At 42.0% G+C, this 223,685-nt stretch overlaps 1 protein-coding gene across 1 annotated transcript; it reads left to right on the top strand.

Moving 5' to 3' along the window:
* The first annotated feature begins 41,854 nt into the window (after nt 1-41,854).
* CFAP92 (cilia and flagella associated protein 92 (putative)) lies at nt 41,855-223,274 on the top strand. The gene is made up of 18 exons (XM_075833826.1): nt 41,855-41,928; nt 47,765-48,208; nt 49,290-49,483; nt 68,071-68,284; nt 87,197-87,310; nt 139,938-140,028; nt 150,940-151,118; nt 153,966-154,076; nt 161,124-161,308; nt 179,949-180,832; nt 181,706-181,897; nt 194,682-194,967; nt 196,936-197,100; nt 198,938-199,150; nt 202,532-202,685; nt 203,397-203,596; nt 211,826-212,007; nt 221,578-223,274. The coding sequence occupies exons 2-18, from the start codon at nt 47,809-47,811 to the stop codon at nt 221,768-221,770; spliced, it is 3,957 nt and encodes a 1,318-aa protein (XP_075689941.1). The 5' UTR covers nt 41,855-41,928; nt 47,765-47,808; the 3' UTR covers nt 221,771-223,274.
* Nucleotides 223,275-223,685: the final 411 nt, after the last annotated feature.

The following is a 223,685-nucleotide window of genomic DNA, read 5'->3' as shown; positions in this document are numbered from 1 at the left end:
CCACTGAGCCTCACAATAGACTGACACTTCCTGTTCTGTAGATATCACTTCTCAGCAGTCACCAGTCACCTCATTGTTATCACAGGGCAGGATTATGTATGTTACAGTTGACACTTGATAGTAACGAGCGGGATCACGCTCGAGCGCAATCCCGCTCATTTAACTTGTTAAATGCCATGGTCAATAGCGACCGCGGCGTTCAAATCGTTAGAACAGATCATCGCACCCCCATCAATGCAATCGTGGGGTGACGATGGTTGCTATGACTGCCTGGGGGCCTAATGGGCGCCATCTTTGTGCTCCTATTAAGCGATGCCTCCGGCAGGGCTTAATAGTAGCCTGTCAGAATCACGATATACTGCAATACATTAGTATTGCAGTATATAGTGCAAGCGATCGCTGGTTGAAGTCCCCTGGGGGGACTAATAAAAAAAGTAAAAATTTGTAAAATAAAGTTTTGTTTTATGTAAAAAAAAAATGTAAAAATGAAAAGCTAAAACAAAACAACTTTTCCCCCTAGAGCATAGTAAAAAAAATAAAAAATTAACATAATTGGTATCGCCGCATCCGTAAAAGTCGGAACTATTACAATATATAATTATTTAACCCGTACGCCGTAAAAATAAAATTGTAAACGCCAGAATCGCTCTTTTTTGGTCACCTCATCTCCCACCAAAAAATGACATAAAAAGTGATCAATACGTCGCATGTACCCCAAAATGGTATCATTAAAAACTACAGCTTATCCCGCAAAAAATAAGCCCTCATACCACTTAATCGACGTAAAAATAAAAAAAAGTTATGGCTCTCAGAATTTGGCGACACAAAATAAATTTTCTTTTTTACACTTAGGTTTTTACTTGTAAAAGTAGTAAAATATAGAAAAAACTATATATATTTGGTATCGCTGTATTCGTATTGACCCACAGAATAAAGTTAACATGTTGTTTTAATTGCACAGTGAAATCCGTAAAAACGGCGTGCAAAAAACCATGGAGGAATCGCTGTTTTTTTCATTTTCTACCCCACAAATAATTTTTTTCCCATTTCCTAGTACATTATATGGCAAAATAAATGGTGCTACGAAAAACTACAACTCGTCACGCAAAAATCAAACCCTCATAGGACTATATCGATAGAAAAATAAAAAAGTTATGGCTTTAGGAAGGTGGGGAGGAAAAAATGAAAATGAAAAATGGCTGCGGCGAGAAGGGGTAAAAGATCAAATCATTGCAAGAAGACTTTCCAATATTCAGAGCGATCATTACTTCTTCACACAGTCTAATTCTACAGGGTGGGCCATTTATATGGATACACCTAAATAAAATGGGAATGGTTGGTGATATTAACTTCCTGTTTGTGGCACATTAGTATATGGGAGGGGGGAAACTTTTCAAGCTGGGTGTTGACCATTTTGAAGTCGGCCATTTTGTATCCAACTTTAGTTTTTTCAATGGGAAGAGGGTCATGTGACACATCAAACTTATCGAGAATTTCACAAGAAAAACAATGGTGTGCTTGGTTTTAACGTTACTTTATTCTTTCATGAGTTATTTACAAGTTATGGGTGACATTATGGGTGTCAGGTCCGAGCATTCCTAGATGAATAGTTTCCTGGAAAGTGGATTGGTCGTCGTGGGCCAGTTGAATGGCCCCCTAGGTCTCCCGATCTGACCCCCTTAGACTTTTATCTTTGGGGTCATCTGAAGGCAATTGTCTATGCTGTGAAGATACGAGATGTGCAGCAACTGAAACTACGGATACTGGAAGCCTGTGCTAGCATTTCTGCTGCAGTGTTGCTATCAGTGTGTGAAGAGTGGGAGAAGAGGGTTGCATTGGCAATCCAACACAATGGGCAGCACTTTGAACACATTTTATAAGTGGTCAGAAACTCAGGAGAAGAGCCGGCACCATCACCGCGGGGTGACAGCTGTATTATACAGCTGGCACCCTCCTGTAACTGCCAGGACCAGAGCTATTCTCCGATCCGGCAGATTAACCCCTCAGATGCTGCGCTCAATAGAGCGCAGCATCTGATAGGTTTTAACCCGACCGGCAACCCAGTGACGCAATCGCTGGGTTGCTGTGGCAATCGGACGCCAGAAAATGGCGTCCGAGTCTGCCTTGTACGGGAGCCGATGAGGACCCGCCTGCGGCGCGTCCTCATAGGCTTGCTGTCAGTGAATAACTGACAGCGCTAATACACTGCACTACGTATGTATGTGCAGTGTATTAGAGTAGCGATCGGGGCATCAGGCCCTCATGTCCCCTAGTGGGACAAGTCAAAAAAGTAAAAAAAAGTTAATAAAAATGTGGTAAAACAATAAAAACACACACATTTAAAATAAAAATAAAGCTAAACTGACTTTTTTCCCATAGTAAGTCTTTTATTATGGGAAAAACCGTAAAAATTAAAAAAACTATACATAATTGCCGCGTCCGTAACGACCCAAACTACAAAACTATTATGTAATTCATCCCGCATGGTGAACGCCGTAAAAAAACAAAAACATGAAAAACTGCCAGAATCTTTGTTTTTAGGTCACATCTCCTTCCAAAAAATGCTATAAAAAGTGATCAAAAAGTCACATTTACTCCAAAATAGTACTAAGAAAAAACGGCAATCCGTCCCGCAAAAAATAATCCCGACACCGCTTTGTGCACGCAAAGTTAGAAAAAAGTTATGGGTCTTAGAATATGGCGACAAATGATTTTATTGTGCAAAAGCTGCAATACATTAAAAAAAACTATATAAATTTGGTATCGCCTTAATCGTATCGACCCGCAGAATAAAGCTAACATGTAATTTAGGGCGCACTGTGGATGCCGAAAAAAACCCAATAAAAAACTATTCCAGAATTGCTTGTTTTTGGTAACTTCCTTTACCACAAAATGAAATAAAAAGTGATCAAAAAGTCGTATGTGTTCTAAGATGGTACCAATAAAATCTACAGCCCGTCTCGCAAAAAACAAGCCCGCACACCGCTAAATCAACTGAAAAACAAAAAAGTTATGGCACTAGTAATGCGGTGATGAAAAACATCTCAATGTGCAGGCCGGAGGGGAACATTCCTGCAGTTTCAGGGCCCTAGTATTTAGGAACTAGGAAAGGGAATGGACATAGCACATCCGCTGGAAGCGAGGGCGCCCGTATTATACCAGCGCAAAACTTTCCCAGCAATATTTCCCAAACTACAAAGGAGAAAAAGTCCCCAAAAGGTGCAGAGCGTTACAAAAGAGGGATAAGTAATAAAACCGTTTATCAGTGTGACACCGGCCTGCGCATAACGGATCGAGTCACATCGTAACATACATCTATGGATAATTGTATTATTTATCCCATTATTATACCCACTTATTATGCCCTGATGTTCTCCTCACAGATTACATATATCCTGACGTACTCCGCACAGATTACATATGCCCCCACATTATAAACTGAAATACCTGCAAAACCCCAAACAGAAATCCATGCTCAAAATGGCGGTCTTTCCCTTCTTAGCCCTACAGTGTGCTCAAACAGCAATTTATGGCCACAAGTAAGGCATTACCATACCCGGGAGAACCTGCTTAACAATTTATGGGGTAAGATTCTCTAGGGGCACAACATATTGTGCGGTGAATGGGCAGATCAGTGGAGAAATTGCAATTTTCACTTTGCACAATCCACTGCGTATTCATTTCTGAAAAACACCTGTGGAGTCTAAAATTCTCACTACACCCCGTGATAAATGCCTTTAGGGGTGTCGTTTCTAAAACGGGGTCACTTTTGTTTGGTACATCAGTGGTTTTGCAAATGCAACATGCAGTCCGCAAACCATTCCAGCAAAATCTACGCTCCAAAAGATAAATACCGCTCCTTTTCTTATGAATGCTCCCATGTATGTAAACAGCTGATTATAACCACATATGGGGTTTTACCGTACTCGGGAGAAATTACTTTACAAATGTTGGGGGGCTTTTTCTTCTCTATTCCTTGTAAAAATGAAAAATGTTGATCTAAAACTACATCTTGTTGGAAAAAAAAAATATTTTTCATTTCATGGCTTAATTCTAATTAATTCAGCAAAAAACCTTTGGGATCAAAATTTTCACTATACCCCTAGATGATTCCTCAGGGGGTGCAGTTTCCCAAATGGAGTCAGTTTTGGGGTGTTTCCACTGTACTAGTACTACAGGGGCTCAGCAAATGTGACATGGCGCCCAGAAACCATTCCAAAATCCAAATGGTGCTCCTTCCATTCTGAGCCATACCGTGTGTCCAAACAGATGTTTGTGACCACATGTGGGGTATTGTTTTACTCGGGAGAAGTTGCTTTATAAATCTTATGGTGCTTTTTCTCCTTCAGTCCTTGTGGAAATGAAAAAAAAATACCTAAACCTACATTTTGTTTGAAAAAATTTAGATTTTCATTTTTACGGCCTACTTCCAATAAGTTCTGTAAAACACCTGTGGGGTCAAACTGCTCACTGTACCCCTAGATAATTTCCTAATGGGGTGTAGTTTCCAAAATGGGGTCACTTGTTGGGGGTTTCCACTGTTTTGTCCCCTCAGGGGCTTTGCAAATGTGACATGGCCTCCGCAAACCATTCCTGCTAAATTTGAGTTCCAAAAGCCAAATGGCGCTCTTTCCCTTCTAAGCCCTGCTGTGTGTCCAAACAACCGTTTATTACCACATGTGGGGTATTGTTTTACTCGGGAGAAATTTCTCTACAAATGTTGTGGTTCTTTTTCTACTTTAGTTCTTTTGGAAATGAAAAAAAATTAGCTAAACCTACATTTTATTTGAAAAAATGTAGATTTTCATTTTCATGGCCTAGTTCCAAAAATTCTTGCAAAAAAACTGGCCGGTCAAAATGCTTGCTACACCCCTAAGTCAATTCCTCGAGGGGTGTAGTTTCCCAAATGGGGTCACTTGTTGGGGGTTTCCACTGTTTTAGTTCCACAAGACCTGTTCAAACCTGACATGGTGCCTAAAATATATTCTAATAAAAAGGAGGCCCAAAATCCACTAGGTGCTTCTTTGCTTCTGAGGCAGGTGCTTCAGTCCAGTAGCACACTAGAGCCACATGTGGGATATTTCCTAAAACTGCAGAACCTGGGCAATAAATATTGAGTTGCATTTCTTGGGTAAAACCTTCTGTGGTACAAAAAAAATGGATTCAAAATGAATTTCTGGAAAAAAAATAATGAACTTTGTAAATTTCACACCTACTTTGCCTTAATTCCTGCGCAATGTCTAAAGGGTTAAGAAACTTTCTAAATGCTGTTTTGAATACTTTGAGGGGTGCAGTTTTTAAAATGGGTGACTCATTGGGGGTTTCTAATATCTAAGGACCTCAAAGCCACTTCACAACTGAACTGGCCCCTGTAAAAATAGCATTTTTAAATTTTCTTGAAAATGTGAGAAATTGCTGCTAAAGTTCTAAGCCTTGTAACGTCCTAGAAAAATAAAATGACGTTCAAAAAATGATGCCAATCTTAAGTAGACATATGGGGGATGTTAGTTAGCAACATTTTTGTGTGGTATAACTGCCTGTCTTACAAGTAGATACATTTAAATTGAGAAAAATGCTAATTTTTCGCTAAACTTTGGTGTTTTTCACAATTAAATACTGAATGTATCGGGCAAATTTTGCCAGTAACATAAAGTCCAATGTGTCACGAGAAAACAATCTCAGAATCGCTTGGATAAGTAAAAGCATTCCGGAGTTATTACCACATAAAGAGAAACATGTCAGATTTGAAAAATGAGGCTCTGTCAGGAAGGTCAAAAGTGGCCAAAGATGGAAGGGGTTAATGGCCATTTTTTTCCACTGTCGTGTGAAAGTGGCCTTATCGGAAAGCCTAAATAGCTTTTTTTCCATTACCCCCTACCAAAAGAAATAATACAAATTAATCAATAAGTCCCATATGCCCCAAAATAGTACCAATAAAAACTACGTCTAGTCCTGCAAAAAACAAGCCCACATATAGCTAAATAGATAAAGTTTTCATTGTGCAAAAGCAGTAAATCATAAAAAAAACTATACATATTTTGTATCTTCTTAACAGTAACAACCCATAGTAGAAAGGTAACACCTTATTTATGTTGCATGGTAAACGGCGTACATTTGAAACGCAAATAAACAATGGTGAAATTGTGTTCTTTTTTCCCATTTCCCCTCCAGAAACAGTTAATAAAAGTTAATCAATAAGGTATATGTACGCTAAAATTGTGGCAATGAAAAATAGAACTATGGCTTTATCGACGGAAAAACAAAAAAGTTATGGCTCTCTGAATGTGGCAATGCAAAACGTAAAAAAAATTCCTGCAGGCCTTTAGGATTCAAGCAAGTCAAGGCAGATGAAAGAAAGTAAGACTTATCAAATCAGTAATAAAAACAATAGCAGTATCAAAAGTTATTGACACATAGGCAGAGAAAAGAGGGACCATCATAAGTAGAATCCACTTACCAAAGTAAAAACAAACAATATAAGACAGCATGACAAACAACCAAAGAGACATAAAGGCAGAAAACAAGATGTAATACTAGTATTAAATTAGTTTTTATTAATAATTATCTTTACTTTTTGAGATACAGCTGCTCGATATAGAGAATACAGAGTAGCTGTATCTCAAAAAGTAAAAAGACCTGAATCCGTCAGTCCCGCGGACCTGACAGGTACAAGATTTAGCACAGGATACAGCTTCTCTGTATACAGGATACAGAGCAGCTGTATCTCAAAAAGTAAAAATAGTTTTTAATAAAAACAAATCTGAGAGTTTCACCAATCACATTGACTGACATTCAAAAAAAAAAAAATCACCTATAAAGGTTTAGATAGCCTTTAAAGAGGACCTGACATGGTTTTTTGTCAAACCACATTTCTCCCCTTTTTCCCCGCCTCCTCCCGATTCTAGCGCTGTAAAAAAAAAATGATTGCCCTTTCCCTGTCTCCCGCTACGGACCCTGCTCTGTTTGGCGATTAATATGCTAATTGTAAGTAAATACACAGAGAGGATGAGACCTCAGCTCTCCTCAGTAGGAGTTACCTCGTGCATCGCTAGGACGCTATCAAATCAGAGCGGACAGCCACACAGCGATGCAGAAAACATACAGTAAATCTCACAAAATCAGCAGATCTGTGGTTGAAAAAAACCAAAACATGACAGGTCCTCTTTAAAATCAAAATAACTGAGTATGCAGATCTATCTCAGTTATTGAGGGTATAATTATAATCCACGGAGAATCCAATGAGTATCCCAAGGGGCCCATATAGCATCAAAAAGATCCACCCTATTTTAGAGGAGAGCCTATCTGCGTTAAAGGTTATCTTTTGGTAATTTTTTAAGAGGTTGTATGGTAAAAACCTGCTTCTAAACGCATTCAGGCAGTAGCAGGCGGGAGAAATCTGTTCTGGCCACCTTTAAACCAGGATGGGAATTACAGACCCAAATCATTCCCATCCGGCCCTCCATTGATATCAATGGCCACAGCCCACGCCAAACAGAGAAGCATTTTTACTGTGTGTCTATCAACAAATCATCAAGATGGACTTTGTGGATATGACACACACTGTGCTAGGGAGGATGTTACTACGTTTTGGGATAATTAAAGTATTAGTACTGTGTGACACATTACTGTAATAATCAATGTCAGCCGCTTGTCATTATTCATGTGCTCACCTCATTATGTCATTCTTATACCTAGATTTCTGGTTTACATAGACATGGTACACATGGTATTGTTGAGAACAAATGTCCCTGGTTAGGCCTTATTCACACGAACGTGTCCGTTTTGCGCGCGTAAAAAACGCTGCGTTTTTCCTGCGTTGCAGTTCCGTGTGACATCAGTGTATGGTGCGCGTCTGCGTTTTTTATGCGCATATGTCATCAGTATGTCACGCGTTTCACGTCAGCAAAATAAACTGAAGGAGGTGGTTTTCTTTTTCTCATCATTTCTTTAGCAACGGTTGCGTGAATCACGCACAGCACAGCAGATGTGCGTCCATGTGCTGTCTGTGATTTTCACGCACCCATTGACTTCACAAGCGACGCACAAGTATAGGACATGAAGTGAGTTTCACGCAGCGGACACACGCTTCGTGAAAAACACTGAATGCCCGAATGGCCCCATTGACTTGCATAGGTCCGTGTGACGTGCGTTAGGCCTAATTCACATGAGCGTATTTCATGTCCGTGTAACGCGCTTGAAAATAACGCACGTCACACGGACCTATGCAAGTCAATGGGGCCATTCAGACATTCAGTGTTTTTCACGAAGCGTGTGTCCGCTGCATGAAACTCACTTCATGTCCTATACTTGTGCGTCGCTTGTTAAGTCAATGGGTGCGTGAAAATCATGGACAGCACACGGACGCACATCTGTGTGCTGGGCGTGATTCACGCAACCGTTGCTAAAGAAATGATGAGAAAAAGAAAACCACCTCCTTCAGTTTATTTTGCTGATGAAAAAAAGTCATGACATACGGATGACATACGCGCGTAAAAAACGGAGACACGCACCGTACACGGATGTCACATGGAACTGCAACGCAGGAAAAACGCTGCGTTTTTTACTCGCGGAAAACGGACAGGTTTGTGTGAATAAGGCCTTATTTTCATGCGCGTAACACGGACGTGAAATACGCTCTTGTGAATTAGGCCTAAGTTAAAAAAAAATTGGGACCTAGGGTGGTGTATGGGGAAAGGGGGATATAAAGGGAATAACCTTGTCATGTTTGTGATCTGTTTTCTTCTTCTGTAACGTACACATCTGTGCTACAATTTCTACTATTCTGTTCCATCATATAAACAGAATAACGAAATAGCGGAAGCGCTGGATCTGTCAATTGATGGACACCAACGGCACCCGACAGAACCCATTTTCTTTAATGGGTTCTGCCGGGCATCTGTAATTTTGCCGGACAAAATAGCGCTGCATGCTACCCTATTTTGTCTGGCAAATATGACGGAATCCGCGACGGATGCCCCTAAAGATAAGTTAACATCTTATTTGTATTGTACGTCTGACGTGCACGTTTTGACATGAAAAAATTGTGTCAAAACGTGTAATACAGCGTGCACATTGATTTCTATGGTCATGACCGATGCCCTAATGGTGTCGTTTGTGAATACATTTTGTGTGCTCACGTTCTATCTTTTTTTTCCCATGTCCTGAAAAGCGTATTCTACTACGCTTTTCAGTACTTTTCCAAAACGTATACCAGAAGTTACTAGTATTAAAGTAAATGGCGACGCATGGACGATGTATGCAATCTTAAACCCTACGTTTGCATACGTAAAACGTATACGTTTTTGTCACCATATATGGGAAATCTTGACTTTACAAAGTTTGATTTAGCTCAAGAACCAAAAAATTATACGTTATTAGAAATAAGAACGGACACAAACGTATAAAAACGTATACGAAGTATACTACAAAAAAATGTAAGCGTATGTTACAAATGCATACGTTTTTGTAACTTTAAAAACGTATACGTCGTCGTATAGCACAAACGTGTGCACAAAACGAGATGTGTACTTAGCCTTAGGCCTTATTTAGACGAACCTATAATAGGTCCGTGCAACGCGCGTGATTTTCACGCGCCTCGCACGGACCTATGTTAGTCTATGGGGACATGCAGACTGTCCGTGAGTTTCACGACATGTCCTATATTTGTGCGTTGTTCGCGCATCATGCACCCATTGAAGTCAATGGGTGCGTGAAAATCACGCGCAGCACACGGAAGCACTTCCGTGTGACGCGCGTGATTCGCGCAACAGCAGTAAAAAGTATGAATGAAAACAGAAAAGCACCACGTGCTTTTCTGTTTACAAACATACAAACAGAGTGTCATAATGATGGCGGCTGCGCGAAAATCACGCAGCCACGCATAATACGCGGCTGACACACGGAGCTGTTAAGTATCTTTTGCACGCGCAAAACGCAGTGTTTTTTGCGCGCGCAAAACACACGCTCGTGTAAATCCAGCCTTAGGCTGGGTTCACACGACCTATTTTCAGGCGTAAACGAGGCGTATTATGCCTCGATTTACGCCTGAAAATACGGCTCCAATACGTCGGCAAACATCTGCCCATTCATTTGAATGGCTTTGCCGACGTACTGTAATTTACGCGTCGTCGTTTGACAGCTGTCAAAAGACGACGCGTAAAATTACAGCCTCGTCAAAAGAAGTGCAGGACACTTCTTGGGACGTTTTTGGAGCAGTTTTCTCATAGACTCTATTGAAAACAGCTCCAATAACGGCCGAAAAAACGGCGCGAAAACGGCGCGAAAAACGCAGCGAAAAACGTGAGTTGCTCAAAAAACGTCTGAAAATTAGGTGCTGTTTTCCCTTGAAAACAGCTCCGTATTTTCAGACGTTTTTGGCTCAGCGTGTGAACATACCCTTATGGAGCACCTGACGCAGATGTACAGTTCTCTGTTTTCTTCTGTTGTCAAATTTTTAAAAATACTGCGTAGATGAGCTACAGTATTTTGTTTTAGAAATGTCTGTTTTGGGGGAACCTGGGTGACAACCAAATCGATAAGGGTATGTTCACACGCACTGTTTTCAGACGTAATTCGGGCGTTTTACGCCTCGAATTACGCCTAAAAAACATCTGCCCATTGCTTTCAATGGGTTTTACGGTGTTCTGTTCCCACGAGGTGTAATTTTACACGTCGCTGTCAAAATACGGCACGCAAAAAGACGCCCGCGAAAAAGAAGTGCATGTCCCTTCTTGGGACGTTTTTGGAGGCGTTTTTCATTGACTTCATTGAAAAACAGCTTCAAAAACGTCCGTAAAATACGCCGCGAAAAAGCACTTAACAGCTCCGTGTGTCATGATCATATGATGCGCGGCTGCGTGCTTTTCGCGCAGCCGCCATCATTATGACACTCTGTTTGGATGTTTGTAAACAGAAAAGCACGTGGTGCTTTTCTGTTTTCATTCATACTTTTCACTGCTGTTGCGCGAATCACGTGCGTCCCACAGAAGTGCTTCCGTGTGCCATGCGTGGTTTTCACGCACCCATTGACTTCAATGGGTGCGTGATGCGCGAAATACGCACAAAGAACGGACATGTCGTGAGTTTTACGCAGCGGACGCTGCGTAAAAATCACGAACTGTCTGCACGGCCCCGTAGACTAATATAGGTCCGTGCGAGGCGCATGAAAATCACGTGCGTTGCACGGACGTATATCACGTTCGTCTGAATAAGCCCTTAGTCGTACAAAAGATTTTCAGGAATCTTAAACACCTAATTTTTAGGGTTGTTTTAACCCGTTAGTGACCGGCCCATAGTCTTTCTACGTCCGTCACTAACGGGCCTTATTCCGATGCCATAGACTTTTTACGTCGCGGCATCGGAATAAGTAAACAGAGCAGGGAGTGTCAGATCTCCCTGCTCTCAGCTGCCAGAGGTAGCTGAGGGCTGGGAGCGTCCCTGCACTGCCGGGTGAGATCAATATTAGTATCGATCTCACCCGTTTAACCCCTCAGATGCGGTGCTCAATAGCGAGCACCGCATCTGAGTGGTTTTGGAGAGAGGGAGGGAGCTCCCTCTCATCCCACCACTGGCGTAGCTATAGGGGTCGCAGCGGTCGCAATTGCGACCGGGCCCCGAAGCCAGGGGGGCCCACGGCCCCCCGCACCACATCAATAAAAAGTTACTATAGTAACTCGGGCCGCGGGCCCCTGTTACTATAGTAACATACTTTACTTACCTTCCTGGTTCCGGATGGCAGCAGAGGTCCTGAGGTCAGGCGCTGTGCGCAGCGGATGACGTCACAGCACTATGCGCCGCGCACAGCATCGAGACGACAGAACTCCCACCGCGGCGGAAGAGGAAGGTAAGGTTTGCCCTGACTGGCGGGGACCGACTCCCGGGACACGCCAATCAGCTGTTTTGAAGGGGCCGCAGCACTCGTACGAGAGCTGCTCCCCTTCATTCCGGTCACTTCATTCCGGTTACACTGTGAATTGGTGTCGGCGATTCACAGTGTGAGCGAGTAGTGAAATGAAGGGGAAGCAGCTCTCGTACGAGTGCTGCGGCCCCTTCAAAACAGCTGATTTGCGGGTCCCGGGCGACACATCAGCTATTGATGGCCTATCCTGTGGATAGGCCATTAATGTTTAGGGACTGCACAACGCCTAAGCCTACGATGTAGCAGGCTTAGGGGCCCCATGAGACAGGATCACAGATTGTGTGATCCTGTCTGCTGGGCCCTGTATCTAAGTCAATCACATGGTAGGCTTAGATACATGGCCCATGCGTGATCCTGTCTGCTGGGCCCTGTATCTAAGCCTACCACACTAGGTTTAGATACAGGGCCCCAGCACACAGTAATCTTATACTGTATAAGATTACTGTCTGCTGGACCCTGTATCTAAGCCTACGTTGTGGTAGGCTTAGATACAGGGTCCCACAGACAGTATCACACATGGGCCCTGTATCTAAGCCTAACACATGTTACTAATCATTTTTTGTGTGTTTTCTTACAGGTTCGGTCGTTGGACTACGGCGGATTCCAGGACTACTTCGATGACAGCTTTTTCTTTATTATCAATAAAATGGTTAATGAGGGTTGTGTGTTTTTTTTTTTATTTCAATAAAATATTTTTTCTATGTCTTTGTGTTTTTTTTTAAACTATATTATCACCGCCTTAGTAATGGCCGCCGGCTGATTGACAGCATCCATTGCTAAGGCGGGGCTTAGTGTTAGCAGGTGCAGAGGCTAACACTAACCTCCTTTATTACCCCGGTACCCACCGCCACCAGGGGTGCTGGGAAGAGCCGGGTACGATCCAGTACCTGACCATCTGTAGTGATGGTCGGCCACTGGGGTGGCCGCAGGCTGGTATTATCAGGAGGGGAAAGGCCAAAAACAGTGGCCCTTCCTACCCTGGTGATGCTAGGCTGCTGCTGCTTTATTGTATCTGGCTGGTTATGAAAAATGGGGGGACCCCACGTCATTTAAAAAAAAAAAAATAAAAAAATTGGGAAAGAACGATGTGGGGTCCCCCCCCAATTTTCATAACCAGCCAGATGCAACACAGCAGCAGCAGGCAGCATTACCAGGGTGGGAAGGGCCACGGCTTTTGGCCTTCCCCAGCCTAATATTACCAGCCTGCGGCCGCGCCGATGCCTGCCCGTCACTGCAGATGGTCGGGTACTGGTTCATACCCGGCTCTTCCCAGCACCCCTGGTGGTGGTGGGTACCGGGGTAATAATGGGGTTTAGTGTTAGCCTCTGCACCGGCTAACATTAAGCCCCGCCTTAGTAATGGAGGTTGTCAATCAGCCAGCGGCCATTACTAAGGCGGTGATAATAAAGTTTAAAAAGATACAAGCACATAGAAAAATATTTTATTGAAATAAAAAAACACAACCCTCATTAACCATTTTATTGAGAATAAAAAAAACGCCGTCATTGAAGTCCTCGTATCCGAAGTCCAACAACCGAACCTGTAAAAAAAACACAAACACCCAAAAATAATCAGTAACACATAAAGAAGCAAAATTATTATTCTTACCTATCCTGGGTCCAGCGCTGGAGCCGCAATGTCAGCGAGCTGGGCCCTGTATCTAATCCTATCATGTGTGATACTGTCTGCTGAGCTGTGTATCTAATCCAATCATGTGTGATACTGTCTGCTGAGCTGTGTATCTAATCCAATCATGTGTGATACTGTCTGCTGGGCCCTGTATCTAATCATATCTTGTGTGATACTGTCTGCTGAGCTGTGTATCTAATCCTATCATGTGTGGTACTGTCTCTGAGCCACTGTATCTAATCCTATCATGTGTGATACTGTCTGCTGAGCTGTGTATCTAATCCTATCATGTGTGATACTGTCTGCTCAACCACTGTATCTAATCCTATCATGTGTGATACAGTCTGCTGGGCCACTGTATCTAATCCTATCATGTGTGATACTGCCTTCTGAGCCACTGTATCTAATCCTATCATGTGTGATACTGTCTGCTGGGCCCTATATCTAATCCTATCATGTGTGATACTGTCTGCTGAGCCACTGTATCTAATCCTATCATGTGTGATACTGCCTTCTGAGCCACTGTATCTAATCCTATCCTGTGTGATACTGTCTGCTGAGCCACTGTATCTAATCCTATCCATAGTTTATCGGGTCGTAGTGCTATAGATATGCTATCTCATATACACACTTTTTTTTGGGCGGACACATATGTATTGGGGCTATTTCCCCTGACATTTTAAGCCCTGAGGGTATGTTCACACGGCAGCGTCTGTTCAGGAGAAAACAGCACCGTAATTTCAGCTGTAATGGCATGTGCAGGCGTCTTTCGCTGCGTCCATTACGGACGTAATTGGAGCTGTTTTTCTATGGAGTCCATGGAAAACGGCTCCATTTACGTCTGAAGAAGTGACAGGCATTTCTTTGACGCGGGCGTCTTTTTTACGCGCCGCCTTTTGACAGCGGCGCGTAAAAAAAAATGACCGTCGGCACAGAACATCGTAAGACCCATTCTAATGAATGGGCAGATGTTTGCCAACGCTTTTGAGCCGCATTTTCGGACGTAATTCAATGCTAAAACGCCCGAATTAAGTCCGTAAATAGGGTGTGTGAACCCAGCCTTAGTGACGCCCCCGGCTGCTAGTGCTGCATTGTTGGGTTACTTAGGAGACCCAGCGATGCAGCTGAAAGCTGCGGACCGTTCGCCATGAGGAGTTTGCGGGGGGGGGGGGCCCAGTAAGAATTCTTGCATCGGGGCCCATGAGCCTTTAGCTACGCCCCTGCATCCCACTGACACCCGGCGATAAGATCGCCGAGTGTCTGTGTCTCCCATGGCAGCTGGGGGCCTAATAAAGGCCCCCAGGTCTGCCTGTAATGAATGCCTGCTAGATCATGCCGCAGGCATGACCTAGCAGATGCCTGTCCGTTTTAAACGGACAGGCAGTAATACACTGCAATACAAAAGTATTGCAGTGTATTATAATAGCGATCGGAGGATCGCATAGTGATGTCCCCTAGTGGGACTAGTAAAAAAGTAAAAAAAAAAGTTTAATAAAGTTAATATAAAAAAATTTGAAAAAAAAATGATGCGGGCCCCGTAGCAGCCGCTATGGCTGCTATAGCGGTAGTTACACCACTGTGCACATATCTCTGTTTACACATGGAGATGTGCTGCTTTCAATGATAATATTTTATGCTGCATCAACGATACGATCTGCCATGAACGAGTATTTGCCCATGATCGGAAACAAGCATTCATATGAACGCTCGTTTGCCCGATCATTGGCCCGTGTAAAAGGGCATTTAGCCATAATTTACTCATTGATTTTAACATTTCTGGGGACTAGTCAGAGGCATACATTGTAAATAGACAAACCACATAGTAAAGATTAAAATGGGGCCCCTTACTGGTACTGATTAACATTACGGTGCTCCTAAAAGTAACCTGCAGCAAACCTGGTCTGGGCCTCTCCTCTTCAGCAGTTCTATAACAGCCACATGGTCTGCCTCTATGGTACGTACGCCCTTAAAGGGGTTTTCCAGTAAAAATTGATGGTCCATCCTCAGGATAGGCCATCAATAGCTGATGGGTCGGGTCTGACTTCCGGGATCCCCGCCGATCAGCTGTTTTGAAGGGGGTGCAGCACTTCAATTCACTTAAATGGGAGAATAGGCTGCAATACCTGTGAATCGCCGCGAAATGCGGGTCGAAAATTCACAGTGAGCAAGAAGAAATGAAGGGGAATTAGCGCTCGTACGAGCGCTGCACCCCCTTCAAACCAGCTGATCGACTGGGGTCCAGGGAGTTGGACCCCGCCCCATCATCAATTGATGGCCTATCCTGAGAATAGACCATCAATTTTTACTGACTGGAAAACCCCTTTAAGACTAGTTAAACACTTCATTTTCTATTTTTACCCAAAAAAGTGATATTGCATGTTTGATATTATTATCACTATACTTATACTGTAGCTATATTTTAGTCTACATAACAATCGCAACAGATTATACATTATATTAAGGGGGTCACCATTAACTTTTTGGCACAGAAAAGTCTGACAGGCCACAAAAGTCACTCATGGCTGGCGTAGATTTCACATTCTGGCACACGGACAGTCGTGGATGTGCCTAATTGATAAATTGGGCACACTTTACTCCAACATTATTTAAATTAAGACTGAAGTGAATTAACTACCCCCTCAATGTGCAAATGCTACAGAAACTACGTTCAATGGGGGAATTTATTAAGACTGGCGTTTCATACGCCAGTCTTAACATAACGAAAGTTGGTGTTGAATGCGCCTAATTTATTAAGGGGCACACGCCTGTTAATATATTAGGCGCATCTCTGGCCGTTCGTGCACCAGAAAATAGAATCAACGCCAGCCATAACCTGGCAAATATCTGCGCCATAATTTCCATCAGCCTCTGGTATAAATTATGGTAAATTTATTTCGGGCTACAGGTGGCTCTGTACCCTTCCACTAAGCTAAAGCCACTTTTCAGAAAAGTGGCGTAAGCGACAGGAACGCCACAAAAGTTGCAAACTGCAACTTTTGTGCCGTTTACGACTGTTCTACGCCAGAAAACTGGCGTAGAAATGTTGCTAAGTTCCCTTCAGTGTCTTTTTTATTTGACCAGAAATTACTCAGCTGTATATCTGTCCCAGGACAAAGTAAACTCAACATCATTGTCCCATCTGTAGAATTTTATAGCAGCACCTGCTTCTTCCACATCATTTCCTACCAATGCCTCTTCTGCTCACTGTATGACATAGACAGAACAATGGGTGGCACTGCATTCGGTCCTTTGTATAACTGTTCAATGCCCATCTGTTATTTCTGTATCAGAAAAGAACAGAGGGGAGTCAACCGTATTATAAATCATTTAACCCCCTATACTATATGTTACAGATCCTTAAAGTCAAGACAAAATGCATTTAGTATTTCTTCTCAGTCCATTAGATCAAATGCATTTCTTTTGCACAAAAATCTTTGCTTCATTAATGGGACACAGAGTGCAAGGCAGTATACTACAATATTAGTAATAGAAATAAAGGGTTAAAAATAAGGCCTCACACCATACAATTAAGGGCCTGTTTACATCAGCGTTAGCTTTCCGTTAAGGGGTTCCGTCTGAGGTTTCCGTCGTGGAACCCCTCAACGGAAAGTCAAACGGAAACCTTAGCTTCCTTTTGCATCACCATTGATATCAATGGTGACGGAAACATTGATTTTTCGACTGAATCATTGAAACATTGATTTTTCGATGGAATCAATAGCGCAGTCGACTGCGCTATTGATTCCGTTGAGAAAACGGAAACCTGCCGGAACGGTGACAAATGGAAACCATTAGCAATGTTTCTGTCACCATTGATATCAATGGTGATGCAAACGGAAGCTAAGGTTTCCGTTTGACTTTCCGTTGAGGGGTTCCACGACGGAAACCTCAGACGGAACCCCTCAACGAAAAGCCAACGCTGATGTGAACCGGCCCTAAGTGTCAGAAATGGGCTGATTCCCATAATGATAGTTATAATCATTACAATATTAATGTATTATGAGATTACTGTTTATATAATGTCCTAATAGACTGGAGGAAGAATCATTCCATATAGTAACCAATCTGGAAAAATCGGATTGCTACGGCAATTGCATTTGTTTTCATAAATGACAACTGTAAATAATATTTGTATAATCAGTTCTGACATCAGAACACTTCCATTAGACATAAGAGGCGCTAAATAAGTACCGCTCCCCTTTCCTCCAAAAGACACAATCCTGCTGAGAGTGCCTCCTCCTGCTCTGACCTCTCCTGTAACAGGTGAGGGGGAGAGAAGGACTATAAATCTAAGGGGACAACGCCGCAGTGGAAATGTAAAATTACATAACGCCCATTGAAATCAATGGGTACCCATGACACACATGGTCATTCTGAGTCTGCCAGTGTTATGTATTCTCTTTCCCATTCTCCATTCTGACTAAAAGAGTAGGGTCCCAAATAGGATATCCCCTTAGGCCTCATGCACACGACCGTTGCCGTAGATCGGGCAGCAAACTACGGATCCTAGGGTCCATATGTGGATCCATAATGGGTTGCTTCCGCAACCATTCCGTATGTCCATATATTACGGCTGTGTTGTTTCTGTGCGTCATTTGTATTTCGCAATTCGCACCCATAGGAAGATCAAATAATCAAATTTCCCATGCGTTTTATAGTAGCGTATTAACAAAATGCGGACAGCACGCGGATGGCTTCCGTGTGCTGTCCGTTATTTTTGCAGACCCATAGACTTGAATGGCGGCACGGGTCCGCAAAATGGACATGGATAGGACATGTTCTATAATTTGCGAAACAGAACAACGGATTAGTAAAAAACACTGAAGTGTGCATGGCTATATAGAAATGATAGAGTCAGTGTGCTATCCGCAAAAATGTGAATAGTACAATGAAGAAAAACACGGTCATGAGCATGAGCCCTAAAGTAAGTATTGTCATGAGGCCATAGGAATACAGCAGATTCAGGCTTTAAGGCTTGCAATTTAAGGCCATGTTCACACAGTGTAGATTTGCTACAGCCAAAACCAGAATTGGATCCAGGAGAGAAGACCTATAAGACCTTCCTTTATATATTTCTTCTATTTAGGCTCTGTTCCTGGTTTTGGCTTAACCCCTTAAGGACATGGACTAGTTGCACGTTCAGGACACAGCCCCATTTTTCAAATCTGACGTGTCACTTTATGTGGTAATAAGTTCAGAATGCTTTTACCTATCCAAGCGATTCTGAGATTGTTTTCTCGTGACACATTTACTATAAAATTTTGTCGATACAATCAGTATTTTATTGTGAAAAGAACCAATATTTAGCGAAAAACTGCAAAAATTTGCATTTTTCTATATTTAAATGTATCTGCTTGTAAGACAGATAATAATACCACATAAACTAAATGCTAATTAACATCCCCCATATGTCTACTTTAGATTGGCATCGTTTTTTGTACATCCTTTTATTTTTCTAGGACGTTACAAGGCTTAGAACTTTAGCAGAAATTTCTCCCATTTTCAAGAAAATTTCAAAAGGCTATTTTTACAGGGACAAGTTCAGTTGTGAAGTGGTTTTGAGGGGCCCATACAATGCAAACCCCCATAAATCAACCCATTTTAAAAACTGAACCCCTCAAAGTATTCAATACAGCATTTAGAAAGTTTACTAACCCTTTAGGCATTTCACAAGAATTACAGCAAAGTAGGGATGACATTTACTAATTTCATTTTTTTTGCAGAAATTCATTTTTAATGCTTTTTTTTCCTGTAACACAGAAGGTTTTAAAAGAAAAAACGCAACTCAATATTTATTGCCCGGATTCTGTCGTTTTTAGAAATATCCCACATGTGGCCCTAGTGTGCTAATTCACTGAAACACAGACCTCCGAAGCAAAGGAGCACCCAGAGGATTTTGGGGCCTCCTTTTTTTTAGAATATATTTTAGGCACCATGTCAGGTTTGAAGAGGTCTTGTGTTGCCAAAACAGTGGAAACACCCCCAAAAAGATCATTTGGCAAACTACACCCCTCAAGGAATTTATCAAGGGGTATAGTGGGAATTTTGACCCCACGTTTTTTTTTTGCTGAATTTAGTGGAATGAAGCCGTAAAAATAAAAATCTCAATATTTTCCAATAAAACAAAGAAATTTTCTATTTTTACAAGACATAAAGGAGAAAAATCACCCCAAGATTTGAAAAGCAATTTCTCCCGATTACGGCAATACCCCATATGTGGTGATAAACTGCTGTTTGGACACACGGCAGGGCTCAGAAGGGAAGGAGCACCATTTGGCTTTTTGAGCTCAAGTTTTGCGGCAATGATTTTTGGGTGCCATGTCGCATTAGCAAAGCCCCTGAGGGAGCAAATCAGTGGAAACCCCCCAAAATAGACCCCATTTGGGTAACTCCACCCCTCAAGGAATTTATTGAGGGGTATAGTGAGCATTTTGACCCCACAGTACTTTTGCTGACTTTAGTGGAATTAGGCCGTGAAAATGAAAATCTACATTTTTTCTAATAAAATGTTGATATTTTTAATTTTTACAAGGCATAAAGGAGAAAAAGCACCCCAACATTTAAAAAACAATTTCTCCCGATTACGGCAATACCCCATAAGTGGTCATAAACTGCGGCTTGGACACACGGCAGGGGTCAAAAGGGAAGGGTCACCATTTGGAGCTCAAATTTAGCTGGAATGGTTTTCGGGTGCCATGTCGCATTTGCAAAACCCTGAGGTACCAGAGTACAGTGGATGCCCCCAAGAAGTGACCCCATTTTGGAAACCACCCCTCAAGGCATTTAACATTTGCCTGGACATATGACAGAGCTCAGAAGTGAAGAGCAACATGCGCATTTGAGGTCCATTTTGGTGATTTTCACAGCATTGACTCACAATTGCAGGGCTCTGAGGTCAAATAGCAAAACAAACCCCCAAGTAGTGACCCCTATTTTGGAAACGGCACCCCTTAAGGCATTTTAAGGGGTGTAGTGAGCATTTTGCCCCCACAGGTGTTTTTCCATTAGTAATTAATGCGCAGCGGATGGTGCAAAGTGAAAATAGCAATTTTCCGCTGATATGCCATTTTACTGCGCAATATGTTGTGCCCTGTTTGTGCCACATACACATCTCGTAAACTGCTAAGCTGGTTTCCCCGGGTATGGCGATGCCATATATGTGGACGTAAACTGCTGTTTGGGCGCACTGTAGGGCTCAGAAGGGAAGGAGCACCATTTGGCTTTTGGAGCGCAGATTTTGCTTGGTAGTATTTCTGTTTGGAAGTTTTGCTGGTATTTCAGTTTGTAATGTGGGGGGCATATGTAATCTGTGCGGAGAACATCAGGGCATAATAAGAGGGTATAATAATGCGGTAAATAAATAATATTTCAGAGATATGTGGCCAGTGTCTCACTGATAAATGGTGCCCGATCTTATCCAATTTTGGATACTCTGCACATTCTGTGTCGCTATATTCTGAGAGCCAGAACTTTTTTTATTTTTCAGTCAAAAAAGCTGTGTAAGGGCTTGTTTTTTGCGGGACGGGTTGTAGTTTTTATTGGTACTATTTTGTGGTACATGGACTTTATGCTCAATTTTATTCCATGTTTTGTGAAGGGTGGTGATAAAAAAAATAGTGATTCTGGTGTTTATTTATTTTATTTTTTTGTGGTGTTCACCGTGCGGGAAAAATAATATTATAATTTTATAATTTGCGTCGTTACGGACGCGGCGATACCAAATATGTGTACTTTTTTTAACATTTAAATTTTTTTCCAATAATAAAAGTCTTATCATAGGAAAAAAGGCAGTTTGTCTTTATTGACTTGAAACGTTTATTTTGACACTTTTATTCAACTTTTTTATTAACTTTTTTTTTTGTCCAACTAGGGGACTTGAGGTCCTGCACCTCTGATCTTTACTCTAATGCACTGCACTACCCACGTAGTGCAATGCATTAGAGCTGTCAGTCATTCACTGACAGCAAGCCTATTAGGTCCTGTCTGTGGGCGGGGCCTAATAGGCTATCATATGTGGCAGACCAGGAGGCCATTATTAGGCCTCTATAACATCGTGTCGAAGCTAATCGCTACAAACCACTAAGATGCCACGATTGCGGCATCTGAGTGGTTAATGGCAGGGATCGGAGCTAGCTCCGTTCCCTGCCGTTACAGCACGGTGTCAGCTCTAACATACAGCTGACACCAACGGCTGATGTCGAAGGCTCGGCTTCTGAGCCTGCGCCATTTTGAAACTGCGGTCGGGCGCCTTTTAGGCCCCGCCTTTTGGCGGGACCTAGCAGGCTTCCGTTCTAGGCAGACAGGAGGCCATTGTTAGGCTTCCGGTCTGCCGGAGCAGTCATCGGAAACCCCGCGATTTCATTGCAGGGTTCCGATCAGCTTGTAAACAACATAGATGCAGCTCTCGGTTTTGAGGGCTGCATCTAAGGGGTTAATCGGCCGGATCGGAGGCTAGCTCCGGGCCTTGAAGCACTGCTTTAACACCGCAGCTGTTTTCTCCTGAAAACAGTCTGTCTTTTCAGACGTAAAAGACAGTTCTCGTGTGCACATACCCTAAGTGTAAATAGCTTAGTAGGAAGATGAAGGTCAAAATCAATGTAGAATTGTGGTTAGAAAGAGTTTTTTATATATATATATATATATATATATGTATATATATATATATATATATATATATATATATATATATATATATATATATATATATATATATGTCCTTATAAAGCACAATAATTTTCATCAACAATTAAAAGAATATAATGGATGATGCAATGTTTTCTCAGCAAATAGTGTACAAACACGGCCATTATATTCACATTTTTCTGCCTACAAAAAACAGTGCAGTTCAATTCAATGAACAGCTTGATGAATTTGCCTTGTGTAGTATAATGGAATGAAATGGTTATTTTTAATGAATCCAGGACTATTTACTTATCTAAGGTGCACACTTTTCTTAATTGAATTGTTTTTGAATGAAAATTCCCTTATTATAAAATAATAGGGACATTTGTTAGTGACTCTTTAGTGAAGCATTACATTCCAAGTGGAAGAACCTATTACAATGACATCATGTACCAAGTCAGATGGAAATACTGTCCAAACCTTTGTCCGTACTGAACTATTCTGGGGAAAAAAAGCACATTTATGTAATTATATATCATTATACCTAGTTTAGTGACAATATTTATGGTGACTTCACATGAACATTTAACATACTGAACATTTTGTCATCTGGTCCGAGTTTCTACTAGGAGCCAATGCAATAACCTGTGCACCTAGTACAGCGCTGCTGACATGACCTTCCTTCGGGGCATGTGACCTCTCAGGTCACGTTTGGGTTTGAGGCCATTATTTAGCTTGAAGAATATGTGATTTTAGCGGCAATGATTTGAGCAGTGTTACTTCTTATCGGCGATCATTAATATAATTACTTGCATGTGTAATCTATAGAAATGTATAGAATTAAAGCCATACGGGACTCATTCTGATGTCTGATGAAACATAATCGGGTATTTGTAGGTAATAGTAACTAAACAGTGATTAAAAACCTCCTACTTACTAAATAAAGTTCTAAACCGGTGATGGGCAACTGGCAGGAGAACCTTTGAGCAGAAGAATGGACAATCGCTTGGCTCATACTCTCAGTAGAAAGGCTTCAGAGAATATTATTCAATCCAATTATTTTTATATAGTGGAGATCAATTTTTACCACCTATCCACAGGATAGGTGAATAACATATGATCGGTGGGGGTCCCAGTAGCGACCCACAACGATCACGAGAATGGACTGCGCTTGCCGGGAGCCCTATATAAATAGAGCAGTACTACGCATGCTCGGCCACTGCTCCATTAATTTCTATGGGACTGCTGAGCACTATCTTTGGCGGCCTTATATAAATTAATAAATCTGTGGTCGAGCATGTGCACTACTGCTCCATTCCTATGGGCTCCCAGGAACGTCAAGGCAATCCCATCCTCGTGATAGATGGGGTCCCTGCGGTCAGAGCCCCACTGAAGAGATATTACCTATCCTGTGGCAAAAATAAAGATATTTGCAATTTATTTTGACACATTTTAGGCTGCGTTCACATCTGCGTCAGGGCTCTGTTTCGACAGAGCTTTCCGTCGGAACGGAGCCCTGACTGATACAAATGGAAACCATAGGTTCATCACCATTTCAATGGTGACAGATCCGGTGCAAATTGCTTGTCTCAGTTGTGCAAGGGTTCCGTCGTTTTGATACCGTAGTCGACTGATGGGCTTCATCTAAATGGGGTGGGTGCAGCTTTGCCTGGGAAAAAGAATGGTTAGACGCATTCCAGATTTACAAAGATCTCAATAGAAAATGTAAAAATGAAATCAAGTTAGCAAAGTTATCTACAGAAAAACAAATCGCTAACAACATTAAAATAAATCCCAACACTTCCGGTTCCAGCGCCTGCATGTAGAGTTGCAGGGCGGGAGAGCTCCGTCCCCACACAGGACAAACCTGCCGAAACAGCCGCTACAAACGACGCAGACCTGCAAAAGAAGCGGGGGGGGGGATACGACGGTACAAGTGGGTACTGCCTGTCAGACCAGTTGTAACGTCTATGGCTGCGGTCTGTCGTTCTAACTTACCCTTTCATGGCCACGGCCATGGACGTCCTGCTGCTGTGCTGCGTCCCCCCCTGTGAGGCGTCGGCACTCACTTCCGGGTATCGAGCCTGTCTCCCAGGAGGCACCTGAGAATCATCATCATCAACTCATGAACTCCTGGATTATAAGAGGGTCACCGCCCTTCTTATCCTCACCTGAGCATTGTTGTTGTTTCCCTTAGTCTGTCTTGCAAATGGTCTCCTAAGTGTCTTCCAGCCTCCCAGTGTTTCCCGTTCCTGTATCCTATATCCTGTTTGCCGTGCTATCTGTACCATCCTGGTCTACTGCCGTGCTAAGCTGTTGTCGTGTTGTGCTGCATCTCCATGCCTGTTCTACTACTCTACGCCTGACGTCTACCTGATGCCTGGTCCCAGCCGAGCCTGCCTTGCTACTGTCTACACTGCCTCAGGACTATAGACTCTGTACCATACCTGTTTGGCCAGCTGCCATCCTGCTACGCGGTACGGCCCAGTGGGTCCACGCCCCACCTCGTGACACCGGTAGCAGACGCCGGAGAACCGATGACCATAGCAGCGAGGCGCTGCGGGCGGTCATAGTGCAAGGAGAGGTTCCGGGGTCTTGTCTCAAGTTGCGGAGATAGACGGCTGACGGACGGAGGTAACATTTCTACTACCTGCAAGTTTGGTGGAGGGGGTACCCACGATTCCTCAGGGATACGCAGCCAAGACTGTGTGGACCGCGTGGGAGAGCTTCACTTCTGGTTGGACGCCACTACATCGGCAAACCACGAGGTCTGTGTTGTGCCTGAGAAGTTTTAACTTTTACTATACTGGGCTGATTTGCTCTCAACTGCACTATGCTCATAGACCGGTGGGACAAGGATAGGAAAGCTTTTATGGATCGGTACCTACTTCGCAGTGGGCAAAAAGTGTCTCCTATTGGCAACGAAGCTGCAATGACAGAGGAAGTACCAGCTACACCGGGACCACACATTTCTGATATCGCTTGGACGGGCACAGACATGGACATGTAGGAGAGAGGTTTGTCTCAAGAGAGACCTGCCTTGATTGATTATAAAAAACTGGCCATTGAAGTGGGTCTGCGCATATCTCCAGACATTCAAAGGACTCTGGAGACCACGATTGAGGCCTCCTTTAACAGACTTCAAAATGAAGTCGCTCAGCAAGGTATGCGATTAGGTGAATTGGAACAGAGAATCGCTTTGCTGGAAGATGAAAATACAACCATACATTCTACTCTTCGGAAATCATTAGTAGAAAATAAGCGATTGGGAGATAAGATGGAAGACCTAGAGAACAGATCCCGTCGGAACAACCTCAGAATGGTAGACTTACCTGAAAAATTTAAATCTTCTGATCTGCAAGAGATTTGTGAGAAATATCTGCCTAAGGCATTGGAACTGTATTTATTTTGCCGGGTGGAAAGGGCCCATCGTATAGGGCCAGATCCCCAGGTTAGTAGGGGTGAGGACAATGCACATAGTCAACAACGGCCCAGACAAGTCATTATGAAACTGCTGGATTTCAATGACAAGGTGTCCCTACTGCGAGCTTATAGGGGGGCAGGAAAAAAATCACATCCGTTGGAAATAAAAGGTTTTAAACTTCTCCTTTTTGAAGACTACTCAGCCGAAGTGGCGAAACAGTGGAGAGCATTTAGCAATATTTGCTAGTCATTATATCATCGACAACAGCGCTTCCAACTGCAATACCCAGCTACTTTGCGGATTTTTGCCCGGGACGGACGCTTCAAATTATTCACCTGCCCAGAGGAAGCGGAAGAGGCTCTGGCTTTACATCATGCTAGAGACGGAAATCAAACTGGATCTTCAATTACCAGACGACGAGAAGATTGCGGAGAGAAGGGTGAAGTAGGGAGTCGCAAAGAAGGATTGCTTTCGGATTTGGGACCTAGAGACCGACGATTACCGCGTCCTTCTCGGGTAGCTAAGTGCCCGGACTGACTTGGACCAGCAATATACATGATGGTCGGGTAAGAGGGTTGAACCCTCAGAGTGCTTTATGGGGACTTTCGGGATGGTAATACTATGAGGGGGAAAGATGGTTGTCGGTCATTTAATTTAATTTACTTGTATGGTTGCGCTTCAGATGTGATATTTACAGGGGGGGGGGGGGCCTTCTTTCCATGCAGGGAAAAAGTGAAGTCCAGACACTAGAGGGGGTGTATATGAATTGATCTGTTGATTACATTCCTTAATGTGTAAGCCCACACAGGGTGATGTCTTTTCAAGTTCTTTTGTTAGTTCTGGTATTATGATGTTAATGCTTTTGTATTGTCTTGCCATATGTAAGGATGTATTGGTGCTGAGGAATTGTGGTTGGGGATCTTGCAGACACGTCCATCGTTATACTACCATTCTTGCTGGCCTGTCTCGTCATTGGACTGGTTTTAATTCAGTTGGTACCTATCTTACAATTAATCCTTTATAAAAATTATTTCATGGAATGTAAAGGTACTTAAATCCCCCAATAAAAGGATTAAGATTCTGAGGCACCTGAAGCGATTAAAGCCAGATGTGGTTTTTCTTCAGGAGGCCCACTTGGCTATTACAGACTTTGACCGCATGAAAAAATTATGGGTGGGATGTGTCTGCGGATCCCCTGTGACAGATGGTAAAGCTTCTAATTTTATTCCATAGAAATTTTGCATAGACTTCTCTCCTACGAAACGGACTCAGACGGTAGGTGGATACGAGTTCAGGTTGCGGTCAGTGGGGAAATCTATAGCTTGTATAATGTTTACGGCCCCAATTGGGATAATAAGGTGTTTTATCAAAACTTAGGTCTGACACTACAGCAGGATTCCCAGCCTACCAAAATAGTGGGGGGCGATTTTAATTCTGTGTTACATGTGGAAGAGGATAGACAAAGAGCAGTAAGAGAGAGGATTTCCCAGAGAACATCTGATACGGTCCTGCCCTTATTTTTTAGAATTAGCAAATCTCAGAGATGTTTGGAGAGAAACTCATCCGAATAGTAGAGAATACACTAATTTCTCACATGTCCACCACTCCTGGTCACGCATTATTTATTTTGTACAGCCCAGATTGTGGGAAGGGTCATAGATTCGGAGATAGGAGACATACTTATTTCAGATCATGCCGCGATAGCAATCTCCATTATAGATACTCACCTGAGAAGTAGCGACTTTCTATGGAGATTTCCATCCTTCTTTCTCAAGGACAAGAACTTTGGGGAAAATATGAAGGGGTGGTGGATGGAGTTTGCTCATGACAACGAGTCACATAGGGAGACGCCGGCATTATATTGGGCCACTGCTAAAGCGGTTATGAGAGGTAGATTGATAGCCTATGTGAGCACATATAGGAAGAAGGTGATTAGACATTATGCGGAGGCTAGCGCACACCTTAGATCTACGTTCACCATCTATTTGTCCTCTCATTTAGATTCAGATAGAATGAAATGGAATGCAGCAAGGAAAACATGAATTGTGGTTGGACAGGAAGGAAAGAATACACAGAGCACATTTTGAAGCGGATTTGTTTCGCTATGGCAATAAGTTGGGGAAAGATTGGCAAAGGGGGGGTTTCCATCCTCTCAGATTTTAGCTATAAAAGATAGGGAGTGGATAATTCGAAGGGGGCCGCGAGAGATAAATTCAATTTTATGTGACTTTTACAAGGAGCTATATGGAGAGGGAGATTCAGACTCAGGGGAGGGAGTGGCTTTTCTGGATTCTATTAATCTTCCATCCATCACTCCGGATCAGATGGACTACCTCAATAGAGATATTTCACTGGAGGAAGTTAGTGGGGTTGTAAAGCATTTACAATATGGCAAGTCCCCGGGTCCGGATGGGTTCAAGGGGGATTATTACAAGGTGATGGTATAACAAATTCTACCTACATTAGTGGAATGCTACAATGGGATACAGAAATCTGGCTCAGTGCCGGCAGGGGCTAATGTGGCTTACATAAAAGTCTTGCCAAAACCGGGGAAAGATCTATTGAATCCAGGATCATATCGGCCCATATCGCTTATAGACCAAGATCTCAAAATACTAACAAAAATTATGGCAGAGAGGCTGGCGATCCTGATGCCTAATCTTATTGGGTCGCCACAGGTAGTATTTATAAAAGGGAGATCGGCAGTAGCAAACTTACGTAAGGTATTAACGGTTTTAGACCGGGTCCGCCACCGTCCTCAGTCAGGAGAGTTTCTGGCTTTACTGACGCTTGATGCAGAAAAGGCATTTGATAATGTGCTTTGGCGTTGGCTGGGGATGGACAAAATGAACATTATGGGAAACATTAGGACGCTATTACGGGGCCTTTATGACTCCCCAAAAGCTAGGATACACACTCCTGGCTTCATATCGGAAGCATTTATATTGAAAAGGGTACAAGACAGGGATGTCCATTGTCTCCCTTACTCTTTGATCTGGCCCTAGAACCACTAGCTAGATATTTGGAGGTGGGAAATGTTTTTCAGGGAATTCAAGTAGGGGGGCAGGAGATACGACTTACTTTGTTTGCGGATGATATGCTGCTTTTCATGTCAAATCCTGAAGGGCAATTAAGAGGTCTGCTGGATAGAATTAATGAGTTCGGAAAGTTTTCGGGATATAAAATAAATGTCTCAAAGAGTGAACTGTTGGAATTAGATCGTCCACATTTAAATGATTACTGGTCCAGATTAGGAGTTGCGATCCAGTCAGCTGCTCATCATATCACATACCTGGGCATTAAAATTGGGAGCACGCCGGACACCTTATATACGCTGAATTATAACCCATTAGTATCCAAGATCTCACAAGAAGTACATAAGTGGCATCACCTCCCGCTCACATTTTTGGGGAGATGTCACTTAGTGAAAATGATGAGCTTCCCGACGCTCCTTTACCCCTTACAAACTTTGCCAATCTTGCTGAAGCACGCAGATATTAAAAGATTACATACTGCTTTCTCGCGCTTTATTTGGAGTGGGAAACGCCCCAGGATTGCTCTCTGTAAACTCATGTACTGTAAGGAAGAGGGGGGGGGGATAAACTTTCCAAGTGTGAGGGGGTATAATCTAGCGTGTCTGTTTCGTCACTTGATGGATTGGATAAATAGTACTAGCCACTTCTCAAATTGGGAACAGGAACAACAATTGGTGGCACCATGGCACCCATTGACATTACTGCATACCAGATATTCCAAACTCCCGAATTATGTGAAACACTCAATTGTGCTCAGAGATACCATTGTAACATGGAAGATTTCGAGAAAATTATTTGAAGTCCCGTTTTTATTGTCAAAGAGGATGCCGCTATGGGGTCATCCAGAATTTCCTCAGGGGAAACATAATGTCCTTTTTAGGGAAAAAAATATTCTGCACTTGCTGCACAAGGAAGCTCTTACGCATATCTTTGATTCTAGGCCCTAGAACGGAAAAAGGCACGATATCATTACTGTATAACATTATTAGAGTCATTAAAGGGAACCTGTCACCAGCATTTCACCTATTGAACTTTACTTATCCCTCACTGGCCGCTGCTTTCAAAAGTTCATTGCCGTTATCCCCTCTCCTAAACTCCTCCTCCAACTGTAAATAACGGTCTGCAAACATTTTGCGCCTTTTATCATAATAATCCGGTATCCTTTTGTGCGCACTTACCAGAAAAAGATGTTAATGCACAAGCGCAGGATTTTGTGTGCTGGGGGAAGGCGAGGAGCTGTCAATCAAAAGTAAGGAGGCGGGGTTAACTCGGAAAGACTTGAGGAATGAAGTTATGACTCGTTTCAAATGAAGATTTGAATCTTTTCAAGCGAAGAGTTGACTCTCTTATGCTCATTAGCATACGATGTGGGAACACTAAAAAGCTGAATACTAAAGCTACAGAGCTGACTATGAAGACAATTATAGGTTATATAGAAATGATTTTTCACCCACTACCACCAGGTATTGCTGGTTTAATAGGGCTGGTTTAATAGGTGAAATGCTGGTGACAGGTTCCCTTTAAGCAGAATCGGATAGATTGTTATAAAAAATGGGAGAAAGTGACAGGCGATTCGGACATAGCTGAAGTTATACTAAAAGGGTGGCGGCTAATTCGTAAGGAGATCATAAATGAAAGATGGATGGAGTCATATTTTAAATTGATGCATAATGCTATTTATGGCTTCAATATCCCGGTTTCTGCCTCTAATCCCGATAGGATAACTGCATGTCCCAAATGCCAACTGTCCAAATCTGATCTGTACCATGGTATCTGGATGTGTCCGTCTACCCAAGAATTTTGGGTGGAAGTGTGTAGGTTTGCAACAACATTTTGGGCAGCGTCTTTGCCAATGTCACCACAATGATTATTATTCCACCAGGTGAGGCCACCGGAGGGGGAGGACACGGTGCATTGTGGTCGGGTGCCCTCCATTATACATATTATTCTCTTGGTAGCAAAGAGGTGCTTATTACAAAATTGGTTGAATAGGGCAGTTCCAACAATAGTGGAGGTAGTTGTACAGCTGAGAAAGCTCTTGAATATAGACCGCCTTGACACGGAAAGACAAGGAAAAAACAGCTCACTTTTTCAACAAATGGAAAAGATTTATTCTTTTTTTTTAAACTTGTTTTATTGAAAATAAACTGACAGAGTCAAATGATCATATACATCAGAATAAGAATATGCATCTAGCAGTCCATATACAATAAGAAATGATGGCAGTCAAGCATACATAGTCACACTTGGCAAGTCAGTGGTACGCAGACCACATAGCCATATGGGAAAATAAAATAAAACAAATATCATTAAATGGGCAAGCAGATAAAAGTCACAGATGAATGCATTTCAAATTGCAAGCAGATATGAACCAACCACCACCTCCAAAGGTCCAGATAGACATGACCATGTGAATGTGTGCCACCCACCAGCAACCCCTACCCACTCCCAATCCATTCATGTGTCAATGAATCGGTTAAACACTGGACCGTACAGTGAGTGAGATTCGATGAGCACCAACCACCCCATATCAGGTTAAATTTAGCCGGCCGTCCACGATGTTTATATACCACTTTTTCAAAAGAAGGATATCATTAATGAATTTACGCCATTGCGCCACCGTCCTATTCGCCATCGAACGTATAGCCACCGCCTTCCTTGCCATAAAAAGTGATTCCCTGAGAAAGATCCTCTCATGTACTGACCACTGCTCCTCTGAGAGCAATCCCAGCAAATACACCTCGGGCCTACGAGGTACCTCCCTCCTCATCAGACAGTTGTGGAATGATTTCCCGCAATCTATCTTCAATCGCTAGGGGTTCAAGTCGCAATTTAGCAGTCAATAAATATGAGTAAATCTGAGAAACAAATCCTCTCGTGGATTGGGCACCCAAAAGTGCCACCAGGTCATAACTAGAGAAAATAGTGGAGTTCGATGTAAATTGCGTCACCAAAGCATGGTGAAGTTGTATGCAGTATAAGGGTATGTTCACACACACTATTTACGGACGTAATTCGGGCGTTTTAGCCCCGAATTACGTCCGAAAATACGGCTCCAAAGCGTCGGCAACACATCTGCCCATACATTTGAATGGGTTTTACAATGTTCTGTGCCGATGGTCATTTTTTTTATGCGCCGCTGTCAAAAGACAGCGCGTAAAAAATATGCCCGCGTCAAAGAAGTGCCTGTCACTTCTTGAGACGTAATTGGAGCCGTTTTCCCTTGACTCCATAGAAAAACAGCTCCAATTACGTCCGTAATGGACGCAGCAAAAAGCACCTGCACATGCCATTACGCCTGAAATTGCGGAGCTGTTTTCTCCTGAAAACAGCTCCGTGATTTCAGCCGTTACTTACGTGTACGTGTGAACATACACTGACGCATCCCCATGAGGTATATTAAAAGCCGCTCGAAACTCACTCACCGACATGACAGACTTATCTACTGTAAGCATGTGTAACAGGGTAGTTACATCTCTAGAAATCCAATAATTCTTCCCCAATAATCCGAAAAGATGGGAAAAGCTTGGATTATCCCACAATGGAGTTTCCTCTACAACCCCCTCAATTCCCACTAGTCCTTTAGCTTGTTGCTATACACGTCTGGCTAACCTATGCAAGGGTAACAGAGAACGGTGCCTAAAGTCATGTGGCTCCAGCACCAGCCACAAGTTTTTCAATCCCAGAACACGAGCCAAATGACACTCAGCATGAGTTGTCAGGGGGGGGGGGGAAGACCCAAGATACCAAATATCGAAGCTGACCCACCACATAATACAAAAATACATCTGGTAACGCAGCTCCTGCTTCATTCTTAGGTCTCTGAAGAGTAGAAAGTTTAAGCTTAGATTCCCCCCCCCCCCATACTAACAGCGCAAACAGTGAGTTCACTATCACATACAGAAACTTAGGCAAAACAATCATCTTCAGTATGTTAATGCGGCCCGCTACCGACAGAGGCAGAATTTTCCACACTTGCAGTCTATCCCTAAAATAAGTCAACAAGGGTGCAACATTTAACTCATATGATTGAGAACTGTCCCTAGCGATAGAAATTCCCAAGTATTTGAAGTCAGGGGTTACACTTAAACCACAAAATTCAGATCCCCACCCACAATCGTCCCGTCTCAAGGGCATAAAATATGACTTTTGCCAATTAATCAATAAACCAGAATACCTGGAAAATATTTATTCTTACTCATAGCCAGGAGATAGACGAGTTGATGTCTTCGATCAGACATACAGCATGGTACGCGACAGAGCACCTTAGTGGTTCCTTGGGAGCTTTAGATATTTCAGGGGGGAATTGTTAGAAAAATGACGGGTATAACCAGGATACCTAAAAAGGGGCTTTCTGGTATGTGGGACGGCTGGGGAGCTGGTTTGAGGTGTAATCTGTTAAAGAGGCTCTGTCACCAGATTTTGCAACCCCTATCTGCTATTGCAGCAGATAGGCGCTGCAATGTAGATTACAGTAACGTTTTTATTTTTAAAAAACGAGCATTTTTGGCCAAGTTATGACCATTTTTGTAGTTATGCAAATGAGGCTTGCAAAAGTCCAAGTGGGTGTGTTTAAAAGTAAAATTCCAAGTGGGCGTGTATTATGTGCGTACATCGGGGCGTTTTTAATACTTTTACTAGCTGGGCGCTCTGATGAGAAGTATCATCCACTTCTCTTCACAACGCCCAGCTTCTGGCAGTGCAGACACAGCGTGTTCTCGAGAGATCACGCTGTGACGTCACTCACAGGTCCTGCATCGTGTCAGACGAGCGAGGACACATCGGCACCAGAGGCTACAGTTGATTCTGCAGCAGCATCAGCGTTTGCAGGTAAGTAGCTACATCGACTTACCAGCTAACGCCGATGCTGCTGCAGAATCAACTGAAGCCTCTGGTGCCGGTGTCCTCGCTCGTCTGACACGATGCAGGACCTGTGAGTGACGTCACAGCGTGATCTCTCGAGAACACGGCTGTGTCTGCACTGCCAGAAGCTGGGCGTTCTGAAGAGAAGTGGATGATACTTCTCATCAGAGCGCCCAGCTAGTAAAAGTATTAAAAACGCCCCGATGTACGCACCTAATACACGCCCACTTGGACTTTTACTTTAAACACGCCCACTTGGACTTTTGCAAGCCTCATTTGCATAACTACAAAAATGGTCATAACTTGGCCAAAAATGCTCGTTTTTTAAAAATAAAAACGTTACTGTAATCTACATTGCAGCGCCTATCTGCTGCAATAGCAGATAGGGGCTGCAAAATCTGGTGACAGAGCCTCTTTAAGTAAGGGTCATTTCCGAGTTCACAGCTTCTAAGGTCTTTTAGGTTGGTGGAAACAAGTAACCTCGGGCTGCGACCCAGGTTTGTATTGTCGGGGGTTTCAAATGTTTTGGACTAACCAAGGTGGAATGGGATTGCATGTAATGAACTGCAGCATCTGAAACGGTTTCTCTGTAATGTCATACTACCTGATATCTTATTGTAACGTCAATACATTATGGCAAATGTTTATTTTTTTTTGTGTTGTTTTGACTTGCTGTTAAAAAACAATTCTTGATAAAAGGCAAATAAAAAGGAATGTTAAAAAAAAAAAAAAAACAATCCCAAAAAGTTTTATAAATATATTAATGCCAAAAAGGACCAAGAGAGGGCTGAGGTATTAAACACATATTTTTCCTCTGTGTTCACTGATGAGCTGCCAGTACCAGATATTCAAGGGGACAGTAATAGATTCCCCTCCCAATATTATCTGCTTAACACAGGAGGAAGTACAGCCACGCCTGAGCAAATTAAATATTGATAAATCCTCTGGCCCAGACGGAATACGTCCACGAGTATTAAGGGAATTAAGCTCAGTATTGGACAGACCGTTGTATCTCATCTTCTTAGACTCTCTTGTAACATGATCAGTGCCACAGGATTGGAGGACGGCTAATGTTGTACCAATATTTAAGAAGGGTAAAAAGGTGGAACCGAGTAACTACCGTCCAGTAAGTTTGACATCTGTGGTAGGTAAAGTATTTGAGGGTATTCTAAAAGATGAACTGCAAAAGTATATAGCGGAGGAAAGTCTAATAACTGATAACCAGCATGGATTCATGAAAAACAGGTTGTGCCTAACCAACATGCTCGGTTTCTATGAGGAGGTCAGTGCAAATCTGGATGTTGGTCATGTGACTGATGTGATTTATTTGGATTTCAAAAAAGCTTTTGATACTGTTTCACATAACAGACTTGTTCTGAAGCTACAGGCGCAGGGACTGGGGGAACGTGAATGCAAGTGGGTAAAGAATTGGTTAAGGGACGGAAAACAAAGAGTCGTTATAAATGGAACTTACTCAAAATGGGCTGAAGTCAGCAGCGGGGACCACAAGGATCGGTGCTAGGCTCAATTCTTTTTAATCTCTTTATTAACAGGTTCCCGACCGCTGGCCGTATTTATACGGCCAGCGGTCAGGGTCTCTGAAGTCCGCCGTATAGACTATTTACGCGCGATCGCGTGCACACAGCTCTATGCCCTGGCTGTTGCTAACAGCCATGGGCACTGGGCAGAATGTCAGGGGTCAATTTTTTGGCCCCTGAACATGTGATCGCTGTGACAACCAATCACAGCGATCACATGCATTTGTAAGTATAAAACAGTGTGCACACGATCGCGTGCACACAGCCTTGTGCCCACGCTGTTACCAACAGCTCTGGGCACTGGGCAGAGTATCAGGGACTAATCTGATGGTCCCTGAACATGTGGTCGCTGTGAAAACCTATCACAGCGACCACATTTGTTTTATTTTGACTTTTCTGGCAGTAAATCTCCTGCCTCTTTTCTTCTCCTCAAACATTGTTTCAGTTTGAGGAGAAGAAGAGACTCGGGAGAATTGCTGCCAGAAGATTACAGTTACAGTTACACAAAAAATACAGTTACACTCTAAAACATTCTCTGTATAGATAGATTTCTATCTATCTATACAATCTATCTATCCATCTATCTTTTTTTCTATATATCTACCTTTATCTTTTATTCTATTAGAATAGGCAGGTAGGGAGTATATAATTATATATATATCCACATATATATAATATATATAGCAATAGCGGTTTATCTTTTTGTTAGCGGTAGTGTAGATATATATAGCAGTTAGTTTGTGTGTTTTATAAAAAAAAAAAATAGTTAGTGTTAGTTACGTTATGGCGAGGAAGTTGTTTAGCGCCGAGGAGGCATACGCCATGCTGTGGTCTGAGTCGGAGACCGCATCAGAGATGGCGTTCGAGATGGAACCTGTTTTAGGTAGTGACGATGACAGCGTCACTTCAGGTTCATCTTCAGGGGACGTTGTCCCTGATGCAGTTGAAACTGCAGAACATGAAAGCGCAGGGCCAAGTAGCGCTGTAGCACGGGACAGCCTGGTCCCTTCAGTCCAGGCTCTTGTATGGGCACCTGCCCCATCTTTTGGGCCTAGAATCCACGGATTTACGGCCACTCCTGGCATAACCGTGGACAATACAAATTTTGTCCAAATGGATTACTTCCATTTATTTATAACGGACGACATCCTAAATCAGATTGTCCACGAAACAAATTTATATGCCACTCAATATATAAGGCAGAAACCTTCATCCACCCATGCCAGAGATTGGACGCCCACCAATTTGCTGGAATTAAAAAAAAAATTGGGGCTCACCCTAAATATGGGTATTGTCAAAAATCCCTCCATTAGGTCTTACTGGTCAACAAGACCCGCCCAAGCCACCCCAGTATATTCTGCAGTAATGCCCAGGTCTCGTTATGAGACAATAATGAGGTTCCTCCACTTCAATGACAACGCACAGGCCCCCCCAAGTACCGATGCAAACCGGGATCGGTTGTTCAAAATAAGACCGCTAATAAATTCCCTGAATAATTTATTTCTGCAACTCTACACCCCTGAGCAGAATGTAAGTGTGGACGAATCCCTCCTCAACTTTCATGGCAGACTTAGCTTTCGCCAATATCTACCTTCTAAAAGGGCAAGATATGGCGTTAAGCTCTACAAATTGTGTGAAAGCGGGTCAGGATATACCACCGCCTTCAGGATTTATGAAGGGCGGGACCGCACAATAAATGTTCCTGGATGCCCCCCTGATCTTTCCACCAGCAGTAAGATTGTGTGGGAGATAATGCAGCCTCTGCTTCACAAGGGGTACCACCTGTACTGTGATAATTTTTATTCGAGTGTGCCCCTGTTTAGGCATTTGCATGCTGCAAGGACTGGGGCATGTGGTACCATGCGCAAAAACCGAATTGGTTTTCCACAGCAATTAGTGGGGAAGCGCATGGTAAAGGGGGACTCCTGTGCTTATGCATCTGAAGAATTGCTGGCGGTCAAGTTCAGGGATCGCAAAGATGTGTATGTGCTAAGCACGATTCATACCGCAGGAACAGTGGCAGTGAGGGAAAGAGGGGCAACATCGGACAAGCACAAACCAGTGAGCGTGTCCGAATATAACAAGTACATGGGGGGGGTGGATTTAAGCGACCAGGTTTTACAGCCCTATTTAGTAAAACGCAAAACTAAAACCTGGTACAAAAAAGTGGCCATTTATTTGTTACAGGTGGCCATCCACAACTCATTTATGCTCTACAAAAAAAACAGAGGCAGAGACACATACCTGGATTTCCAGGAAAAAATTATTGAAGGCCTCATTTTTGATGTGCAGGACACCCGAGAATGCCCCCAGTCTGAGGATGTCACGCGACTGACTGAAAGACACTTCATCAGTCGGATTCCCCCAACACCAACCAGAAGCAACCCTCAGAAAAAGTGCCGCGTCTGCAGAAAAGACGGGCACCGCAAAGATTCCCGATATTTCTGTCCCTCATGTCCCTCACAACCAGGCCTGTGCATTGAGCCATGTTTTAAAAAATACCACACTGTTCTGAATTATTAGATTTTAGTTAATTCGTTGAAAATATATTTGCCCTACATTACGTTTTTATTTTTCCCATGATTTTACTCCAAGGGTGAGGGAGGGAATGGGTGGGTGGGGGGTGGATGTCATGTTTGCATATTCTCTAAAGTTAATCTGCTGGAGAGCTCCATTTGCATAAACCTGCAATTTCTTATTTTAGAAAACCCCAAAAAATAAATTCCCATTATACCCATAGATGAATATTTTGGGATTTCTGCTTCAAGAGCAGATATTTTGGAAGTGTTATAGAAACTCTGTTGAGTTTTGTAAAACCAGCTTTGAAAAAAAGCGATTTGTGAAATAATCTTCTTCTATCGTCCGCCCTCCTACTTCTCTATGTGATAAATAAGACACACATATTTGGTATCCCCGTGCACGGGAGAAGTGGCAGAATGTGAACGGAGATTAATTTTGACCGTGGTCTATGCCGTGTGTGAAAAATGCTGGTATAAACTGACGCATTTGCTAAAAAATTGCTAATTTTATTTTGATCCATCTTATTCAAGAAACTTTCAGAAGAAAACTGGACTGTCTAAAAATATGATAAACCCCTTGAAGAAAACCTTGTGGGGTCTACTTGCGTGAATGAAGTCATTTATGGGGTGATTCTAATCTTTCAGCAGCATTACGCCCCCCAGAAAACAGTATGCGGCTATAAAGTCAAGTGCAGAATTCCTGGACCGAAAAGGCCAAAAAGCCTCCTTTTATGCCAAGCCCTGGCACATGCCCGTGAATAAAGCACACATATTTGTTATCCCCATGCACAGGAGAAGTGGAAGAATGTGAAATGCGATGAATTTTGTCCGTGGTCCATTTTGTGTGTGAAAAAGCTAGCATAAACTGACGCATTTGTTAAAAAAAAAGGTAATTTTATTTTGTTCCATCTTATTCAAGAAACTTTCAGAAGAAAACTGGACTGTCTAAAAATATGATAAACCCCTTGAAGGAAACCTTGTGGGGTCTACTTGTGTGAATGAAGTAATTTATGGGGTGATTCTAATCTTTCAGCAGCATTACGCCCCCAGAAAACAGTATGCGGCTCTAAAATCAAATGCAAAATTCCTGGACCAAAAAGCCTCCTTTTATGCCAAGCCCTGGCACATGCCCGCACAGTGAATAAGGCCCACATATTTGGTATCCCCATGCACGGGAGAAGTGGAAGAATGTGAAAGGAGATGAATTTTGTCCGTGGTCTATACCGTGTGTGAAAAATACTAGCCTAAACTGACGCATTTGCTAAAAAAGCGCTGATTTTATTTTGTTCCATCTTATTCAAGAAACTTTCAGAAGAAAACTGGACTTGCTAAAAATATGATAAACCCCTTGAAGGAAACCTTGTGGGGTCTACTTGTGTGAATGAAGTCATTTATGGGGTGATTCTAATGTTTCAGCAGCATTACGCCCCCCAGAAAACAGTATGCGGCTATAAAATCAAATGCAAAATTCCTGGACCGAAAAGCCTCCTTTTATGCCAAGCCCTGGCACATGCCCGCACAGTGAATAAGGCACACATATTTGGTATCCCCATGCACGAGAGAAGTGGAAGAATGTGAAAGGAGATTAATTTTGTCCGTGGTCCATACCGTGTGTGAAAAATGCTAGCATAAACTGGCGTAATTGCAAAATTCTTGCATTTTTTTTCAATTTTGCCCACTTTAGAGAAAAAAATAAAAATGATATATACTGACAAATGCCACTAAAACAAAGCCCTATCTGTCCTTTAAAAAGAGTGTAAAATTCAAAGATGAACTTTATTCACCTGCAGCGTTATAGTCATCTAAAGAAGCGCATAGCAAAATTGTGAAATTTGCTCTGGTCATTTAGCTGTAAAACAGCCTAGTCCTTAACCGGTTAATGACCTTGTGGATGGGATTGATCGCAACGTGTCAGTTTTTGCTGACGATACAAAACTTTGTAGGATACTTAAAACTCAGACTTTAAAATATTACAGAAAGACATAGATAAGCCGGCAGCATGGGAAAAAAGATGGCAGATGAAATTTAATGTTGATAAATGTAAAGTAATGCACTTAGGATGTAATAATAGCATTAATTCATATACATTAAATAGTATAAAACTGGGGATAACGGAACAAGAGAAGGACCTGGGTATTCTGGTAACAAATAAGCTAAGCAGCCGCACTCAATGTCAGGCAGCAGCTGCAAATAGGATTTTGGGGTGTATAAAAAAGGAGAGATAAATCCCCGGGATTCAAATGTAATAATACCACTCTATAAATCCCTTGTAAGGCCACGTCTAGAATATGGAGTTCAGTTTTGGGCTCCACATTGTAAAAAGGACATAGGAGAACTGGAGAGGGTTCAAAGGCGGGCGACTAGATTATTAAACGGGATGGGAAGTGTCACTTACGATGAAGGGTAAGAAAAATTGGGCTTGTTCAGCTTGGAAAAAAGACGTCTTAGAGGTGATCTTATTGATATATATATAAGTAAAAGTGTGGTCAATACAGAGAACTAGCACATGATCTGTTCCTTCCACCCATTGCATGCGGAAGAAAGAAGTTTCAGACATCAATATGGAAAAGGGTTCTTTACAGTTAGAGTGGTCAAGCTATGGAATGAACTTCCCCAAAAGGTAGTGATGGCAGATACTATGTCAGCATTTAAAAAAAGCTAGAGGATTATTTATTTACAAATGGCATTGAGGGTTGTAACCAATCAAGCAATGAACGACGGGGAAAGGTTGAACCTGGTGGACCTATGTCTTTTTTCAACCTATATAACTATATTCTACTTCCCAATCTTCTGCCGCTCCCCTTGTAATTCTGGCCTGGTCCCCTGCCGGTCTCTGTATCCTGGTCTCCAGTGATGAAGTGCCGTGTAGACACGTGATATATGACCACGCGCCATTGCTGGAGGCCAGAACCAGCGAGGAAGCAGGCTAGTGTTACCGTGGGGGCGGTGAAAGATTGGGAAGATGGGTGTATAGATTCTCAAGCAAATCTGCAGTATTTCTGCTGCGGATTTCCCCTGGGCTTTCTCCGGATTTGCTGTGGAAATTTTCTGAAGGAAATCCGATACGTGTGGATGTTCGATAAGGACTCAAGCACACAGGTGGCTTCCGTCTGCGGTCCGTAGTTTTAACGAACCAATGAATAGAATGGCCGAGACTGATCCGCAAAAACGGATAGGAATAGGACCTGTTCTATAATTTGCAGGAAACGGACACACGGATCCTCAAAGAAAACGGATGTGTGCATTGCCCCATAGAAATGAATGGGTCAGTGTGCTATCCGTTAAAAAAACGTGAAAAATTTCACTGAAGTGTGCATGAGCCCTAAGAGCGGTGAATCTGGGGAATAGCCGACCTCAGGAACTGGTTTTTGCAGCAACATTAGATGAATTCAAGAAAGGATTAGATCATTTCTTAGAAAAAAATAACATCAGCGCCGTTGTTAATGTATAGAATACTTGCTGAATGTTGATTCAGTGTGATCGCCACTTGTGATCGGGAGGGAAATTTTCCTTTTTAGGGCAGATTGTCTCATGCCTTATGGAGTTACTTTCGCCATCCTCTGAATTAATAGGTGGAAACAAAATGATAGACTTTTATCCACATTCTCTTCCTTCCCCTGGTTAATCTTCATTGATATGTTTTTCTGTAATTGTACTAAGAATATATTAAGACAGTGTGGTCAAATCACGATTTATTACCTAAAATCATATTAAAATGACATGATTTTCTTGCGGTTACGCAAAAACTGCTGCGTTTTCCGGTAGTCGCATTAATTAACTGCGCTGGTCAAGCTCGTATGTAGTTTTTTTCTGTGGACATTCTGATCACTATTAGGCCATGTTCAGACACACTAAAAATCTGAAATGGAGTACAGTACTATACATATTTTGGGGTCTGATCTGGGGTCACTACATTTAGAAGTCTGCCCCATGTGATAACTGTGCAACTCTGGAACTGCTGACACGGCTATGTACCGGGTAACCACATTCCCTAGCCGCAAACTAGAAACATTATATACAGATATATACTGTCTAGCCAAACTTTATCGTGTCTCCCGCTGCCTCCGCGCCTCACACACCCCTCACCGTCCGACCACCTCCCCGTGAATCCTTCCCGTAGACAAGCCGTCTCTATGGTAACTTCATTCACTGCGTATCCCTCCGCCTATTTTATCTCTAGGTTTACAAAACCTTCTCATTCCTCTCAATCCACGTAAATAAGGTAAACAATTAATCTCCTATAAAGGAGGAATAAGATTTGTGAATGCTATCTGTATGAGCAGCAAATACCACAAACGCCGCGGACTATTTCTCACCGCGGATGGACACTATGTTTTTGCGTTATCGCTAAAGTTTGTTACACAGTGAGGTTGAGAACAAGGTAAGAAGTTTGTGCGCGCTCTCATATCGGAATTTAGTCTTAGTAAATACTCTGGTTTAAAGTTAGAAAACTGTTAAGGACCTATATTTTGTCCATACATATCAAGGGGCTCTCTAGCAGCAGTGTGGTTTTCTGCTCACAATAAATTGATCTAAAAATCTATCTCATATATAATCTGGGACTACAACCCTCAGCATGCCCTGTGGCAGACACACTAGTTTTTCATCATTATAAATATCGGTGGCAGTTTATTACAAAAAATAAATCATTTTTCTCCGTAAGCTTCTCTAGAACTTCCAAAATGCACGCACAAAATAAAAAATGGCACTAAAAACGCATTTAAAAATTCCACAAAAAATGCTTGAAAATGATGTGTGAAGGAGCTAAGGAGTAGGACTTCGGGCTTGTAGATTTAGGTTTATTTCACACATGGCTGCAATGTGTGGATCCTGCGCCGTCTACTGGACAATATAAGAACGCTATTGTAATGTAATCTAGTTTTGGGGGTGTTGGGATTGATTTTGTGTGGTTCCTGGAATTTCTCTCTTAGGCTATGTTCACACTGAGTTTTTTTTGACACGGAAACCGCGCCACAAAACTCGTCAAAAACGGCCCGAAAATGCCTCCCATTGATTTCAATGTGAGGCGGAGGCGTCTTTTTCCCACGAGCGGTAAAACCGTCTCGCGGGAGAAATAAGGGACATGTCCTATCTTCGGGCGTTTACGGCTCTGACCTCCCATTGGCATCAATGGGAGGCAGAGAAAGCGTATTTCGTGGCGTTTTATGGCCGTGTGCGAAAAACGCTGCGTGCAGGGAGAGGAGAATCTGCCTCAAACTTCTAAACTGAATTTTGAGGCAAAAATTCCACCTGCAAAAAACTCTGTGTGAACATAGCTTTAGTATTTTTCTACACTGGTTATTGCGGCTGTGGAAAGAGAAAGCCAAAGAATCAAAGTTGCTATTAGCAGACATGGGCAGGACATGTTCTACTATTCTGTAAAAACTCTCATAAACTCCCAGCAAAACATGTTTTGGGTCTCCTCAAGACTCAGATATAGTGGTACCCAATGGTGGAGCTGGGACCCGTCAGCTCCCTGCTCCACCATTCACTATGTGATGCCTGCCGTTAGCGACTTGGAGTAAACCGGTGCAATGCAGTGACGTACTCGTGCCTGTCTGCGCTGAGCCACAGCACAGACTGAAGAAGACCTGCAGAGAGATCTACATTTGTCGTGGGAACGGAGCTAGGTGAGTATGTTTTTTGTTATTTTTAGAAGGCTTTATGTGGGCATTATATTGTATGGGGGGTGCATTATACTGTGTGGGGTGTACTACGTCGGCATTATACTGTGTGGGGGCACCATGCGGCATTTTATTGTATGGGGGGGCACTATGGGTGCATTATACTGTGTGGGGTGTGCAACGTCGGCATTATACTGTGTGGGGGCACTATGAGTGCATTATACTGTGTGGGAGGCACTATACTGTGTGGGAGCACCATGGGGCATTTTATTGTATGGGGGGGGGCACTATGGGTGCATTATACTGTGTGGGGTGTGCAACGTCGGCATTATACTGTGTGGGGGCACTATGGGTGCATTATACTGTGTGGGGTGTGCAACGTCGGCATTATACTGTGTGGGGGCACTATGAGTGCATTATACTGTGTGGGAGGCACTATACTGTGTGGGAGCACCATGGGGCATTTTATTGTATGGGGGGCACTATGGGTGCATTATACTGTGTGGGAGGCACTATGGGAAATTATACTGTGGGAAGGCACTGGGGCATGATACTGTGGGAAGGTTCTATAGGGGCATGACACTGTGGGAGGCACTCTGGGGGCATTATACTGTGTGGGGGGCACCATGGGCCATTTTATTGTGTGTGGGGAACACGGTGCATTATACTGTGTGGGGGGCACTATGGGTGGATTATACTGTGGGGAGGCACTGAAGGCATGATACTTTGGGAAGGTACTATAGGGGCATGATACTGTGTGGGAAGGCACTCTAGGGGCATGATATGTGGGGGGCAGATTGAATGCAGGATACTGTGTTGGGACACTATGAGGGTCTGATACTGTGTGGGGTGCACTACTGGGGCATGATACTATGTGCGGGCGCACAGAAAACTTGGTGTGTATGGACAGGGATTAGGCAGAGCTAGGGGCGTGGCTTAACATTAAAAAAAGTGCCCCGCTGCTGTATGAGTTGCCCATCTTTACAATACTTGAAAGTTGGGAGGTATGAGAGCGTGGGTTCTTGTGACGGAACGGCAGCCCGGAACAGAGCCTCAAACTACCAGATAAAGCCATGGGTGAGTTTTCTAACCACAGTATAATTTATTCCACCTCAATTATAAACAAGGGGCCCCAAAACATTTTGGCTGTGAGTGCTTCTTGAATTTGACCTATTTCTGTGACATTTTAAAGTGTCACAAGGCTCATGATGAATGTCTCATTTTCAATATTTTTTTTTTTAAATCAAAATGTCATAATTGAGACACCTTGTGGGAGATTTACAAATACTTGCCCACCATAGGAAGTATGTGCAGGTCTCTCCCTCCATGGACAGTGTGAAAGGTTTGTCGCAGATGAAAAACAATGGCAGGTTGTTCTCTGCCACTTTTCAAAACGGAAAACTAGCAGAAAAGCGTGATAAATTAGTAGCGCAGTGTGAATGAAACCCCACTGTGTTTTTGTGACACAAACAGATGTTAGAGAAAGTGGAGCATAGACTTCATAAGAAGCTAGCGTAAATACATTGCTAAATCATTTGGTTCTCACCAAGAACGTGGGCAGAATCTGTACAAAGTAAGCTCCCTTTAGCGACAGCTGCCGGACACCAGAACTTTTACATGGAATTGTGTAGCTCATGCAGGGGATTTGAAAAGTATGATGGTATGTACAGATGCGCTTTATTACCACGAAATTGCAGCAAATTAACCACGTTTTAACCGCACCTTGTGAATATACTCAAGGCCACTATTAGGCACTGTTCACACAGTTTTTTTTTTGCAGTTTTTTTGCAAATTCCAGACTGAATTTTGAGGCAGATTTTGATCTGCCTGCACGCCGTTTGCCATGGATTTCGTGGCGTTTTTCTCCTGCGTCCATTTAGTGCCGCGGGCAAAAACGCAGCAAAACACGCTTTCTCTACCTCCCATTGATTTCAATGGGTGGTCAGAGATGTAAACGCCCGAAGATAGGGCATGTCACTTTTTTTTCCCATGAGCCGGTTTTACTGCTAGTGGGGAAAAAAACGCCTACGCGGTTTCCGCGTCTAAAAACGTGTAAAAAAACCTCAGTGTGAACAGGGCTTTACATGCCAGTATTTAGATCAGTATTTTACATCCGTACTTAAAAAATAAAACTAAGGCCCCATGCACACGAACGTGCTTTTGCGGCCGCAATTCCCCCGAAAATCCACAGGAGAATTGCGGCCCCATTCATTTCTATGGGGCCATACACACGACCGTGGTTTTCATGTGCACGGCCATGTGCACAGCCCGCGATTTGCAGGCGGCTCGCGGCTGTCACTCCGTGGCTGGCCGACCCGGAAATCACGGCCGTGCACATGGCTACGGTCGTGTGCATGAGACCTTAGTCACCTCATCTATCTAAATATTAAGAAAGTATAATGGAAACACTTGCACGTCTTCTGTGTTTTGGAGCCACTCCTGGTTTTGATTTAAAAATACTGATGCAAAATACTGTGAGACTTTTTGGCTGCGCTTTAAAAAGTGAATCAAAAATCACTCCAGCGATTTCTAGCTGTGCGGTTTTTATGGGTGAAGCACATTTATTTGACATGTTTCGCCTGTAAAAACCGCACAGATTAAAAAGGCTGCAAAAAAAAATACAGGTAGTAAAACAAACTATTAGCTAAAAACGCAATAAAGAACACATTTATCATTTTACAAAAAAAACAAGGACGCATTTTTAGACGCATTTTTTTTTTGGCCAAAGAAACAACAAACGCTGCACAAAAAGAGTGTGTAAAGTAAGCCTAAGGGTATGTGCACACAAACTAATTACGTCCGTAATTGACGGACGTATTTCGGCCGCAAGTACCGGACCGAACACAGTGCAGGGAGCCGGGCTCCTAGCATCATACTTATGTACGATGCTAGGAGTCCCTGCCTCGCTGCAGGACAACTGTCCCGTACTGAAAACATGATTACAGTACGGGACAGTTGTCCTGCAGCGAGGCAGGGACTCCTAGCATCGTACATAAGTATGATGCTAGGAGCCCGGCTCCCTGCACGGTGTTCGGTCCGGTACTTGCGGCCGAAATACGTCCGTCAATTACGGACGTAATTAGTGTGTGTGCACATACCCTTACGAAGTCTCTGCAAGCTCCTATTTTACAATTTGCAAAAAATGCCTAAAAGCACGGTTGTGTGCATGAGGCCTTTCTCTAACTTTCTTTAAGCCCTTCCCTCCGCAGTCATTTTTCAGATTAAAATTTTCGCTTTTTCCTCCTGAACTTCCAAGATCCATAACTTATATTCTATTTTTGTCAATATAGCCCTATGAGGGCTTTCTTCTTGTGGGACGGGTTGTAGTTTTTTCACGGCGCCATTAATTGTACCATATAATGTACTGGGAAAAATAAAGAATTTAGTTGTGGGGTGAAATGGGAAAAAAAAACTGATTCCTACTTTTTGTTTTGGGTTATGTTTTTACGGCGTTAACTTTATTTTGTGGGTCAATACGATTTACGGCTCCTGGAATGTGGCGGTACAAAAACAAGTAATTTTTCTATAAAAGGGTTTTTATTGTGCAAACGTAGGAAAACAAATAAAACCTTTACATCTTTGGTATCCCTGTAATTGAGCCGACCCATAGAATAAAGTTAACATGTTATTTATGCTGCATAGTAAACAGCGTAAATTCATAACGTGAAAAACAATGCTGGAATAGCTGCTTATTTTAAATTCTCTCCTAAAATTAAGTTAATAAATGTTAATCAATATATTATATGCGTCCAAAAATTATGAAATTGAAAAATACAACTCGTCCCACAAAAAACAAGCCCTTATACGTCTATGTCGACGGAATAAAAAAAAAAAGTTATGACTTTTGGAATGCAAAAATAAACATTGGTCATTAACGCGCAAAAAGGCCTGGTCATTAAGGGGTTAAAAAAGTTATTAACTGAATTTAACTATATTAACTTTATTAGTCCCCTTAGGGGACTTGAATCAGCAGTATATCGTGATTTTGGCAGGCTCCTATTAAGCCCTGCCTCCAGCAGGGCTTATTAGTAGTACAAAGATGGCAGACCTGGGGCCCATCATTAGGCCCCTAGGCTGCCATGACAATAATCAGCAACTCGCGAGCTCGTTGTTGCGGGGAAGCGGCGTTGCAACGTCATAAAACGAACAAGATCCCGCTCGGTACACTGAAGTGTCGGCTGTATCATACAGTTGACATGCTGAACTTATGGAACGGACTGAGCCCGCTCTGTACCCCCCCCCCCCCCCAGACCTTTGCCATATTTATATGGCAGATGTTGGGAAGTGGTTAAATTAGCTTAACAAAACTGGTATCACTGACCTTGTACTTGCAGTAACGTATTCTCCAGGGGACATGTTTTCCTCAACCTCATTGAATGGTATTTAGTGTTAACATTTTCACAATGTGTTGATTATAAAATGTCTATTAAAGCAAAAAATGGAATTGAAGCTCAAAAGTAAATTTATTTATATCCACAATTAGTTCCCTCAAATCAGACATGGACACTACTACCTGCCCCAATCTCTAGTGACTAGGTGTACACTACTTAGGTAAAACATTTTCTCAGACATTTTTTCTCCTTTTTCTTCCAGACCTTCCATATAGTATTCCATCCCAAGATCTTCTGATATTCTCCATGCAGAGTACCTATGATGTGGGTGGCAATTGCGTTGCGTTAACACCAGAAACCATGTTTTCAGGACTTGTTTCGGGGGAAATGATAGCGGCAGCATCTGAAGACTATGACAGTGGTGTCCCTACCGACAGTGAATCTAGATCCCAGCAAAGAGTCTTTTCATCACAAAAGGAAGATTTGTCAGATTATGGAACAGACTGCTCCTCTCCAGAGATAGGTAAAGTGCGGCCTGAGAAAGATAGTCAATGTCAGGTCATGAGTCAAGTGACCACCATGGGTTTAAGAAAAGAGGCCGAAGAAGCACATGGCAAGTCAGCGAGTGAAGATATGCAAGATAAGTCTCACACAGTGACTTGCACAGTTACCATTTGTTTTGCCATTCCATCACCACCGAAAAAAGGTAATGTGTGATTGGTATTTAGCAAAGTAATATGCTTCAAATCTAGCGACCATTGGCTTGGTTAACATGTTTGTTTTCAAATCTATTGCATTTTTTTTTAAATAAAAATTATTTTTCTGAGCAGCTATGTTGATGCAGTATTCTTCCTTAGGCCTCATGCACACGACCGTATTTTTTCCCACCCGTAAATACTGGCGTAAATACGGGTCCGGTGTCACACGTATTCCACCCGTTTTGCACCAGTATTTACGAACCCGTGCCCGTAAATATGGGTCCGGTGTCACCCGTATTCCACCCGTATTTACGGGCACGTTTTTGCGGCAAAATAGCACTGCAGTAATCGGCAGCCCCTTCTCTCTATCAGTGCAGGATAGAGAGAAGGGACAGCCCTTTCTGTAATAAAAGTTAAAGAAATTCATACTTACCGGCCGTTGTCTTGGTGACGCGTCCCTCTCTTCACATCCAGCCCGACATCCCTGGATGACGCGGCAGTCCATGTGACCGCTGCAGCCTGTGATTGACCTGTGATTGGCTGCAGCGGTCATATGGCCTGAAACGTCATCCAGGACGTCGGGCCGGATGTCGAGAGGGACGCGTCACCAAGGCAACGGGCGGGAGACCGGACTGGAGGAAGCAGGAAGTTGTCGGTAAGTATGAACGTCTTTTATTTTTATTTTTTACAGGTTTATACTGATCGGTAGTCACTGTCCAGGGTGCTGAAAGAGTTACTGCCGATCAGTTAACTCTTTCAGCTCCCTGGACAGTGACTATTTACTGACGTCGCTTAGCAACGCTGCCGTAATGACGGGTGCACACATGTAGCCACCCGTCATTACGAGAGCTCCATAGACTTCTATGGACTGTCCGTGCCGTTATTACGGCCTGAAATAGGACATGTTCTATCTTTTTCAACGGCACGGGCACCTTCCCGTGAGAAAACGGGAAGGCACCCGTCGCCAATAGAAGTCTATGAGCCCGTTATTACGGGTCGTAATTACGACCCGTAATAACGGGAGTTTTTACGGTCGTGTGCATGAGGCCTTACTCTTTTTTTTATAATTTATGTTTATAATTTATGTAGAAGACTATGAAGCCAATGCTGATCATAAAGGAAAGGCCAACAGTAAGAACCATAAGAAGGTCATTGAAGCTCCAAAAGCCCAAAAATATTTCCACTTTGAATACTTTCTTCTCCCTGAAGATACAGAACCAACTAAAGTGGATATAGTAATGTTTGGGGTTGTGGCCAAGCTGTACATGGACCATGAGACGCGGGTGAGTTGAATAATACAAGATTCATGTTTTCCTTCAGATAAAAGTTGATTTGAAATGTATATATTTTCCATCGTTTAAATCACTGGTTAGAGTACACACTGAATATGAGGTACGGTTTTCAACATTTATGTTTATATAAGCCGCACCAGTGATGTCTATCCAACATCTGTAAATTGACGATGACTATTGTGCAGTTTATGCACTGTAAACATTATAGACCAGCAATAAAGCCTGTTGTGTGAAACTAGAAAAGTCTACCCCCTAATGTGCCATCACTCTGTCAGCTGTATGCCACCACTGTCCCCTGTATGCCACCACTCTGTATCCTGGATATGCCATCACAGTCTTGCCTCTATGCAAAAAATTATTGTTGGTCAGTTCTTTTAATTTTTGATGAAACATTAAAATACACAATATGGCAGCATTTGGAGGATGATAAATAACGTAACCTGCTCTACACACACGCTGGGAGAGTCCACTACTCAATATTAATAAATTTTTCTAATACAATAAGGCCCATAACCTGGCAGAGCTGCCATTTGTGCTACTATCGATACAAATGCAGGCGAACTATTGAAGTTTTTGGAATTCCCATGTTGATATTTCATAAGTTGTTCATAAATGTGCCTTAGTTTCTTCAGGCCTTTCTTGTTTTCTGTTTCTGAGTTGTCTTTGTGCCTTTTGTTTTCTGAGACATGCCGTTTTTTCATGGGTCATGTTTCGTGCTTTTGCAATATTCACATTACGCATGTGTTGAGATTCCGCTTTAATTTGTTGTGGTGTCACTTCAATATGACAATCATGTAAACGTTGAAGCTCATCATTTCTTTAACCCCTTAATGACCGGGCCATTTTGCACGTTAATGACCAAGGATTATTTTTTGTTTTTCCACGGTCGCATTCCAAGAGTCGTAACTCTTTTTTTATTCCGTCGACATAGCCGTATAAGGGCTTGTTTTTTCCGGGACGAGTTGTATTTTGTAATTGTACCATTTTTAGATGCTTATAACATATTGATTAACTTTTATTAACTTTATTTTAGGAGAGAATTGAAAATAAGCAGCTATTCCAGCATTAATTTTCACGTTATAAATTTACGCCGTTTACTATGCAGCGTAAATAACATGTTAACTTTATTCTATGGGTCGGCACGATTACAGGGATACCAAATGTGTAAAGGTTTTATATGTTTTTTCTACGTTTGCACAATAAAAACCCCTTTAGAAAAAAATTACTTGTTTTTGCATCGCCGCATTCCAAGGGCCGTCATTTTTTTATTTTTCCGTCGATGTGGCCGTACGTGGGCTTGATTTTTGCGGGACAATGTGTATTTTTCATTAGTACTATTTTGGGGTACATAGGACTTATAGATGAACTTTTATTTTATTTTTTATGGGGGGAATGGGAGAAAAGAGAGAATTTTGCCGTTGTTTTTTGCGTTTTCTTTGGACGCCGTTCATCCGGCGGTTTAATTAATGTGTTCATTTTATTGGTCAAGTTGTTACGATCGCGGGGATACCATATATGTGTATGTGTGATTTGTTTTGACCGTTTTATTAAATAAAACCACTTTTTGGGGCAAAAAAGTAGTTTTATTTGACTTTGACTGTAATTTTTTTTATTTTTTTTTTCACAAACTTTATTTAACGGTTTTACTTTTTTTTTTTTTTGTCCCACCAGGGGACTTCACTATGCGATATGCAGATCGCATATATAATGCTTTGGTATACTTCGTATACCAAAGCATTATTGCCTGTCAGTGTAAAACTGACAGGCAACCTGTTAGGTCATGCCTCTGGCATCGCCTAACAGGCAGATGCTGAAGACAGACCTGGGGGTCTTTGTTAGACCCCCGGCTGTCATGGAAACCCTACGGCGACCCGCGATTTGTTTGCGGGGGCGCCGATCGGGAGACAGAGGGAGTTCCCCCCTCTGTCAAACACATTAAATGCCGCTGTCACTGTTGACAGCGGCATTTAATGGGTTAAACTGCCGGAATCGGCGCGTGCTTCGATTCCGGCAGTTGCAGCAGGAGCCAGGCTGTGTATAACAGCCGTGCTCCTGCCGCTGATCGCGTGGGTAAACTGTCAGTACCCGCGCGATCACAGGACGGATATATCCGTCCTCCTGCGCGAACTAGCAGCTGCTGAGGACGGATATATCCGTCCTTCGGCGTTAAGGAGTTAATCTTCAGTTTGTTGTTGTTTGCCTTGTTTTGTCATAATCGGTTTATCAGCTTGTTCTTCTGCCGTTAACTGCCTTTTTGGACATGTCATTGATTATAGAAGTAAATTAATGTTGTGGTTCAGTTAACAGGGTTACATGACATCCATGGGTTAACTGAATAGGAATAACGGAGGATGTTATTATTGCAACAGCTCATTCACTGTGTGTGTACTTGTATTACATTGCTGTCTGTCTCTAGGTGAAGTTGTCACGCCCATAGCAACCAATCGAAGCTCAGTTATCCTTTAATTAAACTGCTCTGATAAAATTAAAGCTGTCCTGTGATTGGTTGTTATGGACAACAAACAGTTTTTCTTTTAGACCGTTTGGATAAATACTCATTTATTAAAGGGGTTATGTGGGGACCGAAAAGTATTAGCAATGTACTCAGTACTGCAGTATGTGAGTACACTGCTAATATACATTCCGGTTCCCCGTCGCACTGATTATGACATTTTGATAGAGTTTTACAGCGCTGGCGGGGGACCAGAAGTCTAGTTGCACAGTTTTCCTTCATGTCGACACAACACTTCGTCATGTGACCAGCCTAACTGTACTCTATGTAATCGCCGTACTACTTCTACAGCGAGTACATATAGTATAGCAGCGCCGGTCACATGACGAAGAGTCGTGTCGTCATGAAGGAAAATGTTGCATCGAGTTTTAGACCTATTTATGAAGCAAATGCACCAAAAGAACAGAATTTTGTGTCACGCCAGGCGTTTTTCAAAAGCGTCTTCAAAAGGGGGCGTATCTTTGGAATAGGGCTGGGTGATATTTGGGCAGTTTTTTTTTTTTAACCCTATGGGTGATTTTCGATTTTCTTATTACTCTTTAATTATTTTCTTTATATAAATAGCTTTTTAACATATATTGCTATAACTTCACAACTTTTAACCTCAATTAAACTACTTTATCAGAAATTCTATTGGAAAGATGTATATCTAATTGAATATAACTTCTGTGTTCCCCGGCAGGGAACAGGTTAACAGAATCTATTATGCGCTGCGTGCACGAACATCCCTCTCTGTCACCACCTCAGCAGGTCTCTGACATTGCAGGTGAGAGCAGTGTAGATTGCAGCAGGACCAGGCAGCTAGCGCCGAGCGGGCCCTTTGGGACGAGCAGTGGCGTAGCTATAGGGGTCGCAGTTGCGACTGCGCCCCTAAGCCTGGGGTCCCACGTGCCCCCGTTTCCATACCAAATGCTTGTTAAATAAATCTTTTGTGCCGTGAGGCCGGCACTTCCTGGTTATGGTCACATGGTGCACTTAGTGTACCATGTGACCGTCTTGTCACGTGACACGTCTTCCAGCCAGTGCAGTGGAAGAGCCGGTGCGGAGGACTCCAGGTGAGCTGCTGAGTCTGTGTTGTGTTGTGTTGTCATGTAATGTAATGTATTGTGTTGGCTTCTGCTGTTTGCGGTGGAGAGGGGGGGATCGTTAAATTACAGCCACCCCTCCTCTCTCCACCGCAAACTGCACAATACAATACAACGCAATACATTACACACTGTGGGTCGCGTCCCCCTGGGGATTCGTGTGAAGACCTCCGTGGGGTCGTGAGTCACTCACTGAGGTCCCGGTTCCATTCAATGCTGGAGCAAGGAGCTGACGTCTCCTTGCTCCAGTATTTACTGTGCCCTGAGCGTCTCTACGCAGGCTGGCAAGATGTAGCGACATCATCGCGCCTGTCTCCGCCAAGTCACTTATAGCACACACCGGAGGAGGTGAAGGATCCTCCACCCAGCGTGGGAACATAGGATAGGTAAGTAATTATGCTCTTTTTCTATTTTCTATTATGCACATATGGGGGCATTATACTGTATGGGGGGCTGATATTGCGGGGGGCGGAGCATTATACTTCATGGGGGCTGATATGGCATGTGGCTGATAAGATCAGTATTATAAGATCAGAATTATACTGTATGGGGGGGCTGATATGGGGGAATTTGTATAGGGGGGCTGATACGGGGGAATTATACTATATGGGGGAATTATACTGTATGGGGGGCTGATATGGGGGAATGATACTGTATGGGAGGCTGATATGGGGGGCATTATACTATATGGGGGAATTATACTGTATGGGGGGCTGATATGGGGGGAATTATACTGTATGGGGAGCTCATATGGGGGACATTTTACTGTATGGGGAGCTGATATGGGGGCATTATACTGTATGGGGGGCTGATATGGGGGAATGATACTGTATGGGGCGCTGATAGGTGGGAATGATACTGTATGGGGGGCTGATATGGGGGGGATTATACTGTATGGGGGGATTATACTGTATGGGTAGCTCATATGGGGGGCATTTTACTGTATGGGGAGCTGATATGGGGGGCATTAAACTGTATGGGGGGTTGATATGGGGGATCATACTGTATGGGTAGCTCATATGGGGGGCATTTTACTGTATGGAGAGCTGATATGGGGGGATTATACTGTATGGGGAGCTCATATGGGGGGCATTTTACTGTATGGGGGGCTGATATTGGGGGGGCATTATACTGCATGGGGCTGATATGGAGGCATTATACTGTATGGGGGGGATTATACTGTATGGGTAGCTTATATGGGGAGCATTATACTGTATGGGGAGCTCATATGGGGGGCATTTTTTTTTTTTTTAAATATCCTTTTTATTGTCAGTTTTCACATTTTCTTACATACATTTCACGTAACAGTTACATCATGAGTGCGCAGCACTCAACTGTCATGGAATTAACTTTGAATATTCAACATAACATATAAACACATAAACATAAAAACATGGCATAATTGTCAATCTTCAAATGGACCGAGAACATGACTCCCCCAACCCCGACACGACCTAGATCATCAATGAGTTTCTACTTATCCTTTCTCCCCCAGCCGGTTCAAAGTTGCAACCCCCCTAAAGTGCCTGCCAAGAGCTGTGTGCAGTACCACTTTGTGTACTGGAAAGGCCTAACAATTTCCGCTATTTCGGCTGCTGTACATTGCGATTCTATGAATGCTTGCCACTTATCAAATAGCTTCTTGGTTCCCGTTTCCTTCCGCCTTTCCACCTCCATCCTCTCAAGAACCAATAACTGTTTCAGCCGTGACACAATCAACTCTAACCCCGGCGTGTCTGCTTCCAACCATTTACTCAGGAGGCATCTCAAGGCTACCAGTAAAATCGTGTGCACCAGCACGGGAGGTGATCTTACTCCTCGAGCACCCTCTTCCTCCAGCGGCCGCGCCTGATGGAAAAGTAGCGCTTGAGGCGTCATTGGGAGATTCGTTTTCCAATGATCCTTAATATATTTCTGTACCATCCCCCAAAATCTTTTCGTATGTACACACCCCCATACTCCATGCCACAAGCTCGTCAGTGGTGTTTTGCACTTAGGACAACTTGTAATGCGGTCAGGGAAAGATTGTGAGGGCAAGATATTAAAGCCATATATAGCCGCATGCATCAACTTAAAATAGGTTTCCCTCCAGCTCTCATTTATCACACTCTTCCGTACCGTCTCCCAACCCCCCAGTATGATCTCTCCTATACCTGGATCCTGAGTCCATCGTTCCCAGCTTTTAAAATGAGTCCTTAATTGCGGACGAACAAAGCCATCTCTCAATGCTCTATACATTCCTGAAATGGTCGCCCGCCCAGTTGTTGGACCTATGACCTCATCCAGAGTGTGCGAAGTAGCTTCCTTACTCAAATCCCTGAGCCTGGAGGTACAAAATGCTCGTACCTGAAGTACTTGCAAAAAATTTACCCTACCTGCTATGGGTCTAAGTTTAGTGTTGATTTCCCCCCCAGTTAACCACCTCTTTTCCTCTGTGTGCATAAGATCCCCTGCGTTACCAATGCCTACCCTCCCCCATGAGGCAATTCCGTCCCCCTTGTCCATTCTCGGTAAAAACTCTGGATGGCCGCTCAACGGCATATATTTCGATACTAGGTAAGGTAACCCAAACTGCTTACGTACCACTTTCCAAGCTAGAACTGTATCTCTCAATACAATGGAGGTTTTGAGACGGCACGGAAGAGAAGCAATTCTACAATGTAACAAAGCTTTCAGGTTCCAGGGTGAGGCATACTCCCTTTCCAAAACCAAGTTGGAATAATTGCTCGTTTCATAAAGCCAATCTACTACATGGGGCAAAAGACAGACCACGTTATAACCCCTGACATTCGGAAAGTTCACACCCCCTTCTTGTTTACCCATCATGAACTTGGTGAGCGCTATGCGCGATCTTTTTCCTGCCCATATAAATTTAGTGAATGAAGCCGTCAGTTTCGAGACATCCACATGCTTCAGTAAGAGAGGTAGTGTTTGAAAGGGGTATAGCAATCTAGGGAAACTAACCATCTTGATCAGATGGCATCTTCCCAGGAGGGACAACGGCAATTGGCCCCATCTAGTGAGTTCCGCTTGTATTTTTTTAATTAACGGGGTATAATTTAAGCCATACAGAGTGTCTGGTACCCTCCCTATTTTGATACCCAGATAAGTAATGCAATGCTCAACCGGTGATATCCCGCAACCCAAAGATTGCCAAAAGGTCTTAGGCAATGGCTTGCCCAACTCCAGCAGTTCGCTCTTAGCTATATTGACTTTATATCCCGAGCATTGCCCAAATTCCTGCAAAATTTTTTAAAACCTTCCCTAAATGCTCCTGAGGATTTGACATAAAAAGTATGACGTCATCAGCGAACAGGGCTAATTTCACTGCACAAGACCCCACTTGAATGCCTCTGAACATATCCGATTCCTCCAGGAATCTAGCCATAGGTTCCAATGGTAGATTGAATAACAGGGGCGACAGGGGACAGCTCTGTCGTGTTCCTTTATGTAATTGGAAGGGATCTGATAGGAACCCTGAGGAGTGAACACGTGCTTGCGGGTTATTGTAGACTCCCTTCAGGAAGACCCGGAAGTCTCCCTGAATGTTCATTTTGTCTAGCACCATCCCCAGCCATTCCCATTGTATGTTATCAAAGGCTTTCTCTGCGTCTAGCGCTAAAAGTGCCGGCCTGGTACCTGGCTGGGGATCGTGCCTGACTGTTTCTAGCACCGTCAATACCTTGCGTATATTTGTCACTGCTGCCCTGCCCTTTACAAATCCTACCTGGGATTTTCCCACCAGTATGGGTAGATACATAGCCAGTCGATTGGCCAAAATTTTTGTGAGCAATTTCTGATCTTGGTCTATCAGCGAAATGGGACGGTACGACCCCGGGTCAAGAGGATTCTTCCCCTTCTTGGGTAACACCTTTATATGCGCGACCTTGGCCTCTGCTGGTAAAGCCCCCGTTCCTAGTAAAATATTATAATATGCCACCAAGGTAGGGCTGATTTCTTCTCTCAGGGATTTGAAAAACTCCCCTGTGAATCCATCCGGACCCGGAGCCTTTCCGTTAGATAAGGTCTTAATGGCGCTCCAAACTTCCTCTACTGTAATCTCTGCGCTCAAGTGACCATTCTGCTCCTGTGTGAGCCCTGGCAGCTTCACCTTCTCCAAAAATTCCCTCCCTTTTTGGAGATCTATGGGTGTTTCTGAGTAAAGGGCTTGGTAGTATTTACTTAATATGGTGTTGATTTTTTTTGGGTCTGAGGTAGGAGTTCCGTTTGATTCTTTAAGTGTTGAAATATGCGCCGGTGCATACCTCCCCTTTGCTAATCGCGCTAACAATTTGCCCGCTTTATTGCCGAAACGCATTAAATCGGCATCAAATTGGGACCGGTAAATACTCTCTCTTTTGTCTAACCATTGATCAAACTGTCGCTTGGCTTCCTTCCATTCCTCCCCCAATGACAGTGATGGAGAGTGTAGGAATTCTGTGTACGCACACCGTAATCTGTCGCTCGCTGCCTTTTATCCTTCGGTCGTCTTACGCTTAAGGTTAGACATATACTGCATGATTTTCCCTCTTATTACCGCTTTGGCTGTACGCCAGTACAATGACGGTTCCGAGCGATGCGCTACATTATCCCCATCAAATTCCATCCACCACCCCTTAAGCTTTTGTGTAAAACCCTCATCCTTTGCCAGAAAGGCGGGAAACCTCCAGATAAAATCCGTTCCTCTAGCTACTGTGTCGGCCAAGGTAATGGTAACCAGGGCATGGTCCGAAATAACTAGATCTTCAATTGCCGTAAACGCTGCGACAGTGCGTCACTAACTAACAAGTAATCAATACGCGACCATGACTGATGAACATGGGAGAAATGTGTATATTCCTGCGCATCTGGATGTAAACTCCTCCACGCATCTATTAGGGCCGTGTGTCTTAAAAAGTTGGGCAAGATCCTATCTCTGCTTCTCTGCGAACTGGTCCCTGCGCTCCTATCCTCCTTTGAAGACCTTACGGTGTTAAGGTCTCCCCCTAAAATCAAAAACCTAGTGCGATCCTGCTGTAGTTGGGTTTCCAAATGACCAAAAAAAACAGTATTAACCGTATTTGGACCATACACATTATGAATACTGATGGTTTCCCCTGCATGCTCCATCACTAGATGGATCCAACGGCCCTCGTCATCCCGCTCTTGGGACACCAGTGTAAACGCAAAGTTTTTATGTACCAGAATTATAACTCCCGCCTTTCCCTCCCTTGCCGACGAGCCAAAAACCTGACCCACCCAGAACTTTTGCAAATACTTAAACTCCGGCTCGGTAAGGTGAGTTTCCTGTAATAGGGCCACATCAGGATGCAATAGTTTCATGTGTCTTAAAAGTTTGGTCCGTTTCTGTGGGGATCTCAGCCCTTTAACGTTCCAAGAAACTATTTTCATGTTATTGGGCCGTGCTTAAGATGAGCTAAAGTGCCTAAAAGTCATGCGGAGTTCGGGGAGCCAGATCCGTCTTTTTCCAATAGCCATGTACAAACATTAACATCGTAACCAAAACCCGGCTTGTAAGCCAGAACCAACAAGGCCGACTGGCCCTTATCTAACAAAACCATAAAATCACCTGCGGCAAGGGTTAGCAATCCCTTAATACCCACTGGTGTATGTGACTTCACTTTTTTCTGTTATGCCAGAACGCGCCCCTCCCTCCCCCTCCCCCCCAGCCTGCCTATATGACTCCTTCCATGAAGAAGTAACACCTGCCCTTGCCCCCTCAGTACCTCTTTGTCGCCTGTGCACACTTTTATACATGCCCTTATCATCCCTTTGACAGCCTAGAGTCCTTTAGGATTGCATCCTCACATATCCCCATGCACCTTGCTTCGCTTCAATGTTTCCCTACCTCCTTTTCCCATATTTCCTACCACAATGTCCCCCAGTCTGCCATTGTGACCGATAACACTAATCCCTTGCGTGGGGGAGGCATTGTATCATTCCCGGTCGATCCCGCCCACAAGGAAAAAATCTCAGATCCTAATCTAGCTCCCTCACTAATCTCCTGTAGTGAAAATGCAAGGAAATATCAGAATGCATACATTTCAACCTTGATAACATTGTAACATTATAACAATAGGTCAATTGTTGACCGGTACAGAGTGCCGTATAAGACCACCGAATATCTCCCTCAATAACTTTCAAATTATCTGTAAACTTATCTGTAGCTGGTCGGAATCTGCAATTGGTCTACAGCGTCCACAAAATCATCATCACATCAGCTTAAATAAACTGCGCCAAAAAGGACTTCGTCCGTCAGTCAGGAGACGTGGATCGGGTGCGGTCCCGCGTTCGCCTCTGCGGCTTCGGAGAGTCCCCTCCATTTCCGGCTCGACCCCCCCCCCCCGGGATCTTCCAGGTGTGGGCATCAAAGCCTCTGCCCAGGTTCGCTCCATATCTAGTCGGTTCCTTTTGGCCTCTCTCGACTTGCGACTTGGACTATGTACTGGACTGTGACGCTCCTCCTGGTGCGGTCTGCGCCTACAAAGCTCCTCAAGTGCTTCCTCCGCTTCCTGTGGAGTGGTGAAAACCTTGTTCCGCCCGTTCTCTTGAAACACCCGCAAGATGGCTGGGTACTGCAGGTTAAAACGTATTTTCGCTTGGAACAGCGTGGTGCAGATCTTGCTGAAAGCCCGCCTTCGTTTTGCAACCTCCGCCGAGAAATCCTCAAAAAGAAGCACTTTCATGCCCATTATTTCCAAGGGACGCGATCTGCTGCGGAATGCTTTCATGAGTGCCACCTTGTCATTGTAATCCAGCAGCTTAAAGATTACTCGTCTGGGACGAAGCGAACTGTGGTCGTCTGTTGCTGGGAGGTTTCTGGGGTCCAGCCCCACTCTGTGCGCCCTCTCCACCCGACATGGACGGGGAAGACCTAAAGCTTCCGGCAATGTCCTCTCACACACTCGTTGCAAATCAGCAGACATCACCGCTTCTTTCAACCCCACCAGTCGCAGGTTGCTCCTCCTGGAGCGGTTCTCCAGATCCTCCACCTTGTCCCCCAACTGCGTAGTAACAGACAGCACCCCTCTAAGTTTGGATTGCAGCCGCTCATTTTCTTCCTCCAGCAGCGTCATACGCTGTTCTAACTCATCAGCTCTGATAGTGACTTGAGCCAGCTCCGCATGCACGCGGTTTAGGGAATCTTGCACCGTTTTTTCCAGCGCCTTTTGCAGTTCTGGCGCTATCTGCTTGGCTACTTCACGGGCCAGGGCTATATAATCCATGGCTGCAGGAAGAGCGGACATTACGTGCTCTGTCGGGCTTGAAAGCTGGGACTGATGGTGCTGCAGCTCATCTTCCTGTGTGTATAACAGGGTCGCAGTGGCGGGAAGCGCCGCCATCTTACCTCCCTTTACCACTGCCGCGGCTGATTCCTCCATGGCTGGCTTCTGCGTGCTTCTGAGGAGGTACCTGTCCATACAGGCACCACCGGTGATGTTTCCGTGTGCAGGGCTGGTGACTTCACCGCTGATTATCGTCGCCTTAGCGACTATTGCGAGCTAACAGGCTGGACGGGAGCGGGAGCTCAGTCACTCGCGTCCTGCATCCCCAGCGCCGGAACGTGGGGGGCATTTTACTGTATGGGGAGCTGATATGGGGGCATTATACTGTATGGGGAGCTGATATGGGGGGGATTATACTGTATGGGGAGCTGATATGGGGGGGATTATACTGTATGGGTAGCTCATATAGGGGGCATTTTACTGTATGGGGAGCTGATCTGGGGGCATTATACTGTATGGGGAGCTCATATGGAGGCATACTGTATGGGAGCTCATGGAGGCATTATACTGTATGGGAGCTGATATGGGGGGGCATTATACTGTATGGGAAGCTCATATGAGGAGCATTGTACTGTATGGGTAGCTCATATGGGGGTATTTTACTGTATTGGGAGCTGATATGGGTAGCATTTTACTGTATGGGGAGCTGATATGGGGCATTATACTGTATGGGGAGCTGATATGGGGGGCATTATACTGTATGGGGGCTGATATGGGGGACACTATAATGTTTGGGGGCAGCTATGTGGGGCATTATACTATGGGGGCTGTTATGGGGAGCATTATACGTTATGGGGCATTATACTGTGTGGGGGCAGCTATGTGAGCATTATACTGTGTGGGGGCATTATACTATGGGGGCTGTTGGGCAAGGCGTCTGGGCATAGGCGCGTGCAAGGGTATGATGATGGTGGTGTTGGGGAGGGGAAGGGAGGCCCAAGCTGAATTCTTGCACCCGGGCCCATGAGCCTTTAGCTACGCCCCTGGGGACGAGATTACATTATAGTGTCTAAGGGTATGTGCACACACACTAATTACGTCCGTAATTGACGGACGTATTTCGGCCGCAAGTAGTGGACCGAACACAGTGCAGGGAGCCGGGCTCCTAGCATCATAGTTATGTACGACGCTAGGAGTCCCTGCCTCTCCGTGGAACTACTGTCCCGTACTGAAAACATGATTACAGTACGGGACAGTTGTCCTGCAGAGAGGCAGGGACTCCTAGCATCGTACATAACTATGATGCTAGGAGCCCGGCTCCCTGCACTGTGTTCGGTCCGGTACTTGCAGCCGAAATACGTCCGTCAATTACGGACGTAATTAGTGTGTGTGCACATACCCTAAAGTCTGAGCAGGACTCTGTGCAGTACCGACCCCACTATGGGGTTTTAAATAAATGACATTAAAGAGGCTCTGTCACCACATTATAAGTGCCGTATCTCCTACATAAGGAGATCGGCGCTATAATGTAGGTGATAGCAGTGCTTTTTATTTTAAAAAACAATCTATTTTTACCACTTTATTTGCGTTTTTAGATTTATGATAATGAGTTGCTTAATGCCCAAGTGGGCGTATTTTCACTTTAGACCAAGTGGGCATTGTACAGGGGAGTGTATGATGCTGACCAATCAGCGTCATGCACTCCTCTCCATTAATTTATACAGCGCATAGGGATCCTGTTAGATCCTTATGTGCTGTCTTATACTTACACATTAACAATACTGAAGTGTTTAGACAGTGAATAGACATTCCACGGGATGTCTATTCACAATCTCTGCACTTCGTTACTGTTTCTATGGTAATTACAGCAGAGGAAGCGTGATCTCGTTGTAACCTGTCATTTACCGCGTAATCTCACGAGATTACGCCTCCTCTGCTGTAACTACCACAGAAAGAGTAACAAAGTGCAGAGATTGTGAATAGCCATCCCGTGGAATGACTATTCACTGTCTAAACACTTCAGTATTGTTAATGTGTAAGTATAAGACAGCACATAAGGATCTAGCAGGATCCCTATGTGCTGTGTAAATGAATGGAGAGGAGTGCATGATGCTGATTGGTCTGTACAACGCCCACTTGGGCATTAAGCAACTCATTAGCATAAATCTAAAAACGCTAATAAAGTGGTAAAAATAGATTGTTTTTTTTAAAAGAAAAAGCATTACTGTCACCTACATTATAGCGCCGATCTCCTTATCTGGGAGATAGGGCACTTATAATGTGGTGACAGCGCCTCTTTAAGGCAAAATTCAAATGACCGTGGTTGGACTTCGATACCGATACTTCATTTGCGATTTCGGTACCAATTCGATACTTTTGCCAACAGTAATAAAAAAAAAAAGTTCTTCCGTTTTCTGATGTGAGGCGTGAGGTGTGATGCATTTTGAATGTGCCTCACATTAATAGTAATTAACCCCATCATGTTTCTCATTCATAAAGGGTTAATGTGTACGGTACATGATGGGGTTAATCACTATTAATGTGAGGCACATGGAGGTTAAATTCATCACACCTCATGCCTCACAGTAAGTGAAAGAAAGCAGTTTTTATTTTATTTTTTTACAGCGTACAAATAAATGACGCAAAAAAATTATTGTGAAGGTTATTACGGCCGCGCCAATACTGAATATGTGTATATTTTATGTATTGAGACTTATTTTAATGTTTATTGTAAAAAAAGGTGTATGTGTATTTTTTTAATGTTTTTACTTTGTTTTTACTTTAACCCCTTAGTGACCAGCCCATTTTAGGCCCTAATGACCAAGCTATTTTATTCGTTTTTCTATAGTCGCATTCAAAGAGCTATAACTTTTTTATTTTTTCGTCTACATAGCTGTATGAGGACTTGTTTTTTGCGGGATTAGTTGTACTTTTTAATAGCACCATTTTTGGGTACATATAATTTTTATATTAACTTTTATTAACCTTTTTGGGGGGGATTATAAAAAAAAACTGAAATTCCGCCATTGTTCTATGCGTTTTTAAATTGACGCCGTTCACAGTGCGGCGTAAATAACATGTTACCTTTATTCTATGGGTCGGTACGATTACGGCGATACCACATATGTAGAGGTTTTTTTTTGCACAATATAAACACTTTTGAACTAAAATTATTTGCTTTTGCATCGTTGCTTTCCAAGAGCCGTAATTTTTTTATTTTTCTATCAATGTAGTGATTTTTTGGGCTTGTTTTCTGCGGGACGAGACGTAGTTTTGAATGGTACTGTTTTGGGGTACATGGGACTTATTGATTCATTTTTATTATGACTTTTTTGGGGGGCAATGGAAAAAAATTGCAATTTCGCCATCGTTTTTTGCGTTTTTTTTTTACGGTGTTCACATTGCGGTTTAAATGACATATTAACTTTATTAATGGAGTCATTACGGTTGCGGCGATACCACATATGTGTACTTTTTTTTTTTTTTTACACTTTTACTAAATAAAACCACTTTTTATGGGAAAAAATTGTTTTATTTATTTTTTTACTGTACTTTTTATTAATAATCTTTATTTCACTTTGATGACTTATTTTATTAGTCCCACTAGGGGACTTTACTGTGCGATCTTCCGATCGCTGCTATAATGCTTTGGTATACTTCGTATACCAGAGCATTATTGCCTGTCAGTGTAAATCTGACAGGCAATGTGTTAGGACGTGCCTCCGGCGCGTCCTAACAGGCATATGTCCAGGGCAGACCTGGGGGCTTTTATCAAGCCCCCGGCTGCCATGACAACCCATCGGAGACCCGCGATTGCATTCGCGGGCCGCCGATCTGTGACAGAGGGAGCTCTCTCCCTCTGTAAACAAAGTTAAATGCTGCGGTCGCTATTGACGGCGGCATTTAATGGGTTAAACGGCCGCGATCGAAGTTAACTTCGATCACGGCTGTTGGAGCAGGAGCTCAGCTGTCATCAGACAGCAGAGCCCCGGCTCCTGGCTGCACGGGAGACCCGTGCAGGACTTAGGCTAGGCGAGCGTAAAAAGGCGTCAGCCTAGCCTAAGGCTCCTTAGTGACCGACGTAAAAAGGCGTATTGGTGGTCACTAAGGGGTTAATGTACTGGCATATATCTATATTACAGTACATTAGCCTGTGTACGGATAGTACAAAGGTATGTCCTAACAACTGCCGAAGTATGCCCTAACAACAGGAAATATGTTATGACAGCCCTGAGGTCCTTCAATGGACCCTGGGCTGTCTGCCCATATATGGTATGTCCCTCAATTGCGTCACAGGAATTCCTGTGATGCGATCCAAGGGGCATCCCCCCTTCTCATTTTCTCCTGAATTCTGCAGTCCGCTTTGATCGCAGCATTCAGGGGAATAGCGGCGGAGATGACAGGTTTCTCTGATCTCCGCCGTTATAGAGCGGGGCTGCAGGTGTGTAATACAGTCATTGCCCTGCTCCTGACAGGAAGTGCGCGAGCGGTCAGCATGAGGAGATACGGCCAGTGCTGCACTAATGAGCGGTGGTTCAGGCACTGAAGACAACACGGGTGTGTTTTGCAGTGCGCCCGCCATGTTCTATCTTCAGTGCCGCTGCTCATTAGTGCAACGCTGGTCGCATCGCATCATCCTGACAGCGCGCACTTGTCAGGACTCAGGAGCGGGACAATGTATTACACAGCCGCAGCCCCGCTCTCATACATTCATGTGTTACTATACTTAGCTGTGCTGCTGCACAGCTAAGTATCGAAATCCATGAAATAACGGTATCGAACAGTTTAGGGATGCAGAGTATCGAAACCGTATCGAAGTTTCGATGCATCGTGCATCCTTAGGTTGGACCGTGAAAAACGGTCCGTGTGTTAGCTGGATTTTCCTGCCCAAACACGGTACATGTGAACAGGACTCCTGGCATCAGTCATTTAGGCTACAGTCACATGACCGTGAAAAAAAATGGCCATTAAAAATGATCACTTGTCAGTATCTCATGTCCATTTGCATTAGTGTCTCCAAATGGATCTTTTTTGTCAGGTTTTTTTTTGTCCCAATCCCCTGAAAACACCACGCTGCCTATGTAGATAGTGCCGCAATTTCCCTGTAGATAGTGCCGCAGTGCCCCTATATAGTAACAGTCCCATATAGTGCCACACACCCCTGCAGATCGCACCCCCACGCCCATTTTTGGAGATTGCAGCACCACCCCCTCCTTGTAGATCGCAGCACTACTTGTAGATTGCACCCCCATCCCCCTTTTATAGATCGCAACACCACCCCTCTCGCTTGTAGAGCGCACCCCCACATGTAGATAGCACTCCGATCCCCCTTGTATATCGCACCCCCACATGTAGATCGCACTCCCACCCCCCACTTCATAGATCGCAGCACCCCGCTCCATCCTGTAGCTGCCATTAGGGGCTGAATCCCAGGCCAGAGGTTGCCCACACTTTGACCAGGGATACAGCTCATAGTGGGAGCTGCAGTGGAGCGATCTACAAGAGGGGGACGCTGCGATCTACAAGGGGGGGTGGTGGTGCGATCTACAAGGGGGGGTGGTGGTGTGATCTGCAAGGGGGGTGCGATCTGCAAGGTGGGGTGGTAGTGCGATCTGCAAGGGGGTGTGGTGGCGTGATCTCCAAGGGGGGTGCTATCTACAAGGAGTGGTAGTATCTACAGGGCGGTGTGGCTATATACTAGGAGTCCCTGCTTCCCCGCGGAACTGCTGTTCCATAGTGTATCATTTTGTTCACTACAGAACAGCAGTTCCGTGGGGAAGCAGGGACAGAATGGGGCGCAGCTTGTCAGACGGGGCAAATCGGGCAGTGACGAGGTGGCGGGCCGGACCTTCCTCCTACAGCACGGCGGCACTAAAAAAATAGATTTAACGATTCTGTTAAACAGAATCATCAGAGGCCTTGAGGGCGAATAAATCAAATTAATTCGATGAATCGCACAGCCCTACTTTGGAAAATCGGTGATGTGGCTTAAATGCGCTGCTTTGATCCAAAATTTGGTGCAAAAAAAAAAACTGTTGTGAAGTAAACCATCCAGGATGTGTTATAAGGAAGAGAAAAGTGTCTAAGATTTCTAGCAAGATGCGCCAAATTTTGTAAACAGCGTGAGCCACTGTGATAGATTTGGCACATCTTCTGACTGCCTGGTCCAATTTTACACTTTCTAAATCAAATCGTGTGTATTGATATGGGTGGTGAAAAAATGTCCCAATGATAACACTGAATGGGAAGACTTGTCATGTGGGCACAAGAAAACCGCTGTGGGCATTGGCCCATTAACTTTAAACTAATAGCTAGGCAAAGAGGCCAGCTATTTAAGAGGCTCTGTCACCACATTATAAGTGGCCTATATTGTACATAATATGATCGGCGCTGTAATGTAGGTAACAGCAGTGTTTTTTATTTAGAAAAACCATAATTTTTGACGGAGTTACAACCTATTTTAGCTTTATGCTAATGACTTTCTTAATGCCCCCAACTAGGCGTGTTTTACTTTTTGACCAAGTGGGCGTTGTGGAGAGAAGTGTATGATGCTGACCAATCAGCGTCATACACTTCTCTCCATTCATTTACACAGCACATAGTAATCTTACTAGATCACTATGTGCAGCCACATAAAACACACACTAACATTGCTGAAGTGTCCTGAGAGTTAATAGACATCACTACCAACCAAGACGTGATGTCTATTTAGAATCCTGACACTTCGCGAACGTTTGTGTGTGACTTACAGCACAGCACATCAAGATCACGCTAGGCTGTCATTTACAGCGTAATCTCGCGAGATTACGCTTGAGGTGCTGTAAATCACACACAAACTTTAGAGAAGTGTCGGGATTGTGAATAGACATCACGTCCTGGTTGGTAGTGATGTCTATTTCGATAAGTACTGGATTCATTTGTATGGTTTGCAATGTGATGATACTTCTGATATACCTTGTATGGTGGCATTTGGTAACTGTATGACTTTATTATACAAAGATTTGTTTTGTAACTATGCTTTTAAGACCCTAGCAACACCGTTTCCAAAATATTATACCCTTAACGCTAACAAAATTTAAATTTAAATTCTAACCTAAAAAAAGCCCCTTTTAACTTTCTCCCACTCTAGATTTACTCATTATCCAAGATATACTACAATACACTACACTCTTTTCTCTGCCCATCACCCTCCCCTGCTCTTAATCACTACATCATACAATTATATTCAGGGGTCCTCTCGTGTCTCTCCTCTTCTTGGGAATTTCCTGCCTTTCCTAAATTTTACCCCAATGTTTTTTCCTATGTTGCCTGTCTCTGACAAGGCTAGAATTCCCTCATATGTAGCTTACCCAGTATCTACATAAATCCTATGACTATATAAATAATAATAAAAAAAGCAACAAATTACATACCAGTGATTTCGCCTGGAAAGCAGTTTGAAAGGTGTAAACTCAACTGATCAGATCACAGTTGCAGTACACCTCATGACCAACAGGTGGAGATGCAGAATCGTACATTCATTTCATAAACGTGCAACCCATGCACTTTACCACTTATAGTTTACATATTTATGTAACTGTTGGAAATATAAGGCAGATGTAGCTTTTAAACCAATGTAATAAACGTTTTTAAAAAAAAAAAAAAAGATTGTGCAGCTTTATCTACTATAGTCAAGTGTGGTCCATATCAACGCTACAAACCTGTCCAGTAATATTAGTGATACAAATGTAAATAATTATACCTTTTTATTTCCAGTTGTTAAAACCATGGCAAGAAAATGAGAAAATGTGGTTGACATGGAGTCACAGTGTTGAGATTTGTGCCACAAAAGAAGTTGTATTGAAAGCCTTACAACATCAGATACATGTGAAAATGTGGAGTACTAAAGACAAAGTGTCAGCTAAAGCCAGATTTGATCGACCAAAGGCATTTAGAGTGTCAACTGTAAAACAAGGCGAAGACCCAGAAGGTAATGCTCATATTGCTCTATTGCTTTAAAGAGGCTCTGTCACCACATTATAAGTACCCTATCTCCTACATAAGTGACAGTAGGTGACGTAGGTGACAGTAATGCTTTATATTTAAAAAAAACGATCTATTTTTACCACTTTATTAGCGATTTTAGATTTATGCTAATGAGTTGCTTAATGCCTAAGTGGGTGTATTTTTACTTTAGACCAAGTGGGCGTTGTACAGAGGAGTGTATGACAATGACCAATCAGCGTCATGCACTCATCACCATTCATTTAGGCAGCGTATAGGGATCCTTTTAGATCCTTATGTGCTGTCTTATACTAACACATTAACGATACTGAAGTGTTTAGACAGTGAATAGACATTCCACGGGATGTCTATTCACAATCTGTGCACTTCGTTACTGTTTCTGTGGTAGTTACAGCAGAGCAAAGCGTAATCACTCTGTAACCTGTCATTTACAGCGTAATCTTGCGGGATTACGCTTTGCTCTGCTGTAACTACCACAAAAACAGTAACGAAGTGCAGAGATTGTGAATAGACATCCCGTGGAATGTCTATTCACTGTCTAAACACTTCAGTATCATTAATGTGTTACTATAAGAAAGCACATAGCGATCTAAAAGGATCCCTATGCGCTGTGTAAATGAATGGAGAGGAGTGCATGACGCTGATTGGTCAGCGTCATACACTCCTCTGTACAACGCCCACTTGGTCTAAAGTAAAAATATGCCCACTTGGGCATTAAGCAACTCATTAGCATAAATCTAAAATCGCTAATAAAGTGGTGAAAACAGATCGTTTTTTTAAATAATAAGCACTGCTGTCACCTACATTATAGCGCCGATCTCCTTATGTAGGAGATACGGCACTTATAATGTGGTGACAGAGCCTCTTTAATACTTAAAGAGGACCTGTCACTAGGTCATATACGTTGAACTGGTTGTCTGCCCTGAATTTCACTGTCTCCCTTATACCAGTGCCATTGTTTTTTCCTGAACACCCCCTCCCCCCGTTCCAGAGATATGGCCTTACTGTTGTGTTGGCTCCCTATATTCTAATTTGCTGTAGTTAGCCAACGAGGTGGAGCTAGATTCCCTGCCTCTGATTCTGATCAGTCAGCACGAGGCAGCCTGAGGGTAGTCCACGCCCTATGGGCTAACTACATCAAACGAACATATAGGGAGCCAAATACAACAGTGGGCCATATCTCTCAAACGGGGGGTCTAGGAAAAAAATGGCGCTGGAATCAGGGAGACTGCGCTATACAGGTCAGGTAAACAGTTCAACCTATGTGACCTAGTGACAGGTCCTCTTTAATATACTGTACTCTTAGTATTCTTATATATATTTAAAATTAACTGTACGAGAAACAGGGAATCAGTTCAAGTAGTCACTCTTTAGGAAAATAACTAAGCAAGTGAAATCAAATAAACAAGGTATGCTTTAACCCGTTAGTGACCGCCAATACGCCTTTCCACGGAGGTCACTAACGGGCTTTATTCTGATGCATACGCCTTTTCACGGCGCTGCCTTAGAATAAAGCAGTGCCACCGAAAGGCGGGAAAGCTCCCTGCTATCAGCTGCCGGAGGTAGCTGAGGGCTTGGAGCAGATGGTCGGGGTCGAAATCGGCGCCCGTTTAACCACTCAGATGCGGCGGTCAATAGCGACCACTGCATCTGAGTGGTTTTGGAGGGAGGAGGCTCCCTCTCACCCCACCGGCACATCCGCGATGCGATTGCAGGGTGCCTATGTTTTCTATGGCAATGGGGCCTTACAAAGGCCCCCAAGTCTGCCTTAAGTGAGTGACTGTTAGGCCATGCGTAACAAAAATTTTATAAAAAGTGATCAAAAAGTCATATGTACTCCAATATGGTACCAATCATAACTACAAGTCGTCCTGCAAAAAAATAAGCCCTCATACAGCTATGTCAGCAGAAAAATAAAAAAAGTTATGGCTCTTAACCCCTTCCTGACATTTATCGTATGGATACGTCATGGAAAGCCAGTGCTTCCCACAGTTTGCCATATCCATACGACAAATGGATGACACGGTCTCAGAAGCTGAGTCTGTGCCATCATCCCCGGGTGTCAGCTATATGTTACAGCTGACACCCTGCTGTAACGGCGGGGAGCGAAATTAGCTCCGATCCCTGCCATTAAACACTTTTAATGCAGCGGTCAAAAGCGACCGCTGCGTTTAAAGTGTTTGCAGCTAATCGCCGGGTGTCGATGGCGAACGGAGGCTTAATACTGTCCTCTACCTTGTACGAAAGCCTTCTAGGCCCCATCGGCTTCGGGTTCCAACGGCAAGATGGCTCAGAAGCTGAGCCCGTGTCATCAGCGGCGGGTGTCAGCTGAATGTTACAGCTGACACCCTGCTGTAACGGCAGGGACCGGAGCTAGCTCTGATCCCTGCGATTAACCCCTTAGATGCAGCGATCACTGCATCTTAGTAGTTTGTATCAAATCAGCAGCCCTGCTGACGGCTGCTATGGCAACAGGAGGCCTAACAATGGCCTCCTGGTCTGCCATTACGGAAGCCGTTTAGGTCCCGCCCAGAGGCAAAGCCTAATTGGCTTGCTGTCAATGAACGACTGACAGTTCTAATACATTGCTCTACATAGGTAGTGCAATGTATTAGAAAATAATTCAGACAGTTGGACCTTCAAGTCCCCTAGTGGGTCTAAAATAAAGTGTAAAAAATAAAATAAACGTTTCAAGTAATAAAATAAAACACAATCACCCTTTCCCTTATCAAGTCATTTATTATTTAAAAATATAAAATACAAAATAATACATATTTGGTATCGCCGTGTCAGCCTGAACTATAAAAATATTGTTATTTATCTTGCGCGGTGAGCATCCTAAAAAAAAAAAAATCCCTAAAAAACAATCCTAGAATTCCTGTTTTTTGGCCACTTTGCCTTCCAAAAATTGGAATAAAAAGTGATCAAAAAAGTCGCATGTGTCCAAAAATGGTACATATAAAAAACTTAAAGGTAATGACTCTCAGAACATGTCGACAGAAAAAATACATTCTTTGTACAAAAGTAATTTTATTGTGCAAAAAGTTATAAAATACAAAAAAGTGCTATAAATGTGGTATCGCCGGAATCGTACTAACCCGCAGAATAAAGTTAAAGGGAACCTGTCACCAGCATTTCACCTATTAAACCAGCAATACCTGGTGGTAGTGGGTGAAAAATCATTTCTATATAACCGATAATTGTCTTCTTAGTCAGCTCTGTAGCTTTAGTATTCAGTTTTTTAGTGGTCCCACGCCGTATGCTAATGAGCAGAAAAGAGTCAAATCTTCGTTTGAAAAGAGTCATATCTTCATTCCGCAAATCTTTCCGAGTTTACCCCGCCTCCTTACTTTTGATTGACAGCTCCTCGCCTTCCCACCACACTCAAAATCCTGCGCTTGTGCATTGATGTCCTCTTCTGGGGTGTGCGCACAAAGGGACACCGGATTATTATGATAAAAAGCGCAAAATGTTTGCAGACCGTTATTTAAAGTCAGAGGAGGAGTTTAGGAGAGGGGATAACGGCAATGAACTTATGATAGCAGCGGCAAGTGAGGGATAACTAAAGTTCAAAAGGTGAAATGCTGGTGACAGGTTCCCTTTAACATGTAGTTTATAACGCATGGTGAACACTGTATAAAAAAAAGCTATGCCAGAATTGATGTTTTTTGGTCATCTTGACTCCCAAAAAATAGGATAAAAAGTGGTCAAAAAGTCGCATAGTACCAATAATAACTACAGCTCGTCCCGCAAAAAAACAGCCCTTATACCACTACGTCTATGAAAAAATAAAATTAGTTAAGGCTCCAATAAGTCAGGAAATAAAAAATATGCAGTTGTGCCGGCCCGTGGGGAACATTTCTTCTGTTTCAAGAGGCAAATTATCAAGGCCCTAAAATTGGGGAACCAGGAAGGGGAGGGCCCAAACATATCTGCTGGAAGCGAGGGTGCCCGTATTATACCAGGACAATCACTTTCCCAGCAAAATTCCCAAAACTGCAAAGGTGCGGAGTATGGACCAAAAGGGGGATAAGGAAGGACATTTATCAGTGCAACACTGGACTGTGTAGAAAGGATTGCTTCACAGCTTAACACACATATGGATTATTTTTTTATTTTTTTTTACCCCATTATTGTACCACCTGACTATGCCCCTGATGTACTTTGCCCAGCTTACATGTACCCCCACATTATAAACTCAAATACCAGTAATACACCAAACAAAATTACTACCAAGCAAAATCCACGCTCCAAAAGCAATCCTACAGCGTGCCCAAATAGCAGTTTACTTCCACATATATGGCATCACCATACCCGGGAGAACCCTTTTAACAATTTTTGGGTGTGTGTCTCCAGTGGCACAAGCTTGGCACCACATATTTGCCACTGAAATGGCATATCTAGGGAAAAATTTTCATTTTTACTTTGCACAATCTGCAGCGCAATCATGTATGAAAAATGCTCACTACACCCTTTAATAAATGCCTGAGAAGTGTAGTTTCCAAAATGGGGTCACTTCTCATGGGTTTCTTGTATTACTTCATATCAGAGCCTCTGCAATTCTGACCCAATTAGGGATGTATCAAAACTTCGATACTGTTTCGATACTGTGCATTCCCAAACGGTTCGATACCGATATTTCATGTATTTCGATGCTAAGCTGTGCGGCCGCACAGCTTAACATTGTAACACATGAATGTATGAGAGCGGGGCTGCGGCTGTGTAATACAGTCATTGCTCCGCTCCTGAGTCCTGACAAGTGCGCGCCTTCAGGATGATGCGATGCAGCCAGCGCTGCACTAATGAGCGGTGGCACTGAAGATAGAACATGGCGGGCGCACTGCAAAACACACCCATGTTCTGTCTTCAGTGCCTGAACCGTCGCTCATTAGTGCAGCGCCGGCCGCATCACCTCATGCTGACCGCGCACACTTGTTGTCAGGAGCGGGGCAATGACTGTATTACACAGCCGTAGCCCAGCTCTATAACGGCGGAGTTCAGAGAAACTTCTCATCTCCGCCGCTATTCTCCTGAATACTGCGATCAAAGCAGACCGCAGCATTCGGGGAAAATGATAAGGGGGGATGCCCTTTGGATTGCGTCACAGGAATCCCTGTGACGCGATTGAGGAACATACCATATATGGGCAGACAGCCCAGGGTCCATTGAAGGACCCCAGGGCTGTCTTACCATATTTCCTGTTGTTGGGGCATACTTAGGTATGTACTAACAAATGCCTGTGTACTATCTGTACACTGGCTAATCTTCTGTCATATAGATCTATGCCAGTACATTAAAGTTTAAAAATAAAGTAAACACATAAAAATATTAAATAAAAAAAATAAAATACACATAAACCTTTTTTACAATAAACATTAAAATAAGTCTCAATACATAAAATATACACATATTCGGTATCGGCGCGGTCGTAATAACCTTCACAACAAAAAATTTTTGACGTCATTTATGATGTTTACGCTGTTAAAATAAAAATGCCTCACAATAATAATTAACCACATCATGTACCTTACACATTAACCCATTATTACTGAGAAACATGATGTGGTTAATTACTATTAATGTGAGGCACTTGGAGGTTAAATTCATCACACCTTGCGCCCCACATCAGAAAATGGAAGAACTTTTTTTTTTATTACTGTTGGCAAAGTATCGTTTTGGTATCGAAATTGCAATACTACACAAAGTATCGGTATCGAAGTCCAAATTCTGGTATCGTGACAACCCTAGACCCAATATTTTGTAAATCGCCAAATTAGGCCTCAATTTTACATGGTACTCTTTTAGTCCCTAAGGTCTTTTTTTCTGTTCGGGGGATAGTTCCATTATCCATATGTTCCAGATCTTATAAAAAAAATCTAATACTTTGCGTCAAGCAATATGATCTTTCTAAAAGCATCACTCTATTCACCTTATGGTGCCATTCTACTTCCCTTGGGAAATCTTTTGAGATCCATTTATACATGATAACCAATCTTGCCAGAAACAAGATCTTTCTAATTAGTTTGCTGCTAATCTACTCCAGTATCCATGTAGCTTGGGACAATGCCACAACAAGTGGAGGAGATCCACTTCATGTATGCCACATTTCTGAGAATTATCTTTATTCCTTAACCCCATTACCTTTAAGAGCTTCGTTGTATAATAAAGTCTATGATTGATCATAAAACAAATAAATCGGTGGTCGTGTTTCAATGATGCTTCTCCGATATGTTTATAAACTAACCCCCAATCGATCCTAATCCCAAGATCCTTATCCCATTTTCCTTGTGATTTAATATGATTTCCTTCATCCCATAAAAGCATTTTTTTACATAGTGAGGACAAAAGTCCTTTCTTACTTTTTAAACATTCTAATGATTGAAAAGGTGTAAGAACGAACCGTGATTTATATTTAATGGCCAAAAAGGCCATCTAAACAGACCGTAATCAGGGACCTTCTACAGTTTCTGCAGTTCCGTAAAAGGTTTTTAGTTGCGCACTAATAAATAAATGTGATATCCTTGTGATGTGGTGCTTTTTCCAAAACAGAGTCCAGGAGGCCGTCAAACTCACCAATATTCCTATTGCCCCATAGGCGTGGCTAGGTTCTCCAGCACCAGTTGCAAAGATTAATATTGGCGCCCCCCCCACCCAACTTCTTTCCCGACATTTCCTTCCCCCTCGACATGTTTGCTTTCTCTACCAATCAGTGAGATGTAATTTTTTTCTGCACTTTTTTTTTATATGTAACTCGAGCATAAAACCATTTCTACATTTTACTAGTAATAGAGTTATATAAGGGAGTTACCATAACAATAAATTAAAAGAAAATATAATAAAGAGGTCACACACAGCTCCCTGTAGATAGCGCCACAGACAGCCCCCCTTGTAGATAGCGCCACAAACAGCCCCCCCTTGTAGATAGTCACACAGCCCCCCTGTAGACGGCGCCAAACAGCCCCCCTTGCAGATGGTGCCACACAGCCCCCCTTGCAGATGGTGCCACACAGCCCTCCCTTGCAGACGGTGCCACACAGCCCTCCCTTGCAGACGGTGCCACACAGCCCTCCCTTGCAGACGGTGCCACACAGCCCTCCCTTGCAGACGGTGCCACACAGCCCTCCCTTGCAGACGGTGCCACACAGCCCTCCCTTGCAGACGGTGCCACACAGCCCTCCCTTGCAGACGGTGCCACACAGCCCTCCCTTGCAGACGGTGCCACACAGCCCTCCCTTGCAGACGGTGCCACACAGCCCTCCCTTGCAGACGGTGTCACACAGCCCTCCCTTGCAGACGGTGCCACACAGCTCTCCCTTGCAGACTGTGCCACACAGCCCCCCCCTGTAGAAAGAAATTTAAAAAAATTACTTGCCTTGCCTCGTTACCTGCTCCGAGACCATTGCGTAGGCCGGCATGTTCCAGTGACGTAATCACGCCGGCGTGTGCTGGGACTCAGTCTTGGCATCTTATAGGCTGCAGGGCTAATATGCCCTGTACCCTAGTGATAACAGAGCAGGAAGCTGCTCCGCCATAGTATTCAATTGTATCTGTGTCCTGAGGACGCAGATACAATTGAATGTGGCAGTCTCTAGTACCGGTGCTCCCCCACCGGGCATGAGGGGGCCCGTGCCGCCTGGCCCTTAAATGTAAAGTTTTGGGCGACGCGGGGCCCGATGCAGCAGGGAGCCTTGAGAGGATGGGACGGCCGCAGAGCACCCGTATCAAAACAGAAAATCGCAGCACATTGGCGCCCTGGAGCTGCCCAGGATACAGGGCGTCTACCAGCAGCGATCAGCTTTTTTTTTTTTTTTGAAACATAAGATTTTTATTGAGAAAAAACAACTGGTGTACATATATTATAATTTACAAGTGTATAGCGGGACATCCCCCACTTACAATCATACATGAAGACCATACTTTATAAAAGTCAAAGATGTTCAGAGCATACAGAATTGTAAAGCTTAGGCCCATATAAAGTTGTATTATGAACAGTCAATGGGTTATAAAAGACTAAAAACATATGTACTCCCTTAGTAATATACTTGTTTTACTAAGTTTTTGATAAAAAAAATTGAGACAACATTACAAACCAAACCAAACAAAATGAAATAAAAACAGAACTAAAAACAAAACTAAACCTTACTCACAGAATCATACATTGGTAAGGAGAAATGTCTTATGTGTGGAGAGAGTCAACAAAATAGCGAGAATCGGTCCATTTATCCCAATGGAGACACTGAGTTACTAGGGTTCTCTGCTGATGGATCGTACGTTCCATGATACAATTTAGATTAACACTTTGGATCACCTCATTCAACGTAGGAGTGGAGGTCTTCTTCCAATACCTAGCAATTAGTATTCTTGCGGAGCACAACACATGGAAGATTACGGTCTTATCATGTGAATGAAAATCGCCTAATCCCACATTAAGTAAGGCCAACTCCAGGGTACATTCTAGTGGAAATTGTAGGACATTGGTTAATAATTTATCTATTTTCTTCCAAAATGTCCTAAGAGTTGAACAAAACCAAAAAATATGTTTAAGAGTACCAACTTCCTTACAGCATCTCCATCACATATTAGAGGAGTTAGGGTAGATAAGAGATAGGCGGTGAGGTGTCAAGTACCACCTGTATAGGACTTTCCTAGAGGCTTCTAAATGGTGAGTGGAGTTGGATAGCTGGGAGGCCAGGGAGAAAGTGGTTTCCCTGTCTACACTACCCTTAGGCAACGAAAGATCCGTTTCCCATTTATCAACGAATAAAAGGTTAGAGTTGTTCAACTTTTCCAAGATAGCCTGATATGCTTTGGACACCCCTTTTGCCATTTTAGCCGTCTGGTGGAAGTATATTTCGTAAGGAGATTTAGGGGGAGATGAAGTATTACTCATTCCCAACAAAAAATCACGGACTCTGACATATTTGTAAAATTCTGTAATTGGCAGATGAAACTTAGTGGATAGCTCCGCAAAGGTAAGAAGAAGACCTTCACTCCACACGTCTCCAACATTCTCAATTCCTCCCGATTCCCACATAGACAAGTTCATGTCAGGTAACAGGTATGAGAGATTCTTAATGGGTAAATCCGCTAACCTTAGTGGAAACAGACCTCGTTTAACCACCATCATTTTCCATGAAGATATAGCAGCCCTGGTGGTTAACATAGTTGGGGTGGGAATGGACTGTTTAAGTGCCATAGCCCAGAAGTATGAATCCAGGGAGTTAACATTTTCCCGTGCTCTTTCTATGAGAACCCAATGCAACGACTGTGTAGGGTGCAACCACTGTCTAACCTGATCCAAAATGCAGGCATGATAGTACGCTGCAATATGAGGGAAGCCTAGACCGCCTTGAGCAACAGGTAAATAAAGAACCTGAGCCGCGACTTTGGCCCTTTGTTTTTTCCATACATACTTCACCAGTAAATTTTGGAGTTTATGTAAATATGAGGCAGGGATCCAGATAGGCAAATTCCTAAACAGGTACAGAATTTTAGGCAAAATCAGCATTTTAAGTGCTGCAATACGCCCTACCCATGAAACCTCAAATTTAAGGTGTTCATCTAGTTCTTTGGATATCTGGCCCAGTAACGGGGGATAGTTTAAAGCATACAGCTGAGAGGCTGGGAAAGCAAGTTTAATCCCTAAATAGGTCAGCCCTCGAGTCGACCATTGAAAGGAGTACAAAGATTGCAAGTTCTGAACTACAGGATCTGATAAGCCCATTTTCATAATTTGTGACTTATTTTCATTTAGTTTGTAATAAGAAATAGCACTAAATGTGTTCAGGATAGTCAGAATGTGCGGAAGGGAGGTGCAGAGATCAGTCAGAATCATAAGAACATCATCGGCAAATAGACCTATTTTGTGTTCAGTTCGCCCAACTTTTACCCCTCTAATTTCTGTGGTTGATCTTATGACCTCCGCCAATGGCTCCATCACCAGAGTGAAAATTAATGGGGAAAGCGGACACCCCTCACGTGTGCCATTAGTGATGAGAAATGGGGAAGATTGATACCCCGAGGCCAGCACCGTAGCAGAAGGATGAGTGTATAAGGCCATAATGATTTCTCGAGCCTTCCCCACGATGCCAAATTTGGTAAGAACAGCATCCAGGTAACCCCAGTGCACCCGATCAAACGCCTTCTCCGCATCCAAAGATAGAAGCAGAGAAGGCGTCCGGCTCCTCCCTACCCAATCAATGAGGTCTATAAACCTTCTTGTCCCATCTACCGAAGATCTCTGCTTAATAAATCCAACCTGATCTTGATGTATCAATTGAGGAAGTATCAAAGCCAATCTCGTGGCTAGGATTTTGGAGTACAGTTTTAAGTCTGTATTAAGTAAGCTAATGGGTCGGAAGTTCTGCGGTCTATCAGCAGGTTTACCCGGTTTAGGTAGCGTTATAACTGTAGCTCGGAGCATTTCTGGAGGCATTTGGCCCGTTGTATGAATATGCGTGAATAAAGATAAAAGTTGGGGGCCTAGAATAGTGCGAAATTTTTTAAAATAATCATTAGTAAGCCCATCAGGACCTGGAGATTTTTGGGACTTCAGGGAACTTATAGCATCTCCAATTTCTGTCAGTTGGAAAGGCTGGGATAAGGCCTCCAACTGGGCTGGCGTGACACACGGAAGAGTGACAGAGTCCAAAAATCCTGCTATGCCCGACGGGGAAGGTTGGGGAACAGCTGGGTCTTGTTTTAAATTATAGAGAGAGGAGTAGTATTGTGCGATAGAGTTTGCAATATCCTGTGGATTAAATAAAGTTTCATTTTGCTGGTTGTAAAGGAAGGGAATTCTAGCTTTAAGGTCCTGACGTTTTAATTGTTGCGCTAAAAGAGCTCCCGCTCTATTACTATGTCTGTAATATTTGACTTTCAGTCGCCTCAAAGCTTTATCGTATTTGTATAAGTCAAGTTGGTGCAATTGTGTATGGAGATGACCAATCTCGCGGGCCCTACCTGTATCAAATGTCACTTTATTCACCTGCGTGAGTCGGATAATGTCTTCTAATAGTTGAATTCTTTTAGCTTCCCTAATCTTTTTGTCCCTAGCTGCTAAACTAAGGAAGTGACCTCTCATATAGGCCTTATGAGCACACCAAACCATTGTGGGGGGTACCTCCGGGGATACATTAAATTTAAACAACTCTTCCAAGTTGGTTACATGAGCATCTTACTTCTTACTTAACCCCTTCCCGACCCATGATGTGCCGGCACATCATGGAGCAGGGAGGGGATGAGCCCGCTCCATACACTGACAAGCTGCTCTAACGGCCAGAAACAGCGATGGCGCTGTTCCTGGCCATTTGACTAGTTAAATGCAGCGGTCAATAGCGACCGCGGCATTGATAGGGTTTTCCTATGAAGGACATTTTTGACATATCCACAGGATATGTCATAAATGTCAGATAGATGTGGGTCCCACCTCTGGGACCCGCACCTATGTCTAGAACGGGGCCCCCTAAGCCCCGTTCTATCTGACCCCGCCTCCGCTGTCTCCCGGACACTTCCTGGTTAGGTGGTCGGGAGTTACTGAAACAGGCGATTGCTCGCTGAGCTACGCTGTTTCCTGAACTCCCATAGAAGTGAATGGGAGTTACGGAAACAGCGTAGCACTGCAAGCTACGCTGTTTCCGGAACTCGGTAGCTCCGAAAACCGCGTACATGGTCGAGTTACGGAAACAGCGTAGCATGGTACGCTGCTTCTGTAACTGCCATTCACTACTATGGGAGTTACAAAAACAGTATAGCTCAGCTTGTATTGTGTATTGTACCAGCGATCTAATTATCGCTGGTTTAAGTCCCCTAATAAACTAATAAATTGTGTAAAATAAAAAATAAAAAATTAGATACATTTTCAGGATTTAAAAAAAAAATATTAAAAGTTTAAAAAAAAACAAAAAACACCTTTTCCCGCACGCACAATGTAAAAAAAAAAAAGGAAAAATAATGAAATAAAAAGTGCTAAAAAAAAATCGTATGTACCAAAAAATGGCTCTCAGTATGTGGTGAAACAGAACAAATTCTTTCTTTTAACAAATAGATTTTGCTTTGTAAAAGTAGTGTAAAAATTAATTTTTCCAATTTTTTGTTGTTTAAAACCAGGGTGCATCTTATAGTCAGGTGCCAACAATTTTCAAGGAACAAGGCAGCAAATTCAAAAGTATGAATTTTATTTACCCACAAATGCGACGTTTCACTCAAGCATGCTTGAGAAAGGTCCTGCTGGACTGAAACGTCGCATTTGTGGGTAAATACAATTCCTATTTTTGGATGTGCTGCCTTGTTCCTTGAAAATGGTTCTCAATTTGTGGAACTTTGGATCAGGTTCCTGTAAAGGCTTACACCCATTATATCACCTCAAATATTCTCTCCGGTGCTGTGATCATCTTCCTTTCTTCGTTTATAGTCAGGTGCGTCTTATAGTCCGAAAAATACGATAGATAGATATGAGATAGATGGATAGACAGCTATGAGATAGAGAGATAGACAGATAAAGAAATAAACTTATTTAAGAAAAAAAAGTGTGTGTGTGTTTTATCACTTAATGTTCTCCCTCCCTGACAGCCTGGGAGAAGTTACGGGGGGGGGGGGAAGGGGGGGGGGGGCAGCATTGTCAGTGCCTATTATATTTTATTAAATATTCTTACCGGTGCTGTGATCATCTTCCTTTCTTCATTTATAGTCAGGTGTGTCTTATAGATAGATAGATAGATAGATAGATAGATAGATAGATAGATAGATAAAGAAATATATTTATTTAAGAAAAAAAAGTGTGCGTGTTTTATCACTTAGGGCCTGTTCACATCACCGTTCATTTCCGTTCCGGGGTTCCGTCGGAGGGTTCCGTCGGGTGAACCCCGCAACGGAAAGTGAAACTGACAGCACAGCTTCCGTTTCAGTCACCATGGAATGCTGACGAACGGAAAGCATTAGCGATGTTTCCATCACCGTTGAGATCAATGGTGACTGAAACGGAAGCTGTGCTGTCAGTTTCACTTTTCGTTGCGGAGTTCACCCGACGGAACCCCGGAACGGAAATGAACGGTGATGTGAACAGGCCCTTAGTGTTCTCCCTCCCTGACTGCCTGCCAGGAATGGGAGAAGTTACGGGGGTTGGGGGCATCGTCGGTGCTGCAAATGGGGTGGGTCGGTGCCGTGAGGTGGGGCTGCGAGTAGGGAGACAGGGATGCTGCGCGGGAAGGTGGCGGGGGAGCGGTGCTACGAGAAGGGGCGCAGGGGGTGCCACAGGAATGGAAAAGTTTGAGAGGAATGGGGTGGCGCTGCAGAGCAGCCCTATCAAAACATCTGATCGCAGCTCATGGGCTCCCTGCATGCCGGGTGGCTTTAGTAGTGATCAGCTGTTTTGATAGGGCTGCTCTGCGGCGCCCCTCCATTCCCTACATCAGTTGCGCCCGGGGCACATGCCCCGACTGTCCGTCCCAGCTACGCCCCTGTCACTTCAATAAAGGTATTCATTTTTTCAATGAGTTTGACAGCATCCCAGACACGCTGCTGGTTATCATAAATAGGCCCAAGTCCCAGATCAGGGAAATTCAGAACCCTGGCTTCTAGAGTTTAAAATATATTAGACCATTTGTCCCCTAGTGTTTTCAACAAAAATCTATTAGCCCCCAGGCCCTCCCAGTCCCGTATCTGTTGGAAATGACAAGCTTAAAAGTACTTCCTCCAATCAGGAAGGGCAAAGCCCCCTTTCGTTAAGTAAGAACAGAGTATTTAATGGGATTTTTTCCCCGTTCCAAATTAGGTCATTAGAGATAGCTTTTAGAGTTTTAACATTTTACCTTGGTAACCAAATTGGACAGTTGTAGAAAAAGTTTAATATTTTAGGTAAAAAAAACAAACATTTTGATGAGCGCAATTTTTGCAGCTCTAGTCAATGGTAACTCATTCCATGCTTTAACTTTCCCTCTCAAAAATGCATTATATGGATTATATTATTATTAATATATATATATATATATATATATATATATATATATATATATATATATATATATATATATATATATATATATATATATATATATATATATATATATTATTATTATGAATTATATTTAGTGTAATGTAGTCAGCGGGGTCCCTAGAAGTTTTTACGCCTAAATATTCAAACACATCAACAGAGTTCGAGGAGGAAATCTGATTGGGGTTAACCTCAGCAGAGATACTTAACAAACTAGATTTTTGACAATTGATTTGAAGGCCAGCCCGCTCCCCAAACTCTTGGTATAATCGAATTACATGGTCGACTGAAGATACATCCCCTAAAAACAGAAGAAATTCGTCTGCGTATAAAGAGATTTTATCGACCTCATTACCCATTTAAAAAGCCACTATATTCTCAGAGGTTCTTATCGTCATTGCCAAAACCTCAATTACTACAGTAAATGAGGGGACAGAAGACAACCCTGCTGCACTCCCCTTTCTAAGTTAAAGTAAGCTGATTTCTGACCATTCATGCCTACTCTGGCCTGTGGTTGTCTATACAGTTTAATCCAATTTTTTAATTTTTCCCTGATACCAAAACAACACAAAATACTGCAGGGTTAACATGCTCACTACACCCCTAGGTGAATACCTTATGGGGTGTCGTTTCCAAATTTAGATCACTTTTGGGAGGTTTTTACTGTTTTGGTCACACAGGGGCTTTGCAAATGCGACATAGCGCCCAAAAACCAATCCAGCTAAATCTGCACTCCAAAAGCCAAATGGCGCTCCTTCCCTTCTGAGCCCTACCGTGTGTCCAAACAGCAATTTATGACCACATATGGGGTATTTCCCATACTCTGGAGAAGGTGCTTTACCAATGTCCGGGTTTTTTTTTTTTCTTTATATGTTGAGAAAATTAACAATTTTGAGCTGATGCTACGTATTATTGAAAAAAAATTTAATTTTTATTTTCACTGCCCAATTCTAATAACTATGAAACACATGTGGGGTCAAAATGCTCACTACACCCCTAGATGAATTCCTCAAGGGGTGTAGTCTCCTTCGGGGCTTTACAAATGCGACATGGTGCCAAGAAACCAATCCTGCAAAATCTGTGCTCCAAAAGCCAAATGGCGCGCCTTTTCTTCTAAGCTCTGCCATGTGCTCAAACAGCGGCTTATGACCACATATGGGGTATTTATGTACTCCGGAGTAGTTGATTTACAAATGTTGGGGGGCATTTTCTTCTTTATTCCTTGTGGAATTACTTTTAATTTTCATGTCCAAATTCTAATAAAATCTATGAAATACCTATGGGGTCAAAATGCTCACTACATCCCTAGATAAATTCCTTGTGGGGTGTAGTTTCCAAAATGGGGTCTTTTTTGGGGTGTTTCCTTTGTTTTGGCATCACAGGACCTCTTCAAACCTAACATGGTGCCTAAAATATAATCTAATAAAAAAAGGACCCCAAAATCCCCTAGGTGCTTCTTTGCTTCTCAGGCCTGTGCTTCAGTCCATTAGCACGCTATGGCCACATGTGGGATATTTCTAAACACTGCAGAATCTGGGCAATAAATATGGAGTTGCGTTTCTCTGGCAAAACCTTCTGTGTTACAGCAAAAAATGGATTACAAATTAATTTCTGCAAAGAAAATAATAATTAGTAAATTTCACCTCTACTTTGCTTTAATTCTTGTGAAACGCCTAAAGGGTTAAGAAACTTTTTAAAAGCTGTTTTGTATACTTTGAGGGTTGCCGTTTTTAAAATGGGGTGATTTATGTGGCTTTGTATTGCATGGACCTCTTAAAGCCATTTCATAACTGAACTGGCCCCTGTAAAAATAGCCTTTTGAAATTTTCTTGAAAATGTGATAAATTTATGCTAAATTTCTAAGCCTTGTAATGTCCTAGAAAAATAAAAGGATGTTAAAAAAAAATGATGCCAATGTAGTACACATATGAGAAATATTAATTAGCAACTATTTTGTGTGGTAATACTATCTGTCTTCCAAGCAGATTTAAATGTATAAAAATGCTAATTTTTTAAATTTCTCACTAAATGTTGGGGTTTTTTCACAATTAATTTATGAATGAATCGACCACATTTCGCCAGTATCATAAAGTCAAATGTGTCACTAGAAAACAGTCTCCGAATCGCTTGGATAGGTAAAAGCATTCCAAAGTTATTACCACATAAAGTGAAACATGTCAGATTTGAAAAATAAGGCTATGTTCACACGGAGTATTTTGGGGGAGGAATATCTGCCTCAAAATTCCGTTTGGAACTTTGAGGCAGATATTCCTCTCCCTGCACGCCGATTTTCGCGGCAATTATCGCGCCGTTTTTCGCCCGCGGCCATTGAGCGCCGCGGGCATAAAACAGCGAGATATACGCTTTCTCCTGCCTCCCATTGAAGTCAATGGGAGGTCGGAGGCGGAAGCGCCCGAAGATAGGGCATGTCGCTTCTTTTTCCCGCGAGGCAGTTTTACTGCTCGCGGGAAAAAGACGCCGACGCCTCCCATTGAAATCAATGGGAGGCGTTCTCGGGCCGTCACTGCCGAGTTTTGCGACGCGGTTTCCGCGTCAAAAAACTCGGCAAAATACCCCGTGTGAACATAGCCTAAGGCTCTGTCAGGAAGGACAAAAGTGGCTGCAGCGGGAATTATTTTGAAAAACAAGTGTTTTTACTGTTTAAAAGTAAAACATAAAAAAAATATATAAATTTGGTATCTTAACGACCCGCTGAATAAAGTTATTATTTATACCACAATGGTGTAAATTTAAGACGCATAGAAGAATTTTGAAATTGCTGTTTTTTTTTTCTATTTCTCGCCAAAAAAGTTACTAAAAGTTAATCAATAAATTATATGTACCCCAAAATGGTGCTATTAAAAAATACAAAACAAGTCCTTATACAGCTATGTAGATGGAAAAATAAAAAAGTTATAGCTCTTTGAATGCAACGATGGAAAAACCTAAAAAAAAAATGCTTGGTCATCAAGGCCTAAAATAGGCTGGTCACTAAGGGGTTAAGTAAAGTCTATGTGGTAAAGGATATATTAACCAGTTAGTGACCGCCAATACGCCTTTTCACGGTGCCCACTAATAGGCTTTATTCCGATACATGTGGCTTTTTACGGATCTGGATCAGAATAAATCTGAGCCGCCCGGAGCAGTTAAATCTCCCTGCTCTCAGCTACCGCAGGTAGCTGAGAGAAGGGAGCAGACCTGCTGGAGCGGGCGGCATCGATCCCGCCCGTTTAACCCCTCAGATGCAGGGGTCAATAGCGATCGCCGCATCGGAGTGGTTTTAGAGTGAGGGGGCTCCCTCTCTCACCCCATCGGCACACCTGCGATGCAATTGCAGGGTGCCTATGGTTTCTATGGCAGATGGTTTCTATGGCAGCCGGGGGCCTAACAAAGGCCCCCTGGTCTGCCTCTAGTGAATTCCTGTTGGGCCATGCAAGGGGCATGGCCTAACAGATTCCTCTCAGTTTTGCACTGACAGGCAATAATACACTGCAATACAGAAGTATTGCAGTGTATTATAAAAGCGATCAAATGATCGCATAGTAAAGTCCCCTGGTGGGACTAAAAAAAAAAGTAAAAAAGTTTAATATAAAATAAAATAAAAAAATTATACAGCGATATCGATGCAAAAATAATTTTTTTTTAGCTCTGACTGCGACGACGGAAAAACTAGCGTGTTCGTTAAGGCCTAAAATAGGCTGGTCACTAAGGGGTTAAAGGTAATATTTCACTGAGGCTAACCTCTATAAACTGGGGCATGCATTAGATTCTTTAGTTCTAAGTGTTTGTTCGCTAAGGCTATGTTCACACGGGGTATTTTGCCGAGTTTTTTGACGCGGAAACCGCGTCGCAAAACTCTGCAAAAACGGCCCGAGAACGCCTCCCATTGATTTCAATGGGAGGCGTCGGCGTCTTTTTCCCGCGAGCAGTAAAACTGCCTCGCGGAAAAAAGAAGCAACATGCCCTATCTTCGGGCGCTTCCGCCTCTGACCTCCCATTGACTTCAATGGGAGGCAGGAGAAAGGGTATTTCTCGCTGTTTTATGCCCGCGGCGCTCAATGGCCGCGGGCGAAAAACGGCGCGATAATCGCCGCGAAAATCGGCGTGCAGGGAGAGGAATATCTGCCTCAAAGTTCCAAACGGAATTTTGAGGCAGATATTCCTCCCCCAAAATACTCAGTGTGAACATAGCCTTAGTGTTGTTAATGCATCTAAGAAATTGAAGAGATTTACTTTACGTCCTGCACTAGGCTGCCATTGTTTCCTATGCTTAATACTTGATCATATACTTGGATTGCTAAATTCAAAAAGATGTAGCCTTTGACAGTCCATCCTATTACATGATACATTGCCTTGTTTTTTGCAAATTCTGTACTTTCTGCATATAGAGTGAGATAGCGACTGTTAGTTATATTTTATATTTTTGTTATATTTTAAAAAGCTATAAAATGAGATCACATTTGCTCCGCACAAGAGAATTGCCACCTAAAAATGGACATATATTTGTAAATTAGAAGTTAGAAAATAGGCAATTTCCTAATTATATTTCTTTTACTTTGGCATTTTTCTGCTTTACTGTGGCAGCCATTTTTGCAAATGTGACTTCATGTTCTAAAGTGTTCACACCCATAAAATAAGGTTCCTTACAAATGACTTATTTGGTACAACCACTGAGCTTCCAGATCTATGTCCATCTGATACTCCTATAAGCGGGGCCTGTAATGTCTGTGACAAAATCTATGCTGCATATTTGACATTATCCTTAACATTTACAAAAAGAGCATTAATGTTAGTGTCCTTACTTTTTTTTATAGGGCATATTGTCTGTATTTTGGCCTCATGTATTTTAATTTTTTTGTCATCCCGTTTTTATGTCATTGGCTGCAGTAAAGCAATTGATATTGAATCAGAGAAAACTCTTTGAAGACAGTCTTCCCCGACAAAGTTTTATTCTTGAGAAAAATGGGAGTATGGTTTATCAGGAAGGCTACAATACTCGGGGTAAGTGTACGCTTTCTGTTATATGTATCTAACTGCTTCTAACCATCTGATTGAGGTCAGATTGAGTATATTTTTTTGTTTAGTGATTTTTATTAGAATAGCCGAACTAACAAGACCCTTTTATTCTAGCCTGCTTTGTCAGCTAGGCCACCGTGTGTTCCAATTTTGAGCCATGACCAAATCAGCCTTTGACCTGTTTGACCCTCTTATGCCTGCTTTGCATAGTCTCACATCGCATGAAAATTGCCTTAGAAACAGAGACTATGGATTTGCAAATCCATTGTAAATTCCTTTGTTCAAGGTTAATGCTAATGTTTCGCAAAGTGAATCTGAAAATTTGAAGACATGGCCCCATCTTCCACCTACAAAACCAGTATCTAACTTACCTTGATCCTGCAACACCGATGTCTTGGGGTTCTTGCTACTTTATTACACTCTTCATTATTTCAATACCTATACCAAACCAGGCCAAAAGAATACATATAATGATCTGCGTATATCAAAGCATAATCATAATCTCCATAGTATATACGTAGACACTACCATATAAAGACTGAAATAACACAATAGCACACCATAGGTACCATACAACAAACTTTTATTATATTTTAATCAAGGGGTACCCCTTGAAAAAGCTGACGGCTAAACATGCGTCGGGGTTCTGTGGTGGTGGTCTGGTGTGATTTGGGACTCAGTATTCAGTACAGTGGTTGGTATTCAACCTTGGAAGGATCTATGTTTTGAATGTTTTTTTTCTTGGAGACAGCACTGATATCCAGTATTATACTGAGTGTATACTTTTTGTCTCTAGAATCTATGTTTATTTGTATAGCAAGTGACTATCTATGAGATATATTTACAACGCTAGTACTTCCTTGTTATATTATTGGTGTGATATGCTGTTCTGTGTATTGTAGTCCCTCCCACCACCACAATGTGGTTTTAAATGTGTGTGTTATTTTAGGTCTTGATGGCCATTGCTCTTAAATATCTGATTAAAATATAATAAAAGTTTGTTGTATGGTACCTATGGTGTGCTATTGTGTTATTTCAGTCTTTATATGGTAGTGTCTACGTATATACTATAGGGATTATACTCTTCATTATTTATTTACTGTTGCTGATCTAACACCAACATATTCTGCAGGGATGGCCATTACTCAGTCCTTGTCCCCAAAGGGCTCACAATCTAAATTCCCTGCCTCAGACAGAAAAACACACACACACACACACACACACACACACACACACACACACACACACACACACACGTGTCAATTTCACAGGAAGCCGATGGGAGCTATAGGAGCTGATTGTTTTTGTAACTGAGGAAAGGGGTTGTCTAGTCTAGACACCCTTATCCATAAACCCTATTGGGGCACATGATAAAATAAGAAGGAATTTCTCTGCCTGGGTCCCCCTCTATTAACCAGACCATAGAGTGTCTCTCCCTTTTAAAGACCCTATCTGTCCATTCATTAAACGGATATCAGATTTATTTCAATAGGCACAATCTAATACTTTATCTCCCCCAAGGAAATTAGGATTTTCCAGCTGCCTACCCAGGTGATAACAGCCGATTGCCTGCGATCAGTTCATTATCTGTAAACCGGTTATGTTGTTCAGGGTTTTCTAAACTGGATAACCGCTTTTTAAATAATCCAGTGGAAGTTTGGAAACTTAAAGGGGTTTTCCACCTTCTGATAACTGATGACCTATCCATCGGATAGGTCATCAGTATATGATCGGTGCGTGTCCGACACTCGCGCCCCGAGCCGATTTGCCACTCCGGCTGCCTCCGGGCATCGGACGATATCGCCGGAAGCAGATGACCCCGGTCGAAGAATAGTGGCCGAGCTGCCGTACTGCATCTCTGCTCCTATTCAAGTGAATAGGAGCTGAGCTGCAGTTCTGCCGATCGGCCGCTATGCAGTGGTTGGAGCCATGTGCTTCCGGCTCCAACTACTTCATATCGTTCAAAACATTCAGTGCCCGGAGACAGCCGGAGTGGCGGATCGATGCAGGGTCCAGGTGTCGGACACGCACTGATCATATACTGATGACCTATCTGGTGGATAGGTCATCATTTGTCAGAAAGCAGAAAGCCCATTTAAATAAAATGGAATATTCAATTAATGCATAGATTCTTCTTGCTATCCTTATTACATATATTTGTAGTGAAAGGACTAAGTGTAGTAAAATATCTAGTGTGCTAATCTGTAACATGTTCACTTATCCAGGGATGTCACGATACCGGAATTTGGACTTCGATACCGATACTTCGTTTAGTATTGCGATTTCGATACCAATTAGATACTTTGCCAAAAGTAATAAAAAAAAAAAGTTCTTCCATTTTCTGATGTGAGGCGCGTGGTGTGATGATGAATTAAACCTCCATGTGCCTCGCATTAATAGTAATTAACCCCATCATGTTTCTCAGTCATAATGGGTTAATAAGTAAGGTACATGATGGGGTTAATTACTATTAATGTGAGGCACGTGGAGGTTTAATTCATCATCACACCTCGTCCCCACAATAATTGATAGAAAGCTGTTTTTATTTTAATTTTTTTACACCGTACACATAAACGATGCAAAGAAATTGTTGTACAGGTTATTACGGCCGTGCCAATACCGAATGTGTGTGTATTTTATGTATTGAGACTTATTTTAATGTTTATTGTAAAAAAAGGTATATGTGTATTTTTTTTAAATTTAACATTACTTTTATGTTTTTACTTTATTTTTTAAACTTTAATGTACTGGCATATATCTATATTACAGTACTTTAGCCTGTGCACTGATTGTACACAGGCAGTTGTTAGGACGTACCTAAGTATGCCCTAACAGGAAATATGGTAGGACAGCCCTGGGGTCCTTCAATGGACCCTGGGCTGTCTGCCCATATATGGTATGGCCCTCAATCGCGTCACCGGAATTCCCTGTGACACGATCCAAGGGGCATCCCCCTTCTCATTTTCCCCTGAATGCTGCAGTCCGCTGTGATCGCAGCATTCACGGGAATAAGGGTGGAGATGACCGGTTTCTCTGATCTCCGCCAGCGGTGCTGAGGCTGTGTAATACAGCCATTGCCCCGCTCCTGACAGGAAGTGTATGCGCGGTCAGCATGAGGTGATGCGGCCGGTGCTGCACTAATGTGCGGCGGTTCAGGAATGGAGGACAGAACATGGGGGTGTTTTGCAGTGCGCCCGCCATGTTCTGTTTTCAGTGCCAGCGCTCATTAGTGCAGCGCTGGCCGCATCGCATCATCCTGACAGCGCGCACTTGTCAGGTCTCAGGAGCGCGGCAATGACTGCATCACACATGTATTACACAGCCGCAGCCCCGCTCTCATACATTCATGTGTTACGATACTGAGCTGTATCGAAATCCATGAAATAACGGTATCGAACCATTATCGAAGTTTCGATGCATCGTGCATCCCTACACTTATCATTTATCAACGTGTACAATTACCAATAATTTCTCAGCAATATGGAATGTGTCCAGTAAGATGTCCAGCAGGATGCATAACGTGGTATTGTGCTGTTATTAATTAATATGTAAAACTAATCCCCAAAGAAAGAAAATATCTTATTCTCTCCATAAGAAGAAGGTATCTATAGCTTTCTTATAGGAGATATATTTAAATCCGGATTATATCCCCTCCTGTTCATCCTGGTTTTATTAATCTTGGTATTATTGTCCTAACTCAATATCTAAATCTAAAGGGGTCTCTATAGCTTTTCACTGATCATTTATACCAAATGTAGTAGATTCCCTTATTGAGGATAAAAGAAGGCTTTTTTTTTCCTTCGTGTGTATTGTTTGGACCACCATTATGTACTACATATACTACATTAGAACTACAGATTTGTCCTTCCTTGACTGATCTCTAAAACAGACATATCCTGAGATGTGAAACAAAAGTAAAGTAAAACATATGCCTCCGACGGATGCCTACGTCAACATCACCACTATGAAAAATGTCGGGACAGGGCAGAGGCATTTATAATATTCAGATTCTGTATGTCTGACGAACGTTTGTGTGCAGACTTTTAAAGCACACGTCGTGCATCCCACATATTGAAGATGGCAAATATCACATTGAATTAGATACACAACATAATTTGGAATTACAATCAATGTAAGGTATCCTGTATTATCATTCATGACCTGAAAGGTTCTGGTCAATTAGGGTCTGTAAACTGTGACATTTTGCCTATGTCCATATTAATGAAAACGTTTGTGGTTCACCAACCAGCAGGGTTGTCTTTAGACTCAAAAAGACTCCAAGAGTCAATGTGACCGAAAGTGGCCAAAATTGTTTGACTTTATTTATACTCCGCACTATAAGTGGTGACGAAAACAGTATTTCGATATTCAGAATTATTGTTTCCAGTTTTTCTTTTTTTGTATTTTTTGGGCTGGTATGCAAACACAAAATAATAGTCACGTGTGTTCCCTTCCACATTATGTTTGGCTCGTTCTAAAAGCAATTGTGCATATCGTTTGGCTGACAAGTGGTCACAAATTAGAGAACTTTCATTAGACCAGGCAGTCAAATCAGGGCAATTCCGTTTTGATCTGATCTATTGACCTACAGGTATTGCTTTTTTTGTATGGAATGGATGGCATAAGTAGCAGGGAGGAATATATTGCTGGCCATCTCCTTTCGTGTGTTACAGTTTGTATGACACTTTTAAACATAAATCCAAAAAGACAACATTGTCTCTAGACTAGTTTGAGGTGAATTTTAGATTAAAGAGACTCTGTCACCACATTATAAGTGCCCTATCTCCTAAATAAGGAGATGGGTGCTATAATGTAGGTGACAGCAGTGCTTTTTATTTAGAAAAACTATCTATTTTTACCACTTTATGAGGGATTTTTCGCTTTATGCTAATTAGTTTCTTCATGCCCAACTGGGCGTGTTTTTACTTTAGACCAAGTGGGCGTTGTACAGAGAAGTGTATGATGCTGATTGGTCACTGATTGGTCAGCGTCATACACTCCTCTGTACAACGCCCACTTGGTCTAAAGTAAAAATACGCCCACTTGGGCATAAAGAATTAGCATAAAGCTAAAAATCACTCATAAAGTGGTAAAAATAGATAGCAGTGCTTTTTATTTAGAAAAACTGTCACCTACATTACAGCGCCAATCATATTATGTAGGAAATAGGGCACTTATAATGTGGTGACAGAGTCTCTTTTAAGTTCATTGTCATTATAGTAAACTACACCGTGTTCCAAAGAGTATAATGCAAATTTTATTGAACAAATCTCCTAATGATAACAGATTGAGTAAAAAACTCAAAATGCACAGTTTCAAATTATTATGCACAACAGAGATCAAAACATTTTAAAGGTTGTAAAGAGAACTAAAATGGTAATTTGTTGAATTTGCAGCATCAGGAGGTCATATTTACAGAAATCAAAAGCTCTTTCAATCAAAAAAACTTTTAACAGGCCAAGTTACATGTTCACATAGGACCCCTTCTTTGATCCTTCACAATTCTTGCATCCATTGAATTTGTGAGTATTTGGACAGTTTCTGCTTGAATATCTTTGCAGGATGTTTGAATAGCCTCCCAGAGCTTCTGTTTTGATATGAACTGCCTCCCACCCTCATAGATATTTTGCTTGAGGATGCTCCAAAGGTTCTCAATAGGGTTGAGGTCAGGGGAACATGGGGCCACACCATGAGTTTCTCTCCTTTTTATGCCCATAGCAGCCAATAACAGAGGTATTCTTTGCAGCATGAGATGGTGCATTGTCATGCATGAAGATACTTTTGCTACGGAAGGCACGGTTCTTCTTTTTGTACCACGGAAGAAAGTTGTCAGTCATAAACTCTACGTACTTTGCAGAGGTCATTTTCACACCGTCAGGGACCCTAAAGGGGCCTACCAGCTCTCTCCCCATGATTCCAGCCCAAAACATAACTCCGCCACCTCCTTGTTGACGTCGCAGCCTTGTTGGGACATGGTGGCCATTCACCAACCATCCACTACTCCATCCATCTGGACCATCCAGGGTTGCACGGCACTCATCAGTAAACAACACGGTTTGAAAATTAGTCTTCATGTATTTCTGAGCCCACTGCAGCCGTTTCTGCTTGTGAGCATTGTTTAGGGGTGGCCAAATAATCGCTTTATGCACACTTGTAAACCTCTGGAGGATCCTAGACCTTGTGGTTTGCGGGACTCCAGAGGCACCAGCAGCTTCAAATACCTGTTTGCTGCTTTGCAATGGTATTTTAGCAGCTGCTCTCCTAATCCTATTAATTTGTCTGGCAGAAACCTTCCTCATTATGCCTTTATCTGAACGAACCCGTCTGTTCTCTGAATCAGCCACAAATCTTTTCACAGTACGATGATCACACTTAAGTTTTCTTGAAATATCCAATGTTTTCATACCTTGTCCAAGGTATTGCACTATTTCACGCTTTTCGGCAGCAGAGAGATCCTTTTTCTTTCCCATATTGCTTGAAACCTGTGGCCTGCTTAATAATGTGGAACGTCCTACTTAAGTAGTTTTCCTTTGATTGGGCACACCTGGGAAACTAATTATCACAGGTGTCTGAGATTGATTACAATGATCCAAAGAGCCCTAGGACACAATACCATCCATGAGTTGAATTGAAAAACCTAAGGCTGGGTTCACACGACCTATTTTCAGACGTAAACGAGGCGTATTATGCCTCGTTTTACGTCTGAAAATAGGGCTGCAATACGTCGGCAAACATCTGCCCATTCATTTGAATGGGTTTGCCGACGTACTGTGCAGACAACCTGTAATTTACGCGTCGTCGTTTGACAGCTGTCAAACTACGACGCATAAATGGACTGCCTCGTCAAAGAAGTGCAGGGCACTTCTTTGCCACGTAATTTGAGCTGTTCTTCATTGAACTCAATGAAGCACAGCTCAAGATTTACGAGCGTCTCAGACGCCTCGTAAATTACGAGGAGGAGCATTTACGTGTGAAACGAGGCAGCTGTTAACAGTCTGTCTTTTCACACGTAAATGCCTCTCATCGTGTGAACATACCCTATTAATTAAATGTGTATGACACTTAAATCCAATGTGCATAATAATTTGGAACACGGTGTACTGTGAATAGATGATCAATGATTATTGTGAGAAAAATCCTTTAAGCTTGTAGATGATGGTATCCGTTTCAGCATATTCACAAAAAAATTAAATTTGAGGTGGTTGATTTTTCTATAACCCCTATATTTCATTCCTTGCCAAAAATCCATAAAGATACCTTCTTACATTCATTAAGGCCTATCATGGCAGGAATATTATCATTATATGAAAATTTGTACGTGTGGGTAGATAGCCTCTTACAACCACTTATTAGACAACTGCCGAGGTTCAATAAAGACATGAAACATATTAACCCCTTGGCACCACAGCCAGTTTTAGTTTCTCTATTTTCGCTTTTTTCCTCCCCACCTTCCAAAAGCTATAATTTTTTAATATTTCCGTCTACATGGCCGTATGAGGGCTTGTTTTTTTGTGAGACGAGTTGTAGTTTTTAATGTCACCATTTAAGGTACCATATAATGCTCTGGGAAAATGAAAAAATATATATTTGGTGAGTGGAAATTCACCACTTCATGAATTTTTCTGACTACAAATGTAACATTTTTCGTGTTCTTTGAGTTTGCGACCCTTAACTCCTTCAGGACTGAGCCTGTTTTGGCCTTCAGGACGAAGCCGATTTTTCAAATCTGACATGTGTCACTTTATGTGGTAATAACTCCGGAATGCTTTTATCTATCCAAGTGATTCTGAGATGGTTTTCTCGTAACATATTGTACTTTATGTTATGGAAAAAATGTTGTCGATAAATTCAATATTTATTTGTAAAAAACACCAAGATTAAGAGAAAATTAGCAAAAATTTGCATTTTTCTAAATTTAAATGTATCTACTTGTAAAACAGGTAGTAATACCACACTAAATACTTACTAGTTTATATTTCCCATATGTCTACTTTATGTTTGCATCGTTTTTTGAACATTCTTTTATTTTTCTAGGACGTTACAAGGCTTATAAGTTTAGCAGCAATTTCTGATATTTTCAAGAAAATTTAAAAAGCCTATTCTTTCAGGGACCAGTTCAGTTCTGAAGTGGCTTTGAGGGCCTTATATATTAGAAAGTCCCCATAAATCACCCCATTTTGAAAACTGCACCCCTCAAAGTATTCAAAACCGCATTCAGAAAGTATTTTAACCCTTTAGGCGTTTCACAAGAATTAAAGCAATGTAGAGGTGAAATTTATAAATTTCATTTTTTTTTCGAAAATTCATTTGTAATACATTTTTTCTGTACCACGGAAGGTTTTACCCAAGAAATGCAGCAAAATATTTTTTGCCCAGATTCTGCAGTTTTTAGAAATGTCCCACATGTGGTCCTAGTGCGGTAATGGACTGAAACACCAGCCTCAGAAGCAAAGGACACCTAGTGGATTTTGGGGCCTCCTTTTTTTAGAATATATTTTAGGCACCATGTCAGGTTTGAATAGGTCTTGTGGTACCAAAACAGTAAAGACCCCCAAAAAGTGACCCCATTTTGGAAACTATACCCCTCAAGGAATTTATCTATGGGTATAGTTAGCATTTTGAACCCACAGTTTTTTTGCTAAATTTATTTGAATTAGTATGTGAAGATGTAAATCTACTTTTTTTTGTGAAAAAACTTAGAAATTTTACATTTTTACAAGGAATAAAGTAGAAAAAACACCCCAACATATGTAAAGCAATTTCTTCCGATTATAGCAATACCCCATATGTGGTAATAAACTGCTGTTTGGACCGACAGCAAACCTCAGAAGAGAAGGAGCACCATTTGGATTTCTGATTTTGCAGGAATAGTTTTCAGTGCCATGTCACGTTTGCAATGCACTGGAGGGATGAAAACCGTGGAAACCCCCCAATAGTGACCCCATTTTGGAAACTACCCTTAGAAAAATTCCTTGAGGGGTGTAAAGTTAGCATTTTGACCCCACAGTTGTTTTGCTGAATTCATTGGAATTAGTCTGTAAAGATAAAAATCTACTTTTTTTTCTGTAAGAACTTAGACATTTTTAATTTTTCAAGGAATAAAGGAGAAAAAGCATCCCAACATTTGTAAAACAATTTCTCCTGATTACGTAAATACCCCATATGTGGTAATAAACTGCTGTTTGGCTTAGAATGGAAGGAGCGCTATTTGGCTTTTGGAGCTCAAATTTAGCTGGAATAGTTCTTGTGTGTCTTGTCAAATTTGCAAAGCCACTGAGAGACCGAAACGGTGGAAGCCCCCCAAAAGTAACCCCATTTGGGAAACTACACCACTTAAGGAATCAATCTAGGGGTATAGTGAGCATTTAGACCCCACACGTCTTTTGCAGAAGTTATTAGAATTTAGGGCGTAAAATTAATATCAACATTATTTCCACTAAAATGTTGCATTTTTTCAATTTCATAAAGGAGAAAATGCACCCCAACATTTGTAAAGCAATTTCTCCCGAGTACGGCTATACCCCACATGTGGTCATAAATGTTTTTTCATTAGAAAGTAATTAATCCTTTCCGAACTGATCCATGTTTTGCTTCTTCTTTTTCGTTTTTCCTCCCCACTTTCCGAGAGCCACAACTTTTTTATTTGTCCCCCTAGGAGACTTTAACCAGCAATCGTTAGATCACTGGTAGAATACACTGCAATACTAATGTATTGCAGTATATTGTGATTTTTACAGGCTCCTGTAACAGCGTGATCGCTGTTTCTGTCCGTTAGTCATAGTAATACACAGCTGACGCCCGCAGCGTATGGCGCGGGCTCAGTGCGTGAGACGCTCCATATATCACCCCCCACACCACAACATGCTATTAAGTCATGGTGCGCGAAGGGTTTAATGCGCAGCGGATGGTGCAAAGTGAAAATTTTAATTTTCCACTGATGTGCCATTTTAGTGCACTATATGTTGTGCCCAGTTTGTGCCACAAATACCTCATAAAATATTAACCGGGTTCTCCGGGTTTGGGCAGAAGGGAGGGAACGCCATTTGGTTTTTGGAGCGCAGATTTTGCTGGTATTTCAGTTTGTAATGTGGGGGCATATGTAGGCTGGGCAGAGTACATCAGGGGCATAATAAGAGGGTATAATAATTGGGTAAATAAATAATAATCCGCAGATATGTGGCCAGTGTCACACTTATAAATGGCGCCCGATCTTATCTGCTTTTGCAACACTGTACATTTTGCATCGCCATAATCTGGGAGCCGGAACTTTTTTTATTTTTTCACCACCGTAGCTGCGTGAGGGCTTATTTGTTGCGGGACAATCTGTAATTTTCAAAGGTACCATTTTGTGGTACATGCGATTTTGTTGATCACTTTTTAGTCCATTTTTCGGCAAGCAAGGTGACCAAAAACTATCAATTCTGACAATGATTTTTATTTATTTTTTACGGCGTTCACCCTGGGCTATAAATGACCATTGTAGCGTCCATGGCCGCGGGCCGTCGGGTTCACTCACCTCCCGACGCCCGCAGCCATGGATCTGTGAGCGCTGGTCCCCGTCTCCCTCCTAGGAGACGCCAGCGCTCACTTCCGCTCCGTTCGGCCGTGTCCCGTAGGGTGCACGCTCGCGCCCGGCCTTAAAGGGCCTGTGCGCGCAATAAGGAAATGGTTGTCGTCATCATCAACTGCCACGATTTCCTGGTCTATAAAAAGGCCCCTGGCCTTCTAATCCTTGCCTGAGCGTTGTTAGTTTTCCCAGTCTGTCTTGCAAATGGTCCCTTAGTGTTTCCCGTTCCTGTTGTTACCCGTGCCTTGTTCCCCGTTCCTGTTTCCCGTGCTTTGCCTTAGTATCAAGTCGTGCCACGTACTGTGTCATCTGCCACTTCCTGTCATCTGCCACGTCCTGTGTCATCTGCCACGTCCAGAGGAATCCGCCACGTCATGTGTCATCGTCCACATCCGGAGGAATCCGCCACGTCCTGTGTCATCTGCCACGTCCGGAGGAATCCGCCACGTCTGGCGCCATCCGCTGCACCCATCTCATCTGTGCCAGAGCTGCGGCCACCATCCGGACTATTCAGGTACCCTTGTGCGGGACATTGTATTTCTGGGGTTTCCTGTGGTTTGGCCAGCTGCCTTCCCGCTACGGCGGTACGGCCTAGTGGGTCCACTAACCCGCTTCGTGACAACCATTATATTTTATTCTGCGGGTCGGTACGATTACGGCGATACCATATGTATATACATTTTTTTATGTTTTGCAGCGTTTGCGCAATAAAATAACTTATTTAGAAAATAAATTATTTTTTGTGTCACCATATTCTGAGAGCCATAACTTTTTTATTTTTCAGTCAAAAATGCTGTGTAAGGGCTTGTTTTTTGCGGGACGGGTTGTAGTTTGTATCTGTACTATTTTGGCGTACATGCGACTTTTTGATCACTTTTGATCACTTTATTGTAGATTTTGGGAGGGGTGGTGACCAAAAAATAGTGATTCTGGCATTGTTTTTCGTGCGGGAAAAATAATATTATAGTTTTATAGTTGGGGTCGTTACGATTGCGGTGATACCAAATATGTGTACTTTTTTTTTACGTGTTCATTTTTTTCCTATAATAAAAGACTTATTATAAGAAAAAAAAGCAGTTCTTGTTTATGTCACTTAGAACTTTTATTTTTACACTTTTTTAAAAACATTTTTATTCTTTTTTTTAAACTTTTTTTAATTGTCCCACTAGGGGACACTTAGACTTGCAGCCCCGATCGCTGCTGGAATACATCACACTACACACGTAGTGTAATGCATTCCAACTGTCATTGTGACGTAACAGTCACACTGACGGGAAGCCTACGACTACCACCCTCCGGCTGGTCCTCATAGGCTTCTGTACATGGCAGCCCGGAAGCCATTATCTTGCCATGGGTACCATCGCCAGCCCCCGTGATTTCACGTGGGGGCTGCCGATCGGCGCTAAACACCTTAATTGTGGCGATCAAAATCGAACGCCGCAATTAAGGGGTTAACTGCCGAAATCAGCGGCGATGGGCCGCTGATCGGCAACGGGGAATCCAGGGCAGACACCCTGCACAGTTACCGCCGCTGCGGTGTAGCGCCGCGCGGCGGTTAACTGTAAAAAGCACAGACGTAACTGCACGTCAAGGTTCGCGAACTTACTGCACACATCGACGTGCAGTTACGTCAAGGTGCGGGAAGGGGTTAAAGGACCTCTAACTTGCAGTAGACAAACCTGGCTTTACTTGTCAGTCTTGGGAAACTGATTTATTTATGACTCCAGTTTATAGTAATTTCCTTGAATTTCAAGTTATAATCAGGTTGTATAGCAGAAGATATAGAAAATGTCATGACCAACACATGTAAGATAAGAAAATATTCAAACAACTTTTTAATACTATTTTCTTTATCTCTGCCAGGCTAGCAATTTTTTTGTAATGCATTTCATAGACCGTCAAATGCGTCAGAAGATATAAACCAACACATTTCTTTCACGATAGCTGAGAACTTGCTTTGCATATGCTGACCTTCTCAGTGTCTGCTACCCTCACTGCATGTACAGTGAAGTTTTTGTCAAAAGTATTAAAATAACAAGGATATGCAATGAGTTAGACCTGATGTAAAAATCCTATACATACCATAAGCTCTCTGATTCCTTTCTTACAGGCATAATTACTAATTCATTTTTTTTTATAGATTTACTGTAAATAACAAAAATGACATAAAATTGTCCAAAAGTTCCTAAGAAATTAAAGTGGTTGTCGAGTCCCTAAAAATGTATGGCCTATCCACAGGATAGGCCATTAATATCAAATCGGTCGGGGTCCAACTCCCGGGACCCCAACTCCCGGGACCCCTGCTGATCAGCTGCTTTGAAGGTGCCTTCTTTCCTTAGCTGCTCGTACTGTAAATCTCTGACTCGCTTGTAGCGTTGATTCACAGTACTACAGCCTTCTCCCATTGAAGTGAATGGGAGAAGGCTGTAATACTGTGAAACGCCGCTACAAGCGTGTCGGCAATTCGAAGTAAGAGTAGCTAATGAAGTTAAGGGAAGCAGTGCTTGTCCTATGAATGCTGCGGCCCCTTCAAAACAGCTTATCGGCAGGGGTCCCGGGAGTCGGACACCGACCGATCAGATATTGATGCCCTATTCTGAGGATAGGCCATCAATTTTTAGGGACTGGACAACCCCTTTAAGTACCATAGAGGCTGCTATGGAGCCCTTGGGGAGAGCGTACCCTATTCTGGTTAGTCTCACCCCCCTTGATACATGGTGGCAAAAACCTGTGTAGAACTGGAAGGGAAACAAGCATCAGGCCCTTCTGTCCATAATGGGGGCCCAATTTGACCTTTTGATATGGGGCCCCTCGTCTGTGTATGCCACTGCTACAAGTTAGTTTAAAAGATACATATTTAGGAGGCGGAGCCTAGCCACTGAAGTGAATGGCTGCTTGATCCCCGCGCTCCTTTAGAAAAGCTGCTAATAACGGAATACAGCATCGCTATCTCCTACGCAATTCGGGTAAATGAGTCAGATGAGATTGAGGTTGACACCGGCACTTGACATCAGTCGCTAGGGTGTTCTACTGCCCGCTAATCCCGACTAAATGCCTCTGGGCCTACTTCCCGCGGCCTGACTCTCCTGAGCCGCCATCGTTCTGACGCGTGCTGCACCTGGCTCACTGGGACTGCTGCTCCTCACGGTCTATATCACCGGAGATCTTCCTCTCCTGGATCATACTTCTGATCTCTAATCTGGGGATGCAATTTTCAAGGTTAGTGCTTTATAATTTTACTAAACCTCTTTCTGACAGCATAATTAAATACCGCTGGGGATTTCCTGCCCAGCTATTGCCCCAATATTACATGACGAGGGCCTGTATAATGCGTGGAGGTGTTAGCATGGTGTGGAGATAGATTTCACCTTCTTTTCAGCTCCACATAAATCGTACTCAAGAATTTATTTATTTTTGGTTTCTAATAGGACTTGACGGTATGGCAGCTGGCCAACAGGACTCAGGTCACAGTCTATAGTTCGTATTGTGTACCTGTGGCAGCTCGGACAGTAGCAAGACAGGCTCGGCTGGGACTAGGCAGCAGGTAGACGTCAGTCGTGGAGTAGCAGGACAGCACGACTACAGCTCAGCACGGCACTTGACCAGAATAGCACGGGATACAGGTACGGGAACGGGGAATACTGGGAACTGGAAAACACTAGGAGACCATTTGCAGTGACAAACTTTGGGTATGACAACAACGCTCAGGCATGGGTGGAAGGGGCACAGCCCTTCTTATAGCCCAGGGTACTCTGGGAGCAATCAGCTCAATCTCCTACCTGCGTGCGCTTTGGCTCCTTGAGTCTGGACTGAGCTCGCAAGCGCACCCTGGTGGTCACTGTGGAACAGGACGGCCGTATGTGCAGACATCACTGGAGAGAAGGGCGTCGACTGGATGGAAGAAGTTCGTGGTCAGCGACCACGGACGTTACAGGACTCTTCTTCAGACTCACTCTTCCTCCATCGGTACCATATCATGGTCTGATCATGCACCAATTTCTCTGTCGCTGAACAAAAAATTTTCTTCCCCTCCCCCATGACGATGGAGATTAAATTAGTACATCCTTCATCCTGACCACCAACAATCCTTGAAAAATGATCGATATAACTTTTTCTTAGATAATGAAGGATCGGTTCAGAATCCACATATATTATGTAACGCCCACAAGGCACATACAAGGCAGGCTCCGCTGCAAAACGGAAAAGGGAAGGAGAAATCAGAAACTTGTATACTTTGATCGCAGACATGGATGCTAAAAATAAATTGACCCCGAACCCACAACTCACCTCTGAACTTCGCAGATTATGTTTTTAATTGCAATCTTTACTGATGACTCAATACGATAGAACTATAAAAAGCTATGACTCCAGTCCTATGTACATAATAATAGAGCGGGCGCTTTACTGGCCAAAAAATTAGACATGTGACATCCAGGTCCTGTATTGCATTCTTAAGAGATTCCCAGAATAATAGGATTATCAACCCCAGGTTTATAGCGAAAACGTTTCACTCGTATTATAACTCCCTATATAATCTCCATCTCGATGAAAACACGGTACAATCGAATAATATTGATATACAGTCCTTAAATTCCATTTCTCTTCCATCGCTCTCCCCCCAGCAGTTGGAGATCTTATCCTCTCCCTTTTCTATCCATGAATTCACAAAAGACATCTCATCTCTTAAACCACATAACGCCCCGGGCCCTGATTCCAACTACTATTACAAATGCTACTCGCAAATATTGGCCCCACACCTCGTGCATGTGTTCAACAAGGCTGCTTCAGATGGCAACTTTCCGAAAGAGATGCTGTCTGCCACTATAGTTACCTTCCCGAAGCCAGGAAAAGGTCCTGTTACTCCTGCTATCTTCCGTCCCATCTCTCTTCTGAATTCAGACGTTAAAATCTATGCTAAATTGTTGGCTGTTAGGTTACTTAGCGTTATTCCAATATTGATTAACGCATATCAGGTTGGTTTCGTGTCAGGTAGATGGGCTCCCGATGGTACTCGCAGATTCTTAAAATTGATTCGGAGGGCAGAGACCTTTCGGACGACTTCTCTGCTTCACGCTTTGGACGCGGAGAAGGCGTTTGACAGGGTTAATTGCGGATATTTGTCTTTTTTATTTTGGATAAGTTTGTATTGGTGGGAGGAATTAAATCAGCCACCCTAGCCCTATACTCTAACCCTTCAGCTAAGGTTTTGTCCTCAGGCTTCCTGTCTGAATCCTTTGATATCACTAATGGGACTCGCCAGGGATGTCCCCTATCCCCTATAATTTTTGCTATGGTCATGATGCCTCTTGCCGAATGAATTTGTTCTTCAAAAGATATTCATGGCATCCAAGTGGATCAGCATACCCACAAAATAGGATTACAGTGAAGGAAATAAGTATTTGATCCCATGCTGATTTTGTAAGTTTGCCCACTGTCAAAGACATGAACAGTCTAGAATTTTTAGGCTAGGTTAATTTTACCAGTGAGAGATAGATTATATTTTAAAAAAAAACAGAAAATCACATTGTCAAAATTATATATATCTATTTGCATTGTGCACAGAGAAATAAGTATTTGATCCCTTTGGCAAACAGGACTTAATACTTGGTGGCAAAACCCTTGTTGGCAAGCACAGCAGTCAGACGTTTTTTGTAGTTGATGATGAAGTTTGCATACATGTTAGATGGAATTTTGGCCCACTCCTCTTTGCAGATCATCTGTAAATCATTAAGATTTCGAGGCTGTCGCTTGGCAACTCGGATCTTCAGTTCCCTCCATAAGTTTTCGATGGGATTAAGGTCTGGAGACTGGCTAGGCCACTCCATGACCTTAATGTGCTTCTTTTTGAGCCACTCCTTTGTTGCCTTGGCTGTATGTTTCGGGTCATTGTCGTGCTGGAAGACCCAGCCACGAGCCATTTTTAATGTCCTGGTGGAGGGAAGGAGGTTGTCACTCAGGATTTGACGGTACATGGCTCCATCCATTCTCACATTGATGCGGTGAAGTAGTCCTGTGTCCTTAGCAGAGAAACACCCCCAAAACATAATGTTTCCACCTCCATGCTTGACAGTGGGGACGGTGTTCTTTGGGTCATAGGCAGCATTTCTCTTCCTCCAAACACGGCGAGTTGAGTTAATGCCAAAGAGCTCAATTTTAGTCTCATCTGACCACAGCACCTTCTCCCAATCACTCTCAGAATCATCCAGATGTTCATTTGCAAACTTCAGACGGGCCTGTACATGTGCCTTCTTGAGCAGGGGGACCTTGCGGGCACTGCAGGATTTTAATCCATTTACGGCGTAATGTGTTACCAATGGTTTTCTTGGTGACTGTGGTCCCAGCTGCCTTGAGATCATTAACAAGTTCCCCCCGTGTAGTTTTCGGCTGAGCTCTCACCTTCCTCAGGATGAAGGATACCCCACGAGGTGAGATTTTGCATGGAGCCCCTGATCGATGTCGATTGACAGTCATTTTGTATGTCTTCCATTTTCTTACTATTGCACCAACAGTTGTCTCCTTCTCACCCAGCGTCTTACTTATGGTTTTGTAGCCCATTCCAGCCTTGTGCAGGTCTATGATCTTGTCCCTGACATCCTTAGAAAGCTCTTTGGTCTAGCCCATGTTGTAGAGGTTAGAGTCAGACTGATTAATTGAGTCTGTGGACAGGAGTCTTTTATACAGGTGACCATTTAAGACAGCTGTCTTTAATGCAGGCACCAAGTTGATTTGGAGCGTGTAACTGGTCTGGAGGAGGCTGAACTCTTAATGGTTGGTAGGGAATCAAATACTTATTTCTTTGTGCACAATGCAAATAAATATATATAATTTTGACTATGTGATTTTCTTTTTTATATATATATATATATATATATATATATATATATATATATATATATATATATATATATATATATATATATATATATATAATCTATCTCTCACTGGTAAAATTAACCTAGCCTAAAAATTCTAGACTGTTCATGACTTTGACAGTGGGCAAACTTACAAAATCAGCAAGGAATCAAATACTTATTTCCTTCACTGTATATGCGGATGACGTCGTAATATCCTGTACAAGGTCCATTATATATTTACCTGCACTTCAAGAAGTTCTATTAGAGTTTGGTAAAATATCTTACTATAAAGTTAACGCTAACAAATCTCAAATACTGAATATTGGGATAGATCAACGCACCTGTAACTTGATTGCCTCAAAATTACCTTACTCGTGGCAGGATGGCTCTTTGACTTATTTGGGCACCTACCTGACGAGTCCGAGCTCACGGTTGTTTGCTAAAAATGATCTTCCTTTAATCCCAAAGATTTCCAATTAATAGAAAAATTCTCTAAACCCATGATGTCATGGGCTGGACGCACGGCGATAGTTAAAATGATGATACTTCCATTCATTTTATATGTCTTTCGTGCTGGTGTTATCCCAGTGTCTGTCACTTTTCTGTGTAGATTAGAGTTGTTTTTTTTTAATCAAATAGTATTTATTGGTACATTTTCCAAAATATACAAACATGTAATACAAAAGACAAGAACATCCCCCCTCCCCGCCACACATCCCTCCCTATGCAAAGAGTACCATGCACCGCAAAAATCCACCCGAGAACTGCAAGTTTCCCATCCCCATTCCGATTACACATATAACCCTTTTCAAAGCTGCAACAAATAAGGAAGATGTTACATAAGACCAAGCGGCAAAGCATTCATAAGGGAGACTGACGGCAGCCCCGACGACCTTAACCAATTTGACCATTGACCCTCAAATTTTCTAGGAGCATTATGCTTGAGATATATCCCCATCTCCATCAAAATAATACTGTTCATGCGATTAATCAACTCCCTCTGTGACGGCGCAAAGGAATCTAATAAACCATTTAACTTTTATATAGAGATCTATAATAGTCACAAAATTGAGTCAGTATACCCTCCGAATCCGTGACAATAGAACCTTGCCCATTCCGAACACCTACCACGAAGTGTGCGCCCTGTTGCTCTCTAGCCACAGTAGCCAAGCGATGAACATGCGTTTATTTTCCGCTCGCTGTCTATCATGAGCTGAAAGTGCTTCCTGCGCTTCCTTCCAATGTTAAATTTTCCTGGACCTCGTGTGTACTACATACCTCCCCTCCGTGTCCTGCAGTCTAGATCGTTTCAGTTCCCCTAACTCCCTATTCTTCCGTTTAACCCTAGATATCTCTTGTATATGTATACCTCTAAGAAAGGCCTTCATAGCATCCCAAACAATGAGCAAAGAGGTGGATCCCACACTCTGTTGAAAGTGTTCCTCCAGTCTAACCAATCCCCCCCCCCCCCCCGCCCATCAACTTTAACCAAAATGGATTAAGCTTCCAGCCCGGATGTCTATTGCAAGCCACCCTCTGCAAGCCCAATGTTACCAAAACAGGAGTATGATCAGATAGAGAACAAGGTAGGTATCGTACATCTTCAATATATGAGACAAGGAATTATGAGAAGCAGAATAACATGAATAGCGCCTCACGTTTGGCTCCCGGAGCCTCCAATGGTCTTGCAGGTCCAACTCCCTCAAAAAATGACCAAATCTGGTAAGACCTGGAGAAAGAGTCATAGCAGCCACTGGAAATTTATCTAATGTTGGGTCAAGATAATTATTAAAATCACCCATTACGACAAGTGGAGCCTCCGGATCATGAACCAAAAACTCTAGAGCTAACCGAAGCACTGTACTAGAAAATGGAGGCGGAACATAAATTGCAATGACAATACATATAATACCATACAGTTTACAATATAGGCAGACATATCTTCCCTCTTTGTCGATATTCGACTTAAGACATTCAAGTGGCAAACTTCTATGAACCGGAATACTAACATCCCTAGAATAAGAGGAGAACGTGGAATGAAACGCATGTGCAATCCATGCCCGTTTAAGTAAGTGCACAGAATCAGGTAATAAATACGTTTCCTGCAAGCACCCCAGAGCAGGTAAATGATCCTGCAAGGCATTAAAGATGGCATAATGTTTGGTAGCATCATTCAAACCTCGAACATTCCACGTCAGAAGATTAACCTTCCCCGCTATAAAGACATATCAAGAATAACCAATCTAGTACCCTGTTACCACAAAATGAAACAGAGAAAAGCTCTCCTGTCTGTGCATAGTACTCTTTGACAACACTATCATCCCACCCCCACCCCATAACATACCCAACACGACACAAAAAAAACATAGAACAGCATTTTCAGCCTCCCAAATGAGAAGGCGGGGGGTATTGAAATATAGCCCCAGCCAAAAAACTGGTGGTGTAACCAATACAAATCTCCAAATGAACCAGCATCCAGAAATAGGAGACACCAAAATAGTAATAGACTACCTTGGACTGCATTGCTGTTAGTAATGACCATGTGTAACGTACAACAAGGCAGTAGTAAACAAAAAAAACATTTCTCCCACCATTTGTAGGAAAATAGCTACCAGATTCACATTTTACAAGTGCGTAATAGACAAGTAAATATGCAGATAGAGAAAGAAGAAAAAGAAAAATGTTTTGGCAGATGTAAACAATTACAAAAAATTTGTCTAGCAACCAGCACAAAATCCTGAAGTATTAGGGTGGAATCAACTGGCCGCATCTTCGAACGAAAAAGGCACAGTCCAAGGCCAAGCGGAGGCAGAAGATCTCAAGTATCACCTCTATCATCCCGTCGCAGACGCCTCTCATGACGTTCTATCCAAGACATGGCTTCCAGTGGTGTAGCAAAAAAATTTGTCTCCCTCAGTGCCACCACACGAAGCTTGGCTGGATATATCATGCCATATGCAACATTCAAATTGCGTAGTTTACGCTTAACTTCCAGAAACTTGGCTCTCTTCCTTTGCACTTCTGCAGCATAATCAGGATAGATAGACACATTTGAGCCTTGGATAGTAAGATCTCTAGCCTTACGAAGCACCATGTCTCTGTCCTTAAAATGCAGCAATTTAATCAAGATTGGACGGGACGGAGCCCCACGTGGCAAAGGCCTGGTGGGGACCCGATGAGCTCTTTCAATCGCAAATAACGGCGTCAAATTATCACAACCAATTTTCTCCCGAAGCCATTTTTAAAAAAAATCATCAGGATTAGTTCCTTCAGCTCTTTCAGGGACACCCACCAAGTAGATATTATTACGGCGTGATCTATTCTCCAAATCATCCGTTTTCGCCCTCAAAGCCGCAATCTCTTGAGCTTGCTGTCTGGCATCTCTCACCACTGGAGTCACAGTATCCTCCAGCTCTGAGACCCGACCTTCCATTGCCGTCGTGCGCTCCGTCACTCTCTGTATGTCATGCTTGCTGATAGCCAAAGATTCCATAAAGCCCCCCACTTGCATCTGAAGGGCACACAAAGCAGAGTTGCACTGAGTGACCACCATAAACACAACTTTGAGTGTAGGTTCAGGGCATCATCAGACTGGGTAGAAGACCCTGGTAAGGAAACAGCAGCCGAGGATGGCAGTACCCGTCCAGCATCAGATATATCAGGGGTAGTCCCCTCCAGCTGCACATTAACAAGTGAGGTGCCAAGTACAGGATTAATGGAAGACCAACTCTGTGAAGGCGTAGGTGAAGAATTTGCAAATTGCTCAAGGCGGGCAGCTATCTCACTCTGTGCATCAGGTCGTTTGGGCTCTCTAACCGGCACAGCCCCATCCTGAGTGCCTCTCTCCCTTGCCCTCTGGCCACCTTTACTCTTCTTGGACATACTGTCAGTTGGTAGGAAAGTCTGTATAGAGCGAAGACCACACTGAGGGCTGAATGCGGGCACAATGTAACTACGTCTTGTTCGTGGCCCCAAGGATAGTCGGGATATCATGTACTCACGATACCCGGTGATAGCAGCACCAGAAAGTCCTGCACACGACCTCCGCAAAAGCAAGCAGCGCAGCTACCACGTGGCTGCAAGATGGCGTCCGACAGCTCCACCGACCCAAGAAGACGAGGCAAACAGCACGCCAGATCGGCAAGAAATCCCTGGATCTCCACAAACCACGCTCCCAGGGGACTTCAATAGCGAAAGGACCTCGTGGAATAGTATCTGGTAGGTTTAAACAGGATGATTCAGGATGGCTGGCGGGAGCTCCTGTAACACACGTCCGGCTACATGCAAGGCTAGGCCACGCCCCCCCCGTAGATTACAGAGTTCACTTGCTAATTTCATATGGAATGGGAGAAAGCCCAGGGTGCGTGTATCAACCATGGTGCGACCATGGTCTGATGGTGGAATGAGTGTCCCAGATATTAGGAAGTATTATCTAGCCACTATAATATCCCAACTCACACATTGGTGGAACAATAACGTGGACTTGAGATGGGTTGCCACAAAGAGAGACGTTGCCGGAGTCCTCCTAATATCTTTACTTGGTGTTAAAGACCAACATTTTACTTATGCTCCGAATCGGTCATCCACAATTTCCGCATCCTTGGCGGCATGGAAATACCTGTTGTCGAATACACAAGTGGAAGAATTCAAATTGCTGAAACATTTACCACTCCACTATCTAGTGTCCATCTACCAGATGTCTTCTTTCAAAATTGGGAAGATGCGGGTATATCCCAATTGGATTTGCTCCTAGAGCATTCTACATTGCTCCCGTTCCAGCATATCATGGACACGTTCAATAACACAAATTGTGACCTTTTTCAAGTATTTCAGACTTCGACATTTGTTAGTCATGGTCTCCAGAATCCCCAGCTATCCCAAAACTGGCCTTTGAATACTTTAACAGGTCCTCTCAAAGGCCATCAAAGGGTCCAAGCAAATTCCCACAGTTCCACGCATTGGGAAATTGCTCTAAAAATTCTGATGAGATGGTATAAAACCCCTGCACAAATTTTGAGATTTAACCTATCGTCATACTCTCCTTTATATTGGCGGAACTGCAGTGAAAGAAGTGACTTTATTCATGCATGGTGGAATTGTCCAATAGTACACCTCTTTTAGAGAGCTGCTTTCAGTTTAATAGTTTCAGTTACACAATGCAATATTCTTTCCTCTCCGGCACTAGCTTTGTGCTTTGTATTGGAATTTTGGACCTTCCATGAAATCTAAGAACGGTTGCCGGACATATTTTGATGGCTGCTAGACTACTGATTGCAAGGTCATGGAAATCATCGGATCCTCCCACAGTACAAACTCTCATTAACCGGTTCGTCAGGACTGGATACTGGGGAAAACGTTGGCATCCTGTAATAATCAATACTCTGGCTGGGTCTCTCGCTGGGCTATTTGGTCAAACTTTATGGAAAAACCCACTACTTCTTATCTATAGGTCTTTGGAAAAAATCCTGTATTTGGATTTATGATCTGGGGAATTGTAATCCGATATAATGGGGAAAGACCTGTATCTATTGTTTGCATAAATTTTCTATATATTGTTGATTAGAACAACAAAATCCCTGCATTGAATGAAATAATAACTTCAATAATAACAATAAAACTTTAGAACTGATAATAATTCACACTTACCTTTTGAAAAACTCCCACAATGAACTTCGACCCTGCCTGTTTAACCCGTGTGTGAACGTATGATACGGCTATTTAAGATGATGTATATCCACGATTTATATGCCTGACGAAGACCTCCGTACGAGGTTGAAATGCGTTGCAGCAGCAATATTTATTGTTTTATATCATGTTCTCATATAAATTGTTTTAAAATTCACATGATGGGTCCCTTATAACCACTGAATCAGCTACACAAGAGCGCCCGACACGAGGAGCATTTTTTTCCAGTTTCTTGACGTCTACAAGCGCCAACGTAGGCTAAAAGGACATAATGGAGCCCTGTGAATTATCGTCTACGTTTATAGTGCACGTTAGGAGATTTCCTGACGTACACTATAAACTTAGGGCAACAACATCATGTGAAGGGGGCCTTAAGGGAGGGGGAAGTGCTTGTGAGGATGTAAGGAGCACTAATGCTCCGTTCTTACGTTGCCATTAAAGTTCAATGTGTTTTTCCAGATCAAAAACCTGATGCTTACCCTTTGATTTCTGCCGCAGATGTGCCTCAGGTGTGTAGCAGATCCGCACAAGAATAAGGCCCTGTTCACACAGAGTTTTTTGCAGCAGAAACCGCGTTGGAAACTGTGGAAAAAAAACAGCCGAAATCGCCTCCTATTGATTTCAACGGGAGGCGAAGGCATTTTTCCCCACGAGCGGAAAAATACGCTTGCGAGAAAAAGAAGCGACATGCCCTTTCTTCTGGCATTTCCGTCTCTGACTTACCATTGACATCAATGGGAGGCAGAGAAAGCCTGAAGGAATTTCAAGTCAGATTTTTCTGCCTGCAAAAAACTGTGTGAACAAGTCCCATTGTCATTCAAAGTTGCTCACCCTCGGCTTTTCCATGTAATATAAGTAGCATGCTACTTATTGCTGGACTGGATTTCTTTTCATGGTGCGGACAAAAATACACATGGAAATTTTTTTCGTAGCATGTGGACTGGATTGCGGAGACCTCACATGCATGGGATGCAGAATCATCGGCATGTCATCGGAATCCGTATTAAATCGAACATGTGCGAACGGGGCCTTAGGGTGAGTTAAAAAAACTCTATTAGGCCAAATGCACACGATACTTATTACAAGCAAATTTGTTGCGGGTATTTTCGTGCGGCAAAACAGTACCTGCAAAGTAAATGAGATTAAGAAATCTCATCTACATGTCACATTTTCTGCAAAAAAATTTACCTTTGGTGCATATTTGAAAATATGGCACGTCAATCTATCTTGCGTTTCCACTTGCGAATTGTTTGTGACTAGTTTAAAAAATATATATATAATTTGCAGCATAACACCTACACCTATTTCCGCATAAAAATGTAAAAACCGCACCTAAAAACGTATCAAAAAATGCACTATTAGGTACAGATTTTACCTGCGGTTTTGATGCGGATTTTGTGCGTTACAGAATTTGCTAGGGATTTACAGCAAATTAACCCTTTACATTGTAAAGGATGAAATACGTTACAATTCTGCAACATAATAGGCATGCAGCTGATTTAACCCATTCCCTCTTCAGCCATTTTTTTTATTTTTCCGTCTATATAGCCATATGAGGGCTTGTTTTTTTGCAGGACAAGTTGTAGTTTTTCATGGCACCATTTATTGTACCGCATAATGTACTGGGAAGCTGAAAAAAATTATGTGTGGGGTGAAATGGGCAAAAAACTGCGATTATGCCATTTTTTAGGGGTTTTGTTTTTACGGCATCCATCAGGCGGTTAAAACGACATATTCTACAGGTTGATACGATTACGGCGATACCAAATTTATGTTTTGTTTTATCTCTTTTAAAAAAATAAAATTATTTGCTAAATTAAAAAAATGTTTTGTGTCGCCATATTCTGAGAGCCATAACTTTTTAATTTTTCCATCAATTTAGCGACGTGAGGGCTTAAATTTTGCAGGGCGAGCTGTAGTTTTCACGATACCATTTTGGGGTATATATGGGACTTTTTGATCACTGTTTTGGAGTGCTAAGGTGAGCAAAAAACAGCAATTTGTGGATCCACGAGGATTGCGAGGGGGCGCGACGACAGCCCAGCGGGCCCATTTTCTTCAGCCATGTGGCCGGGCCCCTGACGGGAGTACTACTAGTACTGCCCTGATGGTGGCCATGGTTGTACAATAAATAGTTTTTTGCCCTATCCCTTGGGCTCTGCTATCGTGTGAGTATTTCGGGAAAGGCGTAGGGAGTGAGTTTTTCCTGGAGGCTCTGTGCAGTGTTTTGTTCTCTGTTTTCCTCACTGACACTGGTGTACTGGCTAATTACACTGAGAGGTCCATAGGACATGTGGTCTGAAGGCGTGTATGCAGGAAGGGAGGTGGAGAGCCTGTTTGCAGACCGCAGTGTCTAGAGAGAGATCCTAAGGAGGAGACACTAAAAGAAGCGACCAGGAGAATAAAAGTCACATTTATCAATTTTGTTTTATTTTTTTTATCTAAAGCATGGATGAGATGAAAACTTGATACAAATAGGAGCTCTAGGACAATCTTACTCTTGTCTTTTATGTGCTTTAACTGGGTTTAACATGGACACAGCAGTCCCATAGTATCTTGAAATCACTGTGCTTTGGATTTGTGTATTCTGTACATATCTAAAGTAGCCTCACTGGTCACCTGACACCTAAGCAACTTTGGTTTGACATTTGTTTGTTCCTACGAATGTTTCATTACTGTGTTCATTTCATTTGAGTATCTATTGCATTCTGTCTCGACCCTCTTCCCGGATACGTCCCTGCATAGACTCTGCTTGCCTTGACCTCGGTCAAGGCCAGTCCACTCTATTACCTGACCCTTCAGTATACTCCACCATTGTCTCCTGGTTCTTTGGGCCTGCTGCTATTCATACCGTGACCACCTCAGGAGGTAGCCACCTGGTAGTCTCCCCGCAGTAAAGTCTAGATCCCCGTACTGGGTATAAACCGTGAATACCGGGGAGGCTACTTAGACAATGCCCTTAGAGGTGGCCCAAAGTCAAACTGGTTGTATAGCACAGTGGGTTCACAACCCACTGGTTGCTACACATTTCAGGAAATTTTGAGTTAATAGAGGGGGATCCTAATATTATCAGCTTATTGTCAAGGGCCCCATCTAACAAAGTGCACAATCCCTTTAAAGGGTGCCCCCAATGATATTGCTGACAATGTCTACGCCCTTTATAGTTTTTTACTCCTTTTATTAATCCCCCCTAGGTGACTTGAACCAGCGATCATTGCTGGTACTGTACACTGCAATACTAATGTATTGCGGTATATTGTCATTTTTACAGGCTTCTGTTAAGCCCTGCCAGAAGCACGACTTAACAGGCAGAGTGAAGGCAGACCTGAGGCCTTCATTTGGCCCCCTGCACCCATGATCGAGTTGTGGGGGGAGGGGGCCGCCCCCCTCTTTCTAGCGTTTTTAGATGCTGCGGTCGCTATTGACCGCAGCATTCAAGGGGTTAAACGGCCAGGAACAGCGCGTTCACTGTTCCTTGCCGTTCGTCCTGAGTGTCAGCTGTAATATACAGCTGACACCCGCACCGTATGGAGCCGGCTCAAGCATGAGCCCACTCCATACATCACCCCCCGCACCATGACGTGCTATTACGTTGTGGTGCGCGAATGGGTTAAAGTAGCCACTGTATATGGTGTTTATTTATAGAGCACAGTCATCATGGTGGCTGTCGCTCCAGTATACTCTCCACTCCCCGGTGTCCCACACGTCTGCTGTGTCCTGGCCGACATTTCCCTGTTATCATGGGCTGCTTTGCTCGCGGCCTCCCATGCTGCCGGTGCTCTCCTCCTGGCTCTACTGTTTTCTGCTAGTTCGTGCGCTGACTCTTCCTCTCTTAAAGGGTCAGCATGTGCCAATTCACTCTGTTTTCCTGTATAAAAAAGGTACCCTCCCCCTTTGCTCAGTGCTCGAGCAATTAAGTTCAATACCCTAGTTTGCTAATTCTACTTTGCTGTTTGGATTATCTGTTGCCGACCCCGCTTGAACTTGACCTTTTCCTTTCTGCCGCCTGCCCTGACCTTTTGCCTGATTACCGAGACGACTATCTACTGCCTGCGCTGACCTCTGTCTCTGCTAACCGTCTGCCGCCTGCCCTGACCTCTGCTAGTATGAAACCTGCACCTAGTTTTCTATTATTTATACTCTGTCCACGTCAGCCGTTGCCAACTGAGACTACTCTGGGGGTAGCGACCTGGTGATTTAGTGGCTAAGTCCACATCTCCGTACAGAGGTTAAAAGGTGAAAACTTAGCAATCGTTTAGACTCCGCTCACCAGTTTAACCCACGTCAAATCTGTTGGCTTCACAGGGTCCACACCATCCTCTGTTGGTCCAGTGACAGTTACCTATGTCTACGGGCCCCCGTGACAACTATCTGTATGGTGCTATTTACTGTGGGGCACTGTCTTTTTTTTTACTGCAGTGCAGTATTTTGGGGGCACTGAGCAGCTCAGACACATTATTTTGGGCAGCAGCAGGATGGCACTATTAAAGGGGCAGCAGGATAGGGGGTTTGTGTAGAGGGTGGGGATGTGCTTGGAAAGTTTAGAGCCAAATATGTCTATGTGGTAAACTCTGCAGAGACGAGTTATTGCAGGTAAAGGTTGGTCTGGGCCAGATGGAGAAAACGGCAAACACGGAAAGGGAATGACTCAAATCAGAGAAGACGTCACCTGTGAGTTTTCTGCCTTTGACTGCATCTGATCAGTATTTTATTAGTTTGTCCAGTCTGCCGGGTGGTGATACTCTGCATATCTGTGTGGTGTTTGGCTACTGCATGATCACATTATTCACACTCTAGTATCGTGGTACTATTCACTTACAATATTGTGGTCATTTTGGAATTTGTGTTGTTTTTTTTAAATTCAACAACAGTATGGAGGAATTTTTCAGTCACCGTATCATGGTCTAATTAAGTCACAATATCGTGGTATTATTCAGTTACTGTATGGTAGTATTATTTAGTAACCGCATGGTAGTATTCATTCATTGTATGTGGTGTTATCCAATCACCGTATGATGTTATCTAGTCCACAGTATTGTGGTACTATCCAGTCACTCTGTGGCTCCCTACACATGGTACGCAAATCCTGGGGAATTTCTGTGTGGAAATTTAGCATTGTTCATACAAGATTAATTAACGTACTGCAAATTGAAAATCCACACTACAAGTCAATTTCTGTGAATGTTTTGTGCAGATTTTTTCTGCATTGTGTGGTTGAGATTTGTTCAAATCTCACCTACTTTGCTGCTATTGTAATATACTGCAGAATTTCTGCAGCATTTCGAGCCGGTGTGTATTGGGCCTATAGAGGTCTAATCCAGCAACTGTATGGTGGTATTATCCAGTTACGGTATGGGAACTCTTTGGGAACACAGTGTTCACCACTGATCTCCAGGACCTAGCTAGGCAGCAATGCCATATCAATTGGGCCACAGATAATGATTGTTTCATAATTGATGAGTAGCGATAAACAATAGTTTAATCGTTTACCTTCTCTGAACACTAACCAGTTGTCATAACAATTGCTCATACTCCCTTAAGCCGTATTCACACAAGCGTGTCTAATTTGTGTCCGCAAAACAGTGCAGTTTTTCATGTATATGACTGTCCAACTTGCGTCAGTGTGCTTTCCGTGTGTCATCCGTTTTTGTCCGTGTTTCTACTCTGCGAGCACTTTCTGGTTTTACTTCTTGCATCATGTTATTCACGCACCAATAGACTTCAATGGGCGAGTCTGATCCACAAGTACAAATCAGAATAGGATGTGCAGTGAGTTTCACACAATGGACACTCACTCCGTGAAAAAACGCAGATGTGTTAAATGCTCCATTGAATTGCATTGCTCAGTGTGCTGTCCGTTTTTTAAATGGACAGCACGCGGGGTAGCAAAATACGTTCATGTGAAAAAGGCCTTAGGCAAATAGGGAGTGTGTATTATAAATAAGAATGATATGGAAGGGGGTAACAGCTAACCAGCTGAAATTTAGGGACGAAGGTGGAGAAGGGGCACATTCTGAAATCCCTGCCTTGCACATCAAGAAAGCTTGTCCCTCTCCAGTTTATGGGTTTTTCCTCATTAGTTTCCAGTTCAATAACCGGAATGCAATTTAGTTTATACTTTTTATTTTTTTTATGGTCCTCTCAAAAAATTTTAATCTCCGTAGAGATTACCAACTTAAAAAAGTAGAAGCCGTACAATTTTGTGTTTTCCATGAAAACTCACACTTATATTTATCAAATGAGTTGCAAAATGACTAGAAAATATAGTCAAGACATTGACGGTTAGAAATAATGATATTTTTTTTAAATAATAATTTTCTCCTTCAAACTTTGCTTTCGTCAAAGAATGCTCCATTTGCAGCAATTACAGCATTGCAGACCTTTGGCATTCTAGCTGTTAATTTGCTGAGGTAATCGGGAGATATTTCACCCCATGCTTCCAGAAGGCCCTCCCACAAGTTGGATTGGCTTGATGGGCACTTCTTGCGTACCATACGGTCAAGCTGCTCCCACAACAGCTCTATGGGGTTGAGATCTGGTGACTGCGCTGGCCACTCCATTACAGGTAGAATACCAGCTGCCTGCTTCTTCCCTAAATAGTTCTTGCATAATTTGGAGGTGTGCTTTGGGTCATTGTCCTGTTGTAGGATGAAATCGGCTCCAATAAAGCGCTGTCCACAGGGTATGGCGTTGCAAAATGGAGTGATAGCCTTCCTTATTCAAAATCCCTTTTACCTTGTACAAATCTCCCACTTTACCAGCACCAAAGCAACCCCAGACCATCACATTACCTCCACCATGCTTGACAGATGGCGTCAGGCACTCTTCCAGCATCTGTTCAGTTGTTCTGCGGCTCACAAATGTTCTTCTGTGTGATCCAAACACCTCAAACTTCGATTCGTCTGTCCATAACACTTTTTTCCAATCTTCCTTTGTCCAATGTCTGTGTGCTTTTGCCCATATTAATCTTTTCCTTTTATTAGCCAGTCTCAGATATGGCTTTTTCTTTGCCACTCTGCCCTGAAGGCCAGCATACCGGAGTCGCCTCTTCACTGTAGACGTTGACACTGGCGTTTTGCGGGTACTATTTAATGAAGCTGCCAGTTGAGGACCTGTGAGGCGTCTATTTCTCAAACTAGAGACTCTAATGTACTTGTCTTGTTGCTCAGTTGTGCAGCGGGGCCTCCCACTTCTCTTTCTACTCTGGTTAGAGCCTGTGTGTGTTAGAGGCTCTGAAGGGAGTAGTACCGTTGTAGGAAATCTTCAGTTTCTTGGCAATTTCTCGCATGGAATAGCCTTCATTTCTAAGAACAAGAATAGACTGTCGAGTTTCACATGAAAGCTCTCTTTTTCTAGCCATTTTGAGAGTTTAATCGAACCCACAAATGTAATGCTCCAGATTCTCAACTAGCTCAAAGGAAGGTCAGTTTTATAGCTCCTCTAAACAGCAAAACTGTTTACAGCGGTGCTAACATAATTGCACAAGGGTTTTCAAGTGTTTTCTAATCATCCATTAGCCTTCTAACACAGTTAGCAAACACAATGTACCATTAGAACACTGGAGTGATGGTTGCTGGAAATGGGCCTCTATACACCTATGTAGATATTGCAATAAAAACCAGACGTTTGCAGCTAGAATAGTCATTTAGCACATTAACAATGTATAGAGTGTATTTCTGATTAATTTAATGTTATCTTCATTGAAAAAAAACTGTGCTTTTCTTTCAAAAATAAGGAAATTTCGAAGTGACCCTAAACGGTAGTATATATATATACATACAATCCAATAACAGTCCTTGCAGTACAATTGGCACAGATTTCTCCTAAATGTTACTTGCCTTAATGTTTTCAGATGCCTGGCAATCAATCATGTCACAGTTTCTTTACGCTCCACTGATGATATCCAGAGCCAGAGAGAAACATTTTGAGTAAACCTAGATTTTCACGCAGAACCATCAATCACTTTTTTTCAGTTAATGCAAGAAATTTTAAGCAATTCTCACATTTAATGTGTGCCGCAGAATATGGTACCTGTGTGAGGAATATACTCAGACATTTATTTTAGTACAGTTGTGCTTTCGTCACACATCATATGCTACACTGGTTGCTCACTTTTGATCTGGCCTAAGATCTGCTACTGAATATATATTCATTGCTGTTTCCTTCCTGGTGACGTATACGTGCCCCGATGGCATTGTACTTGCATGTAGCATTTACAATGTTTCTTTTGCAGATCAATGTAGAGAAAATAATATTATTTAAAATATCCATGTCATGATTAAAAATCTTTTTGAAGTTTAACTTCATTGTCTGATGAGTCTAGAATCCACCTCCTGCTCATGAGAGGCTCGGACTGCTGCACTGTTCCTCCTCCATGCGTTACACTGACGCTCTGCATGTTCAGATTGGCTGCTGTATATAAGCAAAGACTGAAAGCGTCAGTAAACTCCCGATGAGAAAGGTAATGATGATCAGAAGACAGAGATTCGCTTTACTATAGCCAGAATTATAGGCATGTCCAAAACAATGTTCTCATTGATTTAGACTTTGTGGGGTTCATAACTTTAACCACTGCCCCCGCAGCCATTTTTCGGATTCTCACTTTAGTTTTTTCCAACCTACATTCCAAAATGCATAACTTTTTTTATTTTTCCGTCAATCTAGCCGAGAGCTTGTATTTTGTGGGACGTGTTGTCGATTTTCTCGGCACAATTTATTGTACCGTATAATGTAATGGAAAACTGGAAAAAAATCTTTGTGGGATGGAATAGGAAAAAAACAGCAATTCCTTTAATCTTTTGGGGGGTTTCATTTTTACGACGTTCCCCATGCGGTAAAAACAGCATGATAAAGGCTATGTACGCCTTTTGAGGGGCATTTGTTTTTCTTCTAAACAGGTCAGTCAGTGTGTTTGGTGTAACTTTTGAATTAGTCTTTATTAAAAATTATTTTTACTTTTTGAGATACAGCTGCTGTGTATTCTCTATACAGAGCAGCTTAATCTTTCGCTATGACCTGAATCTGTTAGTCCCGCGGATCTGACGTGTTCAGTGTCAGCGGGTCCTGCGTGTCTCTGACACACAGGATTCACCGGTAATCTATCACATAGTTACATAGTATGGTTGAAAAAAGACACATGTCCATCAAGTTTAATCGAGGGATGGGAAAAAGGGAAGGGATGAAACAAAAATTCTACACATTCACATAGGAGCTGATATTTTTTCGTTTTAGGGAATTATCTAACCCTTTTTTAAAGCCATCTACTGTCCCTGCTGTGACCAGCTCCTGCGGTAGACTATTCCATAGATACACAGTTCTCACAGTAAAGAACGCTTGTCGCCTTTGTAGATTTAACCTTTTTTTCTCCAGATGGATGGAGTGCCCACTTGGTTTTTGATGGGGTTTTACATGGAAAAGGATTTCACCATATATGTTTTGCATCTGCCATTCATATATTTATAGAAGTTAATCATGTCCCCCCTTAGTCGTCTCTTTTCAAGGCTAAATAGGTTTAATTATTTTCATCTTTCCTCATAACTTAGATTCTCCTTGTCCCTTATTAGTTTAGTTACTCTTGTTTGTATTTTTTCCAACTCCAGGGCATCCTTTCTATGAACTGGAGCCCAGAACTTAACTGCATATTCTAGATGAGGCCTCACTAATGCTTTGTAAAGTGGAGTCCATGCCTCTTTTAATACACGACAGTATCTTGCTGGCCTTTTGAAGCAGCTGATTGACATTGCATGCTGTTATTTATTTTATGACCTACAAGTACACCCAGATCCTTATCACCAAGTGACTCCCCCAGTGTAGCTCCCTCTAAGACATATGATGCATTCAGATTGTTGGTACCCAGATGCATAACTTTACATTTATCTACATTAAACCTCATTTGCCAAGTGGATGCCCAAACACTTAGTGTGTCCAAATCAGCTTGCAATTTACGAACATCTTCCATAGACTGAACAATACTACATAGTTTGATGTCCTCTGCAAAAATAGAAATAGCCCTATTAATCCCATCCTCTATATCAGGGGTCGGGAACCTATGGCTCGCGAGCCAGATATGGCTCTTTTGATGGCCGTATCTGGCTCGCAGACAGGGCTCCTACCTGTCTATGGGAAGGATGCATGCACCGCGCTCCATCAGCCCGTGCACCGCGCTCCATCAGGCCGCGGTGCACGCTGATATTGGTAGTTCTTTGATGGCCTGATAAGCATTGGCGGCAGTGGTGAGCGGCAGGGAGCATGGACTACATTTCCCATAACTCCCTGCATAGCCGCGCCGTCTGCAAGCACGCACCTGCGTCCCCTAGTGAAGCGGCATCTGCCTCCTCCCTTGTGTCTCCCTTGGACGTTAACGGTAGGAAGTATTCTATTCGTCGTTGGTTAGCAACAGCATTAAAACGTTATTATGTTATAAAAAAAAGAGTTCGGAGATTTGTTGTTCTTTAAAATTAAATACAAGTCAATGTGTGCACTTTATGTACAGTGAGACTATTTAATAAAGTTCAATTATTTATTACGCTGGGTGTGCCTGCTTGTATGTACCACTTTAAGTAGTAAATGCTTTAGTTCCCTATGGGTCTGAGCCTCTCTTTTTTGTTCATTTTCTGTAAGACCAACACTTTTAAAAGGGCCACTGACAGATACAATTGCTCCAGCGGTCACTTAGTACACAAAGGAGTGTTCCTCTCTGCTGCACTAAGCCACCGCTGGACCTAAACAATAATTCGCTGTAAAATAATAAAATAGAATAGATAATTGACATAACTGACAATGCGTTGTGTGACATGTCCAACATTCCAGCTTCTTTCTTCTGCGAATGCCTCAAAGCTGGCATTCTCTCAACATCAGGTGGGAAGAATGCCAGCTTCCAGTCATGCGCAGGAAAAAGAAGAAGCCAGACTGCTGGACTGATGTCATGCATCGCAAGCTCACAATGTAAGTTATTTATTTAATTTTTTTACTGCTAATTACCATTGTTTCAGTCCAGTTGTGGCTTTATACAGCAGGGAGGAGCATTCCTTGCTGTACTAAGTGAACATTGGAGCGATTGATCTGTCAATGGCCCTTTAAACATATTGTACGGCTCTCGCGGAATTATATTTCAAAATATGTGGCGTTTACGGCTCTCTTAGCCAAAAAGGTTCCTGACCCCTGCTCTATATCATTAATAAATAAGTTGAATAATAGTGGTCCCAGCACAGAACCCTGGGGTACACCACTTATAACCGGGGACCACTCAGAGTAGGAATCATTGACCACAACTCTCTGGATACGGTCCTTGAGCCAATTCTCAATCCAATTACAAACTATACTTTCTAAACCTATAGTCCTTAATTTACCCATTAGACGTCTATGAGGGACAGTGTCAATCTCTGAATTATTATGAAGAGGGGGACAGAAATAACTGAACTCATTTCTTTAAAAACTCTAGGGTGTAACACATCTGGTCCCGGGGCCTTGTGCACATTTATTTTATTTAGCTTGCACCATATCTACATTCAGCCAATTCAATATATCAATTGATATAATATTAACAGCACTGGCACCAGCTACATCAGCTGCTCTTTCTTCTGTTGTATATACAGAGCTAAAGAACCCATTTAGTAACTCTGCCTTCTCTTGATCCCCTGTAACCAACTCCCTATTACCACTATTTAGGGGTCCTACATGTTCAGACCTTGGCTTTTTTGCATTTATATACTTGGAGAAATTGAGGGGATTTATTTTGCTATCCTTAGCTAGCTGCCTTTCATTTTGTATTTTTGCTGATTTTATTACTTTTTTGCAGATTTTATTAAGCTCTTTATAATTTACAGAGGCTACAGCTGTACCCCCAGATTTGTATTTTTCAAATGCCCTTTTTACAGAATGTGTAAGCCATGTGGGGTATAATTTTAGTCGTTTATAGTTGTTACCTATATCAATAAATTTTGCACTATAATTACCCAAAGTAGATTTTGAAATCTCCCATTTATCATTTGTACCATTATTTAACATTAGTTCATCCCAGTCTATATCCTGAATTGCAGCCCTCATCCTGGGTAGATTGGCCTTCTTAAAATTAAAGAGGCTCTGTCACCAGATTAAAAATCTCCTACATCATTTTATCGGCGCTGGAATGTAGTTAACAGCAGTGTTTTTTTATTTTGAGAAACGATCTTTTTTCAGCAAGTTATGACCTTTATTACATTTATGCAAATTAGTTTCTTAATTCCCAAGTGGGCGTTTTTTTAACTTTTAACCAAGTGGCCGTATTACAAAGAAGTGTGTGACGCTGACCAATCCGAATCATACACTTCTCTCCATTACACCGAAGCTTGTTTCACTGAACAGCGTGATCTCGTGTGACGTCACTTCCGCCCACAGGTCCTTCATCTCTAGGGAGTTCTATATGCTTACCTGCACTGTGTGATGCTGCCTCCTCCGTTGCTGCTGCAGATCCGACGACTGTAACTTCTCATACGCCTGGAGACGATCTATGTTCAGTCTTCAGACGCAGGGATGAAGGACCTGTGGGCGGAAGTGACGTCACAGCGTGGTCTCGCGAGATCACGCTGTTCAGTGAAACAAGCTTGGGTGTAATGAAGGGAAGTGTATGATGCTGATTGGTCAGCGTCATACACTTCTTTGTAATACTCCCACTTGGTTAAAAGTTAAAATACGCCCACTTGGGCTCTAAGAAACAAATTTGCATAAATGTAATAAAGGTCATAACTTGCTGAAAAAAGATTGTTTCTCAAAATAAAAAACACTGCTGTTAACTACATTCCAGCACCGATAAAATGATGTAGGAGATAGGGCATTTTTAATCTGGTGACAGAGCCTCTAAGTGTTTTTGCCCTCCCAGCCTATGTTTGTTTTTTACAGTATATGTAAAATGTAACTATATTGTGGTCACTGTCACCGAGGTTTTCACGAACATTGACATTCCCAACAAGCTCTGAATTATTAGAAATGACCAGATCCAACAGAGCTATACCACTAGTCGGGTTTTCCGCAAACTGGGCCTTAATATTTTCCTGCAACAGGTTGAGGAAATGTCTCCCCTTGGCAGTTTTAGCCGAACCATGACTCCAATTAATATCCCGGTAATTAAAATCTCCCATTATTACTACAGTACCAGCCTGTGCAGCCCGCTCCATCTGTTTAACCCCTTGACGTATTATCACGTACATGTACGTGATAAGTGTCATAGAGAAGTATGGAAGGTGCTCATGGGCTAAGCGCCCTCCATACCCTTCGGGTGTCAGTTATGTTTTACAGCTGACAGCCCAGACTAACGGCCGGGAACAACGATCACGCTGTTCTTGGCTGTTTAACCCCTCAAATGCTGCGGTCAATCGCTACCGCAGCATCTGAAGCATTGAAAAGAGGGGGGCGGCCCCCTCCAAAAGTTTATCGGCGCCCCCCACACCGCGATCGGGGGGGTGCCGGTGGTTGTCATGGCAACCCAGGGGCCTAATGATGGCCCCCAGGGCTGCCTTTTGTCTGCCTCTGTTAAGCCGTGACTTTGGCAGGTCTTAACAAAAGCCTGTAAAAATGACTACGGTATATACTGCAATACATTAGTAATAAGTAATTAGTAATAAGCCCTCACACCGCTCAATCCACAAAAAAAAATTATTGCTCTCAGAATGTGGTGAAACAAAACAATAATTTTTTTTAACAAAAAGGTTTTTTGTTTTTTTAGTGAAATAAAATATTAAAAAAACTATATAAATTTTGTATCACCGTAATCGTGTTGAGCCGCAGAATAAAGTTCAGCTGTCGTTTTTACCGCACGGTGAAAGCTGTAAAAACGAAAACCAAAAGACTATGTAGTAATCACAGTTTTTTCCAATTTCAGCCCTCAAATATTTTTTTTTCAGTTTTCCAGTACATTGTATGGTATTTTAAATGGTTCCATTAGAAACTACAACTCCTCCCGCAAACAATAAGCCCTCACACCTCTCTATTGACGGAAAAATAAAAAAAGTTATGGCTCTTGGAATGCGGGGAGTAAAAAATGAAAAATGGCTTTGTCCTTAAGGAGTTAAATAGCTGATCTTCCATCTCCTCAGTTATATTGGGGGGGTCTATAGATTACACCAAAAGTATCTTTTTCAGTGTATACCTCCATTTGTAATTCCACCCAGAAGGTTTCAACCTCCTCACAATCTTCACCCACTATGGTCTCTTTCACACTCTACACTTTCACACTTTAGCGCTACATACAGCTGATCTGTATGCAGAATACAGAGCAGCTGTATTCAAAAAATGTAAAACGAATTTTTAAATAAAGACTAATTAAAAAGTTACAATCATACTGACAGGCCTGTTTATTATAATAATAAAAAAAAGCCTATTAAAGGTTTACATAGCCTTTAATTGGTTGCCGACACAGGACGAGAATGCTCGTCCTGAGCGGCGAGTACTTGGCACATTAGGACGAGCAAGGAGAGGGGACTGCACTTTGATTGCGTCACAGAAGATAACTGTAATGGCGGGGACCGAAATTAGCGTCGATCCCGCCATTAACCCCTTCAATGCAGCGTTCAAACGTGATCGCTACGTTTAAGGTGTTTGCAGCTCATCGGAACCCCAGCAATGAAATTGCAGTGGTTCCGGTGGCTGCAATGGCAACCTAAATGGCTCTGATCCCTCCCATTAACCCCTTCGATGCAGCAATAGAAAGCGATTGCTACATCTTAGCAGATTGCCAGCCCTGACAGGCAATTAGGACTGGCGACTGCTGCTATGGCAACAGGAGACACAATGGCCTTCTGCTCTGCCATTACGGAAGCCGATTGGGTCCCGCCGGGAGGCGAAGCCTAATCTGCTTGCTGTCAGTGAATAACTGACAGATCTAATACATTGCACTACGTAGGTAGTGCAATGTATTAGAAAATAAATAAATCTGACAGTTGGACCGTCAAGTCCCCTAGTGGGACTTGAGAAAAAGTGTCAAAAAAAAGTATAAAAAAGTGAAAAAAATAAAAGTTTGAAAACAATAAAAGTTTCAAGTAATAAAATAAAACAAAACACAATCACCCTTTTTCACTTATCAAGTCCTTTATTATTGAAAAATAATAATAAACCATACGTATTTGGTATCGCCACGACTGTAACGACCTGAGGTATCAAAATATTATATTATTTATTGCCCGCGGTGAACAGCGTAAAAAAAAACTTTACCAGAGTTTCTGTTTTTTGGTCACTTTGCCCTACAAATATTGGAATAAAAAGTGATCAAAAAGTCGCACGTATCCAAAAATGGTACCAATAAAAACTAGAGCTTGTCTCGCAAAAAACAAGCCCTCATACAGCTCCGTCGACAAAAAAGTTAAAAAGTTATGATTCTCACAACTTGGCGACAGAAAAAATACATTCTTTTTACAAAAGTAATTTTATTGTGCAAAAAGTTGTAAAACATAAAAAAGTGCCATAAATTCGGTATCGCCGGAATCGTACTGACCCGCAGAATAAAGGTAACATGTAATTTACAACGCGTGGTGAACGCTGTATAAGAAAAACTAAAAAAACGATGCCAGAATTGCGTTTTTTGTCCCCTTGCCTCCCAAAAAATAGGATAAAAGGGTGATCAAAAAGTCGCATGTACCCCAAAATGGTACCAATAATAAATACAGCTCGTTCCGCAAAAAAAGCCCTCATACCACTACGTCTATGAAAAAATAAAATTAGTTAAGGCTCCAATAAGTCAGGAATTAAAAAATATGCAGTTGTGCCGGCCCGAGGAGAACATTTCTTCTGTTTCAAGAGGCGATTTATCAAGGACCTAAAATTAGGGAACCAGGAAGGGGAGGACTCAAAAATATCTGCTGGAAGCGAGCGTGCCCATATTATACCAGGACAACACTTTCTCAGCAAAATTCCCCAAACTGCAAAGGTGCTGATTGTGGACCAAAAGGGGGATAAGAAAGGACGCCATATATCAGTGCGACACCGGCCTGTGCAGAGAGGATTGCTTCACAGCGTAACACACATCTATGGATCTTATTGTTTTTTTACCCCATTATTATACCACCTGACTATGCCCCTGATGTACTCTGCCCGGCTTACAAGTACCCCCACATTATAAATGGAAACACCAGCAATACTCAAACAAATCTACTTCCAAGCAAAATCCGCTCTCCAAAAGCCAAATGGCGCTCCCTCCGCTCTGAACCCCACAATGTGCCCAAACAGCAGTTTCCTTCCACATATATGCCATAGTCATAACCGGGAGAACCCTTTTAACAATTTTTGGGTGTGTGTCTCCAGCGTCATAAGCTGGGCATGACATATTTGCCACTGAAATGGCATATCTAGGAAAAAATATACATTTTTAATTTGCACCATCCGCAGTGCAATAGTTTATGGAAAAGCCCTGTGGGGTTAAAATGCTCACTACACCCCTTAATAAATGCCTTTGAGGGGTGTAGTTTCCAAATGGGGTCACTTCTCAGAGGTTTCTTTTTATTATTTCACATCTGAGCCTCTGCAGTTGTGAACCAATACTTTGTAAATCGCCAAATTAGGCCTCAATTTTACATGGTACTCTCTCACTCCTGAGCCTGGTCGAATGTCCAGGCAAAAGATTAGTGCCCCATGTAGGGTGTTTCTAAAACCGGGAAACACTGCAGAATAATTAGAGAGCTGTCTTGTTATGGTGGCACAGGCTGGGCACCACATAAATGCATATCTATGGAAAAAATCCCATTTTCACTCTGCAACATCGAGTGCACACTGCTTACTACACCCCTAGGTAAATGCATTGAGGGGTGTAGTTTCCAAAATGGGGTCACTTCTGGGCGGTTTCCACTGTTTTGGGCCCACAGGCGCCCAGAAACCAATCCAGCAACATCTGCACTCCAAATGGCGCTCCTTCCCTTCTGAGCCCTGCCGTGTGCGAAAAAAAAAGGAGGTGAAGACCACATATGGTGGTATTGCTGTACTCGGGAGAATTTCCTTTACAAATGTTGGGTTCTTTCTTTCCTTTATTTGTTGAGAAAATGAAAAATTTTGCGCTAAAGCTACGTCTTATTGAAGAAAAAGGATTGTTTTTATTTTCACTGCCCAATTCTAATAAATTCTATGAAACATCTGTGGGGTCAAAATGTTTTTCACACCCCTAGATGAATTCCTCAAGAGGTGTAGTTTCCTAAATGGAGTCACTTTTTGGGCGTTTTCATTGTTTTGTCCCCCTCAGGGGCTTTGCAAATGCGACATGGCCTCTGCAAACCATTCCTGCTAAATGTGATCTCCAAAAGCCAAATAGCGCTCGTTCCCTTCTAAGCCCTGCCGTGTGTCCAAACAGCCGTTTATTACCACATGTGGGGTATTGTTTTACTCTGGAGAAATTGCTTTACAAGTTTTACGGTGCTTTTTCTCCTTCAGTCCTTGTGGAAATGAGAAAAAAAATTAGCTAAACCTACATTTTCTTTGAAAAAATGTAGATTGTCATTTTCAGGGCCTACTTCCAATAATTTCTGTAAAAAAACCTGTGGGGTCAAAACGCTCACTATACCCCTAGATAATTTTCTCAATGGGTTTAGTTTCCAAAATGGGGTTACTTGTGGGGTGTTTTCACTATTTTGTCCCCTCAGGGGCTTTGTAAATGTGACATGATGTCCGCGAACCATTCCTGCTAAGTTTCAGCTCCAAAAGCCAAATAGTGCTCTTTACTTCTAAGCCCTTCCGTGTTTCCAAACAACCGTTTATTACCACATGTCGGGTATTGTTTTATTCGGGAGAAATGTTTAAAAAAAATTTGCAGTGCTTTTTCTCCTTTAGTCCTTGTGGAAATGAAAAAAAATCGCTAAACCTACATTTCTTTGAAAAAATTTAGATTTTAATTTTCACGGCCTACTTCCAATAATTTCTGTAAAAAAAACCTGTGCGGTCAAAATGCTCACTATACCCCTAGATAATTTCCTTGAGGTGTGTAGTTTCCCAAATTGGGTCACTTTTGGGGGATTTTCACTGTTTTGGCCGCAAGAGCCCTTCAAACCTGACATGGTGCCTAAAATATATTGTAATAAAAATAATGCCCCAAAATCCTCTAGGTACTCCTTTGCTTCTGAGGCCGGTGCTTCATTCCAGTAGCACGCTACGGCCACATGTGTGATATTTCCTAAAACTACAGAACCTGGGCAATAAATATCAAGTTGCATTTCTCTGGTAAAACCTTCTGTGATTAAAAATTTATTTCTGCAAAAAAATATGAAATTTGTAAATTTCTCCTCTACATTGCTTTAATTCCTGTGAAATGTCTAAAGGGTTAAGACATTTTCTAAATGCTGTTTTGAATACTTTGAGGGGTGAAGTTTTTAAAATGGAGTGACTTTTTGGGGGTTTCTAATATATAAGGCCCTCAAAGCCACTTTACAACTGAACTGGTCCCTGTAAAAATATCCTTTTGAAATTTTCTTGAAAATGTGAGAAATTGCTGCTAAAGTTCAAAGCCTTGTAACGTCCTAGAAAAATAAAAGTATGTTCAAAAAATGATTCAAACATAAAGTAGACATATAGGGGATGTTAAAGAGGCTCTGTCACCAGATTTTGCAGCCCCTATCTGCTATTGCAGCAGATCGGCGCTGCAATGTAGATTACAGTAACGTTTTTATTTTTAAAAAACGAGCATTTTTGGCCAAGTTATGACCATTTTCGTATTTATGCAAATGAGGCTTGCAAAAGTACAACTGGGCGTGTTGAAAAGTAAAAGTACAACTGGGCGTGTATTATGTGCGTACATCGGGGCGTGTTTACTGCTTTTACTAGCTGGGCGTTGTGCATAGAAGTATCATCCACTTCTCTTCACAACGCCCAGCTTCTGGCAGTACAGACACAGCCGTGTTCTCCAGAGATCACGCTGTGTCGTCACTCACAGGTCCTGCATCGTGTCAGACGAGCGAGGACACATCGGCACCAGAGGCTACAGATGATTCTGCAGCAGCATCGACGTTTGCAGGTAAGTCGATGTAGCTACTTACCTGCAAATGCTGATGCTGCTGCAGAATCAACTGTAGCCTCTGGTGCCGACACGATGCAGGACCTGTGAGTGACGTCACAGATCTGCACTGCCAGAAGCTGGGCGTTCTGAAGAGAAGTGGATGATACTTCTCATCAGAAAGCCCAGCTAGTAAAAGTAGTAAACACGCCCCGATGTACGCACATAATACACGCCCAGTTGTACTTTTACTTTTCAACACGCCCAGTTGTACTTTTGCAAGCCTCATTTGCATAAATACGAAAATGGTCATAACTTGGCCAAAAATGCTCGTTTTTTAAAAATAAAAACGTTACTGTAATCTACATAGCAGCGCCTATCTGCTGCAATAGCAGATAGGGGTTGCAAAATCTGGTGACAGAGCCTCTTTAACTACCAACAATTTTGTGTGTTATAACTGCCTGTCTTATAAGCAGATACATTTAAATTGAGAAAAATGCAAATTTTTAAAACTTTTCACTAAATTTTGGTGTTTTTCACAATTAAAGAGGCTGTGTCACCAGATTCTCAAATCCCTATCTCCTATTGCATGTGATCGGCGCTGCAATGTAGAGAACAGTAACGTTTTTTTTTTTAAAACGTTCATTTTTGGCCAAGTTATGAGCTATTTTATATATATGCAAATGAGCTTTGAAATGGACAACTGGGCGTGTTTTTTTTCGTATATCCAACTGGGCGTTTATTGTGTTTTTAACTGGCCGTATTTACGTGTATGACGCTGACCAATCAGAGACCAGTCAGCGTCATACACTCCTCTCCATTCATTTACACAGCACATAGTGTTCTTACTAGAACGATGTGCAGCCACATACACAAGTGTCCTGATAATGAATACACATGACCTCCAGCCTGGACGTCATGTGTATTCAGAATCCTGACACTTCTGACTCTTTTCTGTGAGATTACAGCAAGCCACGCGTAATCTCGCGAGATTACGAGGTCAACGAGATTTCGTTTCCCTTGCTGGAAATCTCACAGAAAAGATTTAGAAGTGTCAGGATTCTGAATACACATGACGTCCAGGCTGGAGGTCATGTGTATTCATTATCAGGACACTTGTGTATGTGGCTGCACATCGTTCTAGTAAGAACACTATGTGCTGTGTAAATGAATGGAGAGGAGTGTATGACGCTGACTGGTCTCTGATTGGTCAGCGTCATACACGTAAACACGCCCAGTTAAAAACACAATACACTCCCAGTTGGACATACGAAAAAAAACACGCCCCATTTCAAAGCTCATTTGCATATATATAAAATAGCTCATAACTTGGCCAAAAATGAACGTTTTTAAAAAAACAAAAACTTTACTGTTCTCTACATTGCAGCGCCGATCACATGCAATAGGAGATAGGGATTTGAGAATCTGGTGACAGAGCCTCTTTAAATACTGAACATATCGAGCAAATTTTGCCAGTAACATAAAGTACAATGTGTCACGAGAAAACAATCTCAGAATCGCTTGGATAGGTAAAAGCATTCCGAAGTTATTACCACATAAAGTCAAACATGTCAGATTTGAAAAATGAGGCTCTGTCAGGAATGTCAAAAGTGACCAAAGAGGGAAGGGGTTAATATAATGTGAACAAAAATTTTATTTATTTGTGTTGTCACTGTATTCATACTTTTACTTCTCTATGGGGGCTGTAATTTTTTCATCTCTGTATGTGTCGATTAACGACACATACAGAGATGGAATACGGCAGCTGCAGGGCATAGGGCACAATGAACGTGAGCCGTCCATTGCCTCTGCTATCTGGCTCTGTAGTGCACAGACGCAGGTCAGAGTCACACAGCAGAGAAGCCGATTTGTAAGGAGATAACAGGTGCCATCATGAAGACCAGCTGCACTGCAGGTAAGGTGTGCGTCTCTGTCCCTTTCTCTCACAGACCCCCGCTCTCGTGACCCCCGATGGGCCCCCAAGAGTGTGTGTCTGTGTAGCAGAGCAGAGTGTGTGTGGCTGTGTAGCAGAGCAGAGTGTGTGTGGCTGTGTAGCAGAGCAGAGTGTGTGTGGCTGTGTAGCAGAGTGTGTGTGTCTGTAGCAGAGCAGAGTGTGTGTGTGTGTCTGTAGCAGAGCAGAGTGTGTCTGTGTAGCAGAGCATAGTGTGTGTCTGTGTAGCAGAGCATAGTGTGTGTCTGTGTAGCAGAGCATAGTGTGTGTCTGTAGCAGAGCATAGTGTGTGTCTGTAGCAGAGCAGAGTGTGTGTGTCTGTGTAGCAGAGCAGAGTGTGTCTGTGTAGCAGAGAAGAGTGTGTCTGTGTAGCAGAGCAGAGTGTGTGTGTGTAGCAGAGCAGAGTGTGTGTGTGTGTGTAGCAGAGCAGAGCGTGTGTGTCTGTGTAGCAGAGTGTGTGTGTCTGTAGCAGAGTGTGTGTGTGTCAGTGTAGCAGAGTGTGTGTGTTTGTGTAGCAGAGCACAGTGTGTGCCCGTGTAGCAGAGTGTGTGTGCCCGTGTAGCAGAGTGTGTGTCTGTGTAGCAGAGCAGAGTGTGTGTGTAGCAGAGCAGAGTGTGTGTCTGTGTAGCAGAGCAGAGTGTGTGTCTGTGTAGCAGAGCAGAGTGTGTGTGTCTGTGTAGCAGAGCAGAGTGTGCTTGTCTGTGTAGCAGAGTGTGTGTATGTCTGTGTAGCAGAGCAAAGTGTGTGTGTGTGTGTGTGTCTGTAGCAGAGTGTGTGTGTCTGTGTAGCAGAGTGTGTGTGTGTCTGTAGCAGAGCAGAGTGTGTCTGTAGCAGAGCAGTGTGTGTGTCTGTGTAGCAGAGCTGTTTGTGTCTGTGTAGTAGAGCTGTGTGTGTGTCTGTGTAGCAGAGCTGTGTGTGTGTCTGTGTAGCAGAGCTGTCTCTGTGTAGTAGAGCTGTGTGTGTGTAGCAGAGCGGAGTGTGTGTCTGTAGCAGAGCTGTGTGTGTGTGTCTGTGTAGCAGAGCTGTGTGTGTGTCTGTGTAGCAGAGCTGAGTGTGTGTGTGTAGCAGAGCTGAGTGTGTGTGTGTACCAGAGCTGAGTGAGTGTGTGTGTAGCAGGGCTGAGCGTGTAGTGTGCGCAGCAGAGCTGTGTCCTATATTTGTGCGTATGCATGGGCGCCGCTGATCCTTCATACACAGACACACAATTCCCCCTAAACATGCAACTACGCCACACACAACCCCACCCACTGTTCTATTTTACGCAACACGTTTTTTTTAAAACGCGTGTGTAAAAAGCACGTTGTATGTACTAGCAGTGCAGTTTACCAATTATGTAAATAAAAAGCGTAATCAAGCGTTTTTTATGTGGTTTTTGGCACGTAAAATGCGCAAAAAAATGTGTCAAATACACGCCGTGTGAACCTGTCAACTGAAAAGTCATTCACTTCACTTTCATCATTCTAAGGATATGTTCACACGCAATGTTTTCTGCCCTCTGGTTTCAATGGGAAATACAGCGTTCTGTTCTTACAGGGCGTTTTTTACGCGGCCGTTTTCCAAAAAAGGCATGTAAGAAGACGCCCTCCAAAAAGAAGTGCATATCACTTCTTGGGACGTTTTTGGAGTCATTTTTCATTGTAGAAAAACAGCTCCAAAAATGGCCGTAAAAAAACGCCGCCAAAAACGCGAGTTTAATTAAAAAATGGCTGAAAATCAGGAGCTGTTTTCCCTTTGTTTAGTAAGCGTGTGAACATACCCTTAGCCTTTTGGTGTATCCTATAGCTTCTGCATTTGTACAATCACACCCAAAATGGCAGCCGGACACTGCTTAGCAATTTGAAGACACCTTTTCCTGGCTTGTAGGAGGGGGGGGGGGGGGTGACATTCCCTCCCACATGTACGGCAGCTGTGAGTCAGGTTGCTTTTCCTTATTCACCTTGCTGTAATTCTGGGAAGTGCTCCCTCTGGTGGCCAACATAGGAAAACATGTCAAATTATTATTTCATTTTTAATACTCTCCACCATGAAAAAAAAAATACAGCAAAAAACATAAAAAAATATAATAGAAATAAGTAACTTAAAAAAAAAAGGTTTAATTCTCGACACATTCCCTTTAAAGAGTAACTAAACTTTTAAAAAACTTTTGACATGTCATAGTTTCATGTGTAATCAATATATGCACTCCCAATAGCATTAGTACTGCGGGCTAGGTACGGTTCAAAAAAATACCCCCATAGGTAATCAAATAGGCAGCTCCATAATATGTATCAAAACACAGACAAAGGAGAAGAGCTTATAGCCAGGAATATATATAAAAAGTAGAAAATATATGGACAGAAATGTCAGGGAATTCCACAGAATCCCGTAGCAGAGTCTATGCTAGCGCTCTGCACGGGACTCCGGCTCTGGGGAAGCCCGAGACATCGCTGTTCATATTTGGACAGCGATGTCAGGGAATTCCAGAGTCTCGGATCAGAGCCGATACTAGCGGCTCTGTGTCCCGCGGGCCGCAGATGACAGCCCCAGTGGCCGCGGTTCTTGAGACCTCTGCTGTAGAAGGTAGTGAAGGAAGGCACCTCGATATTTATTGGTATTTTTCTTCTGAGTTTAGAAATACCCCCAAAGTGGTCTAAATATGTTGTCTGGACACCTAGGAGTGCCTGGAAGTAAAGGAGCACCACAAGGATTTTGATGCCATATTTTTACTTGGATGAGTTTTAGCCACAAGCATAGGCCTAAAAAAATAGTGCAGATCATACACATTTGTTAGAGTATAAGGTATTCATCTAGGGGTATAATGAGGGTTTTTAATTTGTTTGTTTTTTTGTGTCCAATTTAAAAAATGGGTAAAAGACCAGAATGATAAAGGGAAGTGTGTGGGTTTTAAAAGTATACAATTTTTAATCCAGGGAGGTGTGGTAGATGCGGAAGCACTCCTTCATGCACAGTCTGGGTTTAAATGGGCAAGTGTCGCACTGATCTGTGGTATCCTTACGCATACTTTTTGTGTAGACACGGCACCTTTTTTGTGCCCTGCTTTTTTTTGCTGTGCCAGGCACTTTACTAGGAAAGTTCTGCCCAGGAACAATTCGGCAAACATTACTTTGAGCAACAGACGTTTCCCCCACCTCGTCACAAAGTAAAATAAATTTTATCATTTTCTCTTGGTACTCCAAGTATGTACCCGGATGGCCAGTTTTCCTGGAAATTAAAAAGGAGTTATATAGTGCCATCTGGACAAGGTATGCTGCCAATTTCTTGTTCCAAATTTTACTCTTTCTCATGGCACTATATGGTTTCATCACCTGACCATTCAAGTCAACCCCCCTCCCCCATGAAGCTGGCATCATGTATAGATCTCAGCATACAGACTTAAATTTTGTCTCTAAATTTCAGACACACAGGATTCCATCCTGCAACAATGCCCTGCTTTCGCCAATTGATAGGGATTGGCCGATGAGGGTCTTGGGAAGGTGACTCTGATTTTTTTGCACCGTCCCACATGCCACTGTTTTATTTTGTCTTTTAGACATTTGAACAGGGGTACACTTGTGTACCAGTTGTCCAAGTACAAGTTGTCCCCCTGATCAAGCAGTGAGTGCAGGAGGTCCCACACTATCTTCCCTGTTGTGGACAGGACGGGGGGACAATTTGGGGGCTGTATTGTCCTGTCCTTCCCCTCATAAATCCGGAAAGGGGGTGTGTATCCGGTCTCCGATTCACACAGCTTGTACATTTTTATCCCATACCTGGCGCGCTTATTTGGCAAATAGTGACGAAACTTCAGCCTGCCCTTGAAGTGCACCAGGGATTCATCTATGGATATTTATTTTTGAGGGGTGTAGACTGGTGAAAAATTTTGGAATAAAATGTTAATGAAGAGCCTAATTTTAAAAAGTCTTTTGAAATTGAGGTCCTCCTGGGGGAGGCATTGGGAATTGTCACTAAAGTGCAGAAATTTATGGCGGGCCTCAAAGCGGGGTCTGGTTATAGTATTGCGGTATAGCGGACAATGATAGAGAATGTCCGTGGACCAGTAGGAACTCACTTCGTTTTTTTTTAGTGAGACCCATGTTGAGGACTAACCTCCAATACGTGTGCATTTCTTCACAATTGGTAGGTTGCAACCCATTGGGCTGGGCATGAAAGGCGTTTGGGTGTTCCGAAATAAACTGCTGGGCGTAAATGTTGAGCTGGATAAAATTGTCCGTCAAGAATAATTTGAAAATTCCAATAATAGGCAGCCCTTCTGTCTGTACGTGAATTCCTGTCGCAGCAGTCAATTCTGGGATTTGGGGGGTGTAATTGGTTGGGGTTGACCAATCACTGCTGGCTGTACCAGGGTCAGGCAGAACCTGGGCACTAACCCTCCTGCAACTACGAGGAGGTTCCTCAGTCATTAGAGGAGGAGGAGAAAAAGAGCTGTGGTTCTTCACCGCTCGCTTTGTCCGTATCGGACGCAATCATGGCATTCGCTTCTTCAGAGGTGTAAAGTCTCGCTGCCATTTTATTTGTGTGTGTGTGTATATATATATATATATGTGTGTGTGTATGTAGTGTTTACACAAAGATTTGTTGTTTTTTTTCTTATAAAACACTAACGCTAACACTGAAACACTAAGTTTTTTGAGTTTTTTTTTTCATATTTGTCACGTAAAACATGAACATTGACAAACAATTTTTTATTTTTATAACACTTATAACTTACTACACTTACTAACTGAGGCTAACTGACTCTGACTGACAAGTGACGCGATTTACGCGGACGCTACTGATTGACGCTGACAATGGATTGACGCTGACTGAGACTGTCTGACACTTACTGACAAGTGAAGCGACTCAACGTAATGGATTGACGCTGACTGACACAGACACACTGGATTGACACTGACAACGGATTGACGCTAACTGACGCTGACTCACACTGACTAACTGACGACTGACGCGACTAATTGACGTAGGCGAGCTGGACAACTACCTAAGAACTAAATAAAATAATTTTTTTTAGTGATAAAAAATTTTAAAAAATTCCACTTATGCACTGGGAGGTGGTGGGGAACAGGGGAAGTGAAAATTATGTGTTATTCACTATTTTCACTATGACTGGGCTGACAACACGACACAAGCTCTGATCTCTCCAACTACTAAACACCAACTAAGGGCCTATGCACACGACCGTAAAAACTCCCGTAATTACGGGCCCATAGACTTCTATTGGCCACGGGTACCTCCCCGTATGCTTAAACGTGAAGGTGCCCGTGCCGTTGAAAAAGATAGAACATGTCCTATTTCAGGCCGTAATTACGGCACGGGTAGCCCATAGAAGTCTATGGGGCTCCCGTAATTACGGGAGACTACGCGTGTGCACACGTAATTACGGGAGCGTTGCTAGGCGACGTCAGTAAATAGTCACTGTCCAGGGTGCTGAAAGAGTTAAACGATCGGCAGTAGCTGTTTCAGCACCCTGAAGAGTGGGTACAGATCACAATATAGATAAAGCTGTAAAAAAAAGGACGTTCATACTTACCCAGAACTCCCTGCTTCTTCCTCCAGTCCGGCCTCCTGGGATGACGTTACAGCCCATGTGACCGCTGGAGCCAATCACTGGCTGCAGCGGTCACATGGACTGCCGCGTCATCCTGGGAGGTCGGACTGGATGTCAAGAGAGGGACGCGTCACCAAGACAACGGCCGGGTAAGTATGAATTTCTTTTACTTTTATTACGGAAAGGGCTGCCCCTTCTCTCTATCCTGCACTGATAGAGAGAAGGGCTGACGATTAGTGCAGTGCAATTTTGCAGCCCAAAACGTGCCCGTAAATACGGGTGGAATACGCCGGGCACGGGTCCGTAAATACTGGTGCAATACGGGTCGAATACGTGTGACCAAGGACCCGTATTTACGGGTGGACAAAAATACGGTCGTGTGCATGGGGCCTAAGACATCAGAGCCTGTATCCTGTATTTTTCACCCGCCCTGCAAGAAAATGCACTGTGATTGCTAGGTCTGAACAGATGACTGAGATGTGTAAGCCGTCGTGGGGGGGGGGGAGTATTTTTTATCCGCCCCCGGTTAAAAACGCACTGTGATTGGTGGGTCCAACTAATCACAGAAATCGCCGGCAATGGTCCGCCGCTATTGGTCCATTGCCAGTCACATAAGGCAAGGAGGGGGGTCCTTTGTAACCGTTTCCGGAGTCCCAAGTCCCAGGAACTGTTTTTAAAACTTTTACAGTAAAAACAATGTGATTGTTGGATCTGTACAGATCCACTGATCAAATCGATCACCGGCATCAGACCGCTAATCAGGGTCCATTGCCGGTGGCTCGGGAGTGTTAGATGTGAACACTGGGAACAACTCAGTAACCTCCCGCGATGACGTATAGTTACTGAGTTGTGCTGGTAGGGGTTAAAGGCTATGAACACCTTTTTTTAATAAACAGATTAGTCAGTGTGTTTGATGTAACTTTGTAATTGCTATTGGTTATTAAACATGTATTTGCTTTTTGTATTTAAATAAACGTCACATGGCCTAAATCTTTAGAGATAATGCCATATGTGATACTGATGAGCTTCCGTGTCTATGTAATCTCGCGAGATCACGCTGTAAATGACAGGTTACAGGGAGATTACACTTTGCTCTGCTGTAAGTACCACACAAACGTTATTGAAGTGTCGGGATTGTGAATAGACATCCCGACCAGGTTGGACGCGATGTCTATTCACCATCAAGACACTTCAGTAACGTTAATGTGTCAGTATAAGACAGCACATAGTGAACAACGCAGTGTCACTATGCGCTGAGTAAATTAATGGAGAGAAGGGTATGATGCTGATTGGTCAGCGTCATACACTCCTCTTTACAACGCCCACTTGGTCAATAGTAAAAGCATGCCCAGTTGGGCATTAAGAAAGTAATTAGCATAAAGCTAAAATCGCTAATAACGTGGTAAAAATAGATTGTTTTTCTAAATAAAAAGCACTGCTATCACGTACATTATAGCGCCCATCTCCTTATGTAGGAGATAGGGCACTTATAATGTGGTGACAGAGCCTCTTTAAAGAAAAGAAGAGAATCTCAGGAGGTTTGGACCTCACTGCTGAAATTAAAGTAAAATTTAGCATCCGCGTGCCATTGATGGATTCCACGTTGCCAAAGACTTGAACAGGCGAGACCGAGCCGCAAACACGGACAGGAATAGGACCTGATCGAAATTTTGCGATACGGTCCCACAGCCCCCACACAGTTCTGTGAAAAATGCAGTAGTGTGCATAGGGCCATAGAAATGAATGGGTCAGCGTACTATCAATTAAAAAAATGGGTAGCACACTGACAAAGACAACGGTTGTGTGCATGTAGTCTTATACTAGGGAAAAAGTCACTTCTCTCCTAATGATGTCTATAGGAATTAATTCTTATGTCATCTACTATCACTTTTTGGGTTTTTCTCAGAAATGATCGGTCCTTTTTAACCAGCACAAGACAATATTTTATTAAAGTGTAGCTAAACGTTTGACAAACTTCTGACATGCCATAGTGACATGTTAGAAGTTTGGATGGGTGGGGGTCCGAGCACTGAGACCCCCACCAATCGCTAGAACGAATCAACTGAAGCGCTTGTGTGAGCGCTCAGCCACTTCGTGTCTGTTCGGCTTTTTCCGAAAATGAATGTATCGGTGTACGGACACAATAGAAAGTCTATGAGCCCGTACTCCGATACATCGGCTTTCCGGAAAAAGCCAACCAGACATGAAGCGGCTGAGCGCTCACACGAGCACTTCAGCTGCTTCATTCTAGCGATTGCTCGGACCCTCACCAATCCAAACTTCTGACATGTCACTGACATGTCAGAAGTGTGTCAAATGTATAGTTACACTTTAAGTTGTATTTAGTAACTTTCAGAAAGGTATACTAATTTTTGCAGCATGTTTTATCATTTCATAAGAAAATCATATTTTCTTGTTTCGTTTTCTTTTTCGGTAACCGATAAGTCAGAATTTCTGCAACATTACATCAATTACGAACCCCAAATATGTCTTATTTGTAAAGAGAAATTGCTGAATTTATTAATTTTAAGGGTGTACTCATTTATGAAGTGTGCTGTGTTTGCTCTTTAAAGGAGTATTGCCAGCTCACACATATTTGGCATTTCCACAGGATATTGCATAAATGTGTCATAGGTGTGGCACACCTCTGGGACCCCCCGTTCTGCACATAGGTGCTAGTACAAGTAGCGGGACCTGCATCTATCACACATTTATGGCATATCCTGTGGATATGTCAAAGATGTGTGAGTTGGGAAAACCCCATTTAATTATCTGCTTATTAAACAACTATTGTGTTGTTAAACCAAAAAAGAATACCTATTTATTTAAAGGTCATGTGGTCAATATATATATATATATATATATATATATATATATATATATATATATATATATATATAATTACGCATATGGGAACCCATACATAGCATAAACACCAAAAAATTATCCCTAAATGCTGTAATAAGACAAAATCAATACGATTGAACTATTGTGTTGTGTAACGTTTATATGGCAATTCAATTCCATGACAAATATAAATTTATTTTCTTACAAATGTGTTTTGTTTTACCAGCACTGAAATGTGCAAAGCATGAAAAATCCCCATCTGTCATTGTACCAGAACATAGCATGTCGAGCCTGGAGCAGAACAATTCAGTGAACAGGTAACAGTTTTTACTCCAGGAGTAATTTTGGATGTACAAAATAATGTCACAATGATTGGTTTCTGATCTTGGAGTTTTTTTTGCATGTTTTCTGGAATGTTTTGTTACTTCGTTTCTGCACTCTGGTCAAATGTAAATTTAGGATTATGACAGTCCTTTGAAGGGCATATATTTAAAAATCCTACTGCAGTTGTGAAGTTTCCTAGACAATGTATAGACCCCAGATGTTAAATTTTTTAACATTTAGCAGTTCTTTAAAGTGTACCTGTAAAGATCAAAAACTTTTTTATATGTGTTCCTTTTAACATAATAAAAAACTTTTCAATATATTATATTTACCTTACTGCAAGCGTTAACCTGCTATTCTATAGTTTTCTTCCCTCGTTTGCAGCTCCTTCGTCTCTTCTACTTCGGCAGTCCCCGCTCGTTGTCCATTGGAATCCGTAGCCAGCAACATCAGATGCTAGCTATGGATTCTATGCAGAACATTGGTTGAGGGGGAGGCACCACGTTGACGTGTGCGCTCCTGAGCCTCCTCACTCAAGGCCCTATTCACAGCACTTCTTATATATGGATAGTGATGTCCGGAGCAGAGCTGAAGTCCCGGGCAGAGTGCTAGTAGCGGCTCTGCTCTGGTACACTGGCTCTTTGGAAGCCTCTTAACATCACAGTCCATATATAGACAGTGATGTCCGGAGCAGAGCTGAAGTCCCGGGCAGAGCGCTAGAAGAGGCTCTGCTCCGGTACGCTGGCTCTGTGGAAGCCCCTAAAATCACTGTCCATATAAAGACAGTTATGTCAGGGGCAACCCCAGAGCCGGAGTCCCGGGCTCTGCCTGGCAGTCCTGCTCTGCTCCTAACATCACCATCACTGTCCATATATGGATAGTGATGGCAGGGACTTCCCCATTGTCGGAGTCCCGAAACAGGACATATATGGACAGTAATGTCAGGGGCAACCCCAGAGCCCTTAGTCCCGGGTTCTGCCTGGGACTCCTGTTCTGCTTAAAACATCACTGTCCATATATGGACAGTGATGTCACGGACTTCCCCATTGTCGGAGTCCAGAAACAGAGACGCTTTAAGCGCTCCGCCTGGGACCCCTTCTCTCCTCCTGACATCACTGTCCATATATGGACAGTGATGTTAGGGGCAAGCCCAGAGCCGGAGTCCCGTGCAGTGTGCCAATTCTGAGGAAGCTCCTGACATCACTGTCCTTATATGGATTATTGTGTCGGGAGCTCCCAGACGCATACGTTTAACGTATATCTGTGACGGATGCCATACAGTGGCATCCGTCACCCATAACCTCTCATGTTAAAAAAACGTATACCGTGTGGTATATGGTTTTTTTGATGGGATCCCTCAGGGTGGATTAGTGTAGTCTACTACACTATTCCATCCAATTTTTATTACAAATTTTTTTATTTGTGTTTTTTTACAGGTTCAGTTGTTGGACTACTTCGGATTGGAGGACTCCTTCGATGACGTTTTTTTTTTTTATAAAATGTTTAACGAGGATTGAGTGGGGGTGTTTTATTTCAATAAAATATTTTTTCTGTGTCTGTTTTATTTTAACTTTATTACCACTGCCCTAGCAATGGCCACTGGCTGATTGACCGCATCCATTACAAAGGCGAGGCTTAGTGTTAGCCGGTGAAAATGCTAACACTAACCCCCCCATTATTACCCCGGTACGCGGCATCAGGCTGGTATTATTAGGCAGTGAAGGTTCAAACACCGTGGTCCTTCCCATCCTGGTAATGCTAGGCTGCTGCTATGTTGTATCTGGCTGGTTATGAAAAATGGGGACGACGACCCCACATCGGTTTTTTTTCAGTAATTTATTTATTTATTTTTAAAAACCGACTTTGGGTCTCCCCCATTTGTCATAACTAGCCAGATACAACACAGCAGCAGGCTAGCATTACCAGCGTGGGAAGGCCCACTGTTTTTGGGCTTTCCCAGCCTCATAATACCAGCCTGCTCCCTCCCCAGTGCAGTCCATCACTACAGATGGTCGGGTACTGGATCGTACCTGGCTCTACCCGGTACCCCTGGTGGTGGTGGGTACCGGGGTAATAATGAGGGGTTAGTATTAGCCTTTCCACCGGCTAACACTAATCACCCCTTAGTAATGGACACTGTCAATCACACAGCGGCCATTACTAAGGCAGTAATAATAACTTTAATTAAAAAAAACACACACAGAAAGTATATTTTATTGAAATAAACCCCCCCACACACACACACACACAACCCTCGTTAACCATTTTTTTTTTTAAACTCGTTTTATTAAAAGTAACTGTCAGAGTCAAACCATCACATACATCAGGATAACATTATACACTCAATATTACATATGTCAGAAGAATCAATACATACAGAAGGAATACTCGCAGGTAGCCATGATGTTAGACCGTGGTTCGCAGACCACATATACATAATACAGATTGATCAAATCATTCTATCAAAACTTTTAATCCTGTACATCACTATAGTATGAATATGCCCCCAGTTCGATATTCTGCACTAACGCACCCATCCTCCTTGTATGACATAAAACGAAGCACCTGGAAGTGTCCTCCTCCCGACCTCTTTACCCGCTCCCGCTCGTTAACCATTTTATTAAGAATTTTAAAAAAAAAGCTTTCATCGAAGTAGTTCTCGAATCTGAAGTAGTCCAACTTCCGAACCTGTAAAAAAAATCAAAGAAAAAAACCACCATTCTTAACACAAAAAAAAACTTTTAACACCCTAGCAATGCCCCTGTGTGTGTGTGGGGGGGGGGGGTGTGAATATATGTATATATATATATATATATATATATATATATATATATAGATGTGTGTGTGTGTATATATATACACACACATGATGCTAATATATAGCATCATGCTATATATTAGCATGATGCAGGGATCCAGTGATTACAGCACTTGTCTGTCTTTACTCTGCCTTGCAGAAGATGTCTGTATAGATACTATATGCTGAGGAGAGATTGCAGCAGGAGATTCTGTGACCTGATTGGCTGAGCTCATCTGCTCGTACACGAGTTAAAAGCAAAGGATCCCGGGATATAAGGGCACAAGCTCTGGCTTCAGTTCCCTTAGCTAATGTCACAATTAGGGATGCATGATGCATCGAAACTTTGATACTGTTTCGATACCGTGCATCCCCAAACGGTTCAATACCGTTATTTCATGTATTTCGATACTAAGCTGTGCGGCCGCAGTATAGTAATACATGAATGTATGAGAGCGGGGCTGCAGCTGTGTAATACAGCCACTGCCCGCTCCTGAGTCCTGACAAGTGGCCGCATCTCCTCATGCTGACCTCGCGCGCACTTCCTGTCAGGAGCGGGGCAATGACTGTATTACACAGCCGCAGCCCCGCTCTATAACGGCGGAGATCAGAGAAGCCTCTCATCTCCGCCGTTATTCCCCTGAATGCTGCAATCAAAGCTGACTGCAGCATTCAGGAGAAAATGAGATGGGAGATGCCCCTTGGATCGCATCCCAGGAATTCCTGTGACGCGATCAAGGACCATACCATATATAAGCAGACAGCCCAGGGTCTATTGAAGGACCCCAGGGCTGTCTTAGCATATTTCCTGTTAGGGCATACTTAGGTATGTCCAGCGGCGGATTAAGTAGACGATGGGCCCTGGGCTGTTACCCAAACTTGGGCCCCCCTTGCGCACCGCCGCCCTGCCGCGCCGTAACTATTTTTAACACTACCTTTTTGGGCAAACATTAACAAATGGGTGTTATGGATTCCCCTTGTCACAGGGCTTTGTCCCTACATACTGACAGTATCACACTGTGCAGGGACACATCCTCCTGACAAGGGGAATTGTCTATCAGTCCTGGACTGCAGAGACTTTTTGTGAAATACAAGGATTTCCTATAATAAAAATGTCAGGAGAGGTGACAGATTCTCTATAAATCTAGTGACTCACATGTGACGACGTCTCAGATTCTAGTAGTTTTTTTCCTCTTTTCTTCTCCATCCGGTCCAGAGCTCATGACGACGTCTCCCGGCCATGACTGAATTCTGCAGAATTTGCCACTCAGATGTCTTCGACTCCTCACGTTTTCAACATTTCCACACCTATAAATGAAAATAAAGTTATCATGATGCCACATAGTGTGCCCCTAAATATAATAGCACAAAAGACTGCGCGCCTGAATATAATAATACCACACACTGTAAAACACCACATACACACAGCCCCCTGTACATAGTGCCACACACAGCCCCCTGTACATAGTGCCACACACAGCCCCCTGTACATAGTGCCACACACAGCCCCCTGTACATAGTGCCACACACTGCCCCCTGTACATAGTGCCACACACAGTCCCCTGTACATAGTGCCACACACAGTCCCCTGTACATAGTGCCACACACAGTCCCCTGTACATAGTGCCACACACAGTCCCTGTACATAGTGCCACACACAGCCCCCTGTACATAGTGCCACACACAGCCCCCTGTACATAGTGCCACACACAGCCACCTGTACATAGTGCCACACACAGCCCCCTATACATAGTTCCACACACAGCCCCCTGTACATAGTGCCACACACAGCCCCCTGTACATAGTGCCACACACAGCCCCTGTGGATATTACACCCCCCCATAAATAGCGCCACACACAGCCCCCTGTAGATATCACACATCCCCCCCCCCCCCGTAGAGAGCGTTACACACAGCCCCCTATAGATACAAATTAATATCCCCCCCAAACGGAAATCTTTAGCAAAGTTTCCATCACCATTGAGATCAATGGTGATGCAAACGGTAGCTAAGGTTTCCATTTGCTATTCCGTTGAGGGGTTAACCAAATGGAAACCCTCAACGGAAGGGCGGCGGTGATGTGAACAGGGCCTTAGATACAGGGCCCATGTGCATGTTTTATACTGTTTGTTGGACCCTGTATCTAAGCCTAATGTAGGCTTAGATACAGGGTCCAGCAGACAGTATTCTTATGCAGTATAAGCTGGGCCCTGTATCTAAGCCTAACACAGTTTAGGCTTAGATACAGGCTTTAAAGGTTTAAACATTGATGGCCTACCTTCAGTATAGGCCATCAATAGCTGATGGGTTGGGGTCAGACACCCGGGACCCCCGCCAATTAGCTGTTTTGAAGGGGTTGCAGCAGCTCGTACGAGCGCTGCTTCCTCTTCATTTCCCTCACTTGCTCACACTGATCCCAACCCATCAGCAAAACAATAAAACTAAACTTACCTCCTCTTCGGCCGCAGGTCCTCACTGCATCAACTGTCGGGACGCTGTGCGCGGCGCATAGCATCGTGACGTTATGCGCTGCGCACAGCGCTGTGACGTCACAAGATCCGATGCGCTCCAGGAAGAGGGGGGATAAGTACTGTCAGTTACTATAGTAACAGGGGCCCGTATAGTTTATTACATAGGCCCCAGTTACTATAGTAACTTTTCATTGATGTGTGAATGTGGCTGCCGCTAGCACCGGGGCCCCCTCCGGTGCTAGCGACGCCACACCGGGCATGAGGGGGGCCATTCGATCATGGGTGGTTCGGACGGCCAGGAGACTTGGGCCCCGGGCGGCCGCCCGAACCGCCCTAATGATAATCCGCCACTGGGTATGTCCTAACAACTGCCTGTGTACTATACGTACACAGGCTAAAGTACTGGCATATATCTGATATATGCCAGTACATTAAATTTTAAAAATAAAGTAAAAACATAGTAATTTTAAATTTAAACAAATACACATACACCTTTTTTTACAATAAACATTAAAACAAGTCTCAATACATAAAACATAGACATATTAGGTATTGGTTCGGTTGTAATAACCTGCACAACAGTTTTTTACATCATTTATGATGTGTACGCTGTAAAGAAAATAAAATAAAAACTTGCACTTATTAATGTAAGGCACGAGGTGTGATGAATTTAACATCCATGTGCCTCCCATTCATAGTAATTAACCCCATCATGAACCTCACACATTAACCCATTATGACTGGGAAACATAATGGGGTTAATTACTATTAATGTGAGGCACGTAGAGGTTAAATTCACCATCACACCACGCGCCTCACATCAGAAAATGGAAGAACTTTTTTTTTTATTACTGTTGGCAAAGTATCGTTTTGGTATCGAAATTGCAATACTACACAAAATATTGGTATCGAAGTCCAAATTCTGGTATCGTGACATCCCTAGTCACAATCAAGAAGTGCCCACTCATTTAAAAATGCAGCAAAATAAGATTTAACTTTTAGAGTATGTTCACACGCAGAGTTTTCAGACGTAATTCGGGCGTTTTACGCCTGGAAAAACGACTCCATTACACCTCCAAACATCTGCCCATTGCTTGCAATGGGATTTACGGTGTTCTGTTCCCACGAGGCTTGATTTTCCGCGTCGCTTTCAAAATACGGCACGTAAAAAGACGCCCGCGAAAAAGAAGTGCATGTCACTTCTTAGGACGTTTTTGGAGACATTTTTCATTGACTCCATTGAAAAACGGCTCCAAAAACGGCCGTAACATACGCCGCGAAAAACGCGAGTTGCTACAAAAACGTCCGAAAATCAGGAGCTGTTTTCGCCTGAAAACAGCTCCGTATTTTCGGAAATTTTTGGTCACTGCATGTGAATATACCCTTACTGTCTGACCTGTATTATGGCGGGATCTCGGGCTAGGAAGTGGCTATCTGCATAATATAGGTATTGTTGGAATTGTAGTGAAAGGCTCTATTTAGCTGTGCAAAAAATTATTTTTAGGCAATGTCGTTGGAGGTACGCTTTAATTTACACCGCTGTTGTAGCCATCACATTTTGAAACTAAAATCATGTTTGAGAAATTCTAGCACCCTTCAGGTGCATTGTTATGCACTTCATGCCCTTAATTGCTTTCTGTGGATGGTCAGGATACAGGTAGCTCTGCCTGGACAACTTATTTAGAGGGCTATTACCGAATAAAATTGGTGGGGTCCGAGCACGGAGACCCCACCAATCGCTAAAACTAAGCAGCTGAAGCGCACGTGTGAGCGTTCAGCTGCTTCGTGTCTGTTCATCTTTTTCCGAAAATCAATGTATCGGAGGACGGACTCAATAGAAAGTCTATGAGCCCGTACTCCGCTACATCAGCTTTCTGGAAAAAGCCGGACAGAAACGAAGCAGCTGAGCACTCACACAAGCGCTTCAGCTGCTTCGTTTTAGCGATTGGTGGGGGTTTCAGTGCTCGGACCCCCACTAATCAAAACTTCTGATGTGTCACTATGACACATCAGAAGTTTGTTAATCGTTTAGCTACACTTTAAGGGTAATTATGTTAAAACCAGCAAAAAGTTTTTGCCACATGTTTTTGCGGTTTGGTAACGATGCGGGACTTCCCACTTTATTATACTTGCGTGTGAATATACGCTAAAAGCTAACTGTCATGAACAAATACACAGTAAACAGTGAGGTCCCTGTTCTTCCCAAACCTCTGTCCCTACCTACTTGTACGCACCGACCTAAACGCCGGCGCACATCCGGGCGGCGTTCCCTCTACTGGTACAAGTGCAACTGACAAACAGATAAGACCGAGACAGTACGAAAGAACAAAGGGTCACCTGGGAAGTACACAGAGGGAGAGGCAGGGCAATTGTGCCGCCGAAAAGTCCGGGCGCAAAAGGCGGAGTCAGGCAGGCAGGGTCAAACCGGGAGAATGCGGAAAAAACAAAAGACAGAAGGCAAAGAAAAGTCAAGCCGAGTTCAGGTCACAAGAAGTCAAAAAGCAAGTCGCTCAGGGGAGTCTGAAACAAGGGAAAGCACCAGGCAAGGAAACTCTAATTACAGACAAAGGCCAACTATCCCAGGCTGAACTAAATAAGGAGAGGGCGGGAGCTCAGGAACATCAGCCAGGCTTTGATTGGCCTGACGCACCTGAGCTCCTATTGGCTGCAGTCTGCCAGGCCGGGCGAAGCCCGAGCGAGTAACTCTCGATGTCCTGGAGACCGAGGGAGCCGCAGGCAGAGAGTACGTGACACTAACTCTAAGCAAAACCTGAAGATCTAATTGTGACTGCAGTTAAAGGGGTTGTCTGGAAAATTAAAAATACTGAATGTTCTCAGGGGATCAGATAAATGAACTAATTATGTAGTACACATCTGGTAAATCCGGTTCTGCCTGCCGTTCTCTGTTGCTGTCCAGCAGTGGTGAGGTTACATCTACCTGCATGTGACTGCTACAGCAAATAGCTGTTCTCAGTGGTGATTTCTAGTACGGTGGGCACGTGACCACTAAGGACAGTGATTGGCTGAAGAGGTCACATGCCGGTACTCAGAATGTTATCACTGCTGGACAGAGACACAGCGGGGAGCATTGGAGCAGCGGGGGATTTACAAGCAATATTTATTTAGCTATTTTATCACACCCTCTACTTGCAGCCAGTCTTTTAAATGTCCGGGACAACCCCTTGAACCACAGTAATGTGTGATCAAGTTATACAGTAATATAAATATGACTGGAACCAGGGCTTGCCTTAGGATAGATGGCGCCCTGTGCGAAATGATCTTTCGGCGCCACACCCCTATCATAAAAAAAATGCCCCATAAAAAAAAGTATAATGCCCCCCAAAGTATAGTGCCCTATATAGTGCCCCACACAGTATAATGCCCCTTTAGTGCCCCCCATACAGTACAATAATATTTAATAATATAATATAACCCCTTTAAGAACATAGTATTTTGTCCTCTAATCGTGCCCACACAGTATTATGCCCCCTAAGTGCCACGCACAGTTTATTGCCCCCTGTAGTACCCCTACACAGTATAATGTCCGCTTAGTGGCCCTCACACAGTATAATGCCCCCCTCCCCTGGTTACCACACACAGCCCCCCCTTGTAGATAGTGCCAATTGTAGGTTGTGCCATACATCCTCCCTGTAGACAGTGCCATACATCCCCCCCACCTCCCCCTTGTTGATCGTGTCATACAGCCCCCCACCTACCCCTACTAGACAATGCCCACCACCTCCCTCTTGTAGACAGCGCCCCCAAACAAAAAAAAATGTACTCACCTAGGCCCCGTTCCCAAAACGAACGGAGCTTTTCCATGACAGGATCCTTGCGTAGGCCGGCGTGATCCTGTAGCCTAGTACAGAGTTTCGGACTCAAGGCACCACTGGAAAAATAAAATTTCCTCAAGGCACCCCTACCAAAAATTGTTTAGAGAAAGACAGAAAACGGCTAATAACAAGCACTACACTCTTAGGGTATGTTCACACAGCGTTTTTTTTGTAAGGCAAAAAAAATATGTTTCAAAATTCCTTCAGGAATTATGAAACAGATTTTGAATTGACAGCGTTGTTTGACCTTTCTTTTTTTGCGTTTTTTTTAAGCTGTTGAGGCTAATGCAAAACATGCAGGCAAAAAACCTCCAAACGAGCGTTGCAGGTATTTTCTGCCTCTTATTAATTTTAATTGGAGCTCAGAGGTGGGAACCACTTGAAGTCTATCAGCCCCCCACTCACAGTAAAATGACCATCTACCCCCCACTCACAGTAAAATGACCATCAGCCCCCCCACTCAGTAAAATGACCATCAACCCTCCACTCACAGTAAAATGACTATCAGCCCAGCACTCACAGATTCCCCCTGTAGATAGTGACACACTGCCCCTTGTAGGTAGTGCCACAAAGCCCCTTGTAGATAGATCTACACAACCCCCTGAAGGTAGTGGCACAGCACCCTTGTAGTTAGCGCCAGAAAGCCCCCTGTAGGTAGCGCCACACAGCCCCCTGTAGGTAGCGCCACACAGCCCCCTGTAGGTAGCGCCACACAGCCCCCTTGTAGGTAGCGCCACACAGCCCCCTTGTAGGTAGCGCCACACAGCCCCCTTGTAGGTAGTGCCACAAAGCCCCCCTGTAGATAGTGCCACACAGCCCCCTTGTAGGTAGCGCCACACAGCCCCTGTAGGTAGCGCCACACAGCCCCCTGTAGGTAGCGCCACACAGCCCACTGTAGGTAGTGCCACACAGCCCCCTGTAGGTAGCGCCACACAGCCCCCTGTAGGTAGCGCCACACAGCTCCCTGTAGGTAGCACCACACAGCTCCCTATAGGTAGCGCCACACAGCCCCCTTGTAGTTAGTGCCACACATCCCCCCCCTTCCTGTAGATAGCGCCACTGTGGCTCTCTGAAGGAGCGGAATCCCCCTGTGGACGGGGATTCCGCTCCTGGAGCGCTCCGTTTGATGTCCCTGTCCATATATGGACCGTGACATATGGGGCAACTCCTGAAGTGGAATCCCCGTCCACAGCGTTGCCGACGCTGTGACCGGGGATTCCACTCCAGTAGAAGCCCCGGTCGTCTGTGTCCATTTATGGACAGTGACGTCACTGGCTTCTCCTGGAGTGGAATCCCAGTCGGCAACGCTGTGGACGGGGATTCCGCTTCAGGAGATGCCCCTGATGTCACTGTCCATATATGGACAGAGACATCAAGCGCTCCGTTCAGGAGCAGAATCCCCGTGTGGCCTCCTTGCTCTGCTATACTGGCGTCGCTACCGCTGTAGCAGCGGCTGCTAGTGACACCACTGAGTGAAGAAGCGGCCGGGTGGAAAGGCGACTGCTGAGTCGCTGGGCCTGAGCGCTTCTGAAACAAGCAGGGGAAGGGAGCCAGCACAGCACCCCCTTCCACCTGCTGGAGTGATGCGCCCTGTGCAATAGCATAGGTCACAAACCTCTAAGGCTGGCCCTGACTGGAACATAAGACTATATAAATACAGACAGCATATAAAATATTTTTGATGTGTAGGCTACTTTTCACAATATGGTTTGACAAGTTATAACTAGTTGCAGCTATAAAAGATAACATGCATTGGCTTGCTTTTCTTCCCAATTGTAATATCTCTTATTGATCTTTTTGACAGGTTAGAGATGTCTAATACCGGTTTATCCGTTTTGGCTCAGTCAGAAAAACCGCCAGCAGGAAAGCAGAAATCAGCAAGGAGCTGGACGGATATGAAAGCCAATTTACCGAAACTTCAATTGAACATACATTCTTCAAAAGATCTGAAAATAGAAGCATTATCGTCAAAGGGAGAACATGGTGCTGTGCACCGTCTTAAACACTCTGATACAGTTATCGCAGATAAAGGCACATGTATAGAAAATGCACAATAACATGTCTCTAAACCTGTATTTTTCCGAGTAGGACACATCAACATGAGTGCCCTATCTCAGTACTAAGCCAGGAATCTCCAAATAAAATCTTTATTTACACCATATCTTTATTGTATGGTTATACAGACTGTTCTGGGGTTCTTTGCAGAACTAAAAGCCACATGGGTGCTGTAATCCATAATCTATGGATATATTTTTCAGATTCTGTTATTTGTTTGCAGTTATTAGATAAGTTTTTCAAAGTTTCTGAGTTATTTGGTGTTCCGTTAGCTAATGATAAAGCAGTTTTTTCTTGTTTAGGTTTAGAATTTTTAGGAATAGTTATTGATTTGCATGAAATGCAGTTTAGATTGCCTGAGGCTAAATTAGATAAAATTAGATCTTTATTAGTGTGCATGATATCAAAAAAGAAGACTACGTTAAAAGAAATGCAGTCGTTATTAGGTCTTTTAAACTTTGCTAGTAGAGTAATTCCTATGGGTGGAGTTGAAGAGATTATATGTTTCCACCAGAGGGCTCAAATCCCCTGGTTCTCACATTAGGATTACTAAACAATTGAGAGAGGATTTAGGATTATGGTTAGAATTTATTATCAACTGTAATGGTCGTAGTTGGCAATGAGAATTTCAATATTCTGATTCTCTTTCCTTATACACTGCTGCAGCAGGTAGTATAGGCTACATAGCTTATTGGGATGTTAAGTGGTCAGTGGCCTACGTCTTGGTTAAATAATGGGATCACAAAAAATATTGTTTTGCTAGAAATGTTTCCGATTGTTGTATCAATTGTCATATGGGGATCTTATTTTCAGAATAAAAGAGTGCTTCTTTTTTTAGAAGGTTAGCAATTCTTCTGTTTTGCAATTAATACGCTTTCCTCTAAATTTGAGTTAGTATTTAAATTGTTGAGACGTTTAGTTTTATTTTTGTTTGCATTTTAATATTTGGTTGAAAGCTAGTTATATTGAGGGTAAAATTGTATATATCAATGCCAATGAAAGTAGAAATCCTTTAAAGGCTGCATACACCTATGTTAGCAATTTTTTGTATTCAATTAATGTACAGGGTGGGCCATTTATATGGATACACCTAAATAAAATGTGAATGGTTGGTGATATTAACTTCCTGTTTGTGGCACATTAGTATTTGGAAGGGGGGAAACTTTTCAAGCTGGGTGTTGATCATGGCGGCCATTTTGAAGTCGGCCATTTTGTATCCAACTTTAGTTTTTTCAATGGGAAGAGGGTCATGTAACACATCAAACTTATCGAGAATTTCACAAGAAAAACAATGGTGTGCTTGGTTTTAACGTTACTTTATTCTTTCATGAGTTATTTACAAGTTTCTGATAAAGATAGTGGGGCCATTCTTCATCAATGGAAACCTCAAGGCCACGGGATATCTGAAATTGCTACATGATGATGTGTTTCCCTCTTTATGCACTGAAGCTGGCACGTTCCCTGAGTTTTTCCAGCAAGATGGTGCACCACCACATTATGGGTGTCAGGTCCGAGCATTCCTAGATGAACAGTTTCCTGGAAAGTGGATTGGTCGTCATGGGCCAGTTGAATGGCCCCCTAGGTCTCCCGATCTGACCCCCTTAGACTTTTATCTTTGGGGTCATCTGAAGGCAATTGTCTATGCTGTGAAGATACGAGATGTGCAGCAACTGAAACTACAGATACTGGAAGCCTGTGCTAGCATTTCTTCTGCGGTGTTGCTATCAGTGTGTGAAGAGTGGGAGAAGAGGGTTGCATTGACAATCCAACACAATGGGCAGCACTTTGAACACATTTTATAAGTGGTCAGAAACTTGTAAATAACTCATGAAAGAATAAAGTAACGTTAAAACCAAGCACACCATTGTTTTTTTTGTGAAATTCTCGATCAGTTTGATGTGTCACATGACCCTCTTCCCATTCAAAAAACTAAAGTTGGATACAAAATGGCCGACTTCAAAATGGCCTCCATGGTCAACACCCAGCTTGAAAAGTTTCCCCCCTCCCATATACTAATGTGCCACAAACAGGAAGTTAATATCACCAACCATTCCCATTTTATTTAGGTGTATCCATATAAATGGCCCACCCTGTATTTAGTGTTTTAAAACAACTTTCAAAATCACTTTTATTAAAAAAATGTTTTTACTTTTTAAGATACGGATTCTATGTACCTTTTATACATAGAACCTGTATCATTCTGGCTCAGCTGAGAGCAGGTCCCGTCTGTCTTTGACATACAGGATCCAGCTACTAAAAATCACATCTAAGTTATGAGGTTGTAGTGTGAACTGACTGATTCGTCTGAGACAGAATGATACAGCTTTTCTGTATACTGGATATATAGAAGCTGTATTTTAAAAAGTAAACCCATTTTAATAAAAGTGATGTTGAAAGTTGCATAAAATCAATAAATACTTTATGTGTATGTATGTGTGTATATGTGTATACACACTTGCAAAGGTGTACATAGCCTTTAACATTTTAGGATTACCAAAGAAAGGATCATTTTAGACCTTAGAACCATATTGTTTTTATTTGGCTCATAACTCTTTTTATTTTTCAGTCTACTTAGCGGTATGATATCAAATATGTGTATATCCCTTCTTGACCTATTGCCAGACTTCAGGCGTTCACATTATGAGCGAATGGTCAATTTATTGTCTGTTCTGTGATTTGATTTCAGCAGTTGTACTCTATAATCTTTACCCAGTTTAATTTACTGGACAATGTTTTTAAGAAAGCCTTTCATTGCTTATTTATTTTTTTTCTCAGTAAGGAAAAAATCGGAAACAGAGAAGTCTGAAAAGGTCTTAAGTGTTCCATCCCTTCAAGGAGAAAGGAAGTATTTGACTTTGAGCATTAACTTTATGCCGCTCCTTGCAGGTACGTATAGATAAGGGTTGAGCTGTTGAGGGACAACAGCTCAAAACTGGCTGAATCGCACAAGTTTATACAAGCCTTTAAATGCTATTCACTTGGTAGTGCTTTATTAGCTCTGTCAAGTCGAAGCATCCTCTCTATGTGTGGGATACCTGTAGGCATTTGTATCTTTTGGCATTCTCTGCAGCCATGGCAAAATATGGGGTAAGCAATAAAGACTAAGGCCTGTTCACACGGCAGAATTTTCACACTGATTCCGACGCGTCTTCTTTGTTAACCTACGGGAATGTTATGGTATACATTTGTATACTTTTTTTTTGTATACATAAGTTGTATGGTCCAAATGTGACAAGAACAAAGTCTAAGCTGTATAACGCTAATTGTGAACCGAAAATAATCTGATTTGATGAAAAGTACAATATTAGTTTTTCTTTAATACAATTTTGACGCTAAACCGCATATATTCTCCATTCACACTATGTTGTTGGCCATATATTTAGGGTAAATGCCGGGAAAATCTTCCAATGTGTACATTAAACAGGCTGTGAAGCGTGCCTAACAGTGGCATCAGTTACCCATAGGCTATGGCATCCATTTAATTTATACGTCATGAGCTTTTTATGGCATATACATTTTACAGTTACCAATCTTTTGAACTCCGTCAGGCTAATCGAGCTTTATGAAGCCCAGGTGTACACGCTATATGTACATTACAAGTGTAAAATTGGATACTTTCCCAAAGCAAAATATATTTTTTTTTAAATGCATTCTTCCACATAGGAAATTAGCTGATTTCTTTTAAAGGCTATGTAGACATTTTGAAATATTGTTTTGTTTTTGTTTGTTTATAAAAATGTCTATCTGTGTGTTTTTTGCAACTTTCTAAATACTTTTTGTAATGGGAAGGGTTTTATATATTTATATCTATGTACATATGTGTGTGTACACTAGTCCTTCTCAATGAATTAGAATATCATCAAAAAGTTAATTTATTTCGGTAATTCAATTCAAAAAGTGAAACTCATATATAGATTCATTACACAGAGTGACCTATTTCCAGCATTTTTTTTCTTTTAATGTTGATAATTATGGGAACAGTTAATGAAAACCCAAAATTTAGTGTCTCAGAAAATGAGAATATTATATAAGCCCAATTTCAAAAATTATTTTTAATACCAAAATGTTGGCCTAGTGAAAAGTATGTACGGTATATGCACTCAATACTTGGTCGTGGCTCCTTTTGCATGAATTACTGCCTCAATGCGGCGTGGCATAATGCGGTCAGCCTGTGGCACTGCTGAGGTGTTATCAATGCGGCGTGGCATAAGGCGATCAGCCTGTGGCACTGCTGAGGTGTTATGGAAGCTCAGGTGCTTTGATAGCGGCCTTCAGCTCATCTGCATTGTTGGGTCTGGTGTCTCTCATCTTCCTGTTGACAATTCCCCATAGATTTTCTATGGGGTTTAGGTCAGGTGAGTTTGCTGGCCAATCAAGCGCAGTGATACTGGGGTTATTAAACCAGGTATTGGTACTTTTGGCAGTGTGGGGAGGTGCCAAGTCCTGCTGGAAAATGAAATCAGCATCTCCATAAAGCTGGTCAGCAGGGGGAAGCATGAAGTGCTCTAAAATTTCCTGGTAGACGGCTGCGTTGACTGATGAAAGTAAGTTTTGCATTTTAATTGGAAATCAAGGTCCCAGGGTCTGGAGGAAGAGTGGAGAGGCATCAATCCAAGTTGCTTGCGGTCCAGTGTGAAGTTTCCACAGTCAGTGATGGTTTGGGGAGCCATGTCATCTGCTGGTGTTCGTCCACTGTGTTATATCAAGTCCAGAGTAAACGCAGTGTCTACCAGGAAATTTTAGACTACCACCAACGAACGACCTTCTGCTCCCTCCGGATCATTGCTGAGTATCCCCCCCTCTCCATGAGCAGCAGCAGTAGCTGCACTTAACTTTTCCTCCCCCCTATACAACGAGCATTTCCTCAGGTCCCAATACATTTAACCGCTGGTATCATATTCACCTCCCATAGCCCTGCACATTAAACCTACACTATTTGCACATTGATTTAAGCCTTAAACCTCCCCTAGCCCTGCACATTACACACAAATACAGCCGTATCAACCCTACACTACACTACCAAAACCGCCCTACTGTAACCCTCTCACTCCCATACTGAAACTCTCTTTCCCTACTCCCCTTTTTGTGTACAAGATTAACCCCTTAGTTACAGGGACAGTTAGTCAGGTGGGTGTGACATAGAAGCAAGAAGGAGTGTACTGCATTGTATATGTTTGAGTGTTAGTATAGTATAGTATATTGTATTAGTACTGTGCCACGTGTACTATTAGTATACTTAATACATATTCAGTTATTATGTGTATTGAGGTATACTGATACTCTGATACTATACTGTGAGTATGTGTGTGTATATGTATATATATATATATATATATGTGTGTGTTCTGTGTATTTTGTGTTTAAGAACAGTGTGATTTGTGTTGGTAATAAACCTATCTTTACTATACACTTGTGTCTTGAATCACCGCGCACACACCTACTTAGTAGCAAGGCAAATAGATGAGTGTTATATAAAGAAAAGGTAGGGACATAACCCTAGTGACCCTGATAAAAGAAGGTAGTAATAGTGGGTGACACTAGCCCAGTGAACCCCACTAAATATGACCCCTTTTACACTTTTTATTAAAAATGTATTTAACTTTTTGAGATACTGCTGCTTAGCATACGTCGCACAGCAGAATAAAATTTATTTTTTACCCTGATGCAAGCCCTATGATCCACATCACTGGTATGTATATCTCCTTTACCCTATCGCTAACTAGCAGTGGCAGACAATTGTTAGCCTAAATCGTGCTGACAGACTACCTTAAGTGCAATTCCTAAGTAAAAGCTGAATTTTAGAATAATTTTACCATTGGTAATCTACAGTAATTCATGTAATGATACATACCTCGCAGGAGCTCTGCAGATCAGTCAACAGACAATGGCTGGTTTAGCTTGTTGTAGTCTGTTGACAGCTCCTAAGGGCACGGACATCGGCATAGAGCAGGGGTCTCAAACTCGGCCGGTTAAATGGGCCGCACATAGAAAGAATTTGAAGTTGACAGGCTGCATTACTTTCAAATTTGATACAATACAAAATTATTGTTAATCAATTAGTTATTTGAACTACTATTATAATATTACATTACTATAATAAAACTACATTACTATAATAATAGCGCTAGGTTTAAACTTAACGGAATTTTGCGAGTTTACTCCACGGGCTTATTTTAACAATCCAGTTTAAGTGTCGCTAAATGCTGTATGGCTGCTCAGTTGGCAGCATTTGGCAGACACAAGAATATGAAGATTTTGCAGCCCCTTTTGAGATATTGCCACAGTGCCCTCTGTAGATAATGCCACAGGGACCTCTGTAGATAATGCCACAGGGCTCTCTGTAGATAATGCCACAGGGCCCTCTGCTGGAGGAGTATAAGCTCTGCTCTGGGACTCCGGCTCTGGGGAAGCACCTGACATCACTGTCCATATAGCGCTCTGCTTGGCACTCCATCTCTTCTCCTGACATCACTTTCCATCTATGGACAGTGATGTTAGGGGCTACCCCAGCCGGAGTCGGGAGCAGAGCCACTTCTAGCGCCCTGCCTGGGACTACTGCTCTGCTACTGACATCACTGTCCATGTATCGACAGTGATGTCAGGGGCTTCCCCAGAGCTGGGGTCCCGGAGCAGAGCCGCTTCTAGCACTCTGCCTGGGAATCCTGCTTTGCTCCTGACATCACGGTCCATATATGGACCGTGATGTCAGGGGCTTCCCCAGTGCCGGAGTCCCGTGGCCAGAGCGATAATATAGGCTCCAGCGCACTCCTCCTTCCGCTTGTTCTCTCCTCTTCCGAGGGAGCTACGGTGCCTCGGGGGCCGCAGATGACAGCCTCAGGGGCCACATGAGGTCCAGGGGCCACGTGTTTGAGACACCTGGTATAGTCTGTATGCCTGTTCCCCTACATGCACTCTTTTGTAGCCAGTCTATGTGGCAACATTTTAAGAGTACATATTACCAAGTATTAGCACTTATGTGATTTCATTTTGCAAGGCTCTGTACACATTAGTGGTTTTTCCATCCTATCAGAGTTGCACTGATTTTGCCAGTAAGAATAACGTAGTCTGCAGTGCTATTCTTGCTATCGAAATAAGCGATTTTCTGGGGGACCCAATTTTAGGTTTCTCAGATCTGTTATACTGGTCATGGCTCCGATGAGAACAGAAGTCATCATGATAGTGTGAATATTAAAATGAAACCGCTTTATATATGCCAATAAAGCAGTTATGCTTTCTTTGTGTCAGAGATATGAATGTTGACCTTTGTAATGTTATACTATACAAGTGAAATAAGCAAATCATGACACTTAATCCCTCCCCCCCCCCCCCCCCCCAAAAAAAAACAACGAATTTTTGGTTTCATCCTTTTTGGCTATGCTGATGAAACAGTGTCTTCATTCTATCCTCTACCATTTTCTACTGAATTGCTGTTGCCTGAGATTTTCGACTCATTATAGGCCTGTTCCTGCTCTGGCTGTGCAGACATGGAAAGAAAGAGAATCTGACAGCAGTTTTGAGGTGGAGGGGGTGGAGCATTTTAAACATACCTTTTGTCTTGACCGAGAAAACGATGTTTATTCCCCCCTGTGCGCTGATCACGAGTGCCACTAAGGCACTTGATGTGCAAGTGCTTCTGCACTGTATGCTGTAAACCCCACCCCTCTGAGTGACAGCTCTAAAGGGAGGTCTCCTGATTGACCGCTAGAGACATCACTCAGAGCAGAGAGTGGCACTTGCGACCGCGCGGCCCGGGGGAATCAAATGTATGTTTACAATGCTCTCCCGCTCCCTTGTATCGCTCTTCAAAACTGCTGACAGATTCCCTTTAAGTGAAAAAATTAGTTATACAATGGGTTGTATCTGCCAAGTTCCTGCTTAGACAGTTTAGTAACATAAGAAGTGATACCAGCATTTAGGCTGACACCGCAATATGTCCCACATTCGTTCCAAGCTGTCATCTCTTTCTTGAAATATGTACCATTTATTGAAAATGTATTTCAATCATCTTGAAGATCAGTGGGATTTTCAGTTTCACTGAATGTTACCTCTAAAAGCTGACTAAGAAAAATGTCACAAAATGGATCATATTTGGAAAGTCTGAATAATACATAATTGCATGTTCCCAGTGCAGAACTGTAGGAGTATGACAAAATTTACTGGTTATTGTGACACTATACTGCTGAATATGTGGCTAATACTTTCATCCTCATTGTAGAAAACTCAGGTGTTCGGTAAGCACATACAGTATGTTTTCTACTATGTCAGCTTGATTGCATTGTAGTTACATGTATATTCTCAAATGGCTCCGATAAGAACAGAAGTCTTCATGATAGTGTGAATATAAAAATGTGGCCGCTTTATATATGCTAATAAAGCAGTTGTGCTTTCTTTGTAATGTTGTATTATATGAGTGAAATAAACAAATCATGACTGCTTCATCAGCATAACCAAAAAGGATGAAACCAAAAATGCAGTAGTGTCTTCATTGTATCCTTTACGATTTGCTACTGAATTGCTGTTGCCTGAGATTGTCGATCATTATAGGCCTGTTCCTGCTCCTGCTGCTCGCCCCCATACATAACCAAGCATTGCACCTTGTGAAAGGCGTAAACAAGCACCGATCAACGAGCTGCCTTGTTGATCGGCGCTCGTTTTTACGGACTATATCGGGCCGTGTAATTGAACTTTAAGTTACTGTGAGCTATAAGTGGCAAATTACAGTGGGGATTCACACCCCAAAATCGACACCCACATAAGGGTTTTTTTTAATTTCTATTGAAACACGTGTATTGATTGCTACCTGAGAATCTCGAGATTTGTGCAGTAAAGTATATGGGTTTATGGTGGAATAACAAATTAGGTGTGTGTACACTGTATACAGTGGTAAATATACTTAATATTGTAAAGGGTTAAAGGGGTTATGTGGGAACGAACAAAAAAACTGATATATTTGTAATCAGCATTACACATTGCTAATTTCACTCTGCCTACACAAAATCAAATTTTTGCATATCTCACCACACTCCGGTGTAACGGTGTTGCTGCTTTGAAACTTCTGTATTTTGGGCGGGACTTGCGGTATTCCTTCAGCTCCTGAAGGCACGCCCACATACCGCTTTCACATGTCCACTTCTACAGCTGTCCTTGTTCTCGGCACAGCGTCAACAATGCGCCTGCAGGAAAACGAGACAGCGCTGTGGTATAAGGGGGCTGGCTAACTTTCTCAACATCATCGCAGTGCCAACCCCCTTGCAGTCATGTGCTTTGATGATTCGCCGACACGGGTGGGGGTGAGAGCTTTCTCAATCACGCGTGCCTGTATCAGCGCGTCATCAAAACAGCAATAAGAACTGAACTTCCGGGACCATGTGACTATATTTTCAAACTTGAAATCGGCGCACAACAAGAACTTTCAAGTGTATTAGTAAGTCACCATATTTTAGGTTAGTTTATGATTGCAATAGCATTTTTTGGCACGGGATAACCTCTTTAATAGCAAAAATTGTGTATGTCACCTTTAGGAAAGCATTACAACTTTTGTTCTAAGGTGGGTTATGCTTAAAGAGACTCTGTCACCACATTATAAGTGTCCTATCTCCTACATAAGGAGATGGGCGCTGTAATGTAGGTGACAGTAATGCTTTTTATTTTAAAAAACGATCTATTTTCACAACGTTAGGAGCGATTTTGGTTTATGCTAATGAGTTGCTTAATGCCCAAGTGGGCGTATTTTTACTTTCGATCAAGTGGGTGTTGTACAGAGGAGTGTATGACGCTGACCAATCGCCATCATGCACTCCTCTCCATTCATTTAGACAGCAGAATCGCGTTCTTACTAGAACATGATCTGCAGCCACATACACTGGGGGTATTGTTAGCAAACTTTTTGCTTTGCTTTATCAATTATTAACATTCTATAATTATTTTTCACAGGAGATCTGTCAGTCACAAGTCGTCTTCCGATGTGCTCGCATCAAATATTAGACTGTTACGTGACTTTGGCCCTAAACGCTCCCTTGCTGTCAGATCAACAAAGACATGATCTCAATCCAATGGTTATTCGGATCCTTTCAGCTACATCTCTCCCGATATCACCAACTCCAATTTGTGTTTTACAGGTAACAAACATTATGCCAAGCTGTTCTGGTATGTTATGTACTTTTTAAGCTCTGTGTGAAACTGTTGCTTTACTTCCTGATCATGTTTTGTAGAGGTAGTTCCGGACCTAACACCGTACCAAAGCATAAAAGGAGCTGTCCGGAATGCCAATATTAAAAAGAACTATTGAATTAAACAGTATGGAAGGTGTCAGCAACCTTCGGCACTCCAGCTGTTGTGAAGCTTCAATTTCCAGCATGCCCTGACAGTCTTTGGCTGAAATAATAAAGCATTTGCATAGCATGGCATGCTGGTAGCTGTAGTTTGAAACAGCTGGTACATTGCTGACCCCTGCAGTGTGGTGATTTGAGGACATCTTTATTATATGCATCAATCCCCTCTTGTACTCTTTTGCTTGCATAGCTGAACAGCTTAAATTCAGAGTGTACATGTTGTAAGTAACATCGCTGATCTGAACTCACATGCATGTAATGATTAGAGCTCTCGCCAAGTGTTTAATGATTATTTTCTGTGCCTATGATATGTTTTGATTGTTTCGAAGCATAGTAATAAAATGAATTACCTCAGAAATTAATGGACCACCCTTTACAATGATCAAACTTTTCTAGTCCCGTCTACTGTCACAGTGCAAGTACTTGCAGTGTTATCCACATTTATTACTACACCTTGAATGCAGTCACAGATAAGAACTTATTATAGAATTTAACCCCTTCCCGACATTTGCCGTACATGTACGTCATGGAAAGTACTGACTTCCCGCATCTTGCCGTACATGTACGTCAAACGTTTGGCACCGGCTCAGAAGCTGAGCCGGTCCCATCATCACCGGATCTCAGCTGTATCTTACAGCTGACATCCGACTGTAACGGCGGGGACCGAAATTAGCTTCGATCCCCGCCATTAACCCCTTAAGTGCAGCGCTCAAACGCGATCGCTGCACTTAAGGTGTTTGCAGCTCATCGGAACCCCAGTAATGAAATTGCCGGGGTTCCGGTGGCTGCAATGGCAACCGGAGGCCTAATACTGGCCTCCCGGTCTGCCTAGCACCGAAGCCGGTCAAGATCCGCCCGGCGGCGGAGCCTGATCGGCTTCCGTAGCTGCCGGCAAGATGGCGCCGGGTCAGGAGCTGATCCGGCGTCATCAGCGGTGGAAGTCAGCTGTACTGTACAGCTGACATCCACCTGTAACGGCAGGAACCGGAGCTAGCTCCGATCCCTGCCATTAACCCCTTCGATGCAGCAATCGAAAGCGATTGCTGCATCGTAGCGGTTACAAGCAGATCGCCAGCCCTGACAGGCAATCGGGACTGGCGACTGCTGTTATGGCAACAGGAGACACAATGGTCTCCTGCTCTGCCATTACGGAAGCCGATTTAGGCCCCGCCGGGAGGCGAAGCCTAAACGGCTTGCTGTCAGTGAATGACTGACAGATCTAATACATTGCACTACATAGGTAGTGCAATGTATTAGAAAAAAAAAAATCTGACCGTTGGACCTTCAAGTCCCCTAGTGGGACTTGAGAAAAAGTGTAAAAAAAGTATAAAAAAGTGTAAAAAAAAGTGCAAAAAATAAAAGTTTGAAAACAATAAAAGTTTCAAGTAATCAAATAACACACAATCCCCCTTTTACTCTTATCAAGTCCTTTATTATTGAAAAATAATAATAAACCATATGTATTTGGTATCGCCACGACCGTAACGACCGGAGGTATCAAAATATTATATTATTTATTGCACGCGGTGAACAGCGTAAAAAAAACCCGTAAAAAACGTTACCAGAGTTTCTGTTTTTTAGTCACTTTGCCCTACAAATATTACAATAAAAAGTGATCAAAAAGTCGCACGTATCCAAAAATGGTACCTATAAAAACTATAGCTCGTCCCGCAACAAACCAGCCCTCATACCGCTACGTCTATGAAAAATAAAATTAGTTATGGCTCCAATAAGTCAGGAAATAAAAAAATATGCAGTTGTGCCCGAGGAGAACATTTCTTCTGTTTCAAGAGGCGATTTATCAAGGACCTAAAATTAGGGAACCAGGAAGGGAGGGCCCAATCATATCCGATGGAAGCGACGGTGCCCGTATTATACCAGGATAATACTTTCCCAGCAAAATTCCCCAAACTACAAAGGCGCGGAGTGTGGACCAAAAGGGGGATAAGAAATGACACCATTTATCAGTGCGACACCGGCCTGTGCAGAAAGGATTGCTTCACAGTGTAACACACATCTATGGATTATTTTTATTTTTTTATACCACCTGACTATGCCCCTTATATACTCCGCCCCGCTTACATGTACCCCCACATTATAAAACACCAGCAATACTCAAACAAATATAGTACCAAGCAAAATCCGCTCTCCAAAAGCCAAATGGTGCTGCCTCGGCCCTGAACCCTACAGCGTGCCCAAACAGCAGTTTCCTTCAACATATATGGCACCGTCATACCCGTGAGAACCCTTTTAACAATTTTTGTGGTGTGTGTCTCCAGCGTCATAAGCTGGGCATGACATATTTGCCACTGAATGGCATATCTAGGGAAAAATATAAATTTTTAATTTGCACCATCCGCAGCGCATTCATTTATGGAAAAGACCTGTGGGGTGAAAATGCTCACTACACCCCTTAATAAATGCCTTGAGGGGTGCAGTTCCATAATGGGGTCACTTATCAGGGGTTTCTTTTTATTATTTCACATCTGAGCCTCTGCAGTTGTGAACCAATACTTTGTAAATCGCCAAATTAGGCCTCCACTCCGCATGGTACTCTTCACTTCTGAGCCCTGTCATATGTCCAGACAAAAGATTAGGGCCACATGTAGGGTGTTTCTAAAACCGGGAAACACCGCATAATAATTAGAGAGCTGTCTTGTTATGGTGGCACAAGCCGGGCACCACATATTGGCATATCTATGGAAAAAAATCCCATTTTCACTCTGCAACATTGAGCGCACACTAATTTCTACAAAACACCTGCAGGGTTAAAATGCTTACTACACCCCTTGGTAAATGCATTGAGGGGTGTAGTTTACAAAATGGGGTCACTTCTGGGGGGTTTCCACTGTTTTGGGCCCACAGGTGCCCAGAAACCAATCCAGCAACATCTGCACTCCAAATGGCGGTCCTTCCCTTCTGAGCCCTGCCGTTTGCCCAAACAGCAGTTTATGACCACATATGGGGTATTGCCGTACTCGGGAGAAATAGCTTTACAAATGTTGGGTTCTTTTTTTCCTTTATTTGTTGAGAAAATGAAAAAATTTGCGCTAAAGCTACGTCTTATTGAAGAAAAAGGACTGTTTTTATTTTCACTGCCTAATTCTAATAAATTCTATGAAACATCTGTGGGGTCAAAATGCTCACTACACCCCTAGATGCATTCTTCAAGAGGTGTAGTTTCCTAAATGGAGTCCCTTTTTGGGCGTTTTCATTGTTTTGTCCCCTCAGGGGCTTTGCAAATGTGACCTGGCCTCCGCAAATCATTCCTGCTAAATGTGATCTCAAAAAGTCAAATAGTGCTCTTTCCCTTCTAAGCCCTGCCGTGTGTCCAAACAGCCGTTTATTACCACATGTGGGGTATTGTTTTACTCGGGAGAAATTGCTTTACAAATTTTGTGGTGCTTTTTCTCCTTTAGTCCTTCTGGAAATGAGAAAAAATTAGCTAAACCTACATTTTCTTTGAAAAAATGTAGATTATTATTTTCAGGGCCTACTTCCAATAATTTCTGCAAAAAAACTGTGGTGTCAAATCGCTCACTATACCCCTAGATAATTTCCTCAATGGGTGTTGTTTCCAAAATGGGGTCACTTGTGGGGGGTTTCCACTGTTTTGTCCCCTCAGGGGCTTTGTAAATGTAACATGGCCTCCGCAAACCATTCCTGCTAAATTTGAGTTCCAAAAGCCAAATGGCGCTCTTTCCCTTCTCAGCCTCGCCGTGTGTCCAAACAGCCGTTTATTACCACATGTGGGGTACTGTTTTACTCGGGAGAAATTTCTTTACAAATTTTATGGTGATTTTTCTCCTTTAGTCCTTGTGGAAATGAAAAAAATTTAGCTAAACCTACATTTTATTTGAAAAAATGTAGATTTTCATTTTCACAGCCTACTTGCAAAAATTTCTGCAAAAAACCTGTGGGGTCAAAATGCTCACTATACCCCTAGATAATTTCCTCAAGGGGTATAGTTTCCAAAATGGGGTCACTTGTTTGGGGTTTTCACTGTTTTGTCCCCTCAGGGGCTTTGTAAATGTGACATGGCCTCCGCAAACCATTCCTGCTAAATGTGAACTCCAAAAGCCAAATGGCGCTCTTTCCCTTCTCAGCCACGCCGTGTCTCCAAACAACCGTTTATTACCACATGTGAGGTATTGTTTTACTCGGGAGAAATTGCTTTACAAATTTTGCGGTGCTTTTTCTCCTTTAGTCCTTGTGGAAATGAGAAAAAAAATCGCTAAACCTACATTTTCTTTGAAGAAATGTTGATTTTAATTTTCACGGCCTACTTCCAATAATTTCTGTAAAAAACCTGTGCGGTGAAAATGCTCACTACACCCCTAGATAATTTCCTTGAGGTGTCTAGTTTCCCAGATGGGGTCACTTTTGGGGGATTTTGACTGTTTTGGCACCGCAAGAGCCCTTCAAACCTGACATGGTGCCTAAAATATATTCTAACAAAAATAAGGCCCCAAAATCCACTAGGTGCTCCTTTGCTTCTGAGGCCGGTGTTTCAGTCCAGTAGCACGCTACGGCCACATGTGGGATATTTCCTAAAACTGCAAAAACTGGGCAACAAATATTGAGTTGCATTTCTCTGGTAAAACCTTCTGTGTTATAAAAAAAATTGTATTAAAAATGTATTTCTGCAGAAAAATATGAAATTTGTAAATTTCACCTCTACTTTGCTTTAATTCCTGTGAAATGTTTAAAGGGTTAAGACATTTTCTAAATGCTGTTTTGAATACTTTGAGGGGTGAAGTTTTTAAAATGGGGTGACTTTTTTGGGGTTTCTAATATATAAGGCCCTCAAAACCACTTCACAACTGAACTGGCCCCTGTAAAAATAGCCTTTTGAAATTTTCTTGAAAATGTGAGAAATTGCTGCTAATGTTCTAAGCCTTGTGAGGTCATAGAAAAATAAAAGGATGTTCAAAAAACGATGCCAATCTAAAGTAGACATATGGGGGATGTTAATTAGCAACAATTTTGTGTATTATAACTGCCTGTCTTACAAGCAGATACATTTAAATTGAGAAAAATGCTAATTTTTGCAATTTTTCGCTAAATTTTGGTGTTTTTCACAATTAAATACTGAACATATCGAGCAAATTTTGCCAGTAACATAAAGTCCAATGTGTCACGAGAAAACAATCTCAGAATCGCTTGGATAGGTGAAAGCATTCCGGAGTTATTACCACATAAAGTGACACATGTCAGATTTGAAAAATGAGGCTCTGTCAGGAAGGTCAAAAGTGGCTAAAGAGGGAAGGGGTTAAGGGATCTCTATGTTTAGATTATAGGGCTCCAAAGGCTTAAAATGTAAAAATAATAAAGTTTACAATATTACCAATTTTGCTCCGTACCCGTGCCGCTGCTTCCCATCGTTGTTCAGTCTTCGTTACGTTACATATGACCACAGCCAGCCACGTTATATCTCATAAACGTCACATCATGGCAGGACAAGAACTGATGGAAACAGCGTAAAATTGGCAAAAGGTAAGTATATTACGAACGTTATACTTTTAACATTATATGCTTGTGGAGCCCTAATATCTAGCCTCTGTAAAAGATGTTAAGCACAGATCCATGGACATGATTAGGACTAGGAAACTGGAGCAGATTCGGCAATCTACAGTATGCATATTCTGCCCTTTTAGAGATGTTTACTGTTATTTAACTAAAAACTGAAACCGAGCCATGCTGGACAACTCATAAGGGCACATAAGTCTGAGTAATAGATGTCTTAATAATAAGACTAGGTCTCCACCCAACATTTGGACACTCATGCGTCTCAGTAAATTACACCATTATCGTGACTCAACCTTAATGTTGTTCCACTTTTTCCCTCCTTGTGCAGCATTTTGTGCCGTGGAGCCCTAGCCTAAATCTAGAAAGTATATTATCACCACCATGATTTTTTTTTTCCTAGAGACAGGTTAACGTTTAGCTCTTTTGTGTATAAATTATTATCAAACCCTATTATCCTAAATGATAAAATTGCATATTTAATCATACATATAATTGACCTGTTTGTTCCTAACATTTGTGTGTATGTTCTATACATATTATATGTTCTTTGTCAGCTCTAATTCACTTTAGTTAAATGTTTCCATACACAATGATTTACAATTATCTACTTGTTATTGAGTCAGGTATTTCCTGCTCATTATTTATGCCACTTGTGCCAAAGCTAATTGCATCAGTTATTACAAAGTGTACGAACACAGGTATAATTAAGAACCCGAGTTCCTTCCAGCTTTTTCCTTACGGGGAAATTGGAGAATATTACTAGAATTGATCAAGCCAAATGTATTTTATAATTGGAGTTTTCTAAAAAAAAAAAAAAATATATATATATATATATATATTTTTTTGGTATTCAGCAATGTACATAGTGAGGTCTATGGCCTGGTGCGCACTGGACTACGTCACCATTATTAGGCAATTACTGCTTCTCAGAATCATCTGTTGAATGGATACAGTGCTGTCATATAAATCTTTATTTTGCATCAGAACAGAATGTTTAATAAAGAAAAAAGTGACCAATGGATTCAGGTCAAATATTTTTTTTTTATATGTTATCTAGTTTGTACGGTTGAATAAAGACATATGTCCATCAAGTTCAACCAAGTTCACCATGTGTAGTGGGCCAGAATTAGGTTGGAGTGAAAAGTATGCAAGCTCCTCAGAGTTATTAAAACTCGAAAAACAGACCGTTTAGAACATGAGAAAGTCCAGTAAGGTTGTCAAAGGGGCTAAACAAAAAGTTGACATTAAGGTAGAATACCTATAGATTACGGTAGGACAGGTTATGACAATCTGTGGCACAAAAACTCAGCATGGAACTAATTGAAGGAGCAACAGTATCCAGTTCTATTCAGTCAACACTTAGGGGATGGTCACACGGGTTGGATACGCTTCGTAAAATTCAACCGTGTATATGATCCAGAAACCCCAGGTAAATCCACCCGAATATTCGCACCAAATCCTGCTTACTTTGGTGCAGATTTAGGGCATGACCACACATGGCGGAATTCCTCCGCAACTGTCCGCATCAATGCCGCACCTAATCCGGGTTGCGGATTACGGCTGCGGATCTGCACAAAATGTGCAGAAAATTGATGCGGACTAGCTGCTGCGGACTGCGGGAAAAGTGCTTCCCTTCTCCCTATCAGTGCAGGATAGAGAGAAGGGACAGCACTTTCCCTAGTGAAAGTAAAAGAAATTCATACTTACCGCCCGTTGTCTTTATGACGCGTCCCTCCTTCGGCATCCAGCCCGACCTCCCTGGATGACGCGCCAGTCCATGTGACCGCTGCAGCCTGTGCTTGGCCTGTGATTGGCTGCAGCCGTCACTTACACTGAAACGTCATCCTGGGAGGCCGGACTGGAGACAGAAACAGGGAGTTCTCGGTAAGTACGAACTTCATTTTTTTTTACAGATACATGTATATTGGGATCGGTAGTCACTGTCCCGGGTGCAGAAACAGTTACTGCCGATCGCTTAACTCTTTCAGCACCCTGGACAGTGACTATTTACTGACGTCTCCTAGCAACGCTCCCGTCATTACGGGAGCCCCATTGACTTCCTCAGTCTGGCTGTAGACCTAGAAATACATAGGTCCAGCCAGAATGAAGAAATGTCAAGTTAAAAAAGCAAGACGCATCCGCAGCACACATAACATGTGCATGACAGCTGCGGACTTCATTGCGGAACTTTGAATCTCCATTGAAGTCAATGGAGAAATTCCGCCATGAGTCCGCCACTGCTCCGCAACAGACAGAGCATGCTGCGGACACCAAATTCCGCTCCGCAGCCTATGCTCCGCAGCGGAATTGTACGCATCGTGTAAACGAACACTGCTAAATTAAAGTGAAAGTCAATGGAGAAACGGCTCCGCTGCGGATTAACGCTGCGGAGTGTCCGCAGCGGAATTTAAGTGAAATTCCGCCATGTGTGAACCCGCCCTTTTAAGCTGATTTAACGCTGCGGAAAACAAGTCACCTCCCCCTGGTACTCTAAATAGTTAATCGGCAGCAAAATCCGAAAACAATGGGCATATGTTGTGGATTTTGACCCATTGAACTCAATTAGGAAAATCTGCGGTGATTGTGCAACATAAATTGACATGTGGATTAAAAATCTATTCCTGCCATGTCTATTTATTCACATATTCAGGTTTGTCAGGTTTAAAGATAAGTTAACTGAGGTCACACCTGTATGGCCAGCTTTACACTGTCATCAAAAGAATCTAAGATCATTCTCCACCTAATTCTAATGTCCTTGGGCAGCTTTAGTGTGTGGCAATGCTGGTTGTCATTGTGGACACAATCTAAAGCTCTTTTTTTTATGTAAGTAGGACAGTTTAGTATTCACTGCTGTGTCTCTCTAAGCTCTTTTGCCTGAAACCAAATTTGAAGCATTGACTTGAATAGTGTTAGATTTCTTTGGCGACAGTTGAAGTTTGCTTTTGCTGTATAGGAGGATGATTAATGAAAGTCATCCCATTGGAGCCACTTTTAAAATATACTATAGAACTGCATGAATAGCATTTCTCTTACATAATGTTATAATTGAAATCACTAGTTATAGCAGTGGAAGTATGCAAATAATAACATAAATAGCTGCTTTCCAATCAAACCTGCCTGTTGTTTGTAGTCTGATGACAAGTCTGCAATGAAGTCACTGGGAATATAAAATAATTTAAATATTTTATTTTTAAAACAATACTATGTTTAAAGGTTGGGATCTTGATAATAGCTTTATAGTAGGGAGTTGCAATTTTTTTTTGCAATTTCCTAAAACAGTTAATTTATTCAGTGGCAGGGAATAATTTTAATGGCTAGTGGCCTACATTCAGACTAGGTCTACACCCGACATTTGGACACTCATGAGTCTCCGTAAATTGAACCATTATCGCAACTCATGCACAACCTCAATGTTTTCCTATGAGGGAGGAAGTTGCTCTGCCTTTTTTCCACCTAGGGAAACATTTTGTGCTGTGGAGCCCAAGTCTAATTCTAGAAAATATATTATCACCTCCGCCATTTTTTTTTCTAGAAACAGGTTTACTTTTAGGTCGTTTTGTGTATAAATGATTAACAAACACTATTATCCTAATTTCTGAAAGATTATTACTATATTAACCCCTTCAGGACTGAGACTGTTTTGGCCTTGTGGACACAGGCTATTTTTTCAAATCTAACATGTGTTACTTTATGTGGTAATAACTTGGGAATGCTTTTACCTATCCAAGCGATTCTGAGATTTTCTCGTGACATATTGCACTTTGTTAGTGAAAAAATGTGGTCGATAAATTCAATATTTATTTGTAAACAATAGAAAAATGTTGCGAAAATGTGCAAAAATTTGCATTTTTTTCTAGCTTTAAATTAATCTGCTTGTGAAACGGATGGTGGTACCACATAAAATAGTTACTAATTAACATTTCCATATATGTCTACTTTATGTTTGCATCGTTTTTTGAACAGCCTTTTATTTTTCAAGAAAATTTCACAAGGCTATTTTTTCAGGGACCAGTTCAGTTCTGAGGAGGCTTTGAGGGGCCTATATATTAGAAATCCCCCATAACTCACCCCATTTAAAAAAAACTGCATCCCTGAATGTATTTAACATCATTCAGAAAGTGTTTCAACTTTTTAAGCGTTTCCCATGTATTAAAGCAAGTAGAGATGAAATGTACAAATTTCAGGTTTTTTTTTTTGACGAAATTAATTTGTAATACAATTTTTTGTGTAACGCAGGTTTTACCCGAGAAACGCAACTCAATATTTATTGCCCAGTTTCTGCCGTTTTTAGAAATATCCCACATGTGGCCCTAGTGTGCTAATGGACAGAAGCATCGGCCTCCAAAGCAAAGGAGTACCTAGTGGATTCTCAGGCCTTTTTCTTTTTTTAGAATATATTTTAGGCACTATGTCCGGTTTGAAGAGGTCTTGTGGTGCCAACAGTGGAAACCCCCCAAAAGTGACCCCATTTTGGAAACTACACCACTCAAGGAATTTTCGAGCGGTATAGATAGTTTTTTGACCCCACAGGTTTTTTTGCAGAATTTAGTGGAATTAGGCTGTGAAAATGATTATCAACATTTTTTCCACTAAAATGTTGACATTTTCAGTTTCATAAAGGACAAAAAGCACCCCAATAGTTTGTAAAGCAATTTCTCCCATTTACAGCAATACCCCACATGTGGTCATAAATGTTTTTTTATTAGAAATTAATTAACCCTTTCAGGACTGATCCTTTCCTTTTCGTCCTACGGCAGCACTCAAGGGTAAATGGCCTCGAAGGATTTCGCCCTATGACAAGCCCACCTAGCATAAATAAATGATTAATTAGCATTCACAAGCTACCAATCAGCAGGCAGCAGACTGATTAAAAGGGACCATACATCAAACATACATTGTGTTTCTTTATTTGTCTTTGAGGAAGCAGGTGCAGCATAGCTTACCGTGTCTATACAGGGGTGTGTCTCTGTGAATTATACTTCCTATGTTTCAAGGGGGTGTCCCTGAACTCCCGCCAGGTAGACTCTTTTTCAGTAGTGTGACCCTGTTTGATGCGGGTTATTTTCAGGGGTGTGTTCCTGTATTACAAGTGTTTTATTTTCAGGAAGTTCTGATAAATCCTGGCTTACCATCTCCAAGCGCATGTGTGTCCGGTCGATGGAGTCCTATTCCAGCCGGCGCAAGCGTGCATTTCAAATGCACTGCGCATGCGCCGCTTATTCAAATCCGGTATAACCGGATGTGTTTGACGGGCTTCCGGCAAGCGCATGCGCACTTGGTGCATTCCACTGGTATCTGGTATGCGTGTCAGTCGCACTGCGCATGCTCCAATCATCAGAGCGATATTTAAAGCAGCTTTCCACCTCAGCTCAACCTCAGTGTGCGTTGGCTGACCTTTGAGGTTGGAAAGGCTAGAATGTTGGTGGTGTTGTTCTTCATTCCATGCAGCAATAATAAATGTATTTATTATTTCAAATGTCAAGCATACAGAGAGATGGTTTAAACGAAAAGCAAAACACCATTTATGTCTGCAGTGTCAGCAGCCTATTTCGGATGAGCTGCAAAATTCTTTTTGTGATAAATGTGAATCTAAAAGAAGGAGATCCTCTAAACAGAGATTGTGCATTCCTTGTATCAAACCACGTTCTGAGGATTGTACTACAAATCTATGTAATGTTTGTGATCCTCAACCGCAACCTTCCTCTTTTGAAAAAGAAGCTAAAGAGTTTTTTGAGTGGTTAAAACATGAAGTGACAACATTATTAAGGTCAAAGAAAACTTCTAAACGGTATTGCAAAGGATCCAAAAGTAGATATGAATCGACCGTTTCTTCTTCATCCTCTGATGCAGATCTATCGGACGGAGATATTCAGTCTTCTGACTCTGATCCTGGTGTGACGGAAGATCATTTCCTGTTCAGAAGAGAGAATGCTGATAAATTAATTAAATTGGTTAAAAACAGCATGGAGACCAAGAAGGATGTCTCTTCTTATCATGATATAGAGAGTATTTTTTATTTTCCTAGGAAAAAAGCAGGGGTTTTACCAGGTCATCATGCCCTAAATTCCATTCTGGAAAGGGAGTGGGAAAAAAAGAGTTAGAGGTATGGATCTGGGGGCTCGATTTAAAGCAGTGTATAAAACCGATCCTGCAGAATCCGAGACATGGGATATGTCATGGAAAGCGGACCCTGCTGTCGTGAGATTATCCTGGAGGTGCCTGGAGGTTAATAGTAGATTTAAGATTATTAAATCGGTGCCTGGTAAAAACTCGATTCAAGTTGGATACTATCCGCTCGGTTGCAGCAGTTCTTCAACAAGGAGATATGATGGCATCTTTAGACCTGGGGGATGCTTGCCTTCATGTCCCCATTCACCCTGCATTCAGAGGATTTCTCGGTCTGGCTGTTCCCTTCCGGGGTTCCATACTACGTCTGCAATTCAGTGCAATTCCCTTCGGGCTTTCACCAGCACCTCGAATCTTTACAAAGATAGTAGTAGTTCTGGCAGCAGCCCTACGTTCTGAAGGAATATTTATTGTCCCATATCTCGACGACTGGCTAGTAAAGGCATCTACAATAGAAGGTCTTCGTCATCATCTTTTTCTGACAATCCGATTGCTGGAAAGACACGGATTCATTATAAACAGAAAAAAATCGATCTAAATCCAACTACCAGGAAGAAGTTCCTGGGATTCATAATAGACTCTATACAAATGAAGTTCTGTCTTCCTGCGGAAAATCCGAACGATTAATCAAGAGATTACTCATCTTCAGAGAAATCCAGTCATTACTATAAGGTAATACAGGGGGAGGAAACCTCCAGCTCACCAGCTCGCCACCTGTCATAATCGTAATATAACCTATTTGAAAACTTATGCTATAGAAAAAATAAGGAACAATATTCGCGGGGGTGATTTGAAAAAAACACTTCTGACACGTGAAGCGTTCTGGATATTCAATCTAAAAACAAGATTCCCGCATGGTCTGAATTTGAGGAAGGAATTGATGTTTCTATATTGAATCGGCCAGAATAACTAAATCCCTTCATTGTTTCTATTTGATCCGCTTTGGACTTCATAACAGTTATATGTAGTTGGTTTTATTGAAAAAATTGATATTCTATGTGCATATTAATTCTGACATATAGAATATAGTATATAAATAATCATCTCTATATCAACTACAATTAATCTTTTATGACAAAATGGAAGTTTATAAATTACATTTCATCTTCTCAAATAGAAGTTAATATAAACCATTTTTTACCTGCACGACCCTATTTAGGTCACGCAATGGTCACACCCTTAACTATATTTTCTATAGCAGTCAAGGTGACATCTTTATTAATATCAACATGAATGTCATCTAAATAATAATTCTTATACAGGGGACAAATAACGGTTTTTGTATTTGCTCATATCAATTGAATCGTTAACATGAAGGTAATATATCACAACCATTAGTTTAGACATTCCAATCGGAATCACCAATTTTTTCGATATTACTAAATTTATGTCCAAACTCATAAAAATAACAAAAGCATTAGCCAATGTTCTGTGCGTCAATAGAGTGACAGCCGACATAAAGCTTATATAGTAATTTTCAAAGTCATAAGTATATATGAATATCTGGGTAGTTATAATAAAATATTAAACCCCTAAATACAATATTATGACATGACTACATCTCAAATTAACTTATACAACTATAAGTTTCCACTATATATATTTTATTCACTTGTCTATGGAAGAATTTCCAAAAAAATCCAGTGTAAAACTCAGTTGATTATATCTCTAGGTTTACAGGATTGTTAGGAGAAATTCATTTCTATTACATATGTATAAACCTAATCAACTGTGTTTTTTGTTTATGATGTATTTCAATTTTAAAATTTTCTTTCTGTCTTCTGAATGTCCGTTTTTATGTTTTTCCTATGTTGAAACTGGTTGCAACTTTGGTATGTAATTGGGAATCATTCACTCACAAGGACATGAGGTTAACAAAAGTTTGTATATACTCACATTCGTGTTGAGTTGCCAGGGTCCCGTTCAGGATGCGGTTGTTTACGATCCGTTTTCCGACTGCGATTTTTCATGTTCTATATTACAACAAGCCGTAAGTTAATAAATTACTCAAATTAGGGATTCAGATGTATAAACATCATACAAAATCCCAAAAAAGAATTAAAAACGGTAAAATAGACAATAAAAACATAAGTATTGCAGTGACCCTGAGGTTCCTTGCACAGTGTTCATTTATATACCTGGAAGGGTTAATTGTTATATCTAACCACCAAAACACATACATAGGGTGTCTCTGATTAACCACCTGGTAAACTCCACCCATCTAAAATCAACTATATAAACCCATACTATTGTGTCCCAGTGAGTGAATGAATGCCATGACTAAGAGCACCAGCCGTGCTTGAAACGCGTAGGCCCATTACACCTACCGAATACTGCCTTGACGCCAAGCCTGTTATTTGACATTTTAACAAGTCTTTTTTGATACCAATAAAAGTGGGAATACGTTCCTTTTTAAAGAACATCACTGCAGCGCTGGATCAAATCCTTCCTTTTTGTATCATTACTATAAGATCAGCAATGAAAATTCTAGGTTTACTCCCGCTACAATAGACGCTGTTCCTTGGGCCAAGGCTCATTTTCGCGATCTACAAGCAGAGATTCTTCAAGTGTGGGACAGAAATCCAAAGAATCTTGATCATGTAATGTGTGTGGTTCAGAAAACCCAAAATGATCTGAGTTGGTGGACTCAGGCACAGAATTTATCCTGCGGATAAAAATCTCCTTCTAAGTCAAGTGACGGTGACGACAGACGCGTCTTCAGTAGGTTGGGGAGCCCATCTTTCAAAGAATTGGTTTCAAGGTCTATGGTCCAATCGGGACCATTTTCGATCCTCCAATTTCAAAGAGTTAAAAGCAGTAAGATTAGCCCTGCAGGGATTCAAGTCCATTGTTCGGAACAAGGCAGTTACCATCCATTCAGACATTTCCACCATCTATTATCTCAACAAACAAGGGGGTACCAGAAATGCATTTATTGTCTGTAGAATGCAAGAAAACAATGCGCTGGGCTGAATAGAATTTGATGGATCTAATAGCAGTCCACATAAAGGGTGTAATAAACATTCAGGCAGATACCCTCAGTCGACAGTTGATAAAACCTGGAGAGTGGGAGCTGAATCCTGTGATCTTTCAGAAGATCATCAGCAGATGGGGACACCAGAAATAGATTTGATGTCATCTCATCAGAATCGCAAACTGAACAAATTTTGCTCCCTGTCAAAAACTGACTACCCATTCGCAATAGACGCGTTTTCAATTTCATGGAAAAATAAGTTTGTTTATCTGTTTCCTCCAGTCCCCTTGATCCAGAGAGTTCTGGCAAAACTGAGAACAGATCAGCCATCATAATCGCCCCTTTTTGGCCCCAAAGGGTGTGGTTTCCAGAACTATCGAGGCTTTCGAGGGGAGAATTTTGGAGGCTTCCAGACCAGAGAGATCTACTACGTCAGAGAGAGTTTTTACACCAACATCTTCACAAAGTTCAGTTGACGGCATGGATTTTGAGAACACAATCCTGACTCAGTCAGGTTTTTCCAAAGCTGTAGTCAATACTCTTATGGCAGCTAGAAAGCCATCCACAACATTAGTCTATAAGAGAGTGTGGAATACATTTACATCCTGGTGCGCAGAAAAGGACATATCTAGTCCTGAGTTACCGCAAATTCTTCCATTTCTTCAGGATGGTTTCCAGCTAGGATTCAAAGTAAAAGTACCTTAAAAGTAACTTTTTCAGCGATCGATGCAATCTCTCAAGGAAAGTTTTCATCACAGCCTTTAGTAAGAAGATTTCTTAAGGCTCTAAAACATCTGAGACCAGTCATCAGAAATCCTATACCTACGTGGGACTTACAATTAGTTCTTGATTGTTTAACCGAACATCCATTTGAACCCTTAGAAGAAGCGGACATAGAATTGTTATCATGTATAATTACTTCCGCTAAGAGGCTTGGTGAACTTCAAACACTATCTTGCAGAGAACCTTATCTTCGTTTTCTTCCAGAAGCAGTGATTATCTGTACGTTGCCTGCATTTTTACCTAAGGTTGCGACTACTGAAAATATTAATAGAGAGATTTTTCTTTCAGTTTTTTCCTCTGATCAAGTAGCAGATCCCCAACCTAAGTTACAATACTTGGATCGGAAAAGACCGTTGTCAATTTATTTGAGAACTACAGAAAATTTGTACCAACAATTTCAATGTCCTAGAAGAGGAAATAAAGCAGCTAAAGATTCTTTAGCAAGAGGGATTAAGTCGGTAATCCTCCACTCATATATTCAGAAAGATCTGGAACCTCCTTCTGGGTTCAGAGCACACTCAACAAGAGCAGTGTCCGCCTCATGGGCAGAAAGAGCAGCGGTACCTCTGCAAGATATTTGTAATGCAGCCTCGTGGTCATCTTCCTGCACATTTGTATGCCATTACAGGCTTGAAATCCAGCCCTCTCAAAACTCCGCCTTCGGCATTAAATCAGCTGTTCGGACGTAACTCCCCCCGTTTGAAATGCAAGCTTGCGCCGCCGGAAGAGGTCTCCATCCACCGGACACACACACGCGCTTGGAAATGGTTAGCCAGGATTTATCAGAACTTCCTGAAAATAAAACCCTTGTAATACAGGGACACACCCCTGAAAATAAGTTGCATCAAACAGGGTCACCCCCCTGGAAAAGAGCATACCTGGCGGGAGTTTTGGGACACCCCCTGAAACATAGGAAGTATAAAAGTATAATCCACAGGGACACACCCCTGTATAGACACGGTGGGCTCTGCAGGTAAGTTACGCTGCACCTGCTTCCTCAAAGACAAATAAAGAAACACAATGTGTGTTTAATGCATGGTCCCTTTTAATCAGTCAGCTGCCTGCTGATTGGTAGCTTGTGATTGCTTATTAATTATTTATTTATGCTAGGTGGTCTTGTCATAGGGCTAAATTCTCAGAGGCCATTTACCCTTCAGTGCGGCCTTCGGACTCAAGGAAAGGAAAATTACCGGCAAGCCAAACTAACTTTTTTGCTTGTCCATTTTAGTCTTGCCCCGCCTTCCAAGAGGCATAACTTTTTTATTTTTCTGTCAATAGAGTGGTCTGAGGGCTTATTTTTTTGCAGGTGGAGTTGTAGATTCTATTGAACCCATTTACAGTACCATATAATGTACTGGGAAACTGAAAATAAAATTCTTTGCGGGCTGAAACTGGAAAAAACTGCGATTCTTCCATTGTTTTTTGGGTTTAGTTTTTACGGCTTTTACAGTGCAATAAAAAACGACAACTTAACTTTATTTTGCGGCTAAATACTATTACTGTGATACCAAATTTATATAGGTTTTTTAATATTTTACTACTTTTACAAAGAAAAAACTATTTGTTAAAAAAAAATTGTTTTCCACCATATTCTGAGAGCCAGTTCTTTTTTATTTTTTGGTTGATTGAGCGGTGTGAGGGCTTATTTTTGGCGAGACGAGCTGTAGTTTTTATTGGTACCAATTTATGGTCCATACAAGTTTTTGATCACTATTATTACTTTTTTTTTTTTAAGGCTAGGTGACCAAAAAGCCGTGATTTTGGCGTTTTTTTTTTACAACGTTCACTGTGCGCTATAAATTACAATTCTGCTTTATTCTGCGGGTTGACACGATTATGGCGATACCATATGTATATAATTTTTTTTTTTGAAGCGTTTGCGCAATAAAATCACTTTTTTATAAAAATAATACATTTTTTGTGTCACCGTATTTTGAAGGCCGTACTTTTTGTTTTTCAGTCCAAAAGCCTGTTTAGTTTTTATTGGTACAATTTCAGGGGAAATGTGACTTTTTGATCAGTTTTTATTCTATATTTTGTGAGGGAGGGTGACCAAAAAGTAGCGATTCTGGTATTGTCTTTTCTTTATTTGTTTTTGCAGTGTTCAGAGTGCAGGAAAAATTACATTATAGTTTGAGTCTTTGTGAACGTGTTGATTCCAAATATGTGTACTTTTTTTAACGTTTTCATTTTTTTCCTGTAATAAAAGACTTAAATGAAAAAAAGCCGTTTTTGTTTGTGTTAACTTTCAACTTTTATTTTTACACTTTTCTAAAACATTTTTATTAACTTTTCTTAACTTTTTTTTTGTCCCACTAGGGGACTTGAAGATTGCTGCTATAATACATTACACTATCTATGTAGTGTAATGTATTATAACTGTCAGGGTGACGCTGACCGTCACTCTGACAGGATGCCTATGAGGACCAGCCTCTGACTGGTCCTCATAGGCTTCCATGCATTGCAGTGCCGGAGGCCATTGTATGACATGGATCAGTTACCATGACAACCAGCAGCAACACTCGCGATTGATCCCGGGAAAGTTCAATGCTACAACAACTTTCCCTGCAGGGTCACATGATCGGGACCTGAACCAATCAGGTCCCGATCATGTCTCCGGGACCAGAGACAGGTGTTAACAGCATGATCTGGGTGTCAGCACCACTCTGAGACACCCGATCGCCCCGTTAACACTTACCGTGAATTCACATCGGAGCTGCACAGAGCCCAGTGAGCGCCGATGTGAATTTACAGTGAGCGGTCGGGAAGCGGTTAAGAAAAAAAGACACCATTTATTAAAATGGACAAGTTCAAAGATCTGAATATTTGCCATTTCAATTATAATGGTGAAAAAATATGTTTTGGTTTTATTTTGTTACAAAAAATATGCATAGTCATTTATTTCCTGAGAAAATAAATTGTAATAGTTTAATAAAGTAATGGAATGCATCATGGTAAAAAAGTTTTAATGTCCTGTCCCCAAAATGTAAAGTATGGTGTCTCTATATTTTGCAGGAGAAGTGTAGCTCCGTGTACTGCAAATACAGATTCCAGGATCATCCTTTTCACCAAACTCATGGGCAGAGACATGGAACACATGTTTTTTTTAGAGACGTCAATGTTGTTTTTGTGGGAACAATGAGTCCTGGAAAGCTACGTGAGTTTCTTCTTGGCCCCCCTATAGAGATTGAGGTACATGACCGAGATCAGAAAATGCAAGAGAATATCAGCAAGCCATCACTTTTTGGCATGGAGCCTGAAGATGAAAAACTGAGTAATGTCGGTCTTGTGACTTCTAAAAGCACTGTTCATAACCCCTTCATGGAACAAGACAGGTTGTTGGATCCTTATGGAATTGCAAAAATGAAATTGTCTGAACTTGTCTATGGTGCAACATACTTGAACATGTCTATTCCAATCCATAGCTGTGAAAGTCCAGATGCTACAGAGTATCACTGCGATAGAAAGCTTTGTGGAATAATTGGGTCAGTTCATGATAGCCAGATTTCCCTCTTACCAGTAGGGCATTATTTAGATGCTCAATCTCAACTCAAAGTAAGGGTAGACCTGGCAGTGCCACTTTCTTCAGAGACTGTGGCTTCTGATTGTCTTTTTGGACGTATCATCTACATTTTTGATTATAAGAACAATGAGTTGTTAAAAGACCTTATAATGAAGATAACAGAAATCAACTCTCGCGCTTTCTGCCTTGACCCGGACTCCGCAAATCTATCCTTAGATGCCCTCTCCAGAGTGTGCTTAACCGATGATCAAAAAAATGAAACTTCACTAGATATTATAACTGGAATTCATATAATGGATGGAAGCATTCATCTCTTTGTTTTAGAAGGTGTGAGGCAAAGTGCTGTAAAAGAACTGTGGGAGACCATACCAACCAGGTACAATTTATTTAAAAAATTCTAGCCATATTTAATATTTATAGGTAATAGGTGCTTACTTGTGTCCATCGTTTGTTGTTTCTATTAGTGGTGTTTGATATATTTTGTCAATGTCTGTAAATATGGATGAGAGTAGTACTTAAATAATTAAAGGGACACTCCGGCCAAAACTAAAGTTTCCCATGTGCTCCATTATGGTATTCCATGTGTCAGTCTCTCACCTGTTATTTTTCTTGCTGCTTCTATCTCTATATATTAGACTGACATGGTTGCTCAGCAGCAGTGTGAATCCGGCTCGGTGACACGCTTTTTCTACTTGAGTCTATGGAGATCTATGTGTCACCCATCACAGGCTTCAGCAGGTCCTGTACCGCACTAGTTTTGCACAGGGCGGGGACAGAAACTTCTATCATTAGCTACCACTGATACTTAGACAGGTCCCTGTCACACAGGTATATTGTAGAAGAATATAGTTCAGCCTCCCTGGCTGTATACTTATGGTTTCTCAGCTTGTTTAGGGGAATATAGAGAGAATGATAATCACAGTGTCCCCCAGCATGCAGAAATAGTATGGTCTTTAGCTGGTCATGTGATGCTGTGCTGAAGCATCATGGGATTGATAGCAAAGCAGAGAGGAAGAGAAAGCTGGGGAAAGCTAAGAATCAAGATGGAGGCTTTTTTAAAGCACAGACAAGGCAGCAGTTTAAAAAAGGAAGTAAAGTATACATAAAAGAAGTGTAGAGTGGGGAGTGCATACATGGGAAGTTGTGTTTCCACTGGAGGTCTTCTTTAAAAAAAAAATAATATATATATATATATATATATATATATATATATATATATATATGAAACTTTGTTTTTATTTTTTTACAGAGCAGCAGAACAGAAGGGAAAGCTGGATATTTTGTACAACTCAGAAATGGCTTTTCAAGAGCGTTTATACAAAGAGCTTGGAGTTTTGGTGTGTCATGTACATCTGCATGAACCACTTTCCTCCTTAGTAAATCAGCCACTTCTCTACATCAGAGACATGGTCCCTCCTTTGTGCTTTCAAGCTTTATCCAGGTAAAATAGCGTCTTGGCTATAGTTATTTTCTCCCTGTATTTTAGAAAGCAATATAAAAAAAAAAGTCAACATTTTAATGTACATTTTTACACCGTTTAAATTTTTACTTTGGTAGGCCTCTGTAACCTCGTCTTGCCGCAGCCATTTTTCCTCCCCACCTTTTAAAAGCCATAACTCTTTTTTTTTTTTTCATCGATAAAGCCGTATAAGGGCTTGATTTTTGCGGGACGAGTTGCAGTTTTTCATGGCACCATTTATTGTACCATATAATGTACTAAGAAACTGGAAAAAAATTCTTTGCGGGGTGAAATGAGAAAAAAACTGTGATTCCTCCAGTTTTTGGGGGGTATCGTTTTTTACGGCGTTCACCGTGCGGTAAAAACAACATGTTCACTTTATTCTGCGCGTCAAAACGATTACTGTGATACCAAATTCATGTCGTTTTTTTGCTACTTTTACAAGGAAAAAACTAATTGTTCAAAATAAAATTTGTTTTGTGTCGCCATATTCTGAGAGTCATAACTTTTTTTATGTTTCTTTCGATTGAGCGGTATGAGGGCTTATTTTTTGCAGGACGAGCTGTAGTATCTATTTTGGGGTACATGAGACTTTTTGATCACTTTTTATTTAATTTCTTGGTGAGAGAGGAGGTGACCAAAAAACAGTTATTCTGCTGGTTTATTTATTTTTTTACTACGTTCACTGCTTAGGTTACATAGTTACATAGTTAGTACGGCTGAAAAAAGACACATGTCCATCAAGTTCAACCAAGGGATGGGAAAAGGGAAGGGAAAAATTTCTACACATAGGAGCTAATATTTTTTTGTTCTAGGAAATTATCTAATTCTTTTTTAAAGCCATCCACTGTCCCTGCTGTGACCAGCTCCTGCGGTAGACTATACCATAGATTCACAGTTCTCACAGTAAAGAAGGCTTGTCGCCTCTGCAGGTTGAACCTATTTTTCTCCAGACGGAGGGAGTGCCCCCTTGTTTTTTGAGGGGGTTTTACATGGAACAGGATTTCACAATATTTTTTGTATCTGCCATTAATATATTTATATAAATTAATCATGTCCCCCCTTAGTCGTCTTTTTTCAAGGCTAAATAGGTTTAATTATTTTCATCTTTCCTCATAACTTAGATTCTCCATGCCCCTTATTAGCTTCGTTGCTCTTCTTTGTATTTTTTCCAACTCATGGGCATCCTTTCTATGAACTGGAGCCCAGAACTGAACTGCATATTCTAGATGAGGCCTCACTAATGCTTTGTAAAGTGGCAATATTACATCCCTGTCCCGCGAGTCCATGCCTCTTTTAATACACGACAATATAATGCTGGCCTTTGAAGCAGCTGATTGACATTGCATGCTGTTATTTAGTTTATGATTTACAAGTACACCCAGATCCTTCTCAATAAGTGAATCCCACAGTGTAGCTCCCCCTAGGACATATGATGTGTGCAGGTTGTTGGTACCCAGATGCATAACTTTACATTTATCTACATTAAACTTCATTTGCCAGCTCTCCGCTTGCAATTTACGAACATCTTCCATAGACTGAACTATATTACATAGCTTGGTGTCATCTGCAAAAATAGAAATAGTGCTATTAATCTCATTCTCTATATCATTAATAAATAAGTTGAATAATAGTGGTCCCAGCACTGAACCCTGGGGTACACCACTTATAACTGGGGACCATTGAGAGTAAGAATCATTGACCACAACCCTCTGGATACGGTCCTTGAGCCAATTCTCAATCCAATTACAAACTATATTTTCTAAACCTTTAGTCTTTCATTTACCCATTAGACGTCTATGAGGGACAGTGTCAAATGCCTTTGCAAAGTCAAATAACACTATATCCACAGCGGCCCCTCTGTCTAGGCTTCTGCTCACCTCTTCATAAAAACAGATCAGGTTAGTTTGACAACTTCTGTCCTTAGTAAAACCGTGCTGGCTGTCACTTATACTATTTTTTGTCACATAATCCTGTATATAGTCCCTCAATAGCCCCTCAAACATTTTCCCCACGATGGATGTTAAGCTTACTGGTCTATAATTACCCGGGGAAGACCTAGAGCCCTTTTTGAAAATAGGCACCACATTTTCCCTGTGCCAGTCCCTTGGCACTATACCAGTCACTAGAGAATCTCTGAATATTATGAAAAGGGGGACAGAAATAACTGAACTAAGCTCTTTAACCCCTTAAGGACGCAGCCTAGTTTTGGCCTTAAGGCTCAGAGCCCATTTTTCAAATCTGACATATTTCACTTTATGTGGTAATAACGTGGGAATGCTTAAACCTACCCAAGCGATTCTGAGATTGTTTTCTCGTGACACATTGGGCTTCATGTTCGTGGTAAAATTTGGTCGATATATTCAGTGTTTATTGGTGAAAAATTGCAAAATTTAGAGAAAATTTTGAAAAAATTGCATTTTTCAGAATTTAAATGCATCTGCTTGTAAAACAGACGGTTATACCACCCACAATAGTCACTAGTTCACATTTCCCATATGTCTACTTTAGATTGGCATCGTTTTTTGAACATTCTTTTATTTTTCTTGGACGTTACAAGGCTTAGAACATAAACAGCAATTTATCATATTTTTAAGAAAATGTCAAATGCCTTTTATTTAAGGTACCTGTTCAGGTCTGAAGTGGCTTTGAGGGGCCTATGTATTAGAAACCCTGATAAAACACCCCATTTTAAAAACTAGACCCCTCAAAGTATTCAAAACAGCATTTAGAACGTTTTTTAACCCTTCAGGCATTTCACAGGAATTAAAGCAAAGTGGAGGTGAACTTTGCAAATTTCATTTTTCTTGCGGAACTTCAATATTATTCATTTTTTTTTCTGTAACACGGAAGGTTTTACCAGAGAAACACTACTAAATATGTATTGTCCAGATTCTGCAGTTTTTAGAAATGTCCCACATGTGGCCCTACTGCGCTCGCGGACTAAAACACAAGCCCTAGAAGCAAAGAAGCACCTAGTGCATTTTGAGTCCTCTTTTTTATTAGAATATATTTTAGGCAGCATGCCGGGTTTGAAGAGGTGTTGAGGTGCCAAAACAGTAGGAATCCCCCAATAGTGACCCCATTTTGGAAACTACATCCCTCAAGGAATTCATTTATGGTTGTTGTTACCATTTTGACCGCACAGTTTTTTCACAGCACGAATTTGAATTGGGCTGTGAAATGAAAAAAATGTCATTTTTCCCTATAAAATGTCATTTGTGATCAAAATTTCTTATTTTCACAGGGAACAAAATACCCCATTTGGTTGCCCAATTTGTCCTTAGTGTGGCAATACCCCATTTGTGGTGATAAACTGCCGTTTGGGCCCATGGGAGGGCTCAGAAGGAAAGGAGCGCTATATGTTTGTTGGAGTCCAGATTTTGCTGGATTGGTTTTCGGGTGCCATGTCGCATTTGCAGAGCCTCAGGGGTATCAAAGCAATGGTAACCCACCAAAAGTGACCCCATTTTGGAAATTACACCCCTCAAGGAATTAATTTATGGTTGTTGTTAGCATTTTGAGCACACAGTTTTTTCACAGCACCTATTTCAATTGGGCTGTGACATTAAAAAAATGACATTTTTTCCAATAAGATGTAATTTTTTATCAAAATTTCTTATTTTCACAGGGAACAAAATGCTAAATTTTGTTGCCCAATTTCTCCTGAGTGCAGCAATACCCCATTTGTGGCAATAAACTGCCGTTTGGGCCCATGGGAGGCCTCAGAAGGGAAGGAGCGCTGTGTGTTCTTTGGAGTCCAGATTTTGCTGGATTGGTTTTCGGCTGCCATGTCGCATTTGCAGAGCCCCAGAGCTATCAAAGCAATAGAAACCAATCACAAATGACCCCATTTTGGAAACTACACCCCTCAAGGAATTCATTTATGGGTAATGTGACCATTTAGACCCCATAGTTTCTTCACAGAACTTATTTGAATTGGGCTGGGAATTAAATAAATATATATTTTTTCCAATAATATGTCATTTTAGCTCAAAAATTCTTATTTCCACAAGAAACAAAATACCCCATTCTGTTGCGCAATTTGTTCTGAGTGCGGCAATACCCCATTTGTTGTGATAAACTGCCGTTTGGGCCCATGGGAGGGCTCAGAAGGAAAGGACCACCATTTGGCCTACTGGGGATTTTCTAGTGTGAAGTCATGTATGCAGAAGCACCTGAGGTACCAGTACAGTTGAAACCCGCAAGAAGTGACCCCGTTTTAAAAACTACACCCTTAAGGCATTCATCTAGAGGTGTAGTGAGCATTTTGACCGGAGACCTACACCCCATAAACTGTAATGTGGGTTCTCCCGGGTATGGCAATACCCGACATGTGGCTGTTATCAGCTGCCTGGGCACACAGCAGGGCTCAGAGGGGAAAGACGAGGGGGGATAAGCTGTGCGGAGGGCATCAGGGTAAGTAAAACTGGGGTAAATTATAAACCAAGGGATGTATGATAAATTTTAAAACACTCTTTCATACAGAGCTCTGGTTATTCGGGACACGTGTCACATTGATATATTGTGTAATCCCTTATCGCCCTCTTATAGCAGACTTTGCACCTCTTTTGACTTTTTCCCTTCTTGCCAGTTTGGGGAACTTCCCCTGGAAAGTGTTGCCGCCCTGGTACGATGCGTGTGGCCCCACTTCCAGAAGTACTGGGTGCCCCCCCTTCTTGGTCCCTAAAGATTAGGTTCTTGATAATCACCTAAATTCCAGGAAAGTTCCCGTCTGGCCTGCACATCGACGTAGCACGTACGCATTGTACAAAGCCATCTGTATGATGTGCACGGCCAGCTTCTTATACCACACCGCATAGCGCTGTAGGGCTTCAGGGCTTGATCTTACAAGTCCATCCCTCCCATGTACCTATTGTAGTCCAGGATGCAGTCTGGTTTGGGGGTGGCCTTTCCTTCATATATCCTAAACCTGTAGGTATACCCGGATGCACTCTCGCAGCTTATACATCTTCACGCCATACCTTGCCCTCTTACCCGGCAGGTACTCGCGGAATTGAACCCTCCCTTTAAAATGTACCAGGGACTCATCAATAGAAATACACTTCTCGGGGTGTATGCTTGGGAAAACCGGGCACTGAAACGGTCTAATAGGGGTCTCCGTTTATACAAACGGTCAAAACTGGGGTAATCTCGGGGTGGGCACGGCTCATTATCAGTATAATGTAAGAAGCGAAGTATTGCCTCATTTATTAATTTTTTTAGGTTCCAGTTCAGTTCTGAAGTTGCTTTGAGGGGCCCATATATTAGAAACCCCTATGAAATACGCCATTTTAGAAACTAGACCCCTCAAAGTATTCACAACAGCATTTAGAAAGTTTATGAACCCTTTAGGTGTTTCACAAAAATTTAGAGCAAAGTAGAGGTGAAATTTACATTTTTTTTTTTTGTCAGAGAATCCTCTTTATACCATTTTTTTTATAACACAAAAGGATTTATCAGAGAAACGCAATTTAATACGTATTGCCCAGATTCTGCAGTTTTTAGAAATATCCCACATATGGCCCTAGTGCGGTAATGGACTGAAGCACCGGCCTCCGAAGCAAAGGAGCACCTAGTGGATTTTGAGGCCTCTTTTTTATTAGGCACCATGTCCGATTTGAAGAGGTCTTGTGGTGCCAAAACATTGGGAACCCCCCAAAAGTGACCCCAATTTGGAAACTAGACCCCTTGAGGAATCCATTGTAGTTTTCTTGGGGTGCATGCGGCTTTTTGATCAGTTTTTATTCTATTTTTAGGTGGCGTGGTGACTAAAAAACAGCAATTCTACTATTGTTTTTTTATTATTTTTTTTTTACAGCGTTCACCGTGCGCTATAAATAAAATATTCACTTTATTCTGCGGGGCGATACGTTTACGGCGATACCAGATGTTTATAGTTTTTTTTTATGTCTTATGGCGTTTGCACAATAAAATACGTTTTGTAAACAATCATTCACTTTTTGTGTTACCTTATTCTAAGAGCCAGAACGTTTTTATTTTTCAAACAATAAAGCCGTGCGAGGACTTATTTTTTGCGTAACGAACTGTAGTTTCGATCAGCACCATTTTTAGGTACATGCGACTTTTTGATCTCTTTTTATTCCATTTTTTGGGAGGTGAAGTGACCAAAGAATTGTGATTGTGGTACGGTTTATTATTATTTTATTTTACGGCGTTCATCGTGCGGGATAAATAACGAAATAGTTTTGTAGTTCAGGCCGTTACGGACGCGGCGATACCAATTATGTATAGTTTATTTGTTTGTTTATATATTTTTATTAATAATAAAGGACTGATAAGGGAAAAGGGGGGATTTTTACTTTTATTACTTTTAAATCTTTTATTTTCTTATTTTTACACATCTTTTTTTAACTTTTTTTTTACTTTAGTACTTTGTCCCACTAGGGGACTTGAGGGCAGGAGGCCCTGATCGCTATTCTAATACACTGCACTACATGCGTAGTGCAGTGTATTAGAACTGTCAGCTACTCACTGACAGCAAGCATAGTGGGTCCTGACGTTGTCAGGACCCACTAGGCTTCCGTCTATGGCATAGCCGGACGCCATTGTTTGGGGTCCGGTTGCCATAGTCACCATCACCGGCCGCTATCGCGTAGCAGGCCGGCGATGGCAGCTTAACCCCTAAAAAGGCGCGATCTCTATAGAACGCGGCTTTTAAGGGGTTAATCGGCGGGGACACAGCGATCGGTCCCCGCTGTAGGAGCTGTGACAGCTGCTGAACAAGACAGCAGCGTCACAGCTCCTGTATGTGTCGGGAGGACGGCCGAAACGGCCGTTACTCCCGTGACGTACTATTACGTCATGGAGCGCGAACGATACAGCTGCCATGACGTAATAGTACGTCAAGGAGCGGGAAGGGGTTAAGAATTCTAGGGTGTAACCCATCTGGTCCCGGGGCCTTGTGCACATTTATTTTATTTCATTTAGCTTGGACCATATCTACATTCATCCAATTCAGTATATCAACTGATATATTAACAACACTGGCACCAGCTACATCAGCTGCTCTTTCTTCTGTTGTATATACAGAGCTAAAGAACCCATTTAGTAACTCTGCCTTCTCTTGATCCCCTGTAACCAACTCCCCATTACCACTATCTAGGGGTCCTACATGTTCAGACCTTGGCTTTTTTGCATTTATATACTTGAAGAATTTTTGGGGATTTGTTTTACGATCCTTGGCCACCTGCCTTTCATTTTGTATTTTTGCTAATTTTATTACATTTTTACAGATTTTATTAAGCTCTTTATAATTTAAAAAGGCTACAGATTTGTATTTTTTAAATGCCCTTTTTTTGTCATGTATTGCCCTTTTTAGAGAAGGTGTAAGCCATGTGGGATTTAATTTTAGTCGTTTATACTTGTTACCTATAGGAATACATTTTACACTATAATTACCCAAAGTAGATTTGAAAATCTCCCATTTATAATTTGTACAATTATTTGACATTAGTTCTTCCCAGTCTATGTCCTGAATTGCAGCCCTCATCCTGGGGAAATTGGCCTTCTTAACATTAAGTGTTTTTGCCCTCCCAGCCTGTGTTTGTTTTTTTACAGTATAGGTAAAATGTAACTATATTGTGATCACTGTTACCGAGGTTTTCACGAACATTGACATTCCCAACAATATCTGCATTATTAGAAATGACCAGATCCAACAGAGCGTTACCTCTAGTCGGTTCTTCCACAAACTGGCCCATAAAATTTTCCTGCAACAGGTTGAGGAAATGTCTCCCCTTTGCAGTTTAAGCCGAACCATGACACCAGTTAAATAATGTTGTATTCTGAACGTTTGTGGAAAATGTAAAAAGTTTTTTTTTTTTTTTAACTTAATATTTTTATTTTTTATTAATGAAAAAAACTTTATTTAACCGTTTGTAACATTTTTTTTACTAGTCCCCCTAGGGGTCTTGAACCAGCGATCATTAGATTGCTTACACAATATACTGCAATACTAGACAAAAAACAGAGTATTGGAGCAGCACTGTCGTTATATGCCTAGTTACGCCGATGCTATGCTTCAAACAAAGGAGTGACCTCTCCTTGTATACCGAACGTCAAAAATGAAGAGAAAGTGAAGCAGCACTCAGAAAAAGGATTTATTTATCCAACATCCACTACAAAGTTTCACCTTCTCTATGAAGGCATTTTCAAGCCCTAGTGTATTTCGGTATATTGTGATTCTAACATGCACCTATTAAGCCCCGACTCTGGCAGGGCTTAATAGGTGCAGAAAGATGCCATTCATTAAGCCCCCAGGCTATCATAACAAACATCGGCACCCCTCAATTGCGTTGCGGGGAGGCCAATGGCATGTCAGAGGGGGCCGCCCCCTGATTCTAACTGCTTAGATGCCGCGGTCGCTATTGACCGTGGTATCTAAGGGGTTAAATGAGCATTACAATGGAGTGTCGGCTGTAAGATACAACCGACACACTTGTTCTATGGTGCGGGCTCAGCCTGTGAGCACGCTCCATACCCTCCCACCCGACCTCTGCTGTATATATACGGCGGATGTCGGGAAGGTGTTAAAGAGGATTTCCATATGTTGAATCAAAAGTTATAGAAATAGTCAGTTTGGTAATAATCTGTCTTTTTACTTACCGAGATATCAACATTTTGCTGTTTTTTTAGTGGGGGCTATTTTTCCATGGCAAAACAACAGGATGTGCACCCATATTGGTTGTCACATTTGAATTAGCTTCTTGTCTTGTCACTTTTGCAAAAATGGCCCCCACAACAAAACAGAAAAAAGCCAATTTCTTTGTAAGCAAAATAATTACCAAACTTTTAGCTACTGCTCTAACTTCTATTTTGTGAATATATGACCAATTTTGCCTTTTGCGTGGAAATATTTATTTAAAAAGATATTGCAGCAAACAATATTTATCATCTATCCACTGGATATGTACCCCCGCTGGTCAGAAGTACTGCCTAACCGCATGGCCATGGTGACCAACTGCTCCTTACCGCAGTCATACGGTTGGGTGGAACTTAGGACAAATGATCAATGGGGGTCCCTATCCAGTGGATATGTAATACATGGTTGGGGAGGCAGGGAACTATAATCCCAAGTTCTAGTGATCAGTGGAGTCCTAGTGGTTAGACACCCACTGATCTTCCATTTCTCATTGAATTCATTGGGGGACACAGCACCATGGGTTATGGGCCCGTGCCACTAAAAGGCGGAAACTAGGTAGGAAAGAATCATATACTTTCCACAGACAGAGGCTTATCCAGTTTTTGGCCTAGTGTCCCTATGAGGCAGACGTGACCGGATACTCGGGTCTTCTGCTATTTTTTATTAGCTGCAGTTGGGTTGTCAGCCTGGTCAGCCTAGCCGGTGGGTGTCGGAAAATCAGGCATTCCACTGCACTGAATATCCCTCATCTCCGGTTACCTAACCTGTCTTTTCTGCTTCCACAGACGGAGTGCCAGTAACACCACTATATGTGCAAGGTTACTGAGAAGGTGACCCTGTGTACCAGGGACGGACACAGACAACTGAGGGCCCCTATGTAAAAACACTATATGGGCTTCTTGCTCTATAATATCTTATCAAAAACCACCCCCTGTTATCTCTTTAACAATCCATCAGTAATTGTTAGCCATAAAATTCATTAGCTCAGGTGTTTACATGATATCTAATGAACAGAAGAAAGCTGCTTTAAGGTGACAGTGGGCCCCCTGTGCAGCCGCACAGGTTCCGCTAATAGTATGTCCACCCCTTCTTTGTACACACGAAGACTCCTGAGGGTGAGTATGTTATCCCCTTCCAACTCTCCCCACCAGGAGTTACACAGTTTTTCTAGGTAAGAGTTTGTGAGTTAATGTAACTATAGAAGCTATTTGCTTTTTTGGGAAGTAAGTTTCCTTCCCTTTGGACATTCTTGGGGGAATGTCACTTTTTTCCCCCTTATCTTACTCCTGGGGTAGTATTTCTTGGTGTCTGTGAGACGAGTGCCGTTTTGCGCCGTACATCCCGCCTGCTCTGGCTCAGAACTTAGCCCCGGCCTTTTTTCATGCCTAGGCCTCCATTTTCTCAGCTTTTGCTCAGCCCCCGGCCTGTCACATGCTGTTTGTTGGCCTTGTCATCTATTGAATGGAGGGAGGTTTTCCAGGGAGGGCTGTTTGAAGGCAAGGCTTATGTTTATAAAGCAGTGGTTTTGGTCTGCAGAGGTACACAGCTCCTGTGGTTCGGTAGCCCAGCCTTTTGGCTGTATTGTATTGTTATATTTGTGCAACCTCCCAAGGGGTTAATTTTCCCTGAGACATTGCTGCTTGTTTTCTTCTCTTTCCTCCTCCCTTCTGTTATGTCTTCTCCTCTCCAGTGGGTGGTCATCTCAATGGATGTCAGACTGCCTGGTTGGGGTGCAGATTTTTCTCTCCACATCAGGGCACCTTGGTCGCAGGAGGAAAAGTCCTTACTGATCAACCTTCTGAAATTGAAGACAATCATCCAAACACTCTCCCTTTGGACTCTACTTCTTCAGAGCGGGTCAGCCGGTCAGGATCCAGACCGACAATTCCACGGCAGTTACTTTACGACAACGTTGAATTTCTCTCTGATCCTACTGTGGGCGGAGCAGCATGTTCCAGCACTGTCAGCGGTTCAGGTACCAGGAGTGGACAACTGGGCTGCAGACTTTCTCAACCGAGAGACTAGATCTGGCAGAGTGGTCTCTTCAACCAGTATTCCATCAGCTCTGCCAGAAGAGATGCTATGTGGACATGAATCTCTTTGCATCTATTTTCAAACACAAGGTTCTAAGCTACGTGTCCACGGCAAGGGATACCAAGGCCATTGTAGTCGATGCGCTGGTCACTTAATGGAAAGAGTTCTGTCTTCTGTATCTCTTCCCGCCACTCTTGCTGAGTTTCAAGAGACTCAAGATAGTGGGCGTTACCGCAATTCTGGTGGCTCCGTACTGGCCCCGTCGGGCCTGGTACACAGACCTAATCAGCACCTTGGCGTCTTCCTCTACTACGTGATCTCCTGTCCCAAGGTCTGCTATTCCACCCCGCTTTACTTCAGATGCCTTGTGACTGTTGAAGCCGAGGTTCTGAGTGCCCAGGAGCCAGATGATCATGAAGGCCAGAAAACCTCAGTCAGTCAAGGTGTACAATCATGCGTGGAAGGCATATTTCTGCTGGTGTGAACAGTAATTTCCATCCTATAAAATGTTTCACACCTGGGGTTCTGCCCCTCTGCAATAAGGCGTTGTACAGGTAAATTTTTCTTTCCATTCATTTTTCAGAGAACTTTGGCATGTCTTTCTCAGATGAATATTTTTTTGCAAGGAGTAGCTCATGCAATCCCTCCTTTCATACATGCCATTGAGCCTTGGGATCTTAATTTGGTTCTCAGGGCTCTTCTGGTGGCTTCTTTCGGGACGTTTCACTGCGTCTCCTCTCCTGGAACGTAGCTTTTCTGGTGGCTGTCACCTCTTTTAGACGGGTTTTGGATCTTGCTGCCTTGTCCCGCAAGTCCCCCTTTTTTGTCATCCATCCAGATAAGGTGGTGTTCCCGATATGTTCCGTCCTCCCTACCGAAGGAAGCCTCTGCCTTCCATATCAATGAAGAGATTGTTTGTTTTTCCTTATTTTTGCCTCTCCCCATGTCATCTGAAGGCGCGGGCTTTGCATTGTCGTGATTTGGTAAGAGCAGTCCAAGTCTATCTAGCTGCGACTGAGTAGTTTCGGCGCTCCCGATTCATTCTTTGTTATTGCTTAAGGGCCACGCAAGAGTCTGGCAACATCCAGGGCCACCATTGCTTGTTGGAGCTGGTCTGTGATTTCAGAAACCTATTGGTCAGGTGGTCAAATTCCTCCCCTTCGGGTTCTTCCCATTCTGCAAGGGCTATAAGTTTCAGTTGTTCAGGTCTGCAAGTCTACTGCCGGGGTGCACACCTTTACAAAGTTTTACCAAATAAATTTTAACCTCTGCTGATGTCGTCGCATTGCTGTACTTTTACTTTGTTATTCCCACCCTCTGCTGCTTTAGGACATCCCATGGTGATGTGTTCCCCAATGATATTACATTTTTATACTCGCCATAAAATCTACTTTTCCTTCAAATCATTGGGGGACACAAATCTCACCATCTTATTTTGGTATGTTCGAGGCCCAACAAGCTGTTGTTTTAACTGTTTAGTTTGTATAAAAGCAGTAGATGAAAAATAAACTGAATTAGCCAGTGCCTTTGGGAAGGCTATGGCCTGCCTAGGCAAACCGAAGACTCTTTCCTACCTTGTATCCGTCTTCTAGTGGCAGGGGCCTCTACCCCAGGATGCTGTGTCCCCCAACTAATTTAACGAGAAATAGATTTTACTAGTAAGTACAAAAATCTTGTTTAAAGTGTAGCTAAACATTTGACAAACTTCTGACATATCATAGTGACATGTCAGAAGTTTGGATTGGTGGGGGTCCGAGCACTGAGGAGCCAAACAGACACGAAGCAGCTGAGCGCTCACACGGGCGCTTCAGCTTCTTTGTTCTAGCAATTGGTGGGTGTCTCGGTGCTCGGACCCCCACCAATCCAAACTTCTGACATGTCACTGTGACTTGTCAGAATTTTGTTAAACGTTTAGCTACACTTTAATCACCTATCCAGTGATCTCCCTTTAAGTTGTGGCTGACTTTTGTTCAGAATAAACTAAACCACATACAGAATGAAACAAATTTTAATTCACTGCAGTTCCAGATTTCTACAAATTGTTTGTATCATTGTATTTTTTTTTAGGTTAGACTATATCTGTAGTGCTAAAAAGTTACGAGATGTCATTCAGAGTGACCTTCTGCCTTCAGCAGAAATGATTCACCTTCTGAGTCGAGAATTTGGAGTTCCACTTAAACCTGGAGATTTGTTTGGAGATGCAGAACACACTTTTAACAAAAAGCTGGTTATTTCAGAGAAAGAAGATAAAAGTTTGAGATGTCCTTTGCATATACAATTAGATAATTTTAATGAACAATATATTCAATTGAAGAGGGAGTTTGATAATCACAAGACCAAAAACCACATTCAGGTGAGTACAAGTCCAGAGAGACCAGATTTAATTTTTTGCAATTAGCATTCCTGACCTTTTTTTCTTTCTCCTAACTTTTATTAAGCATAACTATATAAGAAGAATTCTATATTACAGAAAATATACATTTGGTGGCAACGGACCAGGGTTCTGGATATTTTGATCATTGATGATTAGAGGGAGCTCTACCCCTCTGCCCTGCTTTGTTCCTGAAATGTCCAAATTCTGTGTTTAACCAGCTGATGTGAATAATTTTTTGTGGTAACGTGTCAATAAAGAATACTATGGTCAAATATAAAATGCACGACATACACAGTGTTTTGGTTTGTGGCATTTTTGGCGTCAGTGGTGTTTTCACCCAAACTCCGCATCCTCTGGGTATAGCGCAGAAAAAAAACCATGTACAAAATGTTTCAAAATAAAATACACAAACAAAAACACTTGGAAAAAAACTCTGTCATTTTCTACAAGCATTTAAAATCACTGAAATAATAGTGTGTGTGATGCAAGCCTAAAAAGGCTTCCCCCTATAATGTTTTATGGCCTATTGATAGGATATGTTATAAACCATTGATCAATGGGGATCTGGCTTGACAGTTTTTTTGTCCCTGTCATTCACGGGAGAGCAGGTCTTTTCCAGTTGAAATCAATGAGAGTTACAGAAATCATCAAGAATCACCACCTCTCTACAATTTACGTTAATTAATAGGTAGAGAACTTTTAGTCATAAAACATTATGATGAGAAAACCCCTTTTTAATTGAAGGTTTATCTTTAGGATCAATTCACATGTTGTTTTTTGGCACAAATTTTTATGAGGAAACCGCATCGGAATCCAGGCCAAAAAAACGCCCTTAATTGCTGCTCATTGATTTCAATGGGAGAAAAAGGCTTCCTTCCCTCAGGTGGCTTTTGACCACTCGCGGGAAATAAAGCGGAATTCTCTTTCTTGTATTGGTTCATGCCTCTGACCTTCCAATGAAATCAATGAAAGACAGAAAAAAATGTGGCGCTCATTAAGAGTGTTATTTTAAGCGTTTTTTGCATTTGATTCATTTAATAACTACGCTGAGAAAAAATGCTGCCATTTCAAAATCTATTCTGTGCCAGATTTTTTCTGCCTGACAAAAAACACTGTTTTAACTGACCCTTAGACTTATTCTAACATATAATTGAGAGAGATCGTAAAAGAAAGATGGTAGGCAGCACTCAAGGGGTGAGGATAAATCACCAGTTGTTTATTCCAGACATTTTGGCTTGTGTAAGCCTTTATCAAGGCTTGATAAAGACTTACGCAAGATGAAACATTGTACACTGGAATAAACCACTGGTGATTTATCCTCACCCCTTGAGTGCTGCCTACCGACTTCTACTATACACATGTGGTGGAAATTGGGACTATTCCCCTGTCTTGGTGTGCACCTAAGGATCTAAAAAGAAAGAAAAGAACTGCTGTTCCCAGCTCAATTTTGTCACATAATTGAGAGATATTGGTCAAGATATTGAAGATATTGGTGGCGCTCCATCCAAATCCAAAAACAGACTTTGAGATCTGAAGACAGAGACCTCTTCTTTCTAGTGATTGTTGGGATCACTGTACTCAGACCCCCAACGATGACATTTTCTGAATGACTCGGTAATGTCAGATGTGTAAAGGTGACATTTGGCTTTGTGTCCCCCTTTAATCATTCAAAATAATGGAACGTATTCAGTTAGCATAGATGCTATTTTTTCTGTCCTCCCCAAGCTCTGGCGGTACACAATCTCTTGTGAAAGAATAGGTTTGACAAAACTAGGCAGAGTATTTTATTAGGGGATTTTCTGAAAGAAGGAGTGATCTTGATGCGTTTTGTACCAATCTTACTATTACTTGCATAATCATTTCATATTCGTTGATATTCAGTTCACAGCATTTGGACAGCACTGTTTATATTGCAGTAAGTTCTTAAAGCACCTCTTTTTCCTACAGGAGAACATTGACCATGTTTGGCAGATGAACAGAAAGTTGAAAAAAACTAAAGTGAAGTATGTGGAGATTGTTCCTGTCGATGGGATAATTGCTCACAATTACAGCTCACAGACACTCAACTCTACCCAAATGGCACTGAGGACTTTACGACAGAAAATGGCGGTGGTCAGTAATTCCTAATGTGAAAAGAATGTCTTTACTTGCACACCCACTAAAATGTGTTTTTATAAGCTTTTATTATTGTTTAGATTGCTGAAAGTCTACTGTATACTCAAATTAAGGTATTAAAACATTTTGCTGTGTAGCAAAGAAATTGAACTACACGAGACAGCCACCTTAAAAACTGATGAAATACTTATGACATACTGATGCAATATGGGTCAAATACGGATGCATCCATATCTTAATCACTCTCCATAGACCTCAATGGGTGTTTTCCTTCCGCAACAAGGATCAAAGTAGTGCATACTTCATTTAAAAAATATGTGCATGTTTTATATGCCCATGTGAACAGATTACCATTAGCTCCATATTTCAGACAGAAAGAAAAGGATGGAATACTGATGACAGAACACGTTTGAAAGCTATATTATATTATAGATATTAAACTATCTTGTACCAAAAAATGTTAAAGGTTGTATGGTCTAAAAACAGCTGCCCTGGTGATCAGTTGATCGCTGCATGTCCATCTCCTAAAACCCCCAGCAATCAGCTGCTATTGCTTAGGGAAGTTCTGTCTGCCTATTATTTTTCCCTGCAGGGGAAATGTAGTTTTACAGGCCGGCCATTCAAATGAATGACGGACCATGTAATACATGGACTGGCCAGTACACTAGTAAGTGCTCAGGCAACACAAAATCACTGTTACCCACAGGACCATCAGTCCAGCAGCTAAATAATTCTATATAAAGGTTTATTTTTTTTGTTTATTTTGTTTACATTTATCTGTTTTTTTTTATATTTCAAAAGTATTCGGGTTGAAAAGCAATTGTTGGTAATGAACTGCCAAAAACAATATAAAGGGGCAATATAAGATAGCACCTTATAAATAATGCAGTCAATAAATAGAAAACACACGAGATCTGCTCATCGAAATCTAAGCATGTTGTAGAAAGTGAAATTCAGGCCACAGGCTGATATTAGATATGCGAGACGCAGGTAGACCATATTTTTCAAATAGCACCATCTTATCTAGGCACATAGCTGTTCACTTTTTACAAAGCAGGATTTATTTATCCTAGCCTTCACTAGCACTCACAAGCTTTTTTCTGTTTTTACCAGTGGTTTTTGAAAAATGTTCAGGACTGACAAACCCCTTAACATTAACACAGATGGTGCCAGAGACCAAGCCAGATATTTTAATCTATTAGTCAGCTTCATTATTAGTACAAGGCCATCTGCTGGGGGTGTACAGTATATGAATACCTCTTTATTTCAGCACTGCTATATAGAGCTGACCGTGTGTGTGTTTTCTAGTTACCATATATCTAGCCAACTATGAAACATAAAGGAATGACAAGTTATCAATGGTTTTCTGGTTTATAAGCAGGGCTCAAGGATAGTGCCTAATATTTTAGTAGAAGTACGTTAACTCATACATCATTATTTCCCAAACCGGCTTTCTTGGGACCTGGTCAGGGGTTCCCCAGAAGACAGCAGGAGGAAAACCTGTTAATTTTACAGTAGGGATGAACTAATTTCATATTGCTCAAATATACTTGGCAAAGCAGTCAACAAATCTGGGTCAGAATATAACATTGGGCAACAATTAGAGAATTGTGGTGTATGTTGGCTAAACGTCCCCCACCTCTCTACTGTTTCGAGTTTAAGGGCCATTTCATTATCAATTAATCTGGGGGCATGAACTGGATACCAGCAGTGTTTAATTACCCTATCAATCACAAATTTGCTTTCAATGTGTATCTTGATGATGATTGTTCCTTCTCCAAGGATTTAGGGCTCTCTAAATAAATTTTATATCTAAGTAAATTATTTCTCACAGGAACCAAAGCACAGGTACACCTACTCTCTAAATTACCAATCCGCTACTCTGAGCCCAGTAGATGTTGTCGAGGAACTGATAAACCGAGCTGCAAAGTCTACAGAGGAATGGATGACGCCAAGTGGTTTCCTGTATCCGGGATTTAGAAGCAGCATTGAAAACAACAAACACCCCAAAAAACCAGATGATGCTCGGATCCTGGAGTTAACAAAGGTACATAATGGAAAGTGTTAATACGAGACTTATTGAGTGAGACACATTACCAAAACCTATTTTACAACTTACTGCGTTATAAGGTTAAATTAGTTATAATTCTTGATGTCTTAAATATAAAAAATTACCACTGATAATCCTGTTGTTACTCACATCCAAATTCAGCATGTTTCCTCTTCACAGGGTTTCAAGCCCCTCTCTAGCTTACCTGTACCAGGCTTCATACAGGGTTCAGCTTGGTTCATTTAGAAGATAGTTTTTACTACTCTTTAGATCTAACTCGTTCTCTTACACCATTTGAACTTCCATGTAATAAACACACTTCTCATGTCATTTGATCTCTTTGCTGATGGGTGATAGGATACAATGGCAAACTGTTCCGTTTTATGGAACACGGGAAAGGGAACTGGGTAACTTCTCCCCTTAGAAATGTCACAAAGCTACTTCTATATTCTTCTATATCGTGTCAACTGCAGGAAAATAACTACAAAATTATTTCCAGATGGTATAAAACACTGATGCAATTGCAGAAAATGTTTCCTTCTGTGTCAGATGTTTTCTTGCACAGTGTCACTGACAAGTGTACGATGCTTCGCATTTGGTGGACCTGCCTGTCAATCAGAGATCTTTGGGGGGACTATTATTCTCCTTTTTAGTTCCCCCTGTGACTCATCGATTTCTAATTCACCCGAACTGCCTTTATTATCTGTACTGCTGATTTCTGTTTTCTCTATCCGGAAGGGTTTATTCATTTTCTAATGGTCATGATACGTATTATTCCTAGACTTTGGAAATTTCCCACGCCACCCTCCAGAGTCCAATCGAATCTCTGAATCACATTATGCAAATTGAGGATTTAACAGTATTAGATCCAAGATACTTTCCTCACATTTGGCTGCCCTGGACCTCGTTCTGAACTTTTACCCGATTTTTACCTATGGGTGACCGAATCTTGGGAGCTTCTGTAGTTCTTGCATCTACATTTTAGGTTGATTACTGTTTGATTATGCTTAGCTTAAAATAATGCCTTCCCACCGCAACCATTTTTCTGATTTAAATTTTTTCCAGCGTTCACTTTGCGGTAAAAACGGCACGTTAACTTTATTCTGCGGGTCAATACAATTACAGTGATACCAAGTTTATGTAGTTTTTGCTTTTACAAGGAAGAAACGTATTGTTAGAAAATGTAAAATTTGTTTTGTGTCGCCATATTCTGGGAACCAGAACTTTTTTATTGTTCCGTCGATTGGGCGGTATGAGGGCTTATTTTTTGCAGGACGGGCTGTAGTTTCTATTGATACCATTTGGGGTACATGAGACTTTTTTTATCACTTTTTATTCAAATATTTGTGGGAGATGAGGTGACCAAAATACAGCGATTCTGGCGGTTTAATTTTTTGGTTTTACAGCATTCACTGTGCGGTTGAAATAATGGTGTATTGTAATAGTTCAGACTTTTACAGACACGGCGATACCAATATTTTTACATTGCTTTTGGGGGAAATTGTGAAAAGGGGGGTTTACGAACTTTTAAACACTCTCCCCACCTTCTTCAGTACATACCTCTTGGTATCCCTCCCCCCCCCCTGCCTTCCTCTCTCCCTTATGTCTCCAGTATGGTGTCTTCCCCTGTCACAACAGTGGTTTTTTTTTCCTTTTGCTTTTCAGCACATCTTGTTGAGCGATTTTTTCCAGATTCTGTGATACATATTTTGACTCTTGTTTTTGTGTCCAACAACCTTACGAGCACATGTCTTGAGATCACCTATTTGTTAGATATTTTTGTTTGATTTCATTTTGATGTGAAAATTAACCAATATTTTCCCTTTCTGTATGTATATTGCTTTCAATAAAATCTTATTGAATACAAAAATTGACAGCTGCGCAGTTGAAAGCAATGTAAAGCACAGTTTGTTTTACTCCACAAGACGTGTATGTCATATTCAAGTTACTGCTTGATTTCCAAGCTAAAGACCCTTTTTATTTCATTGCATAGGTTTACCAGACATGCTATCCATCCATCCAGAAAATAATGCAGACATAGTTCAAGTATTAATTAAAAATTGTTGCATTCCATAGAATGGCTGCATATTAGTTCACATCTGCGTTATGATTTCCGTTAAACCAAAACCACGATGCAGTGCTGGATCTGTCATAGGACAGATACCAACGGTAACTGACTGACCCAATTAATTTATAATGGGGTCAGTTGGGTTCCGCCGAGGGGTCCGTTATTTTGACGGAGCTATATTTTTTCCGTCAAATGCGATGGAATTTGATGGAAATTTGGCTCTATTTGCATGTGCTTTTGCCAAGATTTATCAGGTTCTCTGGGCATTTTATATTGATGGCCTATCCTTAGGATAGGCCATTAATAACAGATCGGTGGGGGTCCGACTCCCAGCACCCCCGCTGATCAGCTCGTTCATCGCCGCAGCCTTTTCACAGTTTCCAGGCACAGTGCCATACACTTTGGTAGCAGCAGTGCCTGGGATTGCAGATCCAGTCCCATTCAAGTGAATGGGCCTGAGCTTAAATTTTAGGCACAGCTGCCACAGATGTGTACAGTCCTGTGCCTGGTAAACACTGAAGAGTTTGCAGCCACTTCAGTCAGCTGATCAGGGGGGGGGGGGTGCCGGGAGTTGGACCTCTACCTATCCTAGGGTAAGCCATCAATATAAAATGCCCGAAGAACCCCTTTATCTGCAGGTCTGTAATTGTGCTGCTCTTTGTTACAAAAATCACAGCAAAAAAACTCCCCTATAAGCGATTCTTCCTTATACCTCCATAGATACTGAGTCCAATGGAGCAAGGCAGGATTTTTTTTTATATGACAAACATTTTAAGGTGTTGACTTGATTTAATCTTATTGAGCATCTTTGGGATGTGTTGGAAAAACAATTCTGATTCATGGAGGCCCCACCTAGCAACTTACAGAACTTAAAGGATCTGCTGCTTATGTCATGCCAGCTACCATAGGAAACTTTCAGAGGTCTTGTGGAGTCCATGCCTCTACGGGTCGGAGCTGTTTTGGCAGCATCAGGGGGCCCTACACAATATTAGGCAGGTGGTTAAAATGGTAGGGCTGATGGGTATAATTGTTAATAAGGCTTTTAGTCTTATGTCTAAGGGATGGATAATAGGATACCTCAATGGGAGCTGATAAGAAAAGCACAGTTTAGATTTGTGTATTTGTTTATGACTGTAGCTGCATACACAGTTGAATACAATAAAAAGTTATTTTCTTAAAACCCATAAAACAGAAAGGTCAGTTTTGACAGCCAAATAGTTCTTGTATATTTTTAATGAGCTTTTAATGTAAAGTGTCAGCTTCCCATCTCGCTCTCTGAAGGTCAGGCTGATAAAGTAAATACCTTGCAGGTTTGGAAAGAAAATATTCTGCACGCGAACACCCTCCAGCCCACGCTCTCCCGGGACCCCTGGAGTTGGGCGGATCGCCACGTGGACTTTGACCTGTATAAGAAGTCCTGTGAGAGCGGTTCTCTATCAGCTCCAGCCACAGTCCACGTTACAGGTGAATTGTTTACTTCCATAGTCAAACTATTTCCTAATTACATGTACAACTCATCATAAATATAGGCAGTTACGTTCCCGCAGGACTGATATATAATTAGCATGCCTTATGTAATTAACAGCCCCCTGTAAAATTAAGCCAAAAACACATCTATCATTTGCCTGGCAGAGCTGGTATATTTAGATGCGAATAGACCTCCCTCGAGCGCTCAATGTGCAAATGAATAAAATCTGAGATTGTGGAGTAACTGTGAAATGACTGCAGGGGGAAAGTCTGCACAAACAAGAGACATAATACAGAACGCAGAGCCTCAGACTAGGAGAGGGAAAACTCAGAACGGCCACTTTCTCATTTCTTTATATAACGTTTGTTCATCTTTTGCAGCCTGGTCTTTAAATATATTGAAAAGCAGCAGTGGGCATAAAATGCGACATTGGTACAAGGAAGTCCGTATAGATAGCAAGTAGACATTTCTCGTTATCATGTTTCTTCTTGAGCCGTTCCACTTTCACCTGTATAGAAGCTACACATTTTTCCGTTTCCCCTAGTGAATGTTCATATAAAAAGGACTGCTGCATGTTTTCTGCCTTATTTGATACTATTAATATTATAGTTGCTTTTAACTATCAACTGTGAAATTAAAATTATGATGCAAGCAATTCAATAGATACACAGAAATACATATACTCTCTTTCTGACGTTCTCTTATAGATAATGCTTTTCAGGAAGAACGTATAGGAATGGTCCAGTCTGCAGATAGCAACCAGAAAATGAGATTCCACCGATGTTTGCCTCAGACGGAGCTGGCTGCACAGGGACCTCATGCAAGTAACCAACAGAGTAGACTTGAAGGCCTGTTAAAAGATAAAGGAGCCAAATTTTCTCTGAGGAAAGCTGGTCTTGCACTAAAGGTGGGAGATAATCTGCCAATGTAATAGATTCACACTTATATTAACGCGACCCTCCGGTCCCGGGACAACATTTTTAAATATAATGGTGTATATGGAGTAATATTACCTGATGCCCTCCATTTGTGCCCCTCTGCCGTGGATCTGCCGTTTTACGGTCCCCTCTGTGCTGTCCCATAATGGCTGCAGCACTTCTCAGACTGAGTCTAGGACACTCCCTCTGTTTTCGAATTGGCCAGAGCTGCTTACCTGAGCAGTTCTGTCTAATCCGAGAACAGAGGGAGTGTCTTAGACTCCGTCTGAGAAGTGCTGCAGCCATTATGGGACAGCACAGAGGGGACCGTAAAACGGCAGATCCACGGCAGAGGGGCACAAATGGAGGGCATCAGGTAATATTACTCCATATACACCATTATATTTATAATTTTGTCCTGAGACCAGAGGTCGCTTTAAACCTTTTGATATATAGTAAATTATGCATAATTACACCCCACTAATCCCTGCGTGCCATCTCCTATTATCTCTTCTTGTCACCACAGTCACAAAAAAGTTGTCCTATAAAAGGCTTCGATAGATTGATGGGCTGCCAATAGTTCCTAAAAATGACCCTGAAATTATTTAAAAATTGCTCCACAGCAATATTTGGTTGAGTGACAGTCACGGTAAAAATCACAACTCTCCATGTTTCTCTATTGGGGGAAAAAAGTCACATGACAATCTCATGAATTCCGACATGGTAGGAATTCTTACAATCGTCACAAGATGCCAGTGACTTTTTCCCCTGTTAGAAAACATTGAGGTTGCGATAGCACATTATTTTACCACAACTGTAATCAACCAAAAGTCATTGTAGAGCCCAAGCCTATGCAGCTCTGCTTGCTATAAAAATGCAGTCAATGTGTCTAATTTTGTCTTTCATTGTGTTTTCTTAATACGGTTTTACGTCACCACAATTTCGGAGTATACTTTAGTATTGGAATACCTCCTCTTTTTATGCTATTTTGCATAATAGAGGTCCTTGACAGTCCAGGTCAAGTCCTACTCATGTGCATACTTGTAAAAATTAATCATGTTGGTCAGGACACATACATGGGTCTGGTACTTATTTAACCACTTAAGGACACAGCCTGTTTTTACCTAATGGACCAGGCCATTTTTTTTTCATATCTGACATGTGTCACTTTATGTGATAACTTTGAAATGCTTTTATTTTTTCAAGCGATTCTGAGATTGTTTTCTTGTGACACATTGTACTTAAAGTTAGTGGTACAATTTCGATACATTCAGTGTTTATTTGTGAAAAATACCAAAATTTAGAAAAAATTTGCATTTCTCGAAATGTAAATGTATCTACTTGTAAAACAAATCGTAATACCACACAAAATAATTACTAGTTAACATTTCCCATATGTCTACTTTATGTTTGCATAGTTGTTTAAACATTCTTATATTTTTCTAGGACGTTACAAGGCTTAGAACTTTAGCAGCAATTTCTCAAATTTTCAAGAAAATTTCAAACGGCTATTTTATCAGGGACCAGTTCTGTTCCGAAGTGGCTTTGAGGGCCTTATATATTAGAAACCCCCTATAAAACACCATTTAAAAACTGCACCCCTCAAAGTATTTAGAACAGCATTTAGAAAGTTTCTTAACCTTTTTGGTGTTTCACAGGAATTAAAGCATAGTGGAGGTGAAATTTACAAATTTAATTTTTTTTGCAGAAAATCTGTTTTCATTCATTTTTTTATGTAACACAGAACATTTTAACCCTTTCAAGACCGAGCTCATTTTGACCTTCATGACCAGCCCCATTTTCTCAAATCTGACATGTGTCTCTTTATGTGGTAATAACTCCGGAATGCTTTTGCCTATCCAAGCGATTCTGAGATTGCTTTCTCGTGACATATTGTACTTTATGTTAGTGGAAAAATTTGGTCAATAAATTCATTGCTTATTTGTGAAAAACACCAAAATGTAGAGAAAATTTGCAAAAATTATGATTTTTCTCATTTTAAATGTATCTGCTTGTAAAACAGATAGCAATACCACACAAAAGTTACTATTTTATATATTCCATATGTCTACTTTATATTTGCATAGTTTTTTGAACGTTATTTTATTTTTCTAGGACGTTACAACGTTTAGAACTTTAGCAGCAATTTCTCACATTTTAAAGAAAATTTCAAAAGGCCATTTTTACAGGGACCAGTTCAGTTCTGAAGTGGCTTTGAGGGCCTTATGTACTAGATAGACCCCATAAATCACCCCATATTAAAAACTGCACCCCTCAAAGTATTCAAAATAGCATTCAGAAAGTTTCTTAACCCATTAGGCGCTTCACAGGAATTAAAGCAAAGTAGAGGTGAAATTTACAAGCTTTATTTTTTTTGCTGAAATTAATTTGTAATACATTTTTTTCTGTAACACAGAAGGTTTTACCCGAGAAATGCAAGTCAATATTTATTGCCTAGATTCTGCAGTTTTTAGAAATATCCCACATGTGGCTCTAGTGTGATAATGGACTGAAATACCGGCCTCAGAAGCAAAGGAGCACCTAGTGGATTTTGGGGCCTCCTTTTTTTAGAATATATTTTAGGCACCATGTCAGGTTTGAAGAGGTCTTGTGGTGCCAAAACAGTGGAAATCCCCCAAAAGTGAGACGGTTTTGGAAACTGCACCCCTCAAGGAATTTATCTAGGGGTATAGTTAGCATCTTGACCCCACAGGTATTTTGCTATATTTATTGGAGTTTGTCTGTGAAAGTGAAAATCTACTTTTTTTCTGAAAAAATATAAAAAATAAATATATTTGCAAGGAATAAAGATTAAAAAGCACCCCAGAACTTGTAAAGCTACTTCTCCCGATTACCCCAATACCCCATATGTGGTACTAAACTGCTGTTTGGACCCACGGCAGAGCTCAGAAGTGAAGGAGCGCCATTTGGATTTTGAAGCGCAGATTTTGCTGGATTGGTTTTCAGTTCCATGTCGTGTTTGCAACGCCCTGGAGTAAGCAAAACCGTGGAATCCCCCCAAAACTGACCCCATTTTGAAGACTACACCCCTCAAGGAATTGTTCTATGGGTATAGTTAGCATTTTGACCCCACAGTTTTTTTGCTGAATATAGTGGAATTAGACCGTGAAAATGAAAATCTACTTTTTTCTGAAAAAACATAGAAATGTTTAATTTTTTACAATGAATAAAGGAGAAAAATTACCCCAAAATTTGTAAAGCAATTTGTCCTGATTACAGCAATACGCCATATGTGGTAATAAACTGCTGTTTGGACTCAGGAGGGAAGGAACAATATTTGGCTTTTGGAGCTCAAATTTAGCTGGAATGGTTTTCGGGTGTCATGTCACATATGCAAAGCCCCTGAGGTACCAAAACAGTGGAAACCTCCCAAAAGTCCCTTTAGGGGACTGGAACGAGCGATCATTAGGTTGCTGGTACAATACACTGCAATACTAATGTATTGCAGTATAATGTCATTTTACAGGCTCCTGTAACAGTTCGATCACTGTTCCTGTCGGTTAGTCCCGGGTGTCAGCTGTAATACACAGCGGACACCTGCAGAATATGGAGCGTGCACAGCGCATGAGCCCGCTCCATAAATAACCCCTCGCACCACGACCTGCTATTAAGTCGTGGTGCGCCAAGGCGTTAATGCGCAGCGGATGGTGCAAAGTGAAAATTAAAATTTTACACTGATGTGCCATTTTAATGCACAATATATTGTGCCCAGTTTGTGCCACTGAAGACAAATACCTCATACAATGTTGAGCGGGTTCTCCCGGATATAAAATGTCATATGTGGACGTAAGCTGGTGTTTGGGCACGCTGTGGGGCTCAGAAGGGAGGGAACGCCATTTGGCTTTTGGAGCGCAGATTTTGCTTGGTAACTGTTCTGTTTGGGGTTTTGCTGGTATTTCAGTTTATGATGTGGGGGTATATGTAATCTGTGCGGAGTACATCAGGGCATAATAAGAGGGTATAATAATGGTGTAAATAAATAATAATCCGCAGATATGTGTCCGGTGTTGCACTGATAAATGGCGCCCGATCTTATCCGCTTTTGGAACACTGCACATTTTGTATCGCCATATTCTGAGAGCCAGAACTTTTTTATTTTTCCTCCAACGGAGCTGTGTGAGGGCTTATTTGTTGCGGGACAATCTGTACTTTTCATTGGTACCATTTTAGGGTACATGTGATTTTTTTAAATCACTTTTTATTAGATTTTTTTGGAAGCAAAGTGACAAAGAAACATAAATTTTGACAATGTTTTTTGTATTTATTTTTTTATAGTATTCACCGTGCGGTATAAATGACATTTTACTTTATTCTGCGGGTCGGTACGATTACGGCGATACCATATGTATATAGGTTTTTTATGTTTTGTGGCGATTGCGCAATAAAATCACTTTGATAAAATAATTTATTTTCTGTGTCCCCATATTCTGAGAGCCATAACGTTTTTATTTTTCCGTCAAAAAAGCGGTGTAAGGGCTTGTTTTTTGCGGGACGGGTTGTAGTTTTTATTGGTACTATTTTGGGGTACATGCGACTTTTTGATCACTTTTTATTCTATGTTTTGGGAGGGTTGATGACCAAAAAAAAGTGATTCTGACTGTTTAATTATTTTTTTTGCGGTGTTCAACGTGCGGGAAAAATAATATTATAGTTTTATAGTTTGGGTCGTTACGAACGCGGTGATACCAAATATGTGTACTTTTTTTTAACATTTTCATTTTTTTCCTATAATAAAAGACTTATAGGAAAAAAAGCATTTTTTTTTTTTTAACTTTTATAACTTGTTTTTACACTTTTATAAAACTTTTTTATTACTTTATTTTTTACTTGTTTTACTTGAAGACTGGCAGCACTGATCGCTGCTATAATACATTACACTACCTAGGTAGTGTAACGTATTATAAACTGTCAGTGTGACGCTGAGTCACACTGACAGGAAGCTTATGAGAACCAGCATCCGGCTGGTTCTCATAAGGCTGCTGTGCATGGCAGACCCGGGGCCGTTATATGGCCCCCGGTTCTGCCTTGTAGCAGACTGCAGCACCAGCAATCGGTCCCCGGGAAAGTTTGTTGTAGCAACAAACTTTCCAGTTTGTTATAGCAACAAACTTTCCAGTTCGTTGCTACAACACACTTTCCCTGCGATCACATGACCGGATCTGAACTAATCAGGTCCCGATCATATCTCCGGGACCAGAGGCAGGTGATAACAGCGCGATCCGGGTGTCAGCGCTACTCTGAGAGACCCGGATCGCGCTTTTAACACCCACCGTGAATTCACGTCGGCACTGCACAGAGCCCAGCAAATGCCGACGTGAATATACAGTGGGCGGTCGGGAAGCGGTTAACAGAAAAACGCAACATCATACTTATTGCCCAGATTCTGCAGTTTTTAGAAATCTCCCACATGTGGCCCTAGTGTGCTACTGGACTGAAACACAGGCCTCAGAAGCAAAAGAGCACCTATTGGATTTTGGGGCCTCTATTTTATTAAAATATATTTTAGGCACCATGTCAGGATTGAAGAGAAGTAATAAACTGCTGTTTGGACCCATGGCAAGGCTCAGAAGGGAAGAAGCGCCATTTGGCTTTCGGAGCTCAGGTTTTGCTGGAATGTTTTTAGGGTGCCATGTCGTATTTACAAAGAACTTGAGGGAACAAACCCGTGGAAACCCCCCAAAAGTTACCTCATTTGGGAAACTAAAGCCCTCAAGGAATTTATCGAGGGGTATAGTGAGCATTTAGACCCCACAGGTTTTTTGTGGAATGTAGTGGAGTTAGGCCGTGAAAATTAATATAAACATATTTTTTATTTCTCTGAGGGTTAAAGGAGAAAAAGCACCCCAACCTTTGTAAGCCAATCTCTTCCAAGTACGGTAATATCCCACATGTGGTCATAAACTGTAGTTTGGATACAAGTCAGGGCTCAGAAAGGCAGGAGCGCTACTTTGCATGCAGATTTTGCTGGATTGTTTTTTGGGCACCATGTCGCATTTGCAAAACCCTGAGGTACCAGAATACAGTGGAAGCCCCCAAGAAGTGACCCCATTTTAGAAACTACACCCCTTAAGGCATTTATCATTTGCCTGGACATAGGACAGGGCTCTGAATTGAAGAGCACCATGCGCATTTGAGGTCTATCTTGGTGATATTCACAGCATTGGCCCACAATTGCAGGGCTCTGAGGTCAAATAGTAAAACAAACCCCCAAGTAGTGACCCCTATTTTGTAAACGACACCGCTTAACCCCTTAAGGACTCAGCCTAGTTTTGGCCTTAAGGCTTAGGGCCCATTTTTCAAATCTGACATATTTCACTTTATGTTGTAATAGCTTCGGAATGCTTAAACCTATCTAAGCGAGTCTGAGACTGTTTTCTCATGAGACATTGGGCTTAATTTATGTTAGTGGTAAAATTTGGTCAATACATTCAGTATTTATTTGTGAAAAATATCAACATTTAGAGAAAATTTGAAAAAAATGTAATTTTTCTGAATTTAAATGCATCTGCTTATAAGACAGAGGGTCATACCACCCCGAATAGTTACTAGTTGACATTTCCCATTTTAGAAACTAGACCCCTCAAAGTATTCAAAACAGCATTTAGAAAGTTTATTAATCCTGTAGGTGTTTCACAGAAATTTAAAGCAAAGTAGAGGTGCAATTTACAAATTTCATTTTTTTTTGTCAGAAAATCCTTTTTATTCAATTTTTACCAGAGAAAGGCAACTCAATACTTTTTGCCCAGATTCTTCAGTTTTGAGAGATATTCCACATCTAGCCCTGGTGCGCTAATGGACTGAAGCACAGGCCTCCGAAGCAAAGGAGCACATAGTGGATTTTGAGGTCTCATTTTTATTAGGCACCATGTCCGGTATGAAGAGGTCTTGTGGTGCCAAAACAGTGGAAACCCCCCAAAAGTGACCCTATTTGGCAAACTACACCCCTCAAGGAACTTATCGAGGGGTATGGTGGGCATTGAGTTCCCACAGGTTTTTTTTTGCTGCATTTTGTGGAATTAGACTGTGCAATTAAAATTAAAATTTTTCCGATAAAAGGTACAAATTTTTACAAGGAATAAAGGAGAAAAAGCACCCCAACATTTGTAAAGCAATTTCTCCCGATTACGGCAATACCCCATATGTGGTCATAAACTGCTGGTTGGACAAACAGCAGAGCTTAGAAAGGCAAGAGCGCTATTTGGCACGGAGTTTGCTGGATTGGTTTCTGGGCGCCATGTCGCATTTGCAGCTTCTCAGGCACCAGTACAGGGGAAACCCCTTAATAGTGACCCCATTTTGAAACTAGACCCCTTGAGGAATTCATTGTAGTTTTCAGGGGGTGCATGCGACTTTTTGATCAGTTTTTATTCTATTTTTAAGAGGCGTGGTGACTAAAAACAGCAATTCTACTATTGTTGTTTATTCCTTTTTTTTCACCGCCCGCTATAAATGACATATTCACTTTATTCTGCAGGGCCATACGATTACGGTGATACCATATGTTTATAGTTTTTTATAAAATACTTTTTATAAAAAATCATTTACTTTTGGTGTTGCCATATTCTAAGAGCCATAACTTTTTTTATTTTTCCATCAATAAAGCCGTGTGAGGACTTGTTTTTTGCGTAACGAACTGTAGTTTCGATCAGTACCATTTTTAGGTACATGCGCCATTTTGATCTCTTTTTTTTATTCCATTTTTTGAGAGATGAAGTGACCCAAAAATTGTGATTCTGGTATTGATTATTATTATTTTTCTTTTATGGCGTTCACCACACGGGATAGATAACAGAATACTTTTGTCGTTCAGGCCGTTACGGACGCGGCAATACCAATTATGTATAGTTTATTTGTTTCTTTTTATTAATAATAACTGATAAGGGAAAAAGGGGGATTTTTCTTTTTTATTACTTTTAAAACTTTTTTTTTACTTTGTCCCACTAGGGGACTTGAGGCCAGGAGGCCCTGATCACAATTCTAATACACTGCACTACATGCGTCGTTTTTAGCAATTACACCGTTTTTAGCATCAAAACACCCTTGTCTAGCATGTCTAAATATATAATTTTACTGAATCATTTCAATGCATTATATGTATTGTTTTTAAGAATATTTGTTTCTATTTGCACCAACGGTTATATGTATAACGGGTATATTCTACTGTAATGTAATAATTGGGCATTTCTTATCTTTGGTAGCCCATACCAGCACTGGCTGTAATGCCAAAGTCCAGAAGTAATGGAAGCAAAATTGGGTTAAACAGCAAGGGATTTCTTCCGGGAGAACTCCAATATCACAGCTTGAAATGGACTGATAATATAGTTCCCTGCCACAACATGAACCATGAGACATTCCAGGAACTGAGAGGGAAAGACTTTACGTAAGTTCCAGTCAGTGTAATTTTTAGATCTATGTACAAGATAATCCATAGCTCTATAATTTTAGTTTATAAGATGTTCTGTGTCTATAGGGGGTGTTAATGAGGTACAGATCAATTATTGTGCTGTTTGGTCAGGTATAAAGGTTCATGACTAATCTTCTGGATGACACAAAATTCTTCACTTGGAAATTCCACATCTCTGGCCTTTTCTGTTATACTTAATTATTATTATATAAGCTAGCTGGACATGCTTCTGCATTCAGCCAGTATCTAGGGAATCTTACACCATTAACAACAACTAGACGTTGATACCTACATAACTACTGAATTATCTAAGAATGCCATTATGCTACTATTGTGAGGTTACTGTCATCAGTTGTGAGCTTGTTATCTCTTCTCAACCCTTCTCGTAGTAGCAGTGTCGTGGGAAGTCCCAAAAATCAGCCCTACAAATGGTGCTGTTCCATTTTAAAAGGATGTGAAATTGGTTCCTTGGTTCCTTGATGGCAAGGAAGCAAACAATATAATATCTTGAAAGTTCTTTAATAATATGGATACAAGCGACGCGTTTCGGAGCCGGACCGGCTCCTTCCTCAGGCAGTATCACAGAGAACCCTTCTCGTGAATAGATGATAGTTTTTATTTATCCTCTCTTAACCAACGCACTTGTCCGTAACATGTAGTGCTAAAGGTGATTTAATCCCCAAATATACACTACCGTTCAAAAGTTTAGGGTCACTTAGAAATTTTCTTATTTTTGAAAGAAAAGCAGTTTTTTTTTTCAATGAAGATAACATTAAATTAATCAAAAATACACTCTATTCATTGTTAATGTGCTAAATGACTATTCTAGCTGCAAACGTCTGGTTTTTAATGCAATATCTACATAGGTGTATAGAGGACCATTTCCAGCAACCATCACTCCAGTGTTCTAATGGTACATTGTGTTTGCTAACTGTGTTAGAAGGCTAATGGATGATTAGAAAACACTTGAAAACCCTTGTGCAATTATGTTAGCACCGCTGTAAACAGTTTTGCTGTTTAGAGGAGCTATAAAACTGACCTTCCTTTGAGCTAGTTGAGAATCTGGAGCATTACATTTGTGGGTTCGATTAAACTCTCAAAATGGCTAGAAAAAGAGAGCTTTCATGTGAAACTCGACAGTCTATTCTTGTTCTTAGAAATGAAGGCTATTCCATGTGAGAAATTGCCAAGAAACTGAAGATTTCCTACAACGGTGTGTACTACTCCCTTCAGAGGACAGCACAAACAGGCTCTAACCAGAGTAGAAAGAGAAGTGGGAGGCCCCGCTGAGCAACAAGACAAGTACATTAGAGTCTCTAGTTTGAGAAATAGATGCCTCACAGGTCCTCAACTGGCAGCTTCATTAAATAGTACCCGCAAAACGCCAGTGTTAACGTCTACAGTGAAGAGGCGACTCCGGGCTGCTGGCCTTCAGGGCAGAGTGGCAGAGAAAAATCCATATCTGAGACTGGCTAATAAAAGGAAAATATTAATATGGGCAAAAGCACACAGACATTGGACAGAGGAAGATTGGAAAAAAGTGTTATGAACAGACGAATCGAAGTTTGAGGTGTTTGGATCACACAGAAGAACATTTGTGAGACGCAGAACAACTGAAAAGATGCTGGAAGAGTGCCTGACGCCATCTGTCAAGCATGGTGGAGGTAATGTGATGGTCTGGGGTTGCTTTGGTGCTGGTAAAGTGGGAGATTTGTACAAGGTAAAAGGGATTTTGAATAAGGAAGGCTATCACTCCATTTTGCAACGCCATGCCATACCCTGTGGACAGCGCTTGATTGGAGCCAATTTCATCCTACAACAGGACAATGACCCAAAGCACACCTCCAAATTATGCAAGAACTATTTAGGGAAGAAGCAGGCAGCTGGTATTCTATCTGTAATGGAGTGGAATCCAACAAAGAAAATGATCGACTAAAGCACAACAAATTGATAGCAAAAAATACAAAATTTTATTAACATGAAACCATGACAAAGGTTAAAACTGGAACAGGGGATGAGTCACTCAATAAAAAGACATCGAAAACAATCATGTACTAGATGTAGATGTGACATAAATCTATACAAGCTTGTTTATTCGTTAATACAGCAAAGTAGGATGGTATACGTGCCTATGCGGACCTGTAGCTAATGAAGCCTAGTAAATGATGGCAAAAAGAAGGTCAACAAGGGATAAAATGCATGTATGTACTGCCTGGGTTGCCTCCACGAGAGTATATGTGTGGCAATAATTATATGCAGATACCTGAATCCAGTGATTGTCTATACATGCATGATAGCCTAATATACGCCATAGTGTGTATTACAGGATCAGTGCTACAGGTAACATACAGCAATGTGCATAGACGCACAAAAAGGTACCAGGCCAATACCAAGCAAGAAAGTCAGTGATAGCTGTACAACATACCAGTGGACATGATGAGGATGTCTGGACCCGACGCGCGTTTCGGCAACTGCCTTCGTCCGGGGTTAGGGTCAAACTGCTAAAATCTACCTATATATGGGGCGTAGCTCAGATGTTTGCAATATAAGAAGAGGAGGAGGCAGAATCAAGTGACAAAAAACGGCGTCTGGTGCGGGGTACCAAGATGGCGCTGCCCCACTTCCGGTCCGCGTCATCAGAGAGGATGTGGGGCGGCGCGGACTAACCACGCCCCCCACACATCCTACTCCGAGTCTAGACAGCGGTCGGAAGAGGCCAGGGCCACTCCCCCCTCGGACATAAACATCTGATCAGGATGTTATGAACACCAGCGCGCAATCCATCAGCGATATGTGCCAGAAGGAAACAAGGAAAAGAACTTACGATACGAATGGTTTGCAGGGTATTATGTATAGTTGGAAATAAAAAGTAGCATAAAAACTGCTTCCTATGGTGTAAATTGTGTGATGTGTAACATGAAGAAGAAGGGGGGGGGAGGGAAGAGGGGGTTGGTTGTGATGTAAAGCAATAAATGAATGCACCACTGGCAATAGTGAGATGAAAAGATATAATACAGAATGTGAATGTGGAAACTTGAAAATGAAAATTTGTGAATGTAAAAAATGATGAGTGTGAATGCTGATGAAATTATGAATGAGATGACAAATGTGAAATGTGATACTGGTGAATTGTACTGGGAACGTGATGAGACATGGTGAAAATAAGAAAATCCGGTTAATGTGTGTGTAAAAATACAAGTGTAGTGGACACACGATTATACTATAAAAATCAATACTGGGTAACACCTAAATATTAAGTCTAGAAAAACCATAATATTGAAGCCACATGTATTGGTACAAAAATACAATACAAACCAATATCTATACATACAGCAGGCAGTATATATATCACTTTAAGTTCTCTATGTTTGTAAAGACTAAAACATATATAATTGTACCTAATAAATGCTACTAGTAGCACTAAATAAATTAATAAGGAACACATACACAAGAACATATTATAGCAACGTACAAAAATAACGTATTGGAAGTGAATTATACAAAATAAAGGATCGGAATGATCCATACAAGATGAAAATAAATAGTAGATAAGTAATATGTGATACAAATGATACCATATATATATAATGACCAATGCAGAAAATATATATAAAGCGCAGTATAGTGTATCTAGTTTCCTCTTAGAAGAAGCGAAGAATGGACCGCAAGACACCTCCTCAGATGAACTCAATGGAAGAATATCATAATTCTGTATATAAGGAAAACACAACAAGAGAAGGTAGTTAATTTTTAAAAAAATGACAACAGGGATGAGGAAAAGATAAAAGCCAAGACCCACAAGGAGTCAATGGTTACAAAAACGAAACAAAGCTCAAAGATTCGTTTAATCCATGTGGAGACATTGTCCCAAGGGTCCAGATCCAACGAGACTCACATTGTGCGAGTTTTTGTTTAGTGGCCCCGCCTCTCGTACCGCATATAATATGATCAATCCCTCTCACCTTCAGCTTAGAGGGATCACATGCGTGGTGTGTTCTAAAATGTCGGGCCACAGGTTTCAACATCTCCAAAGTTTCTGCCCCTGCTGCTCGCTTTATATCGGCCATATGTTCACGTACCCGCACCTTCAGCTCTCTGGAAGTGAGACCAATGTAAATCTTCGGGCACGGACATACAGCGTAATATATAACGGCTTTGGTAGTACATGTGATGGAATGAGTGATATTAAAAGTTTTACTGCCAGATACATCGGTGAAAGTAGTGACATCTTCTACATTGGGGCACGCTACGCATCTTCCGCAAGGCTTACATCCCCATCTTGGACCCTTGGTCCCGAATGGATATTTAGTTTTTATTGGGTCATAGAAACTTCTTACAAGATGATCTTTTAAATTTTTAGATCGTCTTGCAGTCACGGAGGGATATTTTGTGATGAATCTGTTTAGGGAGGGATCGGTCAGGAGGATCGGCCAGTATCTTTTAAGGATTTCCTTCATTTGAGGCCATCGAGAATGGTATCCTGTAATGAACCTGACCTGGTTCTGTTTCTCTACCTTCTTTTTAGGGAAAAGCAGATCATCCCTAGAGGTCCCTTTTGCCCTACGATAGGCTTTTTTGATTGATCTAGCACTATATCCTCGCTCTAGGAAACGATGTTTCAGATCTGCCGCCTGTTTCTCAAATAACGAGTCAGAGGAACATATCCTCTTGATCCGTAAAAATTGTCCAATGGGGACCGCTGAAATGGTCTGTGGGGGATGAGATAAAGAAGAGTGGAGCAGTGCATTCACAGAGGTTTCCTTGCGGAAAACGTCACTATGTATGAAGCCCTTCTCATCAGTAAAAATCTTGACATCCAAAAAATCCACACAACTAGGATGTGCTTTATGGGTGAATTTAAGGTTTATATCATTCAGGTTGAGCCCAACCATGAAGGAATCCAGGTCTGCATGTGTGCCCTTCCAGATGACCAGAATGTCATCAATGTAGCGGGCCCAAAAGAGGACCCGCGCCATTGATTCCTCCCGGTCATCTGAGAAAAGAGTCCTCTCCCACAGCCCCAGGAAAAGGTTAGCGTAAGATGGTGCACACGCTGCCCCCATGGCTGTTCCCTGGAGCTGTAGGTAGAAGTAATCATTGAACACAAAGAAATTGTGTGTTAGGATGTATTCAAGCATCTGTGCAATAAATGCACATAGTGATTTGTCAAGTTCTGATATTGACAAAAAGTACTGGACTGCTCTCAGACCATCTTCATGCTTAATGCATGTATAGAGAGACTCTACATCGATGGTAACTAGGAGCATGTCACCATCAATGCTGATACCGCTGATCTTCTGCAAAAGATCAGCAGTATCGCGAATATACGATGGTAAATTGACCACCAGGTTTTTTAAATGGTGGTCAATGAATCTGCATATCCCTTCAGTGAGACTGCCCCTACCTGAGATGATAGGTCTCCCTGGTGGAATCCTCTCATTTTTGTGGATCTTAGGCAGCAGATAAAGGGTGGGAATTGTGGGTTCATCAATTGAGAGTGCCAAGTTAAGTTCTTTGGAGATGACATTATCTTCCACTGCCTGGAGAAGTTTGGCCTGCAACTCCCGTTTAAAGGCCGACAGAGGGTTGAAGGTCAACCTCTTGTAGCAATGTTTGTCTCTCAGCTGTCTGTTTGCCTCCGCCTCATACATGACACATGGCCACACTACCACATTACCCCCTTTATCTGCTGCCTTGAATACCACATCTTTGATTTTTTTCAATTGTTTTAAGCTGTTTCTCTCTAGCACAGTTAGATTATCGCATTTGATATATCTTGGGATGTTATGAAATTCTTGAGTTACTGATTTAATGAAGAGGTCCACCGCGGGGCATAGACTAAGGGCAGGGAAGTTTTTTGATTTAATCCTAATGCATGCAGGAATATTACCTGCAGTATCATCAATGTTATGTTCTCCCAGCAAATCTTCAAGTGCCTTGAGTGCCTGCTGTTCCTCAGATGTAGGAAACAGATCCCTGTCCACTGGTTTATTAAACCATTTGTTGAAAATGAGTGAGCGGCCGAAGATGTGTAAATCTTTTACTGCAGAAAATATATCAAAAGCAGCACTGGGTGAAAAAGTCAGGCCCTTGGCTATCAGTTCCAAATCAATTTTAGAAAATACATGTGATGACAAATTAATTACCTTTAGTTGACTACTCGGTTCTCGTGCATCTGGTCGTTTTTTATTAGCTGCTTGTCTTTGTGCCAGTTTTCTTTTAGGCCGAGTGTTGAAGGTAGATCTATAGGGCATGGTATCGGTTTCACTCTGAGACGAGATGGAGGAGATGGAAGGGGTACGGTTAAGACCACCTGGGGCCTGGTTTCTTCTCCACCTATATACTTTGTTATTTTGGAGATCTCCAATATCTCTGGAAAATTTTCTGGACTTAACTTCTTGGATGTCTTTCTCCCACTCCACAAATTGGATATCAAGGTTATGTTTGAATTTGGACATACCATCTGCAGACATGAGTGGAAACAATTGTGCCTGTACACTTTCGATCTCTACATCCATGGCCAGTATCATTTTGTGGTTGAGGTCAACCAGAAGTTCCATGAATTTTTTGGAGCTCTGGTTGCATACCTCTTCCCACTTGGAGATGAATTCTTCTTCTATGATAGGAAAAGATGGGAAGATCTGAATTCTTAGACCCCTTGGGACAAGGTCTCTCTGGATGTAATTTTCCAGGAAGGTTTTGTTCCACCACACTTTCATGCGGCGGTGTAATAAATTGGTATATTTGTTCTGGAGCTCAGTCACGTTTCTGCACACATTAAAACCATGTATTGGGGACTCATCCTTGAAAACCTGTTCCATCTGAGAACGCCAGGCACATTCCCTGGCTTTATAGTCCATGGGACCCGATGTATTGGACTCTGTGAGAACACAGAAAGGGTTAAGTATATACAAATACAATACCACCGAAAAAGGGGGGCACAGACACAGAGTAATGTTCAATATAAAGCAACGTTGCTGAACAATATGAGATCTACTGTGTTTGCGTCCCAGGTAATGACCAAGATAACCTTGGTGCATCGATCAACAATAGATGAATCCAACAAAGAAAATGATCGACTAAAGCACAACAAATTGATAGCAAAAAATACAAAATTTTATTAACATGAAACCATGACAAAGGTTAAAACTGGAACAGGGGATGAGTCACTCAATAAAAAGACATCGAAAACAATCATGTACTAGATGTAGATGTGACATAAATCTATACAAGCTTGTTTATTCGTTAATACAGCAAAATAGGATGGTATACGTGCCTATGCGGACCTGTAGCTAATGAAGCCTAGTAAATGATGGCAAAAAGAAGGTCAACAAGGGATAAAATGCATGTATGTACTGCCTGGGTTGCCTCCACGAGAGTATATGTGTGGCAATAATTATATGCAGATACCTGAATCCAGTGATTGTCTATACATGCATGATAGCCTAATATACGCCATAGTGTGTATTACAGGATCAGTGCTACAGGTAACATACAGCAATGTGCATAGACGCACAAAAAGGTACCAGGCCAATACCAAGCAAGAAAGTCAGTGATAGCTGTACAACATACCAGTGGACATGATGAGGATGTCTGGACCCGACGCGCGTTTCGGCAACTGGAGTAATGGAGGGGCCAGCGCAGTCACCAGATCTCAACCCCATAGAGCTGTTGTGGGAGCAGCTTGACCGTATGGTACGCAAGAAGTGCCCATCAAGCCAATCCAACTTGTGGGAGGGGCTTCTGGAAGCATGGGGTGAAATTTCTCCCGATTACCTCAGCAAATTAACAGCTAGAATGCCAAAGGTCTGCAATGCTGTAATTGCTGCAAATGGAGCATTCTTTGACGAAAGCAAAGTTTGAAGGAGAAAATTATTATTTCTAACCTTGTCAATGTCTTGACTATATTTTCTAGTCATTTTGCAACTCATTTGATAAATAAGTGTGAGTTTTCATGGAAAACACAAAATTGTCTGGGTGACCCCAAACTTTTGAACGGTAGTGTATTTTTATTGTTAAGGCTTCCCTCTAGGAAAGCTAAACAGAAGTGATAGGATGCGTTCACATTCATCAGCTACATCCGGCAGCAGATGTCGGAATCGGCCCTTGATGATTTCTTACAGCCTAGTTTCCCTTGACATAATTTTTTTGATATTTTCAGTGTTTACTCTTCCTGACACTCATGCACCTAATTTTTTTTTTAAAGAGGATTGGTCATGTTTTTTTTAAATTTTAAACCACATGATTACTCGCCTCCCCCAATTCCAGCACGCTTAAAAAACTAAATTTATTTCCCCCCTCCGTGTCCCGCTACCGTCCTTCTCCGTGTGGTGCCTATTATGCTAATTTTGCGTAATGGTACAGAGAGCAGGAGACCTCATCTTGCCTCGTGCATCGCTGTGATGGCCAGAGCGGACGGCCTTACAGTAAACCTCACAACATGAGCAGGTCTGCTGCATATCTGGGAGGCGCTCTGATTTGACAGCGTCACATTGATGCACGATACTGAGGAGAGAGGAGGTCTCCTCCCTGTACCTTTACTCAAAAATAGCGTATTAGGAACGGAGGTCATAGCGGGACACGGGGGGCAATAAAAATAAAAATTCACATCTCTGGAAATGGGAGGAGGTGGGGAATAAGGGGAGGAATGTGGTTTAAAATTCACTGAGTTTTGTATCTCAAAAGGTATTATGCATTGTATATATTACCATCTAAATGTGGTTACATTTGTTACATTGTTTTGTCATTTTGGCATAAATGAATTGTGGCAACAATCTGCCTTATTTTATTAGTGCCTGTGCACTTTACATTAACACCATTAGATGTAGTGCGGTAGATAAGGAATACAGATACTACCTATGCGGATGCAATGATCTCTCTATAATATTTCTATTTTTTCCTCCTCCCAGTTTTCATTCTTATTTTTTTAGATTTTCATATTTTTCTTTTTCACCCTTTTAATATTTTTATTTTGATATTATATTCTTGATATTTTGAATATATATATTTTTTTATTATTTTTTATTATTATTAGGTGAACTTATGTCAGTGTAGTGGATATATCTGTTTCTTCCACTCCGTTTCTGATGCTTGTCACAATCAGAGGTTACTGAGATCAAGAAGTATAACACTCCTGCATTCAGGCAGTATTATCCCGATCTACCTACTACCAGCCCTACGCATTTCTTTACTAAGTTATTTCTCTGCTGTTAATAGTCAGGGGCTTGCAGAGTCAGAATGTTATAGCTTCTAGCATTCTAGAAGTGCAATGTACTGAAACAATGTGGCGTGGAGTAACAATGCCAGCCACGAATGTGGTTTATAAAAAAAAAAACACAACCATGATAGGTCCTCTTTAAACCACCTCTTTTGGAATTTGTCCGATGGCTAGTGAGGTGTTGAAAACCACATTGCTCTTTTTCATACATTATTTTTGTCATTTAAACTTTTACCATTACCCTTTATACCTAAGACATGTTTCTCATTTGAATGCTTAGAAGAAGAATCTCCATGGATATTACATTTGTGTTTCCTTGGTTCTTGCAGTTCACATTGTAAAGACCATTCAGTCATTTACAAGAGGAAAATCAAGGATTTGAGCAAAGAGGAGAAAAATTATTTCATCTTCTTAAAGTCTGGACAACCAAATGACAAAGCTCTTTCTGCACCAAAGATGGCGGATGAAAGGAACATTATTCAGATCCAGAGCCATGAAGGTTTTCTGCTTCATATACAGTAATTGGAAACCACCCACATAAGTTTACGTTTGTCAATAAAATTGTCACATCATGTGAAGTCATGCTCTTTAGTCTCGTTTCGTGTGTACAGAAAAAATTGAGAAGATCGAAAATCACTGAGCAATTGTGCACAATAATTGAATTTTAGAAAGTTTATTGGTTCACTTTATTACTCAAAAGCGGACATGTCATGTTGACCACGTTGCTGCTTTTATCTGGGCAGAATGATCAGCATATTCAACATGAAAGCTTTGCCTTCAAGGTGAAGCTGTTCTGAATTTATAGAAGATGTAACCTTCTTGTAAGACATTGTTAGATGTATATCTTTTAGGTTATGTAAACTTCTCCCATGCATTATTTCTAGTTTAAACCACTTATTTTCTGTTCTATTCACTGGGGCTTCCGTGGAGAATTCCTTAAATGGGTTTGCGCCTTATAAAACTGACTCTCTTCCTTCGTTAGGTAAAGTAGCGATACCTCTTCTAACTTCACAATATTTAGAGGGACTCGCCAGGGTTGCTGGCTATCTCCGCTAATATTTATCCTAGCCATAGAACAAATTGCCGTTCAGATTTGCCTTAACACTAACATTAAAGAGTTTAAATTTTCTTTATACAACCTAAACTTAAGCTACTCGCTGATATCCTCCTGTTGCTTAACTCCCCAATTACCACCCTCCTGAACCTTCTTAAATACCTGTCCAGTTTTGCTGTCCTATCCAGATTGGATATTGAATCTAAATTCGGGGACTTTAATCTCACCCTGCCCACAAGCACAGAAGCGGCATTAACATTTTCTTTTCCATTCCTCTGGTCGCATTCCTCATTGCAGTATTTGAGCAGGCACCTTACAAGCAAAGCAAAAAATAAAAAGCCAGATTTTATGCAGTCAATTACCCCCTCTAATAACTAATCTGCAGGGGCTAATTAAAGATTGAACAAAAATCCAATTTTCTCTAGCACGGAAAACCATAGCACAGCATTGGATGAATGATCGACCTCCATCAATTGGTCATTGGAAGGGATTGGTAAATTCAGTCATACCTTTCGAGAAAGTTGTATTTATGAATCGTGGTTGCAGTACTAAGTTTTCTAAGGTCTGGGATATATGGAATAACTCCCCTCTGACAGTCAACCCCTCCGCTAGTTCACCAGATAATGTGAGATAGGAATATAGGTGGCCCAAATTTTAGTATGTATCTCCAAGAACTTGCTGTGCTGGATTTATCAGATGCTCATGGGTGACATAGGTCCTAGGCTGTTTTGTGTTCTTTTATATCTGTTCTGGTTTTTGTCTCTCTATTACCATTGTCATACATATGTCCAAGCAAACCAGTCTACTCGCGATTGTTTATGACATATCATCATATTGGAATGCTCTATGTATACTCATTACTTGATTTGCTGTATGTAAATTTTCTTAATCCAATGTGCCATGTTTTGTAATTAGAGATGTATGACTGATTTTATACTTGTTATTGTAACAGTTCTTAATAAAACGAGTTTAACCCCTTAAGGACGCAGCCTAGTTTTGGCCTTAAGGCTCAGAGCCCATTTTTCAAATATGACATATTTCACTTTATGTGGTAATAATGTCGGAATGCTTAAACCTACCCAAGCGATTCTGAGATTGTTTTCTCGTGACACATTGGGCTTCATGTTCGTGGTAAAATTTGGTCAATATATTCAGTGTTTATTGGTGAAAATTTTGAAAAAATTGCATTTTTCAGAATTTAAATGCATCTGCTTGTAAAACAGACGGTTATACCACCCAAAATAGTTACTAGTTCACATTTCCCATATGTCTACTTTAGATTGGCATCGTTTTTTGAATATTCTTTTATTTTTCTTGGACGTTACAAGGCTTAGAACATAAACAGCAATTTCTCATATTTTTAAGAAAATTTCAAAAGCCTTT

The sequence above is a fragment of the Rhinoderma darwinii genome, chromosome 7 (genome assembly GCF_050947455.1).
Source record: "Rhinoderma darwinii isolate aRhiDar2 chromosome 7, aRhiDar2.hap1, whole genome shotgun sequence".
NCBI lineage: Eukaryota > Metazoa > Chordata > Amphibia > Anura > Rhinodermatidae > Rhinoderma > Rhinoderma darwinii.
This window is presented reverse-complemented; position numbering and strand designations above follow the sequence as displayed.

What these genes read in the sequence shown, in the direction of transcription:
- CFAP92 (XM_075833826.1), top strand. Translation starts at nt 47,809, where the DNA reads ATGCAGAGTACCTATGATGTGGGTGGCAATTGCGTTGCGTTAACACCA. An exon ending in ATCGTCAAAGGGAGAACATG is followed by an intron (nt 151,119 to 153,965) that starts GTGCTGTGCACC and finishes TTTTTTTCTCAG; the next exon opens with TAAGGAAAAAATCGGAAACA. An exon ending in GGATCCTGGAGTTAACAAAG is followed by an intron (nt 199,151 to 202,531) that starts GTACATAATGGA and finishes AATACCTTGCAG; the next exon opens with GTTTGGAAAGAAAATATTCT.